General features: G+C 39.9%; 4 protein-coding genes across 8 annotated transcripts; 2 read left to right on the top strand and 2 right to left on the bottom strand.

Annotated features, from left to right (window-relative positions):
- The first annotated feature begins 17,306 nt into the window (after positions 1-17,306).
- Positions 17,307-65,515, top strand: LOC137098169 (cilia- and flagella-associated protein 46). Its single transcript, XM_067474108.1, has 59 exons — positions 17,307-17,727; positions 18,476-18,597; positions 20,285-20,416; positions 20,749-20,813; positions 21,577-21,741; positions 22,343-22,466; positions 22,781-22,875; positions 23,512-23,661; positions 23,850-23,949; positions 24,824-24,922; positions 25,428-25,618; positions 25,743-25,968; positions 26,236-26,353; positions 27,679-27,808; positions 28,214-28,335; positions 28,925-29,043; positions 29,744-29,856; positions 30,230-30,442; positions 30,795-30,996; positions 33,095-33,244; positions 33,873-33,983; positions 34,186-34,367; positions 34,509-34,640; positions 34,760-34,925; positions 35,925-35,997; positions 36,341-36,476; positions 36,587-36,770; positions 37,255-37,408; positions 37,862-38,070; positions 38,154-38,276; positions 38,483-38,644; positions 38,826-38,974; positions 39,175-39,273; positions 39,348-39,408; positions 40,457-40,597; positions 41,047-41,247; positions 41,325-41,431; positions 41,604-41,786; positions 42,583-42,721; positions 43,617-43,814; positions 44,892-45,080; positions 45,411-45,533; positions 46,287-46,469; positions 46,742-46,915; positions 47,051-47,148; positions 47,332-47,408; positions 47,989-48,167; positions 48,313-48,419; positions 48,831-48,901; positions 49,075-49,248; positions 52,672-52,751; positions 53,065-53,125; positions 53,270-53,302; positions 53,486-53,588; positions 53,694-53,806; positions 55,783-55,864; positions 56,024-56,160; positions 56,275-56,355; positions 56,553-65,515. The coding sequence occupies exons 1-59, from the start codon at positions 17,679-17,681 to the stop codon at positions 56,657-56,659; spliced, it is 7,767 nt and encodes a 2,588-aa protein (XP_067330209.1). The 5' UTR covers positions 17,307-17,678; the 3' UTR covers positions 56,660-65,515.
- A 16,076-nt stretch (positions 65,516-81,591) lies between these two features.
- valopa (vertebrate ancient long opsin a) lies at positions 81,592-96,500 on the bottom strand. The gene is made up of 5 exons (XM_067474101.1): positions 95,873-96,500; positions 92,840-93,050; positions 90,129-90,246; positions 89,599-89,832; positions 81,592-84,927 (listed from the first exon to the last, which is right to left on the bottom strand). Exons 1-5 carry the CDS (start codon positions 96,234-96,236, stop codon positions 84,691-84,693), a joined length of 1,164 nt encoding a protein of 387 aa, XP_067330202.1. The 5' UTR covers positions 96,237-96,500; the 3' UTR covers positions 81,592-84,690.
- Positions 96,501-123,244: 26,744 nt separating this feature from the next.
- On the top strand, positions 123,245-127,370 carry nkx6.2 (NK6 homeobox 2). Its single transcript, XM_067474087.1, has 3 exons — positions 123,245-124,765; positions 125,196-125,368; positions 125,638-127,370. The coding sequence occupies exons 1-3, from the start codon at positions 124,336-124,338 to the stop codon at positions 125,884-125,886; spliced, it is 852 nt and encodes a 283-aa protein (XP_067330188.1). The 5' UTR covers positions 123,245-124,335; the 3' UTR covers positions 125,887-127,370.
- Positions 127,371-129,999: 2,629 nt separating this feature from the next.
- Positions 130,000-265,191, bottom strand: inpp5a (inositol polyphosphate-5-phosphatase A). Of its 5 annotated transcripts, none has more exons than XM_067474037.1 (16): positions 264,660-265,190; positions 229,414-229,455; positions 217,121-217,221; positions 216,709-216,796; positions 187,948-188,011; positions 186,402-186,505; positions 177,962-178,014; positions 176,990-177,109; positions 167,430-167,514; positions 151,602-151,697; positions 150,740-150,814; positions 144,757-144,830; positions 134,028-134,139; positions 131,582-131,650; positions 130,714-130,750; positions 130,000-130,346 (listed from the first exon to the last, which is right to left on the bottom strand). In XM_067474037.1, the coding sequence occupies exons 1-16, from the start codon at positions 264,735-264,737 to the stop codon at positions 130,297-130,299; spliced, it is 1,248 nt and encodes a 415-aa protein (XP_067330138.1). In that variant the 5' UTR covers positions 264,738-265,190; the 3' UTR covers positions 130,000-130,296. The 5 variants fall into 5 exon arrangements, with proteins under 5 accessions (XP_067330138.1, XP_067330147.1, XP_067330156.1 ...); XM_067474046.1 differs by having other exon boundaries at positions 130,663-130,750; positions 264,660-265,189; XM_067474055.1 differs by lacking the exon at positions 264,660-265,190 and adding an exon at positions 229,694-229,723.
- Positions 265,192-288,358: the final 23,167 nt, after the last annotated feature.

Raw genomic sequence — 288,358 nt, 5'->3', positions numbered from 1 at the left:
ATTTGCCCTTTTTAGAATATTTCCTGCTCATAATAGAGGCAAGTTGACATAACTTTACTATTTGTGACCTAAGTCACCTACATCATTAAGGCTAACATTCAGTATTTGTAACCTGCAAAGTGTATTTTTATAGATGTTATGTTTTCTTAAGTTGAGAGACTTATAAAAAGATCAAACGGCTTTTTTAGCTTGTCTCGTTCAGGGGTCGCCACAGCGACCAGCACACCTGTTCCGGAACCTGTTTCGCTGTGGCGGAATGTGAATGTGTTTTTGATCCCAGAGCCTTTATGTGTTTTGCTAAGTCAAAATCTCAATACAGATTAAACATGGGTCAATGGCCTGTGGCATCTCATAGCAGACATGTTTATTTTACAGACTGTGTACATTAATAATGCATCTTCTTGGCTTCTAATGTGCCCCCCCCACCCCCCCCCCCCACCCCTTCTTTGAAAGACCTAAAGTCCTGACTGTGAGTGTCCAATATTTCCTCATAACCTCAGGCAGTAGCAGTGCTCCAGGCTATGACTACATATTTTAAATGAACATTTAAATTTATGCATGGAATTTGACCCCCCCTCTTAACGAAGTACATTGTTCTTAGTGGAGTACTTTTACATCTGCACGTCATGTAAAATGTACTGTAGATCATCTGCTTGTTTTTTTTTTTTTTACTTGAGTAAAATATTTGAAGTGGCACTTGTGGTGGAGAATTAATTTTTCCGGCCGATACTTGGACATTTACTTGAGAATTGGGAATGCAGGATATGGTGCTGCGTACCCACAGATTGCCATGTTACAAGTTCATAATACAGTGATATTAAATAATGAAAGTAGGGCATTTAAGTAGAAGCATGCAACGGCAATTTCTTCATCTCAAACAATTTATCGAAACAAACAAAAACTGGTGTTTATACCACAACGAAAAATTGTTAGGGGTTGTCTTGGTCTCATGATGTCAAAATATGAACAGCATGATCAAGAGGACTGTTTAAATACCAATAACTGAACCAGAACATTCAGCATCTAATGTGAATTCTAAAATTTTACCTAATAGTCAAATATCCCTAACATTTTGTAGGAGTGTATATAGTGTAAATATATTTATATATCTAATCTTGGAAGAACATTCCGCAGTTTTTAGCCTCTAATCTTATTTTATGCCAGATACTATTTTCTTGTGAAACTGTTACATTTAAGAACTGGCACTGTATGTTCAGTCTAATTCAATCCAATTATACTCTTGCCAAGGGATTGAAGTGTTGTGCTCTCATGGCTACAGGAGAAATTCCTAATCTGTAATTGTTATCCCAGAGGCCCGACTGAAGGGGACAGGCAAGCTCGATCAGCTACCAAAGATTCATCAGGGTTGTGTGTCTAACAGTCTAACAACTTTGTAAAAAACTTTATTACCACACAGGGGTTCAGTAAAGGTTGGTGCTGCATGATTCTTAATCTACTAAACTCTAAACAGATAACTTAAAAATGTATTCTCTTGGGCCTACAGCTACAGATGTCAGGGCCGTGACTCCGCTCCGTGTTGTCCTGGTGAGCATCACCATCTCTCCCCTCCGCTCTGCTTTCCCTGTCTCTCCCTCCCTGCTGTGCCGCCTAGTCAGCCTCTATCCTCTTCGCCTGTTACCTCCCCTTTATAAGCCCTGGTTACCTGTTGCTCCCTGTCCTCACTGATTTCAGAGTTTGCTTATGTCCAGGTGTTTTTTTTTTATATTTTTTATTTTGGCTGGCTTCTATGTGTCCCCGGCGATTCTCTGTTCCACCCTGCTCCGCCTGCCTGTAAACCTTGTAAGTGACCATTGTGATTCGGCGTTTCCGTGGACTAAAAGAATTTGGAATGTCCTAGAAGTAATTCGGCAAGTCTGAGGATTACAGCGCCCCTCTGGTTTGTTTCCTCGGACACTTTTGTTTTTTGCATAGCTCACGCATTTGCATTTACTCTCACGAGTCACTGCAGTCACACACCTCCCGCAGCCCTGTCTGTCCACCTGTTCCTCCACCCCTCAATACTGCCTTCCTACCCCTTCGCTCGCTCTACACTTATTTGGGTCTTAGAAATCATTCTTAAAAAGATCCTGACAGCAGATGGCTACTTGGAGAACTGTTGATTCTGACACCTAACATCTTATCTTGAGGCTGCATGTTGCTGGCCTGAGAAAGAAGCCAGCAACATGCAGCCTCAGGATAAGATGTTAGGTGTCAGAATCAGGACCAGCAGTCGCCCCATTCTGATTACCGTGGGTTGTCTTTTGACCCCTGACGATCTCCAGATGGTGCTGGATGCAGACAACCCCACACATTTCTCTATGCTTTCAGTTTTTTTTTTGTTGTTGTTGTTTTTTGTTTTACAATGGGTGGAAAAAAAAAAAGTAAAGTAGCCACGGATTACACACAGGTTATAGGTGAAAAGTGCATAAATGTCACACAGCAAAAACTGGTATATTCTCTCTTGTATGTAAATTAGTTCATTGTTCTCCAGGTCTGAGCAGAAGCATTTTAGTGGCAGATTGTGTGTGTGTGTGTGTGTGTGAGATGGAGGAATCAGCAGGTGGCTACCAGTGAAGGCTCATCAAGTATGCGTAGTGCATTAAGGGCCTGAGCTTGGGGAGAGCCTTTGATCTCAGACTCAAACCAGGCTTCATGGTCCACATCATCTAATAAACATTGAGAAGTTCTAATGACCCAGGAAACAACTTGACTCTGACAGCTGGTCAGAAGTTTTCTACTGCAGGCAAGGTTTGGTCCTTAGAGGCTCCTCTTGTTTTTGTCACTAAACTTCGAGCTACCCCCCAAATAGTGGCATTAATAATCCTCGTTATTCTAGCTTCAGAGCCAGCATGTAAATGGTAGACGAATGAGTTAGTAGCAACATGTTATGTTGCTGCTTTTTTTTTTAATGTTTGTTAGACAGTCAATAAATGCATGTTTATGAATGAGTTGGTTTTTATATAATATATTTCTCACTCAGTAATCAGAGAATTTTACCTTACACTGTAGTAAAAGTCACAGGTCTGTTTATATTATATGCTGTTGATGTATATGGCTTTTGTCTAATATATAATCTAATATATAATCACTTTTGTCTAATATTATTTGTCTAATATAATCTAAGTCTAATTTAACATTGGAAAATGAAAAATCACAATGTTGACAATGTTGGAAACAGGCCATTTACTTGTACATCCATATAGGTGTGTTCCCTTCTGATTGACTAGAAATGACACTATTAATAATTATGTAACTTTCTCATGATATTTTCACTATGCATATAAATGCCCAGCTATTTCTTTAATCTATACATTTTAAATAATATAGACCTTAGAATTTGTGCAAACAAATGTCTAGACCTCTTGTTATGCATAATAGACCCTTGATATTCATTCATACAGTACTTATGCAGCAGCTTTTTGCCACAATAATAATAAAGTGTAAAGTCTACCTATTGGCTTTTTGACCATTTACCATTTACAAGGATATGACACTCACAAAGCACAGAGGTGTGTACATTTACATGTATTAGAATATTCATAACCAGTATGTATATGAAGTCTGTATTTTCTCTTCCTGTGTATATAGTTTAAGTATAAAGTATAAGGTTTTCTTATGTCAGAAATCAAAAAATTCTACTTGTTTTTTATTTAACTGCAGTTAAATTATTACATTACACTCTGCCAATAAATTTAAAATGAGCTAATATTTTCCATGAAATGGTAAAATGTCTCAGTTTCAATATCTGACATGTTGTTTATGTTCTATTGTGAATAAAATATGGTTTGAGATTTGCAGATCATTGTATCCTGGTTTTATTTAGGTTTTACACATCATCCCAACTTCTTTAAATTGGGGTTGCATTTCTGTAATGTCTCAATCCATGGTTACTTTAAGTTTTTTGGAAATATAATATCCGATTTTTCTTTTCAAGCTCAAGCGTTGGTTTTAAGGTATAAAGACAGACCACACTAGTAGACATTCAAGCATTTGGGGATTTTTCAGTCCATAAAGTTAACTTGACAATGGAACAATGAACTACCCAGCGAAATGGCAGGACCTTGCCAAAACACACTCACTGCTCCCCCGTCTTATCTATTTCCCTCTTTGTTCTATGAATTGTAATAGAATATTTTCAAAGAATGGAGTTTTAATTAAATTTTCAGACCCCTACTACTCAGTCGTATGATCACATGTTCCTCTTGTCCTGATTTGTCAGCCACTGGAAGAAACGCGTTCATCAGGCGCTTCCTCTTGTTTTTGATCTGCTACATGTGACTCTAGAGAAGCTGTCATTTTGAAGTTGTCGAAACAGTAAGTCACTTATAATATTATCCTTTAAGGTTGAGAAATGAACATTCTGATTTGTTCAGGCCACGGTCCAAAGCTTCTAACAGAAGTGGTGCAGCATAGAAGGCGGCTTCATAATTTTTCAACTTGCTTTCTATGGCTCTATTTTAGTCTGTAAATGTCTGTAATACTTTTAAACTTTCCTCTGACTTCACTATATTAAAATATTCCTCTGCTTCTGGCTGAAAAAACTCCCCCAGATGACATCACTCAGAGAATGATTTTATTTATAGGAGTTCAGATGATGTCATCTGGGGGAGCTCCGGAAAAGCAGTTTCACCATGATTACATCCCTAGTGTGAGCAAATAGACATAAACATAATCTGAACTGATGTTTCCTTTCAAGTGATGTCATCTGGAGGCATCAGCTAGAAGCAGAGAGATATTTGAATGTAGGGAAGTCGGAGTCAAAGTACCAAAATAATTGAGTTAAAAATCAGTGAAAGTGTCCTTTAACACCCCTGCTGGAGTCTGCCGAGGATCCACACTGGGTTCTTTATACATGGCATCTAATGGTCAGTGGCCTCTTCTATGAAGTCCTGGTTGATGGTGCACTGCTCAGAATATCACCATCTCTGCAGAGGGCTTCTGAAGATCTGCTAGAGTAACTCTAAGGGACCTGGTGGTTTCACATATCATCTATTTAATAACTACTGAGGCTGCTGTGAAAACATTCTAAGCTGTCGAAATGGTTTGGCACTGATCTTTGCTTCACTACAATCTGTTGTGCTGCTCCACTGACAGTTATATGGACTTCAGGGTCTCTGATATGTCCTGAGATGTACATTAGTGCGCACTGTGGGACTTTACTCTATATTCATAGGTGTGTGCCAAAGAAATGACATGTACCACAATTGAACTCTTACATTAGACACATCTCTAGGACAGGGAAATAAAAACCATCTCTAAAATCACCATTCTCATACCTAATGCAGTAAATGGTGAGAAGCAAGTCTCCAGCTATCATTGATGATACAATCATCCTAAAATCAAGATTTTAGGATGATTGCTGGAAGGTGCAGCATAAATCTATGCTTTTAATGAACACCATATCTGTAACCGGGCTCCCTGGATTGGAGTCATGTTATTATACAAATGGAAGGGTTAAGGGACTTTTTTTTCTTTATAGATAAGATACAATTCATCACATTCGGCAGTAAAACTACTGTGCTGCTTTGCCTGAGTTTTCTCTTTAGCACAGTGTAACTTTATGAAGGCTTAGCGTTCTATCAGAAAGCTTTTGAATATTTCATTAGATGTATTCTATTTGACATTGTCAAGGTGGCCTTTCACTCTTTCGTCTATATCAAGCAAAATATCCGACAATGTTATTCAACAAAAATTTGTTGTGCAATATAACACTTTATCAGCTATGGTTTATTTTTTCACTAGAAAGAAAAAGCATATGGCCACTATGTCACTTTGTCTTTCACACAGAAACAAAAATTCCTTTCCCACTGTCTTTTGTGTCTTTCTACATGTAGAGACTGGATCCAAGTAGAGTTTGGATTGGAGATGTGGGTGATTGTCCTGTAATAATGATACATAAAGGGAGTATTTCTTTCAATATCTACTGTATGGTAAGGGTATATACAGTACTGTACTTTCAGAAACAACTCAAAGGAAAAAAAAATGTCGATTAAGTCTTTGAATGCAACTTCCAGCCCTTTGCTATTGACTTAATGTCACTTTTGGACCTTGTTTGTGTTGTGCATTTCTCAAAAACCATGCTCTGATTGTGCTGCTGTGGGATGCTGCGGCTTCGGGGGGGGGGGGGGGGGGGGGGGGGTTGATCCAGCCCTTGTGTGGAGCACACAACATGGTGCCAGCACCATTCTCCTAGATGCTGCTGTTCTACAGGAAGTCTCCAAGGCATTAGAGGTATCCTAGTGTGTGTGTGTGTGTGTGTGTGTGTGTGAGAGAGCCCAGTATACGAGCAATGTATGTACACTTAAATGTGAATGCAGTTTTTATATTTAGTACATATATACACTACATGCATATACATGTACATAAATATTCCATTGAAGTATTTGCCTCTAATGCTCACAGTATGTTTTTGCATACTATTGTTATCATTTTTATAAACTCTTAACCAATGTTGGATACAACCTACATAAACCTCTGTCACATTAAATTTGAATAAAAGCTGTGTGGCCTTTTTTTAAAAGATACAATTCTACGCACGTATTGACAAATTAAAGGAAACTCCAATATGTGTTAAGTGTTTTATTGAGTTCATTGAGTCTCTGGAAATTCACCAAACAACATTTTCTCATTCTAACACGATTGGGCAAAGTCTTCCAGAACTGATGCCACTGAAGGACATTTATGATTTATATGATTTTCTTATCATCGTCAAACCATTCAGTGACCCCTATTGTCTTGTTGATGGAGCACTTCCATCCATATGACTCTGCTCATTCATTCACTTATTCCCGTTAATTTGTCACTTTGCTCTAATACAACTTGATACAACTTATTACAAGTTATTTTAGAGCTGGACAAACCCAAAACAGTCAATATCATCATAAACAGTCATATTATTTAGGTTTCATACAATATCTTCTATCTGTATTCCAGAAGCCTCTCAGAAAGTAGGGTTTTGTCCTTGATATGATATGATGAACAATATGTGGTCATGATAGATCTTGTTATCCCTTTCATCATGTGCCACATATTACTCATTCAATCACTCTCTTCTCGGACTCTTTTCGGAAGTAGCCAATTAAACACTGATTCTTTTTTCTATGCTATTCAAAGGATCCACCATGAATGGCAGCTCTAACTCCAGATGAAAGGCTCTTTATCAGTGAATTATTAACTCAATTTCCCTGTCTGTCTGTCTGTTTGCCCGTTTGAGGACACATCCAAAATTATCCTTTCCAATAATTTTTTCATGAATACTCTGCTACACTGTATCTTTACATATAATGATCAAGTCTTCTGAACTCTGAGTCATTTGTGTGTCTGTTGACAGACAGACAGAAGGTCTTCAACTCGTGAAAAAAGTGACTGACTGAGAAAGAGTCTGTACTGTAGTCACACCAGACAATCACCACTGAATCTGTGTGGACTAAAAATGAAACCTCACACTGTTTATTATGACATTGTAACAATTTTCATCCCTTTATAGATATTCATACCTTTGATTTACACTCTCTTACACCAAAGATCCTGTTCCTGAAGATTCCTGAAGGTACTGTATGAGGTATCATCTAAAGTAAGGTGAATGTATTTGAGGCTATGATCATTTGCTGTTTCAGAACAGAGTCGCATCAAAACAGTGGTGAAAAGTTGTAACAAGATGGAATTAAATAATGGCAAATAACAAATTAGTGTTATAACAAAAATAATTCATGTGTATCACTCTCAGATCAAAATGGCTCCTCGTTAATTTTTCTATTGCATGTAATAATTAAAATGTAAAGAATGATGACTCATCACTGAGATGACTATATGGCTCAGGGTTGCAGCATTCATATTGTGTTCTGTAATATGTTTTACTCACTGCATCTCTGCTTGTGATACAGTATGATGGCTCATGATGAATGACATTAATCTTTATGCTTTGGTAGGTGTTACCTCTGTCGTATTATAGCATTATCCACTTGCTTGTGAACATCTCCAGGTGGCATATTTCCTGATCGTACGGCTTTACTGTGGCACGAAAATGTGGAAATAAACGTCTATACAATTAGTGTGTTAAATGAACTGATTTGGTTACTCACTGGGCAGCAGGGTGGTGGAGTGGTTAGTCGCGTTACAGCTACACTAGAAGGATGCGAGCACTTCGGGTGCTTGGTGTTTTTTTCCCACAGTCTAAAGTCATGCATGTATGAACGGTTGTCTGTCCATGTATGTCTGGCTCCCAGAGGGGAGGGGGAATGAAAAAGTGTTTGCATGAAGTGGGTACTGGGTGGAGTTGGGATGCTTCAGTGCAATAGGAACCTGAGGCATATGGAGGCCTTTGCTCCAAATCTTTCCACAGAATGTACTGCTCATGCTTTGCTACAGTGGCTCTAACCCAGATGGTAACAACAGATGCCAAGATGACGCATTAGTCACTGGAGCCTGTTTTGCATCTCATTATGTGTCAATACCTTCCCAATATTGGAGCTGCCTTAATCATCTGTTTTTAACACTGAAAGATTTGTTCAGCTTGAATTTAATTTTGCTTTATTATAATAACAGATACCTTTGTAAAAGAATATTTTGTTTCGCAGATTTTTGTACAGTGATCAGAAGGACACACAATCACGTACAGAGCTGTGGTAACAGGAGCCAGATACTCGGTTCTCTTCTTTTCATAGTTTAATTCTCACCAGAGTTAAGCTTAAACAAGTACTCTTGCATATGATTATCTGGTTATGTTTGTTCTTCAGCACTATTTGAGATTTACTTTAAACGGCTATATTTAATTATCTGTGATAACTGTCTGCTCTTGCGGTGACTAGACCCAATATAGTATCAACTCACAATGTGTTTCTCAATGACTAAGTACTAATGGTGAGAGAAAGGCTGACTAATGTGAATCCTTCTGTTGTCACAACTGCATTGACAGTGTCTATCTCTCTGTTAGATTATTTGATTTGGTTATTCATGCAAACCAATGGCCCATTTAATCAGTAATCCATTATAATTCAGGAAAAATACGTATTCACTCAAAGGGCCAATGGGGGAAACAGCTGGTGCATCTTGTCTTCATTAGTACAAATTGAGAAACCAAATGGAAATTGTTTTCATTCTGTTCATAGCCCACTTACTGTCAGTAATTAGTAGTTACAGCCTAGTTAGCAGTCAGGCTTCATTATCTCTGGTCAGTGGAATCCCAGTGTGTGCAGTCTGTTTATGCTGTCATCTGTAGATGGTGCACCAGTCATAGAAGTGGTGATCATTTTGCTTGAGCAGCCATGGATAGAAGGTCCGTTAGAACCTGCAGCCTCACTGTTTTATGCCGCACTAATTCCTGATCCAGGTTGGTTGTCTAAGGCCAGGCCCTCGCCCGTCTCAGCCAGTGTCTGGAACTGCCTTCGCTCCGCCACCACCTGGGACGTTCACAAATGACCTAACTGGCAGAGACAGCCATGTTTGAAGATGGACGACAAACTTTCCTGTGAAGTTTGTCTAGATGTGAGGAATGTGGACTAACTCTGAATCTGAAGCCAGGGCCAGTTTTAGCAGAAAGTCATAGTGAAAATAGAGTGAAATTATGTAATTATTCTGCAAACTGGTGCCTGCGTAGTCCGTAACTCTTCACATAGTTGTAAAATGACACATTCATAATTCACACATAAACACACATTTAGGGTGATTAAAAAAAAATTCATATAGAAACATTAGTATACAGAGCTCTTCCAATGACCTTCGAACATTTTTATTGTTGGACCATGGTTATCTCACCACAGTTTCCTGATATTGGTTTTGTCCTGGAACTCCAGCAGGGCTTTCACCATGTGGTCCAAACAGAAGAAGTTCACACCTACGTCCACCAACAGAAAGTGGCCCTGGCCTTGACCTGTTGAAATATCCACTGACTTCCTTAGAAAAGATGATGCGTTGATGACAATCCCATTATACAGCTCTGTGTCAGTGGTACCTAAAGACATATGCAAGTCACTTATGCCACAGGCACTGATAGGCCTCCCTACCTGCACAGATTCTGCTTTTTGTCCTTTTTATTTCCTTTTCCTTCTAATCATTCTTTTTCACTAGGAACCGAACGTCTGTTTTGGGTTTTTTTTTCTGAAACCAATCTATTCTATTCTATCTAACAATTTTTCAGTCTGATAGAGTTTTAAGTTACATTTCTGTTTGCGCCAACGGAGTCTGTTAAGTGAAAATCCAGGTAGCATGATGATTTGTCTTAAGATTGAGTGTGGATGTGCCTTTCACACCCAATCAGTTGTTACCAATTCACCAGATCATTTTGCAATGATCAAGAATGGTGTTACTTGAATATTTTATGAACTGTCAGTTTTATTTAGCCTGTGAGTGTGTTAAAGGATTCAAATTGTAAAGTAGTTCTTTTTACAAAATACTCGGAAGTTGGTCAGTGAACTGGAAATCTATTCTTTGTAGTTCTTTAAGAAACTGTGAACAAAGGTTCAAATCACAGATTATATTTTTAGGATCAAGTCCCAGCTTTACTGAATATGGAGTTTGTATCTTCAGTAATTTCTCATTGTGATAAAAAAAAAGCCATACTAGGATACTGATTGAGCGATTGCATGACCATGTTTATCCAAAATACTTTTCAACTTGCTCCTTATACTTTCTGTCTGGCAAATATATGTTAAAAACCCATATTAAAAATACCTTCGCTTCCATCTAAAAAAACCTTTCCAGAGTTTTCCAGTGCAGACGGCATCAGGGTAGGTATAGATGTTATAGTCCTGGCCAATTTACATTTCCAGGTGACATCATGTGAATGTATTTATTTATATCAGATATTTTAAATAAATAAATAGGAAAGTTTAGTGTAATAATTGTTTGGATCAGTCACTAAAGACAAAATGACACAATTTTACTCAGCAGCAAAATCTGGTTCCAAAAATTGCAAATCACTGAGTTTTGATAAGCAGCCAGTCTGCAACTTGTACTGTAACTGTGATTACACTGACTCCAAAAGTCTCAACCTCAGTTGCCAAAGCCAGAAAACAAGTTAAGAACATACAGTAGATGATTACTTATGTTGAAGTTGAAGTAGAGTACAGCACGTACAACATCCTTACCACCTTTGAGTGACACTATGCCATTGTTTCCACCAGGTGGAAATGCAGAACTATGGTAAAAGGATGAAGGAGTTTTTCTCTGAAGATGAGCAATTGGTGGCCGAGATGGACTTTGCTGTTAAAGAGGCAGCGAGAGATTGAAGAACAGACACAGGACACAGTTAGGATCCAACACGCGCAGACACACAAGACACACAATGAATTATAAATGTACTGTACCATCATTGACGGAGCATGTGCAGAGCAGTGTCTCTGAGTTCCCCACATTTATTGTAGGTGTCCTGGAGAATCTACCCTTTCCTCAGGGATTCAGGATTTTCCTTGTCCTTTTCATACATGCTTTGTTGGATGTTCCTCCTGCAGAGATCCTGTCAGGAGGAACCAGTTTAAGTCAGTCACTCTGGAAGGAACAGGTAAGACTCAGCTGAACTTAATTTGAGCGCAACGGCGCACTAGCAGCTCTTGGCGTTTCCAAAGCACAGATGACTCAAACTCTGAACAGTCCCTGAACACCTCACCCAAAGGATCAAGATCCTTTCTAAATTCATCCGTCATCATTGTGTTTACGTTCATTCTGTTGCCTAACTGCCATGTTCTTAAGTCACTCTGTAAAGACGAAACTATGTTTCCTTTTCAATACACAAAAATGTCTACCTAGATGAGGGTCCACAGGGATGGGGGTTACACCTCTCAAAAGCATGCAGCAGTTATTCCTGTTAGCCTTTTTAATCATCTGAAAAAGCAGGACACAGCGTGGACATCTTTCATAGTGTAAGACCTTTATTATTTATGTTCAATGTGTTAACTCACACTTTACAATGTAATCGAGCTCCGTGCTCAACCAGAACCTCCGTCTTCTCTGCTCACACAGTACATGTCACTCTTGACAAAAATGGTGAAATGTGGCTTTGCTTTTTGAGATTCTACGGTGAAAGAAGAACAGGAAGGATAAAAGAATAATATTAGTAGTAAAATAATTGTGTGCGTGTGTGTATGTTCTCCAACAAAGTCTTATTTTATATTAAGGCCTCTTTATAAGACAAGTTTAGCCATAACATATAAAATATGGTATACTACTCACTCCAATAGTAAGTTAAAAGTCACTCTGTATATTTTGACAAACAACCATGTGGCAATCAGAACTGCTCACACTGCAAATTAAACAACATCTGATCATGACGGAATTTGGCAGAATTCTGAAACCACTCAGTTATGACAAAATGTGCTGCTAAAACTGAGCCTAGTCTGTACAGTGTCATTGACACTGTGTCAAATGATTGAAGACACAGTGCAGGTTAGACCAAAGGATAAAACAGATACAGATACTTTATTAGTTCCCAGAAGGAATTTTTGTGTGTTGCAGTAGCTATTACAGATAATAATACAGTACAATAATACATACAAAGTAATGAGATATCAATGAAGCTATGAAAACAAATATACATATATAATACACTGTACATTGTGCAGTTTAGTGAGGTGAACAGTTCTGAAAGCCCGAAATATGTTCCTGTAATGTCCATTGTGCATATGCACAAACAGTGACTGTATGTTACAGTTGCAGTTACTGTAAATGCTGAAGGTCCGTCTCCTTTCACTGCACAAAGTCATCGTACAGACTAATGGCTGAAATGACCTCCTGTAGTTTGAAGAAGGAGGCCTCAAAAGCTGCAGAAGTTATTCGACTCCAGGTAGTGAAGGATGGAAAAATTTTTGAGTGTTCTGAAACGTCTGACAAAGTAGAAGAGAAGCTTTACACGTTGCGTTGGGCCTGGTGTTTTTTGTCTTGTTAGCAAGTTAGAACCCACTTTTTTAATTCAGTGGTATTAATTATCTGATCATGGTGGGTCCTATCATACATGTTTCTCTATGCCATTATTTATTTAACAAAAATGAAGAAAAAAAGAAAAAAAGGTGCTGACAATACTAAGTACCTCTTAATCCATCGGATTTAACAGGAGAAATTGCAGCCAATTGCTGCTAATCGTCAGCCCTAGATCAACTGATCATCAACAGAAGTTTGGGCAATTTGCTGGTCTGGAGCATTCAAATGTGTGTAAGCACAATGCCAAGAAGGAAAGACATGAGCAATGATTACTGCGCATCAATTTGGAAAAGCTCAACAATCTGGACCTAAATGAGATTCAGAAAACTGCACCTGAGCAAATCACAAGACTTGTCCTGTTGACAGATAAATCCAAAGAGGGTTTGGCCCTAAATGCCTGGTGTCATGTTTGGTGGAAAGCAAGCACAGCATTTCCGCAGTCACAGCTCATACCCACTGTCAAGCACAGCGGTGGGGTGGGGGGGTGGGGGGGTGGGGGGGGTCATGATTTAGGCTTGTTTCGCAGCCACATGACCTTGGCAGGACCTGAACTGAAGCAATTTTTTGTCGAGAATAATGGACAAAAACTCTCTGCAGCCTCTGAGCACTCGGCCTCTACCAGGCAGCTTTTGCCTTTCTAGTTAGTTTCTAGCTAACGTTGTTTGTTCAAGGTTCCATTTACCTAATGCTAAGACCTGTAAATGGTTACTGTAATTGTTACATCAGTGTTTTAACTACTTGTGAATGCTCCCTGTGATTCACTGCAAGTGTTATTTAGATCGAAATGGTATCAAGTGCTTCCTGTGGAGTTGAATCGTGTTTCTCAGGCTGTGTTTTCTTTAAGTCTGCAAAATGAATCTGAAAAGAAAAAAACCAAAACATCAAATTTGTCACATTTTTTCTGATGACATAAAAGTTTTGTCTCCAACAGTATTTTAGGTAACAACAGCACACGATTCTGTTTTTTGTGTCTCTTTCTAGTTGTTCCCAAAGGGGCTATAAATTAAAGAGCCAACTAGAGGCAACTACAACAACACCTGCAGTTTTAGAAATTAGTCATGAAACAATCTTAAATAGTTCAGAGGAGTTAGAATTGAGGGGTTGTACTGGATTGATTTTGGACTGGATCATAGTCTAATTATTGTCAAATCCCATAATAAGAATGAATAGTGAGTCATTTCTGGGTTAATACGTTAATGAGAAGAATTTTTATGCTGATCCCCATCCCCACAAACCCTTACCCCACCTGCCTGTGTGTCATCCAGGTCTTAGTATCAATCTAACTTTTAATAAGTAGCCAGCGTAACCTTCACATTTCCATGTTTTTTAACGTCCCACAACAAATACCAGAATATTGCATGTGGATCAATTCCCATACAAATGTATTTTTAATGCCTACTAACCAGTTTGAGTAACATATGCTCAACAATGAGCTATGTTGTGACTGAGCTTCTTTAGATGTCTCATTGTCTTCTTTCTCCTTCTATAATCCTGTAATTCAGCCCTCTTGTATGTTTCAGAGCTCCTGGCCTAAGGCAGTGGAACGTGTAGTCTCCACTCCGCCAGAAGAGAAAATCATCTAAAGTGAAATTGATTGAATATCTGTATGAGTTCAGTGAAAGCTCACAGGCTATTAGGGTTTTGCGTGGTCAAGAATTTGAGAATATAAGACATATAACAATACAGAGGTCACAGTTCAATATATCCCAATGTCAGCAAAGCAATATAATAATTTTCTGAAAGCTTCTGCATGTAGAACAAACCAAATATATCCATAACATATTCTTCCATTATCATGGGTTAAAACAACACAAAATGAAACACTATCTGCCAGTAAGTTTTGAATGTAAACTGTTTCTTGCTCTTTATGTTACAGAATTGTTGCAGTAACACAATATGTATGTGTATCAGTATTTTTTTATATCACACCCCTGAGGACTATCATTATGCAATGCACTTGCCCACAGCTAAATCACTGGAAGTCAGTCCTCTAATGAATTTAATGGGGGGAACTGGGGTCCATTGGTATTGCTCATAGTCCAATAAAGCTTTGTCTCATTTTAGAGCTGTAGGTGAACAATACGTATGTAGTAGGCTGACACATCGCCAGAGCAATAATTCAATTAATTAGGCTCTGGACTCACTTTTTTCCGACAGCCCCCAACCACCCTGACTAAGTTTAAGACAATTTGCAAAGAAGGATGGCAGCAAATCCCCCAATCCAGGTGTACAAAGCTTGACATGTCATAACCAAAAAGACGGAAGGCTGTAATTGCTGTTAAAGGCGCTTCAGCAAAGTGATAAGTAAAGGGTCTGAATACTTCTCTGCATGTGATATATGAGATTTTTCATTTAAAAAATATTTCACAGGCATTTCTAAAATTCTGTTTTCACCTTGTCATTATATAAAAAAAAAGAATTTAAACTTTAGTATCAGTCTGCAACATAACAAAATTAAAAATAAGTGAAGGGGGTCCGAACACTTTCTGACTGCATCGTATACAATATATATTACATTACCATTTTATGAGTCTGTTTCTGAGAAAATACTGCAAACCAACCAGACATAGTGGTGAACAAACAAAAGAAACACCTAGAAATATCAAAGGCTGAAAGAAGTGCAAAAAAGATATGGAAGCAGAGGGCAACTGCTGCTTGGTCTGCTGTATCTTGAACACCCACAAATTCTGAGAGTGGCTCCAGCAAATTCCAGCAACGTCTAAAATCTCTGTGAAGATGAGTGCTAAGATAGCTCAGATCCTGTGAAGTCTGCTCAATCTTCTGTGACTGTAACCTGCAGAACCCTCAAAACAGGAAGGCTCAATTCGAAGAACCGAGAAACAAAGCAACACAAACACAGTTCACAAATATAATCCACTAAAAACATGAAACATAAAAGACAAATTCTGATGGCATCTGATATTTTCTCAGGGCTCCAACATGTGAGTGAATCTCTTTGTTTCACAGCACAGCTGCTTTGCACTGCAGTGGATGTGATGGAGAAATGTGATGATGCAGTACCATCTTGTGGTGGCACAGAGAAGCACATGTTGGTGCTCATCCATCTGTGTCTGGAGAACATGTGACTTCACAAGGTTTAATCATTTATTGATTTTGATTTACAGTGCGACTGTTTCTAGAAAACACTGGCTATTTCATGCTTTTTGCTATCTAAACTCAGAACCTCTGATCTTGGATCTGACACACTGAGGCTCAAATGAATTGGACATAATGATCGTCCCTATGCTACAACACACAGGTATTAATATGTACGGCTTTACAGAAATCTTTCTGAAATCCATCACGTGCGTTTAAAAGGTCTCATCAATTCTTTTTCAAAACTCTCAGTGATTTTAGACATTTATCTTCTCAACTAGAATTTAACAGCTCATGGCCTCTTCCCCCTGCTCCTTGTCCATTTGATTACACCTCTATTGATATGTGAGGGAAAAGGGTTTCATAGATTATTTTTCATCCCTATTCCATGTATATTTGTACCGAGACAAATGGCGTATTAAATGCACAGTTGAATCTGAAACCCTGGGATTTGTTTTGCTGATGTGAAGTTTCTCATCCATGCTCCTTCAAAACCAGATTCCTACTGATGGTCCTGTGGAGAGTTACAGGGTCTACGATATGACTCCCCATATCAGTTTTTACACTGATTTAGCTGTTTCAGAATGCCACACAGCAATGGTACAGCCTGAGGGGGTGGTGGTGGCCGATAGCTCTGGAAACAGAACAAGTTGTCAAATGATGGGAGGGTCAACAGTTCAATGCCTGACTCCTCCAATGTACATGTCTAAGTTTCCTTTGGGCAAACACTGAACACACAAATACACGAAACAATACTATACAGCATGTTTTTCATGTAAACTTTCACCGTACTATCACTGTCAGACAGAACAGTGGGTCATTTCCATTACTATGTGCTGTTTTTTAGCTATTTTGCCTCCAGAATGGTTAATTCATTTTGCTAAATGGACATGGGATTTAACATTAGGTATTTCACATTTGATATGTTTTCTTTGTAATTAACATCAAAAATAGGTTTCAAAAGATTTCAAAGCATTGCATTTTTTACCATGTTGCACAGTGGCCTAACCTTTCAGGAAATTGTTTTTTTTTTTTCAAATTTTGAATCTGAAAAATTACCTTTAGATGTTACTGTCACATCCCAGCAATGCTATAAGGAAACACTATAGTGGTTACAATACACGCTGTAAATGCACATATACTTTTATTGCTGTCATATATGACAAAACACACACAGAGAAAAAATAACAAAAAATAAAGCAAAACAAAACACAGCAGCTCGCACATTTTTGTCCAGTTCACGTACCGTAGTTTAAGCCCGGGCTCTGGTTGCTTAGTAACACTAGGTAAACACACGGGTGATGCTTCATAGCTTAGCTGTATAGGGTTTTAGTTGTCATACGGTTATTGTTTTTTTTAATTTAAGAAGCTACAGCAGAAACATGTTCAAATTAGCAGCAACTGTATCATTTCATCTATGTGACAGTTTCGCTTTTTGTTGAGTAGTCGGTTACAGTTTTAATTGCAGCTAATTGCCATTTTTTTTGTTATGACGTAATCAGTAAAGGCTAGCGTTAGCTGTTAGCTAAAAGATCGACGGCTTTCGGCTTGTCCCTTCAGGGGTCGCCACAGAAGTTCCGCACGTTGATTTGATTTTTACGCCGGATGCCCTTCATGTCGCAACCCTCCTTTTTTATCCGGGCTGCGTATTCACCACTTATCTTTCCCCAGACATGGAGCTGGACATTCATCAGTATCTAACGAAAGCTAAGGAGCAACAAGGTTTGCTATGTAACTCTTCAGTAATAACTACACTGGCAGTTACAGTAAAGTATGTAATCAAGTATATTTTTCACGTGTCTGTAATTTACATTAGTAGATTTGATTATGGCTACTTTGACTTTTACTCCACTTCATAGAATAGCAAATATGTATACTTTTTACTCCACTACATTTCTGATCAAAGTTGCGTAACACGTTATAATCACGTCACTTTACACATTTCATGATGAACCACTTTCTCAATTTTTAATGAAAATGAACCACTAAACATAGTGTCAATTTTTTTCTTCCTTGCTGGTCTTATTTAAAATATTTATTTGACACATTTGCAGTAGGGAGCTGGTATGCAGTAATTTTACTCTTTGGCTTTCTGTTCTTGAACTTAGCTCCTAGTCTAAATCGATATGAGTAGTTTAGAAAAAAAAAAGCATCAGATAATTTAGTTAAAACGGCTTCAACCCATCATTTATATCTATTATCATGAATTAGTTAAGACAGAGAAAAGGACAGAATGAACAAATAGTCAAGTACTTTTACTTTTAATACTTTTGGTAAAATATAAGTCATGCATTTACTTACTTTTACTAGTGTAATGTAATGTAATTGGATACTTTTATTAGAGTACATTATTGTTTGTTTATTTGTACTTTTACTTAAGTACAGTATTTGAGTACTTCATCCATCACTGGTTACAGCAGTTAAAAATAGTCCAAATCAGCAATGCTCACCATATGTTTTTCGTACGTAGACGTTGGAGCCCTGCGGTCAGCCTACCATTTAATCAAGGATGTCACAGCGGCCGGAACCACTGGACGACATGTACGCATCGTCCCAGAGGTGTATGTCATGTGTGCAGAAGCAGCTCTCCAGGTGAAATCTTTGGGAATTCATAACTCACTACAAGCGGACTGTTAATGTAACATTAGACTTAAAAAAAAACCTACTGTCAGCAAGGGTATAGATTGCACAACATTTCAGGAATAATGAATTTTTGAGAAACAGCCCCTTTATAATTACAAGTATCCATCTTGTATTTTACCTAGCAACAGCAGAATATGTTGTATGTAAAGTTTAATGGGGATGCGCATGGTTTGATGGACAGTTATATATTGGTGTTTGTCCTTACCTTAAGCTAACCTAAAACCCAAACCAGTCCTCTTCTGAGATGCTTGACCTTAGTATTACCCTTCTTCTAACAAGATTTCTCTGGCCCTTTTAACCAAAACTTAACCAAAGCAATAGTGCAATATTGGTAAGGGGAAAGCTATTCTAATTGTAGGGAAATTATAATTAAGAGGAGAAAAAAATAAAGGCTATGATTGATAATTTTTTTTTGAGTTGTGTATTGATGCATAGTTAACATTTAAGTCTGACCTTATATAAAACACATGCTCAGAATGTGCCTGAAGATTTGCCCTCCAAGTGCTGTGTTTCCATGTGGTGTGAAGTTAATGAAAGCTGTGTGTCACATAAAAAATGAAGATGTGCACAGGCTTTGGAAAGCTCATTTATAAGCTACATGTACATTCCTGCATTAGTCTATCACTGGCATAATTCATATGTGGCGATAATGCATTTGAGCTGACTAAATAAAGCAGACTTTTAATAATTTTTGACCTGTTAGTTGTCAGGTGCTGATATTACAGATTGTGGAAATAAAACTTCTAAGGAACCCTTCTCTTTAAATTATCGAGGACTTTTTAAATCACATTGTTGGACAGTAACATTAGATAGCTAAATCCAACAATTTCGCCAGTAGGGAATAGTGATGAATACTTACTAATTTAGGCTCAAGAGTCCTAAAGCTAAAGCATATTTGAATAATGAAAGTAATATTCCATAATTTGATTTGTTCTCTGTTCTTTATTTTAAACATGTTTTCTTGGTGAAAGTCTAGGCTGCCCTAAAGTTTAGGTTATCTTTAAGGGAACGACATTAACATGTTCTTCACTTTTCTAGAAAACCAGTCATTTATCTATTATTGTTCATGCACTTATTGAGCCTCTTGGCCAGGTCTCCCTCGCAAAACAGATCCAATCTTAAGGGACATCCTGAGACTCAACTTTATTTATAGAGTTAGTTGCAAGGACCCAAGTAAGGAGACAGCAAGAGGAGGGTCTGCAAACAAAGAACACAGGGCAAACTGGCACCAGACTGAGGGGAGAGCCGGGTTTAAAAGAACAGAGGAAGCTAAAGAAACCAAACAAGACTATTAACAGGAAGTGGCACAGGAGAAGCAACAAAATAAAAGCCAAGGGCAGGAAATGAAGCTGGGAAAAACGGGCAGAACTAATATTAGGAACAGGATTGTGTCAGTCAAATAACACAAATGCTATAAAACAATACCACATGTATAATAAAATAACTATAAAAATTATGGACAATGAAGGGGCCTGCCTGATGTGCAGAGGTAGGCCATTCAGTAATTCAGGTGTAACCCAGTTCTATGTAGTTGTAAGGAGATTTGCAATTTAAAGTAGAATGCTAGTGACAAAATACAGTGGCAGATAATGCTAAACAGTTTATGTTGTTGTTGTGTGCCTCTCTGTGTTTTCAGCTGGGCTGTTCGGAGATAAGCTCAGAGTGTCTAAAAATGTACTTCGAAGGGAATCCACTGGCTAATCAATTTTTGTGTCGAGCCTACCTCTGCCAGGGGCAGCTGAAGTCTCCACCGGCCACTGGGAGTGTGGTGAGAGCAGTAAATTGGACTCATTGCCTGAAGGAGGTTGTGTGTGCTTGTGTATTTATGCCAATGAGGAGCACACACATTTACTCCTGACATATACTTGCACTAACAAGGTAGCAGATGTCTTAGCTTGGTAAACAACCATTAATGGTTTCTGCATCTGTTTCACGATGTGATTTATCCGTAAAGGCATATTGCCCTTTATATTTTTACAATTTAGTGCAAACTCTTTTGGTTTTTTATTCATTGAATAATATACTGTACTGAATAATCTGTTTATTGGATGTATCATGCCATGTTCTCTTTGCTCTCGTCGCTGTTGTTTACTATTTTAGAAAGAGTTCGAAGAGGCTGTGATGTGTTTCCTGAAAGCAATTGAAATTTCAAAGCATGAACCAAGGTAACCTCTGAAAATTGTGCTTGACTTTGTTCTAACTTTGCCATTAAATTTGACCAATGTATTATTTTTGATATTGTTTACAATTCTAAAAACACAATCTGCTGCACAGAATTATTTTGGGAAAGTTTGTTGAAAATCAACAACTTCCACCTAAACTGCTTATTTACATGTAGATGATAATTGTTGCTTGCTCTGAAATTACAGTGCTGTATTTAAGTATTTGTCCCCTTCTAGCTTTTTTTTTCACAACTCTGGTTATCTTTGGGTAATATTAAAATTTGTTTGATGTTCTCAATCATTTAATGTGACAAACATGCAAAAAAAACAGGAAGGGGGTGAATACTTTTTCATAGCACTGTGTGTGTAGCAGTGTGTTTAGAGACATACAGTCTTTGGCTTAGACTTTTCAAGCAATGAACTTATAACCTGTCAATAAACAGGCTGAATGAGTGACCCCAATTACGCCCGAAGGGATTATCCTACTGCTAAATCAAACCCAAACAAATTCACAACGTAGTCGCTAGTGAATAAATTAGCAGCACTCAAAAAGTCTGTTTACACATTTTAAATTAAATATTCAATTTTACTGTTTCAAATGGAAAAACACCCCTATACAGGGTCTCCTGTGGATCATTGGATCGCGTTTAATCCACGCTTTAGAAATTCACAAGACACCTCAGTAAGAGATGAAAGAGTTTATATATCAGTTATATAAATAAGTGCTCTGTGTTTACTTTCCATGCATGTCGTTTGTGTGTTACAGATATAACTTTATGGTTTTCAATGCCTCAGTGCTGTATTTCCAGACAGTGCGTCCTCTCTTGCACTCAAGGAGATGCTTCCACCTGGTTTCCTCCCTCAGACAGGTAGTCCAAGGCCTGGAGGAGGTGGCAGATCCAGACCACAGCTGGAGGGCTGAACTCATGATGCAAGTGGCCCCACGTTGCTCTCTCACTTCCCTTTCATGAAGCCCAGTTCTGATTCTCTTCCGTCTCACTCAAGAGTTATACAGATGATGTTCAGAGCTAATTTGTGACCACAGCTTACGGTCTCCCCCGTTAAGCGGGTGCTTTGTTCTCGTCTCTTAGTGCGGAGAATCTATTTAATGGCGAGCTGTGTGACTATTGCCTTCTAGGACACTTCGAGCCCAGAACAGTTTTTACACTGTTCGGAGGACATAATGTACCATTCACGTGTATTGTATTGTCAGTGATACAGCTAGCTAGGGTATATTTAAGATAGGGTAGTCACCATTGGAGGCTTTCTCTCAAAACTTACTGTGTTACAGTAACAATTTATTGTATGATCTTAGTTATATTTTGTTCGTATTGACAAGAATAATGAAATATTTGAAACAGCTTTTGGTAAAATGTAATGCAATCTTACAGCATCGCAAGCTTTAGATTGACCATGGGCTGTCAATGAAAACTGAATAGTAGCTAGTTGTTAGGAATTGTGAATTTGGTGTATTCAGTCTTGCAAAACACATTCAGAGACATTCAGTCTAATGTGGCCCTTCTTTTATTTAGGCACCTCATCAAGTGTCTTCTGGATTCTGGAAAAAAGGAAGATGCTGCAATTTTTGCCAAAGATACTGAAGAATTTGTCAACTCACATGCACCACATCTTTATCCAAGACTATTTACACTGATGGTAAACCCATAAAAAACACATGTATCTCTAAAAGGTTCCCAAAATTTGCATACAGTTTTAAATCTACCTTTTGGACTAATGTTTATTGTAACACAATAATGTCATAAGGTGTTTTTTCACCTAAAACCGGAAAACTGCCAAGAGATTATTCAATCATTCAGTGTAGCTAAAAAAAAATAGCTACAATCTATTATTATTACTTTAAGCCTGATTTAATTGAGGTAATTTTGTAGTACAGTAGAATCTTTTTACTAAAATACTTTAGGGTGTTTGGTATAAAGTTTGACGTCAACTTTTTCACTTCTATTTTTTAGGTACAACACAAGCTGTCAGAGAGTGATGTCCTCAATGACATGAGCAGACAGTGTACCACCTTAGCAGTCATTTACAAATTACAGGAATTTAAGAAGTGAGAACCATTTTTGTTTGATATTTTTTACTATGCTGCAGGATTGCTGGGTTGAAAACATTGTTTTTATGCTGCCGGGATGAAAGCCAGTTGCATCTATCTGTGGCTAAGACAAACACATTATACAATAGTTGTCCAAGAGAAAGAAGCCTTTTGTCTGCTTTGAAAGTGCTGTGTTTGAAAGTGGATTTGACTGTTATTTATTGGTTTTATGTTTATGTTTTTAGGATATTTCCTGCTCATAATGGAGGCAAGCTGACCCATAACCTTACAGAGAACCTTACAGAGACGTGTTTTGTTTTTTCATCCTAAAGCCTCTCAGTACACATTAAATGTTGGTCAATGGCCCACTGCCTCTCAGCTTAGTCTGTGGCAGGTTTATTTGACAGCCTGTGTACATTAATAGTACATTCCCCCCCCCCACACCCCCTTTCCTGCAGCCATGTCAGAAGTCTTTATGGCTTCTCAGTTTAGGTTTATACATCGACAGTCTGACTCCGTCTGACCCGCTCATCGTCAGCATTATATAGGCTTTTTTGCCCTTAAGAGGGCCATTGAAATGATCGATTCATGCATGCTTTTGAAATGCATAATTGTATGTATATAAATGCTGAAAGGTCTCCTGTTGTTTTGTAGCAGGTTGAAAGAAATTAATGAGAATGAGCTGACAAAGGAGGATTCTGTCAAGCTTGAGGAGATTTTTCATCTGCTAGTGGATTGTACCAGTGTAGTTGCTACACCCACGGCGTCCAGCCCTCTTCAGATTCCTGTTCAACCAGCTGACAGGTCTGTGACCCAAACTGTCCTTATCAAATATTCTTCCAACAAGCTTAACTTTGTAGCTCCCCGTATTCCACCTAACCCCCCCAACACCATAAGCTCACATATGGATATCCAAAGGGCAGTGCATGACTCAGATTACTGCACTGAAGTATTGTGAATTGTACAAATTATGTTTTATCTGGAATTTGCAGAGTTGATTTCCTCCTGGAGTTGGCTCTGCTGGCCTTGCAAGTGAAGCATCAGAAAGTAGCTATCGACTGTTTGAAAGAGCTGAAGTCCATGCCAGAGACTGTGAGTGTCTGATAATTAGTCAAAAACTCATACAGTAACAGTGCTCCAGACTATAACTACACATTTTCAATGAATATGTAAATGTGTGCATGGAATGTGACATCCCCTCTTAACTTGATAATAAATGAAATTGATTAGCTAATAATGTCCAAAAAGTTACAGTATAGAATTTACACTGATCTGCCAAAACATTTACAACAGCTGGTGCTGTAAAATAAATAAAAAAATAAAAAAATAAAGTTTTAATAACATTCATAATGACTTAATAAATGCATATATATAATGTTTTAATAACATTAATAATGACTTAATAAATGCTTTTTCAAATCATTATAGGTCTTTGGCATATAAAGTGGTTAAAATCAGCTCCACCTCTGTCAAGTACTTTAAATGTTTTGCCATAATTACCATAATAATCATTGTTTAAAATGCATACTTATCCTAGTGCGTTTACTTCTTACTAGAAATAAAATATAGATGCTTAGATCTTAACTTGTGGTACTTTAGGTACTGGAATATTGAGTTCTGTGCACATAGGGTAGTACATTTTACTGCGTACGGGGCTGTGTACCTGCAGACTGCTCAGAGTGGCCATGCTTATCCTTGTCCTTCATGACATTACTTAGACCACCAGTGACGTGGCTAATCGATTGCTATATTTTAAAAACGTTTTTGCAGAAATGTTTCAATTTTGCTCATACATACTTTGCAAATCAAGTAAAATAATGACATATGACATAATATTATCATTATTTCACATTTTTACATGTGCACATTACATGTGTTAGTATGAAAATACAACTGATAGTTTGTAGTTCTCTCTTTTTTTCACACCTGAAAGCTTCTAAAATCACATTTATTTTTGTCCTTTTAGAGTGTTGGCCAGCGCCTAATAATGGAATGTGTCAACTGTGAAATCAACCTTCTGAAGAAAGGGGCTAAGATGGATGACTATTCTAAAGCAAGTGTGGAGGTGCTTCATCATATGCCTGAGTTATCAGCTGTACTGTATATTCACTGAATGTTGCAAAGAAGGCAGTGGACACTGTCGGAACCATGATTATCTGCTGATTGCTGAATAATATTTTCTGTCCTTAACTGGTGATGTATTTTTTTTAAATTTCATTCTTTGTTTAAAGGCAGTAAATCCTTCACTTGGATATGTTTACCAGCTTTAAAGAACTTGTTGGCACATGCAGAAGTGCTTCATAAGTTACTGTTAGTGGACAATTGTAATTGTCATAAAAAAATCCCAGTACATTTTCAGATTTTTTACTTACAAGACAAGAAAATATATGTTGGCGGAAGTAGGAGTACTCTACTCATATTTTATGGCAGATAATATTTTGGCGGGAAGCTTTACAGTAGGAACTGGCACATTCAGTCCAGATCTATCCAAGCTTTCTTACTGAGTGATAGAACTGTTTTTCTGTCATTGCTACATGAGAAATGCTCAATCCATTTTCGTTATCCCACAGGCCCGACTGAAAGAGATAGGCAAGCTGGATCAGTGGCTGCAGACTGCTGTGAGAGAGAATGTCCCTCAGGCTGTCCAGGCACTGTGCACCACCCAGTGGAGCTTCTGCCTGCCTCTCTTGCAGCACAACCTCAGGAAACGTGTCAAGGCACCTTTGCTCAGGGTTGTTCAAGTAATGGAAGACATCCACAGGTTTGCAGCTACCACGGATTCATCATTTTAGAGGGTTATGCGTAAATGTTTTAGGTCTACTTTGTTTTTATTGTTGATGTTTGGCCGAGTTGCCCCTCACATGTCATTTGGGTTTTTTTTTCAGTATGTTGCTAGAGATGCGTAGTCAAATCCACTCAGAGCTGGCAGCAATAGAAGAGGAGGAGGGGCGTCTTGAGGCTTCTTTGATTCACCTTCAGAAAGCCATGTTGTTGGATAACGGGTCACAACGAGAACGCTTGTCTACGGCTTTCCACCTCCTGCAGCTCAGAGGGACCCTCTACCAAACCCCCTCCCGGAACGAAGATAAAGCCGCCATGCTAATGCAGCAGGTTTTTGATTGTTCTCCATCAGTATAACATTACATCCCGTTCTTTAAAGTTGCAAACAACCTGTGGGTATCAACACACATTGGTTCAGTAATTGATGAGTGTTTCATGATTATTCAAATGATTAAAATTGTTAATGGAAACTGAAGGTGCAGGTTTATTGTTTATTAAGTGTAATTATAGTAATTTGCCTACAAAGATAACTTTGAAATGTATTCTCACGGGCTTGGAGCTGCAGATGAATCTAACCTCGAACCCTCTCTTTCCAAGGCCAGGGACGTGCAACCCCAAGATAAGACTGACAGTCGCCCCATTCTGATTGCTGTGGGTCTTCTTTTGGCTCCTGATGATTTCCAGATGGTGCTGGATGCAGACAACCCTTCCAAAAGTGCGCATTTCTGTTCTTTGCTTTCAGTTTTTAGTAAGACAGTAAGAGGGGTGAGATAGTTTCTTTTGTCCCTACAAGTACTTTGTCCTCTTTAGTTGCAGCCGGAATTACAAATAAACATTCATGTAACTGACAAGCAGTAAAACACCTACTGTACACTGCATAGACATACATTTAGGGGGGAATGGGAATGCATCATCCATCCATGGGTGGGGGCGTTGAGGCTATCACACCTGTCATCGGGGTCAGGGAGTGAATGCATAATCAGTAATCTAAATGTCATGGTATCAAACTGTGTGGGGAGATAGACTGGTGGTTTTATCTTCATTATAGTTAAGCTTTATTTTCAGTCAGCTGTAAAATTACAACGTTGGTCATTTTATTGTTTACTGTCATGTGCAGTGTAATTTTGTTTTCCACCATCTCAGTTCCAAGCTTCTGCTGAACCTCCCGCACAGTCCCAGCCTTCTCTCTCTCTCTCTGCCTTTGTGGTGAATTGCATACACCATATTTGTGTGTTTTTCCAAATACTTTACTCAATAATTTAACATTATTGACCCACGATATTCAGTTGCCTTCACTCACAGAACACAACTGGAAGGCAGTCGTCTGCACTGAGTATTAACAATAACTCAGAGCACAACTGGATCACAACTGGAAACAGGCTCCTCCTGTTTTTGTCTGTAAACCTCAAGCAGCCCTCAGAGTCAATGTGGTTTTAGCTTCAAAGTCAGCAGATCAATGCTAGAAGAATTAGTTAGTTACAACATATTATGTTGAAAAATATATCATGTCAGTAAATCAGAATCATAAATACTTTATGACTGTGTATACTATACACTAGTATGGTTTTTGAAATGGTTAACTTGAAAGTCACAGACCTGTTTATACTATATAATGTGGTCTTGATGTAGATGGGTCTATAAATTACACATATCTGGAAATGCTTCTCTGTCATTCGTTTAGTCTAATCTAACATTGTAACAGGTAAAATCCCACATTGACAATTTTGGAAACAGTCCATTTACTTGTGTATTCCCTTAGGTATGTGTTCCCTTGTGCTTGACTGGAAATGGCACACTACTGCTTATTAGGTTACTTTCTCAAAATGATAATATTTTCATTATGCATATGAATACACAGCTATTCTTTGTTCCATAAAGTTTAGATAATAATTTTGGCCTAAGAAGTTGTGCAAACAAATGACTAGACCTTTTTGTTATGCATAATAGCCAGAACGCTGTATTGATATTATTGACTTTTGCAGCAGTTTTCCAACAGTATAAATAAAGTTTGACTCATGTAGTACTTCAACATTTGTCCAGTTCCCATAGACAGTCTTGGATCTGGACCAGTATCTCATCTCTGTGCTCAGGCTCAACATCATTCTGCATCTGTACAGAGGGTGGAGGGACACCTAGCCAGACAAGGAGATGGCAGTGACAAAGCAGAGAGGTGTGTGTGTGTGTGTGTGTGTGTGTGTGTGTGTGTGTGTGTGTGTGTGTGTGTGTGTACATTTACATGCATAATTTTGACTGTACATAAACAGTGTGTGCATGAATTCTTTTTTTATTCTTTTTTTTTTCCCCGCAAGTTTTCATATGTCAATTTGAAAATAAACTAAATGGTCTTAGTTAATGTCTTCAGGGTCTGTAACCATGTATCTCATGTCCATATCGATTACACTCCACTCAAAACGTGTGCACATCATAAATAGCAGGTCTAATGATCAGGAGAAAGCAGAGCCATCAGAACTCAGAGATTCCTTGATGGAAAAGTTTATTATTCACGGCCATGCAAACATATCCTGACCTCTATCCTAATCATATTTAAGTTTTCTTTATTTCTTGGCTGTTCCAGGGTGAAGTTGTGGGCAACACTGGTGAAGACAGCCAGGAGACAGGAAGCTTGGGATGTGTGCCGAGCTGCCTGTCGGTTCTGTTTGCTTTATGATGACGGGAGATGGAAGATTTCCAAGACTGGTGGGAATGAATGATCATAGGACTATAATATTCCTGAAATTAAATGACATTAGAATGATTGAAAAAGAAGCCACTGGCCTTCAAAGATAATTGTTATTTGTATGAAGTTGTAGACCTGCTCGGTTACTGCAGGATCTTTTCTCATTGTTCATGTGTAAATAATGAGAAAATTGTTTTTATTTACGTGAGTTATAATTTGGTTATCAGTATTACTAATGAAAAGAAATACAGTGGGTTAGGCTGCACTAATTGGCAGCTGTGGTGCAGGAGGTTGAGCGGTCATCCATCAATCCCAAAGTTGTGGGTTTGATCCCGGGCTCCTCAGGTCACATGTCGAAGTTTCCTTGAGCAAGACACTGAATCCCAACTAGTGTAGGTCATTAGTGTGTGTGTGATTGTGAGTGCGAATGGGCGAAGGAGAAGCAGTGTAAAGTGCTTTGAGTGCCAATAGGTAGAAAAGTGGTGTATAAGTGCAAAACATTTAGCATTTAATTGTAATAGATGGCAGCTGTCGAAAGAGTGGTAAATTTTAGGAAGGGATTGTTGTCATTAGGGCAATTCACATCCGAGATTTATCAATTCTCTTTAGAATGTCGATGCTCGGGGGAGGAGAGCTGTGCACAATGTCTTCACGGTTGCACAGAAAGCCAAAGCTCTGTGAGGGACTTGCTGCGCCTTTTAGCTGAAATCCGCTTCATTAACGCTGAGGTGAGTACTTAATGACAAATACGATGCCTCCTAATATACTCAGGTTAGATTCAGTTTCATATTACTCATAAAAACATGCATTTTCTTGCAGACAACAACAAAGTCATTTCCTTAGTTTCCTCATTCATGATTAGTAAATGACACAATCCTTGTGTGAATGCATCAACCTTTTCGGCTCTTGTCAGCTTTGATCCCTTTTTGGATACAAATTATTTTGAATTTTTAGTGATGTATTTTTACAACATACTGAAATATCTGCATGATATTAGATTTTTTTAAGCGGGAGATCTTTTTTTGAATTATAAATATTTGAACAGCCCTATGAAGTCTGACAAACTTGCGAGAGACCACCTCCCACCAAGCCTGCAGCTCTAAGTCTTTATTCGATCCATGGAGATATTAACTTTTTAGCACTTTGAAGAAAATGGAGGTATGAACTATCCAGAAAAATTGCATTAACTTGCCAAAACTCACTCACTGCTTGCCACTCTCATGTATCTCTATCTTTGTTTTATGACATATGACATCTTTTTTTAAGGATAGTTATAATTACTACATTATAATTATCCGTTCTCTACCTCTAGTTGTGAGGACGAAGACAGGTTCATCTCGTCTTACCTGATTCGTTCACCACTGGCATGAAGTGTTCATGGGGTGCTTCTGTTGGTCCTTGATTCATCTTTAACACTTCTTTTTTCAGGCCACAGTCCAAAAGCTGCTAACAGAAGGGCTGCAGCTTAACAGCCCTGCTGTTCCCCCGCAGGGGGCAGGGGCTTATGTGTCTGATGAGGATCCGCACTGGGTTATTTACAGGTAAAAACACAAGCTGCAAACACGTACATTAGCATAATAAAACAAAAAGACTTTCTTTGTTATCTGTATTATCTGTTCACTATGTGTTTTGACTTTTTGGACATCAGTAATTGGATTTGATTTAAGAATAATTAAATTATTACTAATGAGGTATAATTACTTTTTATATATTCACATGTGTGTGTGCCAACTCTACAACATGTGCCACATTTGGACTCTGTAATATAGACACATCTAGGATAGGAAAACAGTGCCTGGAGTTTGGTGAGGCAAGAGGTGTTAATTCTTATTAAACCAAAACTCTGCAATCTTTGTCTTTCACACACAAACATAACTTATTTTCCCACTCTCATCTGTGTCTCTCTTCCTCTAGAGACTGGATCCAGGCACTGTCTGTCTATGCCACCTCCAACTTCTTGCGGGCAGCGGAGCTTGGAATTGAGATCAGGGAGATGTGGGTGGTTGCAAATGCAGCCATTTACCTGTGGAACTACAACAGCCACCTGCTGGCAACTGGGGAGTACCAACACATTGTCCCCACCTTCCAGAGACTGGTGGAAATGCTCCGAAACAGAGAGTTCACTCAGTAGGCTGCGTCTTTTTATGTTGTACAGATGTTATAACACAGTAGTTATGTCAATGATATGGCAACCTAAGTGGTCACATGCTAAAAATAGACACGTATAATTGCATTTCTGAACTATATTACATTTCTGTGATGTCAACATTTAAAGAATGTTGGGAAATCAGTGATTTTTATAACAATTATATATAAATACGGTATTTCTACCAATGTCTACTGTATGGTGAGGGTATATACTGTGTTTTCTGAAATAACAAAATGGATAAAATGTAGATTAAGTTCTTAAATGCAGCATTCAGTCCTTTGCTTTTGACTTAATGTCACCTTTAGACCTTGTTGGTGTTACATTTCTCAGAAACCGTGTTCTGGTTATGCTGCTGTGTGATGCTGTGGCCCGGGCTTTGATCCAGCCCTTGTGTGGAGCAGACAACATTGAGTCAGCACCGCCTGCAGACAAGGGCAAAAACAGAGCTGAGAAGAGGACGGTGAAGTCTGCCGGTGTCCATGGGGTTCCCTCAGATGCTGCTGTGCTACAGGACATGTCCAAGGCATTAGAGGTATGCTAGTGTGTGTATGTGTGGGGTAGCAGTATGGGGCCATGCCTAAATTTAATTTTTATTTTTAATACATATCAGTAACATAGTAGTATTTGTGACGAATACTACTATAAACCTTGCTATGTTAATATGTTTTTGCATACTGTTCTTATCATTTTTGTAAAATCTCAACCAACCTACACAAACATCTGTCACAATAAATTTGAATAAAAGCACCATATATACACCAATAAGCCGCAACAAATAATGTTGTTGTTTTTAATAAAAAAATACATAAATAAAGATATTATAATAACACCTAATTTTGTTTTTTTAAAGAAATTTGAAAGAAAATGTTTAAAGAAAATTGAGATAATCTGCTTATTACTTTACTTGAGTAAAACATTTGAAGTGGTTCTTGTTGTGGTGAACTTTTTAAGCTAATACTTGAGTAGTGGGTTTGTGTAGTACTACCACCTCTGCCCACAGTGTATCACACTTTGCTTACAGATGCCAACCTAATCTGTGACATTCCTAAGAACACTAATATACATTTTGTGGCTGATCAGTGTAAGCTGCATGTACATGTAAATAAAAATGTTCTTCCTTTGAATACGTTGACACATATTGACAAATTAAAGGAAACTCCAACTCCAAGTGTTTTATTAGGCAACCAACACAACATCATTGCCCTTTGTATTGATTCTACAACATTCTAGAATTCTGTCTCAGGCATGGAAACCATTGCTCTAAAAGATATTCACTTTGTCAATATCTTTACACACTAAATTTGATCTAATCATTCAGTGACCCCTCTTGTGTTTGTGAGAAACTGAGAGTTTTAATACTTTCTTCAGGGTTTTGAAAATCGGTACAGATATTTGCCACGATTCACACGTGTCAAAACACACCGTGCATCACAGCTTGCTGAGCTGCAGACTGGTCAGACTGTTGTGGAATTATAATCTTTAAGAGTGTGATGTTGGTTGAAGATGAACTTATAATAAACGCTTTTATAATAAGTGAGCTTTAGCAGGTGCATATGCATGTAGGTTATTGATATAATATAGAACAATAATTTGCTTCAACAATTATTATCTTAGGGAGTAGACAGCTGCAGGACAAGTTATCTATTGCACACACACACACACACACAGCTTAGGTACAGTGTAGTGCTACTCCTCATTCCAGCAGAGAAAAACAGGGAGCTGGTTTTAACTGATAACACATATAGTCCAGCAATGGAGATCAGGAAGGGTAGAAAAAACTGGGAATAAGAGTTAGAGTGAAGTTACAGTTAGGGCAGATCCCCCCACTGTCACTGTGTGGGCATCGAGACGATCTCCAGAGAAATAGGGGAAAAGGGTTTTGAGTGATTCTTCCTCATCAACGGACCCGGAGAAGCTGGGCTTCAACACTGTCCAAGCTGACCCTTGTTCTACTCACTGTCAGCTCTTAAATATTAATTTGGAGCTTTTAAAATGTCATGTCATTGGTATTACAGCTTTCAGGCACTGTACAGTATAGATGTCTGAGGAGAATAATGGCATTTCAATGGTAAATGGCCGCTAATATAAGGCTTCTATCCAATGCGCTTTACAGTGTTGCTTCTCATTCAGCCATTCACACACACACACACACCAGTGGCGGTGGCTGCCATGCAAGTTGCTCACCTGACCCTCCGAAAGCAAATCCTATACCAAATCACTTCAGCAAATTTCCTACAGTCCTCTACATTAGCACGCCAATAAAAATTAAAACGTCTTGTCTCCTTTATTGCTTTTATTTAAAGCAATATCAATCATGTCAAACAGTAGTTATAATCCTACTGAGAAGATATGAATAGTACTGTTTTGTGTTGTACACATATGTTTGTGAACAGTATGTGTCATTTTGGGAAGACATAGAACAGGTTTAAGTGAAGCGTTTGCTTTTGCTCGAGTTTGTGGTGTTTGTGTTTAAATTTAAAAAGTTGGAAAATGAGCCAAAGATTCAGAAAATGTGTGTGAGCAGTTGTGAAAACAACAATTTCATGTGCTGCTTGTTGAGGATTTCAAACTTATTCTACTATACACAACTAGAACACAAGCTCATTGTTGTTTTCTGCATTTCCCACTAGCTGTGCGACTACGCCCTTCAGATATCCAACTGCAACAACCCAGGAGAGTCAGTCCCCATTGCAGCAAGGAAGCAAGTGCTGGCTACATGGGTGCAGATCAAGCGATTGTTGCAGCAGCAAATCGGCTCAAAGGCAGAGGTCAAAGATGAGGTGTTATTCTCTATCTCAGTCTTACGTCTTATGTTTAGGGTCCTAGTCCACACTTCATTGTTAACAAATCATTGTTAATAAGACACTGAACATTGCAAATTACAGCTAAAATCTTAATAAGCATGTGACATGGGCTACATTCTAGAACTAAATAAGTTATTAATATGCTACTGCTTTTCCAGGTAGTTTTTGGATGTGTGGATATATGGAGTGTATTTTCACTTACAGTTTCTCTCCATTGATTTGATGCAGTTTTCCAGTTTGCTCCAAAACGTGTTGTGTTATTAAAAGTCGGCAGGTGAAACTGTTTAAACATAGAAAAATTAAACTCCTCAGTCAAGATGTCCATGTAGTTAAAAGAAAAAACACTCAAATGTCAAACTATAGATTTATTTCTACAGCCATTTAAGGTGGTAAAACCAAATTTTAATAAGAAAATGCTTTAGGCTGTATATTGTCTCATGTCCCACCAGACCTGCCGTAATATTCTCCCTGAAAGGACACCACAAATTAAATTGTTTGTGTAAAAATAATCAAGTGTTAGTATAAATGCACCAAGACCTTTGCATTGAAATGCTCAGTATTGTTTTGTTTTGGGTTTTTATTTATTTTTTTGGTCCGTTCACAGTCGGAGAACGAAAATGTGTCTGCAATGTCGCGGGTGCTGGTTGGAGTGGAGATGCTACAGTGCAATAGGATTCTCAAGCATATGGAATTCTCTGCTCCTAGTCTCTCCACAGTATGTACTGCTCATGTTTTCCTACAGTAGCAAAAAGAGGCCAAGATGACACATGAGCCTGCAGAGCCTTGCTGCCACTCTTTGTGTTAATATCTTCAAAATATTGTAGCTGCCTTGATTATGTTAGTTTTGACCAGATTATCGTTTTCAGAAATTTCAGAAAATTCATCCCCTCGTTTCTCTTTTGTCTCCTCCCCTAAAGCTAGTGAGCATGGCATCAGAATGCAGCTGGAGCGATGCCGTCGTGGAGCTGCAGGTGTGGTGTCAGCTGGCTGCCTTCTGTCACGATGCCACTGACCACAGCTTAGTTCTGTACTGCACTAAGAATGCTCTGCAGCTGGAAGAAGCAGCAGCAAAGAGCCTCAACACCATGCCCTGTGTTTTGTAAGCATAATTGACTTCATAATATCTGTGTTTGCTTAAAGTTGCAAAGTTCCCAGTTACTGTGGTGTGTCAGTTTTTATAATTTCATTGACTGATTGGTTGACTTTGATTGACAGCTCATACATTCCCTCCTGTCCCTAGGTATGGGACCACCGCCGTGAATGAGATGCTCAGCAGTGCTGCCTGTTTGAATGGTTTAAGCTTAGTCCATGAGTCTAATGGAGATTTGCACGCTTACAAAGAGGCCATGAGGGTCCTTCTGTCTGGTGTCAGGTGCCTTTTTACAATTTCACACAGTACTGATCCATGTCTTTGCCTCCAACAGCTCAGTTCTTTGTTAACATTTTAAAATTTCTTGCCTTACTGTATATATGTTTGTCTCTTGTCCAAAGCTATGCAGAAAAGGCCAAGAGTCCACCATTGTGTATCGCGGCTGCTAAACATTACTGGAACACTTGCCTACCTCTGACACAGATTCCTGTAGAAAGATTGAAGCTTCAAGAGCCCCTGGAGAAGATTCTAACTGCTCTGATCAATACCAGCGCAAAAAATGCAAATGTATGGATTTATGTTATTTGCCGGCAAATATACATGTATTAATTCTGGCTAGTTTTCATGTTGGAGTCATGTGTAACTTGGAACCAGAGTGTGTTTTAGATGATGCTCACTCAACCCTTAAAATTTTAATAACTCATTGTTTATTTATGGAAAAAAGTAAAACTATATTAATTGAAGGTCTTTCTGCGATGTTTAAAGCCTCTAAGGCCTGCATGTCAAAGCACACTGACACTGTCTTGTTTATATGGGCAAAAAAAATATTACTTCCTGTTGGGGTTATAGTTTTAGCAGTGATTATACAATATAGGGCAATTTACACATATACACACCGCATCTGCCTGTGCACAGCAATCTATTGAGATTTTTGTTCTAAACTTGATGCAGAAAAAGGCACATTAACAAGAAAAACAACAGAAACACAGTCTACCCCTTTATTATAGAAACCGCTCTATCCCCAGCGTCATGTCTTATTTTTGTTTCATTAATCAAGCATTGAATAACATGTGGCAAAAGTCTAAAAATGGTGTGTTATCCTTATTGATCAAAATATAATGAACGCTTACTTTGAGGATGCTAGAATAGGAAACCCGCTGGGCTTAAGAGAAAACCTCTCCAGAGGGATAAATATCTTCTATTGAGAATTATTATATGAATTATTAATAATATTTGAGTATTATTGTGTGTGCGGTGTGACCCACATCAAGTGTGAAGGATGCTTAATCGGATCCATATGCAGTAGTTGTGTACTGTTAAAACAGGCTTGATGTGAATTTTGTCACATTTGCACATTATAAACTTTCTCACCTGGATAACTGAAACCAGTAATGTCGCAGGCTCCGGGTGTAAAAGGGGATTTGGAGATTGGAAGCAGGGTCATAAACTAAATAGGGCAAGGTCAGATAGCAATTTATCTTGTACATCAGTGAGCTACCCACCACTACTGCAAACTCTTCTCTCACTCTTTTATGCAGTATTAATCCTTTGCCACTTCTATTTCAGAAACAGGGCAAAGGGAAAAGCCAGCTGACCTTGACAGCAATGCCTTCTCGGAATTCTAAACGTGAAACTAAAGGTTAGTAGCGAAAGGACAATAAGGAAGGTATTTTGTAATATATGGAGGATATAGCATTTGCATGTTGCTTCATGTTTCGTTTTGGCTTTCGGTCATGAATTTGTTGAATTTACTCTGTACCTCTCTGCTGTAAGTAACGGATTCCAAAACCGTAGTTCATTTCAAGACAGACAATTAGGCCTAAGGCTGTGTTGAATTTGCATTTGAATGTCCTCTTCTGCCAAGTGATCTCCTTAATTACTTTGCTAGTAATTACATTATGTAAACACACCCGCTTACAATTAATTACAGAGCTATCTCCTAAATATGTTTTTGTTTATTAATATGTGTGCTTTGTGTGCAGATGAAAAGGATCTAGCCATCACAGCAGCCATTTACAGTTTCTTGCTCCAAATATACATTGATAGAAAAGACTGGAAGAGCACTATGCAGCTTCTGGACAAAGCAATTAGAGAAATGCATTGCACCAGACACAGAGTGTGAGTACAAAATAAAAAAACAAAACAGTGAGGAGAGCGCATAGGAGATGAGAAGGGCCCAAAAGCTAAAAAGACAAAAATATAACCTATTGGTGTCTGTATTTTACCAGAAATCTCCTGAAACAGCGCATACTGGTGAAAGTACACCTGGGTGAGAGCATAGTGATGGACATGCAGAAGTTACAAGAGGAAGACGAGCAGTGCTATTCCTTTATGTGGCATCAGGTGGCGCTGTGTGCTGGAAACACAAGCCAACAGCTGACCAGCTACCAGAAATCCATCACCTCTGTCCTGGTAATACCTCTGTTGTGGCTCCATGTTTACATCAGCACAAAAAGCTGATAAAACAGCAGGTCAAATCAGATAAACCATGCTGGAATCTGTTATATGAAAGAATTCTATTTATTAAATGCATTAGTGTATGTTCTATGTGAAGATAAATGAAGATAAAGCTCTGCCACCATCATGTGGAGCCAGAATGTCATAACAGCTTATTTCTAAGTGCTTCTTAGTGTGTGGACATGATTAATCCTTGTAACACCTCCTCACAACTTCCTATATTTTCTATGAGTTACATATGTAACATGCAGTAATTCAGAGAACAGCAGAGATCCAGCCCACAGAAGGGTACTTGCATTAACATTATTTTGTGAAACTTAAGACATGGAAAAGTGTTCTGACCGATCACGACTAAATAAAACACAGTATAAACAAGGTCAAACGCCTAAACCCAAACTGTAAAATGGGTTTTGATTAATCTCTCCGTTTGTGTGAACAGTGTGCAGAAAAGCCGTGGCAGCAGGTCAGTCTTCTGCTTGAATTTGGAGCGTGGCTGTACTGTCACAACTTTCCCAAAGCTGATGCACAACATCAGGTCCAGTGGGCCATTGACCTTCTTCTACACATGGAACCTGAATCAACAGGAGAGACAGGTTGGACTCACTGACTCATCTTGTTCACTGTACTATCACGGCATAACAATGCGAATCACTGGGTAGTTTAGTTAATAATTCGACTGTGCATTTTAAAATATTGTCGTTTTACACTCTGATAGTAAAAGACAATGAAATGAATGATGATAGAAACTTTCTCAGGAACCCTGTGGGTCTTCACTGAGAATAATATAATAGAACAGACTGCTGTGAGAAGTTTGTTTAGTCACCTGTTATGAGCCTATTACATTTTACCTGAGAGACAAACTGAGCACCCAAATAAGAAAGGTGGAAAGTAACTGGCTTCATTCATGATGTTATTCGGTTATACTTGCATATTATCTGTTTTGCTTCTCCCGTGACCCTAAACAGGGTAAGCGGTGACAAATAATGGATGGATGGATGCTTTTTTTCTTTGTCACAACAAATGTATCATACATTTTATTCTTCTAGAGGATGAGTCCAAAAAGAAAGACTTGAGCTCCGTAGTGGGAGTCCAGGGTTTGCTATGCACACAAAGTGTATCTAATCTGAGGGACGTGTGGCGCCTTGACTGTTTGATACAAGCACACACTCTGCTTGCCTTCATGACGGACAGGACCTTGCCTGAGCACCAGCTTAACCTGCTCAGAGCTTACACCTTTGTACTCCAAATGTGGCAGGTACTGTCTCTTCACGACAACATGGTCACTCCACCCAACTCGATAAATACAAATTATCTAATGTGCATTTTATTTTAATGCAGGTGTCTTTGGCAGGAGTTCGTGATATTTTTAGTGATCTAGGAAAGAGTCAACCATCTCAGCCTTCTCCTTCTGCTGCATCCAAAAAAGACAAAGACAAGAACAAGGGCAAAAAAGTGAAAGAAGTAAATGCTGCAGCTTAAATTTTGAGGTTTTAGATTTCATTTTATATTTATTTATTGTCTCTGTAGATTCAAAATAATTCCTTCGAAATGCTGCCTTATCATTTTAATTATGTTCTTGGCAAGTTACACATTTTATTTATTAGAAAGCCATGGTAGTGATTACACTACAGCAGAATATCAATTCTCTGTCTCATCGTTTTGACCAGCCAACCCCTTCAGAAGAGAGACCTAAACCTGTTGTCTTTGATCACGCACTTCCTTCCAGCCCAACAGACTGGGCTTACTACACCTGTCCTGACCAAGCCAGACAGATATTCCGAACCAACAGCAACCCCTACACTATCAACAAACACAGTATCGTAATGCAGGCAAGGCTTAAATACTGTAGCTCTTCCTCACACTTATGTATTGTTTCTGATGTTAATTTAATTTAATTACATTTTAATTCGTATGCATATAGAGCAAAGATCTTGGGCCATTTCCTGTTCTCATGAAAAATGTTCACATGTTCTGAGTTCTTTATGTGTCCCAATGTGTATTTGATTGTAGACTCAAAGCCTGTTTTATCTGGACCTGCTGGAAAAAGAGCTTCTCTCGCTGTCTCTTGACCACCTGACCCTACCTGTGTTGCATTTGGCTGAGACTATTGCTCACGACGTTTTGGATCAGAAGAGCCTCTCCGACCTCTACCGACTTAGGTAAAAACAATTTTAAAAAAACTGAAGGTTATTGCAAAGTCTTGGGCACTGCTCCAAAGAGAAAATATAAAGCCCTTAGTACATTTGTAAGGGGGCGAAAGGGTACAAAACTAGTTACTTTGGAAAATACAATTTCATGTACAGTGGTAGCTTTGTATATTTCTAGTTGATTTTTTTTTTTTTTTACCTATTGTAATTAGAATTGTGAGGACCTGTTGTCAGCTGGGTTTGGAGACACGCTCGCCATATCATGAGAAGCTCCCCAATCTGAGCAGTATCCAAGAACAAGAACAGATGGAGTATGTCAACTCATTTAAAAACATATTTGAACATGTTTCCTTAGTAGCCTTTCATATGATATTTGTGATTTCAGGTGCCAGAAAACGATTGCTTTATTACTGGAGAGGAGAAACCTCCACAAAACTTCCAATCAGGTCGGCCTACTTCTCACATTTATTTAGCAGCAGATCTTAAACATTCATAAAGATTTACAAGTTAAAGCAATTAATATTAAAAGTAAAACTTTTATTTCACTCTAGTTTTATTACACACAGAGTGATTGGCAAACATCTGTAAGTCACTAAATGTATATGGATGGACATTTGCTGAATGCACAAGTTATTTTTATGACACACTACTCATATAACACAGTGATACTACATTAATTTATTAGGTTTATGACCTTCAAATTATTTGACCCATAAACCTGTAACGAGTGCTAAATTTTAAATCCGTTAATGTCAAATGTCTTAAATCTACAGGGCCCATCCATTCTACTTTAGCACGAACTTCAAAAATTCAAAATGCAAAGAACATATATATATATATATATATATTTATATTTATATATATTTATATTTATATATAAAGAATATATATAAAGAATATATACACACACACACACACACACACATATATATATATATATGTATATATATATATATATATATATATATATATATATATATATATATATATATATATATATATATATATATATATATATATATGCTGATGTATCATTATGGTTTAACCATCTGTCAGCACATATCGTGGTTAAAGTCAGTTTCACATTTACCAACAGTGACCTTTATATTTTATTAATTACTGTAGATATTTTGTTGTAACTACCATGATCAACATTTTTTAAGAGGTATTGCTTTCACAGTGGAGTACCTTTAATTTTGTTCTTTGATTAAAATGTATTTAGTACTTTAGTATAAGATCTGAAGTGATACTTGTAGTGGACAATTTCTTTAGGTTAATACTTTTTCTTGAGTATTAAGTTTGTGTTAGCTGCATCCTGCTCAGAGTGGCCATTCTGGCCTTTGTCCTCTGTGATACCAGTGTTAATGCTGTGGAAGACCAGTGTACAGCTTGTCTTCTGTGTATCCAACCTATTAACAACTGACAGCCTTAAGAATCATTATTCCTTTACAGTTTACTAAATTAAAAAAGTGACTTATCTTGGTGATTTTTCAGAACGCAAATGCTGGATCTGGGCAGCAAAATGTGGATGTGTGTGTGCAGGACACTTGGTTGGACAAAGCTGAAGTTTGCCTCAGTTTGGGCCTCTATCAAGCAGCCAGACAAATTCTGGCACAGGCCCACTTGATACTTACGGTGAGCTCAAAAAGAGAAAGACCTCAGTGTGACACTGTCAATAAAATCAAATCCGACCAATCGCTCTTGCTCCAATAATTTAAAAAGCTTGCTTTACTCTCTTGGCATAGAGACTGAATCTTTCTATTCTGTGCATCTGCAATACTGAAACGATTTTGTGTTCAGACTTTATTATTAAATATTACAGTTTGTGTAACAAATTACCTTAGAAACCTTTCTTATAATTTCTTAAAAAAATATCAGACACATTTAGTACAAGGACATTTCTAATGTCTACACAATTAGTTAGAAATAATAAAGGTAATGGAGAATGCATTGTTTGCTGCAGTTATTAAATGTGCTAAATATCATTAATTATTGTTTTCAAATTACTGTAATAACAAAATTGTAAATGTTGTGGTGAAGTAGATATTAAATAAATTGTTTGTGCAATTTTTTTTTTTTTAAAGGAACTTGGGGATCATAAAGCGACGGCAAGATGTTTGCTCAGTTTGGCCACTCTGGCCTGTGAAGAGCACAACTATTCCCAGGCTTTGATCCTGTTGGATAAAGCTCAAGCTCTGGGTGGGGACGAGGAGTTCTGGTATAATTTCACTCTCACCAGGGTCAGAACTGTTGTGGGACAGGAGCACCAGGATGCACAAACTAAGGTAACAAACCTCATTGCAATGATCTTCTTTTTGTAGACAACATTACTATTGTTATGGTTTTTTTTTTTCTTTTGCAGGTTGATCAATTTATAAAGCAAGGTTGTGGGGCTTTGAAATTGGTTCTAGAGCAGCAGGTGAACAGAGTCTCAAAGCTCAAATTCTTGATCGTCTCATTAGAAATGAGGTAATCAGTGCTCAATGTGCAACATGATAAACTGAGTGCTAGAATGTCTAAATTTGTGTCAGGATGAAACCATCTTTTAAGAAGTAACTGCCAGACACACAAGGTGACTCATACCTTTAACAGGCATCCATGTTATCCTGATCCTAAGGAAGCATGTTTCAATGTGTTCCAGAGGTGCTATGGAATGTATTGGTGCCATTGGTTGTGGTGAACCTGGAGATACACTCTGCACTGAGGCTGTCCACAGGCTAACCGCTGCTTGCGATACACTCAGAGACTGTGCTAGCGCTTTCGCTAAACTCGGCTACAGGGCAGAAGCAGCAGAGGCGCATGTAGAATCTGCTCATGGTCTGAGGTTGGTCATTTAGGGGTTCAATGATTCAAAATGCAGTGTACTTTATGCCAGTGGTCTTGGAGGCCTTTTGTTGGCTTTTGCTAGATAAATTTAAATATTTTGCATATAAAGTACTAGATGCAACATTCTGGGAAGTCTGCTCCACGCAGTTTACATCAATGGTAGTTGATACTATGAGTTAAATAGATCTTACTCCTGAACAGCTACCATTCATATATATGTAAGAGTCAAAAAAACAAACTATTAATTTAATCAGCAGTAAACAACATCTTTGACACATTTTTATTTTTATTTTGACAGACTGCAGTCCACCAAATAACATTCTTTTAGCAACTAATGTTGGGATGTGCTCAGTTCTTCTTCGATGGAGTAAATCAGTGTATTTTATTAGACATACAGAGGCACTGGGTTGGAATAAAAGTCACTACAATAAAATAGCTATCTTCTTAAATCTATTTACTTAAATCACCTACAGATCGTACAGAATTCCGCTGCAACACCTCTACACCATAGAGGAATGACCACATCACACCTGTTTTAGCCTCCTTACACTGGGTGTCAGTGTGTGTTAGAATTAACTGTAAGATTTTAATGCTGACCTTCAAAGCACTGGCTGCCATCCTGCTCAGAGTCACTTGGATACACACTCTGTAGTGGGCCTCATAGTGCATTATTATAGCATTAGCCTTGACAGCACTAGTTCTCACATAGTCAGTTTGTCCCATGCTCATTCAAAGTATCACCTACTTTGTGTTCTGTGTCTCTCCCAACTTTATCCCACATTATTCCTTTACAGAATATTGGCCAACAAATCAACCGATGCAGACGAGAAACAGTCCTGCCTGCTCTGTGGCTTCTCCCAGATGCAGTTGGCTGTTGCATTGCAGGAAGACATAGTTCTGAATGCTCAGAACCTGCTACCCCCACAGGAGGAGGTAAATGAAATGTGTTTGTGCTACTTAAAAATATTTGATTGTGATAATGCCAAAAATCTTTGGAGGGAATGTCATCTTTTACGTGTTAGGAGAAACAGACACCACTACACTGTACTGTACTAATCTTTGCTTGTTTTTCAGTGTTGTTTTTATCTGAGTATGTTTTTCACTGTTAAGATAGGGGGAAAAAATAACTTTTTAAAGCTAAAGGACACAGAGAGAGCCTTTGTTTTGACATATTTGTATTAATTAATTACAACTAAGCTGTTTTGGGAAGTTATTGAGGTCACTGTCATAAGCTTGTGTAGCTGGCTTTGTGATGTTTTAACATAAAAAAACAGAAAAAACCTTATTACTGTAACTTGCCAACAAAAGATGGGTGTAAGAATCATGGGATTGTAGCAGTGTTCTTTCAGCAGATGGTGCTGCTGCCCTTGTAAGTACTGATATCAACCCCACATTTCAAACAAGACAACTGCGGTAACAATTCAAGTCCATGTCCATGCTTTCAGCCTTATGAGCTTAACTTATTTTTCTTGTCATACTCGTTTTTGACCCTGTTGGACAAAGCTCAAGCTCTGGGTGGGCACCAAATGTCTCATTTCTCAAGTTTGCAATATCTGACCACATTTCTAACATAAGTTGCAATTTGTGAAGTCATGACAACCTACTCCCGCAATCCAATCTGCAATAATTGTTCTTAATTATTATTTTAATACTAATCAGATGATTTTAAGAATAGACAAGTGCTTCTGATTTTAGGTTGGAAGGCCATTTAAATTCCTGGAGTATGCATCATGTGTATATATAGTTCAGGGGTGTGTTTCATAATCCAAAAAGGCATTTTACTACTTTTCCTTTTTTTTTTTGCACTGGTGCTTTCCATCTATTACAGAGTCATGGACTGTCACTGGCGGCCAAGCGGAGGCTCCGGCGCATGCAACTGGCCCTGGCAGAATATTGTCTGGTCATGCTGGAGAAGTACTGTACTGAGGAGAAAGCCCAAGCTGTGGCCCGGGCAAGGAAGACTTCTCTTGAGGTAGCACTGGAGGAGTTCACATGCAGCACACCGGAGCCCAATTCTACGAAACAGGTGCCTAAAAACAGACCTGGGCTAACTGTAACAGTTTGTATCCATTCGCACTGTAAGACCTAGTAATGTAAATATTCAACAGATTATACATGACCAAATATTTCTACATTATTATTGTAAACTGTTGCAGTATAACCCTTTTATTAGATTCTTTTTAAATAACACCAAAGCCACAAAAGTACCAATACTAGCAAGGAAACTATCCTTTTCACAAATATAGCTTATACCTCTGTGGCGCATAGGTCCACGTTTGTGCAAATAAAAATGCAATAATAAATAAATGATAAAATAAAGCAAAAACAAATTTCCTTCTAGCATTGTCAGACATGCACTGGGCCTATAAATGTTTAATGTTTCAGGTGTATTTAGTACGTCACTTACCAAGGATAAAGGAAGAGACTATTTTAAACTACAAAATATTTCCACTTCTGTGGGTTCATAGTTTGGAAATATTACAGTAATTAACTTTTTTTTATTTATTTTAAGTTGAATGGAGATGTCAAGACTAGTAATTGTGGAGGCCTGTTATTTTTCATTTACTTTTGCAAAGAAAACCAATGCGGCGACAAGCTCATCATTTCCAGCTGGCTTCCCAGCCGTGTGTTTGTTTAGTGTTTTTTCCCTACACTCAGGGGTTTAGGAGATATAGATATGGGATATAGGCCAGTACTGTATATGCTCACTTAACTCTGATCCTCAAGAAATCAAATCAAAATAACAGAGAATAATATGTTTGCCGTAGCTTACGTAATCTTATTTAGCATTTAGTACAATTTAAATGCTCCTAAGAATACAAACAAAAATTCCAGCCATTTGACAGTTTTACTGCTTTAGAATTTCTGTCATGTCGAACGTGCTTGTGCCAGTCAGCTCATATAGTCCCCCAGCAACTATTTTGTCTTTAGGAATAGTATAATAGAGAGGTTTTGAGTATGATATGTTCCAAATATTTAAAAAATAAATGAAACCTGAAAATGAATTATTGTTTATTATCCACTTTAGTTTTTAGAAGTTTGCACGCTGTGATTTATCTTTTTATCTTTTTATTTGACCTTAAATTTGTTGTGTCTCGTCCAGGAATGGTTGAGTGTGGGCCGCACTTTGGGGCAGGTGGCCTTGAGCCAGCTGGCTGCAGTGCAACCTCACTGTCTGGTCAACATGGAGACCAAAGCTCACTGCATGAGTTTGATGGGAAAGTACCTTAGACTGCTCGCCGTGCACGAAGATCCCATTTATCTGTCTACTCTGTGGGACAGACACAAGCAGGTGCACATACGAAATGTCTAAATGTAAAGGCTTGACTACACGTTAAAAACAACATTTTACATACAGTGTGTATATGTGGAAAGTCTTTCATAATTTTTGCATACCGCACTTTTTTTAAGATAACTATCATGTACACACGCATACACACTACAGGGCAAAGCCTCCGAAACATTTGCTACACAGCCCGAAAAGTTAGAGAGATTAGAGAGACGGATGTCCACTTACATGATTTAAGACAGAATAGCTTAAGTCTTCATGGTTTGTGATCATGTGAGGATTTTTATACTAATTATGTTCATTGTTCTGTGATGTTGAAATAACTTTTTGCAGAAAGAGGCATGTTCTAACCCTAAAGTCATTTCTGAAGAGAAGGAGATTTCAGAGAAAGAAAAACAGAGAGAATCAAGCAGAAAAAAACCAAGGATGACCTCTGCCAAACACGCTGAGATGCAGGTACATAAATCCAGAGTTAGGCCAAAACTTTTGATTCCTCTCTAATCTGAGGTTTTCATACTCAGGACCACACATCTGAAATCCCCCAGAGGTAAATCTCTGGCCATTCTGCATAGTTCTTCTAATAAAAGTCAGCTTATCAACATCAAACTTGGCACTGAAGAAATTGGGGGCAATGCTTTATTTATGTAGCAGCAATTTTGAATATTAAGCAAGATTTAGTTGGAAAGCTTGTAAGATTTACACTGTACTCAGGTGTCTTCATTGAGATTTACTGTAATAATACAAAATGTATTATTAATATCCGGATGACATTTAAATCATATCAAAGTTAGATAAATGTCTTCTCATGCAGGCAGCATGAATTAGTTTATTTATTGTGATGCTGTCATAGCGCGGACTTCAGAACATTGCAGCCAGACAGAATGTCTTTCTTTTACATATTGTGGAACTAGAACTCTGGCTGTTCAAGTATTTAGAAATATGTTATTTACAAATATACAATAACCCACTATAACCTCAACAATTAACATATAATAAAATTATTAAGTTAAAAACTGAATAATTATGATGTTGTAAAAGTTAAATTCATTGCAGAGCTGCTGAATTAGATTGCATTAGATTGTGGAGGTGTACCTAATAAATTAGCCAGTGAGTGTATGTGTACCGTCATATACATGTTAGTTTTACTCAGTAGTATACAGGGACGTTAATCTGCCAGCACTCTGATTGTGATGTCTCTTGAATGTGCAGCATAGGAGACTCAAGGCCCAGCAGTTGCTGGCACAGGCCAGTAAAGCACTTGCTGAGGCCATTGGCCTCTGTCTCCAACATAACCTGTCTCCCTCCATCCTGGCGGAAGCCTGTCTTAACATGCTGGAGTGCTATGGCCAGTCTGACTCTACAGTGGCAGGTCAATATCTTGCCCTGTTTCAGGTATTCTTAATTTTTTTTTACTAAACTACCAGAGCATACAGGCACTGTCATAGTATGCTGTGTGTTGTATGTACAGTGTAATGTGTCACACTCACAGGCTAATCATCAGGTTTCAGTCTTTTCGATATTATGTCTATGTACACAGTAGAGTCCACGTATTGTACATTGAAACAGGGCTCCATAAACTGCCAATGACTGACTAAATCCTGCAGAATTGTTTAAGATATCACTTACTGTAATTTTGCTATCACCAAAATCTATTTTCTTCCTAGAGCTGCTGCACTGTTCCTTTGATAGCTGAGGTCCTCACCTCCGCCTGTGCAGACACCAGTGTGTCCCAGCTCTCGGCTCTACTCAGCTTCCACAAGAGGCTGCTCCTTTTTCAAGAGGAGAGGCCCAGCAGCATGCTGAAGGGAGTGGAGGACTCCCTCAACAGCCTCTCTAAGGTACTGGGTTACCAAATCCCCTTCTCATGATTAATGGATGCTGTCACAGTCAGCTCGGTAATGTATCTTGATGGGGACACTATCTCAGCTCTGAATGCATTGTTGAGTTTGGAAATCACACCTTTTGTTTTGCAGGCCTTCAGCTATCTGACCATTAGTCCTAATCACCTAAACATCCTTGAGGAGCTTCCACCTAACCTAAAGATCCTACTGCTTCAGCACTCCGAGGATGGGTAATTATTACTCTTACTATATTCCTGTCTTGTCTTGTCTTGTCTTGTCTCTTACACTATGTCTTTTTTTGAGAACCTGACAGTATATAGTAGATGTGTAAAGACCTGCCGGCCACACACTGCTGCTCACTCCAGCTCCAGTTACATGTGTAAAAGTAAATTTTGTTGTGTGTGTCATTTTAGGTCAGAACTTTATGGGGCCTTCTTTGAGACAACCAGTGTTTCAGAAAATCAAAAAGGGAAGACTATGCAAGTTGCAGGTTTGCTGTTTAAACATTTATAAAGCCATGTTTACAATACAGAGAGCAGTCAGATGGCTTCCTTATGTTGTAGCTGTGAGCAATTTCAAACATATTTACTGCATATATGGATTTTTATACTGCATCTAATTTTGTTCCATAACCCCCGGAAATAAGGGTTTCATCATAGAGCCAAATGAATTTAGTATTCCGATGTAACATATTTCCGCAAGGCAGAGAAAAAAGTTCAGCTTTAATGAATTCATGGAGAGAGAAGAAAAAATGGAAAGTAGGAAAAATCTCTTGCCTTTACCTTTAACCTCTTCACTACTCTAACACTAGTTTCATAGAGGGAAGCAACGTATGTGTGCATTACTTTTCTTAAAGCTAGACTTAGAGAAGTAAGACAGAAATAGTGAAACGCAGGAGGCTAATATTTAGACTCATAGCCAGGGATTTAGGCCAGAGTCAAGACAGAAAAGGCAATGTAGAGTAAACAAGATGAAGATAGAGGGAGGTCTCATAAACAGAAGGAGGATTGTATTGGGTCTGTAAGTTTTACATGTGTGTGTCTTACAGTTTCTTCATTTTCCTGTTGCAGGTACCCTGACGTGTTCTAGGGTGGCTAAGGTTCCTGTCTGCTCGCGGGCTCTGCTGGCATTGAGAAAGCAGACTCGAACCTTTTGCCAGGAGACTAGACAGGCTTTCCTCAAGGAACCCCCTTGGCATGGTGCTGAGGGCAGAGTGGAGACCTCTGTGCAGCCTCAGTTCACTCCCTGTGTGCGTCTTGTTGAGACATAACAAATTTTGCAGCTCATCTTTCACTCTATTCAAACTACTATTATTAATCACTCCACTGCAATTAGCATGTCACGTCTCTAAACACTCATACTTTCTTTTTTGTCCGTCTTGTTCCGATATATAGAAAAATGCCACAGAACAAAAGATGGCGCATCACTTCAGAGAAATTGTACAAGATATGGAAGACTACTTGAAACCACTCCTCACACAGTTTGACTTCTCTTACTTAAGGTGAAGTGCTGAACATGTCATCAAATTCCTCAATTTTGTCCACTAAAAACACTTTGCGGTCAAGATTTTTAAAAGCCTATCAGCAGATAATTAAGTACAGTAGCTTTTGCATGATAGAACATATCTTCAGCTATATAAAGTCCATGAATCGACTGTACATCGTTACATGAGACATCTTGACTCGTCAGACAGAGGGTTTCCAGCACAAGAGCAGACCTTTTACTGCAGTTATGGCTGCAAATGTCCACTGTGAGAAATGTGTTTGCAACAAGCTTACACAAAACCAGTGCTGCCACTCTGTATTTCTTGCAACACATCTTAAAAATCTCACAATATCTAGTTCTTCCTTATGTTCTTGTCAGACATAAGGTAGCAGGCCTACTCATCCTCACCTATGCTTATCTGCCTCAGGTTCCAGACTACATCAGTCGTTGACATGACCAAATCCAAAGAAAAAGACGTTAAGAGGAACTCAGCTAAAGGTTCATTATGTTGGGTCTAGTCTTGTGTGTGTGTGTGTGTGTGTGTTGCACAAAGGGCTTTGTGGTTGTCTTTTATGTATACAGTTTCATATAAACTACTTTTCCAATATCTGCTGCGTTATCTTATGTACGTGTGTGTGTGTGTGTGCGCGCGCGTGTGTCTTTGAGTATAGTTCTATCACCGGACGAACCAGGAAAGCATGTGGTGTTGCTGGCAGACAGGAAGTTGCTGGAGTTGCCACTGGAATCCTTGTCCATGCTGCAGGAGGAAGGGCTGTTTTCTGTGTCACGGGACTTCTCCCTCCAGCTCTTCCACAGTCGCCTGAACAGAGAAGAACCAGAGAAAGGTACTTGAGGCATACGCAGGCAAAAATAATGTTTGCAGCGATTTGGTGTCGAATACATTCCAGGTCTTGTGATCTTGATGTGTTTTATATGTGAATATATAAAATAAAAGATATAATTTAATGATTCCACAATGAATGTTAAACAATCGAAATAATTCAAAAGATACTAAAGGGCATGTTCTTGTTCAAGACAATGAAAATGAGCCAGTATCAGAAAGTTTGATATGAATCGTTTTACAATACCATTAAGCAGATTACTATTTCCATATGGATGTTACATTCCAAATTACTTTTTTCAGTCTGTAGTCTGTCTGTAGGAGTATTCAAATTGTTAGAGTAAATTTGGCATAGCAGTTTATAGCAACCACACAGAGGTGCACCGAGACAGATGTGCCTCTCTGTGCTCCATACTTTATGTGTTTTAAGGCATGAAATAATGAAGTACTGTTTATCACACAGGTATTACTAGAAACTTCTTGCTTAACATTTGCTTAGCTCTGTATCATGGCCGTCGGTTTAAACGCCTTTAATACAATAGTTTCCAATGGAGAATGATTATTTCCTGTAATTTGCTTTCCATGAAGCCTTTTGTTGCGTGTTCTTCAAAAGAAGGTGTCAACTGTTTACGACATGGGCTATCGCCCATTCAGACAGCGACAGTGACAAGTAAAAAAAGCAATGAGATATGATTCATAATATATAAAAAAATAAAATGAAAAAAAGTCTGGCCTAAGGATGGGCCAGAACTAAAATTCCAAAAGTGTTTTAATGTACCTGATAAGTATTGTAAGATTGGTAAAAGGGACAATGCATCTATCCTGTCAGCTGTTAATAATTAGAGAGGGGGCTTAGTGTATAACTGGATGTTTGCATCATATTTGTGAAAGCATCTTGACGCCAGGATTTGGACTGCGAGCAGCCATCCATAGAGATTAAATTTGTTCAGGAGACAAAGGTCATTTCACATCCTGCTGGCATGCATGCAGACATCCGTGAACACCGTGTCCAGCCTCTGCTAAAGTGGCAGTCCGGTGCCCGCTAGAACCGTTTAAACAAATCAGCATTGTGTGTCTCACTGTCGATAGATCCATACGGTGGCCAAGGATGAAGTTTGACCGAGCAAATAAAGATACACAGTCATCTGCACCCTTGCATTTCGGTTCTGAAAATGCAACCGTTCTCTCAGAAAATTGTCCCGGTTGCAAATGTTTTGGTATTCAAGTGGTAATAGTTGTTTTCATTCTCACTGGAACAACAGAAAAAAAACGGAAGAAAAGTCAAATCTGATTCCCTACAGAAACCAAAATAAATGCACTGTGCATTTGAACTGCTGCGTGGATTCGCGCAAACAGTGCGTAAAAAGGGCTTCACACTCATGATGTAGATTTAATCTTATGGCCAAACTCAAATTCTGGCGTCTTTTTTGGCAAATTCATTCTTAAGCAAATGTAAAGGTATATAGCATAGCCATTAAATTAGTGAGTGCATTACAGCCCAATTTCTCAGCAAATGGGTGGTTTACCAAACCAGAGTAAGGTAACTTACTGAATGTGGTCTAGTTGTCATGATTTGTGTTTAAGAACAGTCCGAGGAATAAACAGTGAGGGGGGTTATAGTGTGGTGAACTACTCTGAAACAGCGGGAGAAGGGAAGGAACAACAAGTTCACTCAGCTTTAACAAAAACAAAACTGACAAGCTTCAGAATTAGAAAAACTAGCACTATACTTGCCTAAATTAAGTAAAGCTGAAACTAGGACAGGAGGTCCAACATAACAAAAAACACAAAACCAGATCTGAACATGAACTTTTTTTTTTTCTATTATGTTTGATTATGTCTTTTGTCAGTCTCTCAGGGTTTTATTTTCATGGCCCACTAGGAGTGGAAAATCTCAAGAAGAAAAAAAAAAGGGGTTTCATACCTTTAATCCTTGGGGGAATTATGCACATTAATATTTTAGGAAGAAAGAAAAAACAGTGTGGAAAGAGCACATAATCTGATGCTGCAGACATCTTTATGGTTTCAAAGGTTGAATTATTAGCGCAACTTGAGTGAATGCTCCAAGGTTACTGGTAGACTGTAACTGTGTGTGTGTGTGTGTGTCGGTGTGTGTGTGTGTCACATACAGGAAACTACAAAAACATGCAATTTTGGATTCATCTTCCCATGTTTAGGTTTTAGAGAAATACTGATTCTGACATCTACAGTTTAACATTGTGTCAAGAAGATATATCGCCTGAAACCACTCGTGAACAGGTTACTTGTTATTCTTTGCTGTGTTTTGCATAAAGTACACACAGGATAAATTAGCACAAACTATAAGAGGAACATGTTTACCTTTATATGGAGGACTGTTCTTCCTGTCTAATTGTTGGTGAGTGATGTACTGTAACATGAATTGCGATACTTCATAACATATTTTTAAGAAAACATACAGTGTCACAGTTTAATATATGGGTGGGGATTTGGGGGGGAAATGCAAACTAGCAATTTTAGTTTTAACAAGAACAGCAGGAGCCAATATGGCTTAATGAGCAATGGTGCCTTTTCTAATTACAGTGGCAACCTGACATTTGATGAAAGGTCTGCAGGCGATACTAGATGCTGAAGAAGAACAAATTATATCTGTTATATGCAATATTATCAGAATATTTATGAAGCTTTATCACCTACTTTAAGTGTCAATGATTTTAAAATACCGGACCTTGATCGAGTTCATTACAATAGTACACATTGAGCTTATTCAAAGTGCCAGGCTTAACTTGAACTTCTGAAGGTTACTAAAGTGTTTCCTCCAATTTCAGGATTAGACGTTGGGACTATCAAGGTTCATTCCAAGATATTTATTCGTACTGTGATTGAAATGATTTTCAACGGTGAATTTACAAAGTTCGGGTGGTGGTAGATAAAAAATACTGAACTTATAAACAATCATTTTGAATTAATCTCTCTGAGCCCTAAATGTCTACTGAACTAAAAATTCACCATTTTATAGTTACATTGCATTGCTTTTGCAAACACGTTTGTTCGAATTAGGTTACGGTTAATTAAGCATTTAAACATCAATAGAAACAAGCTGAATGTCAATAAAAATTATTAGTGTGTAACTAGTGTGTCTACACAGTACAATATTCTACTTACTAATACTGACGATTATTCAAAGTTTGATTCAGGAATCATCCTGACAACCGTGTCTTTTTTAAAGAATAATAATAATAACAATGCGGTAATTAAACGAATAATCAATTCTTATTAACAAGTCTTTGACATTAAACATCAGTTTTCTTTGACAGATTATCAGAGCTGTTGCAGCCCCTGAGGAAACTTTTTGAACAGTTCTTAGTTCACTAGTAAATGTCTTTGACTTTTCAGATTAATTCCCAGTCCAAGTGCATGTATTAATTCTGCCTCCTGTTTGTGGCAGTTGAAAGAGACAACAAAAAGGAGACCAAAGGTGGCAAGGGAACCAAGGGCAAGGAAGATCAAAGCCCAGCCATCAAAGCGGTGAGTTCAGTAAATTAAACTGGGCCTGTAAGATTCCGACAGAAAAATTACTTTTACCTGATGTTGCTGTCGGCAATAATTTAAGTTTTTTTTCTGCGTCTCTTTTAAGTGTCCTTTTCCAATCAATTACATAATGTGTCTTCTTAAAGATTCTATTTGTAGCCAAGCATTGATCCTGTCACCAACCCGTTCCCTGTTGCTTCCAATTCATTTGCATTTTCATGAGCTAGAGATAAAATTTTATTATTTACCGACATCTACATATATTTTATGTTTGTAACTGGTTAACTTGTAAACATTTTTATTTATCCAGATACCTGCCGGCAATGTCTTGCCTTCAAACGTCTTCCCAGTGAACACACGTTGCATCAAATGTATCTTTTTTTACTATGTGCTTTTAGGACTTTTGTTGAATATGATATTTAATTCTGTATGTCAGACCAGCTATTTCATGTGTGCATCGCTGCAGATTACATTTGCACTCTTGGTTTATCATAATTTTTAACATGCTTCTAAAGACATTGTGGACCCTTATAATAAAGGAATCTTTGGTAAGTAAATGTAGCCTTTAACGGTTTGTATTTTGCCAGATAATACATTTCATAAGTGACATATTTATTGTTTGTTATCTTACAAAAACCTGTACGAGACACACTGCACACATCTCACACTGCAATTGCCAAGTTTTACGAAATACAAACAATATTTCTATGTTGTTGTTGTTTGCGACACAGAAGGGACCAGTTTGAGCATGAGGATGAAGGAGATTTTGGAATCGCACAGCCGACATTTCAGCCAGCTGTGGGAGGGTTTCATGGGCTGTAAACAAACACCCAGGTTAGAACCATCGGTTGCAATGCAGCACGACCCTTCTCTGTTTCATGCTGTTACATTTCGACACACCTAATGTCTTCTGCTTTACCTCCTCATATATCTGTCAAGCCTGGCTGAAATGGAGCAGTTGCTATGCAGATGCAGTGCCTTTATTTACCTAGGGATGGAGCACTTCATGGCAAACGTTCCACCCGCCAAACTAGCAGCCCTCAACCTATCTGGTACACTACATTTTCCCTACACACACAATATGTAGTTATCAAAAATGTGAAATGTCAGTCTTTGTTTCTTTGGACATGACACCTCAACACACGTGTAAAGTTGGTAAAATGCTGTGATGAATGATTGGACGTTTGAGCAGAGCTGTTGATTATGTAAGCAGTAGGTTTAAGATCTTCAATCACATCAATCTTTCATTTCCTAAGTGGGCCTTTGATATGAAAAATCTCTGTTCTGCAGTAAGAAATCTATAGGCTTTTATTGGACCATTGCTACAACACTATCGGGACTTCACTTCATATCTGTAAAATTAATTAACTGAGAAAACCTAATATTGACTGGTCACGTTCAGTTTGTTCCCTGGGTTGTAAATTGATTGACATTGAAATATTATTTGGTTTCTCATACAACAAACTTGCCAAGGGTTATTTACCCTAGTGCTCATGACAATCTGATTCTAAACACGTGTGCGAAGTACAAGTACAATTTTACAGAGTCATATTAAGAATTAGCTCATTTTTTTAAAATAATTAAGCTAAACAAATGATTTGAACTTTAAAGCCGAGAATCACAAACCCTACGAATTGCTGAATACATCTTCACAGAAGTGGCCACTTTGATGAAAGTTTGGCCACTTCCTTGACATTTTAATTTAATTACAGCCAGGGGGACGGGAAGACTCTAAACTTGTGGGGTCCCCTCTCTCATTTATTGGAGGAGGCCGTTTCCCTCTGTCAGTGCTCTTTAAATAACTAATAACCATGTAACTTTTTAAATAATAGCCTTTCATCTTCAGAAATTTCTCACAGATGAAGGTTTTTATGACTCTTTGCTTTTCCTTCACCAGCAAAAAAAAAAAAAAAGACACTGAGGATGGGTTGACTTTTTGATTGACAGAGTGTCAGCTTGGCCTTACACATCGCCCTGGGCCAGACATATGTGTCACCTCCTCGCCTGGTGTTATTACTGCTAACTATAGTGTGACTGACACCATGGTCTGAATTCCAGCTGTTACTTCACGACACACCGGACTGTTCCTAGTTAATTGGCTATAGGTCTATGATTAGGTGATGACAGATTTTGTTTCTCAGAAAAAACAGGGGTTAGATAGTACATGATGCACCATCTGCACTCTTTTTTTCTAGAAACCGTGTTAATTTAGCACTTGTAGTTTGGCTTGTGTAAGTCAGAATATTCGTTTTTGACATGACTAGCTGCGTGAGTGAACTGCTGTTCAGGCCTCCAGCACACACTCAGCAAACATACAGACATCATGCACATGTCACTGTATAGGAAGTCAGAGAAGAAGGAAGATAACCTTGCTGACACATGTTGTGTAAGACACAAGCACCAGGTTTTCACACTTACAGGTCCAGTCCAAGTGTTGGTACAGCATAAAATTCTGTTTTTGTCCTCGTACATAAATGGACTGTGCGAAAGTACGTCTGAAAGCTTCTTTGACTCAGACATGACTCATTTCCTCAGTATTCTAAAGTGAGTGCTTCTTCTTAGTGAAAGTCCACTAAGACCTTCAATTGGGTTAACACATGTCGTTACAGCCACACGTGTTTTCCTGCAAATTAATTGTGGCATGTCTTTCTTTTATTAGAAACAGATTTCAGGACTTGGTGGAAATATTTATGTTCAATCTAGAAAAGTGACACAAAAAAAGTGTTTAGACAAACTAGTGCATTTAGACGAATGATTTTTGAAAAATAATAGATTCTGAGGAATGAGCAAAGGAGCCGATATTATAGGAATATTGTGTGTCTGAGCTAAAGCGGTTGTACGAGACAGAAAGATCCAAAATCGCCTCTAAATGTTGTGCATGCAGGAGCTACAGTGCCAGGCTGCACTTACTTTTTCCATCAGCACATAAGACATAAAAGCGGAAATACAGCATTTTTATGCTTTTATGCCACTGCCAGTAAATAGTTATTGTTCATCAGGAACTGCATTTATCCCGTTCTCTCCTTAGAGTGTCGCATGGCCCTGCTCTTTGACCGGGTTCAGAACGATGCCAGCATTCTCTGTCAATCAAGCCTTCACACGAACAAGAGGTAACAAAATAGCTGGTTGAAGGAAACTGTTGTAGATCATTTTGTGTATGTGTCTTTCTCTTTTGCCTGCTTAAAGAACAGCTCCAGCAGTTTGATGAGAGTTTATACTGTACATTCCTTCGGTGGCTAATAGTCTCACTATCTCTCTCTCTTCTCCAGTGCGGGACAGTTTGCTTTGGATGAGCCCCTGGAGACCGCTCTACTGCTGAGTTTGGGTGGTGTCAGCTGTGTTGTCCTCAATCAGTGGCACAGCAGCCTTCAGCAGAACACACACAATATGGCTACTTTTCTAGACCGTACGTTTTTGGATATACGGTTACTTTCTGTCAGCTTGATGCGTTGTACTTTTTAAAGATATACTTCATAACAGTGGGCACTATTAGCAGTAATGAAATCTGTGTGTTTTTCAGATCTACTCAGCCTCAGCCAAACCTCCGGCCAGAGCATACATGCCTTAAGAAAAGAGACGCCACATGACAATGGATTACATGGTACCGTAAATTCTTCTTTGACACCTAATTTAGGTGATGTGTTCCCATAAAGGGACTTAATCTCTCTTTCTGCTTGTATGAGGAGGAAACATACATGCCAGGCATTCACTCAAAAGTATTTTAACTAAGGTGGATTTCAATATAGACCTCAGATATAATTTTATTTGTAATTTTTCATTTTTGGCTTTCCTCTGCAGATCCAGTGCTCCTTACTGACTCAAAGGAACATGATGTTGACCACAAAATTACTTATTTGGCCTTCAACTGCATTCTTTACGGACTTCCTAACTTAATTGTCACATAATATGCTGCATACCTTTTCTTTTCTTTAGCACTGCAAATATTATTCTATGCAGAAATTTAAGCTGTAATACGAGTGAGTTAACAATGAATTAAAGATGATCCTTGATGTCTTTAATTCACATTACTACACAGCAGGCATGTGATACAGAGTGCAACATGCCTGAATCATAAAATAAGGCTAGAATGCAGTTTTAATGCACTGCTGCTTTGCGTAACAAAGGTCTGGCCTAAATACAGCCAGCGTAAGAAAAACAGGTGTTTGCCAATCAGCTGCTGAAGCTAACTGTCAGACATCTTAACAATCTCCTCTTGAAATAAAAAAAAAGACACCCACAGCTAAACAGGACGTAACACACAGTAAAGATAATAGGGAGCGTTATTCATAAACACAAGTCAGGGCATCTGCCACAACGATATTTTGACCTTTCTTATGGCGAATGCCCAAATTGTAAGCATTGACAATGTTGCCTCAATGCATCAACTGGTGTTCTGGTGTTTTTGCATCAGATGTATAACAGCCACCAAAGGGTTGGTGTAAACACGTATTGTGATGCCAAGACTGATCATAGTGAGTTTTGCAAAGTCAAACTTGCTCAGATTCAAAGTCAGTGAGGCTGAAACACAGCCATGAGTGCATTGATGTGAACCTCCCAGTCACCCAAATATGATTCACAGTTAGCCACAACACACAACACTTTCCACATTAGAAGCGGGAAAGTTGCAGAGGCCTCACACATCTCAAAAGTTACCGGGAGCTTTTACTTCATTTGACCTGACAGAATAAGCTTTCAACAAGTTTTTGCTCATTGCTCATTCAGATAGGTGTAAACTACCTTTGGAATAGATTTTAATCATAGCATTTATAGTTTTTGTCCACGTGTCTTTCTTCCTTAAATTACCCTGAACAATTAGATACTGGAAGATCCTTCTTAGTACAAACTGAGAGCTGCTGAGCATCAGGATCTTGAATAAACCCGTCCAAATCAAACACCGTGATGACAAACAAAACTAACGCTACCCTTCATGATACACTAGCCCACCAAAACATGTACTTCTTAACTACGCACAGTGGTAGAAACGAAGTGCACAAAAGGACAGTAACGAAGTGCAGGTACTTAGTTACTGTGTTTAAGTAAATTTTTTTATAATCTGTACTTTGCTTAAGTAGATTTAATTATGGCTGCTGTGACTTTTACTCTAAGCAAATATTAATACTTTTTACTGCACTTCATTCCTAATCGACGTTGCGTTACACTTTATAGATTATCACTTGACAGACATGTCATGTTTCCTTCCATGATCTTATTTTCCTATAATGCAGTCATTTTACTGTTGTTTGGCTTTCTTCATTTGAACTTGGCATTGCCTACGTCTTTTTCTAACTCGATATGAGTAGTTTAAAAATAAAACGGAAAAAAAAATCATCAGATCATATTGTTAAAACAGCTTCAACCCATCATTTATGTCTATTAAATTCAATTAGTTTCTGTCCTTTTCTGTGGACCAGTACGGCTTCATGTTTGGGGGACATTAACTAATTAATTTATAACTAATTAATCAAGTACTTTTACTTTTAAATACTTTAGGTAAAATATTAATCATGCACTTACCTACTTTTAGTTAAGTTGAAATTTCATCAGATACTTTTATACAGTATTTGAGTACTTCATCAACCACCGACTAAGCAGAACTGGATCAAAATAATATCAACAGCTAATACATCCGGGAAGTGGATCACACTTCAACGTGCATTCAAGAGAAAATAACCCTAAAAGTACCACTCGAACTCACTGTCTTACTTTACCTGTATCGGATCACAACAGGACTATCACACAAAAACACAACAGTTTGCTTATTATTGAACATAATTTAAAAAAACTCACTGACTCAGCTCGTCAGCATTACTCATTTCTAAACTACTTGTTCTTTAGCTGATGACATTCAATTCAATTCAAAACAAGCTCTTGGATACTTTTTTCTTCTATTCTGATAAGTAACTGCTACAAACTGTCCCTTCACCCCGGGACAACATGCACCACACTGGACAGCCAACAGAAGTCTCGTTGTGCTTCCAGAGTACACAGATATACAGTACTTGCTGTAAACGTAGATCTGCAACAGCATGGAGAGGTCTTCCATGTTTACTGTATATATAATATATGCTGTATTCACTTTTTGTCACCCTTTTACTGCCTCTTATGGACAGTAGAGCATAATAGTACTATTAGTACACACTATAGTTGTTTTTTTTAACATTACTGGCTTTTTAGTGACTTTTGGACTAGAGTCCACTGTTTGTTTTTGCCAGAGAAGGATTCTCCAGGCTATCGTTTGACCTTTGTGTGCACATATGTAAGTAGGTCAGGGAGAGCTTTTCACTGGGCCGCAAACATATCACATGCTGGAGGCAGCTGAGTCTGGAGGAACAAAGGCAGGAGGCCTAGAAATGAATTAAATACTGACGTAATACTACACCTTGGGGTTACAACCCCAATCATCAGTGTGCATCGTGACCACTTTGTTTCGGGGTGAGTGCTTGAGTAAATATTGGGGAGAGCGTCAGGGGACACAGGCAAGAAGAAGAAGAGTAAGAAAGCATGTAGTATTTTTGAGTTCATGTAGCTGAGAGTGTTTTACACTGATGTGTTATTCACGTTAAATTTAGTTTCCTTTTATTTTTCTGTTTAGACTAAAGCTTAAAAATGGCTTAATTTGTTCTTTTATCGTTTGGTGTTAAACGTTTGTCATAGTCACATGGTAATAAATGATCTTTGTTACCCTAGTTATTATAAATTCAGTTTACAGTGGCAGAGAGTTGTTGTTAGATTCTTCTATTAACTGTAAAGACAAGTAAGAGAAAGGCAGTGGCTTTCGTCCTAATCCACTCCGTTTGATCACCAGCTTCTTAATGCACTATATACACGAGGCGAGCAGAGTGACGAAGACAAACGAGATTCACCTCTTCTTGGTGTAAACCCAGCATGAATAATGGAAGGATACTGTACCTGTTGTAGTGAGGAGTAGAAACTGATGTGATTAGATTCATGATGTCCACTTGTCTCTGTGCTAAATCTATGAGTGTTTGCAACTGCTTACCTATTGCCTTAACATGCAAATGGAACTTGTGCCTGACTAATTTCTTTGTCAGCCATTCCACCCGGGCCACGTAAGGCTGCATAAATGCAACCGGCAATGTAGGGGCTGACACAGAGCTATTCTGACAAGCAAGGCTGATGGATGCCGCCCCGCGAAGCAACCTCGAAACCTCTGCCTCTTTATTCAAGGCCCGAGTAGAGGTCTGCCTTGCTAACCATGGGCGCCCAAACAAACCTCGGATTTATGGCGATACTTTATTTGACGGACGTTTCCTTGGCCAAGATTAGAGATTTGTTGTTTTGCAAATTAGAGACATCATAAGTCACATGTTGCATTTTCTGTCTGGCTTTACAGACAGGTACAGCAAAGCCCCCACTTATTTACATCCAGCCTCTATTATAGTCAAAGATCAAACAAGCTCGGTTTAGTTTGTTTGCCTGTTGAATGGAATTGTAGCCACTTCTGTATCTATTGTGATGGCACTAACACTGACACTGATATTTTGGTTCACTGATTTCAAAAAATACAGACAGCAGGAACACACACAGTAATGAGGTTTCATTTCATTACCAACAGTTTCTGTAATCATTTTATCCATGCTAAAAATGCAATTTGATGGTATAATCATATCAGAACAGCAATGCTCGCTCTCTGAGCACCAGTTGGTTTTGACTTCATAATCGAATCTTTTGGCAGATGCTGTGCACAGTGAGTCTGTGCTCTGATATGACTAAAGTAAGTAACTACTTTAGGTCTACAGTACATCTGATGATGAGGCCTAGTAGGAATTTGACAGGGGAGGAGGAGCTGAAATTGTTACATTAAAGGTGTTGTGGTTTCATCCTTGAAACATTTATCAGGAACAGTAAATGAACACGTGTGGTGGCATGAACTAAACTGAGATATCAGTTGTAAATAGACGACAGCAATGCAATAACCCTGTAGATGGAAAACAGAACTGTCACTTCTCTTTTGTGACATTTTCTGAGATTATCTTGTTCACATAATCTATGAATCAGTACAATTGTCGCTGCTAGATAAACAGAGAAATGTCACTACAGTTTACAATGTGTAGTAAGAAATAAATGAACATGTTAAGTATAAATTTAAGTATAAGTTTACTATGAATGCCAGCTACAGCAATGCTGAAAAAGCATAAATACATAGCATAGCGGTTTTCCAAACACAATGGAAATTCAAGGCTACAACAGCTTCAATTTACACTGTAGGATTTAGTGAAGTTACTACGTGGAACCCAGCAGACTTTGTCTGCTTGGCTGCAGATTTGAGATTGTTCAGATGGGGAAATCTATTCAGTGCAAAGATTGGCGAGAAGCAGAAAAGGTCAGACTCTAAAGATGCGGAATTTACATGGTTTTGTGTTTTCTCATCTTTTCTACCTTTTTCTCTATTTACGTATCTTAACACAGTTTTGTCCTTTATGTGGTTCCATTGTTTGATTGGTCTTTGATATGTTCTCGTTTATCACATCTGCTCTTATTCTATTTACTCGTCTCCCCTTTTACTTTACCTTGGCTCACCTTAACAACAGTGCGGTATTCTGTAGACTGTTCTGGCCCTTTCACAAAGCACTGTAACAAAAATGAACTCATTTTTGCATCTAATTTACATTCGCCCATAACAACCCATCACACTCAATTTAGGGAGAAGACTCTTCGGTGCTGCAGGTATCGATGGTGCAGCGCTGCAGCCTGTCTCCTCGCGCTCTGTTGGCAGGTCACCTCTGAGACGTTAAAGTTACTTTTTGGTGTCCATCGTTTCATTAACACAATATGTTTGCTGTAATTATAGGAGACTTTTTGGTGCTCATCCCAACTGTGGGCGTGGCTCTCCTGATACACTAACTCCTTTTGGCAGGTGGATAAAGTAGAGTTTGAGTTTTGAACCGAAACAATACATTTATTGGTTTCAGCATTAATGTAATTTAATCAGGTATTTTTGAAAAGTACAAAAGATGCTTGTGCAGTAGCTAACAAGTCATTGGGATGGTCTTGTTCTATTTTATGGATACATGCTGGAAAGCTCCATCTGTAATTCAGTAATTCAGGCAGAAAGTCAAACGGGGAAGTTTATTCTCATGCAAGGAAGCAGAAGCAACAGTAACTGAGTGAAACAAATACAGGACTTTTGCTGCATGTGGCCATGTTTGCCCGACAGCTACATCTGAAAGTAATTTTTTTCAGACCGATGAGCATAATAATCCACAGAACAATAAGATCATAAATAAGACACTTTACTGATGCACCACCTGATGTACTAAAGAAAGAAATCAATGCTTAGGTTCACTGTTTAAGGTGTTTTATCATGGCTGTGGTTTATTGTAACATGTATTTGCATTACCTCTAGTCTACTGGATGCACTGTACTGTCTGTATTCGACTGCTTTAAACAAGAAAATCCATAAGAGCTTTAAGGAAAAACCTGAATAAGTGAGCAGAGAAAAACAACAAATGCATTGTGAAGAATAAATACATGCAACGAGAGGTTTTGAGCAATGTGTTAGCATCCTCCACCACCATCGAAGATTATGTGTAATCTTTAGAGGTTCAGATGAACCAAAAAATGTGTGGATAACTTTTAACTGATACTGTAGTTTGGCTTCTAAACATAATTGCTCACTGGACTGCTAAAATGTTTCAGTTTGGGTTGTAATTGAGGATAATTTCTGCCTGCTAAGCCCCCCCCAAAAAATCGAACTGTGAGGGCATATTGAAACCATGGGAGTTGAGACAATGTTTTGCAGTTATTGACAGACTTATTAATATGACGTCTAGTATATATTGCACTGGTATGGTGGGCAGTCATTGTAGAAGAAACTGTCCTTTTGTGCACAAGTCAGTATACATACAGGACTGTATTAGATGAAGCCTCAGGGAACACGGATTATGGTAAAACCTATACTACAGGCTAAATAATAATACATTTTATTTATAGGCATCTTCATGACACTCAAGATCGCAGTATAGATAAAAGCAAAATAGAAGAAAGAAATACAATAAAAGTCAGATAAACCGTAAAGGTCATCAAAACAAAATAAAAGAATTACAATAGAAGATAATAAAATACACTAGGAAACAAACATGAACTGTCACAGTATCATCAGTCAATGCCATCTGTACAGACATCTGTGCAGGCCAGCCAATCACAGAGTAGGAAAGTTTGGACAGATACGTCTTAAGCTGGGATTTGAAGTGTGGGAGTGAATTGATGCTACGTAGGTCAAGAGGGAGGGAATTCCATACTAGTGAGGCGAGCCAAATGGACAGTGCGTAAGATAGAAGAAGAAGATCTGAGGGTAGGGGCGGGCAATGTGATATGGAGGGGGTTGGCAAGGCACGAGGTTATGAATGGCTTTAAAAGTAAATAGCTGTATTTTGTAATGAATGCAATATGTGAAGTGAACTGTGAACCAGTATGGCAGCAGTGTGAGATGTGAGGAAGGGACATAGGCGGTTGATGCTGCGAAGACGGAAGTAGGCTGACAGTGTGAGGTTATTACTGTGGGAAGTAAAGGAAAGTGTGCTGCTGAGGATGACGCCCAAACTATCTTAACATGTGGGGAGGAAGAGATAGAGGAATTTTCAATAGAAATTATAGAGCTTTCAGATTTGGTTAAAGTAGATTTAGTGCCAATGAGTAACATTTCTGTCAGTGAGGGAAGAGGGACCGTGGGTGGAATTAGGTTTGGTGGAGATGTACAGCCGGGTGTCATCCACATAAAAATGACAGTGAATATAATATTTACAAAAAAATTTAACCAAGAACCAGTAGGTAAATGATAAAAAAAACAGGGGACCCAGGACAGAACCCTGGGGCACACCTGTGCTGACTGGGAGAGGGTTAACTGAATGAACTGAGTGCAGCCAGAGAAATAAGATTTGAACCAAGCATCGGGTGTATGAGTGATGCCAATAACAAGATGTCTGAGATTATTCAGGCCATTGGGATCTGCACCAGGCTTTTTGAGTATGGGAGAAAGAGCAGCTGTTTTGAGAGGAGAACAACATAAGGTAGAGTGACTGATAGGCCAGAAGAGCACAGACAGGTAAGTCATGCTAGACAACATGATTAGGAGTTTCAGGCAGCAAAAAAAAACAAGAAAACATTGAAACTTTGGTGAGCGCTCGCTCATTGAATCAACCAAGACCACACTGACAATCACAATGCTGCATTTTTGTACTTTTTCAGGCTCCCGTTTCATTTTCTAACCCTAATCTAGGTCCAGACGAAGATTGGACTACACTTGAGGCATCTTTAATTTTCAGTCACACTTTGTATGCTATTGAGTTTCTATGAATGTATATTAGCTGTGGATAACACTCATTGGCTTTCGAAGCAATCCATAAGTGTCAAGAGTGATCTTATATAATAAGTAACTCAGACATCAGTCCTGCGTATTAGACCAAATCAACCCTCTCTGATTACTTCCATCCGTGACCTTGCTCACCTTGTATTTTTACCACTGTGGATCTGAGCAGGAAATGATTATTCTGATTGAGAGAACGGAGCCAAGTAGAATCTCCTGGCCTTTCATTACTAGGGTATAATAGCTACTTAGTGAAGTGGAGGACTTTCATTTATTGGCAGCTGACTGTTTTTATGTGCTCATCGTGGTGAATGCTTTGTCAACCCCCCCCCCATTTTATCCATTTGATCCCCTGATTTCTAGTGTAAGCTTCTGAATCCTAATAATTGCCTATAATATATCCTGTGCGTATACATATATTCTGTGTTAGACAAGTACTGGAATGGCAAAGCCGGTTCATGTTTGCTGTATAACGACATTTGGTTCGTGAATTTCAGAGAAAAGTTCAGATTATCAACTTTTATTTTCTAGTATTTACATATACACATACAACGCAAAAGAACATCGCGACTTCTGTATCAGATCACCAGAATTTTAATACGAGGACGTGTGACAATTAATAGCTTTAAATCACCAATTATATTAAAGTTTGCATTTGTTTAAAACCCTAAATCAACATGATGAACAGATAGCTGTCGTCGCAAGAAAAACTATTTGGTGGCACTGTACAAACACTAGGCGTAAGCAACTTGGATTAGAACACTGAGCAATATACACAAGCTGTCACCACAAATTTGCAAAGTACAGAGGAGAAATACAATGATAGATAGTGGTCAACAATATGCTGATGAAGGAGGAGCCCCCAGCCAAGGACCCGCACTTGTGGCACCACTCTGGGGCTTTAAACTCCAGGTGTTCGAAAGCAGGCCGGCACACTTCCTCTCATCCCTCTAGCTACACTATCTGCTTGTGGTGACTGGAGACCAATGTGGATGGCAGTTCAGTTTAGTACAGAGCGGCTGGTTCCTATGTAACAAAAGGGAATCACAGAGGTCCATTAAGAGTCCAATGTGCTAAAGGCTCATCAGGGGTCCACTAGCAGTAAAAGGAACATATGTGTATCGCTTATTCGTTTAACTACGATTTTCAGGAGAAACTGTTTTTGAAATAGATTTGTGTACATGAAAATGTGACATTTGCCAAGTCAACCAGTTATCACTGACTAAATGTAATTAAGGCAATAACAGGTGTAACCTCCAGTGGCAAGGTGCCAAATAATGAGTACAGCTGTTACAAGTGCCGTAAGTACCTAGTGTGAAGGGTACAGTTGTGGTCCACTAGAGGGCGCAGCCCCGGTGACAAGGTGTTGTTCCCCTGAAGATGTCACCTCTTTTCTGAGAGCAAGGTGCTGGCATCATGCCAACATACTCTCATGTTTCCATGGTCACCATTTAGCATGTTGGCATGCAAATGTCTTAAACGAAGGATGTTAAAAATGTGAATACTTTTGTAGTTATTAACAATAAAGCAGTGGACAACTTGTACACAAGTGAGAGACTGAAAGACTTTGTGAGGTGGTAAAACAGGTTGTTTATTATTAATCGGTGTCAGTTTGCTGCTCCCCATATCCACGACAGGTGAGAAAATGCAAATTTGCCACTGAAAACATATAAAAACCACCTGCACAGGTAAGCATCAGGTGAACTCAATCCCATAAAAATACACATATTACTTCAAATAATGGCAATATACAGACGAAATATTTTAGTTAATGCAACCACTACCAAATAACAATGGCAGGATCTACATCCCTAATAATATAATATTTAATAATTGGATCCATTAGAGTGGTTACTACCTATCCTCCCTCAACTTGTACTTTTCTTGATTACCCTGCTGATTCACACAACAATGAAAAAAAAACAGCAAAAATTCCCCAGTCCCCCAAAACAATACAAACACCCAACAAATAACTCATCAACACAACAAATCAACTCAGGAATTACACCTCAAACAGTACCTTAACTTAAAAAACTGCCCGATTGGCCGATGTCTGGAGGGGAAAGAGATGAGGAGCCAGAGCGCCGAGTGCAGCGAGGCAGGGTGGCCGGAGGTTCTGGAACTGTAGACAAAAGTGGTGAGAAACTTCTTCTTTTCCTTTGGGCTGTTCCCTTTCAGGAGTCGCCACAGCGAATCATGTGCCTCCATCTAACTCTAACTCTGTGTATCTCCTCTGCATCCTCTTCATTCACACCAACTAACTTCATGTCCTCTCTCACTACATCCATAAATCTCCTCTTTGTTCTTCCTCTAGACCTCCTGCCTGGCAGCTCCAACCTCAGCATCCTTCTACCGATATATTCACAGTTTCTCCTCAGAACATGTCCAAACCACCTCAATCTGGCCTCTCTGACTTTATCTCCAACACATCTAACATGATCTGTCCCTCTGATGTCCTCATTCCTGATCCTGTCCATCCTCGTCACTCCCAAAGAGAACCTCAACATCTTAAACTCTGCTACCTCCAGCTCTGCCTCCTGTCTTTTCTTCAGTGCAACAGTCTCTAAGCTGAACAACATCTCTGGTCTCACCACCATCTTGAACATCTTTCCTTTCATTCTCGCTGATACTCTTTTATCACACAACACACCTGACACTTTTCTCCACCCGTTCCAACCTGCCTGCACTCGCCTCTTCATCTCTTTTCCACACTCTCCACTGCTCTGAACCGTTGACCCTAAGTACTTAAAGTCCTGCACCTTTTTCACCTCTGCTCCCTGTAACCTCACCGTTCCACCTGGGTCCCTCTCATTCACACACATGTATTCTGTCTTGCTGCGGCTAAGCTTCATTCCTCTGTTTTCCAGAGCAGACCTCCACCTCTCTAGATTTTCCTCCACCTGCTGCCTGCTCTCACTACAAATCACAATATCATCTGCAAACATCATAGTCCATGGAGATTCTTGTCTAACCTCCTCTGTCAGTCTGTCCATCACCAGAGCAAACAAGAAGGGGTTCAGAGTCGATCCTTGATGCAGACCCACCTCCACCTTGAACTCCTCAATCACACCTACAGCACCTCACCACTGTCTTACAGCTCTCATATATGTCCTGCACTCTAACATACTTCTCTGCCACTCCAGACGTCCTCATACAATACCACAGCTCCTCTCTCTGCACCCTGTCATACGCTTTTTCTAAATCTATGAAGACACAAAAGTGGTGAGAAACACAGTTTGCTTAAAGGAATTCAGTTTCTCAGGCTACAGCTCTCTGCTACCGTGAGGTTTACTGAGACGGTCTGGCAACTTTGGCAAGGAGACTGGTGTATGAGCAGCTGTCATCAAGTGTTTTAGGTTCAGGTGTGACCACCACCACAGCAGCCCCAGGTACACCTGCACACACATACACAAACACATGCACACACACAAGGACAAATGGGGAGAAAGGGAAAAGGTGGGAGACAGGGAGGTGGAGGAGGGGGAACTGTAACAGATGTAGTAGTTAAATAACGTTGAATAAGTAGTTAAATAAAAACCGGGTTAATCTTTTTGGTAACATGAATTATAAAGTTACACTCTTATTACTCATCCAAAGCTACTTGAGTGAATTGTCAACCTACTGACGGAGGGTGAAAAATGTCTCCGTGGACCAAGAATGTGTCTGCCAAAGTTACTGGCAGTACATGAAAAATTTGTTGAGATATTTCAGTCTAGACCACAGAAGTGGACACACCAGCGGCCACCGGCCTCCCTGAAGACACTAGCAGTTTGGCTAAAATGTAACCTCCAATAAATGAAAGAATAATTGCTAAGAAAAGTTTCATGCTGGAATTCTTTGGTGTCTGTTGCTGAAAACAGTTGACCGGTATAACATTTTTTACGCAGTACTACATGCTGCATTCTTTTATTGGGTCTAAAAATGCAAAAACTATGAACATAAATATAAGAAAAGTACAAAAAGTCAAAGGTGAATTAAAGCATTAAACACAACTGCATTAACCGTGCATAGAAAACATGTCTCTAATTCGAGTATCTGTGCTCTACAAGGACATTTGATCACTGTGGCACCCAGTTCGGTCACAGATGTTCAGTCGAGTATTAGCAGGATTACTGTGTGTGTGTTTATTTAGTCATACCAACATGCAGTATTCATTTACACAGCGTGTGTGTTGCAAAGATATTCACCATTGTGTGTTATGTGATGAAACCAGCTTTCATGTGTAGCACAATAGTCATCATACATTGTTGGTTTGCACAGCGAGTTTTAAATCCTGAACCTCATCGTAGCCCGATTGCAAGGCCCTTTACATAATAAAACTATACAGATAGTTGGGCTTCCAGACCCCATTACTTCCTTTTGCACCTGCTTCCAAAACACACTAATCCCCACTTGTAACCAGCAGGTTAAGGCAACATACAAGTTCAGCAAGTCACATTTCCACGACCTACTTTCTGTTTCTTTACAACAGCTTTCCTGACTTCTTGTTATAAGCAGGTGGAATTGTCATGTATGTTCAGTCAAACAAGAAGCTGGAAGCGACAAGGTGTCATCCAGTTGCCAATGACCGAACACACCTGATCCAGGTAGTCAGCAGTGAGTAGTGCAGGTTTAGCTGGATAACGAGCAGAGCACTGTATTGTTTGAGAGCAACAGCAACTACGGGATGAGTTGGTGGCCTGCATGACCATTCAAACATTCACTCGTAATTGCTGCAGACGGTGTGCATGCGCTCCCCACACAAACACACACACACACCATAATCAGAGTTAATTTTGGTTTTGTTGCTTTTTTCTAATCCTGTATAGTTGGACTAGAGCTGGAATAAAACAAGAGAACTGACGCTTCAGTCAATACGACATTGCTGCCTAAATCTTTGTGCCCACAACTGTTACATCACTGAAATGTGTGGCTGTAATTATCCACAACAGTGCACGTGTATCAGGGATCAATACACTACTTCCTATTACATCATTACTAGTTCTGCAGTAACTGGACTATTGAATGGCTGTGCAGCAACCAGGCCAGAGTGATGGAGGGATCGTGTGTTGTGGTCCTAAGAAATCTGTAGAAAAATCATACAGAGGATGATCCTTGATGTTGCAGAGACAGCAACACATCATACCAGGTATAACAAGGTTTTGGGGGATTTGGTTTGAGAGCAGTTAAGAGAATGAAATGTGGTCCCAGGTTCCAGAAAGTTGGCATTATTTTATCAAGGGTGACTGTAGGGTTATTTTATTAATATCTGTGGTGTTGTGTACTGCACAGTTATCGCCTCTACTCACTAAATGCATTGAAGTTTACTGATTTCGGTTTTTAAGGCTGCTTGCTGTTTGAAGACAGAAATCTCTCTCCATGGATGCGACTGCATGTAGACTTTGACCACTTTGAAAAAGTGCACCAGTCGTGCACTTTCACCACAGCCAGGGTTACCTTGGTAACACTTGGTCAGGTCTTACTAAAAGATCATCCCCGGGCTCAGGTCAAGTGCACTCAATAAAAGGTTTTCTTAAGTCAGATGCTCGGCAAACGTTTGTATTTAACTGCATGTTGATAACTTTGTTCCCATATAAAGAAAAAAACTTTATCTAGTGGTGTCTCGAAGAGCAAAGCAGATTTGGAAGAAAAGCTCATGTTACATTTACTATTGTACAGTTTGAACAACTGCCTTTTACGTAGCTGAAATCTATTTATGTGTATCCTGCCCATGAAAGAGGGCGAGTGAACTCAGATTCCTTATTTAATCTACTGTAGCATTAGTTTAATCAGAGTTTCCACGATGTTAAATACAGGTAGAAACAAAACGGGCAGGGATACGTTTCCTTCATACTTCACCCAGTGTTCTCTCTATAATGAGATTAATCTTCAAAGGATCCTGCCAGCAAGTCAAAGTACATCACTGATTAAATATGGGACAGATGAGTCGGGCGTTTGCTTGGTTTTACTGTGAGGGACCCTCACTCGCTACACACCTCTCTTTGGTGAGGAGATGAGAAACAGCAGCGCTGTGATTCACTTGCTGACCATTGCAGCTCAGCTCGTGCCATCTTCCCCACACATGCCATCTGTCTCAGTTTGGTTTTAGTTCTCCAAATGCTGTCTCAGGCTCTACATACCCCCCCACCAGCATTTGTCTGGGAGTCAGACAACTCGGGCCATTTTCTAAGGATCGAGGACTCACTAGGTTTCTTTTTGGTACTTCATTCTGTGAAGATTGGCACGTGTTGATTTAATTGTGAGCATTGTGATGCTCACGTAAAGGGTAATTAATTTACTTCAGCGTGTTTCTGCTCTCAGATTACATGTTGACGGAAGAGAAGTGTAGAGATAACAGGAAATGAGCAGGGGCAGAAAATCTGCTGATCCCAATCTCCACTAACACCAAAATCCAAAATGACAAATCTCTGCCAATGAAATACAAGCTATGATCTTAACTCCAACTCTTCCTGGATCCTGGATCAGGTAACTCTCATTCCCGTTTCCCTCCCTTATAAAGAATAATGGACTGCTTTTTCTAAGTTTATGTAGTGTTCCGTAGTTCCAAGTAACATCAGAGGACATGTGGTTATTTAGTGGCTTTTGGATTTTCATTTCATTTCCATGAAAGACATTTGATTATTGAGGTAAGGGACATGGTAAAAGTATGAATTCTTACAACTGTTGATTATTTCATCATTGTATTTATGTTTTTAGTAGGCAAGTGACAATAATTGACAGTGAGTTGTGACAGTAGACAGTATTAATAAACAAAACCAAACAATAATTCTTCATTCTTCAAGTGTATTATTAAGTGTACTACTTAGTCAAATTGACATTTCAGTGTGTGCAAATCTGGCCTTTACTGTCATGTCTTTTGTTTTGTTTTTCGTGGCAATTATCAGAAAGACAGTTCTTTTCCAAAACCCCTATTAATGTTTGAGCATACGGCTGAAATATCATCTTGACATCAGATGCGGAAATATGATTTTAGTCTGGCTGCAAGTCGTGTTAACTATTAAAAGCGACAACGATAGAAGACAGGAAGCGCACATATAACACAGAAGTAACATATAACACAATTCAGAACATCTCACTATAAAAATGATGTAGAGCTGACAATCTGTGTTTACTGCGTGGCTGCTTTGATCAGTTTGGCTGTTGCTCGTTAAGGCACAAATTTCAAACAGAAATCTTCAAATCAAGCAGTCGCAGACAGCGAAGGCGCTGGGATGATGGTGGAGCGCAGCTGTGCACACACTGAAATGACAGCAAGGGGCCAGTAAATGATATTTCAGCTCGCGCGCCTGATACAAGCAAGATTGTCATCTGACAGAAAAGCAGATAAATGTATTCAGCGGGTGATAAGGATGTGAGCCGAAGCTGTGCACAGGCAGAGTGATGAAATCAGAGCGATTTTCGAACCTATATCCACTTTATTCTTATTACAATAACAAACTTATGGATAAATCTGTCATCTCACTAAATGCACTGGATTATCAAATACAGACAGAGAACAGTGGAATTCAGTGGAATAATGCTGGAATAATGATTCTGAATAACTGAATCAGAACATTCATATTAAGTCTCAAGACTAATTATTTTAGAGCCCAGTTTAGAAATTAGGTTCCACTCTATCACTGACATTTGGATTTATTTTTAGGCTCCGTCTGAATCCCCAACAATACAGGGCCTTCTCACTCATCAGGATTTTCGGCCTTTCCCTTTTTTTTCTCCCCCAGGATAAAATATGAACACTGAAGTCTTGACAACATAATGATATCTTATTAATTAATGATGGGTTTAAAAGTGCAGGGGAAATAGAGAACCTTAATGTGCTTTTTCATCTTGTGGGAAATGACTGATGCTCGTGGAAAATTTATGCACCAACAGTTTACACCACAGCCAGTTCTGAAAAATCATCGTGGGAGCGACAGCCATTGTTGTTTTTGTACAGCACTGTTTGTGATGTAACACAATTGCATCATTTCTAGACAGGGATTGATGATAATGGTTCAGATCTTAACATGAAATCTAACTTTCAGCTCCACAGTGGAAATGGACAAGAGAAAATAAACACAGGGTTATAGTCAAATAAGGTCGTGTATAATATAGTCTGTGTGTAACCTGACTTATGTAAGTTATTACACTTGGAGCGTTTTCAGCTGGTTTGGTTTTTGTGACTGTCAGTATCTCGGAGGAAAAAGTGTGATTTCATTTTTTATTTTTTTTTAAAGCACTATTCTTGGAAAAATCTCTAACCTTTTTCCAGTATACTGTAGGTCGTATGCATTTGTTACATGCAGCGTCAGAGACTAAATGTAATGTTTCTCAAGCTGACTAACTGACACGACTGTTAATATATTTCTGATATTACTATTTTTAATCAGCACTAACAGAAACATCTACAACGGCTCCAAGTTGTATTGTTTTTTTTTTATTTGCATGCGTTTTCTCGACTTGCAGGGCCATGAGCTCTCAGGGCCACCGTTTTTTTTTGGGGGGGGGGGGATTATGAGTCACGCATGTCGTAGTTTTCCCAAAAGTGCTATTCAGTGGCAAAGGACATCTCACTTCTCTGACAGAAGTGACTGTTGGGGAGTCCCCAGTATTTTTACCCGGAATCTCAAGCAAGTTCCTTTCGACTGAATAAGCGTGAAACTTGCTTTGTAAAACCCTGCTTTGGGTCATTAATGATCAAAATGTCTCGTCCTGTCTCCTAAAATCACTTCCTTCTACACTGCAAACAAGATACCGTTTTTGGAGGGAATGCAATAAAGAAAGGATTTCAATCCAGTGCAACGTCTTTTTGAATGAATTACAATGTGCATTTAGGTTAAGCAAGGATTAGAGAAAGATCCTACTTTGTGTGTGAGCTGACAGTTTCTTTCTCTGTTGGGCCAACTCTCTATGTGTCTCTAACCTTAAACCCAACAGTACGAAACTTTAACAGCGTACTCGGGCAAACTCGATGTAGTACTGCGCACATTCTACTAGGAAACAAAACTGATGTTTAAGTGCAAATTCGGATATTTTAGTGGACAAAACTGTCACACTTGCGAAGTGCAGTCGATGGTAGTGGACCCAGAAAGAGAGACAGAACCAGGTTATTTAGGAAGGGGAGAATGGTTTATTGGGGGGAGGGTAGGTAGCACGGGTAGAGACAGGGATAAGGAGAGGGCCGATGGGGAGCGATGTCCGGGGGAGGAGAGCCTGATCGGAGGAGCTTGAACCCAGTGCGGGGAAGAGGCGTAAAGGAAGACCAATGGTGACCGTGGAGACGAGGAGTTGAAGGGAATAGTTTGGACGCGACAGGGCGGCCGGAGGTTCTGGGAGCAGGGAGACACAGAGAGCAGGTTAGTAAAACTATACAGCTTGATTCTTAGGAGCTTAGTGCACTCGAGTACCGTGGCAGTTACTGAGACGATCTGGCGACTTGTGGTGTGAAGGAGACTGGTATAAGAGCTGCTGTCATTAGGGCGGATGATTGCATGCAGGTTTTGCCGCTGCCGCAGTCCAGGTGCACTGGGGAGACCAACAAACACACAAAACAGAGAGAGAGAGAGAGAAAGAGGGGGGTGGAGGATGAGAGAGCGGGTGCTGTGACAAAAACTGTGTTGTCTGGTAACATTTCTTTGATGTGTTTTAGTATCGACATATATGCAACTTCCCATTTATATTACATGTCAGAATTTTCTCACTATGTTTTGTAGAAAGTTAGTTACTTGTATAGTGTTGCCAAATGTAATGAACAACAGCAACACACCACTGATTTGTCTTTAACGTGTACCATTGCAGTTTAAAATGACCTTAGCACTTACTTGTAGGCTGCACACACAATTCACTGTTGCTGGCTGACTTGGAGCAGGAAGAGCTCAGTGAGCTCTAGCAGGGAATTCTGATTTCCCCGACCGAACTAAAACTACACAGAGGCCAAGTGTAATTTGCAAGACAAACCATTGGCGCCGACATGTGCTGTTACACAGTCGCACTAATTTCACTACATGGAGACGTGTGCACAAGAACAATTAAAAACACAAAGGATCACGGGAAAGAAAATCAATGGCTACTGTATATAACTCAGGCTTGACATTACTGACAGGACAAAATTGCTTTCACCACGACAAACTTTGTTAGCACCTTGGGAGGAAATTTATTTCTCTTGGGGCTGAAGTGTGATAGATTTTCGGCTTAATGAATTTTGCTCTCAAAGGCAGCGCAGTGACGACAGCGAACTGGAAATTTCTGAAAGCTGAAAACACCTATGATGCTTGACACCCGAGAAATATGAACGTTGCACTTCTTTTCACTCATAACAGTGGCTGCCACTCTTTTAATCCAGTGTATTCAACTCAGACTCATATTGGAACATATTATTTTCCCATCACTCTCTGGATGCCTCCCATTCTTTTGCACACACACACACACACACACACACAAACAGACTAAAGCTTTTCTGAAAGGCATTTACACTCCTTACAGTAAAAGCTTTTCATTTCATAACTTTACCTGCTTCGTGAAGCTTGCTTTAAACCTGTGCCATTGTATGAACATATCTGTCTGGTGTTACCCCCCCCAGTCCAGCCGCTTTGTGTATGATGGCCTGCTTCACACATCAGCAGCTCCCTCTCTGTCATCAGCGAGATACGGCTTCATCTTGCTGTCAGTCGAGGATCTGTTGTGCTGAACCTAGTAGGGAGATGGTATCATACCAACACAAGGTAAGCAAATAGCCCCTGGGCCCTGATAGTGACCACTGTAAAACAAGAGGAATTATGGTCCAGTCAACTCCCGATTGCCTTTTGGCATCTTTGAGCCACAGTGGAGGGAAAGGAGGGAGTAGAAGGCTTTTACAGCAGCTAAGAGGAGTGATGCAGTTTGTGCTGTCATTCTATTTCCAGGCTGAATCTGAAGCAAAGAGGAGCACAGGGATCCTAAATCACCTGTGAATTGGAGGCTTGAAAGAAAGGTACCGTACGTGGGTTAGAGCACTGGGATCATGTTGTGATTGTAATGACACCCGCAAGACCTTGAAACTATCAATTCACCGTTACATACCGAGCTCCCTTTAATTACTGAGTCACGAACAAATTCCCTCCAATATTTCCCTTTTCCTGAAACTGTGTGGTCTCCTCAAAAATCTCCATCCTGCTGAGATGGTTCGATGCATTTGCTCGATTAACTCATCCATCATTGATTAGGGTTTAACTATAGCTGCTCTCCTTTTCAGTTTCATTTCCCCATTCCATCAAAATCAAAGTGAGTGTTGAGGTGTCAGTCATGCAGTAGATAGTGAATTCTACACAGTGGGACAAACAAGGAGGTATTGGATTTTGTCTCGACAGTCTCAGAGGGGCACCCGAGGTAGGCAGCGTAGAATCCTGTGCATGGAATAACATAAACGTTAGATGTGAGACTTTTTGACCCAAATGGATTTACAGCATTTCCAACACAAAAACATGGATGACAGAAATGTTTGGGCAGTGGGAGAGAGGTCTGATTTCACTGGTTCACCGTAAGTTTGAACATGGAGGGATAAGAGCTCCTATCTCACAGCTTAAAAGATCCCCAATTGAACCCAGCCAGGCTGAATGGGGCTTGTTGTGTGTGAAGTTTGTATTTTCTCCTCATTCTTAGGTAGTGAACATGACAGTGAACCCAGTGAACCTACACAGGGTGAGCAGCTTGGATGGTTGGATGGTTGGATGGATGAACAGACAGGCCAGGTCTGAATCTGAAGAGTGAAATACAGATAGCTGCTAGCATGGCTAGAAATCCAAATTGCAATTTTTTTATTTTTTTTTTAGCCATGCCAACAGTGATGGCAACGTCTGTAAGTTGGTTGGTTCAGAAGGTCCATATTTGTTCAGGTAACTATAGATCATGGTCTTCAGTATAAATACAATAAATACCTCGCCTCTCACCCCATGACAGCTGGGATTGGCTCCAGCAGATAATGGATGGATAATTATATATTATATTGCTCTAATTTTCAGTGAGTCGGAGTCAGGAGCTTAATGTATTAAGCTATGACGGACTGCGCATAAAGGCCAAAGTCAGATCTGCAGTTTATTGCAGTGATGTTGTCTCGGACAGATGTAAGATTTGCTTTTATCTTTTTGCTCTTAAGTACTTGACTCTTGCAATTGGCTTGTGTCTTGATCGGTGGAGCGAGGTTTTTATTTAATCTTAATTAATTTAAACGTTGGCCTTTTTATTTCTTACTTTAGTTTTCATGTAAATGTGTGTCATCTTGTCATGTTGCTACAAAACAAATCTACTAAGCAGAACCTAAACCGGACAAACTAAATTAAAGTCCATTAACTAGATTTGCACTAGATGAGATGCTCTGATTAGAACAATGTTTGATGCCATCTTTATTCACTGCATCTAGTTTCAACCCCAACATGTAGCTCTTCTCAAGCCATTGATTAAAGGTTTGCTGTCCTGTGCTTAGGATTGTTGTCATGTTGGATGGTTGTCCTTCCAGCAAGTCGGATTTGCTGAGCCCTGTGGAACAGGTTTTCATTGAGGATATCTCTGTCCCTGCTGCTGCACACAAAAACACCCCCACAGCATGATGCTGCCATCACCATGCTTCACTGTAGGTATGGTATTGGGCAGGTGATTAGTGGTGCCGGGTTTCCTCCCGAAATAACCTGTAGAATTGAGACCTAACAGTTCAATCTTCGTTTCGTCAGAGAATCAGAGACCTTGTTCATCACAGTCTGACAGCCTTTTAGGTGCTTTTTGCAAACTCAGGCTTTTAGTGTTGGGCGAAGTTTCCGTCTAGCCACAGTTGTCGTTCTGCAACTTTGTCCCATCTCCACACAGGATCTCTGGAGGTCAGTCAGAGTGACCATTAGGTTCTTGGTGATCGTGCTTACTAGGGTCCTTCTCCTCCGACTGCTTAGCTTGGCTGGGAAACCAGCTTTTAGAAGAATCTTGGTTGTGCCAAACTTCTTCTAATTGAGAATTATGAAGGGTACTGTGCTCTTGGGAACCTGCAGTGCAGCAGAAAGTTTTTGTAGCCGTCCCCAGATGTGTGTCTGGCAATACTCCTCTCTCTGAACTCTGCAGGCAGTTTCTTTGACCTCATGGCATTTACTCTTATACAGTATGTATTGTCAGCTGTGAGGCCTCCTATATGGAGAGGTGTTGTGCCTTTCCAAAGCATGTCCAGTTTAATCATCAACGGTTTCATTTCCCACAGGTGGACTCCAGTCAAGCTGTAAAAACATATCAACAACTATCAGGAGAAATGGAAAAAGAAGACACCTGAGCTAGAGACACCAAGACACCTTGCAAAGGCTCTGAATACTTAGGCCAATGTGATATTTCAGGTTTTCCTTTTAACAAGCTTTTTTTACATTTACAGATATTTCTAAATGTAGATTAATGAAAAAAATCAGGTAGTGAAAGAGGTGGAAGGGGTCTGAAAAAACTCCTGAATGCCATGTACATAAGTTTTTACCTCTTGGACCTCTGCTACTATGTTTTATGCCACCGTCTACTCTGTCTTCTTTAGCTTTGCCTGCACCAACACTTCATCTCAGCTGTCATCCATGGCATGTGGTTTGACAGCCCTTGTTAATATTTACTATATTTCCTGCATGATATATAGAGAGTCACTGGTGTCACTACTGCTTCAAAGAATGGACTGAAATCTTCCACTGGGTGGACGACGGAGGACAGACCACTTGACAGCAGCAGCCGTAGAAATGCATTCAACAAAGGCATTTGAGCAAAGCACTGAATTCCCCCTGTCAATCTGTTCAGAAACGAAAAAAGACTGGAAAACAATGCTCGAAAACACCACTCGAGGATCGAAGAAGCAGCAGGTGGACAATGCATAATACCGTTAAAATACATTTTAATTATCACAGCAGAAACATCTGATTCATATGAGGGTCTGTCTTCGTTAAATCGATGGAAAACCATTTCTGTCAGGAAAATATGATACATGCACGCGAAAAATAAAAGACACTCATGATAAATCAAACTTCTGACATTTAGATGGAAGGAATGTCTAATCATTGGTGAATACAGTGAGGGGTTTCATTAATAATACTTGAGGATCTTTTAGATCTTTTACACAGTATGTCTTGTCTGCAGACCTTAAAAACTTCTTTGTGAGATTTATTTAACTGTGAATTATTAAAGGCGTTAGTGATTTAAAAGGCTTTCAATAAAATAAGCCCAAAACTGTTCGAGATTTAGACTCAGAGAGCAGCGAAACTGTTCTATGATCAGAAGTTTCTTTACACAAAGGTGGAACATAACATGAAGACCAGAATTTCTTGACATGGAAACAAATCAATAGAGAGTAAGACTCTAGGATGCAACTAAACGCTTTAAAATATATTTTAGACATTAGTGCCCAGATGTGACAGAACATCTCACAGCTCAACCAGTACAAAACTGTGATTTACGTCATTAGTCCAAAAGGTCAGGGAGAGAAATTGAACACACTGTTAAATTCCGTAGGACTTCCTGCAAATCAACAGGTCAGGCTAGAAGGTTTTGTCACCAAATTTGCATTTTATCACCTCAAATAAATTGCTAAAGCACAGTCACTCCTCTGTCTGAGCGATACGCAGACTAATGCACGTTTTTATAGTCCGCAGACTGGACTATTGTAATGCTGTCCTCTCTGGTCTGTCTGAATATCTCGTAAACCAGTTACAGTTGATTTAAAGCTCTTGTGCCTGAGTCTTGACAAGAAGCAGAAAGAGAAACCACATAACAAACATTAACAGCTGTTTTAAAGTCCTTACTCCGTTTGCCTGTCAGCTTACATGTTGATTTTAATGGTATTGTCCAGCATGCGTCCAGTGTATGAACCAGTCTGTGCTCTCTGTTTAAAAAAGCTTGGAGCATAAAAGCTAAAAAAGAACCAGTCTGCCGAAGGATTCTCTATTTACTTATATATTTCTGGTCTTTTCTTACTTTCCTTCTCACTTTTTTCATGTTTTCTTTATCATTAACTTGGTCTGTTTCATCTATATTTTAATCAAAATGTAATTTGCTTTTTACAATATTTCATTGATTAGAATACTATATATATATATATATATATATATATAGAAGAAGGATGGATGATTGATATTGTTTCTTCATATGCAGACAGGTCAGGGATGAGTTGAGTTGAAAAGGCTGCAAGCCTTCAAAAACTGCACTTCCTGTTAATTCTGCTGGCTGATTGTTGAACCACAAAGGACAAAGTTAAAGCATTTGGAATTACGCCTTTCGACTTAACTTGGCTAAGGAAAATAAATTAACTGTCAGCTGTCGCTTTTGAGTTTTCAAGTTCCTTTTTGTGTAATATGTGGAAGGATGAGTTTCTACAAATGCCTTGTACAGCGCTGATAACACGCTGCTGTCATTTATCAGAAATCTTTTGCATTTCTCAGATACAGTGTATGATGATGAATTAAGGACACAAGATCAGCAGATACATTTGTTTGACAAAAATGCTTGTCGAGGTAGCAAAAATGTTGCACCGGGGAACAGAAATGAGATTGTTGCTCAGAATATTGCTCAGAGCAATATTTAAAATACACAGGTCAAACGTGACCAGTAATTAAGACCTTTGGGCACAAACAGTAAAATAAAAGAGAGAAATCCCCATTGAAATGTAAGAGGAGCCATAAACACAGTCCAGTGTCTTTGGTTACTGAGTCAATTTTAACAATGTTGACACACCCATCTTCCCAGGGAACTGCGATTTAGAAAAACACTTCAGAAAACAATATTCATGTATTCATTTCCCTGTGGGCATGAATTATGAGAAAATCTGAGTAGTCACTGCAGTACATTCAATTCACAGAGGTTACACTAAATAGATTATTCTTCAGCCTTGTATTTTTCATTTAGCCCACAAATTCAGCAAGAGGGAAAAAGGTCATGATTCTTTTTGTATTATAAGAGAAGTTATTAGACCAACCAAAACAATCAATCATATACAAACCTAAATACTGTATAACAGCCATGTTTCCATTGGTAGTTAGGTATATGTTTAGAATTACGTTTAGAATTAAAAATATTTAAAGACTCCTAAAAACATTAATTATTACAAAAAGGATTAAAAAAAATTCACAATGTCTCCTTTTTTTTAATAAAAAAAACATTTATGTTACCTCCTCTTACGTTGGGTTTGATCGCCTCTGTGAAGAAAATAATGATATGTGGTGTTTATTTCATATTTGTGCATTGATGGGGGCCTGGTGACTCAGTGGTTGGGATGTAGAAGGCCATGGGCTCAAACCCCACCAGATGTGGCCCCCCTCAACCCACCATGGTCCCCCCCGGTGACAGTCCTGAGCAGATAAAATGGTAGGCCACCCCTGAAGGGACAAGCCAAAAACGGTTGGAGGACATTTTAATGAGTTTAAACACCAACAGGGTTAGTGGTGATGCTTTCTTTCAGAGAATTTGATGTCTATGTATATTTGTTTAATGATCTGCAATTATATAGAGCTTTTCGACCTCTTGGCATTCAAAGCACTTTACAGCACTTTTTGTTTCCCCATTCACACTCACAAGCACACACACACACACACACACACACACAATCACACACTGATGGGGGAGCTGCTATGCAGCTGGCCAACAATCACCAGAAGCAACTAAGTTGGGGTTCAGTGACATGTGACCAGAGGAACCGGGGTTTGAACCAGCAACTGTTGGATTGATGGATGACCACAGTCTGACACACACAGACATTGTATCATATACGGTAGATGACATTCTTGGTTTTGCAGGCAATAAAATCTTTGATATTGATCCATTTTTTTTTTTTGACTGAATGATTGAGAGCTTTCAATTTCTTTTGTGTCCCTGTATTGACAGGCTCCACATTTAAAGTTGCCTGTATTGTGAGTTCACTGGCTTCTTCTTACGACTCTGTTCTTTATGTTTCTTCTCCTTTTGAAGGTTACAAAGGGTTCCTCCTTAAAACAGTCTCTTAGGCTGAAATCACTTTTTAAAATGTGCCAATGTTTTACAGTGAATCTTTTCAGTTTCCTTCCCCATGTCCAACTTGACAGCTAGTAAGTTTGTGCCACAAGTTTTTCTTTTGTCTTATTAGAGAAAGGAATGGATTTTAGATATAGACAAGAAATAATTGTGTTCAGGATCAGCAGAAAGCTTCTGTGATTCCTTGTGTAGTCCACATCAGCTCTGCACTCCAGTAGAGGTGTCAGCCCTTTCTTTGTAGTTAATGTTAAAAAAACACATGCATAGTGTGGGTTCAAGCACTTTAAACAGTTTTAGAGTAACACAACACTGATCTCTCTGACATTTTGTGGCACCATTTTTAAGGTGGTCTGGATCTCAATCTGCATCCAGGCTAATGGAGGACAGGATGTGGTGGTGTGAATCCTGTGAGCCTGGATGAAGTGGGCCTGTACCTGGACTCCATTAATTAAAAAAAAAATTAAAAAAGTCATTTTTATTATAGTAGCTAAAATTACAAATAGTTACAACACAGTGCATGCTTTTCAAAAAAGACTTTATTACAGACATCGTTAAAACCAGCGTACATCTATGACCTGTAAACACATGTCTGTCAAATTCAAGACAAAACAAAAAACAAGCGGCGCCTGGTCAACTTAATGGCTCAGAGCCCATGCTGTGTGTCTGCAGTGACCTGGATATTGGTCCACCTGGTTCTGCTGAACTTTACAAATTTCCTGCCGAGGTTGGTAGTCCACCCCCCAAAATATGCTGCCAACCAACATACAGCAGAGCACGTCTTGACATGCCTTTGTAAGTTCAACACAACAAATGCGGAGCAATTGGATATTCAGGGTAAAGAAGTGAGTGATGGGATTTTTAATCCATCTATACATATTGAAAGTGTTGCTCCCTGTTATTAGTAGGCAGTGCATTCTGTAATCCATGCACCAAAGACACTGCCAGGTTTGTTTGATTTATGGCCTGTCTTATCTTTAAGGTGAAGTTATTACTTCCAGAAGCCTCTACACACCTACTGTATCTACACCTGCATGTGTGTGTGCAAGTCTGTGGTGAAGAAGCTTGGGAAAGGTTAAACGAGTACTTAATGGCACTGACTGCTGGACAGGAGGAGTCATTCACCACTGGTGATGTTGAAACACGGACATTAAGGTAGGTTGGCATCATTGTGGTTGGATTCTTCAGCAAGACACGGCTGTGTCATCCAGATAAGGGCAATAACACATGTTTTAAGCTTCAATGTAACACAAATGAGAAAAGAAAACTTTGCCTGGTCCTGGATTATTCTCTCATCCATCCATATGTTTTGGATAGATACTGGAAATGAGGAGAAAATATGAACATAGTTAAAGCAAATAAACCTTGACTTATAAAAGCATTTTACATCAACGGATCAGCTTCTGCTTCAAATACAGGAAATGCAACAGCTACATTTGTCCCATGTTTTTCCCTTTTTCTTCACTTTTTGGGTTCAAAATATTCTCAGATAAATTGATCAATCTTGTTGCACCCTTTTCTTTCTCCTGCTTTTCCGTTGAAAAATGAGCGTGACGAGCTCTATGCGGACAAACCGACTCCTTGTACTGTATTTGCACAATGGCGGTGAATGGAAACACACATTTGGATTGAAGCCCACTCACTGATAAAACTAATATACATGAAAGTACATGAAAGCAGTACATGAAACGGGTGTTTCTCATTTTATTTTTACGAACACTAACAAAACATTCTGACACACTCGGCAGAGGTGAAAAGCGGCTTCGCATCAATAAATTAATCAGTGGATGTTGAGACATTAGAGTTTGTACAAGCAGGCAAAAACAACCACCTTAAACATATTACTGTGGGATGATTCATAGCAGCTGTAGTGATCTGAACGCAGTCACGTTTGAACACAGAAACCTTTGCCGGGAGGAAGTTGCTCTGGATTGGTGGGTTAGGACTTTCCCACAGGACACAGGACAAGTCCAGTGTCAAATAACTTGATTCAAGTGATGAATCAGTGAACTTGAAAAAAGTGCCAGAACAAAGGGCAGAAAGGTTGGAAACTAAATGGGAAACATTGCCGAAACAAATCGGCACAAAATTCCATTTGTTGTTAATGTGTTTGCTTGTTGCAGGCTTTGCCAGTCCACCATTTGTTGCTAACAGGTAGCTTAGGCCGAGGCTTATCAGAGTGTTTTGCCAAAAGTCAGCTACCTACTGCTAAAATGAGTCTGAAGAAACCAGTGAACCATGCAACTGTAAGAGAAGTATCTGAGCAAACCAAGGAATTTTATCAACTACTAAGTACTGACAACTGTAGGTCTGAGCTTTCATGGTTAATAATAAAGTACAATAAACAAGGATCGGATTATTAATTACAATAAAGAAATAGACATTAACTTGCCAGTTGTCTTCACTGAGGGTCTTATGTTGTTGTGCTAATTTCACCAAGGCATCACAATGATTTTGGCATAGATGCATCGATGCTCATCGATGCTGTTATTCTTACCAGACTGGCTAAACGTGATTGGAAAAAAAACTCAGTACATCGCAAACAGACACGACACTGCGACATTTTCTTAACAAAGTGGAATCAGAGAGATTACAACAATTTTTATGACAAACATCCAGCGACAAGGAACAAACACGCACAATTGAAGTAGAAGACATTTTAACACCCACTGCTACATCTACTGTGGCTAACACTGACGGGGTCACATGTGTGACAGTATTTAACTTCACTATTGCTGTTGATTTGTGCTTACGGTGGTGCTGCTTTTGAACATGGCTTGCTGAACTAAGCCACTCTTCTGGTGCTAAAATATTTATCCGTGCATCGGCGCCTATACGGTGCTTATTGTAATACGGGCAGTGAAACTGAAATCTATGTGCTGCTTGTAGTTGTGTGCATTTCTGTGTGTGTGTTGATCCCCTGCTGGCACTTTATAAATATGTCCTGCATCTGCAACAGAGGCAAAGGGATACTGCCATCTCCAAATCCCATTGGCCATCTTCACTAAAGATGAAAGCCTTAACCCAAACACATTGGGCCTTATTTGCGCAATGAATGAAGACGCACTTCCAAAGCCCAGTAATGAAACAGCATAGGAAAACGCTACTCTCTCCGGAGGCACCGTCACATGACTTCAAAAGGCGAAGGCGAGGAGATGATGGAAGGCTGGATGCATCGTGGTAACAGTAAAACACTAGCTAGCCCTCAACTAACTGACGTTTGTAGCAACCTCTTTTCTCACTGAGATGTAAAGGCAGATACTGTACAGTCCATTTCAAGTGGATCATGATGACGGTCAAGACAATATCCGAGATGCTTTCTACATGTAAAGAATGTGAGCATTTCTGTCTGTGCACTTATCGACCCCTCTGTTGTGCTTTTTAATCATAAAGTGAAAAAACTATTAATAAAAGCATTTTGTAGGTTTTATGTGCTTGATAAATTTTGTAAGTAATTTAAAAAAACAAGCATCAACTCAGAAAACTCTCCAAAGTTGGTTCTCTTTTCTTCCCTGTGCAACCCCAACCTCGCCATGAATTAACAAAATACTTAAAAAATACTACAGCCAGTTTCAAGCACATCATATACGGAAGGTTGTAATGGACGTTTTTGTTAGAGGATCATAAGGGAACAGCTGGAGAGTTTGAGGTTAACTGTTACATCGGACACACTTTGTTCTCTGGGATGGGCAGCTGAGCAAAGGAGCCACAGTCGGTTGGAGAATCGTCGGACCTGGGAGACACACTGCCACCCATGGGGATGCGGGCCGCAATGGCTGACATTTCCCCCGTCTGGCTCTCAGCAGTAATTCCGGGTCGCTCCGAGGTCTGGTTCAGGTGGCTGTCTGGGATGGTCCCCATGCCGGTGAAGAGCTGAATTAGGCACTTCCTGAACTGGACAGAAAAAAATTCTAATTAAAAAAAGCACTTTTTTTTTTTTTTGGTACCAAGTTTAAAGGCGCATCCACTGATCTTTAACTTGCTTGTTTTAGATTTAGTTTGGGTAGTAAATGCAAATGAATGCCATTACACTTCCCTCTGACTGCCCTATATTAAAATATATCTCCACTTCTAGTTGAAAAAATGCCTCCAGATGACATCACTTGGAGGAACCTGTAGTTCAGATTATATTATCTTGTTGCTCACACTATGGACTTTTTAATTATGGTCAATCTGCTTTTCCATATTTCCTCCAGATGACATCATCTGAACTCCTATTGACGAAAAACACCTCCAGGTGATGTCAAAATTGGTGAAGTCGCCCTTCAACTGGCCTTAAAAAGTCATTATGGCCTCGGGGGCATAACAGTGCAGGCAGATATACGACACTCGTTACAAACTCTTTGTCCCAGCGAATAATAGTTGTCTCTAAATTTATGTGCTACATGTGCTTAAACCCAGTATTTCCAGAGCATCATTTATAATGGTCAAACTCATTTTTGCTGTTAATAACCAGAGGTCAACGTGCACTTGTGTCTGCATTGCCCTCACAAAAAAAAGCACACACACTTACACAATGGCAGGGACAATGGTGCCCTGTCCCTATTCTTGGAATAGCACAGCCATTCCCAACCTGTTCTCACTAATAGCCCCACAGTCAATGGTTTCCATATTACTTTAAATCTAAAGAAACAACAACTACAAAAAAAAAAAAAAAAAACCCAAAACATTTAATTGACCACTTCAATGTTCCCACTCTGTGAAGCCCTGGGGGGAAAATCACAACGTCTGACCATTGATGACGTAGCTAATTTAACACACAAGCCTCCTAACTGCTCCCCTCAAACCAGAAATGCCCCATAAACTGTGGCAATAACATCTCTGTTACTGTCTAATGTCTCTGGCGTCCCTCACTCTGGGACCGAAAATATGCTCTCAAACCCCTTACATCCATACTTCTCTCCGAGTTTGAAAAACACATCCTTTAAAACCACTCGTGTGCACAGAGTAAGGGCATTAAATGTCATCTTAAATGTAAGTTGAATAGCCTCGAACACATTATCCCCCAAACATCCACAGCACGATAAAGCAGTAATCTGGAGAGCGACTAAAGGTGGTTCCATCGATTTCAAACACCCCTAACAGGTCTGTAACACAAATTAAAATACTGCCATTTTATTGCAATAATCACATCTCATCAATGCATTCATTTGTTCCCTGCCTGGCTCAGTCAGTCTTTTTGTTTCAGACCCCAACCAGACCCGCATCCACCTGTCACTCTCCAAATGCCCATCCAATCATCAGCCCCACTTTGAACAGGTTTATATTCCAGTTCCTTTTGTTTTCCACCTGATTGTTGTTGGCTACAAACACCATTAATTATCAAATCATCAAATCTACAATATGTGCTTCAGTTAAATCAGGTACCTGCTAAAGTGCCCCTGCAGATTGACCTTAAACGCATGGATTTCAGAGCACCATAGTGCAATGTTCCCAGCTGTCACCCTGGGAAGGTCTCCAGTCTGTCTCAGAGCCAAACCATTCACACACCCAGGCAAATTAGAGTTAGCAGTTAACGTAGCATACGTGTCTTTGGACTGAGGGAGAAATCCAGAGTCCTCAGAGGGAACCCACGCAAGCTTGGGGAGGACATGCAAATTCCACTCAGAAAGGCTGCAGCCAGCGGGTGGATTTGAACTGAGGACCTTCTAACTGTGAGGCGGCAGCGCTAACCACTCCACTACCGTGCCGCCCACCACAACTAATAATATGACTAATGGAAACTAAATAATGAATAGTGTGTGATGTATGACCGTTCCAACCAAAAATCTTCATCCATCCCTCATTATGTGATGAGGTGGATTTTGAAAATAGGCTGTTCAAACACACGTGTGTGTGTGTGTGTGTGTGTGTGTGGTCTGTTATGTAGCTGTTTCCATAGATGTCCAACTGTGCTACCAGTTCCTTGTTTGCCCGTTTTCAGAGCCATTGCCTGACCTTGTTTCTCACCTCTTGTCTTTGTCCTGGATTCTTTGCTGGACATTCCGATTAGCTGTTGCTGAACTCTGCCGTACCACCTGCTCACCCCCACCTGCCTCGTCTGTCCTGGTCTAAAAAGGTTGACATGTACTAGTTGTTGTGTTTTGGGTCAAAATTTCTCCAACACTCTTGTGAAGTAGTTTGTCATGTTAACTTTAAGTCAGTAGAGCGATTTTATATTTTCTAATTTAAAGGATAAAAAACAAAAACAAAAGAAGTGTTTAGTGTAGATGTCATTTTGATGGGTAGCATTAGTTTAAAATTATATTTAAAACCAGCATTGATTGACTCGTGCTACTCGTGCATGTTACCCAGAAGCAATGAGGTCACACTAATATCTCACCATCTCATCCTGAGTTGCCATTACAAAAGACATTCTAAATATTTTATTATAAAGTTTTCCAAACATGTTTTATTCCAAAGACTAGTGGCATGAATCACTGATCATTATTGATCTTTGAACTATTGATTTTTATGTTTAATTCTGGTTTGTTTATTTTTTTCTATCCTGATTCTGCAACTCTTCAGGTTCATATACGTATAAACCATCTATAATCGTTCAGTGATTATGGCATAATAATGTATCAATTTGGTTTCTTTATATACATTAGTGAAATGAATCACATTATTCTGTAAAATAAGTGTCTGCTCATTAATCCATTTTCATTTTGTGAAAAAAAAGAACACACATTTAAGACATTTAAGGACTTTGGACCTGTACTGTATGTGTTTGTCACATGCAAGCGTGTCATATACTTCTCATGTTAATGACATGCTATATTTCTGTCACACTCTTTAGCTCCGAACGTTTCCCTTACTGCATAACTGGCCTCACACTGTGAGCTTAACAATGGGCTTTTAAGCTGGAACTCTGTGGAAATTGCCTGTTCTCTTGTTTGATTTGTAATATCAGCTCACAAAATTTAACCGTAAAACATTTCAATTCTCTTCCAAACCTACTTTGCTTTGCAAGTACATGGGGAAAAAAAAGGCAATTTATTCCCAGGTACACAAACCTAATGCACATTATTAAATTACAGCAGTATGTTTTACCATCACTAGGGTTTTACTATGTGACTGCACCTGCGCTTTAATGCTCGAAGTGCTTTTACAAAACTCAGGTAGTGAGAGTAGGAGAAGGTACAAGACATCAGTTTATTAAGGCCTTAGGTATATGCTACTAAATAAGTTCAGACTTAAATTGCTTGAGTTTCTTTCGGATTGGTGCTTTGCCTTTCTGACTGATCAAGCACTGTGACTCAAAGCCTGTTTAAGCCTCATGTCATTATAGGTTACCAAGTCTAGATTGACGGAAAAATAAGTGCATGTATGTATAGTTGGATTTCTGTTCAGCTTTCCGAAAAACTGTTCACTTCAATGTTACTCAATTTGCAGTTGCACAGCTTTTGTCACAAGTGGCCTTTTTTACAGTGAAGTCTCCAAACTGCAAGAGCTAACGTCATTTGAAGCATCTGACATTATAGCAAAGTTGGTGAGTTCAGCAGCATCCTAGGAGCAGTAAAGCTCAAGTTCTGCAACCACTGTCTGAAAAGTCGGGTACCAGTTTGTACAAGTACCATTTTGTGCATCATACTGCATCCAAACTACTGCAAGAGTGCTATTGGTGGAAAATCCCCCTTTAATTTTCAAGTATTTTAATAAGATGGCGCCATGCAAACTGCTGCTTCGAAGCAAAGCTAAGTCACTGCTTAAACATTGTGTTTAAGGCCTTTTCTATAGGTGGAGTTACAGTTAATCACCAATTTTTTTTTTTTTTTTGCAGGTTCATGGATGAAAACTACTATTGCCAATGGCTCCAATCTGCACAATTTAAAAGGATAAGAACGTATTGTGTACTTATTACTATCAACAGTGTACCTCCACAGTACCTATGGATACATATTTGTTGTCACTTGATTGCAATAAACAGATTATGGGGAAAAACAGGGTAATAATTAGATTTGAATATGAAAAATAGCTATGCGAGTATTTTGCAGTTCTGGGGTTACTTATGTAAGATTTATTACATGATAGTTGTGAATATTTATAACGGAACTGCTGTGTTATACTACAAATAAAAAGAGGGTAAGAGGGTTCGATTTAAATTACAGCCCTTATTTGTTGCACCTACTGTGTGAAAAAAGGTAACAAGGAGGTTTAGACTTAGTCATTTCTGACAAAATAAAAAAAGCATGAAAAACCAATTTAAATCAGTTGAACTTTACTATTGTAAACAACTTATTGATAACAAATTAAATATTACAGAATAAAGTGGAGCCTCTTACCCTCTAACACTCAACTATATTCAGCTATTCAAAGATGTAACAATTGCAGTGACGCATTCTTTGTCAAATATTCTCACAGGCTTATAACTAAAATCCAGCCATGTCATCAAGAAGCATCTTTTATAAAGTCTGCACTCATATAGTCAATATTTGTCCATCAATAATCATTACCCAACGAGCGCTGCTTGCTTACATTGAGGAAAATAGGTGGTTCACAATGTGGTATTGAGAGAGAGAGACAGCACCCAAGAAAAACAGAAAATGACATCTGGTACTATTCATTGTACTAATGCAGTGTTACCTGTTTGTTCATGAACACGTAGATTATTGGGTTGTAGACTGCGGCTGTCTTAGAAAAGAAGGCAGGGATGGAAGCCAGCCTGGGATCCAGTTCAACGGTTGGGTGAGCAGTGACCAGTATGGAGAAGATTGCGTATGGTGTCCAGCCCACCATGAATGCCACAATCATCACCACCACCATGCGGGTCACCTGCCGCTCTGGCTTCTTGGCATTGGCCAGACGACCGTGAGACACCTGGAGACAATGGAAAAACTTTCTGTTGTCAAGTGTTAATTATTAGAATTGAACTAATGATAATGTTTACGCCAAATCTTTTTTTTTTTTTAAACTGCAGTATCCAATATATGTTTTTAAAAATATTTTCAGTCTTTTTTGCAATCAAAACCACAAATCAGATAAAAATTAGTCTGACATAGTGGATGTGGAGCACGATGGATACAAGCATCCCATCCACAAACTACTAACACCCCCCTAACAAAACAGTACATTTCAAAAATCTGTGATTTTGCGTGTGGTGTGTAAGAGTTGACCTTCCTGAGTTTCCGGAGGAGCTTTCCATAGCAGAAGAAAATCACTCCAAGAGGGAGAATGAAACAGGTTGTGAAGAACGTGATGATGTAGCTGTGATTTATCATGCTGGTTGTGTACCTGTTCAGATATGGACAAAAAGGGGCTGTTTTAGTTTCTGAACAGATAAGTGGCTGGCGAACATAAAATAAACTTTCCACTGCTCTGGCTTCGGATTTCGATGATTCACCTCAGATCAAGCCAGAGTGTTTGAGAGCTCTTGAGCGTCTTTTTAACAACAATGTGGTTAACAGTCCTATAATTTCCCGGCTTTGAGCTGTCTGTGAACTGCCATTGTGGCATTCAGAGGCTTTTATAAGGCTGGAGCTGGAGAAAAAGAAGACAGTTGTGCACCTCATTTGTGTTTTGATTAAAAGGGAAGTTTCACAGCTGAGACAAATCTCTGTGACCCATTTAGGGGCCCTGAGCCCTCTAATTTAGTCTAATTGTGTTATTTCTATTAGAATACCCACCATGCTCAAATGAAATAAGCTCCAGGTTCATTTGTAGGAAACTACCTTGTAGACACAGCGGCATAGACAAAATAGTATGTAAGCATATTAATGCTCGTTGAATCAGGAAATTATGACTGAGCACACATTTGGGATTCTGCAAATGCGAAATATTAGTTCATCATAAATAATAATAATAATCGGGTTGTTCTGTATTGAACTGAACAAACATTTAAGCTGGTGAGCTGCTGCACAAACCAACTAAACGGACAAGGACACTGCTTGAAATAATAGCAGCTCACTTAAAGCCAGCATCCCTGAAGGCAGGATGTGTGTGTGTGTGTGTGTGTGTGTGTGTGTGTGTGTGTGTGTGTGTGTGTGTGTGTGTGTGTGTGTGTGTGTGCTCATTTTCCACCTAAACATATCCTGACGGCCAGTCATGCAGCCTTTGGTTGTGCTCTCTGTAGTTTTATTACATCATAACATTCTGTGTCAATCTCAGGACATTTCGATGAGCTTCTTTCATCCCAACCATGTAAAGCTCACCGACATGTGAGTCCCCCAGATTATTCTAACATTAAAGAGTTAACTCGGTTGATGTAACCACTTAAACTGCTCCCCTGTTTCGTTTAGTTCAGTTTTATTTTGCGATCGAAAGCTAAGGAAGAACTTATCTCATGTACACTGATCAGCCACAACATTAAAACCATTAAACATTACAACTGGCACTCTGACAGTTCCGTGGCCACTCAGCTCCATAAGCAGCCGCAAGCCGCGATGCACTGTGTGTTCTAACATCTGTCAATAATCGCTAGCATCCCATTTTTAAGCAAATTGTGCCTCAGTGGATCATCTGTGGTTCATCCTCCTCCTCATTCATTTCATCTCTCGGTGATTTTATTGCTTTGGCTGCTACAGTTTGTTTTAGCTTCGTACAGGTTTATATATTGTAAGTGTGAAAGTCAGTGAGTAACCTGCCTTTAAGGGTCGAGCCCCTTTTTAAACAGTAACCATGTTGGTGTTTGCAGCTGCTCCATCTTTAAGGAGCCTCTGAACTAAAAATATGAATTTTAATTTTGCATTTTACACAGGCATCAGCAGTGTGATGTTCAGCATGACGTGCTGTGCTTCTGCCGTTTTGTACATTTACCGATACTGATAGTGCCCGTTGTTTCCTCGCGTGTGGTCCCACTTATCAGAGAAGCTGCGCGACAGACCACCGTGCGTAAACTGATAATTACAGTTAAAACGATACATGTGCAACACGTCCCCAGCAATTGAGCTGGCGGCTTCCCTTTGTGTTCCCTTTGAGGAAATGTCTAACACTGTACCAGAGCACTGGAAGGGATTTGAAGGAGAGTCGGTGGGATACTAACAGAAGATTACATCCCAACCCCTTACACCAAACACACATCCACCTACTGACAATCCTCTGCTACCAAAGTCACAGAGTCCTTCAAAACCTTGCATATTTGCCTTTTGACATTTAGGGACTTTCCAGTACTTGGTATCCACATGTAATATGTACATAAACGGGGCTTTTGAACTGCATCAGGCTGTGCGTGCGGCAGCATTCTGTCCCCCACATGCCTGTGCTGTTCACCCACCTGCCGTTAACCAAATGTTTCCTGAGAGAGCTCATAGCGCCTACAGCCAGAGGTGGATTGGGTCATGTATTCTGTGGGCATCTCCACAAGGTGATGTCTTAATTGCATTGTCTAAACCATTGATTCCCCTGATCAGTGGCTGTCTTACACACCTTCAGGCAAACACTATCTAACACTACCTTTGATCAAAGCAGCTAAATAGCATTATCCAAATGGCACCCTGAGGGGCAATGTTATAGAGCTGACCTCTTTCTTGGCTTTTTCCGCTCACACAGTGTGAGCTCATAGTGCTGAAGCAGCAATGCATATATGAGACAGAGAGTGATTGTTATCTGCTCATGTGCACAGTAAGAGCATAAGGTTTAAGTCTGGTTTCAAGATACTTATTCTTTGGCTTTAGTTTAATGTTGCTTCAATCAATATATGGCACAAAGGGTCAGATTACAAACTGTAATGCAGATGTTTATGTAAAATCACAAAGAATTTTCACCTGACTCTCCACTTCTTATTTCTATGGAGCGTTTTAGCGTTTTCTTTAACATCCAAAACTCCCTTTTCTCTGGTGGCTTAAATAGTCATACAGTGGCTCTTGGTGGGAGATGATAAAACACTCACCAGTCAGGCTCACAGGTGGTTCCGATCTTGCTTACGGTGTATCTGTTCCAGCCTAGAACAGGAGGAAAGGTCCAGATGAAGGAGAATGTCCAGACGAACAGCAGACCTAGGATTGCATGCTTGGCTTGGAGTCGGATGTTCCCCAGAGGCCGACAGATTACAAAGAACCGCTCAAAGGACAGAACGGCCAGAGACCACAGGGCCACGATGCCTATAGGACAAACACAGCAGACGACACAAGCACTGTGTTTGTGTGTGTGTGTGTTTGTGTGACACACTTCACAGCATGTAAAATCACATTTTAACTAAACTTTAGGAACTCGTGCTGCTGATATCACCCGGTGAATATTTCCAGCTACAGTACAACTGCATTCATTAATGTTTGACAAAGTTTCCCTGTTCTGTGTTGCGCAGAGGTAAAAATGGCTCGAGATAGTTTAATGATCCCAGGTGGGCACATTCGGCTCCCTCCTGGAACTGCACAAAACATATAGATACAGTAAAGTTTACACCCATATATTCTCATCATTAAACCCACAAGCAGTGCACAGTATGGCTCAGGTTACGGGTTGATAATGGCAGTAAGAGAATAAATATCAGGCCATGAATATCAGCTTCACTGATCAGCCGTGATGTAGCCGACTTCTGACTGGCTCAGTGTTCAATTATGGGGTTAATGCGGAATTAAAGTTGACTGACCATACAAGTCAATTTCCTGTAAAAAAAACAAATATTTGACTGAAGTATCTACAGATTTTTCCCTCCAATTGAACTCTTGTTTTTTATTGTTGATCACTGATTTGTTTGTGCAAATAATCTTTACTTTTTGACTTTGCTTGAATGTATATGTTTTACCTCTTTCATTTTAGTAGAGCCTGCACACACACACACACACACACACACACACACACACACACACACATAAGCATGCATTCTGACATCCTAATGCATTCTGACCAGCTTGGACAGTTTGGAAATACTCCATCTGGGGATTTTAATGTAATAATATTGTATTCATTTTATACTGTACATACATTATAATTAATAGTGATGTGTCATTTTCTGTTAAAAAACCATCAGCACTTGATATGGTTAAAATCAGCTCCACCTTTATCAGACAGATGTTTGATTCTCATTTATTATTATATACTGTAAATGTTTTGCCATAATTACCATAATCACTATTGTTTAAAATACTTGGCTTTCTTACTTGCTCTTTTATTTGACTGCTGAGTTCGTGTACTAATACCACATTTTTCTGTGTGTGGGGATGTGTGGCTGCAGCCTGCTCGGCGTCCATGCTGACCCTCCATGAAATTTTTAAGACCCCTCTGCGCTAGCGTTGTGGCTTATCTGTGTTATGTTAATACAGTGATGGGATGGGAGCTGTCTACATGAAGTTTACTGTGGTTTAAACACACTCTAATGTTACCCTGTTTCCTGTTCTTGTGGTATATGAGCAAGAAGCCGCCTCCTAACGAGTTACAAAAACAGAGCTTAACTGATGATAACTCACTTTCACCGGCTAATTACCTCTCTCTCCACAGCCAGGTATCCTGGTGGCTGACTGACTGTAGCTCACAACAGAGGACAAAGGAGAGAGGTGGAAAGTGTGGTGTTCAATTACCTTGCACACAACTCAAACGAGAGCCTCCGCCGAGCTTCACATCAATATTTCAGGGCCGTTTTGTAGCATTATGAAGTGTAATAAAGCTGACCATCAAAGGGAGCTTTTTTTCCACAACAACATTCATTTGGTTTTTTATGTTTAATGTATTTATCTGTAAAGAACAGACTGACAGAACCCACTAAAAAAAAGGACAAAACATTCTCACTGAGCAGAATATTAAATGGAGCGTCCACCCCGTCAACAGGGAACTTCATATTTCTATTTTTGTTAGGGCTTCCGTTGACATAAAGCCCCTTACCCTGCCTCAAACCATCATAGCTAAATTCCTAACCGAAGCCCAATTCTAACCCTAAACCTAATACCAAGTCTTCATTCTCGAAATCAAACATTTTAGGACCATCAAAATGTCCTAATTATATCCCAAAAGGTCCTAATCTGGTTAGGAAACCTCTGTTTGGTCCTAATTAGGTTACCAACCTACACACACACACACACACACTAACACTGTTGCTGAGACTAAAATGTGAGTAGTTTACCACCAGCAGCCCCTTGAAAACAAGCCATATTTCACTGGGTTATGGATTATGCATCAGCATGGTTTCTTAGTGATAATTTATTAGGTCAGATCTTTCTTAGCGCCACATGAACTTCTCGTTCTACACGTCTACCACTGAGAGATATGAGTTGTATGTTGCTGTGTGCGGCTGCTCTCTGCTCTGAGCTATTGGTTTCCCTTCACTTACTAGTACTTTGTTTGGGTGATGTTTATCAATGCTTTCTATGGTTTTACCTTGGGGTGTAAATGTGCATTAATGCTTTCAAAGTTCCCTCTGACTTCCTATATTAAAATATTTCTCTCCTTGTAGCTGAAAAACTCCTCCAGATGACATCACCCAGGGGAGTTTTTCATCAGTAGGACTTCAGATGATGTCATCTGGGAGAGCTCTGGAAAAGCATGTTGACCATGATTACAAACTCTATAGTGTGAGCAACAATCAGACATAAACTGAAGTGAAGGTTCCTCTAAGTGATGTCATCTGGGGGCATTTTAAGCTAAAAGATATTTTGATGGAGGGAAGTCAATGGGATTTGGGAACCATAGGAAGCAAGTTCAAAATCAGTGAAGTCCTTTAAAGTAAAGTGGATTTGCAAACAAAGCTTTTATTAAGACTGAAATGCCTTATTCCTTAGTTTAAGTGAATGTTTTTCGAGCACCTGGAAGGAGAAACGAAGCTCAAAAACATGAGCAAAACTCGATTAGTCGCTTTCGTTTCACATCCCTCGGAACAGATGTTAAACTGTGCAGGTGCATCTTCGCAGTGCATCGGTTTAAAGCTCCAACGCTGACGTCTACAGTTATGAAAGTTGCTACGATGCAAAAAGGGGAAAGCAGGTAAACCTACCGAAAAAAGTGACAGCGAAGCCCTCAAAGACGCAAGCCCACTTCCCGAGGAAGAAATAACCCCTGGCGTTCGTCAAGAAACTTATAACTCCACCGGTGAGCGAGACAAGAAAGTCAGCGATGGCTAAATTAACGATGATATAATTCAGAGGCTGTCTGAGTTGTTTGTACTTGAACGTGACGAACATTACCAGGAAGTTTTCGCTCAGAGACAGCGAAGTGACCACAAACATGAGCACGGCCAGGATCGTAAAGTTCCACGGCTCGATGTTCTTGATGGGTCCACTGAACGGATCATTGGTTGCGGAGACTTCGGCTGCCACAGTGTGGGGCACGTCGTTCACTGACTGGTTTAAAGTATCCATTGTCCATGTCCACAATACGTGGGCTTCTTGCTTGGTGACCCTAACCGAGGAAAAATCCCGTTCGCGCTCTTGTTCTCATACTCCAGACTGCACGCGGAGCGCTCGCTAGTCTGCCGCGGAGCATCCTGTGCGCCCTGGGATTAAGTTCCTGACTTTTGTAATCCGTGTCCTGAGAGAGAGAGTGAGGGAGAGAGAGAGAGAGAGAGAGAGAGATATGAGGAGAAACGTGGAGCTGAGCTGCTGGGAAGCGTCAGTCTACAGGCAGTGGTGAAGCACACGGTGCAGCGAGCGCAGCAATGAGCGATCGCTGGCATTTTGGAGGCTCTTATATAGGCGGCTGCAGCATCACTGTTTCCACCGCAGGACGACACGCGTGCTCGTCCCATGTGCGCTTCTTCTCGGGGCGACTGTGGCGCAGGAAGGTAGAGCGGTTGTTGGTTGTTGGTTCACGTGTCGAAGTGTCCTTGAGCAAAACACTGAACCCCAACTAAGTTGCTCCCGGTGAGTGTTGGCCAGCTGCATAGCAGCTCCCCCATCGGTGTGTGAGTGTGTGTGTGTGTGTGTGTGTGATTGTGAGTGTGAATGGGTGAATAAGCAGTGTAAAGTGCTTTGAGTGCCAATAGGTAGAAATGCGCTATATAAGTGCAGAACATTTACCATTTACCATTTCTTTATGCGCTGCGGACGCGGACACATGCGACTGAACCTTCCCGGTGATGCGTCGAAGTCTGTTTCCTCTGTACCTGAGCCTGAGCCTAAACCCAACAGGCTGCGATGCTTAAACCGAGCTCAACTTTCATCTCACTCCCGAGTATAGTCTGAACTCCAAACACGGGAGGGGGGGGGGGGGGGGGGGGGGGTATGTCTGCTGGGGGAACGGGCCCCAACTCAAGACGCCTTGTCAGACATTTGGAAACTGAGATCAATCAATCATCACTACTGTTCAATAAGTTGGACCAAGTGAATTTCAGTTGCACGTGATGGTTTTGCTTTTTTAGCTCGCAATTGATCATGTGTTAACATAAACCCCAGGAGGCTGTTTGGCCACTGTGGGCATCAAGTCATCAAAATAAGTGACACGTGTCCAACTTTTACACACTAATATATAATATAAAACACATTTATTGCATATATGCAAATACCAGTGTGTCAAATTAATTTGGATCGATTTATCAGATGTATGCACTTCAGTGCTTTTTGCAGGTCCTCACAATATTTTTATCATATTCAACTCAATAACGACTGTTGCCCATCAATTACAATAAATAACATGTCTTACTGCAGCCAAATGTGATATAAAGAGGTTAGGCTGAATTCCCCACACACACACACACACACACACCACTCACTCCATAACCACCTGCTCACTATCTAATGAGCTCATAGGAACAAACAGTTTGATGTTTCTCCAATTTCAGTCATTCTCAAAAACTGACTGAACACAATTGTCAGTCATTATTCTTTACGCACACATGCAGGGAAAAGGATGAGTTGTATCCATGTTTGTGCTGAAAACACGAGATGATCCACAAAGGTAGGATGATGTCTTGAGCATATAATGTAGAATAGTGCACTGCTTTACTCACCTTTACACACCTCACAGCTTGCAGCTACAGCCACAGAAGTCTCACACAGGTTGTTTCATTGAGCACAAATTAACAAAGAAATGATTTACATTTTGCATGAAGTCATATGACATGAAATAGTCACAAGTGTGTCAGTCCACACTTGGATCAATCACACCTTTTACTAAGCCACTACAATAATTTCAAGAGGCAAAACGTGGCCACATGTCCGTGTGTCCCGGGCAGTGTCCATATTTAAAGGTGGAATTTCTCAAAGTCACCAGGGGCGACTGTAGTGCAGGAGCGGTTGTCCACCAATCCCACAGTTGTTGGTTCGATCTCTCCTTCCTCTGGTCACATGTTGAAATGTCCTTGAGCAAGACACTCGGCTCCAACTTAGTTTCTCCCGGTGAGTGTTGGCCAGCTGTAAGCAGCTCCCTCATCGGTGTGTGAATGTAAATGAGAAGCAGTGTGAATTGCTTTGAGTACCATGAGTAGAAAAGCTCTATATAAATGCAAACCATTTTCATTTGTCATTTTTAAAGTGCTGTTAACAAAATAACAAACTGTTTTTAATAATGACTTTATAACTCTATGACATTATTAGCAGATCAGAGGTTGGAGAAAATAGCTATTAGTCCTGCAGTGGTCAGATCACAAGAAGCTGCACTGAAGAGCTGCTCGTGACATTAAGCTGGTTTCCCCCAAATGTATTTCAATGATCATACGAAGGATCGAGAGTTTTAAAGGGATTAGGAGCTAGGATTCTTCCAAATGATTTCAAATCTTACAAACAAGCAATTTAATATTTTAGGTTCCACTTTCATGTTGCAGCAGAGGCAGAACTTAAAGGTTGAGTTCAAATCTGCACCGAACATTTCCACACAGGTGATTAACCTTCCTGCCATCTTCATCTCTGCCCAGTCTTTGATCTAGTTCCTACTTGTGGAAGCCAGCTTGTCACACCTCAGTAACCATCAACTAAATGAGGAATTATTGCCTTTTTGGCAGGTGTTATAAAGTGTCACTACCAAGTTGAAACTTGTACTTTGCTCAAAAACAGTCACAAGAGCACATGCAATTAGTTTTGGTCCAATCTTAAACTGACTTGGTAATTCAATGAATTAAATGTCAAAATCATGCACTTGACACAGGCAGTTTTGCAGTACTAACATTTTCTACCTTGTTCTGATTCCCTCCCAACCCACCCCCCTATTTCATGTTTACCAAGCCACCAATCGCAGTCTCACCAAAGGCTTTGGATGGGAATTCAAGCCCATGGGGGAAATATTGAGAACCGCTGGCAACTGAAGGACAGTCCTGAAAAGGAGGAGTTATTGGCCTTTTCTTCAGCACTCTATTACCGGGAGAATAAAAGAAATTGGAGAAATGCTGCACCGATATTTTTTTCACAGAACTAAATAATAATAGTCTTTAGTAGTTTTTATAGGCAAACTGTCCACAATGACAACTCAGTGTCATGTGGTGTTTTTTTTATTGGACCCTAATGCAGGAAGCAAGAAGGCAACATCATGTCTACGTGTTTCTTCCTAAACAATACTAGCAAAAAGCTAAATCCTCTTGGTACTGTCACACAAAGACAATTCCAGTCACAGGCTCCAAATGTCTTATCAGTTTCTAGAGAAAACAAAGAACAGGTGAGGCAACAGCTCGTCCACGTGGGACAGGGTACACAGCACTGGGGTCACCCTGGGGTTGATGATAAGGCTGACAAGGAGAGCACCAAGGAGCCCACTCTGATTTCAACCAGCAATGACAGTCTGACATTGGCAGACTAGAGCGCAGAGACAGGTGGAGGGACAACGTAAGACATAAACCCCCAAAATAAGATGATGGGGTTACTGTGTTATTTAGGCAGCGCTGGCTATGTGTGTTTCATAAGGTTCAAGCCAGCTATGTGAGCTCCTTGATGCTGCCCTGGTCTCCTCATGGAGGAATTTTTTTTATCTAGTCAGTTCATGAGAAACAAAGGCGCGATGCACAGGTTGGCTTGTGAGATTCCTCGTCCCTGGTGGACAGGAGAAAAACTGACCCCCCCTTGAGCCTCGTTTCTTTCACTTTCCATGTTCCAGATCACCTGCATTGTGCAGAAACACCCCCCCAGCTCTGAGGCCTTGGTGTTGGTGTGTGTGAATGCATTGTGATAACACCCTGTGACTTATTTAGGTGAGCTCGGACACGTGGGCTGCACTCTGGTCCGCTATTTGATGATGTAGTGAAACGCACAGTGAACAGTTTGGAGACGTGAATTGATCCAGGGATTTGAACTGAAATGTTACACTTTACACGTACACACACACACACACACGATTGTGTATTCAAGGAGCATAGACGGTGCATTTAAAGTGCTCTCACAGATCTGTCTGGTTATCAGAAGTCGAATAAAAAAAAAAAATCGGGATTTTGTGCACCGAGATTTCAAAGCGTATACACAGTGACTACCAAACAACAAACATTTCATTTCTGTATCTGAACAAAATTCCAATACCATCCACATCAGACATGTCAGATCACGCTCAAACACACACTCTGAACATAGCAGCCCTGTGTACAGTACGTGGCCCTGTAGCATTGAGCTTGTGTCCTAAATGTTAATATTAAAGACCAGGTACATGCTAGGAATTATTAATACTGGTTTATTTGTACTCTGCTGTACTGCTGTACACCGCCTTTTTGTAGTTCACACCAATTTGCATAACTTGCACAACTAACTTACAAATCAAGCATATTCTCATATCAATATTTGCAGTTGGGGTACTGTATATTTGAAGCTTGTTCCAGAAGGATATTGACTGATTATACTTTGATGGTTGATTCTACATTTAATGAAACATGAGGGTATGGTGGGGGTCTCAGGTTAGGGTAAGTGTGTGTGTGTTTGTGTGAGCGACCCCCGGTTGGCATGTTGTTGCCTGGTGATGCGACTCTGAGACGAGTCTGAACGTCTTCTGTCCCTACAAAGAACGTCAAGGAGATTCATGTAGAAACTGGAAATGTGTGAAAGAAAGATCATCACTGTGGTGCCACTGGAGAACAAGGACTTTACTGTTGGCCCTGCCCCTGTTCTGTGCTTCGAAAGCAAGTTGAAAGCAGCCTCATTCAGATTGTACAACATCCAGGCAACTCCTCTAAGCATTTAGCAACGTATTACTGTTCTTACTATTTCTGATCAGTTTCCCAGTTATGGGCGAAAGGATGTGCTGCAGTCTTATCAGCTAAAGAGAGGCTTTGTGTGCAAGAGATGCCAATGTGTAACACTTTACAAATAATTATTTATCTTTATTTTAAATTGCAAAATTAACAAATAAGATTGGTGATGTGCTTCATTCTTTTCATTGGCAACGAATCCCGTAAAATGACCAAAATACTAAAAAACTCATCTCTAACAAATATCATCTTCCCAACATGATCCTTTAGAGATTTGTTGTCATCCAAAAAATATATTGCCCAGCAAAATCTGTTGGACCCGTAACACGTGTTTGAGTTTTCTTAAAAACTATAGTGTCAAGCTGTTTTAGTGACTCAGTGAGTCAGTATGTTTTTATGATATGGTTTGAATCTCTGCTAGCAGGGTTGTTTCTGGGTGGAGTCTTTGCTAATATTTAAGCACATATTTAAACATTGACAGCCTTATCTTTTAACGCAATTAATATGGACAAAAGAAACTATCTTCAATGATTACTGTCACCTGCTGCCAAAATGTATTATTATAATAGTATCTCCAGGCCAGAGTTGCACGATAAAGTTCACTTTGTTGTTCCGTGCAACAATGCGAGTTTGGTTGTTGGTTACACAGCAGGAGGTTCCTGGAAATGGCAGATGGGGAAACAAGTGAAAATTTGGCCCATAACCTATTTCCAACCAGTCTACATATTTCAGCACAGCCAAATGCAAAGTAAATAAGTGACGGTAGAGAGTCTGGCAGGGAACAAATAACTTCTTCTTTGTGACAAAGAGCACTGTGAACCATAGGAAATGTGTTCATGTTCTAGGAAACAGCAAGTGCCTCATTGCGCCAACACATCTCCCTGGATTATAGACTTAAGACAAGATCTCACTGTTAATTTGGGAATATTGTAGTATTGAGATGCTACTGGTATAATCTTTTAAAGTTTGCTACTGAATATGAATTTAAGAGGCGCAAACATGCGAGTCCACCTTTTTCGCGCCCAAGGCACATGACAGATAGTGTATGATGTTCCTCTATCTATGGCACACAGCTGACAGACGGAGCCAACGCTAATTCATTCTTTGTGATATCACAGTCAGGAAGATCAATAGAGCCCGCCAGCCACTGCGGTGCTGGCTCGGTGACCTCTGCTGGTCTCCTCACAGTCCTGTGCTTTTCCAAGAATGCAGCTCAAAACCGAGTTTGAAGTAACGACGGTGAAAGGTCTTGTGTTGATAATCTCAGGTTCTGCTGGATGGTTCAGTCTGTGAACTAAGAACAGCAGAGCATTTCCCCCAAGACATAAGAACTCAAACAGATTATACCTCTAAATCCCCAAAGCAATCCCTCCTGGGCTGCCTCTGCTTACCTCGACACAAATGTTACGAAATGCACAAAGTGATAACATTTGAAAATGGGCAGAATATTCCCATTGTTTACGCGCCTGACCTTGTTAAATAGAATTTTATCTGGAGAGAAATTTAATGTCACTATAAAAATCCGTCTCAAACTTACAATAAAAGATGAGGCCAGTGGGAGAAACAATCGCAGGTCACCGGATTTTGAGATTAGGTCTTACTGATTAGAAATAAGTGAGGAGAGGTGAGATGAGCAGCAGCTATGAGTTAAACGTGATATGGTTATATGCTACTAGCTGCATGGACCTGGGCTCATTTTAGCACGTGTTGAAAAAGTTGTTGAGAATGAAATGCTGTCCAGCAGGGTTTGAGTTGGAAATACAGGGGTGAGTCTGAGTATTAATGTTTCATATACAGGGATATGCAAGAAATATCCAGGACTCAGAAGTAATCTTGTTTGGATTCTTTGATCCAAAACATAACGTACTTTCTATTAAATCCCTCACAACCCCAAGAACTTCAATAACATCATATTTCAAATATTTATTTATTTATTTATTGGGGTGTTTAAAGCTTGGAGAAAAAAAAAAAAACGCCACAGAGTGTGTCAAACTCTCACAGTTGGGGGTCTTCTGTTTTTGAAAAGAAAAAGCATATATGACAGTGTAGCACAACATAAAAATACAGTTAGAGCAAAAGTAATGATGTATTAGAAAAGACACAAAAGGGGGTTGAAAAAGCAGTAACATGAGTAATGTTTGGTTTGTTTGAACCTAATACATCATGTTACTGAACAGACTTTCTTTGCTGTTATTAACTAAAAGTGTGTGTGTGTGTGTGTTTGTGAGCACACACACATGTCCTTGCACATGTGCATGTCCCTGTACTGTGTGTAACACTGAGGACACCCAGGTCATGTGTTCTGTGTGTTTGTGTTGAAAAAGTGTACGATTTGTCATATGGTGAGAGCAGAAGCATCTGCAGCATCTGCCACTGACATTGTGGGGATGGAGCTGGACACTTTATCAGCATTGTCAAGCAGAACGATGCTGTCCAAGCTACGAGGGATAACGGAGAACGGTTCCCATCCTCTGCATGACATGCTGGCGACCCACAGGAGCACACTCAGTGTAAGACTCAGTGTAAGACGCAGTACTGAGCGCCACAGGAAGTCATTCCTTCCTGTGGCCATCAATCTTTATAACTCGTTCCTCTCAGATCAGATACTCTGATTACATTTTTACCATTATAGTTTATTTTTATCCTATTCTCATTTTATATTTATATGCCAAGTTCTTACGCAATCTTTCCTACTCTTGCATGGAGCAATCGCAATTTCCCCTTGGAGATTAATAAAGTGTTTCTGATCATCACAACTTTCCACCAATGCAGTTGAAATGACTCCTGGGATGCTGTGGAGAAGAGAGGCTGGAGTGATTCAGTGCACTTGTATTGCAGATTGGGAGAAGTATGTTCACATGTATTGTAGGTCCCATATCCGTCCTGTGTTAAACATCTTGCTGTTGTTGTGACTTGTTGAAAAGAAAAAAATGTCTTATATTCAGCATCATTTAATATTTGAGTTAACAGGCTTATTTGTGGATATAAATAAGCTGTTGAATATACCAGACATCCAATTTTTTTTTTTTATGTCCTTATCCTGTGAGTTCAGGGTCACCACAGGGCAGATGATCACCACAGCAGATCATCATCCGCATGTTGATTTGGCACAGTTTTTATGCCGGATGCCCTCCTAAAGCAACCCTCCCCAATTTCTACTGGGCTTTGACCAACACTGCACAGCTAGGGAGGGGAATGGGCTGTTAGGGGTTCAGTGTCTTGCCCATGGACACTTTGACATATAGCCAGGGTTGGGGATCGAACCACTCGCTTGCTTTGCTTCTCATTTCATGTGTGATACTGAATGGCAAAGGGTGGGCTACATAATAAACGGAAAATTTACTCTGAAGACCTGAGAGATGGCATTTAGACAGGAGGTCTGGCTTGTGCAGCACTGACCTAAAAAACCCTGAAAGTCGAATCCATCGATCTCTGATTTTGTAACGATAGTGTTTGGTTTTAAAGTTTAGGTAGGCTCACAGGGAACTTCGACGTGACTCTGCAGATCACTTTGGACTCCTCTGTCTGATTCGTCTCCGTGAATCAGCACCTACTGACTTTGTAGACGCGATAGTGTATTTGAAGAAGAGATGACCTATGACAGGGTGACAGTATCATTTCGGTCTCAGCTAATTTGTTCCCACTCTGTAGAGTTAGAGATCAAACAGCCAGGTCTGTGTGTGTGTGTGTGTGTGTGTGTGTGTGTGTGTGTCCTAGGAAGGAGATATGGGGATATCTTGGCGTGGGGCTTTCTATGACATCATCCTCGGACCTTTCTTCATATGCCAGTCCACCAAACAGCATTATATGTTTTCCTCCCTGAGTTAATTTTTCAACTCTTATCTGCCACATGAGAGGCACAGACAACCCCCCACCCCCCATTCCCGAAGCGAATGATATTTATCAACACCCCTTTCAGGAAAACGCAGGTAAGGGAAATAGACTGGCATTTATTCGCCCATTAATTTACTGGTCAAGCCAGAGAAGACGGAAGCGAGGCTGTGCAGCTGGAAACCATCTGGCAACCAAACTACAGTCCTTTCATGAATAAGAAATAAAAAGCTGTAAAAGTCATTTTTATCCTTGGTTTTTTTTTTTATTTTAAACTCTGAGATGTCATGGTCACCAATGATAATTGGTCAGAAGTAAAGAGCAAAGTGGGACACAATTGAACAATCATTAAGTCTCACATGACCTCAGCCTTTACCCCTTCTGTATGACGGACCTTAATCATGGAAATTGCTCTTTTTGTAGTCGTACGCAATGCTGAACATTCCCTGCACATGCACCACAATATGTAACAGTGGCATGAAGCCGCAGCGACCTTTGTGATCTTTGAGATAAACGACTTTGGTGTTGAGCTGTTCATTTGTTGTAACCTTTTAGCAATATGCTGATTTAGAGAGCAAGGCATTATGCTGTTCATATAGTGCAATGTGACACTCATGTGGGTGGGCCTCCACTTGTGTTGCAGTGACCTTTCCAAAAATCGTCTCCGTTGGCATGTCTGTAAATGTCAGATCACTTCCTATTATAAGGAAGAATTTTCTCATGCCTTTGTTTTTTGTTATCCTACTTTTTGTATAGTGTAGGTACGTGTACTTATGTGTTACAGGCTACAATGTGGCAGAACCGAGCCCGAAACAAGCAAATAAATCCTTCTGTGCTCAGTCTTTAATCGCGTGTAACCAATGAGGAAGGTGGAAAATGAAATAATAATCTTTCAGAAGTCCATGAGAAACAAACCCCAGTTGTGATGCTAGTTTCTGCATGAGAAAGATGTCAAAACATTAGAATTTAGAATCTAAAGGAAAGTACAGGATGTGACCATCTCATTCAGTTCTTGGGTTACTGGCTGGCAATGTCACATTCAACTGGATCAGGCTCACCAGACCACCAGTCTGAAGAAGTACTATCCCCGACTACTATCCTTTCTGGGGTCGGCTCAGAGCCGAGCAGTGGCGGCGAAAACACTGATTAGAAGGATTCTAGCTCCCCGTGTGGCTGTTTGGAGCATCTCTGTGATGCTAAATGAGTGTGGCCTAAGGTGGTGATGGAGCAGCTGGCTGTCTGCTGGGACCTTCAGGGCCGCTGGAAATCCAGACTGGATGTCCCTGATGGATGTCTCAGGCCACAGACACTTCTAAAAAGGTCGTCCCAATTCCTCACCACAACTATTTGCTTTGTGCACGTACATGTTTTTGCGTCTGTATCTGCTTGTTCATGCTTATATATAAATAAAAGTGGTGCACTTGATCTACGGGTCTTAGAGTAGCATTTGTAGGTGTTGAATCTGACTAAAATGTGCAGGAAATATTCTCTAAAGGGATGATGGAGAGATTTTTCTTCTCTACAGAAAGTGAGTATTGAGTAGTTTGGAAACGATGCAATTTGAATTTAAAATGCAATGCAAAAACATGCAAACGCACAAAATGTTTCCCACATTATTCCAGTCTTCTTCTCAAACCATGTGACAGTGATTCCAAGGTCACAACTCTTTCCGCTCCTTTAACGAGACGATGTGCTACAAACTTGATATCAAGCGCAAATCACATCAAGAGAGTAGAGGGGAAGGGGCAGGCAAAGCTCAGCTGTTTGCCTGAAGACTTGACATAGCCAGGAAGATGTTGATCAGTTGCACTGAGAAAAAACATGTGTCACCTAAAAAACACAACCCTCCCCCCCCCCCCCCCCCCCCCCCCCCCCCACCCCACCCCCCCTCATCCCACTGCGACCACATGGGGACCGGGCAGACAAGATGTGCTTCACTTCATTCTTCTGTATTAAACGCAACATGAGAAGTATTTCATCAGTGTGACAAACCAACTGATTAATAACTTGAATTATCTTATGATCTCACCGGAGAAAAATATTCAAGACAGACTTTTCTGGTTTACTTTTTAGTTACTTAATCGAAGTTTAAGTCTATTGCTGAATTCCTTTGGGCACTAATAACAGAAAATGTTTGGGGTTTCTTTTTTTCAGTGTCTATTTGAGTCCAGATGTCCCTGAAGTAGGTAATAGAGTACATTTATTATGGCATATTCATTCACTAAGTTTAACAACATGTGATCATCTGTTTAACAGAAGTCTCCCATGCAGATGACACAGCTCTTCCTGTTCCTTCCACTGACTCATAACATATTTCTGCCTGTCTCCCTGATATCTGTGCTTTGATGACAGAAAGACAGCTTCAACTAAATAGTTCAAAACAGAACTCGATCAACTCAAGACAAAAGTTCTGGTCTTCTCAACAGCATCAAGAAGGCTCTTTAGTGACCTTTCTGAATATGCCACCGTAATCCTTGGAGAGACATTGGTTGTATGTCACCTTTACCAATGAAAGAATTGTACATATACCTGACCATCTCACAAAACTGACAAAATCTTCTAAAGGCATTTCTCTCTGCTTTGCTTTGTATCTTACTTGTGGGTCACTTTGGATGAAAGCATCTGCTAAAAAATCATATGTTACTTAAAACTCATTACTATGTTCACTTCCAACCACATGCCAAGTTGGCAAGACACTGAACCCCCAACACGCCATCCCCGTCCGCATCCCCAGCCAGTGCCGGTCCCAAGCCCGGTAGAAATTGGGGAGGGTTGCGTTAGGAAGGGCATCCGGTGTAAAAACTGTGTCAAATCAACATGCGGACAAATGATACGCAGTGGTGACCCTGATCTCACACGATAAGCCATAAGGATAAAAAAAAAAAAACATTCAAAAACATAAAAACATGAAGTGTTAGGGTCTGAACGAGTCAATAGTGGATATGGGCCACATGTCACCATCACATCTGCAGCCACAAGCTTCATTACTTCTTTGCTGCATATTGTTGCTGCTGTCAGTGATTAAAATCCACTTTTAGTTGACTGTTACCAAGAAAAAGCTGAATGCAAACACTTCCATTTTCTACACCAGTTTACTGCTTATTGTGCATCTGATAGTGACGTGTGCAAGCGTGATGACTAAGATTATTAAAAGTTGGCTTTCAAATCAATGTTTGATGTGGTGACAAAAAGGGAGGGAGTAACAAATCGTATTAGTGACATTTTATTTGTAACTTCACTCGTTACTGGAAAAACTTTAATTTGACAATGAACATGAAAATGTTTGTAAAAGAAATCCTATTCTCCACTATCCACTAGCACCTACTGCTATACCACTGCAGGAAATTACAGCTTCATCAGCAGTCAGCAACCTAAAAGAGTGATAGGTTGGGCAAGTGTCCAAGTTAGGAGTAGAAGAGAACAGCTTGAAGACTAATGAGGCAGTCAAGTGGATATCCTCTAGCAAAATATGTCAAGAGCTGCTCTCATATCAGCCACGTGCTTAATTCCTCTTTAGGCACATAGACACTTCTTAAAATCTTTAGACGAACAAAGCAGAATAAACCTATTAATCTGTTGGACAACATGTGAAAAATACCACAGCACTTCATTCGGCATCCATCCAACTCCGAATAATCCCTGTAAACACACAGGAAGGGGAGCAAACGGGTGTGCAAGTGGTTTTGTAAAATCATTCACATGTAAGTCACTCGCCCAGAAACAGACTGAAGGTCCTATGGCTCCACTGCTTGTTGGTGATTTTAATGAGCTCAGTTTTGATTGAGCGTTTGGATTAAACATATAAATATGGAGAATAAAAAGGATCCAATTCGCCCTGTCTTGCAGATAAATGAGTAGAGAGGTAAAAAACTACCCATAATTCCTTGTTTCTGTGATATAGACCCATTTTTTTAACATTGGTTCACTTTCTTTGAAACTATTTCAAAGCAGTGTTTTCATGCACACATAGTCACAATAGACATATTAAGTGTTACAATTACGTTTTAGTAAACCATAATTGTATTTATGGAGACGGGAAGAGAAAATCTCATTATGCACAAAATACAATCTGTAGTTCAGCAAAAGTTACTATGAGACTTCAGCAGTCTGAGCTTGAAAAATTGTGGATCTTTTGGGTGTCACATTTTCTCTTTGTGTTTCCACAGAGCATCTGAGCTAGAGACGATGAGTAGTGACAGAGAGAGGACATTTCTTTCAAAATAAAAACTAACTTTGGAAGGTACCCACTTGATTTAAATATGCCCAGTTTTTGCTCCGTAGAAGATTTCATCAGTTTTATTAGAATTGCTTTAAAAGAGACCCGAGGTCACTTTTCACCAGGATCTGTGGGGTGTGGTGAAGAAATCTGCTTATTCTTTTAAATTTGTGGAATAAATCATCATCTCCTTGTTTATTATCAGTAAGTGCAAACAAGGGCTTCAGTTTTCTATTGAGTCAGTGATGTTTTCATGAAGTTGGAGCTCTTGGAGAAAAACTTCTCAAACTGGTGTCTGATGAATATCGGCAGAGTCAGGCACCCCATCCTCATGTGGATTCATGAGGGCAGAAGAGTGGGTGTGAGCCCCCCCCCCCCCTTCCTGTTGGTGACAGCTATCCTGGAGTGAATCACTAAATGGGCTGTGACCAGCAGGCCCCCGGGGGATATGCTCACTGTAGAGCGAGTAAAACACTTCTTTGGCTCCCAAGAGAGGGTCACCTGGATGAGGAAATTCAGTCCACATCTTGATTATTTTTTATAGTAGATCAGGGGACACTGTGTTTCTGTATCAACTCAGCTACACCACACAAACATAAACCTCAAGGGGCGCTGTGTGAGAGAGGTTCTCCCTTGCAACTTTAAGGGTTAATCTCGGCATTTATAGGGACACAAACTGGGTTTTCTGCAAATTTAAGAAAAAGGAAAGGCTTCAGATTATCATTGTATCACCGTGGAATAATTGTGCAATAAGCCTCAGAGACAAGCAGCACAGGTGCAGGCTGTAAAGAGTAAAGGCTACGGGGTCCAAAACATGACTCACTAGTAGAACAATATCTTTGCTCTACCTTTGCAGGTTAAGTGTTTAAATCAAAGCAATGGGCAGAACGTGGTCATCTGCGGCTCAGACAGCACGGTGGGAACCACTGTGAAGCACAAACCGTCTCACGTCATGGTGTTGACAATTACAGTGCTCTCGAATAAGAGAGTCAGGCCGATACTGACACTTCTTTCAGCTCGGTTTTGGTCACCGCCAACTCGTGAGGGAAAAGCTAAACACAACTTTAATAAGAGTAGTATGTTTAATGGCAATTCAGTTGTGTGAGATGTCCTGAATGTCTAAGCTGCCGGCAGTAATCTGTAGGTGAATGATTTCTGTGTTTGAGGTTCATCAAGTTGTAACAATAATCAGAGCACTCAAAGCTGACTCCATGCATCTGTTAAGGAAACTCATCAGTCGTCTTTGCTGTCACCTAGAAACCCCGACCCCTAAACCTCTGTTTACACAGTGCAGGATAGAAACTGCAGGACTTTCACTAGTAACCTCAAGCAGGACCCCATTAAAATCTGGCAGCAGAAGAGATGATTTCATCAACTTAGGTCTAGATGGTTTTTGACAATGCAGGTCATTCACAGCCAGAGGCTGAAAGCAAGGCTTACAATCTTCTGTAATTTTGATTTACCCCAAGATCAGGAGAGAATCTATGAGCTGAGGCTATTGATTGGTCTGAGCAGTCTTGCGGTTTGAGTCTGTGAACGATACACTGATTTGTGCGGCTGGATGTTTGCCTATCTGACATGACAAGGGCGGTCGTGCTCTAATTACAGTCGTCATTTACACACAATCCACCCAATCTGCTGCCTTTCTGTTCCTTTACAGTCAGATTATACAATGAGGTATCAGCCTGAGCTACAGAGTCATAAAAGCATAGGAAAAAAAAGAGCCCCCTTGTGACGGGTCACCATCATCTATCAGCTTTTATCCTGGACCACATGGACCTCTTTCAGGTCTGCTTCTATAATAATCACTCATGACATTAGTGTCTGAAAGCTCATTACATTTCCAAAGAAAACAATGAGCACTAATGATGCTCTTACATAATATTGATTTGTGGGTTTTAGCCACAGCTGCCCCATATACGTCCACACTGCACCTTTAACACACATAGGACATTGTTTTTGTACCGGCTTACTTATACTGAATGTCTTCATTTGGAGGCTAAGGCACGGGCAGGAACTGAGGCAGCAGCTTTGTACAGTAGTAGTGAAAGGTGCTGCAACATGTGATGAATGTAATTACACTGGTATTAGTAGGCAACCTGCCGCCATTTGCCTCCTTCTCGCTTTACCCCTGCTGCCAGGAGAAAGCAGCATCTCCTTCCTCCTTCGACTGTCCCCAACAGTTCATCTCTACTGGGCAGCGAATGAGCTGTCGAGCTGCACACAGACATGCTCAGGCAAACAAAGACTAGGACTCAGTACTCTGGAGAGGCTCCTGTCCAGCCTGTAAGGGCACTCGCCTCCAACTTCACATGCTGAGGCTACTCTTCGATCAATATCCTACACACTAATTGCGTCTTAAAATGAAAAAGTAAGCATTTGTAAGCCACTAAAAATATTGACTAAAAGTTTGGTTCTGAAAACTTACTCATTACGGATGACTTTCGAAATTGCTGTGGGCTTTGTTCATGAAATGGCCCTGTTGTTGGGGGTAATTGTAAGTTCTAAACCAGAAATAAAAGCTTTGGGAACAGACAATGGTGCCAAGCCCGGTCACTCATTTGTCTTAATCCAGATAAAATCCCCATGTTTCACGGGCCTTTAATTCCCTCACTTCTTATTTGCTCTGTCATCAATACCAACAACGGCCAAAGAAGGATAAGCCAGCTGCTAAGCGGAACAAACATTAACACTCCTGAGAAATGTCCTCGAGAACAAAAAACTTTTTTAACAACGATTTCACCAGCAGTACCTGCTGAGACCTTGAAGCTGAGTCGGAGGCAGTGGAACCCTAGCAATGCTGACCTTTGGGTGTCGTAGCAATCAATCAAACTGACTCTGTTGGTGCTGCAACTCTGCTAAACAGCCCAGTCTCTACCCTTGGAATCTGCCTTACGGGGGAGCGGGGGGGGGGGTTACATTAATCTCATCGTTGACACTGGTTATGAGAGCACCAGACACTTCTTCTCACCTTGAATCACCAGAGTTTCATTTCTAGCCTTTCTGCTGTAAGTGGGGAATTAGTTTGTTGGATGTTGTTTGTTATACAAAATATTGTATATCATCAAGCCACAGTGAGAAAACTATTTCTTTTCTCAGCTGGGTTGGTTAAAACAGTGTGACTCACCAAAAGGACACAGACATCATTTGTTGGACATCGGTAACAAATAAGCTTTTAGAAACCTCAAAGCCAATGTTTTCCTTCAAGGCAGTAACATTTTCAGAAAAGGTTAATGTTCCATGATTGACACATACTTTATTTCATTTCAGTGCTCAGTGCCCAAAAAGCTGATTCATAACACACTGAATCAAGACATCTGATTTGTCCATTTAGTCTAAACTGGCTGCTGTTAATATATGTAGAAACATTTGTGTGAATCACAGTTACTAACAACCCTCATCACAACAAGACTTTATGTCCAATGTTCTTCCTATCGACATGATCTTTGTCTGGTCATGTCATTTCATGTCACATTCAACATTTTGATGAACATGTCTGATTTTCCTCAACCCACAACCTTTGACATTAAATCTGACAATGTGTTTATGTACAGTAAACAGAGTCTCTCTATTTCTTTTGTTACATAAAAGTAAAACTTGCCTTCTTTATTACTCGGCCTTTACAGGTTGTAGAAAACTCCGCTCAGCTAAGTTTCCCACTCTCACCGTTTCATAGCCTTGTTTTATACCTGCAGCAGGTGGCTGTTTTCTACCATGTCCATGCAGGCTGTGTGTCCCCTGTCGCTCCTAAATCCCACAAGATATTTCTGGAATAAATATAAGATGTAAAACAGCAAATTACACCACGGGTTTAAGAAACCATGATGTTTGAATCCAGGACACAGGTTCTTGTAATCAGGTGCTCCTCATGAGACCTATTAACTCTCTAACAACTACAGTACTTTCCTGGCCATACTATCGGACAACGATTTACAAGTGTAAACAACTATTATCAGGAGCACGAAGGAAAGTCATAAAAACAACACTCACAAGCCTTTCAAAATAAAATCACGCAATGAAAGGAAATTAATACGATATACCCAAAAAGAACACAACAAAGTATATAATAAACACAATCATAAAAAACTAAATTAATTAGTTAAGATATGACTAAAATACAATAGCAAACAACAGACTAATGTAAACCACTAAATGTCTGCCCTCTGACAGGGGCAAATAAATAAAGATGAATAAGTTACAGTTTTGCCTTAAAAATCAATGCTTTCGAAACATCAAATCACATGTCACTTGACTTATGTCACAGCAAAAACAGTAGTTTCACACTAGAGACATACTGTGTGACCCCCACTGCTGGTACCAACAACCTACATATAGGTCTTTACATTATTCGGGAGAACAGTCTCATTACACTCACAGAAAGACTCAGAGCATCTGGAGAATGAAGTGCAACGTTTAGCAGCCTGTGTTGTCTCAGACTTGGTACTGCATAGCAACCAAAGATGGAGCTTAAACGTTGGATTCCATTTCCCAAGCTAATGCTAAATTAGTTCGACAACTGTTGGATTTGTACACATCAACTCAATGTTTTGTCCCCCCCCCCCCCCCCCAAAAAAAACAAACACTTGGCATACTGACAAAACAGAGGTGGACTGGGGGGACGATTGTGTGATGTTTTGTGTGATGGTGCATTATTCATTCAGCCACTGGGGTTGATTCTGATTGAAGACTCTTCATTGTACATTGGAGAACAAACTGCATTTACATAAACAACATTTCTGACAAGATGCAGCATTAAAAGCAGTGTTCATGCCTATGTGAGATGAGATTACTAGTGAACCATGTTCTCTAAGCCTCAGGCATCACTAACTGCAATGCTGCTCATTGGACTCATTAGATTGAAACACTTCAATCTGGCTTTCAGGTGTCTTCACAGTCAGAAAGACTGTCACCACAGCAGTGATTCCTCTTTTACTTAACTCTTCCCCCTATTGAAGTGCTATTCAGTCTTACTGCCACAAACAACATGTTCCCTGAGCATTTAAGAAAGCATCCTGGACACTGTGTAGCAGCAGTTTCTTGGCTCTTTAACCGCCTATCTGAGAAAATGTCCCTTGTGGCAGAAAGTTCAGTATGTATATCATCATCTCCTAACACAGACAGCACTAATACATCAGTGTTCTTACAGATATATCTCGATACTCACTGCATGTTCATCATCCGATCATATTCTCTAAATAGAGATTCTGTCACTGGCTCATCCATCCATCCATCCATCACAGTAAGTCTCATATAGTTCAAGTTACTCTGCATGTTCAGACATTTGGTGGAGGCATATTTTGGCTTGGCCGTACACACCTTCACAGGTGTATTCAATTATTGTGCCTCACAAGAGAGAGCAGCAAAGAAGTCTTCCAACAGGGACATTGGATTTGGCTAAACTTAGTTTTTTCCTTTGTTTCCTCCAGTTAAAAGGAATGTGATGCGTGTCTTGGTCTCCTCAAGATATGAGTTACTGTTTGTTATCAGCTAAAGTTTTAACTGTGCAGTTCTGACATTAACAAGAAAAAAAAGAGCAAGGAAAAGTGTGATCTTAGAGTTGTTCAGATTTATTCCCTCAGAAATACTCAAACTTGTTTAATACCACAGAGGTTTATCCATTTTCTTCATTTCTACAGAGCCTCTGAAAAATAATTTGTCTCACACTGATCCTTACTTCTTAAAATGTTCCAGATTTTACTCATCATGCCTTTACTCAGACAGAAAATACCACTAAAATAAAACGCAAGTGGTTATAAAAAATGTCATTTGAATCTGACGAGAACAGATGTGTGTCAGAAATTGGAAAGCCAAGATTGACAGTAGGGACTTTTAATGTTGGGACGTTGACATGATCTGGAGAAGGAAGGCGGAAATACTGGTGGGGCGCAGCTGTAGCTCAGGTGGGTAAGGCAGTCTTCCATGGTCAGTGGTTCGATCCCTGCTCCCGGCTCCATGTCAAAGTGTCATTGGGCAAGACACTGAACCCCGAGACACTGAACCCCGTAGTTCAGTAGTAAGTGTGCCGTGTGTGCGTAAGAGTAAAGTGAGGAGGACGTTGAAGAGGATGAAGAGTGGAAAGGCAGTTGGTCCTGATGACAAACCTGTGGAGGTATGGAAGTGTCTAGGAGAGGTGGCAGTAGAGTTTCTGACTAGTTTGTTTAACAAGATCTTGAGTCCAGATTGAGGTGGTTTGGACATGTTAAGAGGAGAAGCTGTGAATATATCTGTAGAAGGACGCTGAGGTTGGAGCTGCCAGGCAGGAGGTCTAGAGGAAGAGCAAAGAGGAGATTTATGGATGTAGTGAGAGAGGACATGAAGTTAGTTGGTGTGAGAGAAGAGGATGCAGAGGACAGGGTTAGATGGCGGCACATGATTCGCTGTGCGGACCCCTGAAAGGGAACAGCCGAAAGGAAAAGAAGAAGAAGATATGTGTCAGAAATTAGAAACTTCGGGTGCCGCACTGACTTCTTCCAAGATATTTCATCAAGTGCTGGCAGCTGGCACCAACACACTCTTCACTCATTGGTTGTGATCTTCTTGACTGGAAGTTAGTTTACACTCAGACATGACCAATCAGAGCAGAGCTGGACACCACTGGTTCTCTCATATGAGGGTGAAGCATGTCTCTGTAGAGACACACAATAAAAATATAATATTTAAAGCCTTAAAACATGGAAGCATCATCATTTCTTAAAAAGGTTTTATGTCGCTTCATCAAATTGACTAGTTTTATTTCATTTTAAAATCTACATATTAATGTAAACCAGCTAATTTGGAAGCAAAAACCCAGGCAGCTGAACACTCATCTGCTTCCAGTTTGCAGAGCAGTACATGTTGTGTGTTTATATCAACCAATTTTTCTTACTTTATAATAATGATAATAGTGAGACCTCAGAAGATTATAATGTCTTGAAACGCTCATTCGGGAGAAATCAATAGGTGTTGCATATGCACCACATGAGTCTGAGCCTTTCTCTGGCCACTCACAGGGCTAATTTCTCTGATATTGATCTTAGCTGTACATTTCACACAAGGCAGAGTTAAGAAAAAAAGAGTGCGGTACTCTTAGTATAAGAATATGATTTGCTTCTCTGGAGGCAAAGAAAAGACAGTTGAGAGCTGCACAGTTTCCCTCTGACCACAAGTAGGCTAATTAGTTTTTTCCTCCTTTCGAGCAGTGATCCATTCAGATTGGCTACACAGTGCACTTTGTTGGGGCCGTGATAGGACAACATAGCAGGGGGGACATTGGGTGTGAAGTGTGTGGATTTCATGTACAAGACTTAAGCAAACACTGTCATATCATCAGTGGTTCACCATTAAAAGCTGAAAAAGACCTGGTTCAGCTGGACAGTGCTTGGAAGATGCCCAAACATTGCCTGTTCACAAATCACTACTTTTATTAGAACATCGTTTGTGCTGTTATTGTTTCGTCCCTTTTGAAATTATAACTCGTAAAATCTTTAATTTTGGACAGAGGTCAAACATACTTGATGAGCCAAAGAAGGATTTGCCATTGGCTGCTCCTCACTGAACCACAGGAAAGAAGGCAAGCTGCCAAACAGACAGAGTGAGATGATGTCCTGATATGAATCCATCCTCTGCAGCTCTGCTTTCAAGCATTATTTGAAGGGGCCTCCCCTCCAGGGAGAAAATAGTTGCTTGAGTTAAAGCTTAAGGCTTTAAAGCCAAATATTAGCACTTACACATTTCATTCTGACTGATTTGAATTAAGTGCAGGATAGGAATCAAAACTGTACAGGTAATTTTTGTGCAATGTAGGATATCAGTGCCTCAGGATCTTTTCTCATTATTGTCATTGTTCTTAGCTATTGTAAACAAATTCCACTTAGAGACTAAAACCAACAATGAGGTGAATCTGTAAATCGAGAAACTCATTCCAGTTTAATCATCTGTGCCACAGAGATCCACTGATGTTCAAAAGCTATTAAAAACACATCAGTGAGTCACACCGCTGAACCGGGTGACAGTGCTCCTCATGAAAAATGTGACTGTATTATTTTTTTCTTTTAAAAAAGAGTGAAAGAAAGGAAAAAAAGCGCTCCAAAGGCTAAGACCCACTTTTTACTTGACTCTTTCTAGTGGAAATCCATTTCACACTGTAAAATATTATGGTGGCTGTTAGTCTTTGGCGCTCTTTAAAAAAATACTACATTTACTGAGAGGAAGAAACATGTCATCCAGTGCAGCACTGTGACCCACTAATGCAACTGAAGTCTATGAAGGAGCGGAAATGAGATGTTAAGCTGAACGGATACAAACCAGTGTTGTCTTAAAGTCTTAAGCCATTCTGGCTCATTCCAAACTTCGCAGGTGAATTAGTAACAGGTGAGGAGGTCATGACTGTGCTACAAGGCTCAGTGTTTGGGTTGCAAAGACGGGTCGCAGCTCATCACTTTGTGCCAAACGTTGTGAAAGATTTGTCAATCAGTTCAATTAAAATATATGAGGATTTAGATGTTTCAACATCTACAGTAGCTGATACTGTAAAAAGATTCAGGGACTCCAGGGAAATCTCAGTGCACATAAGCCAGGAGCAGAAACTACAGCTGAATGTGTGACCTTTAAGGCCTCGGGCTACTCTGATGAATGTAGCTATGTGCCACACTTTGGAAATCCGTTATCACTTAACACCTGCACTGCATCCAGTAACTCTGTTAAGCCAAAAGGAAACCAATCACCATTCCGTTAGTAGAGATGTGTATCATGGTCACACGAGTCCCCATTTTCAGATTGTCTTTAGTGAAAATAGATGTAGAGTTCTGCACGCCAAGGACCATCCACATCATTATCAGTGAAAGGTGCAAAGGGCAGCATCTGTGGCCATAGTTCAGTGTGCAGACATGTATATTGGGATTTTAGAGAGAAATATGCTGCCATCAGGGAAACATCTTCTCCCAGAAGCTCATTGGATATTTCAGCAGGAAACTCTCAGGCCACAGTCTGCAGTGCTACAACAGAGATGCAGAGTCTGTGCACACAACCGGGCGACCTGCAGTCCACCGTTGTCTCCTCTTGAAAAGTCTATGGATTATGGATCGAAATGAAGACAAGAATGAGAAAGCGGTGACCGAAGGCTGATGAGCAGCTGAAGTCTTGCATCCAGCAAGAATGGACCTGAGAATGTGTTTACATTTACAAAATTCGATTAAGTTGCTTAGTAAAAACACTGAAAACCACAGATCTGAGTTCTTATAGTATTTTATAAAAAGTCTCAACTTTTCTTTAAATGGGATTTTTACGTGGGATGAGGAACCATCTGTAGACTTCATCAACATAAGTTCCTTTCAACAGCTTTCAACTGTAGACCGAGTAAAGTTAAGCTCCTTTTTATTCAGACTGTATTTATACACATATGGTTTATACATTTATTAGTCAGTTGAAACAATGTTATGTTCCCATAGTTTGAAATATCAAATAATCTCCACCTGATTTGGTCTCTGTGCCTGTGACTCAAGGTAGCTTTGCTGCACCAGGCTGGCTGGGTGTAATCTCAGCACCTCAGGGCGGCTGACTTTCCTTTTATCTCACAGATGAAACACGCATCTCTAACCGGGTTCATTAGTTCAGTGAAATGAAGTCTGCAGCCAATTTAGCATAAGACACAAAAATATCATGTTGTTTCCTATCAGCTCCACCAGTCAAATGTGAGCACTGTCCCAGTTTAGACCAAGTGCATGTCTACAGAGTCAGAACAAAGGAGCAGGTGTGAGGGGCTGCATGAGAGAAACTGTGTGTGTGTGTGTGAGAGAGAGGCAGAGTGGGAGCTGTACAGCGGTGAAACTATGACCTGAGGGCAGAGGAATCAAAAGTAAACAAATTCCAAGACGCGGATCATGACAAGTAGCCCAATACTGCAGCGGAGATGTTTGATGTGAAAATCTATTTGTCTGCATACACAATGTACAGCATGCTGTGTTCATACGGGCTCATGTGCACAGTGCAATAACATGGCCTTGGAGCCTTGGTTAAGCCAGCATTCAGAGGGGTTTTCATACTGAATTTAAAGGGATGATTTTCCAAAACCCTCCACTATCCATGAAGGTATCCATTGGTTCTCTGCCGTCCAAAAACAATGCTTGTCTAAGCTCTGGTTAATCAAAACCACCCAATATTTTAATTTCCCTAAGGTTCCTCGAGTTATTGCTCCCTGCTTTTCTAAATGGTCACAGAACAAGGAACTTCTGTGTCGAGAGAAATGTGTCCTGAGATAATGTTTTTGTCTCTCGTCACATCACCAGATTTATGCTAGTTTGAATCTTGTTTCAGATGTGAACTTTCGTTGTGCGGAGTTCAAATGTGAAACAGGCTGTTGAGTACACAAGAATAACACGTGACCTTACAGACTGTGGGAGAAAAGTGAAGAGCCTGAAGAAGGTCCATTCAAACTGGAGACAGGAAGGACCAGACCTTAAACGGAAGTACTGGCCCGAGGCCTGGAATCAACATGCCTGCGAATGGCAAACAGCTTGGAGCTCGTTAGGCCTTGGAGTACTTGGAGTTATTAGTATCCAACCATAAAACTCAGAGCCTAAGAGTCATTAAAGGACCCAAATGACACACTACACACATTATACACTGCATCTGTGCAGTGTGTTCTCTCACCTGAAACAGTTCTGTTGTGACGTCTCGCTAAGTTTGTTGTTAACGCCGGATTTTCCAAATAAAGTTTAACCACTAATTCACATTACAAGATACGTACAGTATTTTAGGTACTAGTGGTGAAGGCCGTGTTGATCTTTGGGGGTTAAAGCCATGTTGTGTCCTAGTTATTCATTCTTCTGCCACAAATGGAGGAACACGAGAGCAAAGACCTCTGGCTGCCATCTAGTGGCTTCACAGATCTTGTACACGTTATTTACTGAGCTTTCCTATAAACGAAATGATATTATTTTAAATTAATTTAAACAGGGAAGTTACTCTTTGGATAGTGACCAGCTAATTTCTTTGTTCACAAAAAAAGATAAAACATGGTTTAAAACATTGAACAGTGAATTTGGTGGCTCCCAAAATCTATGTCTACATGATTTATCATGGCCTGGGGTAAAAATGTAGAGAGACTTTTTTTTAACAATAGCTATTTTGACTTGCCAAACAGAGCTACAATCAGTCACAAGGAGAATGATTCAGGCTCAATTTGTAAGATTTCTATTTCCAAAGACTATAGGTTTGTTAAACCAGATCATTTCTGTTCAAACACAATCTTGCATTATTCATTTCTAACAATGGAACCTAATGAAAAGATCATGTTACTTCTGTAACTTCAGCTGGCTTCATTTCATTTTCCTAATGCCATCGGGGAAATAGTTTCCAGTGTGGGATCAAACATGTGGAAGCTTATCAGATGCTTGAATAAAATAGTTGTATTAATATTCATGCTGAATCCAACACGTCATGAACATAAATGCCTTCATGTCAAGTTGTACATTAATGGTTAATTGAACACCTCCAGTTCCAGTGAAGTATTTCTGACCCTTTCTATGTATCGTACAGCTAAAACAATAATCCATGTTGTGTTTTCAGTTAGTTTAAAATGAAAACCTCTGGATTTCCTGGACTTGTTCAGGGTTACAGAAACTCGTCGTTGATTGACGAAGAATGTAATATGTGATATTTTCCATTTCTAAAACTGACTAATGTACTAATGCCTTATCACTCTGGGTCAAGTCTAATAATTAAATGTCCCACATGTAATATTGACGGCCTTAGTTTAGTTGCTCATCAGCGCTAAAGGGCAAAAAAACTCAAAATAGTGATGAATTTTCCTTGTACGTTTACTTTGAAACAGCAGGACGTAGGAACACTACTGTGGATCTTTGTTTGATAGGAGAGACCACAATGAAAAAAATTTATTTAGTAACTTACAATGAGTAATATAGTGCAGTTTGGTGAATGGATCACGATCAGCACCCCGAGTGACTGAAGAGAAGCTCTGGAAACAATCTGATCGTGTCTGAAACATGTCAGGAGCAACTTAAACTGCACGCTGATACAGCATTTGACTGTTTAACCTCATTTGCAATGATAATGATTTCATTTTAAATGTGTATGTGTAAATAGAATAATTATATTCAGATGCTTGTAATAACAGACAATACCTTAATTCATACAGTTATGGTGGATTTCAGCTGATGTTTTGATGAATCTATGAACTGAAGACAGAACATATGAACTTGTTCACACTGTGATGTGAAGCCTCCCAGCTTTTTAAGCCTTTGTCACTTTCTGTGTGCGCCACTGGGGGGCGCGCTCGGCTAAATTGAAGAGATTTTCCATTTCCTGAATCCCGACTCCTTTACACGACCACACATCCAAAGGGGCGCCCAGTGTTTCTGGTTCCACGAGTGGTTCCTCTTTCCTTAACCTGACCCCAACATTAGCGGTCACATCGCAACCAGGTGTCTCGTCTCCGTCCAACCATCATCAGTCCGAGCCATTTGGGATTTTCTACTGGTGCTTAGAGCCAAAGTCTTCCCGTAGTGTGAGAACAGTTGTTAAACGTTATAATAAATGTTATAAAATATTATAAAACTGTAGCGTGTACATTATTTTTAATTTTGGAATTGGATGTATTTGCATTTGGTTCCCATAGGCCAGAGAGAAGTGGGGCGAGACATCTGACCGGGGACATCTACTGACTCCAACAAGCGGCTTTTTGTCCAGACATCTGCTTATCTTTCCGCTCTGTGCTCTGTCAATTCCCAGTTGTGTCGAGGTTACACTAAAGATAAGATTATCTTTATTAACCTATTTCCCTTCATTAGCAGGACAAAAGCCCGAGGTTCGCGCTATCGACGGGGCAGTTATTAAAAAAATCACAGTAGAATTTAGCTCATAAATCAGGCCTGTTCATTTGAGGTGCGATGTGAGCAACAGGTTTTTGTTTCCTTCAATAACATTTGAACAACCAACATTTTCTATAAAGTCTTATATAATAATAATAATAATAATAATAATAATAATAATAATAATAATAATAATAATAATAATAATAATATATGTTAACATGAGTTCATGTTTCAGCTCTCAATTTTTATTTCATTGGTCTAGTTATTGATTTCGGTAATACTCCATTAAGACCTTCAGTCTATTTCTTTTTTAAGCACCTCTTTAATAAATTTGACTTTAAGAGTTTAAACTTTAAATTAGTTGCAAATTTACGAGATAAAAATTCAGGCCATTCATTTTGTTAAATTGCAATTAGGCTTGAACGCTGATGGGCTGTTTGGCAGCTCTTGTCTCTGACTAGATGAACCGGAAAAAGTGCCAATTGTTCTGTCATTGATCTCACACTGGGTCAGACAGCAGCTGCTTTATTTAACTTGATGACATTTGACAAAAACGAAGGAGATTAAGCAACGGGTGTCAGGATGCTTCAAACAAATATATAAGGTCGCATTTATTTTTTTTCAATTGCTTCTCCTGCAGTGATCATTTTGGAAAGACCTTAAAACTAAAATAATAAAGTCGATGTATATAATCAGGGGGAAATATACAGATATAAATTAGAAATACAGAGCCATTTACTGAATTAGAAAACGTGTGGACCGCTCCCCTTCAACTTGAAGAAATACAGTCAAAATTGTGAATCACCTCGCGTTGAAAACCTTTTAAAATCCACAATCTTTTCCCCGGTGAGCAAATGGGCAGCAAGGTGCATTTGCTGAAGCCTTTCAAATGCTAACGTGGCCATATTTCACTCTTACCACCTTCTCACATCTCCATAAAATATTACAGCACTCAGAGTGATGACTGGAGGAGCCACGGTGCTTTTTTTCCCCCCTCCCACACTTTCACCGTAATACCGCAGTTTGTCTAAAAAAACACGGATTATCTGCCTCATATAATACCGAGACTTTATTCTCTGTAAATTGGACCTGAGAGGCCAGTGGTTGTTCTCATTTTTATACAGTGCTTCAATATGAAAAAGGAAAAGCATGAAATAATAATCTAAATATTTTACGACTGCAAATTAACACATGCGTTGGAACAATTCAATTTATCCGACCTCATTCGCCAACGTAGCGAGATTAATGATAAAATTATAGAAAACTGAATAATAAAGTAAAAGGAAATAAAAAAAACACGCTTGTTAAAGTCCTAACTCCATCATATCAGCTAAAATACATCAAATAATCATCAATTAAAGCATATAAACTAAAACAAAATTAAAAACAATACTTAAAAAATAACTTGTCTTTTTCGGTCTGGGGTCGATAGTCTATGTATTTCGAAATGTAATCTTCAGCTTCAGTAAACCCATCACAGATCCTCCCTCACAGAGAGGACTCTTTTTCTACTTTAATATACTCACATTGTGTGCGGCAGCAGCTTTTAAAGTAAATGTATTTTCTTTGTCATAGGTGGAAACAATGATTTCCACGGAGTGAGACGCGTCATTAACAACAACTCCAAAGATCTTAATGGAGTGCGGCCGGTGATGCATTCACGGTCTCCTCTGACATGCTGGTTTCCACCATTTATAAAGACTGTCATGGTTACTGCTTAGAATGGCATTCAAGTGTGAGCGAGTCTTTTTACGTGGTCCGAGACGCTACGGGTTAGTGGACTGCACTGTACATTATGCCAATTTATTGGACTGTGTGAAAATAGCATTTTTTAATGTAAAGCTATTATTTCTTTCGGTGCAGGAATAGCTTAGAACTTTCTTTTTTCGCAGCGTGAATAAATTGAATCATTTAGAATAAAGGTCCAAACAGAAGTACCGAGCTGGTTCGTTCATATAAAGATTTCACGAGAGAGCTCGTATGTCCAACGGTCTCACAAGGCACCCTCCATCCACCGTCTCCTCCAATCACGGCGTTGTCTCACTCAGCCCTGCCCAATGGGAATAGCGCGCGTGCAGGTGGCTACGCTGTTATCAGCGGGTCCCGCTTCACTCACAGCATAGAGCGAGTCAATTTATGGGACGACGAGTCGGGCACTTAATGGTTCCCATCAAAAGCACTAAAAACATCATCAGAGCGATCGACTTCCGCGAGGATTTCTGTGGCGGACGCATGCAGCCGTCTCCCAGCTGACACACTGCGACCAAAACAAAGCCTGGGAGTTTAGCTCCATCTTCAGCTCCCGAGAGACAAGAAGTTCGGCTTGTTCAAGTTTCTCCAACTCGCCCAGGATACTTTTACTGGAGGCGCTAGACGTGGCCTGGCTCCTGCTCAAATCCAGCCTGCTCCGCACCTTTATTTACTCCCGTTCATTTATTTTTATTTCCCGTTTTTTCTTTTTTTTTTTTTCTTTTTCTTATCCGAGAGAGGTCGGTGGTACATGTTCACAAATGTTAGCGGTCGGGCAGATGGAGGCTAACCGGCAGAGTGCTTTCGTCCTGGGCAGCACCCCGCTGGCGGCGTTGCACAACATGACCGAGATGAAGACGTCCCTGTTCCCGTACGCGCTGCAGCAGAGCCCGGCGGGCTTCAAGGCGCCTCACCTCTCCAACCTTAACTCCCAACTCGCCGGGGGGACTCCGCACGGAATAAGCGACATCCTAGGGAGACCCATAACCACGGCCGGCCAGCTGCTGTCCGGCTTCCCCAGGATAAACGGACTGGCCACCACCGCAGCCGCCGCGGCAGCGGGCATGTACTTTAGCCCAGCGGTGTCGCGGTATCCGAAGCCCCTGGCCGAGCTGCCGGGGAGGGCGCCCATCTTCTGGCCCGGGGTGATGCAAGGCTCTCCGTGGAGGGACCCGCGGGTTCCCTGTCCTAGTAAGTCTCGGTTGACTCTTCACATACTTGTAGGTTGTTGAATTGTAGAATGTGAGTTTAAAAAAAAAAAAGTCAGGGATCCTGTGGAGCTGCAGAATGTAAAATATCCCCGTTTATTTCCGTCTGACACTAGACAACGCAAACAAAACTGTTCTTTACATACATCTCTCATTTTTTTCTGAATTCACAGCTTTGCCAAAGTGGACACAATTATTACGCTTTATATAAATCAACATTAATGTTTCATTTAAAGTTTGTATTTAAAGATAGAAACGTAATGTATTAGAAATTGGCCAAACGTGCAGCGTAATAAAAAAGCCATCATGAACAAACTGTGGCTCCAGCAAATCACTGTGAAAATGAATATTTGAAGCTCATTTTAACGGCATGTGCGCTGCGTTTTTTTTTTTTTTTTTTTTTCTTCTTTCAGCTCAAGCTAACCTCATGGTGGACAAGGACGGCAAGAAGAAACACTCCAGACCGACTTTTTCAGGACAACAAATTTTTGCACTGGAAAAAACGTTTGAGCAGACGAAGTACCTGGCCGGGCCAGAGAGAGCTCGCCTGGCCTACTCTTTAGGAATGACCGAGAGCCAAGTCAAGGTGAGGAGCCTCTGTCAAGGAAATAAGTTATTACTGAGCAACTGGGTGCAGCATGTGTTATTGTTAATTATTGTTAATAATTATTGGAATTATTACTAGCAATAGTAGGGGTAGTTTTGCTGCTATGGTTATTCATTTTATTGTATATATCCAGGATTTGTGTGATTAGGTTGAAATAAAGGCCTATTTGTGTTTTCTACTTTTCACCTGCTGTTGTTTATACCTGTTGAACATCTTTGTGACGTCACAACGCTCTGTTTCCTCAACAGGTTTGGTTTCAGAACAGAAGGACCAAATGGCGAAAGAGACACGCGGCAGAAATGGCCTCGGCCAAGAAGAAGCACGACTCCGAGACGGAGAAGATGAAGGAGAGCTCGGACAACGAGGACGACGACGAGTACAACAAACCACTGGACCCAAATTCAGATGACGAGAAAATTACGAGACTGTTAAAAAAGCACAAGGCCACCAACCTGGCGCTGATCAGCCCCTGCAGCAACAGCTCGGACACGTTGTGATGCCCACAGCTAGGGGGGCCAAGTGTGTGTGTGTGTAGCGGGGGGGAGTGGGGGTGGTAACGTGTCCAACAAAGACTCGACGCACTCTCTCTCACCCCCTTTTCACCTGACTTTATAAACTGCGTCTGTAGAGGTTTCGCATTTTTCTCATAGCGCAGAAGGAGGTGCAAACGTGCGCGCCAAGACGCACTGAAGACGCGCTCACCAAAACGTGGCCACAGACTCATTTAGCTGCATCCAAACCCACTTACAGTGTACACACGGATCTATTTCTGCCTTCAGAACCGGACTGCCAGAAAGTTCATGTCACACGAAGGGACAGAACTTTTGGACGAGAAATTGGCGGCGCAGTTTTCACGCATAATAACTGGAGTTTTTACAACAGGTGTAAATGTATACAAAACGTAATATCCAATCCGGATCAGTGCTGGACTTTTTTTTTTTTTTTTTTAACTCTTTCTATTTCTTTGTACAAATAATGCTGCTTTACTTTTATCATCCAGTATAACGAATGACACTTGTTACATATTGTTTTGAATGGCAGCGCCTCTGACCTCAAAGTCAGGGACGCATTCAGATCTGAGTGATCCTGTCTAACAATTGGTTATACATTAGTCAAAACAGTTTATATGTTAGAAAACATTTAATTGCTGTTACATTGTTATTCTACAATGGAAAACGTGCACACTAACAACAATAATTCAGCTTATATCAGTTTTTGTTTTTGTTTTTTTTTTAAGAAATTACAAATGTATGTAGTTTTGGGGGGTAGCTGTAAGCTCTTAATCAAGCTGATTTATTAGCAGCCAACACTGATCCGGATTCCAGACGCATGTTTAAAAGGCCAGATGTAAACGGGGCCTGTGATGCTTTTAAAGCTCAGTTTAACCAGGGTATTCGCTGTCCCTAAAAGGCGAGAGTATAAAATGTTTGAGGGGGCGCAGGTTTGAGATGAATGAATGAGTTGTGCTGTAACCTAAAGATGAAAATGTATGTGAGACTGTATATATATTTTTTACTGAATAAGTTATGTTGTTTGAACCAGTGGAAACGTAGTAGCCTTTATTGCCTCCGCAGCCCTGACGCGCTTATTCGACAGATACACCTGCGGCTTCGTTTCCAATCCTGCAGAGTAACGTCGCCACTTTTCTCCATGTTTTACAATTCTGTGCCGACACACACAAACACATAACAATATGTACATACGCAAAATGCTGTAAATAATCCCTGTATGACATGACAACAGCACACACCTTTCTGTTGATTTCATTTGAAAGACTTTGTTTTACATCATCGCACAGCGGAATAGAAACTGGACCATCGTATATGTTGGAATTAAAGAGTTTATTATTGCTTCCGGGAAGGCTATAGGAAGGAAAAAAAAACACTTTGTATTATGAATAAATTATTTAACAAGCAGTTTTGTTTTATGATGAGTTTGTTTTAATGTGTGGGCTTAATGTAAATTAAAGATAAATTCATGACTACTCGTAATTTATTTCATTATTGGCAATGATGGCTTTAGAGAGCAGTTGTGAAAAGTGTGCAAGACCAGCAAAGTCTAATGGAAAAAAATATTTAAAAAAAATTAAACCGATTAAAAACAAAAAAGCAAAATAAGTTTTAATTCTAAAAATTAGTATCAGCTTTTATTTTTTGCTTATTTCAATATTACATCAGGTCAAGAATGAACTATTCTCTACTGCATGTTATTATTATTATTATTATAAGGGAAAATGTTTTTTGTTGTAAAATTGTTGGCGACAGCAGCAGATCGCACTAAGGAAGCAGTCAGTCTCATCTTTGTGGTAACAGCGGCTTTAGGTTTTATCCCCGTTCACTCACTCAATTCATTTTGGGCTTTTAGTGGTTTCCTGCAGAGTAGCAGTTGTCCTGCTTTTCAGATGAATTTTGATTATTTAAATCTTTTTTAAGAAGACGATTATGGCTTTAAAGTGTTGACGGTTGGTGAAAACAGTTAATGGATCACAATATTACACAGTGATATGGAGCTGAGAGAAGTGCGCCCCCTTCGTCTTTGCCGCGGCATTACACCTGTCACACTGGGAACTTTCTCCTCTGGACTCAACCAATCAGCAATGAGCAGTCAGAAAATCTCTTCCCATTTAGTAATCATTGATAATCCGTGCATGAAGCGAACACCTGCTATCACATAATAGGATTTTAAAAAGAAAACAACTTTAAATACCTACTATTTCCTGAGGCTATTTCCCCTTCACAAGGACTAGATTGTTGGGGGTAATATACAGGCTCATAAATGCATTTACATAGCGTATTTATTTTTGGCAAAATCTAAAAATCTGTTCTCTTTGCACATACCTTTCTCCCCTGGCTTCGTGCTTGTTGCCGGCCTCCAAATTACGCCTTCAACGGAGAGAATTGACTGGAGTTTATTAAGTGAACTAAATTATAATGTCGAGCGTATGGCACGGTGGCCAAAGTGGTGGGCATAAAAATAAAACAGCAAATATGAATATCTAACATAAAGTCGATATCACCAACAATAAACCCATAGGATCATTTTTATTGTGTGTGTGTTTTTTTTTTTTTTTTTGTTGTTGTTTTTTTTCGATCGAATCTCCAGCCCAATTGAAACAAGTGTCTCCCGAAAGAAAAACCATTCCCGGACGAAGGTCATTCCCATTTGGATGAGGCCTATTTTACCGTAATATCACATTTATAAGCGCCTGATGATCTAACTAATTGTGAGATAAAGAGGTAAAAAGAGAGGGAGTGAGGACAGACAACCGTTGAGCTCTAATGGGTTTTATTGCTTGAGAAGTGCATCACCTACAGTAGAGGCCAGGCCGTCCAGAAGGGGCTAGAATAAAATCTCTATCTGCTTTTATAAAATGGAGTGAAGAAGAAAACTGCAGCTTATACTCCTACAGCATACTCAAATAACCAGCAGGAACAAAATCAAAATGTTTTGTTTTCCTTAAACTTTTTGTCTATGAACGTAATCGCATAAGACAACATAAATTCAGCGGCAGGCACACAATTATTTTCACTTGCGGTGACTTAGATGAAGAAAAAAAAAAAATCACGGAGGGACATTCTGACGGCTTAACACAGTCTGAAATCTGTAGTGTAGGAAATGAAATTGCTAAAAAAGAAAAAGAAACTATGGCGTCTCTGATCGGCCCTGTAATGCTTAAATTATTCTCAATGAAGGCTGCTGTAGGCTACATACAAAAACAAAATAAAAAGCAAGTCTTCCTGCTCTTTCCCCATATTTAGAGTTTCTCTTTTTTAAACAATTCATAATGAATACTCTTACCCTCTTTAGCATTTTATAACTCTTACACTCATCCTTTCCGTCTAGGATACTTGGCACCATAATGCAGTAACAAGAGACGAAACAAAACAACAACAACAAAAAAAAAAAACAGTTTACATTTTAAGGATACCCAAGCCTATCTAAAATATCACATTCAGAACCAGAATATTATAGAAATAAGTTAGAGTAAGAATAACAATGTGAGAGTGCTATATATGAAACATTATCTTATATACTTGCATGGTCTATGGCACTGCTTAAAACATTCTTGGATAGGCTATAAATCACTGAAGAGTTTGTGTTTCTCTCTTGACTATTTAAAGGTCACTGTGGCTGAAGAAACATCCCAGCAGTCACACTCTGTCTCTGCACCGCACTTGAGCATCAACATTTTGGTAAGAATTATAAATTAACTCTTTAAAAAGTACAGTATATAAAATGAGACTCGACCGATGTGTCAGGCAGTGTGTTGTGCTCACAACATCAACTCAAAACGTCTATCTATTCCAACAAAGGGACCACGACGTTTGGCCGGGAAAAGAAAACGGCACGAAAACCATCAACGACGTTATGTTATACTGTCCAATGTACAAATAAACCTAACATTATAGATATACAACTTGTTTTGCATTGCACTTTTCTTTTTTAAACACCTTACGTACTGTATGGAAAGTAGCTTCTATACATACAGGCAATACCTACAAAATGGCAAGTATGGTGTCTAAAAGTATGTAGTAGGTTTCAATTAGAGTTTTGGCAACGAGACTGTGGCATGGAAAAGAGTCGTCCGTCCGTCTGTCTGTCTGTCCTGCTTTTTCTTCGGTGGGGAATGGGGTTGCATGGCAACGGTGAGGTCAGCGATGTGTGTCTTGTCTGGAGCCGGGTTCTCGGGAGCTCCTCCACATCTCAACAAGTGTTTTTTATGGAGAGAAAAGAGCTGGGGTTTTTTTTTTTTTTTTTTTTTTTTTTTTTAATGGATGAGCTGTCAGGACAACTGCAACTGGTCAGCACTGCTGAAAAAGTTTGTCTTCAGTGTACGCTTGTGCAAAGTGTGTGCATGTGTTTGTGTGCGTATGTGTGTTGACGTCCTGTTTGTTTCTCTGGTGTTCTCACAGAGGCGCTTCATGGAATATGTTCTCCCCCCTTTGGCAACACTTCCCTGTGGAGGAAAAACAAAGCAACCTTTTACTCCTAAATACCAAGAAGTGATTTCAGTCAAAGAAAATTGACATGGCTGCAATTGCTATCTATATAGAAAAAGACAAGCTGCACCTCTAAATATTAAGTAGATGTCTTAAAATGACTGAGGCATTTTAAGCAATCGGCAATATATGAAATCTGTCCGCTGATGATGTTTTATTCTAGAATAAAACTCGTCAGATACATTTGTGCAAAGTAATGAAACAAATCAAGCAAACCAAAGCAAACAATGGTAACAATGGGAAGAAAGGTAATAAAGAAAAATGAATATTTACCACGACATCACTGCACCACACAACACTTGTGCTTATTTGCATTAGGTTTACCTGCCCCCGCTGTTATTCGAAAGGACAGGAAGACAGGCTGGCAGGGGGGACAGAGACAAACCAGAGTTAGGAACAAGGCTGAAGACTTTTTATGGTCTCTGGAACAAGTCCTACACTCCTCATCTCTCCGAGCACCTCTGACACACAGGTTAAACTAACATACCAGCACTCTGAATTTTTGGGCCCGTGTGCTAACTAGACTGGACATTTCTTAAACATAGCCAGCGTAATTTTAGCAACAGTGTGTGTGGTTTGAGAGTGAGAGGTGCTATAGTATCTGTCAGTGTGCTCAGGTCACTTCGCACACACACACTACTGTCGTATGTCACAATAACTAATGATGAAAGACCTGACTTAAGGCGCCTCTCTTTCAGTTTTAAGACCTTCTGTCTGAAAGTGCACAGATTGAAGCGACAGTTTTAAAAACTTTCTATACAGCTTCAGCTTTACCAAAAAAAAAAAGCCTTCTTAGTGAAAAATAAATTGCTTTATAAGGCACCGCTGAACATTGTTGTAGTGACTGACTTATTTTAGAAAAATGCTGCTGGTAGGTGAAACCTGGCTGCAATATTGAAAACTGTATCACTCTCAAGTTCAGTGGTGTAGGTGTAGTTATCTGGAAGTAAACGTTTTAAATTGCCAATCACAGATATTAGTGATCCCCGATGTTCTTTTGGTATAGAATTGTAAATAGCCGGTTGATTGCTAGAGGTTTGGACGTTACACAGTCAGGGTATTAAATAATAAAAAAAGACAAATGCAGGTGATTCCCTGTATAGTATTATAAAGCCAAAACACATTATCCGTCTCACAAAAGTCCAACACCTTAATAACCAGATGTAGATGTGGGAAGAGCCCCTGTTGTTACCTTGTGGTCCCCCATGCAGACATTGGGCCCCATGTTATCATAGACTACAGACCTCTCGTCATTTTCAGGCTGCAGAGACACAAAATCAAATTTATTGTGATGTAAACGTTAACAACAGTGTGTTTTTTCTTCATTATGTGAAAGGAGCGTTTCCACACTGTGCTGCTGGACAGTCAACACACACAGGATGCAGAGTCAGCAGCACCGTGTTTGTGTCATGTTCTATGACACAATCATAGATGAACGATCAGAGTAGCAGCTTAATTAAACACAGTTAGCAGGATTATGGTGTTTCTTTCCTGGCTATCATTGAAAAAACAAAAGGAAACTTACAGGCACACACACACACACACACACACACACATCAGTGACCAAAAGAAATTGAAAAAAATAAATGTCTAAATTTTATGATGCTGGATTCAACTTTTTGAATAAGACTAGAAACACTTGTTTGTTTTGGTTCTTCAAAATTATTACTGTCACAGATCTGCAGCACAGCATCTGATTTATGGAACACAGAAGAATCCATTGACCTGAATTCACCTTTGGAAAGTCAGCACTGTTTTTACTTTGAAACTTGGGCACAAGTCGGTTATGAGAAATGAAAAGCTCACAGTGTAATCTAAGTGCCTATCTGAGAGAATCATGTTTCAATATCACTTTCTGCACACAAAGAAGCAGTTACCCACTCACACATGAATCTGAAGACTGGAGTATAAATCACACTCGTCTGGTTGAGCTAAAGACTTTTTAAACAGGCACCCCAAGCCCCCCCCTCCCAAACACACACACACACACACACACACACACACACACACACACACACACACACACACACACACGCGCAGGCTGGTGTGTTTTGCAAAGTTGTGACTCGCTGAGCTGCACTGGCACTTCAGAAGAAAGAGACAGAGAGCTTGAGAATGAACCATAAAGCAAAATCCAAATTAACTTCAGACCAATCCTGCAGTGGAGCAGGGTCAGAACACGGTGTGCCTCCACCTCACTACCTGTTCTAGCAGGCCACGCACTGCCACCTCTCTATTTGTCTGGCAGCCAGCAGCGTGCTGCTGCCTCCCGCAGCCTGAGATACATTCATCAAACACAGACTTGATAATTTACAAAGGCAGCATAAAATTGTAGATTTTCGGGCTGCATAATCTTTAGACAGATAAACAAATTACCCCAGGGCCCTCCAGCAGAGAGGGAGCGTTCGCTCGGCTAAACATTCATTACCGGCGCTCCTGGGGCTGGTGCCGCGCAGCACAGCCAGCGTGCAACCTTTGGCGTGTTAGGGCTCGGCAAGCAGAAAATAACATGATGGCGAGTTAACCGACCGTGCCATGATAGATGACGCCACACGCTGGGCTGTTTACGGGCCCATGTCTCAACAATCTGTAATGCTCAGAGCCAGAGAGTGTGTGCTCAGTGAATCATCAGCCAATCTGTGAACACACTAACTGTTCCACTCTGTCCCTGCATTACAAGCAATTAGCCAGTGCTTGAGGGAAAGAAAAGCAAACAACATCCCAGCTGTGTGTGTGTGTATGTGTGTGTATATCAGTCACTTTTTACATGATTGCGACACAGTAAATGGGTGAAATAAAACGGTGGGTTCTCATTCTAAAAAGCTCTACAGTGTGTTTTTCACAACCTACTGTAGCACAGTGACCAGAGGTATTGTTCTAGTCAGACTGTAGAGTCCTTGTGATGGTTCAGTCAGTAAAGAAGAAAGATCAGGAAGGAATTTCTCATTTGTGGCAGACAAAAGAAAGCCAAACTTCCTGACCAGCCCCCCCACTGCTGCAGAGTGTTACTGTACAATACACTGTTGCATCTCTTTCACAGTGCAAAAGATGAAGGCCAGCACATATTGCAGCACTGAAAAGACACAAGTCAAAGGTAATGCTAACAAATCCATTTTTGGTGGCCGGACTGTTCCAGGCTGCATGGTGGACTTTTAAATAATCAAAATGAAAGAGTGAGTCAAGAATGAGCAGACTGCAGCACAGGCCGTGTGTGGGGGGGGGGGGGCATGAGAGGATAGAGGTGGCAGATTGGTTGGGGTTTACAATGCTGGAATGGATTCGAAGGAGAGTGAGGGCCTGCAGGGTCTGACTCTCCGAGGAGGAGACACAGATCTCTAGCTTTATGAAGAAGATGGGGGCCCATGTGAACTCTATAAGTGCTGGGATATACTGTCGGGGTGGACCCATGGCTTAGCATTTCAAATTAATATTCACAGTCACCTCATCCTTCCATCTGTGAGGTGACAGAGAAGGGGAGGATAATGTGGATCAAGGACGATGCAGTTGTAGAAATAAAGATTCTGTATAGCTGTGTTGTTGAGGGAGAAAAGGCCGTGTTTGCGCTACAATATGAAAATATTCGACAACAAAGTAACACGAAGCCGCTTAAGAATCGGCGTTAAAGAGTTTCGGCTCACCTTCCAAACCAGGTCTCTGGCAGAAGGAGACATGAGGATTCGGTCGCACCACGCAGGGCATCTGGTGTTCATGTACTGCTTGCCCTGACTACTATCTTCACTGTACGGATAGCTGCAAAGACACACAAACAAAACACAATCACTAAACAGGAAAATATGGACTCAAGCGACAAACTTTTATTGTATACGTTCAACATTTAAAGGGTATCTAAGTAATAATGAGCTGTGTTTTCTAGTAAAGTACTGCACTAAAAACAAGATGACAGAGGGGACCCAATAAGCAATAAAGCAATAAATATGAAGTGTATGAATCAACAAGGCTGCAGAGGAGTAATAAATATGAGACATCACGTCATCTACCTTATCTCAGAGACAGATCAAAATGTTTTCCCAAGAAAACAGCGGGTCCATTAGTATGACCAATCATCTGAGTAATGTCTTGAGTCAACACACATGGATGGCTCAATCAAAGCAATCCTTCTCTGCCAACTGTACAGGTTGTAATTGTGTGTTTGCGAGTTAGAGAAAAAAAAATCATAAAAAAAGAGAGAGAGAGAGAGAGAGAATGAGAGCGATTTATGCAGAGCGGGCCAGAGGGAGATTCACTTGCCCATATGTATAGCCACATCCCTACACGGTCATCAAAAACAGATTACGTGCCACGGCAAATGGCCAAGAGAGATTGTATCTTGGAACAGCAGGGAACAATTGCGTGATTTAAGCGGCGTCGGGGCTGGAGTTGGGCGGAGAGCCATTGAGCTGATACAGATTTACATTGTTGAGAATTCAATTTGCCCCTTCGGCTCATCAAACTGCTTCAGATTTACACGCCACCAATCCAATTTGTTTGTCGGCGCTCATCAGGATGTAAGAATGGGATTGCATACTGTAAAACCAATCCAATTTGCTCCTTCAGTGCCACACGTGGTGAGCATAGCGTAACACAAAGTGCTTCTGCTCTGAGGACAGTGATATTCCTAATGATAAAATAAACACACACAGTGCCTCTGACTCCACGCCAAGCCCTGATAGCTTTATTGCAGTTTGGGATAATGCACAATATGCTTGTTAAGTATTTCTTTGTGCATATGTGCATTTAAATCAGTATGTAGTTACTGGAGCTACTGATACCACGACAGTTCTAGTACTATTGTAAATACCGTGAGCACTTGGTTGTATATACAGTGTCCTTTATGTTGGTTGGGACAAGGGCATTTTTATAAATTTCACTTTTAACGATTATATTTAGTCCCTTTATTTCAGGGCACCATAAACGTTGGGACCCAGCAGTGCTATGTATATAAAAGTACCCGAAATGTTGTACTTTGTTGCTTTTCCTTTGAATGGCCTGAGACACTGCGTGTAGAAGACTTCATGGTTAGTCACAGAAAGCATGGCCAGGTCAGCGTTTGCATTCAGTGATGCTGAAAGTTCTACTGAAGTTATACAGTCCAACTAGAGTTCTGGAAAATATTTATTAAGAGATCATTCTTTTTCATCAGCTGTGGAGCTATTTCTTGGCTCGCCAAGGATTTCAAAATCCTCCTTTTCACTTGCAAGGGCTCAAATCCAATGGCTTCTTGGAGCACCTCTAGTTTAATTCTCCCCTATACTACATCACATACGAACCATTGTCCTGTTGCTTACTTTTTAATAGTTCATGGATGTTAAAAAGATGTTTTTTGGTGGTATAGCCTTTACCCATCTTTACAACAAACCCCCAACAATGATTATTAAATCCAGATGAAACTATACATCTTCTCTAGTTCAGCCAGCTCTGTTACATAATATACATTTTCAGGCCCAAAACCTCAGTTCACTTGTTACATACCTGTGTGTGTTTACACGTCTTTCTGTGGTTTCATGTCCAAAAATTTTAATTAGCCTTGTAGGCTAAATGGCTCATTGGGTTTTTCAGTAAAGTAGTATAATAAATATTAATCATCCGATTAACAAATATTATTGTGAATTAGTTAGGAAAAGGTCATGATTGCTCTTTTGTCTATACTAAATTCTATATTCTTCATTTCTGTTGAAATACAAAGCAGCAGAGGGCATTTTTTGCCCTATAGGTAAATTCTCTGCATATGGTATGATATGGTAGCCAGATTTGTACATTTTGCACATACAGAACACGTTAGTATATTTCTGGTAGCCTGTATTTAGGGGTGAAGGCTGGGACAAACTCACACAGATGCGCACACACACACACACATTGATCCCCCACCAAGTATACAAATAGACCTGTGGAGAGCTACTTAGAGAAGTTCCCTGCCTCCAATTAGCATTAATAGCACTTAAACCATAGGGGAAATGCATGGTGTGTTTGGTATGCTAATCAAAAGGCTAAAGAAGTGATCTGGGATAAAAGAGAGCACACAGAATAGGATGAGTGAAACAGATAGACAAGGAGGCAGAAAAGAGGGGATAAAGACAGATCACTCCGAAAGAGGCAAAGCAAGGATGGAAAAGACCAAGGTCTTCAAAGGGCCTGTTGAGCTGCTCAACTTCAGGGTGGCCTGAGAGCTCCTGCTTCCTGAGGGATGGTCCCAGGCCTTGAAGTGCCCCAGAACAATCTTCCTATCAGACTCTCTGTTATAGCTTTATTGACTAACAAGCCTGGGGTCATTTTGGTGTTAAAGAGATTGAGAGAAAATTAAGTTTCCCTTCGCAGCACCTCCTTCAAACAATTAACTCCAGCCTGACAGCAAACTTCCCCAAGCACTTCAACAACAAAATTTTGCTATCATTCAGTCATTTCAATGACAGCCAGCCATTGTAAAAGCTGATTAAAAAAAGCTCAACAATGGCCATTAAAGAGCCGTTCACGTTCCCTGTGTGTGCAGGTTTAGGTTGTTCCGCTTTCTGTTTTACTGCACCCTCCACTGGCTCCAATAGAGATAACAAGTCTTAATGCAACAGCAAACAGTTGAACGGCGCGCTGGGGCCAAAGTGATTAATGTGTCCGATTAGCAAGCTTGCTATCATGCAAGGTAAACTGTCCAAGAGGGCGTATGGGCTGGAGGCCGTCAGCTCATATCAGACCTTCATCGCCCACAGCAAGACTAATTACACTAATTAATGGACCAAGCTGATAACTGCAACAATTGTGTACTTTTGTGGGAGGGGGGACTGCACTTCAAGTTGTCCAAAAATACACACAAATACATTAGAAATGCAGCTTTCAATGGAATCAGTTATTTTGATTTATAGTGGTGGCACTCAAAACCTTTAAAGTTCATAATTATATACTATGTTACATGATTAGTTTTGCTGGGACAGTATTTCTTTGAAATATAAATGATCTAGTAGACCAAATGCAGATTTCAATTAGTTTTTATAATTCTGAGCCATTCTTGTAGTATGTCCACATGGTTATTAAATCAAGCATACAAACAAGTCAGTATGCAGATTAACATTGTGAGGGTGACTGACACTTTTTCAAAAAAGAAATGGAGCAGCTGCTCACAAATGTGGGGGGAAAAAAATCTAAAAATATTACTGGCCTCAGATACCAAAAAACAACAACAAAAACAATTATATTTGTGAAGAAAATGTTTTTGCTGTCTATTTGTGAAGTAACAGTTTGGTATATTTTATATTTTGCCATTAGTATTAATATGTATATGTGTTGAGGTCTAGTATACTAACTGTAAAAGCCTATATTGTACTATTCTGCAGGTGTGGGTACAGTAATGGCAGCTAAAAAGATCTGCACAGATGTGATGCCTATGAATATAATGGCACTGACATTACTGATGGCCATTGGTGTTTATAGTCATATAAAACAACCACCTCCTGCATGAAGGTGACTTAAAACCTGCTTGTGCCTTCATTTGTTCGTGTGTTGCTGACTACATAATGTGTGTGTACAGTCACATATTGAGAACCTCCAGCATCCATTGAGAACTCATTCATTCATGCTTGGTTTAGGGTTTAATGTTTGACTTGGCTGCTGACACATTACTCACATGCTTTCCTGCTGGTGTCAGCTCGTTTGCCTTACAACAGTAAAAGCTAGTGAGGTGAGCCCTACCTGTTGTGCGTCACTCAGCCAGAAGGAGAAGCTTCCGTAACATATATTACTGTAGGATTCAAGCTAGTATACTGTAGCTACTATGGCTGTTCCGAATACTATTTTTGGTTCTCTGATGCTTTGTTACTAAATGTCACTTAATATTCAAATCTTTGGGGGGGCATGTTCTGGCATGAGTGCTGCAACACACGTTTCTAATTTCTTTATCATAAATTCTTGGTACTTATATTTAAATGCAATTATTCCTCTACATTAACACTTCACATACATTAAAAAGGTTTCCCTACCATAAGTAGTATTAGGAACAGTGCTTTAGGCCTAATTAACATACAAAGGGATTTAGACAACATATGAGATTTGATTTAAAACAATGGTGAGTTCCACTTGTTGGCCAAAAATAAAAATAAAAAAAGATCTCAAAGGAAAGGTAGTCTGATAACGTGCCAATAACAAACCAGTGTTTGGGCATCACCGTTTGTGATAGATGTTCAATTCTAAGCTAATCAAACATGTGACTGGCAATTTCTCTGTACTTGGGATTGGGATTTCCTCTCTTCTTGTTGATGAAGTTTTGTGTTAAAATAAGTAACCAAATATCATGTGCCTATATCTGTCAGACGCCTGCGCCTGCGCCTGCACAGAGTATGGGTCATCTATATGTTTTGGAAACGTTAAATGTGGTCCTACTTTAGGGGGGAAGAACAATATGTGTCACATGTGTGTTCACACTTTATTAGTCCAGACATGGACCCTACATATTCCTGGTATGTTTTAGACCAGACCCCCTTGACCCATATTCTCCTATCTCCTAATCAAAAGCTATTACTTTGTTTTACATAAGGGCAAATATGTGACAGGCAAAAGAGTGAGCTATTTACTTAGTTAGTATTTATTGAGGGCAATATAAACGTGGGAATATAGGTAGGGCAGGAAGTCAAAGATAAGAGTCACGATATCTTTGACATGAGGTCAAGGGTGCTATGGAGCATCATGGGATGCTGGAGTGGCTGGTGCAGGACTGGGATTGGCTAAAAAGTCAGAAACAGAGGGTTTCAAATGACTCCCTGCCTCTACAGCTATGTTTGTTTGCCGTTGTCAGGGGAAGCTTGGCAAAACACAACACACACTCTTTCTCTCTCTCTCTCTCTCTCTCTCCCTCACACACACACAGACACACAGCCACACACAAGCACACACACAGATTCTAAAAGATCAGCCAAACGCTATCAATAAAGCTGAATGTTTGCTTCAGTTTGTAGAGCTGGGACGCTCGCAGGCACAACATTGGCATAGCACAGTACAAACAGAGTAAAATGCCATCAGTAGCTCATGGCGCACAGCCTGCTGGGGTTCAGCTATGACATGTTCGGCCTTCAGCTGCTCTAAATGAAGACAAGGAGACACAGATGGCAACCATTTAATCCTCTCTGTGTAAGATTGTTTTAACAAAGCCTCCCTCTCAGTGGCATCATCTCAGACAAGAGGCAATGACACATGACAGTGGACAATCTTCAGCTATTATCGTCACAATGGCCCCTCATCAATTTCACAGGCTCTCTAGTAGTTAGAATGATGGATGTGCTGATGGTTGTAAAACAATGTTCCCATTCAGTAGATCAGTCTGTATTGCTGAATCCTGTGGCTGCATCGAGTCGACGTGAGCCACACACTTAGTACACGCAGTGCACTGCTATAACCAAACATTGCCATTAAACTCCATCTGCGGTGCCTATGCACCAGTATAGGACGGCTGTTGGCAGAGCAGAGAACAAGAAGCCTCTTTCTTATAAGTTGCAAATAGCAGGGCTATAGGAGAAATGTACTTGCACTGAAACACATGCAGAGAGGGTGACGTAAGTTGTACAAGCACTTGTCAGGGCTGTTGTGTAAAGAGTGTTACTCACAGAACAAGAATAAACAGAAGAACTATCTTAGCACTTCCTATGAGCTCACACGAGCTTTGAGAAATTCTCCCGTCTCTGATAATGCACTCGTGTACTCATTAGCAGTACTTGAGGAACTGGCAGGTAGCCATTTGTATCACTTGACCCAACTTTTCTCTCATGTGAAGGGCAAAGTCAATTTGTCTGGTTTAGCTTTCAAACTTCTACTCTCCTATTTTTTGAACATGTGCATGTTGGAGAAGAGTGTCATGATTGGTTGCAACAGTTTTCGTTTGTTCTGTCTCATCACTGACCTCAACCCCTGACCTCTGGGCTACACTCTGCTCCTCTACATGTTTTTAATAACTATTCTCTTTCCTCTGACACCTTCCTATCATCCCATGTACTTTTTCACTAAGGACCAACAGATTAACTTCTCTTAGGGTCCATTCAGCTGCTACAGTTTGCAGGAAATAACGTAATGTGTTTTAAGGTACTTTTACTTTGTGGTATTTCCATGTATCGATGTGGCTTTTTACCTTCAGTCATGCTAGCAGTAGTGGGGAAAGTAGTATAAACTTGGGAACCAAAAGTAAAAGAGGTCCTTATGTAGAATGGTTCAGTTACATCAATGATAATTATAATTAATAGTGGTAATCTTTTCATCATCTTTTATCCAATACATTTTATGCTGTATTTTAATACTGTGGGACCATGTTAGATATAGACAACTTTGAATCTAAATAATACATTATTATTAATCATTCTATTTTATTATTATTATTAACAACAACAATCCTCACATGCAATGGGTTCTCAGCGTGCTGAAGGTTCTACAAAACTACCTTTCTGACTCTGGCAGAGGCGGGGGCACCAGGGATGGCCAAATAGAATTTTTGGCAAGGGATGGGTCATCCTGGCATCCACCTCCAGTATATATGGGAACTAACTAATTAGTTCACAATACCACTAACACAGAGTTTGAGTGTAGCTTTCCTGTGATCATTTGCTCATACACAGAGTAGCTTGCTACAAAAAAACCCTTTGTGTGTTTTGTCACCAGGCTATGAACATTTATAAACACCAACATTTAGTGGTTTTAGTAACATTAGCTGTACACCTCAATAATACCCAGATGTTATGTCACTGCATGTATCTGTACCTTTTCTCTCCTTTATGTTCCTTCTGTACAAACAGAGATAGCAGCCATCTCTACCGCTAAGCTTTTTCCTCGTACGAACACTGCACGACGTCCACACCATCTCCCTACCCTGAAATCGTTTAGGATTTCTCCACTGATGGAGTTGTACCACTGGTCTGATGTCACTCAAAATCTCCCTCAAAGCCCATTCCCAGTAACAATGTTACAGGCAGAATACATTCTTCCACTGCTCCCTCATTGTCCACTGCATTTCCTCCTAAAGCTGTGGTCCCGATTAAATTTTTACATCGATCTTGTGCAAAAACAGGCAAAGAAATCAGATCAGAGGAGTACTAAAAGCTTTCTTCTAAATCAATCAAAATCCATGAATAAGTTACTGTTGCCTTAGTATGTTTTAGGGGGCATTACTTTAATTATGCCATTTCAAATATGAAATCAAAGGTAGCATAATGTATAGTAAAACTTAACATTATTTTAAATCAAATGGTCAAGCTATGCAAAGATCACAATCTAAGGGCTGGTTGTAGTCTCAAATATTAAAAATGACAGAGAAACTGTCTAGATAAATGACTGATTTCTGATTAATGGACTCATCTGTTCTCTCCAAGTACAGCGACTATAAAATGGCCTAATCATACCTGGGTTCCCGTATACGGGTGGACATTGGTATACGAGTCCCGCAGTGCAAGGCAGACAACTGGCTCCAGGTCCAACTGTGACAAGGCCCGGGCAAATTCCTCACCCCAGTGTACAAGTACTTAGACTTGTCATGGCTGTCTTTGACAAACGACTTCTTGAAAGTAACGAGATACATATATACATTTTAGAGCTCGAAATCTCTGCAGTGATGCAAGGGAAGAATTCATCTGTGTATGTGTGTTGGGACAGAGATGTACAGTGTACAACAGAAGTAAGTAAACCTCTCGAATGGTAAATTTATTTTGGTTGCATCTGACTGACTGACTAATTTGCGCCAATAATCAGGCTTCTTTTTCTGTTTGGCGTGGTTTCATCTATTTATTGAGTTATGTTCACTATCAAAGGTCATACAGTGTCCTTCACACTGTCTGATCTGAAATTCCAGTTCCCACAGATTATCCTCTAGCCAAGTCAGAAGCGCCAGACAGTGTTTTTCAATACAAGGTCATGTCAGTAGCATAATTTTCCCAAAGATGGCCACTGGGCCTTCTGTCATTGATAGTGTGATCCTTCTTATTCTTCCCAAGCCAACTGCAACTGTTTTTAAATTATGTAGTTAAGACCTGAAATAATTTACAGAATGACTGTGAATCTTTGCTGTACTGATCACAGCGTTATTACAGCTGCCTTTCGTTGTAATACGGTACTTCTGTTTTCAATGTAATCTATTTATCCTGTTTGTCTTGCATTACATTTGCTATTAAATAATTTTCACTTCAGCTGAAAAGTAGATATGTCAGCAACATCGTACTGTTTTCAACCATTTTATGTAATAGTCCAGAGATTTCTGTAAAAGATTTTGTGTCCAATTCAGAAAAATAAAAGAGCAGTGTGCTGGGATGCTTTAACATTCATTGCTACGTGAAAACATGAAGCTGGAAATCAAGATTTCTGTATTGTGGCAGATGTGCATCACTCATTTTGTTATCCAATATAGCGTGCCTCACTTTGACATCTAACCAACCTCAGGCAACAGACAGAATTAACTTGCAGATTAAATGCTTGTGACTAGTATTGATTTATAGATTTGAACAAAAGTGAGCCGTGTGCGTGCATGAGAGTGTGTTTGTGTCCGTGAGGGTGTACTCTCTGATGGCCTGCATTAAAAAGAGTAATAACCTCACAGATGGCGAGGGGCTGGTCCGGAGCAGGCTATGCGTTGGAGAACAATTGTGGAGGCTTGATTGCTCAAGGAGCACAAGGCAGACATAACAGGGGGAGGGGTTCCACTATATGTATGTGTGTGTACGTAGGAGGAGAGAGTTGTTTAAGTTTAACTAGGCCACCGCTACCCATTACAAGACTGACAATGATATGCTTTGTCGCACACACACAGAGTAGATCAAATCAAATTTCATATGCTGCTCGCGGGTTTCATCTATTTGATTCATCATCACCTCAAGTATGTAGAAATCATTTGTATTCTTCCGCGGCAGCACATTCATTCCTCCCTGTGGAGAGATGATTCAGTATTATATGGATAGGTGCAAAAGTCAGCCAGTGTAAAAGGACAATAAATCCACCTGTCACTTATGCAAAGTGATGTAAATGGGGTCTCTGATTAAGACACAGAGTCATTTAAAAACAGGGACTAGCAGAACTTTGACACGCACGCACACACACAGTTACTGATATATATATAGACACACACAATCTCAAACTGACACTCAAAGCCAGTCACATATACACTTAGATAGCTCTATTTATCCCAAGTACTCTCTCTCAGACTCTCTCTCTCTCTCTCTCACACACACACACACACACACACACACTAAAATCCCCTGCCGCCCTGCGCCTGCCACTAGAGCGGTTTATCAAGTAATTATTGTTTGATTACAGCGTTTCATTATCTGCACTGATTGAGTCACAACCGACGGCAAAGGTCAAGCGCCATTAACGCGTTGCTCCCGAAACATATTTTCACATCGAATGTGTGTTTGCCCTCCCTCTCTTCTGAAAGGGCTAATTGCAAATGCATTTGTTTGAGAAAGAGGAGAGGAGACCCCCCGCTTTCAATCTCCCCCAAGTCCCACTGAGACGGAATATCAATGCCGCCCAAAGCCAACGCACAGCAAACACATACAACACACATATACACATGAGAGCAGTTTGGAGCCACTTCCAATCATAGTTAAATGAACTGCTACCTATAAAACACAGTTCCAACAGCTCTTATAAAACCATTTTGGACAATAAAGGGGTGACCGCTGCTTCCCAATTTTACATTAAAAAATGAGTCCATATGGCCAAGATCTGGAAAGCATAACCACTACATTTACCGACATGGAATAGAAGACCTAAGGCTTAGGTTTGCTCTCCTAATGCTGCTGTTTGTGTTACTAAATTGCAGATTTGTGTTGCAGATTTATGTTTTGCGGAAACCGCACAAATACTTAGTGATATTCTCTTAATATGACTTTAGATTTCTCTGGTGTATAGGTCAATCAAGATCCATTTTCTTATGTTGGGTTGCCATAGCTGCACTTATGGTTTTAATTGCCTTCCATTAGTTATGGATGAACTTTAATGCCATGTGCAGCATATTTTTCAGGATATAATTTATTTACATTGAGGACTAATGTGAATAAACAAACAGTCTACAGTGATCCTCATCAATGTTCAGAGAAATCATGAATGTCTGGACCAAACTATGTGGTAACCCACTCAACAGTTGTCTTTTTGCCAAAATACAAAAACATTTAACCCTCATAAGATGCCTTCACACCATCACTGCCACTCTGAACTTCACTGGATATTACTCAGAGGGCTGCATTTCAGGACCCAAATGTCTCAGACAGGCCAGACATTATCCTTTAGGCCTCCTAATGGATGATGTCTGTGTGTCAATCTCACTACAGAAAAAAGTAAAGGTGTTTGTGGATGTAACTAGTGTGACTGCAAAGGTGTAAAAAAAAAAAAAGTTGTGTATGATATAAAACGGCTCCATACCTGGGTGGGAAAGAGATCTCCAGTTCATGCAGCTGATCCTTGAACACCGACAGCTCTTTGTCAAACTCTAAAAGCTATAAGACAAAAGCATTTAGGAAATGGTGAAGTAGAAGATTAAATGATTCCTATCCTTAAATCCCTAAATCAAGGAAAAGTCAGCTGACTCAACCCCCTTCTTCTCAGCTCTGCTTTACACTCCCTCTCAATAAAAGTAGTAGTAATACTGTAGCTGCTGCTGAACAGTTTTTGTGATCAGAATTACAGCTCCAATGACGTGTATTTACACTCTAAATTGTAGATTGTCTTAAGAAAAAAAAATTGGGCCTTACATTAAACAGAGAGACACAGAAAGACAATTTAGCAAAAATTCTAAAAAACTAAAATTCACATTTAAACAATGTTATTAACAGAATCGAGAAGTCAATAATATTCTCACAGCAGACCTTTGTCTCAACAAAGTGTAGATGTAAAGAATTTTGGAGGATGAGGACACAATCTTTATTATCTTTTCTGTTACGTCCATATGTCCCACATACGAGACAGTGGCAGAATATTGACCATAGGTGACCAGTTTAGTGTGTGTGTGTGTGTGTGTGTGTGTGTGTGTGTTTGTTACCAGCCTTGTCCTACTGGGGGTCTCTCTCACCACACTGACAATGCATCCAAACACTCTTCATCAATCATGTCTCCTCACCCAGCTGTACTCACTCACTAGAGTGTACACACACACTTCCCCCAATTTCCCCCCTTTCACATAACTCATAAATCATTAGTGAAAAGTGCAATTAGTGGCTTCTTGTACACATTAATTATCTGGGAGATGAACAGGTAGCTTGGGCACCTGCATCAATGCCTCCCTTAGAGACTGACAGTGACGTTTCCCGGCAACCTCTAGGACCTCACGTTATTCCCACCCTTTCCTGTTAGACAGGAAGACATCGGAACGGCGCTGACATGTGTTTGTTTAGTGGTAAATTGGGCTATTGTACATATTTCAAAAACAAGGCTACAACTATGGCACAATGAATAGCTCATCCTAGAGGGATATCAATGACATTACATTAGTGTACTATGTGGGGCAATATGATGACAAATACATGATAAAATATCAAGGTAGTACACATGGGTAATATTTGGAAGGACGTGCTCACAAAGTGAAGACTTGCATAGAGGGAGTTGGATGTCCTACAGTTATTATTGTATAAGCAGAAGTTAACGATATGTCTTCCATCTACATTGACATGTTTGTGTTGTGCATTCATAACCATACATTGTTTGTCTTCACATTACTGTTGAGTACAGGTTTAAATAAGAAAAGACCAGTATGTGCCTTCAACCTGACACTCGGTGTGTTTGTGTGTAAGTGTGATTATGTGTCACTGGTGTAGAACAGTGGCCATTACTTGCAGGCAGAAGGGCCTCCCAGACGGAGTCTCAGAGGTTCAGAAGGGCAGATGTGCAGCATTCATCAAACTCACACTGCTGGGGTCACAGGAGAGACTCACACACTGTGGATGAGGGATGGCAGTGCAGGGGATGCAACCCCACGCTCCACTGTATACCCTATCTTACCATCCACTCAGCTATTGCTTTGTCAATAGTGTGAGTGTATAGGTTTGTTGAAAGAGTTTAAACTTTTTTTTTTAATTCCCAGTGAAACTGAAATTGTAAAGTATAGTACATTTGGTTTAACATAATACAGTTGTGATATTACTTGTCGTGTTACTGTTCCAAGGCCTCTGAAGTTGTTAATTCTCGCATGATTCATTCACAGTTTATCGTGCTAATAACGGCAGATTGGCCACTCAAACTTGGTAGTGACCTCATCTTGGTATAGCTTTAGTTAACGTTTCCCTATTCTCAGTGGCCACATCTTAATTTGGATCTGACTACAAAACCAAACATAAGGGCAGAGGCCAACACCAAGTTGACAGTAAAGAAAAAAGTGCTGACAAAGGCTGTTGCTACACCTCATGTCACCTTCGTCTTGGCCAAAAACAGGAATTGAACAAGTATGTTCTGCGCTTATGTGAGAAGAAAATGATATAAAGCCCTTTAGAACGATGCCAATCAATCGATCTTGAGATTCTTAACTAAAGGTGGTCATGTCATCGCAAAAATATTCTGGTATTGGGAGGTTCCGATGAGACAAAGTTGAAAAATGATGAGAGCCTCGTGTTTGCTTGTTTTGTTACCTCCGTTTCTCTTCTCATGCACCGATTTTTTTAAGCTGTAGAGCCAATCAGAGTGGTGTATCTCAGCCATGGTGTACATTGCCAATGCTACATAGTCATGAGGAAGAAATGCCTCAGACAGAATGTGACTAGTGCCCAAGTTGCAAAGCTCACTTACAACCTATGCCACTTTAAGGCAAAGCAACCACAGAGTTTGAATGTTGCAGCCAAAAAGGCCTGGGAGAAACAAACAGAGTCTCTGGTCTGTCATTATGTAGATTGGTTTAAGCCTTGAGGTGTTGAAAATCAATACCTGATGATTTTCTATATGAGCAGATGAAAAAAAAAAATCTATGTACCTCTACATATTCACAGTTGGGATTTAGTTAGTTTGTTTGAGGAAAAGCCTTACAATTGTGTGACAGTTCAAACAGCAGGGGTTGGGCAACATATGGCTGTGCATCTATTGAGCGTGTTGCTTAGGTAAATGTTGAGAAATTCGGTCAGGTGATGAGAGGACACACATTTTACACTACATTTAGACTGAGGTCAAATTAAGCATAATGCTCTACTGCTTTGTTAGGTCAGTGCTTTAAGAAAACATCTTATAGCAGTTCAAGGCCTCATGACATTATAAAGCTAGGAGTAGTCTGTCAAGCAGAAATGACCTTGGGAGCTGGGGTTGAGGTGGTGCCAGATGATGCTGCCGCTCTGACAATATCACAAGAAAAAAGACGGTGAGAAGGGTCTGGATAAAACCCACCTTGTCAGGGGCTCAAATTCTTCTTTGCTTGGATGATCAGCGACCTTTTAAATCAGAGTGGCGCTGATAGTTAAGAGGCAGGAAGTTGATGGGGGAGAGGGAGTTTAAAAAAAAAAAAAAAAAAAAAAAAAAAAAAACTAATACAAGGTCTTTGGCCCCCCGGCTGTCACACACAGTACCTCTGTGCTGGGGGGTTGTACACCACCTGTAATTGTGCTTTGATTTACACATTGTCAAATATTCCTTGTGACAACACCTGCTGTCATTAAAGCCCATCAATAAATGTTGGGGTGAAAGGTCATTTAATTTGATTTTTACACATCACACTTGGCTTTCATTGCACGGGTCATATTTTTCCTTCGTTTTATGGGATCTTTATTATTTTGTGTGGAAAAAAGCCATAAACTGCCATTGACAGGGGAGGATGCTTGCTGTTTGGTGCACACAGGGGCCAAACCAGGAAGAACCACCACACTAGAGTAGAGTGCAACTACATGTATTCAGTCTATTATGATCAAGTAGCAGCCAGTACTTCCACAACAGAGGTGAGTTAAACTAAAAGACATAGCCTATATATATATATATATATATATATATATATATATATATATATATATATATATATATATATATATATATATATATATATATATATATATATATATATATATATATATATATATACACACACACACACACACACACACACACACACACACACACACACACACACACACAGGTCATGCATAGCTGCGAAATGGCTTCTGTATTGTCCTGTAGGAAATCTGACAGCTAGAATATGGAAGAACTTTGAGCTGGACCGACATTTTTTCCGTTTTGTTTTTATAGGTTTTTTTGTTTTATTTAGCATTTATGAAATGTCTTTGGGATTTTGAGCTGAGCGGAGGGCTACGCTGCCAGCATACCAAAGGGAGCCAGTCCAGACAGAAAGGTTCATTACTTACTACAGCTAGTACACAAACACACCCTCCTCTCCTGGTCTCCCATCTGCCGACACCACGCTGATAAAGTTACAATAAAGAGATACTGAAACAAAATCAATGGGGACAGAGGAGGGGGATGGCCCTGTGGGTGTGTGCTACAGGAGGGGAAGAAACTGTGCCGATCTACTCACGCGCTACCAAAACACACACGCGTGTACAGATGCGCAACGGAACACACAAGCATGTCCCGCCCTATCTTTCCGCTGGAGCAAGGCCCCGCGGTGCCCCCGATGCCACGAGCGCCCAGAAAATTTAATCTTCCCAAATACTCATCAGGGCTCTCCATCGTCCTGCCGTGACAGCGCTGGGGATAATTAATTATACAATTTCGATGGGAATATCGACTAAACAAACCTATTAATCATAGCAAAAGTCAATAGGCATGGACACATTCAATCATGTCCCAGCCAATGATTACTCCTCTCAAAATACAATAATTATTTTCAAGAGCTGCCTCGAATTAAATTTCTGTCAAGCTGGTACAAGTCTTGCAGTTGATGAAGGATGCAATGGATTTTTTTCCCCCCTGTCCCCTTCCCCAGTGGAGGAGTATGAGGAGGCACATTTATCCTTTTGGAAAGGTAGTTTGTTTTAAAAGGATCATAACATGGTGTGTTTAACTAGACCATGACCATCAGATTATCTCTGATGCCCCCATTTTTTCATCTGTCTTGTCTGGCTTGGTGAAGATGAGGGGGAGGAGGAGGAGGAAAGGGAGAAGGAGGAGGAAATCTGTGGGTACTTCAGCCTCCTCCAGCTACTGTTAGACTGTCAGGGTTCTTGCTCATTTCTGGTCATCAAACTCAATGATTCGCCCATGTCTTACAGTACAATGTGCACAGTCAATACCTGCCAGTGCCAGACTCTTCGAAACTCCATCTTTGGTAATCAGCCAAATCATGTCTTATCCTGCTGTTGTGACTGGGGCTTGTTAATACGCTTGTATATGGGAAAAACATTCAGAATGTAGAATTTATTCAGAAACTGCATTAAACCAATGCATCCTGATGTAGCAACACCCCACCCTTTTGTCAGCCAGTTTGGTTTAGGCAATAACAACAGTTTAAGAAAAATGATCTGATTAATGGGAAGACAAAGACAGACAAAACTATATAGGCTACACTTTGTACATAGTTACATACAAACTCAATACACTGTACTTTGTACTACAACTATACACGTACTGTTCCTATTAAAGGCCACAGCATTAATGCACGTGAAGCTGGTTTCGACAATCAATCCTACACCATGTCAAATGAAATTAATTCTGGGTGTTATGATGAAATCAATATAATGCTTTGAACAAATTTCACTTAATGCCTAATTACCTTGGAATTAAACTCCTAAAAATATTTATGAAAATCATAAAAAAATATTACGATAAAATTTCACAAATGAAATATTGATTTATGCCCCAGTTATGTTTTTACATGATATGGCCAACAGCATAAATAAGGCCTGTGCTTCCAGTCTTCTGACACTACTGGCTTCACAGTCCAGTGTGGTAATGTGGAAGTGAGTGTGTGTGTGTGTGTGTGTGTGTGTGCATCCTTCATGTGGATTTTAACAAGGTCCAACTATAACTACTTAATGTAATATATAGCCATATAAAAGTTGAAGCGTGTACAGGGTGTTTTTCTTCTGCAGACAGTTAATGCTCCCCTTATCTACATTTAGGTCCATTTAAAAGTTATTCCAAAGACATTTGCTCCCTCAGTGGGAACAAAGAGAAGGCTGTGTGTTAGGCCAAAATGATGGCATCTACCTAAACATCTGCATCTTGTTTGGCAATGTGCTTCCTAACTTTTATGTTATACTTTCTGTACCTAGAATCCTAATATGAGAAGCACCTAAATCGAACGTTGCAGCTGCAGAGTATTCTAACTTTCATACTTTTGTTCTGTCCATCTCACGAAAAATCTATTTGAAATGCGGTAAATAGCAACCATTGTTACTATACAGTAGAAAATATAAGTCGATAAAGTCTACAAGGAAAATTTGATCTTTAATGAACAATAAGAGGAGAGAAAATGGTTACTTACTGAGGTCCCATTGTTTTCCCGGAAAACATCCTGGTTGACATAATTAAAAAGCTTCTTTTCAAGTTGAAGAACAACCTGAATCAGCGGTGAGACAGAAAGGATACTACGATTAATTCCAACATTAATGTGAACTGCACTCTATAATTGAAGCACTAATGACCAGTAGCTGTGCAGCAGCAGCAGCAGACAGAGTTAATTCTCCGTAAGGCATCACACCACTTTAAATCACACGTTAAAACAACTTGTAATTGCAGAAGTTCAGGTATTTGACAAATAGAGAATCAAAGTCCAAAAAATGCCATATAGTTGAATCATCAAAATCCCATCAAGACCAGCTTATGCAAATAATTAAAAGTGCTAATTTTATTGTTTAATTGTGTTGCTGTTGCTGTGAAATCAACGAAACTGTTGTACCCTGTTAGTTGTGTTTACTTTTGATTAATGGTGGTAAATATCTTTCATGAATACATTTTGTAAACCTAGGGTCTATATTTTAGTTTATTTTTATTTCCTCATCTTCAATAACTGCAAAAATTGAAGAAAAAAAAAGCTAAATCATGAAAAGTTCTGCTTTCATGAACTAGGACTAGTCTGCTCCCTACTCGTCGCTATGTTAGTTGTTAGCTCTGTAGCTACAGTAATTGGCCAGCTAGCCAATTTAAAACAGTCACAATGTCATGAAAGCACTAGCGCAGAGACGTGCAGGTGCAGTTTACTTTGCCGTTTCCATGTAACTAGGCCTTAAAACAAATTTGCTATTATTGGAACGAAAAGATTGGTGCCTTTCATATCTCTGTTTATTTTAATGCGGTTAATTACAACTAAGTACTATGACAGACAACCATAATGGGGAACAGCTTACCTTTCGGTCATTATCACTTTCTTGGAATATTAGCTTGTCGACTTCATTGGTTTCGGGGACTCTGACTGTCTGCAGGGTGGCAGTGGAGCAGAGACTCTGGTTGTGAGAAAGGAACAGAGCGGCTCATGACAAAAAGGCAGAAGAAATTCAGGTCTAATCCTATTAGGGATACATGCAAGTTGTAAAAAAAATAAAAGAAAGAAAAAGCAAATGGCTGAAAAGGAAAGTGTGTTTTGTTCTTAAATAAATCATCACATATTGATATGCATATTCTGAGTACAGTACTTTATGGTGCTCGTTGAGCAATCAATTACTGAAACCCATTAATAGCACTATAAACTGTGCTGCATTTGAATGATTTTTGAAGAACCACCCCACACACTATCTATGTACTGACCCCATGGACTGTGTGCATGGTTAAATTCCCCTTTGTGGACTCTTTTAACAATTAGTTAAACATTCGACCATCTGTGTTTGAAGACATTTGAATGAGGTAATCCCTCAGCCAGTGGTTCCCATACCACACGGCAGAGAGTGGGTGACCTGATTGGAATTCAAAGCACAGATTAGATAATCGGGTCAAGCCAATATAGCGAGGAGGAAAAGGCCCTTTACACTGAAATGTCACAAATCAGTCCTGCTCCGGCCACATAGAAACGGCACAGCAGATTAGAAGAAACACCGTGTGCTCTGAGAGAAAGTGGAACTACTCTCTGCAGACCCCCCAACAACTGCCTCAATGTGGTGCGCACACACGCACACACACACACACCGAAGAGCAACTTTCTAAAGCCCTAACAAATCGCTCCATCTTTCAGTCATTTAGCCCATCCAAATGCAGGGTCAATATGGTCCCATGGCAGCCAAATGCTAATGCGCTTAAGTGCGCTTAAGTAGCTTTGTGCAATGAATAGGCCAAAGAAGGAGCTAGTGAGAAGGGCAAGAGATACTATCCCTGTCAATAAGTCATTGTAGCCACAGCTAGCAAAGAAAACGACAGGAAAAAATGTTTTCTTCTTAGAGCCAATTGTGGTAGAGCAGCATACGTTCTGCTCAGTCACATTTTTATTTTTTATTTTTTAATGACGAAAACTACTACCTGTCCCGAAAGTCTAGCAAAGATTGACAGTGTGATATTTAAAAAATATATTTTCGAACTTTTTCAAACTACTTCCTGGCAACGTCATCGCTGCTGCTGCAGCCAGAAGCTGAGGCTGCTTAGTGGCACAATCAGCATCAGTGTTTAAAGACAGAAATACTCTTGATTATCCCGAAGACAAGGCTAGGATTAAAAAAACTAAGTCACCACTAAACATCAATTTGTCTGTTTTGTTTGTTTTGTTTGTTTTGTTTTGTTTTGTTTCGGAAGCAAAGCAGAATGCAAATTCATATGGATCCGAACAGTTAACAATATGCAGTGGTTTCTACTTCGAAAGAGACAAGTGAAATCATTGTGTGTGAGATAACTAAACCACAGGTTTTGCGTTTTGCAAACTTTGCCATGAATGTCACTGCAGGAAAGGTCCAATTAGGAAAATAGGACAAATAACTAATGCAGCATTTCCTTGGGCTAAATATGTCTTTTCCTAGGATGATTACACACTGTGGTTCTGGGATAGCTAGACTGTTAGCCTCAAGGAAACTGATGATCCCAACAGCAGATTTTACTTTTGTTCCATTTTATAAACTGTTTCAGTCAAGTGGATTCACCTAATTTAATCAAGGTGCATGTTATTAATGATCTAAATAAGCAAGAAAAAACTGGAATAAATAAACGCTGCTGCAGGTCCCACCTTGATCCTTTGCATGCTGCTGGATACTGACATACGATCCACTCGCAACTTTATCAACTGACCTATCAGTTGGTGGTGGCTGACTGCACATCACAGAAAAACATCCACCCACCCGCACCCACACTCTTCAAGCATCAGTCTTTGCAGCATTTCTATGATAAGGTCTGTCCAAAACACTGAGCTAGAGAAAAAACAAGAACCCCACACTGTAACTTGAGGTTTCTACTAAGCACATTACATGTAAAAATGCACTGACCACCTTAAATTATATAACTACAGTTAACACGGTTGCAAATGGCTCCTGATTTGATACAGGGCAATTAGTCTAAGTGAGGCCGAGAGGAAGACTGAATGGGAAAATATTAACAGACAGCTGTCGGGAAAAAGCAGCTGAACTCCAGTGGGCAGTGGGGATGTCTTTCCCCTCCTGGGCTCCCTATCTGATCTGGCAAAGTGACTGGGCATTACATCTCTGCATTATGGGTCACAGGTCAACACCGAGTGTTTGTAGAGGGCCAGAGGCCGGGCGCTGGGATGAGAGGTTGCCGAGGAAAGCGCTTGGCTTTGTGCATCAATGGAGGATAATCTCATGACCGTCGAAGGAGGAAGAGGCTGTTTAAAGGAGCTCTCTATTTCAGCTGCTCTGCCTAGAAGAAAGGTTAAAGCAATCTGTCCCACTTCATGGAGCAAAGAAACAAACACATTCAAGCCTATTGTTTCCAGGGCTGCCAACAGATGGATGCCATCCACTGTGCCACTGTTAACTCAGGCAAGTAGGCCTTGCTGCAGCAAACTATTCTAATAAGCTTGGCCTTTACTTTACAGAGATTCTGCATGTGTGTAAGTGTGTGTACGCGTTTAGGAGACAAAATGTTGTACTACTTATAAAAAGGTCTTTACTGATGTTCAGCACAGGTGTGTATTAGTGATGAGAACATAAAAGTGATTCCAGCATATGAATATCCACCAGCTTGTCTAGCCAGCATTTCATTCTGTTATAGCAGATCTCCTTTCACACCCAGCACTTTACTGGACTCTGTTTAAGGTGAGTGTCATTCACAGGTTTTATTCTCACAGGTTTCTGATGCTCATCATAGCAGAAAGAGTTTGTTAGGAAAAGCCATAAAGGTTGTTCTTTTAGAAACAAAACAACAATCGTATTACTTCTACAGGAGAAAAGCTCTTTTAAGGGTGGTGACGTTGTTACCAGCCTAGTCAGTATCCATCTAGCTCAGTTGAAATGCATTCTCCTTATTCACTCTAATAAAGAGACAGTAATCTGTTTAGTAGATAAAATTTATGACATGACCAATAACCAACTAACTGCTCCTGGGGTTTATACTGTATGTGTAACTTAACCCAGTCCCAGCAATGATCCACAGTATCCACTACCCTTTCATTCCACTAATATAATAACCCATCAAGGGCATTTAGAACTGATTAAACCTCAATTAGGTATATAAAATATGAGACTTTGTGCAGAAAAGAGAGAGAGGATGAGTGGACAATGAGCCGACTGTTCATCCTTCATTACCAGAGGCAGGGGACAGGGGCTCCCCTTTGTGTCAGCAGGAGCAGTGGCACTGTCAGAATGCGCCATTATTTTCATGCTGCCATGCAAAGTAGGGCTGCCAGCTGAGTTAAGGTGTGCCAGCAGGGCTGGCAGGTTCAGCGTGAATTGCTAAGCAATCTGATCACTTTTCTTTTGCTCGCCACCATACATCACGCCCATCCAGCATGCATGATTGTGACATCTGCCCAAGCGGGGTAAGAAGGGGGCATCCAACGTAGGCAACAACAAATTTAGCCTCCTGCTTTCCTGCCAGCAAGTACACAGGAAAGCAAGTAAATCAGCTGTGACCCTCCCCACCCGATCTGACTGGACACAAGCCAGAGTTATTCACTCCTCTCTCCCGGTGGCCGGCTAATTTAATGCTTCCAAACACGGTGGATTCATCACTGACAGCCACAACAAGTTGTGGATTCGACATGAAGAAGAGGTGAGAGACGGACACATTATTACCAGCAAACATAGCCTGTGTGTGACCCAATGGTCAAGAGCTGACCACAGTAAACCTGGCCTGTGGCCCCACCTAACAGCTAGAAACACACACAAACTCTCACCCCTTTCCGTTAACTTGCTGAGCTGTGTGAGAGCTGACCATGAGGATTTGATGGCAGTGTGTTCGTCGTAGGAGGTCTCCTAACCTGCCACGCCCTCACCAAGAAGCGACCTTGGAGAGGTAAAAGGGCGTGCTAGGTATTGATAATGTGCCCTATTTATCTTGTGCAATATAACATCTGGGAAACTTCTCTAAAAACAATGGTGCGCATTGAGGGCTGCCTTTCTGGCTTTACCTTCAGAAACCAGCCAAAAGCATTTGTCCCCCTTGCAATGGATAATAGACAGGCCACAAATCATTCAGGACAACAGGAATGGAGGGGTGTGTGCATGTGAGAGAGAAACTGAATGTATGTGTATGTTTTGTGTGTGTGTGTGTGTGTGTGTGTGTGTGTGTTCCCCCCTGGTATTTAACTTCTCTACTTGCCCATTCTGCAGGGCCCCGCAGGACAAATTGCCCTGCATGGTTGTCTTTGAGAGGCAGTGCAGCGCGCAGAGAAAGGGACAGGGCTGAAACACAGGGAACAGGCCTATAAAAATTCATCACTTTGACCCCGGTGACCTTCTACTACCGGGGGGGGGGGGGGGGGGGGGGGGGGGCGGCGGTGACACTGACTTTTACACACACACACACACACACAGACACACACACACGGGTTTGCATATGCCCACCCACCAAACTCTTCGTCTATTTGGAAATTATCAATAAACATTTTGAGTTGAGGTTCATACTGAGAAACACATTCACTTAAACAAGGCAACTGGAAACCCACAAATGTACTAAGCCTCCTGATCTCTCTCTCTCTCACACATGCACACTAGCAGACACAATGGCTATGGAAAAGCCTTCTACACAGGAAAAGGCCACCAGATGCTTCATTGTGACTGTGTCTCTGTAGAGGCAGTAAAAGGAGGGTGGGTTCTCCTGAGGCGTATTAGTCCCACTAAGAGGAGGACATTGTCTCAGGCCGGGCTCTTGACACATTACTGCCACCTGTACAAAGAAAAGCTAATGAGAGATTTAATCTGAGAAACCCCCCCTGCCACTTTTAGTCAGCACTTTGAAACCAACTGCGGCAGATGTCTGCAAGACTGTTTAACGTACAAGCTTCTCTTAACCTCTCAATAAGGCCACGCATGCTTAAATTGCTCTTAATGTGCCATTCATTTGAATGCTGTGAGCTGCAGTTGTTTGTTTCCGAAAGGGAACTTGGTGATCTGAAGAAGTAGCCAGCAGCACTGCGGCCATTCATGTTTTCTTTTTTAATACCGCCGACTGAAAAAGAACATTTATCCTGTTAATGAGGAAACAATTCCACATCCAACCGTGAAGCAATCAGTGTAGCACATTTAAATATAGTCAACAGCAGTGCTATCGATGGTATAAACACTTACTAAGCACCTGCGAACACTGTGCTCTCATTCAATTTACCTACTCTACCAAAGCCCTAGCTAAAAATCAATTAAAAGGAAATAGAGAGGTGATTTATTGTTGATGAGTCAATTACAGAATATCGAAAAACCAATCAGTGATTGCTGATTACAGATTAGTGCAATAGGAAAGCAGAGTCTGTTGAGTTCATTACTCTGGTATTCGATAAAGCCTGAACAATTAATGAAAGTCTAATTCTCAGCTGGAGCTCGGTTATTAGCACTTTACTGAGGATTCACTATAAACGTTACAAATTATCAACTTAATTATTTAAAATTTGACTCTATAAAATAATTCTCACCTGGTAAAATCTGTAAAATGGTTGTAAAGTTTTTGTTCCTGTAGCAACACTTGAGTTGCCCAAGTAAGGGGTTGCTTTTTCAGTCATGCAGGTGATCAGTCCTCTTTTCAGTGCACACAAGGAGAAAAAGACCCTAGTGAGGCACAAACCCCTCCTTGTGCACAAAGAACATTGATCTGTTTGGAGAACCACCCTTTAATTTGTTTACACCATTTTATCTAAATGATGTGCTTGTCATCCAAAGTGAGAGAGTGAGTGAGTGAGAGGGAGAGAGGTGCAAGTCAGCCAAGGAAAGAGGAAGGTACTGGGGTGGGGAGTAGGGGGCCTTGACACCCCACCACATGGTGCTAGGCAACCATCTAGTGGGTGGGCTTTGTGATACATTTTACCAATTTTTCATGCCCATCCCTCTTGATGTGACCCCACTCAGGGCCTTTTATGCCCCTGACAGCCCTGCGCAGGAAAACATGCTGCCACTCTGATAGCATGAAATCGGGAACAAAGACCCCCAGGGAGAGGAGAAGGGGGCCACTGAGGCACGCTGTGCTCTGGTCCCGCCTGGCTCTGGACACAAACAGATGTTAGGCCAGCCCCAGCTCCCTATGCCTCCTGAAAGAGGAGGCCCTGTCGGAGAAATGGGCAAGAAATGCATTGTTTTGGCCCTCCTCTAAGACAAAAACTGGAGCCACCCCTTTTGAAAGAGCCTGGCAATATGGCCGTCACATATAAATTACATGGGGGGGGGGTGTTGGAAGAGAGGCCCATGAATTCTCAATGTGGCCCTTAATGGGCCCTCTTAAATATGATGGGATATTTGAGTGCGGATGTGAATAGAGCCCAGCGACTTTAATGTCGGTGGGCAGAGTTGTTTAAAGGCCCACGGTGCCAACAGCGGCTTTACAGCTGTGTTACAATGAGCCATTCTTTAGGAAAATCACTCTGCTGCCGACAGTAAAGATTCACACTGGGATACCTGTAAGGCCAAGTTGTTTAAATAATTCTAGCAATGTATACTGGCTCAATAACAACTTTTTCAATAACAAGATCACTCCTCTTTAATTTGGCAAACGCAATCAATTAAACACTGCTGATATGAATTGCAGTGCGACTGACCTGTTGAGTGGGTGGTGAATTTAGCTATGCGAAGCCAGTTTAATACCAACCACTTCCTCGCATTTGCATTCAAACAAACTATAATTAATACTTCATAATTATGGAGACAGTGTATGTGCATGTTTGTGCACAACCCCCAGAGACAAGATGTGTTATCTTGGCAACCACTCAATCCTTCAAAGAGTAAGAGGGAGAAGAAAAAAAAAACAATTATTGTGCTGTGCTTTACAAAAGCTGAGGACTGCATTAGTCAAAAATAGACTGACATCATACAAATTGGACACTATGTACCAGGCACAAAGCGATCCCCTATTCTTCACAGTTTATGCCAGCTTTCATCTGGACTAAATAATGGCATCAGTGTTAGCTGTTGTTGTTCCTGCTTGTGATTTCAAAGGCAGGGGTCCATTCTGACTCAAAGAAGACAAGACAAACCATCAATAAAGCAAGAGATAAAGAAAGACTGAGCTTGAAGCCAAAATAGATTATTCATGATTTATAGAGAGATTACTGTGTTCACAAAAAAGTGGCAGATTGAATAAAAAAAGACAGACTGAGCATTTGGTCTACTTGAGTACACAGACTGATGGGGTTATTAACCAATTTGACTTAGAATAATTTTGTTGTTTGCATAATATTGACAACTGTGTCTGGTTACTAATGAATCAATGCCACAGAGACTTATCCTCATTGTTTTCAATAATCTGTATGTAGTTTAGAGTGCATTGTATAAAACTTTTCATTTATTATATCCAGCATCAGAAATCCTTATGTAGGCAGCAGGCTGTGGGATAATTAGGATGGACTGTCCTACAAGAGTTTGTCTTTAGTGTTTATGTGTTTGCAAGATATAAAGTGGTTCTGCATATAATCTGCGTTTAATAAATCTCTTTTTTTGTGGGAATGGATTTCACTGACCGAGGCTAAACATATTTCCTTTTCCCTTTCCCTTTCCCGATAGTACTTTTTATGATTTTATAAAAACACATTTTGAGTAGAGCTGAACCAACTAATCATTTATTCACCTTCACTTTTTTTTCAAAGAGATCACTCACTCAATTGCTAGGAGCCATTTTCAGTTAAAGAAGATGGAGATGTTGAAGACAGATCGATACCCTGAATGCTTTCTTCTGTTGTCAAACCTTCATAAACATATACGGAAATATCGTGTGAGGAGGGTTGACAGTGCAGCAGTAATGCATCTATTTGAAGTAAATAGAAACATCTTAACAGAAGACATGAGCACGGGTGAATAACTGAAAAGTAACTCGGGTTATATTCCTGACTGGGGCCAAACACAGGGGCCTACAAGTCAACATGTCCTCCAAGGCCCCGTTAGTGCCAGGCGCTGCGCTCATCCTTGGCTTGGTCTGTCACACCATCCCACCGTTGACATGGTGTTCCCAGCTGCCAGTCACAGTGCACCCCCCCCACCCAGCCACCCTCTCCTAGTGCACACAATGGCAATAGCATGGCTGGCGCCGGGCTCAAACGGCCTGTTGTTAATGAGCAGGACCAAAAGAAGCCAATGCTTGTTCTTCATTTGCCAGCATTTTAATTATATGGACAGCGCTCCCATCAAAGCTGCATCGCTCAACTTACACCCTCATAGCTGAACTCTTTTCCTCTGCATTCATTAGCATTGAAAGAGAAAAGAGAGAGAATGGGTGCTGTTGTCTAGAGCGAAAAGCCTCCCTCTATATGCAGACGGGTTATCTGTGATATCATGGGCCCTCGTTGTGATAGATTGGACTCTTGTAGCAACATAATATGTCTTTATTGTATAATAAACAGACCTCTCCATCGCAGGCTCCTTTCGAGAGGCCATAAATATGAGCGGGTTAAATAGTATGAGCTAAAAACGGTTTGAACTTGCATGGATGTTTAATAAATGGGTGAGGTTTACAGCATAAAGACAATTCAAACAGTGTCAGGTATGTTGTCTCTCGCAGAAAAGTATATTGATTTATTAGCCTACAACAAACAACGGTGAGGATTTGTAAATACAATGTGGCCAAGCAATGAAATAGTCAAATACAGCACTCCTAATACTACCCCTAGGTAAGCTGAGCCTTACAAGTACTCGACAAATGAGGAGGAGGGAAAAACATTGTTATTGAATATCATAGCAAAAAAAAAAAAAAGACCAAATTCATAATAACAGACTTCTCTTCTTAGTAGAAATCTGATTAACTGCATGATGGCTGGGGTGTGTGCATTCGTGTACATCTGTGCCCCTGGGCGTAAATGCATGAGTGTATCTGGGGAGATGAGGGCAGCCAAGGAGGGTCGCAATCCCAAGTGTCAGGGGTTCCATAGAACAGAGGCCCAATCAGTGCTGGCCCACTGGTTTATGGATGGATGGCCCCCAAAATTAATTAGCCTGACTAATGTAGTGTACACTTAATTACACTAGCTGCCTTTTGATTTATAGCAGGCCAGATACACACATGCTAGTCAAAGTCGGGCTAAAAAGGGAAAATGGTTTAGCCTTTACTGGTGCAAATTATTTACCCAGACTAGGGTCAGCAGCCAGGACAATGCCTATCAACTATTACACGAACTGCTGTTGGATGTTGCAGGGAACATGGACCAGCATCATTTGTGTTTTTTAACATTTTCATTTAATTTGGTTTTAATTGTGACATACTATGTTTTGTAAACCAATGTCTCATAGATCCTTCTTTGACTTTTTAACATCTTCCAATAAATTTCTTTAAGAAAATTGTTTTGCAATTGCAATTTGTGTAGAGAAATGCTGAAATACACACACAAAAAAAAAAACCAACAGTCTTCTAGAACATGTTACTTGAAAATCACTTGCTTATATCTCCACTGTCAAGGACGTTTAACTTCACTATGTGAAAATAAATGCATCCATCATGCTGGCCTGTCATTACTGAGCATTTTACAGCATTCATTAGCAATAGGGCCAGTCTAGGGCCCCACCTTTAATTTCATGCTGCTCAATTGAGAGAAAGGACACAGGACAAAGGAAAAAAGATTGATGCCTGTTCCACCCCCCGGCATTTCCTGTAGATGCAGCCAGGGGGTGCTGATGCAAACCAGTCTCCAGTAAGTGAGAGGCCAGCTGGCCTAATGAAATCTGTCCGTGTAGCAGCAGATCAGACCCAATTAAAACAGCCCCATGCCATGTCACAGGGACAGTAGATCAAGTCAGCAATTAACCCTCCCGTTGGCCTCTATCAATCCTTAAATTGGAGCAGGCTGGCCAGCAGCACACAATCTCTGCAGATATTAAATTTACATTCTATTAACTTTAATTAGGAGGGATTTTAAATATACTAGGAGTCCAGGCACAGAGCCCTGAGCCTGTCATCGACACTAGTGATTCACAGTCACCAGCCACCTTGAGGGACACACACACACGTTCTCTCACAATCGTATCACATTACACCCTAGACCACCTGACTGAAGTGTGAAACCAAGAAAAAGAATGTGTTTGCTGATGGGTCAACTACGATACATGACTGAGATTTCAGTCTTAAAACTGTCACTGATCGGCTCTGGTATGAGAGGCCAAGCAGTGGTTTCTAAAGAGTTTAATGGAGCTTTATTTTCATAATTTTGTGTTATAAATATTGTTGAAAATTTTAAAACCTACAATTGTGAAATAATCTGTCTGACCACTGCCACTGAGAGGAGTATAATGATTTTTTTCAACTGCAACACTATTATCAACTGCAAATTTCCAGTTCCCCTTACGACATGTGTGGAAACAATTAAACACCTTTGGGAAAAAGATTAAAAATGCTTTATCCTTAAGCAATAGGAATTAAGCGTCTAATTGTTATTTAAATGAATACTGATAGAGAGTATTAACCATTTGGATTCTGACAGAAACAGATTAAAAAAAAATCAGATATAGTGCCGGAGTCCATGACATGAAAATCTGTTTACAAATCAAAGAAACAGGAAGTGAGTAAGAAGGAGAGACCTGGAATAAATTTATATACATGCGACTTTAAAGTTAAAATTACTGTCAGGGGTTGCTTTGATTTAACACTATACTTTAAGTTCATTTTATTATATCATGTATATTTATGATTACTTATTGTAATTCAATTATGTTGTATTATCTATTATTTATCAGTGAGAGGCTATGGTAGATCTGATTGCAGGAATTATAGTGCATCCAGAAAGTATTTATGATACGTTACAGCCTTATTCCAAAATGGATCACATTCATTATTTTCCTCAGAATTCTACAAACAATACCCCATAATGACAACGTGAAAGAAGTTTTTTGAAATCTTTGCAAATGTGGTAAATTCCGTTGATTGGACATGATTTGGAAAAGCCTACACCTGTCTATATAAGGTCCAACAGGTAACAGTGCATGTCAGAGCACAAACCAAGCCACGAAGTCCAAGGAATTGTTTGTAGACCTCCAAGATAGGATTTCATCAAGGCACAGATCTTTGGAAGGGTACAGAAACATTTCTGCAGCCTTGAAAGTCCCAATGAGCACAGTGGCCTCCATCATCCGTAAGTGGAAGAAGTTTGGAACCAACAGTTCTCTTCCTAGAGCGGTCCGGCTACCCAAACTGAGCGATTGAGAGAGAAGGGCCTTAGACAGAGAGGCGACCAAGAACCCGATGGTCACTCTGAAAGAGCTCCAGCATTTCTCTTTGGAGAGAGGAGAACCTTCCAGAAGAACATCCATCTCTGGAGCACTCCACCAATCAGGATGGTATGGTAGAGTTGCCACACAGAAACCACTTCTTAGTAAAAGGCACATGACAGCCTGCCTGAAGGACTCTCAGACCAGAGAAACAAATTGAACAGATTGAACTCTTTGGCCTAAAAGCCAAGTGTCTGGAGGAAACCAGGCACCGTTGACCACCTGGGCAATACCATCCCTACAGTAAAGCATGGTGGTGGAAGAACCATGCTGTGGGGATGTTTTTCAGCGGCAGCAGTTGGGAGACTATGAATTGGAAAGATGAATGCAGCAATGTACAGAAACATCCTTGATGAAAACCTGTTCCAGAGCACTCTGGACCTCAGACTGGGGCAAAAGTTCATCTTTCAACAGGACAACAACCCTAAGCCCACAGCCAAGATAACAAAGAAGTAGCTACAGGACAACTTTGTGAAGGTCCTTGAGTTGCGCAGCCAGATCCCAGACTTGAACCTGATTGAACATCTCTGGAGAAGAATGGGAGAAAACCTGCCCAAAAATAGTTTGTAGCATCATACTCAAAAGGTGCTGAGGCTGTGATTGGTGCTACAGGTGCTTCAACAAAGTGTTAAGCAAAGGTGGTCAATACTTCTGCACATGGGATTTATTTTCGTTTTTTATTTTTAATAGATTTGCAGAGATTTAAAACAAACATCTTTCATGCTGTCACTATGGGGTATTGGTCGTAGAATTTTGAGTAAAATAAATAAATTTAATTAATTTTGACATAAGGCTGTTACATAACTGAATGCTGTTAGTCCTAAACCTTGTGTCTGTCTCGGCCAGAACACTGTTGCAGAAGAGCTTTTTAATCTCAATGAGGTAAAATAAAATAAATTAAATAAATATATAAATTATACAATAAAATAATTCTTGAGAATCAGGTCTCAAATGTGAAGATTTAACCTTACTGCAACAATTCTGCAGTCTGGGATGACATGCATTGCCACTTCAGTCAGTTAATTAAGACTGGCTTGAATGTGGCTTCATAATGAGGACTTGATAAGGGATTAAAAGAAGTTGCAGGCGGCAAATGAACAAGTGGACTGTAAAGTATCCGATTCCCTGGACCAAATCTTCAAAACCACTCCTTTGTAGTTTCCTGTTTATCCGCATCCATGCAAGTTATAATCAAGCCAAAGCATGATCAGCCCATGGAAGAGCAGAGAGGAGGCTGGTGGGGACTGGACCACCTCCAGGCTTCTCAGCTCTAGCATTAGTCTCCACGTGGCTGTGTCCTTTGTCTGCCAGTCAAAGGGCCGCTGAATGGGGGTCAATTGAAACCAATTCCCTCTGTCGGACACAATTAATGGGGTTGCCCAGGCTGGGAAGAAGGGGGGTGACTGCAGGGCTTTGGTTACTGATCCACCCGCACAAGCATGCCAGGAATTTGCCACCTGGATATGCCCCGAGACAATAACCCATGCCCCTCCTTCCGAACACACCTCCTTTTCTGTACACACATGAATACATCCTAAAATATCCCGTCCTATCCTCCCACCCACAAGGCACGGTGGTAACTAGTGGTTGCCCACAGTCTAGTCATCCACAATAGACCAGAGACAGAGAAGAAGAGAAGTAGTGTAGCATGCAACAGTAGAGAAATACTGGAGTATTTTCTGATCCACTGAATTTCAAAGTGGGGCCCAGGGATCCTCGCCAGTGCTTAAGGGTTAACCCTGCTCTTTGTCAAATTAAAAAAAGCAAATACTTTAATATGGGTATTATTTTGTTCATTTATCACTTGTTGAAGTATCATCCTGTCAGTTCAAAGTGTGCAGATAACTGTGTGTTGCAGCCGGCTTCCTCGGGAAAGCTGGTTTCTTTTTCGGAGTAGGGGATTAGGGAAACCCAGGTAGATTTCTATCAAAGAGCGCTGATTTCTTTGCTATGTATATGCGTAACCAGGTTTCTAATTAACTGCACGTGTGTAACAAAAGACTGCAGACAGGATCACACAGCTGAGTGAAAGCCAGAGCAAAAGGATCATTAAAACAAATCATTAAATCATTTTTAAAACAAGGTGTAAACATCACAAAGTGCCTCATAGAAGGATAAATACATTAGGATGCAGTTTTTTTTTAATTCAGACAGCTCCTGTTGTGATCAGCTGTGTGTGCCTTGCTTTTTTCCCTTCCTCTACCCCTGTGCTGTGACTCTACTGCAACATGAAAACACACACAAAAAAGTCAGAAAAGCAGCATTTTCTGTAACTATGCAGTTCAAATCTGTGTGAGGAGAAATTAGATTACTCTTCTGCTGCATGTATACGTAAAATTTAAGTAACCAGGTTACTGTCAGTCAGTGAAAAAAAAAAGCAAAAACACTGAGACACTGAGACCACGAAAATGAGAGCCAGCCTCTGTGTCTGAATCAATCTTCAGATAAGTATGGACGATCGATCCACCAGCAGCCCATCTACAGTTAAGCACTTCAGTGGATGTGCACTAATTGTCGTGTTGACATTAATTGTCATTAAAAGGGCTAAAAACGGCCTCCCGGCTTTGAGTTACACCCCACACTAAGATTGCAACTCATTTATTTATTGGTGACATCACAGCTCTCTTTGCTGTTAACACAGAGGTCGCTGCTAAATTACACAGGTTGACTACTGCACCGAATGGTTTTATACAAAGCAGTGCTGCCCACTGAACTGAAGTTTCTCACAGATAAACTCATCGGCCTTTTCTGTTGTCCCCTTTAAAATGTTGTGTTTGTGGCAACGTCACTTTAAGCTGGAGTAAAAAAATGTCTAGGTGTGTATTTGGTGTATTAGGCCACAACTCTAACTTCCTGAGGGGATGCTTGAAAGCCCCCCTGCTCTGCTGCCACACCCCTCTAAATGGGTAAATCAATCAGATTCATTTGGCCTAACAAATCAGTGTGTGTGTGTGTGTGTGAGAGAGTGAATCGGGGGGCAAGGTGCATAAGAAAGGAGGCTGTATGGAGGCAAGAGGGGGCAGAGATGGACACACACCAATGCAAGCCTAACACATCTCTGGAAAAGGGGTCGTGACCCTTCCTGCACTCAAACAGCATTTCAGAGTGGTAGAGACATGGAGAAGAGGGGTGCTTATGTGTGACAGAGCAGCACTGGCAAGACAGAAAACACGAGGATAGAGTCATAGAGATCGGCTGCATAGGATAAATATAAACATGGTACAAAGCGTCTTATCTGATTTTAATTAACTGGATGCTTGCTTTCAATTTAACCCATGTTTAGGTATTGAAAACTAATTATTCCCTATGAATTCATAAGAATTTTTTCTTCTAAAAGGACTTCTAATAAGATCTAAAATGACCTGTTATTGAAATTAAAATTACAGTGGTGACTTACATTTTTGACAGGTGACATTTAATTGCAGTAGCTGACTTGTGAAAGCGGCAGTGTTTGCACATCTGCGGTTGTGGATTCTGTGCTGGGATTTGTTTGGATCACCAAAGCAACGTGTGTTCACATGATAAGTGGGTTAATGCAACCCAATTACAGAACCAAAATCAAATGTACTGCAGAAAGCTTGAGGCAATTATTCGTGCCTCCTGATACATTGCAGAATAAAAACATGTGATCTCCATCCTACTTAGCTGCCCACTCTAGAGAGGATGGTAATTTACAACTCCCCTGGTGGCCAGATGACTAAAGTACAGAATGTTTCTCTTCCTGTGTCACACATAGTGAAGTTCTTCCTCAGTCATTTGAGCAAAACCCCTTCATTCAGAAAGCTCTCCCTCCTCTATCCCTTCCCTTCTGAATGAGGCTCTGGTTGAAATGAACAATGCCCACACCTTGAACAGGCCCACTGATTCGAGGGTCATTGTGCACAGGGGGGGGGGGGATCAGCCATCAAGTGGCTCTCCTACTCTGTTATCATAGGACACTGCTGTCTGCAGTGGTCTTGTGACTTGTTATGGCACAACTGCTTCCCCCTCCCACCAATCCCCTCATGAAAAACACTGAATGAGTGCACTACCTTGGCTCTCATAGGCCTCATTTGCACCACGAGAAGGAGAGTAGGAGGAGGAGAAGGAGGAAGAAAGAGGGCAGGGAGGGAGCATGAGAGGAAGACCGAGAGAAAGAGCAGTGAATGGCACCATAACATAACAATGCACTTGGAGGCTCGGTTGGCAAACACAGCTGGACCAGCCAAAGGAAACCATTTAATGAGTCATAACTCTAAAGAGACAGTGGGTCATTTAGACCACTTTTACTAAATTGCACACACCCTTTGTAGTTACATTAAACCAAACAGATATTCACTGTATGAGAACGCAGTTAAACACAAATCCCTCCATCCTGCACAGATAATGTAAAAAATCCGCCTCCCATCATTAATGCATCAGGTGTAATACAACAGCACTCACCTCAATAACCTGCCTTGAGTCCAACCTGAAGTTAAAGTCCCCAAACACGAAATATGGCACCTTCTCGTAACGCTTGTCCGTGATCCTGAAAAACACATCACAACAAGTCATTAAGAGTGTTACATGTTACAGAGAAGTCATCCGAACACATAAATCCTTATCCAAATTATTAGTAGAAATTTTGCTTGGTTGTAACATTCAATAAATCTTGACAGCCATCAGTTTCTAACTGACATTTGATAATATCCTTGACCTCAGGGTATTTAGTTTATGAAGACCACAGCACCACCTGGTGGTCTGAATACTTTGATTGGAAGGTTTTCACTTTTGCAGAGTAGACAAAACGTTTTTCACATATTTTTGTGGTCTTTTACAGCAATAATAATTTACCAGATGGTGAACAAGGTATGGATGCAATAGCATGAAAAAGTATTTCACTTTTAAGCCTAGGATATGGATTAATAAATTGATGATGAATTATTGGTATTAACTTAAAAAAAAAACCCAATATAGGTCCTTGTTGCATTACAAAAATAATATATTTTCTTTCAGAGCCCTAATTATTAAGCATATCTCACAAGCTTTAAAATGTTTTACAATTTGTCTGTCTGTCTATTTATGGAAAGTAAATTGTAAAGTATTTCAGAGAGACCCTTTAAACATCACACACCTTACCTCCCCCCCCCCCCCCCCCTCCCCAATGTTTTGTTACCTTCTGGGACTTGTCCGCTGTATGGTTCTGAAGCAAGCATGCTTTCAAATTCTGTTATTTCTCAGCTGATACCAAAATTTGATTAATGAATCTTGATTACTCTCTTTGATAATCTGCTTTGATGGCAAACAAAATTCACTTGCTCGGTTCAGTTCAAAGAGTAACCAGGTCAGACCCGTTCTTAGCCCTAAATTGGTGTGTGAGCTTTTCAGTTTAGAGCTTGAGTCAGAACAATCTGAACAGACTCCATCCATCTGCGCTGATATAGGTTTTGCTTCAGGAGGGACTCTTATTTCTGCTACTTTGATGCCGCTTAAGAGTTTTCAATGCAGCACAATTCGATGTCTCTTGTCTTGCAACAGTTTTAATTGCACAGAACGCAATGATTGTTAAGCTCAGTAATATAGTGTCAGAGGATTCATGGATTACATATCCTCTCTGTCATGGACTACTTCCAAAGCTCCAGAACCTTGCCACAGCGCCAGAATCCCAGTACTTTAAAAGGAGGGGGAAAAAACTAAAGCACCTAAGCGACATATAATTAACTCCTATGCCTCATCACATACTTAAAAGTAGCTCTTCAACAGAGCAAAGATAGGAAATTAAGGTGGATGTAGTACAGCCTCTTGTGTAATTAATGATTCAGGATGCTTGGCTCTCTATCGCCACTAATTGTGTGGATAAATCTCACCATGGACTTCCCAGGCTTAGATAACAATATATTTATGAGGCCATAAAGAGAGAAGAAGCCTCTTCTTAGTGGTGGGTCTAGGCTCTGGTCGGCTGTCGTAAAGTACAGCCACTTCTTCTCTGGGAGCCAGGCAGCGAGAGAGAATGGCACGGAGGCGAAGGTGACTGGAGTATGAGGCAGGAAACACAGCTATCTTATTAAATAGAGAGTATATAACTTTTACAGCTTACAACGTCTTCCAAGACGGGTCAACATAAAGGTGGGAACAAGATCTAGAACAATTTTATCTTTAATGTGTACCACGACTAATGTAATTATTAATTTCTAAGATTGTTTCATCTATGCTGCAGGTATCTAAGGCTAAATGAAAATCTAATGAGGTCTACCATTTTAACACTTATTTAAAGAAAATGAATCTATCTAAAGCAGAAAATTCTTACATTTGATCATATAGAGAAACTTGAATCTTTGTCAATGAATCCATTAATTTACTTATTTTTTCAGCTCTACTCAAAATACTAGTCAGCTTCTTGTTTGACAGCATGTCCATCAAATTTTACTAGTAAAGCAAATGGCTGCTGACACTATGGTACCTTGCATTACCAGACAAATAAGGGGGGGGGGCAAATGGAAGTAGTTAGATACTCTGTGCAATAGGAATATACTGTACCAGATGATTAAAATCGTGCAACTGACACCCTCAAGCAATGTGAATGCATAAAAGGATAATGACAATCTATGTTTTGTTAGTGTCAACCAACCCTTAAAAAAACAAAAAACAAAAAAAAAAAGACTAAAATTAATTGCTTCTATTCACTGTAACATCTGTGAATCGATACCTCTGTACTGTGTTGTCCATATAATAATTAGCTCATTAAAAGACACACACAGCTGAAATGAGTCACGTTTCTTCCTGAAATGTGACCTTAGTGTTTTTTTTTTACTTCAACTCTTTTTTTTTTAAAAAGCTCCAAAGGCTAAAACTAAGAACCCTTAACTAAACACTTAAACCCATTCACTGTAGCTTTGTAACTGTGGGTAATATCCTTAGCTGTATAACAAACTGTACTACTAATCACAGGCTGTGTGTGTGTTTAATACACTCAACCTTGGACAGATGTCATTAATGACCTCACAACCTACTGCTAAAAGACTGTTCTTTATTCAGCCAGGGTTAGTGGTCAGTTTATCCTGTTGGCCTAAATGGGGGGCTGAGTAAAACGGCTGGACACAGGCATCAATGCAGATTTTATAGCCTTGGGAACTCATGTATTCCCTGTGGTAATTTAGAGAATTTACCAAATCTGCTTTGTGAATTTAAAAATAAGAAACGGAAGGTGAATAGAAGGAACTAAAGACTTTGTAGCTATTTGATGATGTGCCACTGAGACAAGGACAAGGTGAGGGAATGCTTTAAGAGAAGAGACGGAAGGAGAGAAGACAGTGACTGAAAGGTGAGGCAAGACGCTAACGAGCGAGAGTGTGTTTCTGCAGAATCTGGAGTTCTTTCTTCTCCATGTTCTGTAGCTTTATCCTGCTAACAGCCATGTCTAATTCCCGCAACCTGGTTGTTTTGTCTACTTCTGCAAGGTATCAGCCACAGGTCAGAAGGTAACACTCTGTTTACACGATCATTTCCTAAAGCACTCATGGTGACCCACTGGTGTGAAAGTCGACTTTTTTCTTGTCTTTCTTCTTGTCTTCTTCCCTTTGTCAAGGGAACCAAGAATTGCGACATTAGCTACAGCTACTGGGCGTGAAAGGACCCTGAGGGTGGGGGGTCCCGAGCTTGAGCTGGGAGCCTCCTCGCTAACTCTCACCCTTGGCGGAGGCCCCCCCCCCCCCATTACCTTCGTCATCACAGTTCATTGAGGGAAACTGTAACAGTGTCAGTAACATTCTCCCACAAAGACGCACTCCTTTACACAGTCTATAAACATGCTTTCTCCCGGCCAATTCATCGTCCAGTGACACCCATGAAAGAGGCTCTTCACACATCCTGTTCTCGCTGGGGTTTGGGCTGAGGCCTTAGTCAAGCCTTCCTCGGGGCCACACAAAGACAGGGGTCAGACGCTAATTTATAACACAGACCCTCGCTCTGCTCCCAGGCTCCTTAAACCACTAGTGCAAAGCAGCCACGGCACAGTCTCTTTTTTCGATTCGTCCTTTTTCTTACACAAACACAGGTGTCACAGAAATGAACAAACAGAAAAAGCGCAAAAAACACTGTCAGTATCTCAATTACACACATAGGAAAGATGTAGAGCATGTTAAAAGACAAAGCTTGCCTGTATTTAAATCTTTCTCCCTCCCTCACTGACTCCATGGCAGATTATATGCTTTGATTGACAACTAAACCAAGCCATTATAGACAGTCTATATGGGATTATGAGGGTGCAGCTGGGGGCCATGTCATGATTATATTGACAAGATAACTTAGCATACGTTGGCCAGTCAGATTCAACTTTGCACACAATAGCTGGGCTGAGCTCGGTCATCCATTGTAAGTAAATGTTGAGAATTTGGGAGAATGTTAACATTGTGAAGAATGTGCTGGGTGACGTCTATGTGAATAGGCCAGGGGTGGCCCTTGACAGGACCTTTGACACAGCAGGACAACCTTCTCCTCATTCTCCTGTTCGCAGCCCAGCTCCTAGGTCCCCATAACATGATGCTGAGGGGGATGCTACAATGCTGCTGCGGTCACACAGAGGTTAACAAATGCTCAGCTCCAATCAATAGCATTGTCGACATATGCTCACACACCTTGGAGCGAAAGTGGGGCCAACTTTAGGGTGATGTGAGGAGTGGACAAGAAAATCTTGTGAAGCTGCCTGAGGGCCCCAGATCTCCAGAGATGTGAAAAGCTAACTTTCAGGTGTCGGAGAGAGATTTTTCCATGAATCCCCATCCCTCTCTCACTGTGTGTGTGTGTGTGTGTGTGTGTATCTATTTGTGATGACTACATTATGTGCATACTGAGGTTATTGTGGACAGTTCTAACTATCTGACACACTTCAAAGGGCTAAGAGGGTTAGGACTTGGTTTTGAGTTTAAGAGCAAATGCATTGTAAATGACTGTATATGCATATGCTTAAGAAACCAGGTTACTAAGAAGAAAACAAATATCTCTGCAAATTGGAAAATTAATTTACAAATCTTAATGTGCATGCAGCAGTTGAGTAAATATGTTAGTAAATCATGTTGTAAAGCTAAGACTGATTTCAGAAGCTGATTTCACTGTGTGGTGACACAATACTGCAAACTGCAAACTGTATTGAATTAAAAAAAAATGCATTGTGAAAAAAGACTAATTTAGACTTCTGCAGACATATTTCTGCTAATTTGTGTTTTAGCTGCACACTGGACAGACTTAGATTTAAAAATGAGGTTGCACTGCTCCATTCCCTCCTCCAGTCAGCCCTAGACGAACCACCAGAAAAGGCAGAAGCACCGTAAGTGTTGACTATTCGTGTTTTTAAATGATGAATAGTAGAAAGAGCTTTTTAATATCTTTTGTCCTTGAAGCTCCTAAATGTATTAAAACCATAAAGTCATCTGCCAGCGACCTTAGAATTTCCACTGTGTTTGAGAAAATGTTAAGGCTGGACTTATTCTGCATTGATAAATTGTGTGTGTACATGTGTGAGTGTGAGAGAGAGAGAGAGAGATAGAGACAGAGAGAGAGAAAGTGTGTGTGTTTGTGTGTGTCTGTGTGTGTGTGTTTGTGAGAGAGAGCAAGTGTGAGTGTCTATGTGTGTGTTTAATAGAGAGAGAGAAAGTGTGTGTGTTTGAGAGAGAGAGAGAGAGAGAAAGTATGTGTTTGTGTGTGTCTGCGTGTGTTTGTTTGTGAGAGAGAGCAAGTGTGAGTGTCTATGTGTGTGTTTAATAGAGAGAGAGAAAGTGTGTGTTTGAGAGAGAGAGAGAGAGAGAGAGAGAGAGAGAGAGAGAGAAAGTATGTGTTTGTGTGTGTCTGCGTGTGTTTGTGAGAGAGAAAGTGTGTGTCTATGTGTGTGTCTTTCAGAGAGAGAGAGAGAGAGAGAGAGAGAGAGAGAGAGAGAGAGAGAGAGAGAGAGAGAGCGAGAGAGAGAGAGAGAAGGGGAGCGAGCGAGCGAGCAATAAACAGGTCGACTATGAGCAAAGAGACACTGGCGAAGATTAACCTCTGATCCTGGAGGCCTCCCAGGGTGATGAGCCACTGTGGCGCGCGCGCGCGCACACACACACACACACACACACACACACACACACACACACACACACACACACACACACACACACACACACACACACACACACACACACACACACACACACACACACACACACACACACACACACACACACACACACACACAGCATCACTGTTACAGTATAATTGTGAACACCTAAAAACCTTCAGCAGGTCTAAACACATTGAGAAAGAACAATGTCTGGTTTTAATTTAGGTAACACGTATTAAGTCATCACATCAAAGTGTATGTTCAGCATAACTACTTGCGTTGTAACACACACACACACACACGGACACACACGCACACACCAAGCTCTTTAATAAATTCATCCTGGCTTTATGGAGGATCTCCTAGTGATTATCCAGTCCTCCCTCTGCAACATGTCTATTGGCTGGAAACTAGCCAGCCTTTCTCTACTCTTTCAGCCTGTTGTTCTGGGAAAAGCCTAAAGGGAAACATTTAGATTGGAGGGCTCTTTGAGACACTCTGACAGTTGACTGATGACCGTCCATAAAATGACAAAGCATCGCTGTGTGGTGGCCAGTGCGGCCCACTGCCTCCCCATGGGAAACTAATTGCTTTGAATTGTTAAGGGCAACATTATTTTTCTGCCAATCATTGCTTTTCAATGCCCCAAAAATGAGCATGAAACAAGTCTTTTCAGCGAACAAAACAGTTAAATGTCCCCAATGTTGATTAAATTAACTTCAGCACTGTGACAATGGACTATATTTGTGTGAAAATAATGGCACACTACAATGGATGCCTTTATGCAAGGATTTCACAGTTGTAATGTAAAACTGTTCTACCCTGAACTGCACCAGGGACTTGAATGAGGTTGAAAAAAGAAACAAACTCCAATACACAAAAGGGACTTTTTTTTTTTTTTAAGGAAAAGGCGGAAAAAAACTGTTGACTTTATTTCATGATATCAATTCAAACACATTTTCTATCATCTAGAGAGCCCAGAGGTTTCATTGGATCTGCTGTTTTTCCCCAGAAGTAAGCAAATCTGAAAGACATTTTTAAAATTACTTTACTCGTTACAGATTTATTAAGAGGCCAATTAAACCATTGTTGAAAACAAAGAGAAGAAAATAATAAATAGTGCAGCTTTTTCACACCCTGTGTATTCAAATACCTTGGCAAAATCCTAGAACAATGATCTCTGTGTATGAAGGCGTAGCTGAGTCACCAGGGTAAATAATTTTTGATGTTGCCCTGAACAAACATGCGCAGATTTTCAAAGCACAAGAAAACAAGCAGGGGATGCATTTCAAGCAGAGTTTTTCTTTGCTCTCATGGAAGTGGCCCACGCATCAGTGTTATATGGAGCAGTGCTTTTTTGATGTGACTCAATAATAAGATCTGGCCAGCTAAACGCTGTTCCTTCTCAGCATTGTTCCCCTGAGGCCTTGAAGCACTTTGGAGATAAACACCGTTTAGCTGTTAAAAAGGCCACAGAGGAAGAGGCTTATCAGATGTGTTGTCAATGGGCCATAAGCTGCATTATTAGGCCTGAGCCCCAGATAAGGTGGATGGCTGAAGTTTGATTCCTGGCAGCAGTGCAGTGCCCTGCACTGTTGTGTGATCAGCTCCTGTTCTGGCTGCCTCAGGGATCTCAGCAAGTGGGGTGTTCAGCAGCACCCCTCCTCTCCCCTCCCATTCCGCAATGAGAGATTAGAGGCCAGAGATGGAGAGAGAAGAGAAGGGAGGGGGGGGGGGGGTAGAGACAGGCTTTAGATATTCCCCCCCATCCCTTTTCCTGCTTTGCTTTTCTGAGGGTAGGAGTCAGAGTTAGGACAATGGCCAAAAAGATGGTTCCCAACCAGCCGCTGAATGGGAACACTGTTGGTGGTAGCGCTTCATTCAAAGCCTGGCCCGGGCACATTGTCCTCCCAGATCGGCAGAGAAGAATGGAGTTTGCCGGTGGCTGCCAAAAGGTTAGCAGCCACTGTGAAAGGACCGACCCATTATTCACTGCCCTTTACAGAGCCAAAACACCCTTTGTGCTCCTCCTCTCTTCCCTCTGCACCACCAGCTTTTTCTCACTCTGATGCTCCGGATCTGTGCCCGACGGTTTCCCCCAAAGTGAGTGAGTGAGGCGCGATGCCGCCACTATCCCACCCCTGTAAGTCTAGCGAGGGATACCAGGATAGCAGGAACATATAACAACTTCCCCACCACCACCTTGCCTCACAACCCCTAACCCCATCCCCACCCTAGTCAAAAAAGAACCTTTAAATGATATGGCCCAGAAGTAACAACAAGGTTACCGTCTCCACACAAGGGAAATTTAAAAAGGGGGAGCGTGGAAACGGCCACTCAGCCAACACAGTTTCTGTTTAATCCCCTAAGTCACCAACTAAAACTCAGAGGCTCTGTTCTTTGGGTGTATTGACAAGAGGACCATTAATTATGAATCAACCGCAAGAGCATGATGAAAGCAAAGGAAATACAATAAACACACATAAATTAATAAAAGAGGTTGTTTTGGAATGTCGTAATGTCAAGTAACAGTTAAGTTACACCCTAATAAAAACTACAAAAGCTGCCATATTCTTCAAACACTCCTACTTTCCTGTCTATTAAAGGGCGACCATTCCTTCATCAAATCAGGAATGTGCAGGTAAAATATGACATTATAGGAAATACATTAGAAAGTGCCTCATAACTCACGCACATCAGAATGCCTGATGATAATGTATGCCACCCATACATATTCGAATGTAGTTATTCAAAGTGGAGGCTGCGAGGAGCCATGTCGTGCATTCCGACGCCATTTAAATGGGAGGTCACCTGCTGCAAGGTTGCTACTAGGCTTTTATCCTGTGTTAGCATGGCAAGGTAGGGAGCAGGGGTTGCACTTTGTACTATATCATTCTGCTCCACTGCAAATGAATATCCCATAAATCAGCAGCTTGGCTTATGAATTGAGGCTGGCTTTACTCAGTGCAGAGTGAAGGCAGCTTTACAATTATTATTATTATTATTATTATTATTATTATTATTATGACTTTTAGGAAGAGTCACCAAAAGTATTCCAGTTCCGCTTCTGTGTACTATAACTATCAAAAACAAATTTAAATGAAATGACATTTATTTCTTTATGGAAAGTTTTATGTCCAAAGTTTACAAATAGACCTACAGACTGAGCTCCTCTCCAAAATTGGATTGGGTTCCTTCTCCTGCAGCGGTAACATCATAGCAGTCAGATCTGAATTCACGCTTAGCGGGGAATAGTTGTATGTGCTGTAAATCTGGTGTTAATCTAACCCCTTCAGAGACAACATCTCATAAACCAAATCTTTGGCAAAAAAGGAAATTCGAGCTGAATGGTTTGGCAACATATACACGTGTAAGCTGAACAAAATGAGCCTGCGGGGACCAATGCAACCAGTGCCAAATTTCACAAGCCAAAGTGGATCAAAATGTTGGACACACCATTTTATAAGTACATTAATAATAATATGGAATCCTGATGCTTGCCAATAGTGAGACAAAAATAAAGGATGAATATAGGATAACACCACTAAACAGATTTTGCAGTAAAGTAAGAAGGAGTTAGAGAGAGGGACCAAAAAAAGAAGAGATAAAGGAGACTTGGGAGTTTACAGACCGTGTAGTGAGTAAGACCCCTACTTCTACAGACAGATGTAATCCCACTGGTCTAGGACAGAATCCCGCCAAAACTTTTATTGCTGCACCTCTCCTGTTCAGTAACTATGATTTTAACACAGGTTTTGCCTTATCAAATTCCAGGTAAAGTATTAAGATGTCGAGGATCATTCTCAACAATAGTTACACATGCTATACAGAGAAAGAGTCCGACAAATGGAATAAACTGTAATCAGGTCGGAGAACATTTAGTCATAGCAAACACAGGAACCCTCCCTCCTAGAAGTGTGTGTGTGGCATTCACCTGTCTAAAACATAGCCCAGAGCCTTCTGTCTGGTCCCAGAGTAGACTGATGGGCTTTTCTCCCAGGCCACCAGGTTGGAAGCATCATGGAAAAGGTGGATGTTGACCAGATCAAAGGCACTGCAGGGAAAGAATAAACGGGAATGAGCCTCTTCAACTAGAATAGTTGCTTGTTGTGACGCAAACTAATATCCATCAAGTAAACAGGATCAAATTGCATGTGAAAAGACCCTAACTACTTCTTAACTCAGTCCTGTGGACTCACATATCACTAAAACACTAATCTGCTTTCCTTCGGCCGCTCTTGTCAAAGGAAAAGCTAGATAGCTCCATACAGTGATAAACATCTCCCTACTGATCCTATCAATCTGTTGTGCTTTTTGTTAGCACGACATGCAGCTGTGCAACCCAGAGGAATTGGTCCCACTTTAAGGGGTTGACTCTGGAGTGACATGTGGCACAATTGAATACACACATGGTCTTTGTTATCTATCCTATCTCTGATCTGTTCTACCTATTCTTCATCATCCTCTCTCTCCCTCTCTCTCTCTCTCTCTATGCTGCTCTTGTCAAACGTCATGCCCCTATTAAATGCTTACCGTTTCAGCTCTTTAGTTCTCATGTCATCCTTCTATTAGATTACAATCCCCATCTTCCACCCCACAATTCCCTGCTCTGCACACTGGAGGCCAGCGTCTGTATTCATGCCATACTGGTTCAATTTCATGTAATGTTTTTTGTCATCTGTCATATGCGACATCGTGACTAAAGAGATTACGTCTAATCAAATCCCCGCATGCCCCTGTGGCACACTGTCTGGAGAGGAACAGCCAGAAAACGTGGGCTCAGTGTCGCTACTATCCATGATAACCACACTGTCCACAGCCCGCTATGACTTTTCGGTAAAGCTAGGCATGACTGACACGGATGAGGCCCGATGCACCGGTGTAGAGACTTGTTAATAAAACTCACCAATCAGCCAGGGCCCATCGAGTTCTGATGAATCCCTTCCTGGACCACTTGGACTGGAAAACAGAGACTGAATTTAGCACGACAATACATTGTTATGGCTTTAAATGTCCTAAAGAGAAATGAAAGTAATAATGTCAAGTTAGAAGTAACAATGCCAATTATCAGAAAGAATAACTGCATTTCTTACATTTTCAACACTATACTTAACCATTTAGCTACACTTTATTTACTATTGTTCTGAAAATATGTATTAGTCTTGAAGTATATGGGGTTGTAATGAAAAAACTTCCTTTAAAAAGTTGTTTATGAATACATGCATTAAATGCAACATATAGAGGTGAAATGATAATCTATTATCAATTATGAGATAAGCAGTAGTGCAATGTAAGTACATTTCCTCAGGTGTTTTATTTATTTGAATAGCTCAACTCCAAGTCACCACATTTCATTAGGTTTTATTTATCACTGGTATTTAATACTTTTTACTCCACTGCATCTGTAATAGTCACAAGTAGACTTTGACCAACTGACAAGCCAGTTTTTAACATTTTTAGTTCATCAGCATCAGCTGAAAACTTTGATCGCGCAGGTACGTTTTGAAACATGGCTGCCTGCAGATGTGTCTGCAGCCTCGTCAGTGTGGCTGCTGTGGAAGGATATCAGCACTTCCCCCGTGCAAATTCTTGACATTCCACAACAATGAGCATCCAAACATCACAGGGTACAGTAGAATAGTGGGAAATGTCTTCTGATGTTACTTTAGAGTGTAAATTGCATGACCTTGCTTTGCGATGCAAAAAACAACAGATTAGTCCAGCAAAACTCACAAGTTACTTTTTATTTTTAAGAACATAGCATGATGCATTGTTACGGATTAAGGCAAAGTGTACACATTTAGCATAGTAGCTGTCTCATCCGATCCCACCAACCCTAAGTTAATTATCCAATCACAAATCTAAAGATCTTTCTCAAACAGCACATGATTCACTGTGAAGCTGGTTATTAAATGAAAGACAAATTGCTGTTGTGTTCTAATTCTGAATAAATAAATAAGTCTTTTTCCTTCAGCCTCTCTCTTTTTTTCTTTCCATCTCTCTACGTTAATCCTAATGGAGAGTTAACTGCAGTGATGAATAAACTAATTATGGACCAGGTCACATAATTACAAATTGACTAATTTTATTTAAAAACTCTGATGCAAATTAAAAAGCTAAGAGGTATTTGATAGTGCTTCACATCCTTCAATCTGCATTAGTACAAGATTAACTGTATCAAATTGAATTACATTAGCATACTTGAATTAATCCATACTGCCTCAGCAGGATGTATGGGCCCAATTATGACTCTCTATCCCAATATTGTGACTTTGAAAGGAGCAAGTGGAATTAGATTTGTGTCACAAGGCAGCAAAAAAGACTGACCTTATTTTAAAAGAAACTGTTTGTTGTTTTTTTTTTAAACTAACTCAATATATGAAAAAGATTAACTTTAGTGGTGATGACTGACAAACTAAGCAAATCGCTTTCATGTGTTTTTGTACACAAAATATGTATGTACATTGAATTACACAACCATTAAGCGTTGGTGGCACATTTGTCAATGTAAAGTTGAGGAAACAGAGAGCAAGAGTGCAGAGGATGAGGAGGGACAAGATGAAGAGTGTATGCAGTAGGGTGGGGGGTCTTGGTGGATTTGCTCAGTGCCCGTACCAGAACTGACTGCAGCCAGAGACGTTTAATCTCGATTTAATTTAAAGAGCCATTAACTACAATCGCAGCATTAAAATCCATCACTTCTTTGACACCCGGCCCCAGATTGCCCCATTTCCTCCACGTATGACTGATTGACCCCTTGCTTCATCTCTTGCTTATAAACACGCTCTCACAACGCACACACAGAAAATGTGTAGAGGGCATCACAGTTAGATAGGTGTGTGTGTGTGTGTGTGTGTGTGTGCGCACGGGCCAAGAGAAAGTTTGAAAACACTTACACACTTTTTCATTTCTATTATCTTTTGACCATGTTATTCAATCAAATGGTTGTGAATGGATCATGAAACACACATTAAAAACAATTCATTTTTAAGCATATTGAGCACAGAATAAAGGCCAAATCAAATGTGCTAATTAAGCCGGACTTTTATCAAGAAAACTGTCCTTTGCAGCAGTAACAGCCTGACAAATCCATGGCCTTTCAGTGATCAGTTTTTGCAAATATGTAAGAAGGTTCATATTGTGTTCCCCGACTCTTCAGTCCAGCTTCTCCCACAGTAGCACAATAAGATTCAGATCTGGTCATTGAGCTTCTTAAGTCATCAACAAGAGTATTCCAGAAACTACTATCCTCTCCAAATAATTCTTGCACAACCGAGAAAAATGTCTGGGATCATTGTCTTGCTGCAAAATGAAGTTATCCAACAATTAGTTATTGCAGAGAAGGAATGTGTCATGATGCAGATCAGCCATTCTCCCATTGGCAAAGCTTCTCCAAATCACCACATTTCCACCATTACACTTCACTAATGGCGTTAGACAGGCATCTGTCATTTCTTCATGAGCTCTGCACCCAACACGTTCTTCACTTGGATACAAACAGCTCAAATGCCACAAGACTTTTTTTTCAGTCATCTAAAGTCCTCTTGACTCAATGCGACCTTTTCTTAAGATTTGCCAGCCTTAGTAGGGGTTTTCTTTCTTGCCAACTCTGCCCATGAGGCCAGCTGACCTGAGTCTACTACACACAATGTCTGTGCACACTAGTTTGTCTCCTGTTCTATACAACAATGCAGCCAATTCCGAAGCAGTAAGGTGTCGGTTTTTCATTGAGGAAATTCGTCAGTACTTGTCTTCTTGGGGCAGATGAGCACTTTGGCCTTTCCCTGTGTCTTTTGTCCTGATTGGATTCAGTTGGAGTCTCTCCGGAGACTGTAGTGTACACTCTAAAGAAATCTTTGATTCTTGGTTTTAGCTCAGAGAATTATTTTCCATTCTTAAGACAAGTAGAGACTAATATATTGACATTTACATTGTAAATATATTTCTAAGAAAAGCTGTTTTTATTTGGCCATTTGTAGTTCTAATTTAAATTAAATATGACAGGTCACCCTCCATATCTATCTATAGAATATATACTGTGTGTGTATGTGTGTGTGTATATCTATATATCTATATCTATGTATATCTATATCTATATATCTCAAGATATAGATATATATATAGAGATATATAGATAGCTATCTCTCTCTCTCTATATATATATATATATATATATAGATATATATATAGATATAGATATAGATATAGATAGATAGATAGATATCGATATATAGATATATATAGATAGATAGAGAGAGAGAGATATCTATATCTTGGTATATAGAGATATCTATATAGATATATAGATATATGTAGATAGATATATCTCCCATTCACCTCCCTTCGGTGGGAGATATATAGGCTTTTTTTTTTTTTGATGGTTGGTTAGATAGATAGATGTTATGCAATTTAAGTGCTTTTATTTTGTAACAAAAATGCTGTTAAGATGATTATCTCAAACAATCAATCAAAGTGCAGAAAAAGAAATGTGTCCCTCTGTACTGGTTGACATGATGACATCATGATTTGGTTGCAGCAGCTGATATTGGAGCAGAGATGATGACACAGATGCTGTCTGGTCGCATTTAATCTGCTGCTGAAACATCATCATCACCGCGTCCTCCCACATCCCTACCTCCACACACACACACACACACACACACACACACACACACACACACACACACAGACCTTTTTTAAACAATTTATGAATTTAACAAATCTATTGTTTGACATACTGTTATTTAAAGTAAAAGAAATATTTAAATGAAATAGAAAGATGACATGTAATCATATCATATATCAGGTTTGGTGGTTTTAAAGAGGCGCTGGGCACGAATGAGGGTAGGAGTCAAAGGACAACGGTAAAAGGTCACAAGGCTTGGGGTGACATTGGCTGACCTTACACAGGTCAGCGATGGCGTCTCCGCCCATGACAGTGATGAACGGCCGCTACACAGCGGGTCACATCCAGGGATGTTCGGCAATACACATATGCGCTGCCACACACACACACACACACACACACACACATGCACAGATGATGGAAGATAAAAGAAAGACAAAAAAGACATAAAAAATATGGGGTGAGGAGGAAGTAGGACCGTCAGATTCAAATTATAAAATGTCAAATGTGACAAAGTCAGGATGGACACACACATGCACACTCACGCACACACACGTGGACTCAGGCTCTCCCGCCGACATTTCTCCGTCCATCCTGCTTGATTCTTTGACCTTTCTTATTTTTCAGCACATAGTCCAACCCCATAAATAATATTATGGCTGGGTGATGTTTGGAGGAAAGGTGATAGAAGAGTGCACAGTGCGGTAGTGGTGGTGGTGGTTTTGTGTGTGTTTGTGTGTGTGTGTGTGTGTGTGTCCATGTAATGGGGTGTGGGGGGGTGGGGGTTACACAAAAGGCCTCTGACAGAAATGCACTGTGAGTAATAAGAAATACACACAAACGCTGATTGATTTGAGCCCCAGTAGACAGTCACATTTATCTTTATTCCATCATCTAGAGGGCCTCACATAGGCGTTATATGACCGGAGAGCACGTGAAAGTATGTGCATGTGGGTGGCTGCTCTAATATAGATGTACTACGAGCACAGAGAGCAGCTCCTGTCTGCGATCAAATGTAGCAGTAAGCACGGTGTAGGAATGTCAAGAGCTGTAAAATTCCCATGGTAACTTTAAGGAGCTGAAAGAACAGGACAGACTAAAGCTAACTGGGTTATCTGCAGCTCCGCTTTCACAATCTTTATACATTTTCAAATCCTTCTGTAAACTAAAAATATGGAGCGCAGAGACCCTTCATTTAGCTTCCATTCCAACATTATCCCCTCATTTATGAGCTCCTTGCAGTCTCATGGATCACGCCTGTCACAGAGAACAGCATCTGTGTCACAGGTGTCTTGTCTGGTGATAAATGCACACAGAATTTTACAAGCAATGCCATTTTAAATGACTTCATCTCCTTAATATACACATCGCATTTATGAATCACATGTAGGTTTTAAATCAAAGGGGAAAAATAGGAGGGAAGTTAACTTTCACCAGGGCGCAGAACTTGAAAGTAATCACAGCCCCAATCTAAGAGCTTACTACAGAGGGGCACTAAAAGGGGGTGAGAAGTCAATGCTTTTATGGACACACTCATGGTGCGTAAGATGCCAAACAACAAATACAAACTCATATGGATGTTGATTTACAGCCTGTCTGCTATTTTCTTCCTTTTTTCTTTTTTTCCCCCCCTCACGGCTGTGTAAAACAATCAATAGCAAGGGCACATTAAGGTCTGGGTCGTATACTTTATTTATATAAGGCAATGACAAATCCTTATGATGCAATGGTTTTTGGAGGCATGTATTACTGTGCCAAACAAAGAAATTTATTGATGCCCGCTGGGAAAGAGGAAAGATTGACAGACAAACAACAGGAAACGACAGGCCGCCAAATCCATCAGGGCAACCTTTCAAAAGAAATGCGCCCATAGTTTGGTTTACTTCCTTCATATTCAGCATTTCGAGGTTTCTCTCCGCATTCACTTACAGCTATAACTCAAAGTGAGATTACAGAAAGAAATGATGTTTTGCATATGGAGAGGTTGTCACTTAAATCAGAATCTAACTAGGAGCAGAAAGGGCCACACGAACAAAGAGCAAATGGGAGTAATTTTACCCAGCATTTCATTTTATGACTTGAGTTTATCTGCTTTTAAAAGGTGAAGAAGTAATCAATCACGGTATAGATTGATTTTAAATAAATTTGGATGTTTTCAAAATTTTAAAATCGTTAAAAAGAGACCTGCGTGGATGATTTCTGATTGTTCTACTTCTGCATTTTTTGGGACAGTACAGCTACATTATGTAGCTTTTATTTTTGAAGAGATAGGCTCCATAAAGTAACTCATTGTAGAAAAGTGCTGTCAAAGTCTTTCATGACACAGACTCAGAGCAGCAGAGGCAGCAGTGGTGAGATATTCAAAGGTCTCTGAGTGAGACTTGCCCCTTCTCAACAGTCAAAGAAGGTTGAGCATTACACGTTGATGTGAAATACTATGTCCAGTGTGTTTATGAGGCGCCACAGGCTGCGACAACGCGTCAGTCAGTGACGTTCTCAGTGTTTTGGTTTTGACTCCCAAAAAATGCCCACTGTAGATTGTATCTGCACAGGTGCTGAAACCAATAGTCAATTACCGAAAGGGAATGCAACTATTTTAATAATTAATTATTCCTTTTAGTTACTGCTTAAGTAACAATAACAAACGTACTTACACTTTGATTATCGGTTTTCTAGTGGTATGAGCAAAATAATCAATGTGAAAACAGACAAATTGTGGTAAAGGTTGTTCACAGTTACACAGGCAAAATGACTAATCAATTCATCCCGTAAGCAACTGGCAGATACATTAAAGATTAAAACTAAATTAATAATATAATATAGATTTATATGGAATATGGGGACACAATCCATGTGCTGAATGTGGTGAATGACATTTGATTTTAAACACAGATACATATTACAATACACTCTCCCACCATGATGTCAGCACCAATTATCTTAGTCATAATTTATTATTGGAGGACTGTAAAGGTAAAACACAAGTAAGAAACCCCCCCCCACACACACACACACACAAACTGGCCACCTGAGCAATCACACTGAGGATTCTGTTTGACAAACAAGATCAGCATCTGGCATTCATTTTGTTTCCCCTTGGAAATTAGTTATGAGCATAAAACCAAGACGCGTGCCCACATCCTTTTTCTTAAATTTGAATCCTATGGTCGAAGTATCTTAAACAGAGGAAGCTGGGACAACTGGTTTGGGACTATGTATGTCGTCCTGTCTGGTCCAAGATCTGCATGTAATAAGATTCCTCAACACCGCAGATGGATGGCAAATCTAGGCAGTTTCATCTACTAAAAGAGGGCATAAATCACTCGCGGAGGAAGCGGGGACGAGGCAGGGGTTATCACCAGTCTGCCTCCCTCATGAGAGCTTTGCATTAAAGCATTAGTGAAATTAATTCATCTTTCATAAGAGGTTTGAGCAGTATCTGTGATCTATGATAACAACCAATTTCTCACTACGGAGGGGCCTGGAAGAGGAGTGGAGGAGGGGGCTGGGCAGGGAAAAAAAAAATACTCGATGACCCTGATAGACTACACAAATCTGCTCTTTTTAAATGGGCTAACATTATCTGGAGTGCTGCTCTCTGGAGCATCATCCTGGATTCATATCCCAGCCGGGAAAGAGGCATAAATCACTAGGCAAAACTTTTCTCATCACACACTCACACACACACACACACCTCCTTTCTCTCTACATCACTCCCCTCATCCTTCTCACAATATGCCGTGCCAGGTTTGTTTTGTAGTTTTCTTTGCTTGTCCGGTTAAAGGCAGAACAATGCGTTGCTGTAATCATTTTAAATGGCTTTGCACCTCAATCAGTGTAATTGGTTTTAGATCATCTCTGGAATGAGGAAGTGGGAAACCTGAGACATGATGCTGTGGGCTGGGTGTGTGTGAATACATATGTTTGTGTGTATGTCTAGGGTGGCTCAGGGTGGGGAGGGGGTAAGAAGAGGGGGGGGTCCTGCTGTGTGTGTGAAAGAGACGGAAATTGGGGGGAAGTGTGTGAAGGGGGCCGTATCAATCTGTTTTGCATATATTTGCGAAGGCGGCCGTCGGAGCATGGTTGACAGATGAGTGGGGAGTGTGGGGATGACACACGGGCGGTTGTGCTCTTTATTACTATATCAGCACAGCTATGCTCAGCACTCAGCTTCCCTCTAATGGCAAAGCACGCCGAAACCAGAAAACCGAAACTCTGCCGAGTGGGCAGAGAACTCCTCCATGAGATGTCGTGGGCACAACAAAGACTTTCTCCATTTCTGGATTGATATTATTTTTATTTTTTATTTTTTTTTAAATCAGCCGTGTGTCGACCAGATTTTCTTAAAGCATAAAAGATCTTTTAAAAATAAAATTACAATGAAGGAACCTTAAAATATATTTTCTGGATTTTTTTTTTATTTATTATTTTTATCTGAATAAGGTAAAACTTATCAAAACGTATCCATTGTTGTGTTTTTTTTTTTTTTAAATAACATTACATGATATACGTGGTTACTCCTAAGTGAGTGACTGACCACCTTTGGAAATGTACCCACTTTATTAAACCTTCATAGTGTATAGGCTTTAAAAAGTCTGTGTTTATTTATCATGACACATTTCCTCTTGTCAGAGTGACATCTGTCATTCCATGACTTCACAGGAAGGGGTCTTTAAATGACCACCATCAGTCAGCAAAGTGTATTTACGGCAGAACCCACCTCAGGAAAGTAGTCCTGTGGAAACTTCTCCTTCTCTAGCATAGGAGTGCTTTCTAGTGTCTCGGAGCAGGTTTCCTTTCCCTCCACCTTTTTGAATTTCTTGGCTTGAAGGAGACGCGGAGAAGAAAAAACAAAGAGAGAAAGAGACAGAGACACAGACGTAGGTGGGGAAACAGAGCAAGCAAGAGGGAGAAAGACAGCTTATTGTTACGAATGCGACAGGTTCATTTTTGGGGAGCCCTTGATTATATGTGATTAAGAATTTCTTTATGCCACTGGAGCTTATGCCAGAGTCACACTGGCCTTCTTCAGACAACTGCCCCACCTGCTGGTTAGAATGAGGAATGTGTGAATCAGGCAGTTGGGTGATAAGCATGTGTTTGATCCATATCAACTTAGGCAAAACAAATCCTCAGAAACACTAACGTAACCTAAACTATGTTCACACGATTTATTATAACAGAAAGATTTCTCTTACAGATGAAGAAATCTTGCAATACAGTTTACTACTTTACTACTTTTTTTTTTTTTACAAAAATCTACTCTAAAATGTTTCTTTTTATTTATGAGATACTTCAACTCTTGTTCTAAAACTTAGAGTGAATCTTTATCATATAGATATATGATAAATATATCACACATAAAAAGGTTGTGGATTTGTACTTGTTATGCTTTAGAGGAATAATATTAAATTGTTTCATTCACACTTATAAACAACAACAACAACAACAACAACAAAAAAGGACAGTTTTAAACTATGAGCTCACATGTGGTGACAGTATTGTTACAGTTCACATTTTCAATTTTTGCATTTCACTTAATTGCAAAAAGACATTGAGTGGAATAACTCTTCTGGAATTCTCTTAAAGTATTTAAAAATGGAAAAATCACACGTGCACATATTAAAAATAATGATGGCTTAACTTCACTTAATTTCGGTAATTTCTGATACTGGCTCACTGTCATGGCTTCATAGGACAAACAGAACATGTTAAAATCATAAAGAGCATCTGTGCTTTTCCTATTTTGACAGTAAAAGCTACATATACCCAAGTAAATATGATTTGAAATCAAATCTGTAAAGTATGCATGTGTACACAGTGAGCGATGCTCTCGACCCCTCCCATGTCTTCGCCCTGTCCTTCACTGGGATAAACTGGTGCTAATGCAGACTTGGGTCTAATAAAAAACGAGGCGCCTTCACATCTATATCCTTTCTATAATTAGCACGGCCACCGGACCCCAGGGCCCTCTGACACCTCAGGCTGATGAGACTGCTGTAACTGTCCAATAACCCGCCACAGACCATTACTGTAGGCCTGAAATCTTATGAATTAAATCCTAATATTAATAAGCATTACCATTCTGTCCGGCTCCCTTTACATTATCCTCAGGGCCAATCTAAGCTCACTGGTTTTGATGGAAATGGGAATAGCCTGGAAATGGTTGTGTGATATGCAGGGGTGGGATGAGGGGGGCACTGTGTGGTGGTTTCATTTCAAGACAGTGGTGATGATGTACCTGTATACTGGAGGATTGTACTCACCTTTGAAATCAAACTGGTGGATGTTTTTCAAAGACTCGTGGATAAAGTAGAAACTTCCAAGAGCCTACAAGAGAAGCAAAAAAAAACAAAAAAAAAGTTTTGAGATTGGACATAGTTTCGATAAATAAATTCACATATTTTCACATTTGTTTCTTGCTGAATGTGTCTTCAGATCAACTCTGTGAGTCTGTCACGCGAGTTCTCCAGTTCCAAACCTTATTTAACAATGTGGAGCATGCTAAGACTTAACCGATGTGAGAATGCTTGACTAATAAACTGGGCTACAAGCCTCACTCGTTAAGGCTCTACAGCACACTTCTCACAGCTCCACTCATTGGGGGGATAAAACAGTACACACTATCAGCTACACAACAACAGGTGCAATGTGCTCTCAGTACTGTACACTCAGTAGACCCCATTCTCGGGCTCAGAGTCTTCTAATGTGGCAAGTCAACAATTTGGGGCCTTTAAGGGACACATTCAGATTCACTTCTGAATGAGGAAAGATCAACTTCAATAGGCCTAAAATCTTAATTTTCCTTGTGAACAATCAGGAAACTTTCCCAGTCGGTGGGCAAGCCAGTCAAAATCTGTGGGAAGAAGTGAGAGTTGTACAGAGGGATTTGATGCGGTTCACAGTCCACTACGCTGCTTTCTGTTGCCCTCTTTACATTTAGGGCAAATGGAGGCAAAGCTCAAGCCCAATCCCCTGTGCCTTTGAGATAGCAGACCTTTGGCTTGGGATAATTCAAAGTCTCCTTTTCCCCCCCCCCCTTTAAGAACAAGGCAGATGGCGAGTAACTTTTGGCAGAGTTACCAAATTAAAACATAAGTAAGAAGAGAGAGATAACTGTGAAACAAAAAGCAAAGATGCGTTTTTAAGCTTTCCCAGTGAATTTCCTATGTAAGAAAAAAAAGCTTTTTTATCCAAGAAATTTACTGAGGAAGTTATAGAGCAACAACTGATGAAGAGGAGTAAGAGGCATGTGATCAAGGAAAAGCGGTAGTAGGATTTAGTTGTCCCTACGTTCTCCAATTGATGCTGGGTGCAGGCACCCTGGAGAGATTTTGGGCCTTACCCAGCCTCTCTATTATTTATGAGCACCAGGGCATCTTGAGATTAAACATTTGCTTATCCGTCAAAAGCACAAACATGAGGTCCTGCCTATCTCCTTGAAATGTACGTTTAGCCGACGGACGGAGTTGCACATTTAATTGATGAGAACATACGATGGTGACAGGACAGAGGAAATAAGAGGGAGGGGCAAGCATTGGGTGACGGCAGGACTCAAGGTCACAGCTTCCCGATGCAAGAAGACGACTTCCCGCTAAGGTTCCCCTGTGCTTATTTGCGCTCACTTGTCTTTTATGTTCTCTTTCACCTTAAAGAGCCAACCACGGACCTGGGGACAGAGATGAATGGTCTGGGGGTTTTCTATGATATTTGTCAAAATGCTGCCACTATGCTAAATGCTCTTTTTGTGTGAATATTTCAGTGGATAGTGACGTACACGTGACGGGGTTGAAATATGACAAAAAGAGAATTCCGAAGGGTTTTAAAAAAACAAATAAAAACATTCATATATTCATATATATAAACTGCAGTGGTGCAATTTTTCTGCACAGTCAAGAGTATTACTACTGCTTGACTACTATAGAAAATTAAAAATGTAGTAATTGATTAATTGTTTAAGTCATTTATCAAGCCATACTGACAAAGAATTCTTCATTCTAGCTGCTTGAACATCTATTTTATAGTTTTGTAAATTGAATACATTTGGTTTTTAAGACTGTAAAAGTATAAATTAAAGCAAACAAGAACTTAACAAGTGACAGAAATGTTGCACTTGATCGCAAACCCTGATTGTATGGATGGAATCTGGAGTAAATACCATCTCTAGGAACTAAAATTATTTCATTTATTAAATCAATGATGAAACCCTTCAAGATGAATCCAAATAGTCACTGTATCTTGGGAGCAGAAGCTGATCCCTTAATATGCCCTCGATGCCTGAGCTGGCTAAAAATAAAACCAACATGACATTAAACACATTGCCATAATTCAATTTTCAAATAAATGATAAACAACAATGCTTAAGTGGCTATCCATGTAATCGCAAAAATCTACTTAACCCTCAACCCTAATAAATATTTATTTGACATCAGGGTTCAGAACCTATAACAGCTGCTCTCTCTCCTCTGCCACCCTACGGCACTCTTCATGAAGAAGCTATTATATTAGCAGGGCACAATTAATCCATTTGTCTCCGTACATGACAGGCTCAAAATATTCATTAGGGCTGGACTGCGCTGACAGGCAATGCTTATCTTTTACCAGTAGCTTTACAATGGCCTGTGTCAAACGTATGTTTGTCACGTTCCTCTTTATTGATTAGCTGCCAGATTCACTTGAAATAATTAAAAGTATATTTTACATATTTATAAACCCCACTGCCACGGCAGCTACTTAATTTTCCATTAGTAAAATGCAGTCTATTAAGTGCACCGTGAGGTCTGCAGAGGGAGGGTAAGGGGAAATGAGTAATCACCATAATTGTAGACAGAAAGACAATAACCGCACCATAAAAGCTGGGGTTTTATGACTCGTTCTGGCAATGCTATCTCTTATCATGAGTCCTATGGGCTACACCGTTCACAGATAAGGGCACACTGACACAACGGCAGCTGTGCTTGCTCTCTCTGTGCATGTGTGTGTGTGTGTGTGTGTGTGTGGTCATGCAAGTGTGTAGTTGACATTTCAAAAACCCCAGCAGATATGGGCTGAACAAGTCCCAATAGACTGGCTGGTAGAAAATAGAGACTTGAGAGCAGCAGTACATAGGCTGCATACTTTGCTTGGCTGAATGCTTCATCAATACCAAGGACTGCAAAAATTAGTTCTGGCCGATGAAGAGAAGCGGGAATTCTGTGACCTCTGAATAGATTTTCTGCATTTAATGTGAAAAATGAGCCATAAACCAAACATAAAAGTAATAATTTTTCTTCAAGGTCTCACCTCCAATCAGTGCTGAGGGAGAGCAGCCTGTCCCAGGAGAGCTGACACATACACACTCCAGTGTCATTACAGTGTCACTGTACAACTTCAGAGGGTAATGTTCTGCTGTCCCCCAGACACTAGCAAAGTGCAAGATTATGGGATTGTGGAGCATAGCAACAAGAACGCGTGTCCAAAAAAAGTCATTTATGAGGGGAAAAAAAAAGATGCACTCCAACAGAACCTCAGTGAGGGAAGCTGCCTTAAGTAGTGTTGAATCATAATTCCGACTAAGTAGTACTATGTGTTTTTATAATGTTAGAATCTTAAATATATATAGTCCATAGTACCACTTAGTACACAGTTTGTGCTACACAATGCATCTTCAGAGCAAGATTTCTCATTCTCTCTCTCTCTCTTTTTTTTTCTTTGAGTTGAGGACCTTTGGTGCTGGTAGCACTTTTTCAGCATTCAAAGAAAATAATTGTCCTTTATAACTTTGATCTTTGATTTTGGTTAAACAACACTGCGACCACAAAGCCAGACGGGCAAGAAACACAAGCAGTCAGATAGTCAGTCAGACTGTTATCCGTAGTCAGACCACAAGTGAAATGTTGGTTGTAATACCATAGCATTTCATTACAAATGAAATATTAGTTTACAAATCCATTGGTCAAACAGAAATAGGTATGTGATGATTCACCATGGTCTTATATGCAGTAACTTGATGAGTACAGTCTTAACAGTACAGGAAGGATGGCTAAAACTACAAAAGTACGACCCGAGTTGTAAAACAACGCAAATATTCTTTAAAAGCACTTCCTTTAAAGTGATACTTGCACTGTAATCATAATTATCTGTGTCAGAGCTGAGCCGCAGGGCTCATTACAGAACCTCAGAGAAATATCTCCTTTGGGTTTTCTGTGGCATTTTGCCTGCTAGACAGCAGAGACAAAATGGGCTGTTTTCCACTTTATATCTCATTGCTCAGAAATCCCTGGAGTCCCCTCATCTGTCAATTCTTGAGTGAAGCCACACTTCCACACATAGAAACAGACATACAGCAAAGCAACGCAGACATGTAGAGACATGCACACGCACACGGTCTTATCGAAAGGTCAATCAGATATGCTGTCATGAAGAAATGGTGTTGCAATGTATCAGAAAACATGTGTTCTGTCAAAACAGCTTACAGCAGGAGACACAGACAAAAGCTCTGGCTAATAGTTGCATAATATCCTCAGCCACTAAAGATCAGGCTTTTCTCATGGCCAAATCCTTAACATACACCATTTGTAAGTGGAAAGGCTCAAACCTTTAGCAGACAATGTCAACAGTATGCGATGTGTTCAGTCCTTCCATATTAAATGTAAAAAATAATATGTTTACCTTACAATCAGGTCTCTGTCACACCAAGGGACCTATTGATATGCAGTATCAGGGCCTGCACTTATATTCAATACTATCAGCCTGTTGAGCATCCTCTGCAAATACAGTACCTGAGCGCTGGAGTGAGCAACACATATAGCTTTTTCAGTCCAGAAATAAAGATGGAGAAGCTTTAGTATTTCCAAGACCTCCTGAGCCCACCGCCCACCTCAGGCTGCCATGTGTTTGCCAAGGCCCTCTTCCACTGCCATTGATTGAGTATTCAGAGTATTGAGCCACAGTGTCTATTATTCATCATCTGGCTAGAAGGCCTGACTGGATACACAGACAAAACTCTCATTAAAGCTTCTTCTGTCACTTTCTGTGATTTGAAAGCAGCCCGAGTGTTGGAGCCATCTGTCATGTCTTGAAAGAGCACTTGTCTCTGGGGTGTGTGGGGGGCACAGGTATCTGACAGAGGGAAGGAACTACACTCAGATTTACCATTAGGATCCAACTGCCACTGTAACTGCCTCATGGTTAAACCTTGCAAGACAATTGGTTTTACATGGCAAAGTAGGACTAGTATGGATCCCTTGCAAATAATAGGTGGAACCATTCGCATTTACTGCAGGGCCACCTGAACCTCACTAAAGTGGATAAAACTGACCTGTAACATCTAAACATTAACTAAAACAGACGTTTTATACTGCTATGCCACATGCTGCATCTGAGGGCTTACGGTACAGAATGTACAGCTGTAATAGCAGCTATTTAAACTTGTTAAATCTTGACAATATTTAGAGCAATGTGAATTATTAGGGAAGCATCAAACTTTAAACATGCATAAATCAATCTACTTTGCTCTGGCGCTCCCTCCCTAAATCTGCTCTGCCACAACACTGCAGGTGCATAATTATTATAAAATTACAATAATTACAAATGCTATAAAACCTACTAATCAAGCAGAAATAAGTGGAAGTCTGAGAGTCAGGGTCACAGGACGGCTTGACAGTAGCTCTTCGCATTCAGGTAAGATTCTAATCATATTTCTTCTCAAAATAACATGCTGTATTTAAAGAAAAAATGTAAATACTGTAAAAGCTAAATTCTTTGGTTTTTGAACCACTTCAGTCTAAATTCTAAATTTCAGACTCCTGGTGGTTACTCGGATTTGTCTTCTTCTTATGGAGGCACTAGAGGCGAAGTCAGGAAAGATGTGCAGATCACAATAGGCAAACGGCAAGTTCTCCAATATATCATGAGACATTTTATTAAAAACAACATGTTCAAACTGCTGGTGTTGCAAGAAAAGTCAGGGGATGTTCAAAGACATCAAGATATGTATATCCTCTGCGGAACATCTCTACAAAATTTCATAGTTATCCATACAATAGTTGACATGTCAATCTGGATCAACGTGGACCGACAGTGTCACTTCTGGGTCATCAGTCAGAGCACTCTGTATTTGCTACATTTCCCAAATTCCATCCATTTATTGATTTTCTATTTCAAGCGAACCCACACTGCTGTATGGATCATTCATGCTACCTGTATTTTAGCTCTGTAGTTTCTGAGGGCTCTTGGCACAGTGTTTCCAGGCTTCCACTTCATTATTCTAAAATCCCCCACAATGCAGAGCGACATACGCCCATGATTGATCTCAAAACCACTGATTTTATTTTCTTTTGAGGAAAATATTATGGATGGGTCTAAACAAGGCATAATTGGCCAAACCCACAGCCAGCGCCTGACCTGCCAACAATCCAGACCCACTCCCAAGGTTGGCTGCCTCCCTGGGAAATATTGTGCATTAATTTCATTTAGTCTCCCCTCCAACATTCAATGGTAGAAGTTAATTAAATTGCTTGTCCATTGTGTTCATCCACTTACAAAGTTAATAATATTGTGCTGGGGAATTAAAGAGCGTTTTATAAAGCGCACGGGATGGGAGCTGGCAGGCACTACATTGCCTAGTTGAACCCTGTCAGTTGGTGGGCTTCTGGACCCCCTAATTAGCAGTGAAATGGATGCTTGCATCTGCCAATTTCCTGCCACGCTCATCTGTCCTGTAGTCGCTGCTCTAACCTGCCCGGCAGAAAGGTCTAAAGCAATAAAACCATCACAGCAATGACATTCAACAAAAACGAAAAGTGAATACAAGTATACTTGATCTGACTCAGACTTTAAAATAGCTTCTTTATAATGCCAGGGCTTTCGTTTTTGCTCCAGGACACATTATTAGCTTTCTCAGCATAATCCAGATAGAAAACTTTGGTAACTTTGTAAAAATTGGTCGATACACAAACTAATAGCACCTCCTTTCTATTATTAAAGATGATCATTTGAATAAATGTCTTCTGATAAAGCAATAAGAAAGAAATGTGTTGAGATACATACTGCACATTTGTAGAAAAGATACGGTAAATGCCTACAATTCTCATTAAATAATAAAAATCTAAATGAAATTCAATCCATGATTTCTGCAGTCCAGTAAGGTTAGCAAAGCTCTGTTCTAAGAGAATGAATGACCATAAATATTCTAGCTGCATATTTACTAATAGCATGTTGCTACTTCAGCAGCTTTTAACGAGCACATAAAAACAGAGAATCGGAGTAATGGGATTACACCTGTGAGGCCTGTGCTGATGCTGACCTCTTAATAGAGCTGGGCAAAATAGTCCATCGCATGGCACTATTCATAAATGCATGGTGAAAATAAATTAAATGGAGGAGGCATGGTGAGGGCAACTAGAACCTACATATCAGCAGCAGGTTGAGTACAAGATAACAAAAAAGTTATCCAACACTAGAAAACCTGGGTTGATTTTTGTAGATTTTTTTCGCCCCAATGCAACAAATTTATTAATTTATTTTAATCAATAAATTGATTTCACTTTAGACTATTTTAAATCTGCCGAAAGAACGCAAACATAACTATATCAAGTGTTTAACTTATAAGATCTGCTGAGGTCGTGCTGGGTTATACTGTGCTTTTTATGGACTGTACAGGCCTAAGTAGAAATTCTCCTTGCATGTCATGAAAAACTGAAAAGAAATGATGATCTTAAAACTGTTCAGAAAAACCTTTACAGCCTGTTGTTTGTCATTATTATATCATCTGAAGTATATTGTGAAATAAATCAACTTCTCAAGAGGTAATTAAACAGCATGGCAAACGCCGCTCTGCAATGTCTCATGCTCTGGTGAGCTGTTGTTGACTAGAGTACTTTAGAAAAGAAAGCCGAGCACTTTTAAGGTCACCCATCCCAATGATTTACACACAGCTGGGTTGTTCATAATAAAGCTCAGGTCAAAAATACTGCAGTGCACAATTTAATCAAGACACAAGAACAACAAAAACAGGATGTAACATTCATTCAATGACAAACAGTGAAGAGCAATATGGGGGACAATTACGGTTCTAAAAGGAAATTATACAGCATATGTCTCTACTAACAAGGTCAACTTTTCAACCTTAAGTGTATCAGGCATCTGAAATTGGGCATGAAAAGACTTTTCTTCTTTCTTCACAGGAAAATAATCTTTTGAAAGCAATCTTCAAATAAACCGTTGATCTTGGAGGCTTGGCTTGGTAACAGGCCACTTTCTTTAAATAACTACACTCTCTTTGCTTGATAGAATCATCATTTTAAAAGAGGATATGAAGATGATGAATATTTGCCTTATTAAACTGTTCCCAAAGATGAAAAATCAAAGGCTGAACAATTGAGGTATCCATTAGTAATTAAAGTGACATTACCTCCTCTCTATTTTCTCAAGCAGCTGCTTGGATGCCAGAGCCATTATTCAATTGTTTCAGATGCTGGGGGATAAAATGCCTTTAATATACTTATGCTCATTAATGTAAATCATATTTGGCTATGGATGTCCAATAATCAAAAAGAATATTTCAACTTGTAATTCCCTGTCTGTAAAAGTATTCCCATTAGGGAAAGAGACCCATGCAAATGACAAGTCTCTGTGCTCATTGATTTTTTTTCGGTCCATCTCTTCATTTTGGAAAGGCCGCTAATGTTGTCATAGACTGTTCATCAATCTACATTATTATCTGATTTAATACTGCGCCTATTCATGTGGTCTCATTTGTGAAATAATTGATTGAATTAAGATCATACAAGCGATAGGAAGAATGAAAGCAATATCACTTTAACTGATCGCTGTGGTTAAAAGAAAACTCTGAAGAAGTTTGAAAAGTTTTTACTGTAAATTCCCTAAATGCACAATTTGTTTCTTTGCCTTCTTTACCTTAAACATTTGCACATGTGCACACATGCATGTCAACATCTGGGGTAGTGTGACCAACGACTTTCAATGTTAAATCGTAAGTATTAAGGAAACTCAGCTCTCCTTAAGGATACTGAGCAGAGCTGTCAGAGCTGTGATGTCAGCGAGAAAAGTAATCAGTCAGCTTTTGTCCAGAAGCAGCGTTAATTCTGTCTCTGTCCCACACTCCTGTCTCATGTGGCCTTGCAGTGACAAAGTGGCATCCTTGACAACCCAATGAGATACAGCTCTATTGCAGAGTCCCATAATGAAATATATTAGTTTGTTGCATCTTAAAAGCATTACTTTGTGACTTGTGAGAAGAATTTATCAGGAAAATTCCAATTTGTCTGCATCAAGAGCCCTTCCTCCTCCCTTAGTGCAAACACAACTCTTCCTAAATGAAGGCAACATCGCCTAGATCATAACCCATCTTGTGAAACATCTATAAAAAAAAAATGAAAGCTTCCACAGGACAGGGACAACCGATGGCAGTCTACAGTATCTCGTTGGAGCTCAGAGACTGGGCAGCACTCATCTGAAGATCAAACCAAGATGTCAACCCATCAGAGGAGCGGGTTCAGTTCAGTTCAGCTCAGTTTTGAGGTCGCGTTCAGAAAAATATTTTTTTCCCCTTCTCAATGAATAAAAAAAAAAAATAAGCAGCTTTTTGTCTGTGTGCTGTCTGGGTATGAGCAGAGGCTTTCTCGGAGCACAACAGTGACCACAGGACCGTGAAGCTTTAGAGGAGTCTGCAAAAACACACGCAGCGGCTTGTCTCAGGCTAAGACGCCCGTCCGGTGGCTCTTTGTGGCCTTCTTTGTCTTTATGTAAAAACCAATGCTCACCAATGATGTGTTATGTAAAATTCCCAGAGGCTTGATTTAAATGGTTGGATATCCTCCATGCTAGCTTAGTTATACTCCAGTGCATCGCCCTTAAGAGCACATGGACGCGGCATGAAAAGCAAATGTAAATGCAGTCTCAGCTTTTTAGATAACAAGAAATTATGTCATGGTTTTTTCCCTCTTATTGTATTATTATAATAATAAATAAAAAAGAGTGAACAGAGGATTTTTTTTTTTTTTTTTTTTTTTTTATAACGCAGATGTTTTCTTTTAATCCGTACAATCACAGCATCCAGCCTTTCCTGTGGCCCCTTTTTAAAAGAGTCCTGAGACAGAGATCCTGTGCCAGGGTCAAGAGTGGCAGCAAACCCACGTCTGCTCTCCTGTAAATATCACACGCACAGAAATGTCGGGAGAAAAGAGGATTTGGAGGGGCCCAACAAGTCTCCTGGGTCGCCTCTTTGAGAGCTCCACAGATGACCAGGTGGTACTGTATTGTATATCACTGGGTTGAACTAGAGCAGAATTCGCAAGTGCATCTGTTACACGTGAGACCAAATAAGAGTCCGTGATAGGCAGGTGCCACTTTCTTTTGAACAGATTTTGACAGACTTACTCTATTCAGTGACTCCATACATAGAACTCTATCCCCACAGAACTCTATATGGATCTTAAATGGAAAATTTGAAATACCCAAGCTGATGCGGCTTTTAAGTTTAAGACATTTTAATGATCAGATTAGTTTTAATTGTGTTATTGTTGATGCATTGTGTTGTTTAATATCTTCCCTCCAGGAGTATCTGCTCGTGCACAAACAAACAATATGGTGCAACTTTGCAACATGCATAACAATACTGTTTTTTTTAAAAAAGTTGTAGGGAAATCAGCAACAGTCACAAAAAGGTACTTCCATAAAAATCGTGGAAGGACAGATTTGTATGAAACCCGTTATTTACAGCACAGGCTATAGAGTAAATCGTTCGGCATGTTGGTCTACTTCTTAATGCAATAAAAATGATATTCAAATACAATAAAATGTAAATAGTCTGAATGGATGAAGGTCGCTGCTCAAAAAGCAGAATCAACTCACTAAAGATCTTGGTTTTAGGGGGTTTTGCTAATATGAAGACAAGCTTAGCCAGGTTTAGCATGGAGAATATCAACCATCTGGGAATTTTACATAACACACATCATTGGCGAGCACTGGTCTTTAAATTTGCAATAGACAAATAAAGGGCCACAAAGAGCAACTAGAATGCCATCTTATGTGTGTTGCAAAACAGTCTGTTGAGCTTTTGTTTCACTGCACCGACTATGACCAATTTCCACAATTTATTAAGGAAGTCAGCATGCGTTCTAATTTGGAATCGCTCGATTAGACAGTTGTTCGGTTATTTTGTGTGTGACTGGACACTATATCAACAATTACACTCCCGAGGAGAATGTACACTCCTAAAGATACTATATTCACAAAAAAAAAAAAAAAGTTCAGTGTTCTGTGACTCAGCATTCCAAGAAACGCTCCATTTCCAGTAAGCCAATGCATGTTTTAAAAAGAGCTTTTGTTTCTTCTGAGAAATTTAATTAGGCAGTTAAAATTACGGGCTTTAATCATAACATCCAATCTAATTAGTAGGTTCTTTAATGAGTTGCCAATTAGCTCCAGCTTGGCGCACACAGCGGTGCCATTGTGGCTTGAACTCGTGCAGGAACCCTGCTGACTAGAGCACCCTTTGTGTTAGATTGGTTCCAACTTGGGAAGCATTACGGAGACACGGTTATGCTTTGCTTTACACCTTTATAAGATAACACTTAAATATGTCCTCAGGGTCAGAAAGAGACTCTTCTGTAGTTCGACTTTTAAACATATTATAGTTATATATGTACATTGTATTGTTGCAACTGATAATAGTTTAATGTGCTACATGAAAAGATGTTCCAATTTCAAAAGAATTGTCATGAATTGTCAAATTTTGATGTGAACCTGCTGAAAAGACAACAAACAGTAGAACATACAACATAAAACAGGGCAGTAAATCCAACACTGGGGTGAATGGGTGTAGTCAATAAATGGGCCTATATATTTTCTTGATCAATCACTGTTTTGTTTAAGGCATCTGCAAAGACAATATATCATACGTTATTGTGCACGACACCCTCAAAAAAAAACAACAACAAAAAAAAACAAAAAACAGATTGTTTCTTTGAGGGCAAAGTTAAGGTCCTGTAGCTGTACATTGCCTTTCTGTTTGCAGAGCACCGCCCTTCATCTGCAAAAGCCCATCTACCTCTGACCTCCACAACCTCAGAGCGAGTGCATTAATTTTCCTAACAAAAATCAATTTGCTGAGGAACGAGAGAAGGAGGAAGCCTCTCGTGATTACTGTGGTCAGAACACACCCTCCAGCTTCGAGTGTATGGCTGTTTTTATAGGTAATAGTTTAACAGGGAGTGGTAGCTTTGAGGACAAAGGGATTGGCTCATTGCCCCGACAAATTACATGAGTCATTGAACATTAACGTACACGTTCCACATTTTATAACATTAGAAAATAAGGACTTCAGACAATTTGGAGTTTATATGATGTAAATTTGTTCTCTTGTTAATTAAAAAAAAAAAAAAAGTGGGAAGCATGAGAGATAAATTAGCTTGAAAAGATGGTATTTCAATTTTGAGGACTGGCAAAAAAGAAAAAAAACAACCTAATTCAGTCAACGGCAAGAGGAGGCAAGTGACTGCAAATTCCTGGCTATGTGGCAGCCTAATTTTTGTATGTCTATTTATATGCTGCCCAGATGAACAGACATGCAAACATTCCCCAGAAATCAGATTAGGAAATTATGAGCCCTATCGTTAACCAACTGTTACAGTCCAGAGCTTTGGCTTCCTATTTCCTAATGAAGACCAAGTGAAAAAAAGATTTAATAATGCAACAAATGTGCTTTATAGGCTATTAATATGTAGTACACAACATAAACATGACAACAATATTGGTTGCCCATTTGAAGATCTGAAAAAACAACTGTCCACAGTGGGCAGGATATAGAGTTCTAAAAGTTAAAGAAGAAAGGCAGGCACTGTTTAGAGAGCTTGTGATGCCATTACTCTGACAGCAAGCGAGGGATCATCAGCCAAGGGAGGAAAGGAGGAGTGACTGAGTGTGTGTGCTTAAAATGCCCTATGTGTTTAAAATGTGCTGCACAATACCTGCTAATTCTATTAAGTGCTTCTGTGGTGTGGCTGTGTGGTTATGGCTTGATGTAAATGGACGGCTGGTTGACTAAACAATGCCATAGCATTAGAATAAGGTGATTGGATGACAAAGTGGAGTAGAAGGCCCAAGCCCAGCCACCCCGGGCCTAGCCAAGTCCATTATGAGTATTGGAGACATCTCGATATCCGTCACGGGATGTTGCCAGCTGAGAGAAAAGGGGTTGTTGTTGGGTTTTTTTTAGCCTTCATTGCAAAGATGGTTTTCACCTCGCAACATGTAGGTGTAAGTAATGCAATCAAATAAGGGCCTCGCAAACAATTCTCCCGGCCCATTTCAATCTACTCTGGTACCTTTTGGCCATTTTAGGCAACGCTGGAAGACAACCGGCTCAAGGACAAACATGGTGTCGAGTTTGGTTTCGACTGCCCCAAATCCATCACAGTCAGATTTCATAATGTGTACTTGCAGTCATAAATCATTTGTAAAGCTGCACACAGCACAAAGTGGAGGGAAACAACAAAGTTTGACTGTAAAGTAGAGCACACAAAACAAACGTGTTGACTACACCTGTAATAAGACGTTATTGCCATAATGCAGGCTAATAGTTAACACTGCAATGTATTCATTTGCTTTGTTCAACACAGGAGCAATTTTCTTTTCTGCTTTTTATTTTATTAATTGTTTCTGCATCATGCACTGTCCAGCTTCAATAGGTGTGTGTAATATGACAATATTTAGAGTTATGGAATTTGTAATTTAGTAGCTATACATGGAAATGAATTTATAGAATTTACAAATCACTAAGCAGGACCGCTTTATGGCAATACTGTCTTTAACTGATGTGTTAAAGTATTGACAGTATTTTTGTTCGTCATTTAATCACGAGTTAATCATAACTGAAAACATTTACAAATGCCATGGAGTACTTCCATAATATTACATCCATATTACCAAGCCCTATAGTTGAACATTGAATGTCTTCCTGACTGCAAATAGTAGACACAGTAATAATGTATAAAACATGTACTGTAAAGTTGTAGAATCATTTTCAGGGAAAATGTTTTGTGTCACGTAAAGCAAATGAAATCCTCTTCAATCCTGTGTGTGCTTACAATATCTGCTTCTTAATGGGCCCCTCACTCTAAGTCAGTCATTAAAAGCACTTTTGTGGAGTGTGATTATTTAAGCAGAAATGCTCTTTCTAGTGCTATTACTGCCAAACACAGCACTGACCACAGCAGCCATGTGCTTTCTTTACACAGGATAGAGATTTTTTTTAAGGTTTAATGTAACATTTTTTCCCCCTGATATTAACCAGCCGCGCGTGACACCAGGCTTGACTGAGGCGATCGATTCCCCAAGAATGTGTCATGGTTTTCAGACCGAGCCAGTGAGCTAGGATGAGAGGAGGAATCACGGACCAGCACTTCTACCACCGAGGGGGGTGTTTTAGATTAGAGGCTAGTGGCTTGCTGCAGGTGTCTCACCCCTGCTCCCTTCCTCACCCCATCACTCTCCTGTGCTCCTCCCTACTTCTGTACATGATACCTGGCATGGGGCATGGTGCTCCCACAGGAGGAGGGAATATATATATATGTACACATTTAGACGGGAGAAAGGTCAGTCAAGCTGAATGTGGCAGGCAAACAGGCAGCAGTGGTCTGGGGGCCTGGGGATGAATCACAGGAGAATTGGTGCATGGCAGTGAATGAATAACCCGCCATCACTCCCTAAACCCCATTATTTCCCTCCTTCTCCAGTGAGGCCAGAAATTCATGTCTGCGCATGCTGCTAGTTCATTAGGGGGAGGATGTCATTCCTCTTCTGGCTGTGGCAGGACAGGCCAAGCGGGCCCCAGAAGGACCAGGCCCTGTTTAATTCCAAATCAAGCACTCCACTGAGAGCCTTAATCTCTGCTTGTGTGATCAATACTATATCAGTGTAAATTAAAATGACAATTTTAAAGTAATTAAGCCTGTTAATGCTTGATTCAAATGTTATTATTTGCCTGAGGAGAAGCACAGAAAAGAAGAGTAGGTGGATGTGTACAATGCGTGTGTGTGTGTGTGTGTGTGCTGGGGAGGGGGTGAGGTCTTTTTTCCCTGAAGAGGTGGGTAAATCATGAGGCATGTCTACAGCGACAGGTAAAACGCTTTAACTGGCACAACCCCGATGTTGCTGCTGTAGCCACCGAAAGTAGGGCTTAACAAAGGCAGATTAACTCTCTACCCATGCCGGTCCACAGACCTCTCCACTTTCAGAAGAAGATAACCCAATTGCTGAAATCTGATTTGTACAACTAAACCCAATTATGGTTATATTAGATGAAAAGTGGCAGGGAGAGAATGCTTGCTGAGGGAGGCAGGAAAAATAGAGGGGGTTGGAAGGGGGGGACGAGGGTGTAGGGTGGGGGAAAAGAAACGTTACACAATAAAAATGCACTTAACTATAGAATGAAGCCCAGCAGTAATTGTGTGATTCGATTATTTTTGTCTCCCTCCTCACCCGACTTTTGAAAGGCTATTTAGAGTCATTGTAAAAGTGAAATAAATGGGGCCCAACGTTAACCTTGTCCTGCTGTGTGTGTGTGTGTGTGTGTGTGTGTGTGTGTGTCTGGGGTCCTGTCTCATGCGTAGTGTGTAAGTATGTAAGTGAAAAGCAAATTAAATGATCACATTGTTAGTTGGTATTATGACAGCCTTACAGCCAGCGACCCTCCACCCCTCTTAGACCAGATCACCAGTTGTACTGCTTAGGTGCCACATTTCCTGCCGTAACTGTAACTAAGATTGAACCTACCGTCATGAACTCTCTACTGTCTGTTTTAACATTTTCCCCATGAAATGGAAAACGAAACCGACAACAGTTACATTAACTACCGATGGTGACAAACAGTCCATCGTGTGACGCCCAGAGTCGGCCTAATGAAACAGCTAACACACTTTTCCTCCGTGGAAAATGTCCCAGTCTCACAGGTGTTGACAAAACAAAGGAAAGCGATTAGCACAGTTGTATAGGTCCATCATGGTTTGCGTTCACATGCACTTAAGTAACCAGGATACTGGAAATCCGCGTATACATGCAGCAGAGGAGTAATCTGCTGTCTTCTCCACCTCTGACTTATTTTGGAAGCCTGGCACAAAGATTTTAGTTTCTGATTTTTCTTTTCGTGTGTGTTCATGTCCGGCAAAGTGACAGCACGGGGGGGAAGGCAAAAAAAAAAAAAAAAAATGAGACACAGCTTATACACAACAGGAACCATCTGAATTTTAAAAATCAGCAGGGGAAATTGACTTATTTATATATCTACAAGGCACATTATTTCAGTAAATTTTCTGTGGCATCACCCAGTTAATGATTTCTCCTTTACTGTTACTTTCTGCAGCCTTTTGTTATACAAATGTGCAGTTGGAGAAGGATGATTAGAATCAGAATCAGAATCCCCTACCCGATATTTCAAAAACCAGCTTTTTCCGTTTCACATGATCATTAAGAAACCAGCTTTAGCCAACTTTAACCTGGTTACTTAAGTCCGTGAGAACGCAGGGATGGAGATGTCCATCAGACAGCTCCGACATGACAATTATTTTGTGATGCAGGTGTTGAAGCACCTCGGTGACAGAGTAAATCGCATAGAGCTGCAATTATTTGGCAGCCCTACAGCAAATGTCCGACAGTGGTGTGTGTGACCACTTCGGAGAAATTACAATAATAATAATCAGATTCACACAAATCTTATGTGCACCATTGTAATCTTCCACATCCAACCAGAATGTAGGTGCAAGTCTAGTACAGATTCAAAGAGAATTCAGAGGAGGGGACATTCTTTAGTGTCTTTTCTCTTTTGCAAGTGAAACCTAAGCCTGAGTGATGCAGCACCATGAATTAATAAACACATACCAATACTGAACAAGGACAGCCTGTGGGTATTTAATTAGCAAGGTAGAAGCTCCTGTGCATGCCTGATCATGCAGGGTAAAGGACACCCAGGGGCCTTTCAGAGGGCCGGTGACAAGCTTGGCATTGTGTTGGTTTGCATCCAAGCGCTTCGATCCATCATGCTGTCTGTTGACTAGTGGCTGCAGAGCAAGCCCTTATTAATTATCAACTCATTTGGAGCGGAAGGGGGTGTCAAGGGTGGAGTAGTAGGTGTTAGGTCTTCTTTAATCAATGGAAGCAATCGCTCGGCGAGAACTCTGCTGAGAGTGATTAAAGTCAATTTGGGATGTTTGAGTGGATGTTTCCTCTTGGGGCGGTTGACAACCTGAGATGGAGATACAGTGAAGATACAGGAGGCATCCCGGCCGATCTGCATTGCTGTATTTTATTGGCAAGCATTAGGCGCCGGTTTTCAGCCGAGGGAATTAAACACAAACAAGTAAAAACACTAAGAACCCTTCCACACACACCTCTACTCAGTAAATAAAATGTAAATGTCCACTAGGACTTTATACTGAAATCTCCTGGCTCTCTACAGACAGGCATGTACGTTTTCCCGCTCTCCTCAGAACAGTGCTTGTTGCTCTCGCCCACTGTTCTGGCACAAAACGCATTCAATGAATACATCGTTCAATTTTCATGAACCGTTCTCACTGAATCGGAACTGCCACCAAAACTTTTGTATTTGTTACGTATACAGAAGTGCATTTGCTTTTGAATTTAAATATAAATACTCAACATTATTTTTACAGTTGTTATCATTTATAGCAATGTCCAAGCTATAATGTAAATATCCAGCAGTACACTATTTAATTGTCGCTACTGCTTGATCCACATTAAGCAGTGTTAAAATGCTATTAATGATACTTTTTCTGCAATGTGCAACTGCTAGTGCTCAGTCATGTGCAGAGGAAATCTCTCATCTGCTCAACCCACTGTGCTTTACCCAGGGCTCCCCCTCCCCCGCTCTGCCCCATTCTGGCCACCACCTTACCTAATCTTTATTATCAAATTACAATAAAGCTCCAGACGTTACTAATCAAGCAGAATTAATTGAATTTCTCTCTGTTGGAAGGACAAGACTAATTTTTGGAAGAGAATATCTCTGTACAGCTGGCAGTGCTGTTTAATGAGTCAGACCCAACAGGAAGCAACAACAAAACCTCTCTATGTTAAGATAAAAATATTTCAACTAAAAATATATTTATACTCATATGCCACTTTATTAAGTACATTTGCTTTTACCAGGTTGCACCCATTTTGCCTTAAGGACTATCTTAATTTGTGGCATGGAATCAACAACCTCTTGGAAACATTCTTTAGTGATCTTGCTCCATATTGACATGACAACATGATGCAGTTGCTGCAGATTTGTTAAATGTACATCTATGATGGGAATCTCCCATCATTTTACCGCATCTTAAAGATGCTCTATTGGATTAAGAGTACATGAGTACAGTGAACTCATTGTCATGTTCACAAAACCAGTTTGAAATTACTTTACGATATCTTCATGACAGTAGCCCACAGAGATGGGCATACTGCTACCATAAAGGAAGGCACATGGTCAGCAACAATAGGTAGGCTGTGGCATTTAAACAATTTAAATAGGTACTGGGGGCCTAAAGTGTGCCCTGGCACCATTACATCATAATCATCATCAACCTGAATAATTGGTACAAGGAAGGATGGATCGATGCTTGAATGCTGTTTATGCTAAATTCTGAATGTTGCACCAGAAATTAAGACTCATAAGACCTGGCAGCATTTTCCAATTTTCTCTTGGTTAGCCTTTGCGAATTGTAGACTCAGTTTCCTGTTCTTAACTAACAGGAGTTACATCTGGTGTTGTCTTTTGCTGCTGTAGCCCATCTGCTTCAAGGTTTGATGTGTTGTGCTCTCAGAGATGATCTTCTGCATACCTCAGTTGTAACAAGCGGCTTTTCAAGTTACTCTTGCCCTACACCTCCCTGGATAATGCCATTTGAACTTCAGCAGAACTTAACAAATGCAAACACACACACACACACACACAGTGGAGCTGCCATGCCAGGCATTCATCTCACCCACCAAGAGCAACTTGGGATTCAGTGTGTTGCCCAAAAGGCAATTCAACAGACTGACAGGAGGAACAGGGATCAAACCGCTGGCCCCGGGTAACTGGGTGATGATCAACCACCCCTGATTCACTGTAGCTTTAAGTAAAGATGAGAATGCTTCCATCACGGGCAACAAATATCACTATAATTCACAATTTGGCCCAATATAGATATCACTGCAGTGTTTAAATATACATATGTGTGTCTATAGGATGCATGTACAGACTTTGAAAGAGTTAAGTGTCTTGGGTGGGTGGGGTGGGGGTCTTTTTCTCCTTGGAGAGTGGGACTGTGAGAGCTGTGAAGGCTCTCAATAGACAAGAGGATTATGGAAATCAAAGCGGAGAGATTAGCTAATGGGAATATAATGGCCACTGACCGCTTGGGTTAGCTAGCCCATGCAAATGAAGCTGCTACAGCCAGTGGTGGGGGAAGAATCAATATGGAAATTTGGACAAAGTGCTGGTTGGAAATTACCCAATAGACTATCAGTAATGCGGCACAGACATACATGCATGTAGACACGCAGGCTTAAACACACACACACACAAAAGAGTAGGGGCTGAAACAAGCAGACAGGACTGAGCTTTCAGCACGAGGACCCAGCTGAAGTAGGGAACTAGAGATATCACCAGCTCGAGCCCTGCACTCTTCCACTGATGTCAACAGGCAGCGTGTGACTCTCTGCCAGGCTCTCATCCCCAATGACACAGCACTCCAGATACTGGTCCAGGCCCACTCCCCATGCTCCATCAAATATCTATTTATCCCACCTTCGCCATCAAACAGAACAAACGTCCTTGTGGACAATCAATACTGCGGGAACCATGACGGCCAAATGTAATGACAGCATTTAGATGTACAGTATTTTATTTTCTTAGAAGACTCCGGACAATCTGACGTACGCTATTTAAGATGTGAAGATATTAACCTTCTATGGATGTATGAGCTTAAGTGGGTGTCGTAACATTCAATTGACTGGGACACATGACAGCTTTTATCATCAAACTAAATGGAACACCTCCCTCTTATATCAGAATACAAATTTTGAGCGTGTCAAAAATTGTTCAATACCAGGTGGGAGCGGCGGGACTCTGGCTCCCTTTGCCTGGCCTCTCCCCTCTCATTTCTATTCCTGCCCGCCCGGCGCAGCCATTTATCAGGAGCTGACCAGAGGACACATCCCGGTCGCACACAATTGCATGGATCAGGCAATAAAATTAACTTTATGGGAGTTTTTTTCCCACTTATTTGATGGCCCAGTGTCAGCTCATCAGTTACGCCAGAAGGGAAATAAAAACAAAAAACAAATTTCGAACTCAGATGTGCAAAAAAGTATGACTCGGGAGGGGTGGAGTGGGGGTTCCTGAATGGAGCTGAGCTAATGCCACATCAATCATCAATCCTCCACCCAATCAATCAGTGTTAGAGAGAACCTGAAAAGATGCTTGCGTGCTGATTTGTGTTTGCGAACAATAAGGCGCATCAAGAGCCTGGTCGGTTATGAAGACTACTCAGCAACAACATGGTACGATATCGTGCAGTTCAGCTCACCACCATTCCTGACTAGGGCGGGGTGGGACACGACTGAAAAAGGAAGGGTAAGAGGTGGGGAGGGGGGGGATAAAAATCCTTCAGAGGGTGTTTATTTGCTCTCAACACCTCCTAAGCGATCAATATTTTTAATTTGGGTCCGAGTTATTATTTTTCACATCACTGCGCCAGGGAGCAGAGTAAAGTGGCTCATATTTTAGCACTAAAAAGATCGATATGACAGGCTCACCTTCACTCTGCCCCCTCAGTGGCTGGGGCCACGCACATCATAATGGACGGTGGTGAGGTACACCCAGCCTGCCTCATGCTGGAATCACATCATTATCTGTGGCTGGAGACCCCACAAACACACACACACACACACACACACACACACCACCACAACATCTCAGCCTCCACAGGACAACACAACCTCCACCTCTAGCACAGCTGATTTACTTCCCCTGGCTACATCCCATCCAAACACACCTGCGCTGGTAAACACTTTATCAGAGCGCTGCTTATGAGGAGAAGCTTGGTGTGTGTGAGAGAGAGCAGACCCATGTACAGTGCACTGATGATCCAGGAGGGTGAAAGGCTCAGTTCCCCCAGACTTGCTCCCTTGTAATAAATGCATCAATTTCCCCACGTCTTTACACAATCCATTAATTATATCTACATTTTCGGTCAAAATAATTTCACACGGGGAATGCCCACTCTCTCTGTCTCATAACTCACATCTGATGGCAGATTCATTGATTGTCGCTCAACACATGTCCAGAGTGTGGGTGTGTTTTTCAAAACGTGCGCTTGCAAAGGTGTGTGTTTGACTTGTGTGTACACTTACGTCTGCCCTGAGTATGAGTGATGGCCATGCAGAGTTACGGCTTGGCAATATTACCAAGCTGACATATACTCCATTCAAGTGTCTTCACTCAGTGCCATACTTCTCACCATATTGAAATAAGAGTTCTTCTAGATTTACTTTGCAATATTTTAACCTGCTTATATGCCTGATGTGGTCTTTTTAGACACAGGGCTGAAAGAGGTGGAGAAGAGAGGAGGAAGGCTGCTCCTGCTAATTAACCTGTGTGTAAGACCAACACACTGGGTTCTGTCTTCTTTAGAACCCCACTTTATCTGTAAAGTTTATAATCTCTATATGCAACCAGGTTTGGATTCATCATAAAAAGATGGAACAGAGCAGTTATATAGGATGCAGTGCAAAAAAAAGGGTAATAAATATGTGCAACATGCATTCCTATGCAATATCATAAACACACTCATGCTGAGGCCCCTGTCAGCACAGAGGGACACTAAGTGTCCATAAATTCCTGGCCAAGCAGAGCGATACTGTTGATTACATTACAGCACGCTTCTTCGAGGAGAATTAAAGACTCACCTCTGTAGCCGATGGAAGCTGTGCCCCTGGCAGCTAGTGACAGAGCTGCTCTACTGAACAAAGATCAGGAGGGAGGGGAAGGCAAACATTAAGAATTTAGCTGATAAACCATTTGTTAATCAGTTGGCTGAAAGCCTTACAATGAAAAACTGAGGATGGGGTTTCTATGCCTTGGTCAATATGTGGTTGCGTTGGTGGTCAAACCAGGAACTTCTCTCTTTTCAGGAACAAACACTCAATAAAAACTCAGCGTCTTGTGCTTTGTAAACAGCCCTTGCTTCACCTGTATGGGCTTGTTCTATATTTAACAGATATTTTGCCAAGTAAAAAAAATCACAAGTGAATGCTTGCAAACAACAACCTGATCTGAGTCTGATCCATTCTCTCTTGATACACCAAAACAATGGAACTTCCCAATTGCCATCTGAGACCCACATTTATGTTAAGTTGAGCTCAGCTGTCATGAAGTCATACATTTCATACATTTCCGTCTTAAAAAGGTATTGTTCTTATGTAGCATGTTATTGGTCTATCTTATATGCCGGGGTGAATCAGACATTTTTATTGGGGTAGCCAGAATGGGGCAAAAGTCCTTAAATGGGTGGCCCACTAAAAACCTTTGTGAAAATCATAAATTGTATATTAAAATGCTAACAGTGTGTTTATAAAGTGTTTGTTTCGTGTAAGAAATCTCAAAAACATAACATAACATAATAATAAACAGAATAAAGATCAGTTGCAACTGCCACAAAATTGTAATGTGACAAAATCTATAAAATCACAAATGTAGATGATACAATTGTATCTATAATAATCATTTATTTCAGCTTCAGATTTGCTAAGGTCTCCTTGTGCTGAAAGTTTTACAGCAGGTATCTACCACCTTGTCACAGGTGGAAAGGGGTGGGATGTGGGATGGCCAATTGGATTTTGGGGGTGTTACCTCAGGCCACACCCCCTGGCCCCGCCTTTATTTACAGGGATTATTTTACTACAACATTCAAACTAAAACATGGGTGATTTATTTTGGCTTTTTGGACAAAAATTTTAATTTAACAGTAACACTTTTTATTAAAAAAAAAAAAAAGAATTACTCCAAAGGATTAACCTAAATCATCACTGGCGCACCCCCAAACAATTAGTTAAGTGGAGATCACTTGAGGACACTGAACGTGTTTGAAGGACTGAAGTATAAACACACCTGCATCTGGAAGGTGAGTATACTGGTTAGTTAGTACCCTGGCGAAAATCTGCACAATAAAGAAAAAAATCCCTCTAATCAACTCAACTTTTGGAAAGCAGAAGTAAGCGGTTGGATAAAATAACATTTTGTAGTCATTAAATGTCTTTTGGAGCGCAGTAAGTTCATCATTGGCAAATGGAAGAAATATGGCACATGCATAAATCTGCCTAGATCAGGCAAAACCTGAGTGACTGTGCATAAATAAGAGAGTAGTGAGGGAGGTCACTAAGACACCTTTGACTCCTCTGAAGGAGTTACAAGCTTTAGCAGCTTAGATGGGGGAAACTATACACACACACACACACACACACACACACACACACACACCAACAACAACCGCAGCCCAGGATCTTTATCAGTCATATCACCTAGACTGATGGCCAAAAAGCTCAATTTTGGACTCATCAGGCCTTAGAAACGTCCTTCACTTGAATTTAGAATCTCCTTATGCCTTCTGACAATTTGTAGCTGAGATTTAATGTCCTCTTTTCTCTTTATCAATGTACCGTAAAGGTCTGACAGCTGAATAACCCTGGCAACACGTTGCATTTGTACAGCATCTTCTTGTACATTTTTGTCTAAAAAGACAAATTAAATCCACCATGAGTCAATGTGGGTAAGAAAGGTGAAAACCTACAAGGGGGGGAATTCTTTTCTATTCCCAATGTATCAAACCCCATTTATTGAACAAAATCAAATCCCGATAGAGGTTTTCATTCTCCTTTTTACTTGAGTTTCTCCAGTCGTCTGTCTGCATCATCTCTACTGTACACAACATCCGTTCATTTCTTATTTACTAAACTAAGTATTATAAAGTTACCTTAGATGGCTTTTTACCCATTCAGACCTTTCTGATCTAACTTCAACATTGCTTCTTTGCTTCAACCAAATAGCTTAAAGATGTTTTACCTTTAATAGACACATTCATATTAGAATTGAGCAATCTGTCTTTAGAAGCTGGCTATGTACCAAAGGCCTATAAGTGCTGCTGTAATCAAACCTATACTTAAAAAAACCTTGTCTTGATCCAGGTTATTCAGCTAATTATAGACTAATATCCAATCTCCCGTTTATTGCTAAAATCCTTGAAAAAGTAGTTGCAAACTAATTATTTGACCACTTGTACAGAAATAACTTGTCGGAAGGTTTCTCGTCAGGCTTTAGAGTACATAACAGTACAGAAACATCACTGGTGAAAGCCAAAAAACAACCTTCTCATGGCTGTTGATGGAAAATCAACTATGATTAATCAAGTTTGATTAGATATTAATGCCTGTGTTTTCTCTAGTTATAATGGTAACTTGTACTCAGTGGACGCGTTAAGAGTTTTAACCAACGGTGCCTGATAAACACGTTTTGTCTTCAAGTATTTGCAAAAGTGCTCCAAGATTAGTTTTTTTTCATACACACACACACACACACGTATGTATATAAAAACAACAGACTATCCCAGAGCCAGTGCCACTCCATACTTACATGTTTTTATCAAGTGTTAGGGAAAAGGTTATCAGAATGAAGGTGTGGGAGCAGTAACCTGAGGGTGGAGAGTGTAATGCCCAGTAACAGAGAGATATAAAACTAATGTGCGAGCCATAAAGTTTAGAACTGCATTGAATGGAGATTTGAAACTCTGTTGATGTACTTGTCTCTTGCAAGAAAATAAAAACCTAGAAGACATCCTGAATGTTTAAGCTTTTTTATTGATTGCACTCAAGGTGTCTGTGACCAGATATCGTCATTTTTGCCATTCAGATAATGGACTTGTGTCTATACTCATCCTACTAGACACCACATGAATTTGGAATTAAAGGAACCGCACTGTCTTGGTTTGAATCATATCTGTCAGATTCCTATTTGTTCATGTTAATGATGAATGTTCTATATGCACAAATGTTAGTTATGGAGTTCCACAGGGCTCTGTGTTAAGACCAATACTTTTCATTCTGTATACGTCACCTCTAGGCAACAATATTAGGAAACATTCCATAACTTTCCACTGCTATGCAGATGATACCAATATTTAATTTCATTTTCTATATTTATCTGTGAAACCAGAAGATAATAACCAATTAGTCAAACTTCCAGCATCCCTTAAAGACATAAAGGCCTGGATGTCCTATAATTTCCTACTTTTAAAATTAAATGTATTTGGGCCTAAAAATATAAGAAATATGCTGTCAAACAAAATAGTTACTTTGGATCGAACAACTTTGGAGATATGCCACCTTGGAGCTGTGTGTTTTCCAGTGTGCAGCTACTGGTCCTACCAACCTGCCCAATGTTTTGTTGATGCTTTATTTTTTTCCCCACTACTTTCCACTTACCCCAACTGGTCAAGGCAGATAGATGGCTGCCCACCTGGTTCTGCTGGAGGTTTCTTCTGTTAAAATAGAGTTTTTCATCTCCACTGTTGCCTATAGCTTGCTCAAGGGGGAATTGTAGGGTTTCCTCTATTTACATGTATAGTCTTGACTTTATTATGTAAATTGTCTTGAGATGACTGTTGTGAATTTGCGCTTTATAAATAAAGTTTAATCAAATTCACTTTCATCCCCTTTTATGCCACCTAGTCTTCCTCTAGTGATCTGATAATCTTAGAGGAATGTTTTTATAAAGTGCAACCTATTTCACATTTACTTCAAATAATGTAAAATAATGTGCTCACACCAGCCCCAATACCATTTGCAGTGTGCGTGAACTAAAATAAGCTATTGTCCAAGATCAGAATCCAAGATAAACTCAAAAATTGTAAACACGCACAACACCTTTGACCGTTTAGAGCATGGTTAAGTGGCCTACCTAATGGATGAATGGATGGATGGTGGTTTCCATTAATGATACAGACAAAAGTGTTTGCATACTGTGGCACTTTGTCCAAGGGCAAAAACTCTTACGAGTACTGTACATTTACACACATACACATGCATGAACACACAGGCACAGGGTAAAAGGGGACAACAATGTCCTGTCAAGCGTCAGAGCCTGATTTATCCTCTACTGCTGCTCTCACTCCTGTCCTGCAGACCACAGACATGAGGGATGCCTTTAATTTCCCATTAAAATGCCCTGGAACAACTAAGGGCTGACGAGGCGGTGTGTGCCTCCGTGAGTCACTGTGCATGTGGATAGCTTGATTAGACCGTCTGACAGTGGCGCGCGTGCGTGCGTGCGTTTGTGCAGGTTTAGGTTTTGTTTTGCGTTAAGCTGCACAGCACCACAGAGAGGAAGCAGTAACATTAGCGCACATCAGTTCAGAGGACATGGGCTGCAGCTTCAGGGCCAGGCCCACGATAAATATTAATGGCGAAAAACAAGTGGATTGGGAGTTGAGTTATCGGGGCGGGCCTTCCTAATTGACATTTTACCTGCTGTATACCTTAACAGGGCTGTAAAACACCAGGCCCAGGCTCGGCCATAGGGGGTACGTGTCAGTCAAGCTTCTCCCCACATCACTGATACCTTCCACTGGGAGGAGAAAAAAAAAGCTCCAGCTCACACACATACTTGTCATGGTTCAGATTTAGTATTGAGGTGCTTCATATAGCATTTAAACATCATGAAATTTCCAAAAAAAACAAACAAGGCTACAGCTTTCTCTCGCCACTACATTGCCTTTCATATTATCTCTAAGCAGGTTGGATTTAAGGGCAACACACACGTATTCCATTAACAGGTTTACCTTTCTGACTATATGACAACTCACTTCAGACTTTCAAAACTTTAAAAAGGATTTGGTTTATCCATTTAAAATACACATTAAAAGTCCATTAATTCACTATTTTTTGATATGGGGTTATATGTTTATTACATTCTTATTAAGTTTTTTTTCTGCATAACACACACAAACACAATTTCCCACAAACCAATCGCATTTAATTCAACAAACCACAACTCAAAGACACAAAATTTAAATCACATAGGACAAATTTTTTTAAAAAAAATCAAAAAGAATGTCATGAACCTTAAGTTTTCTGGGATTTGTGATTAGCTACTGATTAAACTTGTGTTGTTTTGCAAAACAGGGTCTCTCAGATTCCTCTCCTTCACATTCCTCACACACACACACACACTCATATACCCTCTCACTGGAGGCATGTAAACAATCTGACTACTTTAGCGTAAACTCAGTGCATCACTACAGCTATGGTCTATTTTCAATGAAACTTCACACACATAACTGCCTATAAAAACCCTATAAAACACACACTTATCCAAAGTAGAAGCTTTGAAGAAAGAAGAGTGTTCCCACTATCCAATAATTGACAGACGGGGCAGACAACAAACAATTATCCCCGGAGCATGGGGGGGTGGGATCGAATATTGAGAAAACAAATATGGGTGATTTCATCAAAGCTAAATGGCAAGCCCTGTGTGAGAAAGACTGGAGAGTCTATACATATTTACTGTTGCCAGGATTTCAATATCAACATCATAGAAAGCACATCAGGTGTTTTTCCACTGACTGATTCACAAAGAGATGCACAAACTGCCATGTCTATTTGATGAAAATGAAAATACAACAAAAAGGTTAATCTATAGGCAAACACCATTAAATAAACAGCTCATAATGCTGGGATATTATCCACGCTTATTTGAAATGGCAGATAATTATATTTTCCAAAGGCCAATGTTTGTAATATTTTTTTAAAAAGAGCAAATGTGACTCAGTGGGTGCTGTGATTTATGAGCATTTGTGTCGGTGCAGTGCAGCGTGGTGATAATACAAAGAGAACTAATACAGCCAAAACTCAAAGTGGGACCACATGAATGTTATTCTGTGGTCTTTTTCTCTACATAATGTCTTAGTAATGTAAAAATGCCTGACATACTGTACCCACAGTCTGTCAGTGAGGTATCAGCCATAACCCTGCATTTGCAAACTAACATTTACACCAAAGGATGGAGAGAAATTGACTCAAATCTGCAGCTACTAGTGTCAGATTTGAGTATTTGGCTCCACCAAGAGGCCAAAACCTATATAGCTGTTAAGCTGTGGAACAAATAAGTGAAAGACATCAAAGTTGCTATTAAATCTGCATATATCATTTATATAGATAGATAGTAATATTTGTTATTGATGTGTACAGGAATAGGAATTTAATAAATGAGAGCAATAATATATTAATATGCATCTTTCAGAGGAAATTGCATTATACTATTCCATTAGATACCGCAAGTCTTCAAAACTGGACAAAAAATTAATTACAAAGTTTTTTAATTTCTCTTATTTAGGGCCAATACAATTTGAGGCCGTGTATCCATTGCTTCAGCTGTATTAAAACTTACTTTCATTAGGGTAATTCATGCTAGTGACCAATAAAGAAGCCGTCCCAAAACATTAACGTGAGCCAAAGGTTAAAAAACTAAGTCTCTATCTTAAGACTTGGCACCAAATAATTTTCAAATATCTACTGCCATCCTGTGGTCATTTGCTGTTACTAACAGTTGAGTGTGTCCAGATTTCATTCTTGAGTTGACTGCAGTTTCTCCAAGCAATGCATCTGGACGTACACGCCAATAAGTTTTTCTTTGCAGCCAGCAAGAAATGCTGGTTAGCTTGAAGAGGTTTGCAAGTCCTAGTATTAAGTATATCTATGATATGATTCATGGTGCTGTTACTACTACTGCTAGTTTCAGTCTAAGATAAGGAAACACATTCATTTTGCATAAATGTAAGGATTCATCTCAATCAATAACTCAGAACTGGGAAAAATTGGACTGAATCAGGCAACTGTTGAGCCAGTGATTGACCCTGAAATCAACACTAACATTTTTTAGCGTTTAGTAGCAATGTTGCCATATAATATGAATGCACATATGAAGCAACACTTACTGTGAAGTGCTCCTGGGATCTGTAGTTCTCGTCGAGGTAGATTCGGGCTCTGCTATAATCCCTCATGGGATCACTGGACAACAGCTCTCTGACAGACAGAACACACACACACACACACACACACGGAAAAAAATGCAGGCGTTGGTCATGTTGAACCACAACTGAAATGCATATCAACAACATAGTTATTAATATGTTTACAGATCTGGCAAAAAGAAGAAACATATATTTGTTGTGCTACAGGACATTTTTGATCCAACCAGTAGGGGGGGTAATCAGTTCATTTTCAAAACCGGGTAGTCCCGCTTGTCCACAAACTATCAAAAGGGTGTTTCCTTATCAGAGAAGCTACTCAGCACTGTGCACTATAAACAATAACCTGAAAAAAGAAAAACATGAGCCCAATACTTACTTGACAAAACTATCCACATGTGACATTGACTCCTCATAATTCTTCCCACCCACCTCTTGACAGTGTACTGCCAAGAAGCGAGGCCTATGTGACCGTACTGTCTGCAACAGAAGGGAGAAAAAAAAAAACAAGTCAAAACGGAAGGAAAAGGACAAAGAGTTCCAATGCTATTTATTTAATAAAGTACATACCTAACAGCTGTACATATTAAAGCACTGTTGCTTATCATCAACCAAAATTGAATTATTCAGCCAAGCACAAACCCTATTGAAGTGTAGAGCCTGAGCCTCTAAAACTCTAGCCTCAACTCCGTCACATGCTACCATTTCTACACCATACAAAGAGCCTCACTAATGTAGGTACAAGTTAGTGAACTTAGTGAGCCTGCAGCTCTGCATGTACGTACAGTATGGTGTAACAGATGCTCACATGTCACCAGTCATGCGCACACATCATTCACTACAACCATTAACAACTCCCCTGCTCCAGACATAAGTCAGCATGGCTTATTAGAATAAGTGCAAGAATGTGAGAGAAGAGTTCCAGGAAATTTAATATGCATGCAATTTTGGGTAAATAATGCAAAGCGTTAACTAGACTAACATGACCTCATGTTGCTTTTCTTTATCTTTTACACATGGCGTGGTTTTTGTGAACACCCTGTCAGGAGTGTTAAGAGTAGCTGACCTCTAATGGAAAATCAATAGCACAGAGTGATTTACAGCAGTCACAAGCACTCAGGGTCAAGCCTATGGACGGTACGAAAAGACTGTGCATCAATGTCATCGAGTAGTGTGGGGGTTATGAAAGAGATACAAATAGTCCCTGGACCTGAACAGGGCCCTGCTTCTTCAGCAGCACCCAACCTCACCGCTGCATTATGCTCAGTGCAAGCCCAGTCAAAGAAAAGTAATGTGCGGCAATAACGCTATGGATTTTCCATCAACCTATGGCTTGTCACTTAGCTTGATGACCCAAGAGTGGGGATCTACAGCAGTTCAAACCTGGTAAGATTAGTGGACCTATCAACTCACACAAGAAAAAGGTCACGCCCTCAAGGAGCTTTTAACTAATGTCAGACTCAGTGCTTGTGCTAATCGACTGCATTCTATTTATCTTTCCAGGCTGAAAGATTCAGGCAAACAGACAGTATCCAAGTGGTAATTTCATTACTAGAATCACTGGTGCTATCGTGAACCAGTGGAGTTAACCAATAACTGCCAAGACATTCTTTTGGCATATGAATCTGAAATTATTTTAAAATTAAAATATCAATTACATTGAATTACTGAATCTAAAATATTAACAAGTCAACTACAATATCTACAAAGCAAGATTTTGTAATGGGCAGTGGTCTCTCTAAGTCGCCTCTTATGAATATCAGTAGCCTCTCAGACAGTGACAGCTCTTGTGGTGGCAGTAGTGAGAAAAGCCTGTGTGGACACGCTGACATGACTAACACAGTGCTGCCATATGCAACAATTGCTCAGCCTCACAAAGATGTCAGACATTGTGTTTGATATGGGCGTTAATTAAAATCCACAGAGATTCCCATTTGTCTAAATCACACCTATGTCACACTGTACATCCAATAATTGTACTTTAAATGACAGCTGTCAACATCAATGTCCTCATGGGGTCGACACATTATTTGAAATACTCCTTTTGATCATGTAACTACTGAGTAAAGTATTGGTTAAAAGTCAAAACACAGGAAGAAGCTTAAAAATCCATCATAGAATAAGTTACAAACTGACAAAGTGTCAGTTCCTGAAGCCTTGATGAAAGACATTGGTTAATTGTCAACTCAAGTGCACAATACCATAAAGTAAATAAAGGTGAAGACCTGAGACCTGAAAGGGGTTCAGGTGCCAATCAAAAGCAAAGAAAAGGATTCAAATGTCACAGAGAAAAGGTGTCTAAATGTTGGTTGAAGAGTGAGATTCAAATGTTTCTTGTAAAGGTTAAAATTCTTCGTAGTTGTTCAGATGTTTAGAAAGAGAAAGTCATGAGAAGGTCCAGTCCAGCCGTGCTTACACCAACGTCTCTTCGTCAATGCACTTTCTAATTGAGCATTCCTTTCGACTTGTTTCTGATAAAAGGGTTTGTGATGTATATTCATATTCTAATATCTGTGAAAAAATTAGCTCCAAATCTATTGTGAGGTAGAATTAGCATCTTGTGGTTGTATAACTTCTGTCAATTTGCAGTTTATGTGCATGTCAGTTGTTCCAAATGGACATTTGTGCCATGTGTTTTCCTGATATGCAGGGTTATAGAGATTGGAATATTAGCATTAGATCACAGTGACCTTGACCTCTGACTTAAAAAAAAGTTCAAGTGCATGTTTGCTCCAAATTGTCTCATGGTGTCGTTCAGATACTTTGCATAGTGAATAGGAATTGCTATTCGAACACAAGGAAAACTCTGAGAATAACCCCTTGGGCCATGGCTCTTGCCAGCTTGGAACTTGACCCGATAATTTTGCTAATATCTAGAACTAACTTGATTTTGTTATTATTATTATTAGACTTAAGGTCTGTAAAAATTCCAAAGTGCACAACTAAAGAACACATAGCTACAGCTATATTATATATATAATATTCATTTAAAATTGGTGGTGGTTTACCTGATCTTCTACTAAACAGAAGAGGCCTTTAAGCAGAATTAATCAGAAGAGTCTGGGTCCTATTTTACGGTTCCTGTTTGGAGGTAGGTAGGAAATAAAAAGAGGGATCAGGTTTGCAGGCTAGCGTAGAACAAGAATTCACTGTGTTCTTGTACAACTGTAGTGCAAATCCATTTGTAGTGCAAACGGATTGGGGATAAAATCAGGAGCTGATGAAGTTATGTTTTCTAATTTAAAGATTAAATTAAAAATTGATTCCAATACATCCCAGGCAGGCCTAGGGCTTCAACAGGCTTTTCAGTCACCATAACATAATTACAGATTAAGCCAAAACAAGAAAAAACGTGGGCAACACCACCCATGATTTAATAGCTTGTAGATCCACCTTTAGCTGCAACTACTTCAAGTATCAATTTCCTATATGAATTTAACATTTCTTCAGTTCATCAAGTTTTTGGGGGCATTCGCTTATGCGCAGCTCTCTTATGGTCCTGAAAAAACAAAAAACTGAATTGAGGTTGAGGTCTGGATTTTGACTAGGCCACTGTAAAACCTTCATTCTTTGACGATTTACTGCTCTGCATGGAATCATTGTCCTGTTACATGACTCGATATCATCCAAGCTTTAGCTGTTGGACAGACGGCCTCACATTTGCCTCTAGAATACTCTGGTATAGAGTGGAGTTCATGGTCGACTCAATGAATGCAAGGTGCCCAGGTCCTGTGGCTGCAAAACAAGGCCAAATCATGAGCCCTCAGTCGCTGTGCTTGACACCTGGGTGTGAGGGGTTTCCTTGCTTTTCACCAAACACCAATTTCGACTTATCTTGTATAGGACATTGTCTGGAGAAGTCTTCTGGTTTGTGGAGAAGTTGTTTTTGTGAGCCTTAGTTACACGTTTATGTTCTTTTTAGACAGAAGAGTCTTGCTCCTGGAAACCCTTCTAAACAAACTGTACTAGTTCAGTCTTCTACATCATTATGGACCAGAATGCTGTAAAGCAAGTCATACTTGCTTCAACTTCAACAGTAGTTATAACTAGCAATGACATTCATCATGAACATTTCACATGCTCAGTGAGGTCTGTAGGGTCTGACAAGTAGCTCTTTGGGTTTTTTTTGCAATCCACGGTCTGACTGGGGTAAATGTGCTCGGACGTCCAATCCTGGGAAGATTGCTCTCTTGAATGCTTTCCACTTGTGAATAATCGTTTCTCACTGTGGAACATAGAAGTCCAGATTGTTTGAATTCTTGGCAGACCAGCAAACTGCCAAAACGTCTGCTTTTATAGATGTCTTCAGACCTGGTGATGATCAATTGATCAAGGGCTGATGATAAGCAGCAATTGGCTGCAACTTCCCCTCTTAAATCCTATGGAAACAGTAAGGGGGCTGCTTACTATTGCCCACAGGGCATTTATTTCTTTTCGGCTTCAGTTTTATTAAATACTTAATGGCACAACGAAAAAAAGTTAGATGTTGTGGTTCGCCTGAGGTCACATTTGCCTAATACTATTATGGTTTTACACACAAATAAGCATAGTCTTAAAAGAGGGGGTACAAACTTTTGCACATGACTGTATGTGATGACCTTCAACAATGTGCATCCCTGAAAATTTCAGACCACAAGACTGGATGTGGGAATCTGATACAATCACTGGCCCGTGACAGTCCAGAGAAGTTTCCAATGCAAATTGGCTGTGGGATTATTCAATTCAGTGTGGCCCGATGCAAAGCAGTGTGTACACTACAGCTGCAGCATTGCACACATAAGGGGCAGGCAAATTTGCCTGTTTTGCTTACGTGTAAATGACTGAGATACGCTGAGACAGGGTCAAACACGATTGGATTGGACTCAGTTGGCAAGAGAAACAAAACGGCAAAGAATAATTTTCTTACTAAATTTAGATTCATACAGTGCAATAAAATATGACCAATGGGTCAAATCAACAGCAAACACACAGTTCTGATTAATTATGATTGCAGTGGATCTTTCACTGCAGTGGGAAATGTCTCTACATAAATGTCTGTACCATTAATTTTGAGTAAACATGATTGATATTTCTTGCTGCTTCCTGTAATATTTTTTTAATCTCTTTAGTCTCCGATTTCCGTACAATCTAAAAAAAATATGAATGACTTATAGACTAACTTTGTTAAATTTTGCTATATTAGACTTTACAAACATTAATAAACGCTGGTGGCCAGATGTCCACATGCCTTTCTCTCTATTCCTTGTATAGCGTACATTCCAGGCAAGAATGTAATCAACAGAAACGAACTGCAGTTCTTTTTCAAAGGTTTGCAAACATCTTGGCACAGCTCAGTTTTGTATCACCTGCCCAAATAAACTGAGCTAAACAAGTTAACACTGTAAAGTTTGTCTAAAGTGCTACGAAAATGCTTGGTATGAAGAGGCTCCTGTTGAAAAACGCAGCCTCTCCAAAATGAGGCAGACTAGAAGAGAACCAAACACGCCACTGAATTATGACCACGTGTGTCATGTAACAAATAATTTGATTTCCTCAAGGTATTAAACTCATGCTATTGAATGACTGAGGGAAACAAAATACGACATGTGGGATACGCGCAGACATACTGTAGAGACACATATATAAGCATACATGTAGAAAGAGAGCAGGTACCAGCAAGCAACCTTGTACAGTGCTCTTTGCTGTTATAGTTAAAGTGCTGAAAAAAACCTGTGTAACAGCTTTAAGTGTTTATTTTACAGGATGTTGCAGTGGAACATAATTTCTTTGCACACGTAAAAAATTTGACAGCCTTTTCCTTACAGGTCAAGTCAGTCAGACCAAGTGCAGAATGCAGAAAGTTGCCTTAAAGGACAGGAGGTACCAAGAAACTGCCTGCATGCAGCATTTTAAGGTGATACCATGAGAACTGGCAATACGTCTACGTTTCAAGTCTTTATATATTTCCTGATGATAAGATGGTCCAACATTATTAAAGCTACAGTGCCAATTTGTCGTTTATAGGGTGTGAACTTTTCCTGTGTGAACCAACCTCTGAATTACAACATTTCCGTTATTTTTTTTTTTTAAATATACACTCAGGTCTTCCACTAAAAAGCACATCTTAGTTATGGGAGTCCAAAACAGCAGGCACCAGAAGACACAATGAGTTGTGTTGTGTGTGCAGAGGTGTCACGGGGAGCCAGTGCAGCATGGCTGCTTGTTGTTAACGTTAGCTGTCACTGCTGGTTGTTCCCAGCCACACCAAGTTCAGACTCTGGTGCTTCTTTCCATGACGTCAGCCAGCAGCAGCGCAGAGCTGGCATGAGGCTACAGGCCTGCCTGCTTCACACGGGGGGCATACCTCCTTCTCCCTGCATGCTTTTCTTTTCTGCCTTCTTACTACACACGCTAGCACAATGTGAAACCTTCTGAAGTGCGCTGCACAATGCAAACAGAATTCCTCAACAGTCATAACCACAACATACTTCTCCACGGGCGTGCATTCAAAACCCAAGTGCTAACACAACACACAGACTAGAATCACCTGACAAACATGTTTTGACTCGTCAGTAACAGTAACTTTACTGTACTGCAGCACAGTAGTTAAGTGATAAATACTACATTTAAAAACTTCCTTAAAAGACCAGAATGCTGTAAAGCAAATTATACTTCATTCAACTTATAACAGATGCTATAAATAGTAATGACATTCTATAGTCAGTAGTGTACCACTGAAATTGACAACGTTTCCTGATTAGGACGGCCTTCACTCAACAGCTACCATGAAAACACCCATTTAGAGATTTGAAACTTAAACACCATTCACTGGGAAAAACACAATGATGACAGTTGGATGTGTGTATGTGTGTGTTGAGGGTGAGTCCGGAATAACTTACGACACAACCAATGGGCCATTGCTTCCTAGGAATGGTAAATAAGATTGTGTGTTTTTCCTAACAGTGTTTGAGTTGTCATACGTTAATACTTTTCCAGCTATATCCCAACCAATGTCACTGTCCAAACAGAAGCAGCAGTGCAGGAGAATAAAAAGAGAAGGAGCTAAACAGAAGCCAAAAATATAAATATACAGTTGGGTACAGTTGAGGCCACCCATTGCATTAATTTCCAATTTAATATTAGCTCAACAAGTTCTGGGAAAAGTTGAAACTGTTACAGAATAGCTCGGGTCTGCCTTCTGTTAGCCCTAATGTCAGCATGCACTCAAGCTGACACAGAGTCCAGTTTGTGTAAAACCTGATGACCCATGTTATTCCAGCATGATTTGAACATTTTCCAAAGAGCATCTTGGGCGGGCTCTGCTAAGTCAGTCTTCAAATACCCCAAGAAATTTTTAGTGAGGTTGGAGGAACTGTGGAGGACAGTTGATGATGGATGATGGTCAGTGTACACTTTTGTTTAGGGTCACTGTCCTGCTCCAGTTTAATTCTCTATCTACAAAAGGTGCAAACCACAGGACATGTTTCTAAAGACTGGTGTGGTTTTTCCTCTTTGGTCCAGGTGTATTTGATTTGGTCTCAAGAGTAAGCTAAACTTCTTCATACTTGAATGATCCTAAGACTATGTTCATTGACAGGTTGATACACTGGGATGATTCTCTCTCCGGCAACGATAAGCAGCTACACATAATAGGTGGATGAACAGATGGATTCTCTCTCCTGTTCAACTTCTTGCAAGCATCCTTCCGTTACTGCCGTAAATCACCATCTTGGATTCATCAGTTAAAGTGTTTTTTTCTTTAGCCTCTGCAGGACTCTACTACTTAGACAGCCTATTTTTGGAATAAGTGTTTGTTGGTGATCTTTAATTAGAAGCTTCTGTAGTTGTTCTGAGTATTTCATTTCTAAATGTTTGTAAACCCTTATGCTTTTTGATTACTTACAGAAATTTCGGACAGACAGCTACACCCTCACAGTGCGCTTACATAAACTAAAATCTGACTGTAACCTGGTCACTTGTCAGGAAAGGTGATTTCTTAAGTGTCATGTAAACAGGAAAGCTAGCTTGCCCACTTAGATTTTTGTCGGAGAACTCCGATTACTGCGCCATGTATATGCGCAACCAGGTTTCTAATCGGCTTTCTCCGACTGTGTGTGCGTAACAAAAGGCTGTAAACAGGAACACGCAGCGAAGTGAAAGGCTGAATGAAGAGAGAATTCATTTACTCGTGCCCACAGATATTTTTCCATAGTGAACCAGCTGCGTCTCCCCTTTTTTCCCCTCCTTACTTCCCCCCCCCCCCCCCCCCCCCCCCCCCCCACTGTGCTGTGACTTTACTGTGACCCAAAAACATTACAAAAAGAAAAGTCAGAAAGCAGTATTTTCAGTCATTATGCAGTTAAAATCTGATCTCCTTGTCGATGTTAATTTTTAGTGCACCTGTGTAAATTATTCATGTACATTCCTAGCACTGCATAAAATACCTATGCCCGTACAGATATGTTGAGAAGTCTGTAACGTAAGAACAATGGCCAAGGCTAAAATATTATTTAAAATTGTGTAACACCGACATACTACTACAAGTCAGCCAACGAGGAAAAGTCAGCACCAAAACAAGCCTCTTTTTAAAAGTGCCCAGTCAGAGATGGTCCTCTTCAGAGAGTGAATCACACAACGTTACAGATCGGCATCCGGTGCAATAGACCTTTTTCACAAAATCCAGAAGTAGTTAGCAAACGGGTAACCTTATTTGTTCTCATGCTGTGCAACACAGTGACGAGGTAACACTGGATTGCAGTAGTGTTTTCAACTTCCCTGTCAAATTAATAAAAGGTGTATTTTATAGTCATGTCAAGTACAGCTTTTCAGTCTGTATTTGTATACACAAACATTCATAAGGCAGGACATTTAAACCATGTTGGTGTATGTCAACAACCTGTCAGAATATTTCTGTGTGACTTGCTTGATAAACGTAATTATGCCCAATTTAGTGGCTCACTGTACAGACTGCCAACACTTTTAATCGCTCTCCCCATGACACAGATTGCATCTTAGAAAAAATGTTTAATGTTTGGTTATGTGGTATCTCACAATGTAAACCTCTTATGAGCAATAGCATGTGCAGAAGTATGTGAAACTTACTAGCTATAACTTACAGGCTTTAAATAGACTCAGAAAAACAGATTGAAAATGGTCAAGTTCTGTAACAGTCACCAGTCATGTAAATGTCACAAGTAACAGCCATTTATATTACATAAAAGCTAACGTTATATATCACTTATGTTCATCTTTCTTTCCCACAGTGGGTCGGAAACTGATTTCCAGTCAGTAAATTTGGAGATATGGCTGATTTGATTCTGTTTCTTCTTCTCTTTGGTTTTCTTTGTGCATCACTTAGGTTTCTTTCATTATTCATCTTCTTTAGTTTCTATCTGACACTCCTTTTGTGTCATCCTGTCTGATCACTGAATAAGATACATTTGACTTTCACAGTTTTTTTTAACTGAACTCTATAATCACATTTTGACTTGTCATACCTACAGTTTCAGTTATCTCCAACAGAATTTTAACTGGTCAAATTTTTGTTTTAAACTTCCAAAAAGATATTTCATGTGTGCCAAATTAAAACCCTCTTTATGACATTAGAATTCACATTTCAGATGAGCAAAATTACATTTTTTTACTTAACTAACAAATGCTTAAATGGCACAATGTTATTTTGGATTTCCAAAATGAAATTTTGGCTAAAACTTTTGACTAAATTAGAATGAAATTGTAGATGCCATGTATTATTATTTTTTTATAGATCAAATCTGGATGGTAGCTAATTAGCAAACATTCAAAAGTCACTACAACAGGCTGTACTGTATACTCAGCATGGGAAGAACTTAAATGTGGCCGTGCTGATGACAAATACGAACAACATCTGTGAACATCTGTCACTAAGGACATACAAATTGTGAACCATATTCAGGGAACAACACAAGAATCTGTCACATGTGATCTCTGATGTGCTGTTAACCCTCTGATTGGTGTCATTTCTTTTTCAGCACAACCTCACCTGTGTGACTTAACACACTGGATCTAAAACCACAAAAGAAGCACAAAATCCGAGTAGGAAAATTGTGTATTTTAACATCTTCGTGTTCCAGCAAAATAAAAAATAAAACAATTGAAATTTTAAAAAAGGCGAGAATATTTGAGACAGAGGATCACTGGATGCTTGCTAATTTGTGCAATTGAACACACGTGAACCATTTATCACAACTCTGGTTTTACTAAGCTATCGACACCATTCAAATACGCTGTAGAGTTTGACATCTGCACTTTGGATGCGCAAAAACTCTAATCAATTTGCATTGCTTCATCTTCCTGCCATGTTATCTTAAAGAGATCGTGTGAAGCATACGTTTTGCGTCATGTCTTACCCGCTACATACTCTATCCAGGCACCACCCTTTGCCCACCATAACAGAGCGTTTCCTCACAAGTGAAAACCCATCTCACATGGACCATCTCCTGATGTCCACAAGTGTAAAAGAGCAAACCCACAATGTCTGGAGAATCACGTTAGGAGATTCTCTGGAGTCCTTAAGTGAAAGAGGCTAAACAAAGCTAAGTAATGACTAACAACAATAGTTCACAGCTAGTGTCCATCTTGCCTTAGCTGACTAAACTGACAATTCACTTTTTCTTGGCGTGTTTAATTATCAGAGACAGTACACAATAATTAGTTATGATACTTTGATAAGCAATAAACTCTCTGCACATTTCTAAATTATGAAATGTGCAGTACAACTAGTAACAAATACACTACTCATATGCAAAAAAATAAAGTACACAAAATCCTGACGTTTTAGCAGAGAATAATTAGGATCCAACTAACAAACATTTATTTTAATCTGCATGAATATGACTTTATATCCGTTTTTTTATTTATGAATGTATTTTTTTTTTTTAAGGATGAAAAACTTGCAGAAACAATTGTGGGTGCTGAGTATAGCTTTTCACAACCACACCATAGTGTGTAAAAAAACTCTGGCTAACTAAAGAACTTAAATACTCTTTTCTCACTGTCTATCACTTTCAAACAACAGTTAGAGTTCTAGCTGTCTCACTTCCCTTACCCCAGTGGAAAGAGTTGTGGTTAGTCAGGGGTTCCTATGTAGATGAAAAGGTAAGATATGAAACATGACGGAGCTTGAGCGCTTGCTTTCTAAAAGAAACAATGCATTTAAAAGGGTGAAAATAAGGTAATAAGAACATTAACATTAGCCGTAAATATTTTTTAAAAGACTGGCTAAATAGATCAGTAGATTAGTAAGAGGTATAGGTTACATAATAAAAACTTGCTTTAGATTTTGTCATCGCACAGTGTAGTAGCTATCGGAAGGACACGCTCTTACATGACACGACAAGTTCACCTACAAAGACAATCACATAGAAAAGTCTTAAGTTTTTTGGAGGCAAGTCAAACGAAAACACTTGTAACCATAGAAACATATGCGAGAACTGCTGAGTGAATATCACAACTACTGTGCTACTACCAGAGCAAATAAGGAAAGGATGATGTGCGAATGATGATGTGTGAATAAACCTAGTTACATTTCCTATAACATATGTTGTCGTTGTAAAAGCTTTATCCGAGTAAAGTAAATTTTATTTCTTTGGCACACAATGACAATTCAATCTGCTTCACATCAGCATAAAAGTCATAAAATAATAAAATTAAATCAACTCAAATCAATGTCACAAGGTGAACTTTAATTTAGCGAGCTTTATAGTCTGCTCCACAACGACAGTCTCTGTCCTCTGCTCAAACACATCAGAAAAGAATCCCCCCCCCCCCCCCCAAAAAAACAAAAACCTTCAATACAGAAGTGCATTTGAAGACTGGTCTGATCAGGATCCCTGTTACATCTTCAAACATACCAGTAAAAACCTTTCCAATAATGCAATGTAATAATCAATAACCTCCATTTAACAAACTATGAACTGAGAAGGTTTCATTCTGCACATCAAAACACATTAGGATGCTGCAGGCAGGAAGCATCACTGTGTCGATCAGTTCATAAAACATTTATGAAGTGAATAATGTACATGTACCACCACAGTAAACAGCTAGAGACTCTAGGACCCCACAGTACACGCTACTTTATATCAACTGTTTGACTCATTATGTCAAGACAAACTTTTACACAGCCATAAAACTGGCCATGTGGATGGAGCACGATGAGATGTTCAGTTGGGATGCCAGTGAATCCATATACAGCAAATGGACCAGGCAATAAAAAGTATTAATAAAAAAAAAAAAAAAAAAAAAAAAATACATGACACCATGATAACTGGTTAATAGTTTTCGATCAATGCTATAATCTGCATGTGTGTAAACTTTTCTGCAATAGACATAGGTCGATGCAAAAGTCACACATGCCCACATGGGAAACTGTGGTGAAGACAGGTCACAAAACATGTGCAGAGTTTGGTGCTTTGCAACTACTACTAACATGCAACGTAACCTCACAGCAGAACTTTTAATGAGCCCAATAATCCTAAATGTTCAAATGTTACAGAAGCTAATGATCGTTTCAATTCCTTACAGTTTTATTTGCGTATTCAATCTTAAACATTACATTCAGGGAAGTTCACGAACACTTGGTTTGTATCCTTGAGGCCTAACAAACGTGTTCTTTCAAAAATATATTCTAATAATTATCAATTATGTATTACTTACCTGGTAAAACTCCCTCAGCCATATTTTCTGTAGGTTTTCAGGCTGAAAGAGACAAAAGAAACAGCTATTAGGATATTTTTTAGCAAGGTTTAAAGTGTGTGGTCTTAACTGGCTTTAAATGCCAGAGGGACAAACTGACAACTGCATAGTGTCTTGTTAGGACAGTATGTTCGATGTCAACTGACAGATTTTCTCAGACAAAACTTTAGTTCATAAGGTATTTATATACACATATAATAAATACAACTTCATCCTGTTGTCTATGCATCTACTGACATACTGTAGGCTGCGTCATTCTGATCACAGCATCTTCTCTGAAGGTCCGGAATCGTGTTCTCAAGGACATCAACAAGCCTTTTGTAGTTTCCCTCCCTTTCTCTCACCTTCCATTTCCCTCTGCCTATATTTGTCACTCCCCTGTCTCACTCTCCTCCACTTTAAAAGGATATTCCCAGATCTGGACATCATTTGGTTTGTGCAGTGGAAACAGACACAGGGCCCTGGGCAGTCTACCATTTATGGAGAGATCTCCCTATGTCGATAACTAGGTCTGACGAACAGCTGTGTGTGTGTGTGTGTGTGTGTGTGTGTGTGTGTGTGTGTGTGTGTGTGTGTGTGTGTGTGTGTGTGTGTGTGTGTGTGTGTGTGTGTCCTACCAAGGCTAGTCTATAATAAGAATCCACAAGGGATCTGAAGGTTTTTTTTGTATCTGCAACAAAGCCTTAAGGTATTACAGAGTAGGTGCAGTGTCCTTGGATGGCATCATGGTACATAGTACACCAAATACTTTATCACATGACAATTCAAAAAAAAATAAAAACCTCAATCAATAAAATGTTATCATATATCAGTACAAACATATGCTTCAGATATAGATAGGTAGCTCATGGTGACATTTACGATGGTTAAAGAAACTGTTTTTGTAAATATGCTTATTTGGTTGTACTTAGAGGAGGCATGGGTGGTAGCCTAGCTTAGCATTTAGGGCGGGAATGGTTGCCAAAGTTAAAAAAATACCTCAGAACCTGTTTCTTAAGCTGTATCCAGAAACCAATGAAAAGACTCCATAACACTTTTTCTGTCTTCGGTTAGAAACCTCAGTGTGACTGCAGAAAGCCCTGCATACATGTGTGGCATCTAACCAGCAAGTGAGGGCTTTCCCCAATCATGTCATTTGACTCTAGCCATTTACACACACACACACACACACACACACACACACACACACAAACACAAACTTCCCCAAATGTTTACATTAGTCCTTTAAAATTATGGAGGCTATTAATTCCTAAATTCCATTGAGGGTGAAAAGTAAACAGTGCATATTATTCTGTTGTTTTCCAGAATGTCCAAATTAAAATAGCACACCTGTGCTTACTCTAGACATTATGCAAACATATAACAGATTAATAAAAATGTTCATGCTCTTATTCCCAGTGGCACCTAAATGTCTCAAGGCTTAACAAGTGTGTGTATGTGTGAGTCTTCCTGTACACCATCAGCACAGCCTCAGCCACATCCCACAGAGCATAGGTCTATATAAGGACATAAGCAATGGACTTTGTCATTAGTCACATGGATGGAGGAAGAGAAGACTGAGACAGAGTCAAGCGGACAGAGACAAGGAGGTTAAAATAAAAAGCTGCCACCTGACCATACAGTGTGTTAGACAGAGCTGAACACAGTCATAGGTTTACACTGAAACACTGACAAGTCAGGGTAACAGAGTAGGTTGAAGCTGCTGCTGTTTCACAGTTTGATGGTTATGTTTCAGGGTTGTAGTAAAGCAAGCAATGCGTATTTGAGTTGGTGGTTTGCTGGCATCTGGTACACCGTTGCATATCCGATGTTTATAATCTTAAGCTGTGAAGTGTGGGATCCCAGTGATAGTACCAGCTAGGCACATGGCAGACCTTGATGCATCATGAAGATATTTTTAGCCCTTTTCACTGGTTTCTCCCAGGACTATTGTTAGCCATGCTTGCTGCAATTTCAGGTTTTCTTAGGCACTGAGATGCAACAGCGATGACTTCAATCTCTCAAAAGGCTCCCTGCAAGTGCATAAGTAGACTTTGCATAAAATACCACAGCAGACACCAGTTTGACAGAGAGGTGACCATGGTAATGAGGCAATAAAACCACATTGTTGACAGTTTTATAAACAAGTCCTAAAGTATCCCATCTGGGGAATACATGTCCTAGATCAACTCAACATGGAGCAGAAAGAAAACCGTCGCAGCAGTGCAGCTGTATAGAAATCCGTCCAGATCTTTTCTAGGGTGCTTAAATTTAGGCTAACACAGCTCTGAGTGGAGATGAAGTGCTGGTTCTGGGCAACAGATGTTGGCCTTGCTAGGATAGTTCAGAGAAGGACTGGCAGGCCCTGTGAGGCCTAAGCCTTAGCAGGAAAGTGGGCTAATAGCGGAAGGGAAGGGAGGATGAAATGGAGTCTATAGCAGCGGCACTTGTCTGCCAGCCCTCAACTTATCAGAAGTTAATTTGCAGTTAGGTAATTAGAAAGTGGGGCTACACTAGCAGAGAGGTAAAAATAAACCCACACCATCCCCAGTCTCTTCTCCACACACACACACACACACACACACACACACACACACACACACACATCTCCTTTTTCTCTGCTGGCACTTTCACTTGCCTAGTTTTCTCAGCCTGCTCTCTCTTCTTTGCCCATGTCTTGTTATCTCAGGCCTACTTTTCAGGCAGCGAGGGCAAGTAAGAGATTCTGTTTGGGTTTTTAGCAAAAATCTATTTAACAATGTAAAAATGTAAAATGTAAAAACAAAATGTAGCTTTGAAATGTTCTGACTCTTAATGAACATTTAAATAATGCATCAACTACAGAAAAAACAGAGGGTGATTAAAACATCTCCACAGTCTACTAAGTTGAACTTCAAACATAACAGAATTAGTTTTAAAACACAAAACTCTTATCTGGCATAACAGTCTAATGGGCTGTACTGTGTCTACTGTGGAAACACAAGATGAAACTGAGCTGAGGTCACAACCGTCAGACTGCCACAGAGCCACAGAGCCTCAGAGTTCATGACTTCAAGTGCCCTCCCACATGTGACATCTCAAGAGACAGTTCTTAGTGAACAGTGTACAAACATCCCTGGATGTTTAAAGGGGAAATAAGTCAAAACCTGCCCTGTCAAAGACCCCTGCCGAGATTTGCTGAATACACATGGCCACCCCACGAGTCTCTTGGGCTCAATCTCAGTTTCAATTTTACTTCGTTTAGGTCTGCTGATGTCTACTTTTGTCAATTCTCCCATCTCATCTGTTTTTTTTTTGTTTGTTTGTTTGTTGGTTTCATCCTTGGGAGCAACTGTGCTTTTCCCATTCCCAGCAGGCGATCGCAGCAGCTTTTGTTTTCACCAACAACACCAGCATGAGGCAAGAGAAATATTGCTATAAAAAACCTTTGCTCCGTAGCATGCAACCTCCATAATTGAAAAGAAAGGAGTAGAGATGAGGAGTCTTAAAAAAGCAACGGTTGCTTGGTTACACCTGGCACTGATACCAGACACACAGGTCTAGCACAGAAAAAAAAAAAAAAAAGCTGCATTTGAGGCACAACTTCAAGATAACAAGACACAGTACAGAATGGTTCTTATGTACAATACATCTTAACTCTTACCACATCTGCTCTAGTTTTCTTCGAGGATAACGAAACATGTAATAAAGATGAATGGCATCTTGTGGATGCTTTTAACTGGAGCGCCATGACATTTAATACCATGACATATCCTGACAAGCCATGACATTAAACACTCAATTGTAAAAGTAGTTAATTGTTCGCCGTTTAATTTGCAGTGTCCTTTATTAAAGGATGAATTACGTTATTAATTAAATTCAGCATATTGTCCAAAATGCTACAGATGCTAAAACCACTGAATCCAAGTCATGTTTGGTTAGTTGTCAGCCTGCAGCCTGGATTGGTTAGTTTAACTGTTCCATAAGACACATACTGCTGTCCAACAACATGACCCAGTCCACTGGGTGACATTATTATTTATTCCAAAACATGTGGTTGACATTTTTTCAATGAATATTGCCCAACATGCTCCGGTGGTCACCGGTGGCGTTATGGCAATTGACATCAGTTTGAATAATATTTACGACCTCACATTTTGTCTCTACAATAATGCAGGTCGAAGACACAGAAAATCAGGCTGATCAAAGCTGTAGACTGACAAGCAACCACACATGAGTAGAGAAGTGTTGGTGTTGTCTGTGTGGTCTGTAAATCTCCCATAACGGCTTTTAGGCACATTAATCACTTTCAGAAATTGATAAAGTGAAAATGTTAGCTAACAGTTTCTTACAACCAGCAGTCACATGAGTATGACAACAGGAGGAAATCACCAAGATTAGAAGTTGTTTGTTTGTTGTTTGTGTCATACATTGTTTTATTAGCTCAGTTTTCCTTTTCACTAAAGCCTTAGAGAAATATCTGGCTCATTAGCTGCTAAATACTCCAGTTCTGTATAATTCTGTTCTGTATATAAATCTGTATAAAATTTTAAATGTTTTATTGCTAAGCTGGGCCTCATTTAAGGGCCATGACACATCAAGCCAACGGTTGGTTGTCGGATCGCATCGGGCGACAGGTGAGCATCTGTCAGCCTAGTTTTTGCGATGTGTCCTGCACGGTTTCCTGCACCATCTGTGCTAGTGAGACCCCGTTGGCAGCTTTTTGGTCAATGCAACATGTAACGCTGAACATCAGAGAGGCTAATTATGGAATTAATGAGAGCACACTAAGAAAAACATGTCAGAAATACTTTAAAAAGAATAACCATAAATCAAGTTGGTTTATGGTTTCTGAATCGTATAGTAAATGATGTGGTGAAAGCTTTTATACTTTACTTTGCTACAGTAATGGTATTTATGCATCAATACATATAATCCTGTAGTATCATATACATGAATCTGAAGTGGAATATATAAGACATTGTTAAATACATTAACGTTTAGTAGGCTACTTTAAGTATAATATGGTGGTAAAACTTTATTATATTGTCTTTGTATTTTTCCACACTGTTACTTAAAGTACTCAGTACTGACTCTTGTTTTTTCGAATCCCTATAAATTAACCTTAATACCTCAAACATTTTTTTGGGAAATAGGGTTGATTCTTTGTGACCTATTGAGAATGTCCCCTCAAAGAACTGAACTAAAATTACGACCCACACACACTCAGTTAATCCTGTCCAATTTGAGTAGATAAACAACGAGCTAGACATGATAAAATGAAAGGGATCCTTCCTTTTCCAAATCAAAACCGCCTCATTTGCCATGCAAAATAGGAATAAATCAGTACTTTGTTTATTACCAGGGAGGGTTGGAATGCCTCCCTAGACAACCACAGCTCACAGTAATGTCTTTTCAAAGAGATTCTCTACTCTGCTTTGATACATTTCCAAGCTCAATTGAATAATAGCTTTAACTACTTAATAACAGGATTATATTTCCTTGCATTCGAAACTAAAAATTAATAACAATGAAAAGCTGCGTCCCAAACAAACTTCTAAATTAAGATGTTGTGATGTACAGTAGTAGCGGCAGCCACTCAACAGAGCCCTTCACATCAAAACCTTATTTTTTCTTTTACAAGAAGGTTAGTTGCTTTTAGGCAAAAAGGAATTTGACTAAAAATACCCTGCCTCAATCTAGGCTAAGAGGATGGAGAGCAGCTGGAAAATTAGCAGGTAAATTGGTTGATTGGCGAGTCCTGCGTCCTTCGACAGGTTGGCGACAATGTCACTTTCCTTCTCAATTCTGCTTCCCAGTTGCTCTCCGGTGGCTGGATGACGCATGGGGTCTCATTATAGAACTAATCAGAGCACACTGAGGAAGACAATTAGACCTAGGCTGAGTCCGGAGAGATGTCGTTATCCCTGCAGTGGTATGAGCTACGGAGGAGGATTAAGGTGCCAGTATGATTCAACTGAAGTGTTTGTCAGACTGCTACATAGCGCCTGAAATTCCCCTTGGCCTCGGCTTTTTAAGATGAGACTTTGTGTTCTTTAAAAAAAAAACTTTAAAATGTGGCCCCCGGACAATACGAAACCAGCACCCACTTATGAGGAGGTGGAAAGTAGGTAGGATTTGAACCTCTCTATCACGTTGCCTTTTCTTCACACAACTACTACCCCTTTATGTTTTTAGAAACAAGTGCAACATTCTGTGTACCTAAATGGAGGGACTGCCCAATTACGTTTCCATTCATAATGTATGTACTTTTACCAAGTGTAAGAAAACTCTGCTAAATAAAAAGCTAAAAAAAAATCTTTCTATTTGATCCATTTTCTTACTATGAATATTATGACGTAGTTAACTTTTTAGAAAGTCTGCAGCCAGTATAACTCTACAATGTTCTTTAAAATTGCAGTAACGACATCAGAGCATTTCTGTTTGTTGCATCAATTAATTTGACAAACATCACAAGCACAACATCTTTGTCGCTTATGTTGGACATTTTCAGCTTATTCTTTGCCTCTTCAACAACATTTTACATGGTTCATTCTTCACTTTTCTAACTCAGCTCCAGGCCTCCAGCCTTTGGAACAGCCATAAACAACAAGCCTATGTTTAAATGACACTGAAAACACTTTAGGACCACGACACGTTGGCCTGTCAGGGAACGACCATTGACCTAGTCAGAGCTAGTCACACATCGGCAGCTTTTTGTGGCAACCAGCTACTCTGGACATTTTATACAATTAACAAATATTATGCTGCTTGACTAGTAAAGATCTGAAAAAAAACTCCTTCCCATTAAGCGTGTGGTTACCAGAAACATTTAACCAGGGAGAGAAGTCAAATAGTCCTTAATGTCTACGGTTTCTTGAAAAACCTGAATGAAGCTTCCAGAGTGAACTAAATATAGTCTCAGGTGGACTCATGTCAAATCTTCAGACGCTGCATTTGTGGCCTTATCTACAAAATGATCACCACCCCTCGCTGAGCAAAAACACTTTACCAATCATGCCACAGCTGGATTTCAGCATTTAACAGCATATGAACTGATTGTGACAACAACTACAAGTTTTAGTGAGTAACCATTACTAAAGAAGAGAAATACACCAATGAGCTACAACTTTCACAATGACGGTGTTAGTGATGTCATGGAGGACAGGGGTCTGCATGGCCACTCTGAACATACTGCACACAGCAACATGTAATACACAGTGCAAAGGTGGTAGAAATACACAACTTCACTAGTCAAGTAAAAGCAATCCCCTAAATACTGGCCTAAGAAAATTCTCCACTACAAGTACTTTATATATTTTACTCCAGTAAAAAACCAAGCAGATTATCTACATTTTACCTAAAGTACAAAGGTAAAAGTACTTCACAAAGAAAACAATGTATTTGAAACACTACTGTTTATGATAATTAAGACAAAATGTGTTAAGTAATAAATAAAATAAAAAAAATCAGGGTTAAAGATCAAAGTTTGTAAAAGTGGAGCTATTGAAACCACCAGGTGATATTAATATTGTGGCTGATTGTGTATGTTTGCTTCAGCTTGGTTTTGCTTCAAATTATCAACTGCTTACTGGCATTGTCTTTCTTGGCAGCACTCCGCTTGTGAACTCTCGGGGGTGTTTACCTGACTTTAACCCAGTGCACACGGGGAAATACTGCAGCCCTTATTTGTGAGTTTGTGCTTCTGAATGATGTAGTAAAAGCCTTTATACTTTCCTAGGAAAATAATCAGTAAATAAATTTATAAAATGTATCTTATGTACTTAAAGACACTGAATACTAGAAGTGTAGCTCAAGGGGCTTTATGAAAAAAAGAGAGAAGCAGCCAAAGCAAAACTGGTACGTAAAACATAATGATAGCTGCTGTGTATGTTGAGACCCCCCCCCCAACACACCCAAATAAAATAAACACACACACACACACACACACACACACAAGAATATTAAGTTTACAAATCTAAGCACACCCACCCTGTTCAGCTTGAATCAATGATGCAACTGGTTTGGATTTGTGTAGATTAAGGGTTGTGAGAAAACAGGAAATTACACCACTAAGAACAACCACAGTATTGTGGTTTAAAAAGCTTTCTCGTCACTACATAAGACTGCAGCACACCTTTACAACACCATCCAAAGGGTCACATGCCTTTGGATCTAAAGACACGGTATTTGTTGAGGGAGACACTACAGTAAAACTCAACAGGCCACTCTAGGTCTATAAGGCAGCCAGCTATTTTTACTAACAGCATTATGGTAAAATTCACAGGTTACACTTTCTATCTAACGTGTGGGAAATACGCAAGACATTTCTAATTCGCTTCTTGAAATTGTAAAACTCTGGCTATCGCACTTACTGAAAGATTTAAATTGTGCAATACACAGCAGGCCTAAATGGAGTTCAGCTACCAACAGAAATGTTACTCTCTGAATGCTGTCAGCACTCCTACTCACACCTCTGCCATGTGTTACTCAACGAAGACAGCAAACTCCCTACAACAATTTGATGCACAGAGCTAGTGTACTGCATTCAAATGCCTCGTTAGTGACAACTCCTAAACGGGAAACTTGAACATATGGCAATTTCCACACAAATGTGAGGGTGTGTGACTAAGCATTTATGTGACGTAAAGCATCTGCACTGTGTCAGGGGTCGAATGTGAACCAAACCCAGAAGGCTACTGAAAAAGTTCTGTTAGGTGAATGAATGACACCAAAGTTATGTTGGCTACAACAAAACACTGCATTTCAGCATGAGACCTTTATTCAATCTATTAAAAAAAAAAAAAAAAAAAAGACTTTTTTTGTGTAGACCAACCTTGGAGTTATATTCTTCCCACTTTCTTTGGCATAAAGCCAATGAGATTTTTCTATTGGCAGGGTCACAGTGGTTTCTGAAGTTCCTATACTTCTGTCCTGGATAATTTTGCACAACAAATAAATGCATAACTGTAATTTTTGTCTAATTTCTGTAATTGGCTTGCCTTTATCTAATTTTAAGAATTCCATAAAAATCTGATAATGTTTTAGTTCTAATTTATGTATAAATAAAGAAAATTGTAAGGGTTTCATCAACCTTTCAAACTGTTCCATTTACATTCGTGAGTGTTTTGTTTGAATTCACCATTAAAACATTAAAAGTGACTTGTTTTTCTGTTTTTCATATGCTCATCGTATGCCACAATTTCATGTCATTCCTAAATAATGCCTTCATTTTATCCTTACACATAATCATGTAAAAGATGCACAAATAAATTGACCAAAGCCTCCAAAATGTAGTTTTCACTTTCAATTTTAGTAGCAGATATGAGGTTTGTGATTTCCATTGGAAAGCATGCTGTGATTTTATAACATACTGTGGTGCTGCACATACTGTCGTGTCTGTAAACATTCCGGAAGTGAAGAGACCATTTGGTGGGGACATATATACAAGAGGAATGTTGTCCCATTCTTGTCTGATGCAGGATTCGAAGATGCTCAACAGTCCTGGGCCTTTGTTGCCGGATTTTTTTTTTTTTTTAATGATGTGACAAATATTTTCTATTGGTAAGCGGTCTGGACTGCAGGCAGGCCATTTCAGCACCCAGACTCTTCTCCTGTAAAGCCGTGCTGTTGTGATCAATGCAGTATGTGGTTTAAGAGTCAATGTACTTTTCAGCATTGATGGTGCCTTCCCAGTTGTGTAAGCTGCCCATGCCATTAATGCATGGGCAATAATGCACCCTAACACCATCAGAGAGGCAGACTTCTGAACTGTCCCTCTCCTCTTTAGTCCACAGGAAACGTCATCTACTATATGGTTTTCAAAAAGAATTTCAAATTCTGATTCTGATTCTGACCACAGAATAGTTTTCCATTTTGCCTCAGACCATTTTAAATGAGCTTTGGCCCAGAGAATTCAGCAACGATCGTGTTCAAATATGGCTTCTTCTTTGCATAATACAGCTTTAACTCACATGTGTGGACTGCACGGCCCACCGGTTCACATACAGTGATTTCTAAAAGTGTTCCTGAGCCTATGAACAAATGTCAAGTAGAGAACCATGCCTGTTTTTAATGCAGTGCTGCCTGAGGGCCCTAAGATCACACACATTCAGTTTTGACCTTTGGCCTTGTCCCCTCCTCACAGAGATCCCTCCTGATTCTCTGAATTATGTGATGATATTATAGACTGTAGATGGTGGATATTCAAGGTCTTCACTATTCTACATTGAAGGACATTTTTCCGCGCGGTTTGTCACAAATTGGTGAATCTCTGGCCATCTTCATATTTGAGAGGCTTTGCCTCTCTGAAATGCTCCTTTTATACGCAGCCATGTTACTGACCTGTTGCCAATTAACTTAATTAGTTGTCAATTGCTACTTCATTTGTTTTTAATTTGTGGCAATTACTTTTCCAGCCTTTTGTTGCCCTTCTTCCAATTTGTTGGAGATGTGTTGCTGCCATTAAATTCAAAATATGAGTTGATGAAATTTGCAAATCATTAAATTCTGTTTTTATTTATGTTGACACATCCTCACAACTTTTTCGGAATTGAGGTTGTAAAAAGAATAACAGGGAGGTGCTGCACATTGCTACAGAGAGAGGAAGGGAGTGTCGGGTGTTCTAGATGTCACCCAGACCCTCCACATTGTAATTACGAGTCAAAAAACAAGCAAAGATAAAGACCACCAATGCAGTGAGGGCCTGCTGTGATTACAGGGCTGAGGGCTGCCTACTGTGTCTAAATCCTTCAAAAGGGCTACATGGACATCATTCTTCTAATGAACATGGTCATGATACGCTACAAATCAGAGGACTCCCATGAAGGATCTTGTCACTTTCTAATTAATACATTTTCCATTTGACTTGAATCTTGGGTGGTTTCCTTTATAGCATTTTATGGACTAAATAAAACCCTTTTAAAAAGCTCTTACTCATGGTAATAAAGAAAGTTTTTACATCAACAACGTTTCCAATTGTTGCAAAAAGGGCTCACCCAAGACCAGCTGGTCCTAATTTAGAGTAACACCATGCTAGTATGAAACACCGCCAAGTCAGTTCTTAGAAATAAATTCTGCTGTGTGTACATTTAGTGCTGTAACTAAATTGCTTGGTGACTATTATGAGTTCTGGGGTGGCAGCTTCAAGTAAATTACTTCATTCCTTAGCTACTGTAAAAACTGACCATGATAAATGACAACGGTAAAAATGACACTAGGTAATGACAATAGCACCAAGACCAAATTCACATATTACAAAGCTCCTTTGTCTTCTCTATATTAAAATATCTCAACTTCTAATTGAAAAAGTCTTCATATGATATCCAGAGAATTTCTGGAGGAAATCTCAACCCACATGACAGGTCATATGATCTAACAGATTATGTGCTGAAATTCTGATGCTGGAAAAATCCGTGTCCGTGTATTATTTGATCTGGAGAAGAAGAACAACAAATTGAAGCTGATTATCATTCACATAGACGTTAAGTCACCCTTTAAGACATATACATTTCTTTCCCAATTCTCACATAAAATGCTAAAACAATCCTGACTAAAATAGTGTAGCTCATATACCATTTCAAATAAAACTAATTTCTTTTTGGATAGATGTGATTTAACATCGTTTCATGCCTATACAAGCGTCATCTAAGGCACTGAAAGTAAATGACAACTATGTTATCTTCTCCTGTGAAAGTTAAAGTACAGTACGTAATGTTCACACTTTTCAGTAACAGTGAAATCCTGAGGTCTCATGTTTGAATGAGACCAAAAGAAATAATGTCTCTTTTACAAGTGCTAGACATTTTCCTGAAGAATCAATGCAGGCACAGGTAATTGAAAGATCCAATAGAATGCTGCACAGGAAAATAATAACCTGCAACCCAAAGAAAGAGCATGGAAGAATTATGCCTTATTGGAAAACTTCACTAAGCTCAGCTTTTCCTACACAAATATTAGCAGAATAGAAATCTAGCCACAAAAAAAAAAAAACCAGGACAACTTATTGTTTGTGAGAAGAAATGCATTCCATCTGAGATTTAAAAGCTATGTCAGATGCAGTGCTGAAGGTTAATCCTCATGTTTACTTTGTTCCTGGCAGGGTTATTCAACAGAAGGAACAGAGGCTGTAGTCCTGCACACTATGTCACGTTATCAGGGATCCCAAAAAAAGAGGCCATCTGTACAATATTTATGATGCAAAGAATTTTGCATCACTTATTTTACCAAAAATAATTTTGTAGCCATTATCAGTAATTTTCCCAAGAGCTGTTGGTAGTACAGTACAAAGTTGCATGACAAATGTATTTACTATTCTGGCTGCTTGTCCTATTATTCTACTACACTGACAAAGTTCATATCTTTTTCACATGTAGACATTTCAGCAGTTGATAGTTATTGTTACTTGAGTCTTAAACTTAAGAATTTAAAAACTAGCAACCCTTAACTTTATATGACCAACTGCTGTGGTATTCATAAGGTGACTAATAAGGCGACTAATAAGGCCTTTGCTTCATAATAAGTTTTTCCAGATAATGCAAGAGTTTTTATCCTATCCCCCATTTTATTTAACAATACAAGAACATGGGTAGCAGCACTCTCATAATCCAGAGAACAGCGTCACAGGGGTCACACAAATCCTAAAAATCTCCAGGTTATTAACACTTTGATAAAAAGCAGAACTGAACATGTATAAAGCTGCAACAAATAACAGTCAAAGTTAAAAAAAGCAACCATTCTGACAATTGATTAAAAGTTTTCTTCAGGCTTCTTTGGGCTTTTTACTGTTAATGAAAGAAAACCAAACATTTGAGAAGGTTAGGATGACATTAAACTTCATTCTTAATCCTGGGAACAGCTTGACCAAAAAGAAAATAGAATCTAAACTCAGGGTCTACTTACGATCTTTTCCACACTTTCACACTTGGAAACGTTACAGAAGACCATGAGATGCTGTCAAGCGCATCCTTGAGTGAAGTTTGTTTTTGTTTTTACTTTTGCTTCTGGGAATTTTGTAGACAAATCGGCTAAAACTACTGCCAGATAAATTAATAATAGAAATAGTTATTTCCAGCCCTATAAATGTACACATTTCTGCAGTGTAAAGACTGCCTCTACTTGTACAGCAAACTTAAAATATTACATTTATCCCTTATTTTAAGGCAAAAACATTCATAACACATGTAGAAGAAGAAGTTACAGACAAGCTGCAAATTCTTTCACCAGATCTATCCTACATTTTGTACTTCCTGTCTGGTTGAAGATCTCCTTTCTAGGTTCCCAGAAGTATTTTTTGAAGATACATAAAAATGAATAAAAAAATAAAATTAGAATAAACTATATCATCTACACATTTCTCTCGCACACCTAACGATAATATAGACTAGCTGAGATCTACAAAGACTGGACAGTTCACACTAAACGTTTCTATTACCGGTCACCGGTCGCATTTTATTGAGGGAAATGCACAAACTTGTTCTGCTCACATGTTCAAAAAGAGGATTCAATCTGCAGAAAGGACACACATGGAAACGTATGCATAATTTAGCAATGGAAGAAAGGAACAGAGAAAATAAGGCTGCCACAGATTTAACACGAGAAGCCTGTTCTACTTTCTCTGGCTTTGAAAAGTCACTCGGACTTATTCCTTCTCTAGAGATACCGGCACAAAAAGGTTGATTAGGATAGAGAAGTAGTTTTTCTTTTAACAAATCTCTGTGCATGCACTGTGTAAGCTCTGAAAGGCTAAAATGGATTTGAGATTTCATTGTGGAGAATGTGTCGCTGTGTTTAGGAACATGACTTGTATTGACTTGGTAAAATCAACAAAAGAGACTTATGATGTTACGAGTATCAAAGCAACAGAAAAGCACAAGCTAATTAAAAAAAGGCTAGCTGTTAAAAAGGGCTAGCTGTTAGCGTGCCATCCGGCTTACTGTGGCTAGTGGTACTGGTTGAATGTAAGCATCATGTTGTAGCTTATAAGTCTCTTGACTACCTTGTCTAAATGTGGCTCTCGCAGCCTTTTTGTTTTTGAGGTGTGAAGACTGCACCTACATGTGGCTGTGCCTGTAAACAGACATCAATAATCAATGTGTGTGTCAGATTTGTATTTATTTATTATAAAAAAGGTTAAACAACTCTTGTAATTATGGCTTTAACACAATTAAAAGGTTATTTGTCATAACGAAGTGGAACATGTGTTTGAGGTCTTGGAACAACAACAAAAAAAAAAAACCTTACTGGTACAGTCTTAGTAGCAAAACAGATTTTTCCATAGGGTAAAAAAAAAGAATGACCCACATTTGAATCGTGAACACATACAGTATCATAACAGCACCATTACAGACAAACAAGCTCATTAGACGAGTCTGTGGAAGGTGAGAATACAGTAATGTTTGGTTTAGTGGGAAAATAAAAAATGTAATCTCTTACTGTGTGATTACACCTAGAATGTAAATCCCTGTCACCGGGGTCTTTGTGCAGAGTGTGCAGTTTATCATGCACCTGGGTCTTTTTCAAATTCTGTCAAAACGACTTGTCACACAAATCGACCTTTGATTTCCTTTGTAAATTAAGTCATTGTGAACTCGTATCTAGCAAGGAAGAAACAGGAAATGTGTAGAAGAACGAGGAGAGACATAATGTCTGTACTACAGTTTGTGTTTCCTTTAGGTGGTAGCGCATACTCTTGCATTTCCTGTGGAGGAACCATACTACTTTAGTGATACTGTAACTGTACTACGGTTTATTTTTATCTCTCTTGGGGTCATTAGATCATGTCTTCATCATCAGTCTCCTTGCTGCTTTTTCCTCTTTGTGCATGTTGTGCTCTGACCCCCCACCCCGCCCCACCCCACCCCACCCCACCCCACCCCACCGGTTGGCTATATTTTTTTTTAATTCTTTTTTTATTTTGGTCTTTCCCTCTTGCCGTTGTCTGTTCTTATCTTGCACTGCTCTCCTGCACACAGCATCCTGTTTGCATTGGGGCAGGACAAACATTGTCTCTGTGTGACGCTGAAGACATTTTACAGGCTATCACGTTTTCAGCATGGGCCCGATATCTCTGTAATTGGGTCCTTCCTGCTGTGTGAGTACTTAAGAGAGAGTGAGGAGGGAGAGAGAAAAGAAATGATGAGGAGGAAAAGAGTGAGTACCGGGGGGGGGGGGGGGGGGGGGGGGGCGGGGGCAAAGAAGGGTCAGTTTCCATTTCCATCAGGACCCCATTAAAATGTCTCAGAAAAGCTCCACAACAATTCTTTCTGTCTCTGTGTCTCAATGTAGAACAGAAAGATCAACATTGGGCTTTGTGTCACACAAAAATAGGCTAAATTCGGCATAGTTCATTGGGGCAAGTCCAAAACAGATCAAACTAGACAGACCTTGCTCCCCCAATGGAAACTGCTTCCAAAACACGTCCAAATCAAAAACATATCTCGCTATTTTCCCATCTACATTGACCTTTACAGAGTGCCACAAAGTAAGGCTTCCAAAATAAACAGTGGAGAGGGTGCTGGGTTTCCACAACACAGCATCCAGGCCCAGACCTCAACCAGACCCAGAGTGGATGAGTCACGCCTCAAAAACACCAGACCAGCCCACAGTGGTTGAAACCTAGACCTGGCTAAGACACTGGACACACGACAAGCTTGTTAAAAGATGGCTGGCCATCTGCTAAAGTAGCTGAAATATACAAGAGGAATCCTCAGCCTTAGTTAGTGCTTGTATGTAAAGTTTTGCGTGGTTGTACTGCTGATGAACAGCAGTGTTTCCACTTGACTTGCTGCTGTAGCAAAACACAAAACTCTCCTGTTCTTGCAGTTTCACATTTCTCTCTTATTGCATAAAATATTTATGTGGCTGCTCAGTGTATATTTGAAAAAAATAGACATCAGAAAACAAACTGCATGTGACCCCCTCCTATGGGGTCCCCTCTACAGGATGAGCTGAGATGAGTCCTCTGCAAGACTGCTGTTTATTTCAGCTCAGCTATGATGAGGGTCTTGCAGGCAAGGTATAAAATATTCCCTTTATCATTTTCCTTTTAGCCAATTCTTGTTTTAATCTTTTATGACTCACTGGATTAATTTCACAATGCAGTTTCGCAACTTTCCTAAGAACTAAAGCAGCAGGAAAGTGATCGCTAACCTACATCTCAAAAGGACATTTCAAGTGTATCATACGTAAGGAGTGTAAGCAGTGTAAAGAGTTAACTTATTTTAGAGTTAGAGAACTAATGGCCATGTAGGTCATTTGACAGACAGAAGAAAGAAAGGCAAAAATTACGAATCATGTTTTGTAAGATGCAGAAGTGTCCTGTCATGAAAGGAATAGCGTTTGTGTTCAGTGGAAAATATAATCACTCACTTCAGATTTTCAAAGAGATTATTCTCTGCACAGTTAAGTCACAAGTCCACCCAAATTGTTTGATCTTTGCCACATGGTGTACAGCCATAGCAACTGTGTGAGGCTGCAGGCTACTTCAGCAAAACTTCCAGGCGACCACCAAAGTTGTTAGGATTTATCCTTGCTAGAATGCATGTGCACGATTAAAGACGACTAATGAGTCAACTAGTAGCTGTTAAGTCACATCACTGAAAAAAGAAGGGCACCTCTTGGCGGTGGCAGAGGAAAGGTTTGGTGATAACTAGGCTTCATTCTATAGGAACAATGAATTTATTTTTATTTTTATCTCATCTACTTTGAATAAGGGAAACTTTGACTTGATGAAGCTGCTGGAAAAACCAGGGAATCAACAAAGTCACTAGGGTTTATGGGCCAGGTATCATGCCTGTGTGATTTCAAGGCAATCCAACAATTGTCAAGCCTTTTCACCAAAAAAAAAAAAAAAAAGATTTTCCCATTCAGCATTCTGATATTTGTTGATTTAATTTTCATGTGGTTGGATTTACACAATATATTTCAAGTTACAAATGCAACCAAACTATACGTCTGTGAGCTTCTCTGTTCACTGCTATTTCACAACAAATAAACCCCCGTGATTAGTTTTCAAGACTATAAAACGTACACAAAAAAGTATTTTCTTGGCTGCTCAGTTACTGCAGTTACTGCTGTACCTGGCGCTTCTCCAATTTTAATAGATCGCGCCTGTCAAACAGAGATACACATCAATGTTTACATTTTGCAAAAATGCCATCAGATTGTTCTTAAATTCATTGATGCATCGATTGAGATAAATGTATCTTCTTCCACCCTACTGATCTGCAATTTGTTAAACTACTTGGAACTTAAATGTATATGTTGGACTATTCAAAACGTTCATACAGATACATATAGATGTGTGGGAACTGTAATGTGGGCAGACACTGAACAGTACAATGTTCACCTTAACAAAGGCAAACAAATTCGGGCACAGCAGAATGCAGAAACGCTTCCTACCTGCCTGAACTCTATTGCTATCAAGACGACTCAGTGTTTTCAACCATTAATTCTGTGCAACATTGTCCTTGGTGTCTGTCAGGCTGCATGTCCTTTCATAATGAAATAAGCAGCAGGTTCACAAACACCCCATCAACTTTACACAGGCAACCACCTGCATTCCCATTTACTTCAGTCCACTCCCATTCATCATCTGATATATCTAATCAGGCATCTCCAGCAATCCAGTCACTCTCTGGTGATCGTGCAACAGAATAAAAGGTATACAATAAGGCAACATTCTCTCTCTCACACACACACTCACGCATGCACACACACACAGGATAAGGAGTGTAGAGTGGTCATCATGTGAGACGTGTAAACAGGAATTGGAAGACAAAGTTCTATGTAATCTCTCTGTTCCAGATGCAAACTTCCTACAAACTCACAAGCAGCCTTTGGATAGAAACACACTGTTGTATCTAGGAAAACTAAACCATTTGGGCCGAAACTGCAAAGAAATTCCACTGATATTAGAGGCTGGCACAGTTCCACGGTATGACCAAACGTACAGAGTACTGCACCCATTTTTCTAACTGAAAAGAGGAAAGTAAAGAAAGTATGACAGCCAGAAAATGCCAGCATCGGACCAGCTTACCTGGCCTCTCCTCTTCTAAAGTGGCCTTTCAAACACCGCTTTACCTTTGTCTACAGCCAATCAGATAGGACACTCACGGTAAGTCACTGCGTTTGCCACACCTGCAAACGTGTATGTGGACGCAAAGGACAAGGAAAAGAGCCTTATTCCAGGTCTAACACCCCATGTGCTAGACATTGTGCTGAGAATGTGAACACCTAGTAGCTTTCACTCAATTTAAGTCAACTGAGGAAACAACATGTGCACAACATGCAGTGCCTCCATTGGAGAATTTAACATTTTGTTTTAAAGGCAACTGAAAAGCAGATTTTGATAAAGGGTCTTTTAAACAGACATGATCACAGAACTCACCAGAAGTGAGCTAGAATATACTGTAGAATATCCAAAAGCTATTTTTTACAAGTAGTTGTCCAGATAAATGTGAGTGCACAAGACATAATTAGATCAGAAATTGAAGGTTCAATGCACTTTGCCTATAAAATTGTTTAATATTCTTAGAAATTATCTATCGGTCACTCTATATATAAAGATAATAAAGATGTGCCACATGGATAAGGATCCAGGCAATAGGTTCTAAGTTATTTTACAAGACAGGAGCACAAACCACATGCCAGACCTTGTAAACCCTAGCACTGTTTTTTGTCTGACACTTTTATGTAATTGGACAGCTTTAAATAGCCTAAGTACATGATTTTTATTCTGTCAACGATGGTACAGTAAAGCTGGAATACTTCTCCTCTGACACCTTAAGCCGCACTTTACTTACACAATTTAACAAGGTTTCCATCTGTTAGGAAGACAAAGCAAATACCTATAAAAGTTAAATGATGTTTATTAGCGAGTGGATAAATGTGCTCCTTTTTTTTTTTTTTTAAAGCAGGGAATAAGGTGCAGGAGCATTTTACTTGATCTCTCTCTAGTCTTGAATCCACTTATAGCATCCAAATACTTTTACATAAGTAACCAATGCAAAATATTTAATTTAATACTTAAGAATCTAATCATGGTGGAGTGGTTTATCTTCACCTGTCGGACGTGGCTATTCTGTGTGGGGTGTGCATTTTCTCCCCAAGCTTGGGGGACATGCTGTTAATTGGTGGCTCTAAAATGCCCGCAGGTGTAGTAACACAAATGGTTGTCTGGTTCAGTGATAGACTAATAACTTGTGGAGGGGTTACCCTGCCTCTTACTTAATGAGTGCTGGGACCATCTCCAGCGCTCCTATGACCCTTACAAGGGACAACAGTTAAAATATGGAAGGATGGATTTAAGATTCAGGCTTTTTCCTTTAACACCATTGGCCGTTTTAAATTTGAAACCAGGGTAATTATCACACCTAAACAAAGGACATTCTTAATTTGAAGATAAGGCTTTCGCCACATATTTTATGACTCCTCTGAGACGTTGATAATGCATCCATGCTCATTTTGCTCTTCACTGAGGTGTGTGTGCTGGAACTGCAGAGGCAAAGGGCTAAAGTCAGTCTTTTTCTTTGATGCCCGTCATGTCAAAGAGACACAGAATGTGACTGAAACAATTTATAAGCAATTTGTTTTGCCAACATAGAAGAAAATCCCGACCAATAACCACTTACATTAGTGCATTATGGTCTACCTTTCTGTTCAAAGGCTCTTTTCTCAACAAAGCCAACTGACATAGCAGAGGTGGAGAGTAAAATATAAATGAAATTGCAACAAAAACTCTGCTCTGAGAAAACAGCTCCTAACTAAGTTACTATTTTTGTCAGTGGAAGAGGGAAACTTGAGTGAGGCTCAATACTTAACGGTTACAGTTTGCCAGCACCACAGGATTCATACAGAAATAATAGGATGTTTTAGACAAATATATACTTGTGGCAGAGGTCTATATATAGCTGCCTATATAGCTGCCAGAAGAGGGACACAACTGGTGAAAAGACGAGGGAGGATCTGTCTGCATTGTTCAAACTGTCCTCAGTGGAAACTTTACTGTCGGCAGTGGACAACCCAGTGATAATCCTCTAGAGAGCCCATGAGTGATAAGGCTATGAAAGAGACCACACACAGACACAATCATTTGCACACATTTGAGCAGGAAAACTGGCAAAGCACCAGCGACAATTTGAGAAAGAAAGGTGAAATCAGTGAGGAGAGGTCAACCCCCCAACCAGCTGTTCATCACTGTACATTAACTTAAAAAAACGGAGATAAAACAGCTTTTCATCTCAGAAAAGTGACCATTGGGCTTTGCCTCAATTACAGTAGAATATATTAAAATAAAACACATTTTTATCATTAGATAAAAGTCCAATACTACCATTTCAATGACTTTGGACTTTTTGTTCTCTCCCAGAGAAGAAAGGCACAGGTGTAAATAAAATATTATATACTGAATTCCATTAAGCTCCAGGGTCCTGGTATTGTGCAAAGCTGCTCACTGTCACACTTTCATGACTTACTGGGGCACATGAATCGAATAGCATTACTTTTGCTCGGATGTCTGCGATAAAAAGATGAATACAGGTTAATAGGGGTTGTGGAGTTTCTGGCTTATAACAATAGAGTTTTCAAACAAAATGGAATGCTTTCAAGAACCAGGTGAAAAGTGAGAATCCAAAGTTGATTGCAATTTTGATGGTCTGCATGTATGTCTTTGAGTCACATGGTCTGAGAAGACAAAGCACATGGCAAGAGGCAATGTAAGAGGTCTTCTCATCGCACATACTCAAGGTTTACAAGATCAGGGTTCCAAATGGAAAAAGAATATCCTGCACCAGCATCACTCTGATATTTCCAGTCACACTTCCAGTTAAAAGCCCTAAATTTAGCATTTATAAGTACAGTATATGAGCAGCACTGGTGTGTGTTATTCAACCCTCATATTACATCGAAATTAAATAGAGCCTACACTGTCATATTGTGGATTTTAACATGCAAAAAAATTTAACTTGCTTAAAACAACATGCTGATTTTTTGCTGTTACAGATATCTGATATCAGTAAATGGCAGATAGTCTATTAAGTCAAGTAAGGGATCATTTCATAGACAAGTTTTAGCCATCTGTTCAAAAGTTTATTAGCCCACACTTTATGGAAAGCTCTTGTGAACTTCTGAAGGTTTTAAGTTTAGATGGAGTTGCCATAGATCACATTTTGGAGAGCTGCTGCTTTGCTCATCAAAGTTCCTCCCATGGTGGTAAAATTGTAAGTCTGTTTCAATATACTAGTTGGTTTATTGTTGATATTCAAAATCATTTTAAATGTAGTAGAGTGGGTTTTATTGATGGAAGAAAGCTTGTTTTCTACTCATTACAATTAAATGCACTGCTAAGAAAAAAAGTTTCCCGCAGCTTCTTTCATCTGGAGCAGAGTTTGCTCTTTCAGAAGGGTGTACGGACTGTGTCTGTGTGTTTGTTGATGCACCTTTCAGTTCTGTTTTAACCAGAAATAGCATTGATCAACACTAAAGAATAAGCCAAAAAAAAAAAAAAAAAAAGCTTTCCATGAATATTGTCCAGACTTTGTTAAAAACACAGACACAAACACATTTTCCACTTTCAGACAGTATAAATTTGACTGGCAGGCTACAGCTCATGTATGACAAAAAAGGCTAAATGAGCATAAATAGCTTGGATAAAAGTTATTAATGCTTCAGGAATGAAGCAAGGAATGGTGAAGTCAATAAACAGGATCAAATATTAAAAATAAATAAATAAATAAATGACCCAGCCTCTGGTTCACCTGAAATGAGACTGTGGACACTTTAAGATCGAACACGCTCCGTGCAGCTCTACAATGAAATACAATTCTAACGTAATAGTGGTGGACAACACCCACGAATCAATCTTTGAGAAACACTGCAGATCATCATATTTATTTTTAACTTGTCCGGTCGGACAACTGCATGACGCATTCCACATGCTCGATAATAAGCGGGCAAGCGTTAATGTTGAGCCCCGGTGTTTGAAGATGTGTTCCTCGTGAAGGCATAGTGAGCTGCAGAAATACGTTTTACAGAGCTTTCTCCCACACTCTCCCACCCTTTATCAGTTGTAATGGGGTGTCAAGAAATATAAATAATGAATAAATCTTAATTCATAAATATAGTACATATAATATCATTATGAATCACAATGCAAAACAAATACTTCATATTCTTCTGTCCATCCAATACCAGATTAAGTGTTGTGGGGGTGTTGGAGCCGTCATTGGGTAAGAGATGGGCTACGACCCTGGACAGGTCACCAGCCCTATAACTCTCCCATTCACACATATGGGAAATTGAAATATCAATAATCATCATATCAAGCTTTCCTTGTCACAACCATTACCTTTGTGATTGCTGTAAACTATACTAGCTAACTGTACACTTGCACTGGCCTTGCGTGGACAAATGTAGAAGAGTTTCAGTTTCAAGTTAGGCGAATGCTACTGTATTAAAATACTAATGTCATGTGAGTAATTTGACTAAATAATGCATTTAAAAAGGAAACTTCACAAACTTTCAACTTGCTTTCTTTGGCTTTAGTTTATGGTGTATATGTATATTAATGGTTTTAAACTTTCCTGTGACTTCCCCATATTAAAATATTTCACTGCTCCTAGCTGAAAAGCTGCCCCAGATGACATCACCCAAAGGGTTTTTTTAAAATCATCAGGAGTTCAGATGATGTCAACTGGAGAAGCTCTGGAAAAGCTGCTTGCCCATGATTACAAACTTCGTAGTATGAGGGACAACATGACATAATCTGAACTTAAGGTTCCTCCAAGTGATGTCATGTAGAGGCATTTTTCAGCTAGAAGTAGAAAGATATTTTAATGTAGTAAAGAGGGTTTTATGGGATTCATTTACATGTCCTACTCAAACTAGATACAAAAGGAGCAAGTTCAAAATCAGCGAAGGTATCCTTTAGGCCAAGGGCTGTCATTACCTTTAGATCTAAGGCTGAGAGTAGGAGGACTAAATTATGCAGTAATTAACGCAGGCGTCAAGCTCCGACATTGAGGAGTAACACTCAAATCCCACCGATCTGCAGCTGGTCCTTTATTTGCATCTTGGGGAGGAAAATAACGGGAACATTCTGCATGCAGCCTCCCAAGTCACCAGCCACAAAACATACATTTACATGTATTATACAAAAAAATAAATAAATTACATACACATCTATGGTCATTATTACACATATAGCCTAATAAATGCATAACTGGAACTCGGAGCATGGCATGACACAAGCTATTTCAGAGGTGATGGAATGGCCGGAGCAAGTATCCATGCATTTGTGTGTTATTGCTCATGTATATATTGTTGATCTTAGCTTGCCTTAAATAAAAACCAGAGTGTCTCTTAGTCAAACCTCATTGTCATAGGGACAGAGTTTTCCACTGTGGCTTTGCAAACTGTTGAGAGAAACCTGATATGGCGCTGAGTGATGGGAAAGCCACTTTTGATATCGACTACTAATCAAATTCTGCTCTTTATTCATTGAAAATGAAGGTGACCTAATCAAGCCTATATTTACCAAAGAATAGCCACTAGGATTATCACCCAGGTGCTCTGACCAACAACATAATTGCAGAGAAGGAAATCTCCAAATCTCAAAGGCCAGAGGAAGAGCACAGTCATAAGCACAGTTAGTACCAGACCATGCTTAATGACTTGGCCAGACCAGCTAGTACTGTCAGACTGGAGCCATCGTGGAAAAAAAACAAAACAAACAATGGCCTTAACTGGGAAAAATTTACCCACCGACTATACGTGGACCAGAGACAATAAGAATTTCCATCAAAGGCTTGGGGTTAACAAACACCCGTTCTGCTGGGAATGTGTGGCTGAGTGTGTATGGGAAAAAGATAAAAGTGAGTGTAGAGGTCTCAGTGGGGGATAGAGGGAGTGAGAAGAGAGAGTCCCAGCTGGAGGGCCTTGTTTTTCTCTGGATTCATTAAGAACAGGAACACAGTAGAAGCAAAGATTTTAAAAAGAAAGGAGAGACTGACGAACACCTTCCCTGTTTCACATATGAACTCAATTCAGCCTCCAACATTGTCCAGAGTGTGGCGTTTTAGAGTCCACACGTGTGATAAACAATTTCCGTGCTCGATCAGAGCACACAGGAGACAATTTGATATAAAACTTAATCTGATGTGCTGCTTTGTTCATAGCACATCAGAGCAGTGCATCTAATAATAAAAGATAATATCACCCGACTTCAGTAATAGAAAGGTCATCAACAAACCCACTCGCTCGCTTTTAACCCTCTTAATAATTCGGCACAGAGCAGCATACTTCACGCACATCATACGGACTTTGCACTACGTGGGCTCGAAGCATAAAGTCCGGATAATGTTGGCAGCGTCACACTTGGACAATTGCGTTCTCCTAAAAAAGTCTTAAAATTTCAAAGTGAGCATAGGTTTATTGTTTTACACTTTAAGGGGGAGATAATTATGGTTGATTCATCATTGATGTTGATTTGTATAATGTGTATACAGATGGCTGACTGTTATGTGGTTGTCACAAGGAAAGACAACTCACATACAGGGCTATTAAGAGCAATGAGTCAATACACGCACACACACATAGGTGCTTCAAAACAGGAAACACAACAGTAGTACACTGATCCGGCAGCATGGACAGGGGTCAGCATACAGCTACGTATGCAGCAAGCTGTGATGGACTGTGTTTTGACACCTGTCAATCATGGCCTGCGTGATATTTATTCCCAGGGTGACCCCTGCTGAGTATGAATACGATTATGTATCAATATCAGTGTCATGGAAACCTCATCCTTTACCTCAATCGGAGGACCTCATAAATTGGTTATCCCCAATAATAGCACAATATACATTTTTTTTTTTGTCTTTATTTCAAAGCAATCAGGCGGTTTATACTACAGTGGCTGAAACAGACAAAACAGAAGCTATGAATAACTGTCACAGTCAAATGTTATTGTTCAACAAAAGGTCTGAAATTCTTTTGCAGATCTTAATTCTGGGTCTTGGCACAAACAGACCAGCAGTGGTCGCTGAGATTTTAACACAGCACAGGAGAATATAAAACCTCAATTCAGGATACACCTCCATGTATCACAATTTCATTTCAATTTCCCCAACTAAACCCTGCAGCTGTCTGTCAGAAGACTTGTCTTGGTTGAATGTGGAGCAGAACAGGGAGGACAGAATGTCTTCTGGTTATACATCTGTGACAGCACAGACACACTCACATCACAGCTCTTCTATTTTAAAAGTTTGGCTTCTGATGAGATAAAAAGAGGTATGATCACTTCTGTAACCATTCTGTTTGTGTGTCTCCCCAGCAAACACAGATGGTTATAGAAAACACAGCAGGCTGGAGAGAAAACCATGTGTTTGTGTGAGTGTGTGACTATAACAAACACAGTAAGAGGTTTGAAACTGACATCATTGTAACAGATCACATGTAAGTGAAGTGAATGTGGGAAATAGATAAAAACACACGTGGATCGAAAGGCTGCTGCCGCTGCTGAGTGCGCTCTTTAAAACACAAACGTTGGGTTTACAAGATAAAAGTGAGCCAAGTTCTTTTGATAAACAGTGCAGACACATGCTTAAATACTGCACATAAACTGCTTAAACATTCAGGTATAAATACCAACAGTTTAATGACATAGTGTTAAAAATGGAAAAAATTAACCCTTTCTGCAAACGGTACATGAGTATCTACTTCAATCATAGCTCTGGTTTTCATCTCGCCACATACGGAACATCGTAGTTGTAACAAATACGACATGGTCAGCCTCAGCGAAGGGGGTGACAATAAAAAAAAAAAGTGAGACATAAGCAAGAAACCGTGAAGTTTCCAACCACATTGAAACATGATAAGACAAGATATGACAAGGTCAAGATTCTTATCATTCACAACAGAAACCCTGCATATAAAATACCTATGTTAAAACCAATTACGGAGTATTTGGGGGGGGGTTGTTTGTTTTTTGGCTAGTTTCATAAAGCAAACCTGCTTGCTGACGGGAAAATGTAATGTGACACTGCAAAAGAATTCTATCAAATTAACACTAGAAAGATGGCAATATTTTAACTCAGCAGCGTATAAATATTATTGCATACAGGATGTTTACATGGCACATTGATCATAACCTTCACTTTCAATCTCCTATTTTTACCCAATGGTCTTATGACAGTAATACCAATGAACATATGGACTGAAAATGCAGTAAAATCACTCCAAACATGCCTCACATTCTCAAAACACAATACATGACTTAACAGGCAGGCATGTCTGGCCATGGAGGTACAGGTTGGGAAATCCATTGTGTTTTCTGATTTATTTATTTATTATTATTTCTTTGCCCAGCTGTGGGTCTGACATGTTTCCACTTAATCAGCCCTGAATGTTCATTGTGCTGATGGAATGATGTAAATGACTGTAAATGTCATAAATGGGTTAAAAGAATAAACTTTTAGTTAAATGTACTCACTTATGAAAGATGTTGTTGCTTGCTTAGAATATTCTGAATGTGATACTTAATAAGTACTATAAATATTTTCTCTTCTTCTCATTTTGGTTTAATGAGCCTTGTTAATTACTATAGCTAATGCAACGGTCACTGGAGGTAACTCATGTACTGAACAAGCTGTACAAACAGTCATGTAAACAGGAATGATTTAGGTTGGGGAGCTAGAGGAACTTTTTTCCTGCATAACCAGGTTTTGCATGTGCATGAAGAAAAGATGCAGAAAGGGAAAACAGCATTGTGAAAGGCTGAATAAGACCAGAGATCGTTACATGGAGCAAGGAGCTCCATTGGGTACGTCTGCCTGACTTATTTCACTAGTTTGTGCCATCACACAAAAACAAAGCAAAGAAGGAAAACAAAAAAAAAAGGGCCTGCAGTTATAATGTGTGAGTCATGCTTCCAAAATAAGTCTAAAGTATAAGGGAAATTAATTACTTATGTGCTGCATTCACAAACAGTTTGACCAGATTATTTAAGTATCTGTAAATTAATTCCATGGTTACCCAAGGAACCTGATTTCTCCAGGATATGAAAAAAAAAAAAAAAAAAAAACAGTCAAAGGGGGGATGGGTGGGGGACATACCTCTCTGGCTTTCCCATCCTGGATAATTATGGTTCTTGAATTGAACTCAAGCTTCCCTTGTGCAGCGCTGACACTCCCACCCTTATCAGAGTTCCTTATCTGGGTCCAATGGAGCCTGGCTACTCATTGTCTCGTTCTACTCACAAACACATTATCAAATCCTCCTGAGCCAGGTCAATGAACTCTGGCTTTGTTGGCCTACTGTAAAGTCCTGTGCCGTGTTGTAGATTGAGTTTACAACACGGCATAAGGTGAGTGTATATCTTTCTTTGCATTACCCTTGTGAGACCGCCATTATAATGTCTCCTGCCTGACTTAGAGAATGACTAATGCTTATTTTTGCTGGTAAAAATCAATATCTTAGGCTAATCTGGGAGCGCACTCTCTCTCCATATACAATGTAATCATATCCACACCTCTGCTGGTTTAGGCCTTTATGTATTCTTCAGCTCAGTTTTGGGGCAGACTGACCTGGCACAGCACCTGGGTGATAAACTCAGAAAAACAGGCCGATAAGCTCCACTCACAGAGAAGATACATGCAGACGGGAGGTACAACGTGGTAGTTGACTACCATGTGCCAGATGTTTATAACCGCTGCTTAAGGCACAAGAGAAGTAGCGTAAACATCTGCTCTGATTTTAACACTCTGTAACATCCTAATTTGGATAAAGGTTAGGAATGAATCACATGGAGCATCTACTGCCTGGCCTCAGTTGTGTCCCATTTTGGAGATGTGAACGACCAATTCAAAAGCTCAAAAAACAGGAAAATATCAGAGCCCAGGCTCCTTGGATGTGATTATCTTATGAATTATTGTCACATATAAAAATCTACACTTTATACTATTGAGCTATTTAAACTAATGAAAGCAGAGTCACACTAAATAATGAAACAAAACAATTTATGAGTTGTTCAAGGCTTGGGCAGCACAGTGGTGGTGGTGTGTATAATGTTGCTAATCCCCACCTCACACCCCGGCTGAACTTTTTTATCTGGGTATTCCAGTTTCCTCCCACAGTCCGAGGAAATGCACGTTAGGCTAATTGATGACTCTAAATTGCCCGAAGGCGTGAATGTGAGCGTGAATCATTGTCTGTCTGCGTGTTTCTCTCTGTGTTGACCCTGAGATGGACTAGCTGCTGTCCAGGGTGTAACCCACAGGGTGAGCCACTCAAAGCATTTTACTCTGCGGCATCAGATGTCTTTCCACTTCTATAATTTCCTTTTTCTCAAATTATTATACAAATAAAAACAAACAATATGCTAAACATGCACTTTTTTTTTAACTATGTGGCATTGTTTGATTTGATTGACAGTGACAGACTGCAACATTCACACCACAAATTATTCTAATATAGTTTTCCTACAAAAGGTGTTATTTTTATGTGAAACCACTTGCTATTGCCTTTTAATCTAACACACGAAGTGTGATACAAGGTATATTGCTCCAAATACTGAAAAACCAGCTATTTACCAACTATCTTAAATGATATGTTTTCTCAGTACTATTAAACATATATATATATATATATATATATATATATATATATATATATATATATATATATATATATATATATATATATATATATATATATATATATATATATATATATATAGAGAGAGAGAGAGAGAGAGAGAGAGAGAGAGAGAGAGAGAGACAGAGAATAATTTGTGGCAGTAACCAAATGAAATACAATACAAATACATGCGATATGCACATTTGCAATCAATATGTTTATTGCTACCATTGTAATTAGAGCACAACACCTAATCAATAAAAATGTATTCAAGGTTGAACAAAATTGCATATATCCTCTTAAGTTACTGATATGAATGAAAGAATAAGAGAATCAAACTGGGATGTATTTCTTTTTCGGATTTTCTGAAGCTACAGTATCACTCATTCCACTTTTGGTTTTACAAAGTGGAGAATCTTCCCTAATAAACAATATTTGAGTACTAACAGACACCAGACACCTTATAAACAACTAGCACCAGTGTGTGTGTGTGCAGTGCAGCCCAAGCTTAACAACCCTTATGTTGTTGGTAGCTTTTTCATATTTAGAGCTCAAACTGTGGCTCTAAAAACTCCATAAGGCAGAAATGTGCTGGTTGCAAACTACCCACCTCTCCCAGAAATTCCATAAGTCTCTCGCAGATTGACTGCATCTCCCTGACGCCCAGAAATAATAAACATCCCAGAAACTTCCTCTCTTCTTGTCATAAGTTGGCCTTTTACTTGCCTTTGTGTGTTGACTTTACACACACACACACACACACACACACACACACGGCTTCTTTTTTTTTTTTATTGTATTCTATTCTGTCTTTGTGTACATACTTAATATTTGTTGTTAGTCACATCTATGTGTATGCACTTGACACCAAGACAAATTCCTAGTAATGTTAAGTGTTCTTAACTGTCCCTGGCAATAAACAGTTTCTGATTCTGATTTTTTTTTAAAAAGTAGCATAATTAGTCCATCAGCGTGTTTTTTCTTTTTTTTGTTTGTTTGGTGTATAGCAGGGGTGCCCAATACGCTGATCGCAATCTACCGGTCGATCGCAAAAGTAGTGGAGGTAGATCGCATCGAATTAACAAAGTAGACGTCAGCCCATCATCCGTTCTCACTATGAAATTTGTCACTTGTTTGATGTACAGGGCAGCAAGTCTGACTTTTTCTGACACATGGGTCACCGGGGCTAAGTGCTGCAAATCTCTAGCAAGCTAGCGAGATGGCCTCCGGACTATGCATCCCTGGCTAATTCTATCCAGTGCAAGTCATCAGAGTAAGGGAATGACAAAAAAAAATTACAGAGTTGTATTGGGCAATATGGGTTCATGCAGTTATGCAAGCTACACCAACATATATTGTGCATATAAAGAATTCTCAATATATTCATAAATAAATAATGTTTTGTATTTTTACAGTAGGTAGATCATTTTGACTTGGTCATTTTATAAGCAGCTCACAAGCCAAAAAAGTGTGGGCACCCACAGTGTATAGGAACCACATATTTTACCCAATAGCATTTTTTTTAAAAAATGCCTAGATCAGTGCCTGCAACATTATTTTTTTTTGCATTGTATTGGATCAGGACATCTCTAGTGACTAATAACTAAAGCAATAGAATAAATGTAGTGAAGTAACCTTCACTTAAGTACTGTATTTGAGTAGTAAATGTAGTCAGTTACCTATTACCAATAGTATTATAAAAGAGTTGTTTACCACATTCATTATATGGTTGTATCTATGTGTATAACTAAAGACGTAAAGAGACTGTGCAATTTATTAAAATATTATAATCTGAATGTTATGATTATGAATGTTATGATTTATCAGAATTTTTAGATTCCATTTGCTCTGTTTCATATTATAGTACATCTAAATTAAAAACAGTTTAAAGAAATATGTTTAATTATTTACAATAAATGCTGAAAAATATATTTTAATAACATTATTCTCTATAACATTCTGAATTAAGAATAATACAAGAAATAGTCAGCAAATCAATAGATTATTAGCCCTAGCAGCCCTGTAATATACTGTTTTTCATATTTTGACTTTGATGTCAAGTGGCACCTTTTAGCTCTTTCCAACATGTCTTCATTTTGAAATTCTAATGCAATGTTATGACAGGATGGCAGAGGGCAGAGCAGGAGGAACACCAAAATAGCATCATCTGATCCTTCTTTCATAAACTTTTCCACTCCTGCAGCAACACACTGGATGTGACTTTTGGCAATGGAAGAAACACAAAAATCAAGCAGTCAGCTGAAGCATTTAGACACAGTCTCTGCTGCTGAGCTTCTCTTCATAAAACATTAAGACTGTGACAAAAAGTAAGGACTATCTGATCTTAAGCCATTTTGCCAGTGTTTGCTTTATTATTTCAGCCTCTTATCAACACAGCATCACGTCTGGGATCACACATTTGCACTATTATTGCCAACACTACAAATACAGGCTCTGAAAGATCAATTACATTTTTCAGTTAGGGAATTCAGGACCATCAACCATGTGGCTAAAAGCTTAAATATAGATTTCTGGATCTGCTGTTTTAAACGCATGGCTCCTTAACACTAATGAGACGCAGAGGAATAGTTTGGTAAGGACACACACTCACACAAACAATATAATAGTGAAGACAAAAAACTGGGAGCAGTGTTGGAGCCACTTCAAGGTTTAAGGACACAGTCAGGTATATTTTTCCTGCTCTGTTCTATTTTTGGTGGTGTAAATATGCCTGCTCAGTGGGGTCTGGGGCTGTGATAGCCTGAGCTAATGAGCTGTCAGTGGACAGGAGAGGAAGAAGCTGAGGTAGCAAGAGGGGGAGGACAGAGAGAAGGAAATTAGGGGGGGGGAAAAAAAGTTGGAAGACCAATCCTACAAGGAGTGTTGGGGGGTGGGGTGGGGGAGGGGGTTATCCATAGGGATCCATTGCCTCACCATATGGTCATTGTGGCTTGGCAAAAACAGAGGGGTTGTAATCAAATAAAAAAAACACAGCCAGAGACCAGTGTTTACTACAATGACAGCACTTAAGGAAAATGTAGGAACCATCAACAATATAATAAAGAGGAGTCTACCAACAAGGCCTTTAAAAAAAAGGTACGGCAGTTTACATCCTCAGCAATAAAACCTAGCTAGAAACTTGGCAACCATTTGTCACCTTTTAATCATTTGGTTTTCCACTGGAAATCCTCCAACAGTCATGATATGATCTCTCAATTAGTGTCAACATGCCAGATTCAGTCACCACCAGTGTTCACAGAATGGACAAGAACACTCAGATCGCACCTATAGTTTGTTTTTGCTGGACCAAACCACAGTGGAAAAGTTGACTTTTTTGTTTGGTTCATGTGGGTTCGCCCCGCACAACTGCAATCTAACTAGGCCTTGTAAAAATAATTTATAAAGACTTCTAAGCGGTAGAGGCTTCACAACCTAAATCAAGCATGATGGGCATATGTGTACAGGCTTGCCTGTAATGTATCATGTCATATGCTCAGTAGACCTTTAGGTGATAGCTTTGTATCCATGCATGAGAATTTTACCGAGTTCGGTTTTTTCAAGTTGGAATTCCAACATCCAAACTGTCCTTTTCACCAGTATTTATTATTGGTGCAACAATTTGGTGAATCTACTGAATTACAGATCACCCACTCTCCCATTGCTGCCAAGCGTCCAAAGCAACACTATATATCATCTATCATATTTTTATGAGATTTGGATGTGACACACGTTGTTCACCTGAATTCAAACTCTGTTTACCGTAACTTGTTACACTCATCTAAAATCTACTGGTTGTTCATCTTGGCTCATTGTATCCTTTTGTTACGATTTGCTAAGCTTGGTGTGGTGGTTTTCTAGTTAACTATGCCCATGAGAGCAGCTGACCAAAATCTCCTCCACGCAGTGTCTGTATACACTAGTTTCTCTCGTTTTATTCAACAATGCAGCCAATTCAGGGAGGCCCCTGTTTTTCAAGGACACTCATAAGTACTTGTCTTTTTGGGCAGATGTTCACTTGGGAATTCTTTCCAGATTGGACCCAGTTGCAGCAGTCTCTGATGAATACGCTCTATATCTTGTAGAGAATAACATTCCTATTCCAAGACAAATATAGACTGAGTTTCTAAGGAAAGATGTTTTTGTTTAGCTACTTTTAGTTCCCATTTACATTGCAAATCACAGATCACTCTTACTATGGAGGAAGAGCCAAATATAAACTCTTTTGTTATTTATGTTTATTAATTACTGCACATAAACATTTTAAAATATTAAACACCTTGGATGGACATACAGGATCAATTTTAGAGGATCCACAATTGAATTTCTGGAAAAACTGATCAGTAGAATGCCAGGCTGAAACTAGGTTTAACATCCAAATTCAATTTTTTCATTTATTTGTGTGTTGTTATTTACATCACTTAGTTTGAATAAATCTAACAAATGATACTAAAAATACAAAAACGTGTATGTGTTTTTAAACTTTTCCTTGCCAACATAGTCTAACAAAAGTGCTTAACAAGCAGAGTACCTGATTTAAACATCATGGGATTGAGAAATAACTAATCGAAAAACATGAATTGAAACCAGAAAGAACAGGGGGAAGGTTTTAGTTGACAAGTACACTACAACAACACTGTACCACTTGTTGTCTTACAGGTGCATTTGTATGGCTGCTTACAAAGCACTTTAAATCAAGTTAGCCTAAAAATGAGCAGCTGTGTTCGGACTGATGAGTCAATTTATTGCAACGGCAAAGTTATAAACAGACAATCCATCTCTGTGCTGGGGGGGGGGGGGGGGGCAGCATGTGAGACTAAATAAAATGCAAATAAGGGTTAATGCAAGATGGACGTTTCGAACACAAGAGAAACCAATGTTTGCCATCATAATTAGTTTCACCACAGATGGCTGAGAGGGCAAAGAATGGAAAGTGATTTGAGCTACAGGAGTAATGTTTGTCTTTTGCTTTAGATGTTCAAACAAAAACTGAGAATTGGAGAAAGAGAAAATTCAAATGAAATAAGGAGGCTAACCAGCTGAATAGCTGCTTTATGAGCAAGATATTGGTAACGGACGCTATGAGCGTATTGAACTATGAAATAAACTATTATTGAACTATGAAAAAAAAGACAAACCTGGACATTTAAAAATAAGACATTACATTCAAACAACAGCCATCTTTAGCAACTTTACTCACTGAGAGCTATTCTGGGAGCCATTCAAATGTTTTTCATCATTTTACATAAGAAAAAGAAACTTTAAATAGTTTATCTTTAAATAGAAAGTATACTTTTAGTTTCCACCTAAAATCTAAAAGTATCACTTTATTCTACATATTAATAACCAAGAAAAAACTAAGTGTGTGTAAGTTTTTATTAAATACATAAATATTAAGGGCACTTCCTGTTCCAGCACAGGCCAATTACATGCTAAGGCTGTGCAGTTTACGTCTGATCCAACTCTATTAGATAAATGCAGCAATAAACTGGTAACGTTAGAAGGGCTGGTTCATATTTTATCTTATAGGATAAGGGTCTTACTGTGCCCCCAGCACATCATCTTCACATTCACAACACCCCGAATAGTGGAAACCTTATTAATGGTAGTCTACAAAGACTTCATTCAAGTGGTATATGCATCACATGGGGTGTAAACACACTGCAGACAACAGCCTTATATATGACTTACACACCAACGGAAAGAGGGAAACATGCTCAAATGTGCATGTTGGCTCAGGCTGTTAGAAGTCTCGTGGAGAAAATAAATTCACAAGACACCCAAAGCCTGGTGCTTCTGAGAGGCAGGCTATTTATAGGCTTACTCTAGTGAGGGGAGACTGCTCTTCACTCATGTTTTGGATCAGTACTTCACAAAAAAAAAAAAAAGGAAAAAAAAAAAAGGGATTCTACTGACACAACATTACATAACACTGAAAGTGACACAAGTGTCTGAACTTGACACATTTAGCAGAAACACTTTGCACTTGCCATCATAAATCATGTTTTCGCTAGTAACCACAGGTAGGTGACCACAAACACTGGCAATATCCTTTGCACTAATATGACCTCTGTTTCTCTTTTTTTTTTTTTTTTTTTTTTTTTTAATAAACTCAAGAATTATTTGACTTGCTGTCACACACACACACACACACACACACACACACACACACAGGCATCACATCACGCTTAGTGTGCCAGATGAGAGCTCTGTGCAAAGGTAAACTGCTGGTGCAACCCTGATTACTTTCAGTTACTGGACGGACCATATAAAGTAACCTTTATGGTCACGGCAACACCATAGCTGTAGCAAGCAACATTATTTTAATCAGTGCCTATATCTTTACAGTAGCCATAAAATGTGGGTCACCACATGTCCTAATATAAATTAACCTCCACCACAGACAGCTAGCATGTGTCTATGGTTATGAGAGGCCCATGTGTTTCTGCGTGAGAGTATAGGAGCCCAGCCTCCCGCACGCAGGTTGACATACACACGAGTCGTGACCAGCTGAGATGTTATTTAGCGTAAACCCCCCCCCAAAACAATGGGGTTGGCTGTGTGAAAGAAGTAGCAGAGAGAGACAGTCAGACGAGCGGTGTTTTATCAATGGAGAAACTCACATCCTCGAACAGTGATCCAACGTTGGCTGTCACCAGCAGTATTCCTGTGCCCTGCGGTGCTGTCAGCCTCCCTGCCATAATTCTCTCTCGCAGGTGGGTCGTGGACTTGTACGGCGGACTTTACGGATAAGAGCAAGCAGCCGAAACAGAGGCTGGCGAATGTCTCACGAAACTGGTTAGAACTCTGGGAATTTGCGACTGAAGCCGGGGATGAGGCTGCTCGGCTGGAGCATATTTTTTTTTGTTTTTTCAGCGGTGGTCGTGCATGTAGCGTTACCAGGAGTTGCTGTGCAGTAGATGGTCCGTTGGCGGCGGCGGCGGCGGTTCGCGTGCTGCTTCTCGCGCTACTTTTTTACGTTCAGACCCATCCTAAAAAGTTTCCGCTCTAATCCACGACGAGTGCCCGACGGCTCTGGTTCATTTCAGCGACGAGGGTTCCCCTAGCTTTTGTGCAGCGTAAAAGTCTCCCTCCAACAGCAGGACTCTCTGCCAGGACCATTGCTTTCACCGTTTGGAGACGATAGGCTGGAGCCCTTCGCTGCTCTGACGTCACCGTGCCAATGGAAACATGGGGCTGTCTTAAAGGGCCAGCGCACCGTAAACACGGCAGCTATTCCCCCCTCACGTCACGGCGTCTATTATCGGACGCACCTGGGCTACCCTTTAGAAAACATTTTTTTTTTTTTTTTTTAATTTTCCCAACTGTGCCAGAAACGTTGATGTCGGTGTATACTGTATATTTGCTGTATGTGTATAAGAGTTGAAACACCGGTGGATTTGTTTTACTTCAGAGAGGGCAGAGATGAAGATTCCTTCACAGCCAATGAGGCAGTGGAATGAGTTCAGGCATGTCAGTCTAGTCACCAAGCACGAACCAGGTGTAATTAGGTTGTAACGCAAGTTTAGTGGAAGAGCTACTTCTGCTCATTGTTAGAGATTTTCCTTATTTGCATTTGCATTGCTGAACAATAAAAAATCTATTTGATACGGACCCAGTTTCTGAGATGGTGCCATGTGTTGTGTAGCATCCTTTTGAGATCATGGCTGTGATAAAAAGATATATATATATATATATATATATATATATATATATATATATATATATATATATATATATATATATACATACACAATCCCTCTTTATTCCCTGGATGTAACATATTATTTGTAAGCCATTTTTGCCTTGCAACTTAAGAATACTTCAAATGAACCCAAACTGAACGTGTTCTGTGTTGATCTATAGTGGGTAAAGCGGTACTAGAAACTCTAACACACTATAGAGTTATTTTGTTTCATTGCTGAAATGAAACAATGTTGTTCAGAGCTTACCTTATAACTCTGAACTACCAGAATGCTCCCTAAGGATATGCATGGTAAATGGCTGAGTTTAATAAAAGCTTGTCCGTAAGATGAAAACAACTAGATAGAGCAGTTCACTGACATAGAATGACAGATGTCTTTTCAACAGTATATATATCTAACTTGCCACAGTATGAAAACCTAAGATGTAAATAATGAAAAAAACATGGCTGAATGGTAATGTGCATGCCAGCTCTTTGTCATGCTGTCATTGCTGACTGGAAGAGTTAAATACTGTGGAGATATTGTTAGAATGGAATTAGTAACACCTGTGCTTCTTATACTATGACACATCTTTCCTAAATGTCTGATGTGCAAAGTGCCTATTGTGTAAACAGCCTGGAGTTATCGCCATTGCATTCATTATTGCAAAAAATAAAACCAAATTTCAAGTGAAGTCAAGTCAGCTTTATTTGGCATTTTCACATATGCATGAGTCATACAAATTGTGTTTCTGAGGGACTACAGTGCAGAGTAGAACACAGGCACACGTGGAGCTCACAGTAAATCTATAAATAGCCAATGGCCTAACTTATATAATAATACAACATGGTGGGATTTTTGTAAGAATTGATACGCAGTTCCATCGTTATATGCTCTGATTAGTCTCGACAAGACCTTCTCTCATAAATCTGTTAAACTGGGCTCAATCAGTAGCCAATGGTACGTACGTGTTAACATGTTGTGCTATAGTATTTTGACCAAAATTTCTCTTCCCCATTATGTGTGTGAAACTCAGACAGATTCTGCCAAATGTGGACATGCACTCTTTGAAATAACAAAGGGTTAGTTAGGATTTGGCAATAGGATGGGAAATATTCCCATTAGAGTGGAAACCAAATCCATATCTTGCATGACTGAATTTTGCCAAGGGTGCTCAGAGACACAAACAAGCTCATGTGTAATGGATTATTCAGAAAGACAACAGATATTGCGGCATCACAAAACCTGTTTGTTGACAACGCATTTCTCATTTGGCATTGTCTCAGCGGTTTACATACTTAAGGCTTTGAGCTGAGCAGGGAAAACAAAAGTAAGCTCATCTGATATATGACTGAAGAGTATTCAAGATCATAGGAGGCAGAAGTTAAGAAAACTCCATACTGTAAAATATGTGCAGAATTATTAATTAGCAGGCAAATGACACCACATTTTGGAAATTAAAATGATCAGTGACGTTACCTTCTGTGACCTTTTAGATCCTCAAACTTAACATCTGGCAGGAGCACAGCATGACACTTCAAGATCCTTCACAGACTGTCACGTTTTAATTACAAGCATGCTTTTCACACAGCATGATGTGATCTCCCCTGATGGTTTTGAGGGAGACTGGGGACCATAAATAGCGCCCTCCAGTTAAAGTTATTTCGAGGTCACCTCGGGGCAGGCTGCATAACATTCTGGATAAACGTGCAATGAGCTCCTGTTCCAATGAAAACAGATAAGGTAACAGATTTAGAGTGAAAGCCAACTTTACTGAGTAAATTAAATGAATGGTTAGTTCTCCATCAATGCTGCCTTTAATTTATTTTACGTGTACTGTATGTCCCCACATTCAGCGAGTGTCCAGCTGTGCAGAGATGACAGAAGTGAAGGCTGACAATCCTCAAGTGGCCAAAGGATGGCTCATGCCTCTATTAATTTAAACAGTCCTACAGTGTGTGTGTGTGTGTGTGTGTGTGTGTGTGTGTGTGTGTGTGTGTGTGTGTGTGTGTGGTTTGGAGAAGGGTACCACAGTCACGCCTCACTGAGAGTGTTTGAAGAGAGCTGAGAGATTATCGCCAAAACCAGAGTGGTCACAGCTGTGTCTGGCATGAGTGTGTGTGTGTGTGTGTGTGTGTGTGTGTGTGTGTGTGTGTGTGTGTGTGTGTGTGTGTGTGTGTGTGTGTGTGTGTGCCTGACTCTTATGTTGTGACTGTGTTTGCATACGTGTATATGTTTATTTATATGGTATCTCATCATGTTCTGAATGTGTGAACAGAATATGCCACAGAATGGATACTATAATCAGTCATTCAGACACATGTTAACAGTGTTGTTGCTGTGGTGTGTGTACTTTGGGTGCGTACACAGGTGTGTACAGAGGTTTACTTCGAAACAGATCGGACAGACGTTTCAATTGTTTTTTTGCCAAGCAGTATTATCACAGTACATGAAGTATATTAGAGTGATGTAAAGTGCATGGACCGTAGGCTGACTGACTAACGTTTATCATTAAGTTAACTTTATCTTGCTGTGTATGCTAACAGAATTTCAGGCTGGGTTCGGGTGACGGAGGTTAATAGTTTTGCTCAGGAGGAAGCCGAAAGGAGAATAAATACAGAAAAAGGACGAGGGGACGGAGAGACAGAGGATGAAGAAGATCATGGAGAAGTCTCTGTATGAGTTATGGCCACATTTTGGGAAATACCTAAGTAGCACAGTGAAGGTCGAGTCATGTCTTAAAATATTTGGCCATGAATGTTTGTTGACATTGCTAGACTTGCTATATCTGGTGAGTTCACTGCGCACATGTTAGCCAACTGGGACAGTGTGCTACTCAGGAGTAACGTTACCCTGAGCTTCTTTCTACACTTTCTGTAACTGGGCTGTTTGGATGTACTTGTAGGGAATGTACCTCAGCTCGCTGCACACTTTGTATTACTTTTGTTCGTTTGTACTTTTTTTACCTATGGACAGCAGAGCCAAGCTAGTTTCAACTTGCTTTCTTTCTTATTACTAAGCTAAGCTAAGCTAATTTCCCGGCTCTGCAGCTTTGGAGTTATAACACAGAAATGAGTGTGATCGTTGGTCCCCCCTATAACAACAAGGCAAATATGTGTGTTTTCCCAATCTATGACGTCAAAACTACATTTCGGATAAACCATCAAGCCCAGCCAACTGTATCCCAGCTGTCGTGTTTCTCTGTAGGACACCGTTCTTCCTGCTAATCGAGCAGCTTGAATGGAAATCAAGTGGAAATGGACTGAAAATAAAAGGATGGGCATAAAATGTATATGGGGATCGGTTTGCACACACATAACAACTCAGGTAACGTGTTCTGTGAGGGTCAGTAAATACTACACCGCTAGAGCCAGGCAGGATATCCCACAGCGGGAAAGCAAGGAGGGGGCAATGAAATTGTTTGTGTGTGTGTGTGTGTGTGTGTGCCTTGCTGATAAAGAAGTTCTACACACAGGCCAGGAGCCCCTCCTTCTGCACACTGGGTAATGGAAAAAATTATGTTGGAATTCCTGACTGCAAGCAAGTATGTGCACTTTGACCCCCATCTCTCTGCTGCTTAAATTTGCTTTTCTAAAAATAGACAAACCTGGAAATAATCATGCTTTCTCATGTCTCCAAAGGACTCGGGATTCAGCAATGAAAGGATGTATTAAGGCTCGCTTGACGTGAAATTGGTTTCTCCAGTTAAACTCAGGGAATTGATCATGTGGATGAAAATGTGATGTATGTATCCGAAGGCAGCCCGATTTGTTAACATGGGAATTTACCATGAGAAAAGTGTTTCAATAGTGCAACGGAGTTCTGTGAGCACTGTTGTGCTTTAAAGATAGTTGAAAGCATGTGTGGATTAAATTTCACCTGCGACGACACAATTGATGTCTTTCTGACATATTTCCATATCATTAAAAATTGTTTCCCTACAGTAATTTCAGATTGCTTGAACATATATTTTACATAATTTAGTGAATTATTATTTTTATTACCTGAAGCTGCTGTTTATTTACAGACAACGTATAACATACACATGTACAAACCCAATTTCCTGAAAAGTCTTTTTATTTTTGATTGGACCCCAAATCAAATGTTGCAACTGAGTAAATGTTTATCGCATCATCAGTGGTACATATCATTAAAACATTCAAATAATTCAGATAAATCTATGTGTGCAAGAAACAAGGCCCAAAACTAATACTAAATGCCTGTGATGTTCAGGCCCTCAGAGAGTACTTCATTAAAAACAGACACGATGATGTAGTGGAAAGCGCTGCATGGGCTCAGCAACACCTCTGAATAACCATTGTCAGTGAGTGCAGTTTATTGCTGCATCTACAAATGTAAATTCAAAGTCTACCATGCAGTCCAGTCCTGTGACTCACTGAAAATATTTGCTAAGTCCAAAGCAAAAAAAACAAACACAAAATTGGCCCTGATCTCTTCAGTAGATTAACCATTAAATCAGTTCCCAAATGCTTACAAAGTATTTTTCAAAGAGAAACGAGGAGAAACGAGCATATAAACAAATTCCCGCTTCACCATTTTGCTGTTTTCTTTGCAAATCATTTTACTGTCTTTTTATTTACATTGTATGAGCCAACCAGGGTTTCCTTTTTTGTTTATGTTGGGTATTTTAAGATTAATTATATTAAGAACTATTCATTATTGGTGTACTGATGATGTCATAAGTGAACTCATATGACTTTGATGTTGCCTTAATAGTTTGCTTTGTAGTTTACCTTTTATGTTTTTCACTGTTGTCAGGGAAACAATACATAACAGTTCCGGTACAAGAGAGTTCAGTTCAGCTCAGCAATTGAAAGGGACAAACATGGACTATGAGAGAGGCAGTGACTGGAGCAAAGGAACTGACTACAAGATAGTGGGGACCGCAACAAAGTAGGTAGTGAATGGTTCACTATGTAGCTACGGAGGCACACGGTTTCTTACCGTGTTCTGATGATACTTTGAGAAACGTGGTCTGTGGCTTGGAAAAACTTGTTTGACGGAAGTGATTCGTGAATGTGTTTGTGAAATTACTGTTCGTAAACATGTGTTGTAGAATTAGTTGAGAAATGAGGAATACAATTAATGTTCAATGTTCGTCATACAACGATCTCAGGAGTTAACCATTGTTGGACCATCAGATACAAGTAGGCTCATTATTCGCTGAATAATATTCAGCGTTATATATTCAGGTTTTGTCCTTTTTGCCCTGAAGAACATACCTTTGAACACTGTAAAAAAAACTCCATAATTCTTCTCACAAGAGCCAAGGCATACAAGTATGCTTCAGGTGTTTGAAACCAGGACATATGAGTAAGCGCTGTCAGGAGGAAGTAAACTGCCAGATCTACTTAGCTGCACATAAAGGTCAAGGAAAACACACTTGTTAAGGAGAGGCAGTCTGTGGATGGTGATTAACAGGCAGTGATCAGCGGATTTGTGAACAGCAGACGTATTCAACATATAACGTATACCGGGCCTGGGAACACTGAGGGCATTCTTGCCATAGTTCCTGTCCAAGTGAAGGCAAAAAAAGGGCAACAAAGTACTTACTTCGTAGGCATTTTTGGAACCTGGCGGCACAGGTTCGTTTTGCAAAGATAAACTTCTTGATGAGCTGAATCTACATGAGAAAAGGGTTCACCTTCTCCTTCCAACTATAGGGGGAAACAAAGTCCTGACTAGTAACATGGTAACAGAGTTGGAAGTGAGCCACCTGGAATCAAACAACTTCATAGGGCTAAATTAGGTTTTTTCACAAAAGGATAGTCTGGTGAGTAAAGACAACATACCACAACAAGAAGATGTAGCAAAGTGGCTGCATCTTAAAGGCCTACTCAGATTCTTGCGCTGACAGTAGTCATCCGTTGGCAGGATACAGGATGGAGGTGCATCTGTTTGGAACCACTTCATCGTCTAGTGCTAGCTAGCTATGCTCTCAGGTGACGCGCAGAAGGCAACACACATCTGTTTGATGCATGCACACTAAATACGGTGCTGCAAAATTTTTATGTAGATGACTAAAATCGGTTGAGACTGTTGAAAAAGACTCTCTTTACCACAGTTTGAAGACTGTATGTCAGATGAGTGGCTTCAGTGTAACTCAGGAACAATCGAATGGTGTTAGCAGCCATTCCAGTGGAGGAGAAGGCGGTAGAAATAATGGACCTAGATCTGGATCAAAAATGCACTTCAAATAGAAAAGGTATTGGGCGTGCAATGGTGCATTGAGTCAGATCAATTCAAGTTCAGAGTCACACCAGAAGAGGGATTCTATCTATGCTAATCTAATACTTGCACCTGTGAATTTATATGCCAGGAAAATTATGCAAGAGCTTGGCAGGACGGATCCGATTGGGATGGGATGAGATCGTGTCATTTTGCAGCTGCTGGTGAGGATGGATATGGGACAGTAATATACTGAGTCCAGCAAAACAGCAGTAATCAAGTTCACAGCGCCTTTGTGTTGGGAACTGCAAGAGTTGCCCCCTTAAAGCACGGACACACTCCTCAGATTGAAAGATAGACTTCTAACTTCTTCCAGAAAGAAAGGAGCTATTAGAAAATATCCTCCAAGATATTCAGCTTCCAAGAAAAACTCTTAACTGCAAAACAAGAAAGAACTCAACCATGGACACCTCCAGGAATTTTCCAGAAAGATGTTCTTTAAACCTGCCATAGATAGAGACAAGTCTAGTGTATGGCAGAACTCTTTTGGAAACGTTGGGTTAAGGAATATCTGGCTGAGCTCCAAAGGTGGCAAAAATGGCTACATGCAAACCGCAATTTTGTTCCTGGGGACATTGTGCTGATTGTTGAGTCAAAATCATCCACAAAATAAAGGATGAACGAGGTGTAATCCGTCAGGTTCGTATCAAGACAAGGACCAACGTGTTTGATAGACCCATAACCAAGGTCTGCCTTCTCCAAGAATCAGAATCAGACAGCGGTAAAGATTGATCTCCTACGGTGTGTTAAGTGCTGGTGACCTCTGGTGACACCAGAAGAAAGAAGAGAGAACCCCATAGAAGATTAGTCATGATGTTTATAGGTTATTGCATGTTTTTTTTTGTGTGTGTGCTTAAGTATTTTAGTGATTGTTTCCAATATTAAGTTTGTGGATGTCTCTAATATTGGAGCGCAATTAGGGCCCGGGTATGTATGAGCCAACCAATACCTATAGGTGTACTGATGATGTCATTAGTGACATCATAGCCAAGCCTCTCCGGCCACTGACCTGCCTCTCACCAGCCCTCTTTTGCCTCCCTGCTCCACTCGAATCGACTCTCTTGCTCCTTATCTCCACCATCGTCTTTCCCTGGCAACTCACCGTTTGACCTGTTCCTTCTGCACCTGGAATCCAAGGTTCTCCGGCCACCCACCTGCCTCTCCCAATGGTCACCCCTCCACCCCTGTGCTCCTCTCCCTCCTGTACTGTTCTTATTAATAAACCGCCACTTACCTCCTCAAACTTTGGATCCACTTCATATTACATCACTGGAAGTGTGACAGTTGAAGCATCCAGAGCACATAGACCAAGAAAGGGCTTCTCCATGACATTTTGTGTCATATTTATACATTCTGAATGTGTCTACGAGGGATATTGTTTTATGAATTTCAATCAAAACAACTTTCACTGCTGTTTTTTTTTTTTTTACATTCTAAAACCTATAAAGCCCCATGGCAAAGGATAGTGCCTTTGTTTCCTCCAGTGTTTTTAAGATTATTAAAATAATTTTTTACATACTGTCTGACATATTACAGAAGAACAACAACCTTTGTCATTGAGCACATATACATATTACAATGAAATTCTTTCTTTGCATTTAACCCATGGGCAGCCACAGGGGGGTCACTTGGGGAGCTAAGCACGGAGTGTCTCACTCAGGGACACACCTGGTGGGTAGGCTGGGATCCCACAAATTCTGCATCCTACCCTGCCGCTCTAACCATTGAGCTACCAGGCCGCCAAACGTGTGTCAGAAGTGGGATTTAAGACCACAACCCCATTTGGAGACCAGAACTTGAGACTGGGGCCTTCGACCACTTGGCCATCCTCACATACTGTATCCTTCTCATTGTAACAAAAAAAGCAACGTGAGCAGAGCATTTTCCATTGAAAGGGAGTGTTTGAAATAAAAAAAAAAAAAAAAAAGTTAAAACATTTAATATATAAATATTATATGCATTAAAAAACATTTCTTCAAAAGCTTGCTTTTCATACATGCAGTGTATACACTAGTAGCTGTCAGCAGAATATGTTCATTATAATATGTATCTGTGTTTTCAAAGCATAGATTTATTTGGAATGTTCTTCAAACAGTGAGCTCTTTCATAAATAGTTCCCATGTTCTCATCACATGAGGATTGAAGGTCAAAACAAACTTGCCATTTAAAGCCTGTAAGTCCATCACACGTGGCCAAAATTAATTAAATAATGTCAATATTGTATTTACTGTGAGTCCTAGAGGAGGACAGATACAGTGTAAGAAATTATGACATGTTAATCTGCAATTTAGGATCCAAACCAGTGGTGGATTCAGGCTGTCTGAGGGGCAGGGGTAAAAAAAACATCTAAAGGGGACCTGATGCCATTAAACAACAACAATGTATGATTATTTCATTAAAAGAATATTCATCACTTGTGTTTGCTTTATTGTAGTGGAACTTCATAACGGTTTCTTTTGTGGGACACTTTTCTAGGCCATTTACCATGTTTGCTCTACTGTGAGGCACCTTACAGGTTACTACATTTTCCTTACTGTGGGGACGCACTTTATCAAATTTAAGCCCGTTTCAGACATGAACTCTCGATAATGTCCTGATCGGCGAGTAAAGAGATCTTACTCGCCGGGGTGAGAAGCGGCAGTGCTGCAGTGGAGACTAAAGGGGCGTGGGACAACTAAAGGCGTCTGGGGGAAATAAACCAGGGAGACAAAAAAAAACAGCAAGCCCAACAAAGTAACAACTAAAAGCTAAAGTAACAAACAAACAGAAAGTATCAACTAAAAGATCCAGGGAAGAAGGAAACTCAAACTCTTCTAAAACATATATTCCACAGCATCCTCAGTCTTACGGAGTCACTTACTGAATGGCTGGTGAACAGGAGCACTCGGAAGACTGCCGCCGGGGCAGGGCTGCAACCAACTGTCTCAAAACTAAGCAAAAATACAAAAAAAGGCTCGGAAGAGTAAAACACAAAATCTCCAAACGCAAAAAGAGCAGATAAACTGGAGCGATCAACTACCAGGCGGAATACTAAGGTCAGCAATACACAGGTCGCTCAGGAAAAGCGGGAAGACAACCTGGCAGAGAGGGACAGGTGAATGAGGCATATATAGGGGAGGCAACAGGTGAACGGAGTGAGGCTGATTAGGGACCAGGAGAGAGAAGAGAGGCGGGAGGAAATCAGAGCAGGGAGAAGAGAGTGCTGATCACCAGGGCAACATGAGTCAGCCTCACAGCTGTGACAATTATGTAGCCTAGCACAACCATGTAGGTTCAAGGATAATTTCTGTCATTTTATATCTTATTGTCTAAAGTCACCATAGAGATGCTAAAAGCAACACTGAATCTTGTCTTGTGTTTGGTCACTTGTTTCCCGTTTTCCTGTTTCTTTATGTCTTTGCACTAACTAGAAGGAGCTACTTATGCATTTCAGCTTCGTTTGGCTTGTTTCATAATTTAAAGGATGTAAACAAATTGCATTTTCCTCAATCACCATGAAGATGTTAATGTTAATACCAACACTGAATCTTCTCTACTCATGATTTGTTGTCAGCCTGCGTTCCTTGATTAGCTTGGTCTTTGGCATAGACCTTTATTTTTGCCAAAAAAACAATTAGAAATCAGCAAGACACACCACTGGCTGACATGTTTCTTAATTTCAAATTTGGGGTTGAAATATTTTTAGATTTAACAAATGTTGCCAAACATGCCCTAATCTCCATTTTTATGTACCAGGTCTCCAGTGGAGTTTCACATGGACAGTTTTCCATTATCTGCAAATAAGGATCCTGTTTAGGGTCATGGGTGGACAATATTTAGAGCATCATTTTAAAGTACTGCTACCCTCATTGTAGTTTACCACTTACTAATTACATCGATTTCTTCCGTTATTATCTTTGGTTGCTGCTGTACAGCACGTTTCCTGGAGCCTTTTGAGTTGTGAAAAATATCGACTACATCAACTGCTCCAAATACCAAAAATCCAAGGACACAAAAAGGCCATGAAAAGTGTTTTCCCAGGCTGAAGGCCTCAGTAAACCCAGCCACGTTTTTTCAGTTGGGTCAGTTCACGAAGTTGGGCTTATTGGTCTGGACTGTGCCCTTAAATCTCTGGCATATTTCTCCACCTCTTTCTCTCTCTCAGCCAGAGTGGCTCCCACTGCGAGAAAGCCTATTTTGGAGCTCCCAGTGGGGGGTTTATAATATCGCCCCATACTAATTTATCCTCCCTTACCAATTAATTTGGTTCACGTTATTCCACTGGGACAAAGGTCAGTTATTTTCTGAAAAAAGGCTGCTGATGACCTAAATCGTTTTTTAGTTCAAGGAGGTTTGGGTGGTAAGACTTTTTGCTTCGACTCATTGCGTGATTTTTCAGAAATCTAAGAAGAAATGTTTGCTACTTGGTGGCACTGGAAATTAACTGTCAAAACAATAACTAACATTCAGTATCATCAGCTTTTGAACTAAAATGACAGATCTGCCAGCAAACCCTCACCGTAACAAATTGCCCGTAGAATTTAGAGTAATTACTTGGCAAAAAAGTTGCCAACAAAGTCCAACAAAATTAGCTGTACTGTAAAAAGAATTACTGTACACAACTGAATATATATTACTGGGTTTTATTACATTTAAAAGTACAGCAAAATATTGTTTTCACACAGAAAAACAGAAAGAACTGTGGGACATTCAGGCCTTTATGTCTTGTAGGCTTTATCATCCTGATGCTTTGTCTTTGTCTCTTACTGACCAAGCAGCTTACGAATCTCTTACAAATAAGACAATTTCGTTCTCACCAAAGAAATTACCGTTGCTCCTCATCACACTTTGTGCACTTTACACCATCCCTGTGAACTGCTTTCCAACCACTTATCCTGTTCAGGGTCACAGGGGACTGGAGCCCATCCCAGCTTTCACTGGGTGAGAGGCAGGGTACACCCTGGACAGGTCACCAGTTTGTCTCAGGGCAGAGAGACATACACAGACAGACAAACCATTCAAGCTCACATTTTCACCTTTGGGTGGTGTAATCACCAATTAACTTAACATGCGCGTCTTTGGCGTGTGGGAGGAAGCGCAGTAGTGGATTCCGACCGGGGACCTTGTAGCTTCGAGGCAGTAGCAAAAACCACTCCGCCACCATATTAGCACAACCAAAAGGACACTAATGAAAATACTGATAGTGAATCTAAACTCTATAACAGCTTTGAAACAGCAGTATTTGGTTTATTTGACAATGAGTTAAAGGAGGTGGTGTTGGAATTCTGCAACTATTGTTTGTATACACAGAACCAAAACTATTCATTTTAAGTAATTTGTCTTCATCATCTTTCTCCCATATTTTCTGCATCTTATGACTTCTCATAAATAAAACCTCTAGTCACCATTTTTAGTGCTGCAAGATCCCATTGTTCAGTTGAATGAAATCCTAACTCACCTTCAAATATGCAACTTGATTTTCTGCAGTTTTATTATTTTTCTCCTCTGTATTTGCCGCCCAAAGTATTTTTTTTCTCCTATCTGTAATCAACTAAATGATGACGCACAATTATTTAACATATTAGAGCCCAATCTTGGATCTGGGTTGATGATTCTTCCTGTGTTACTGCCATCTAGAGTTGACACACTGAACACACACACAAACACACACATGCGGATACACACACATACACAAAGGGTGCACCCCCCCCCCCCAAAACAATGAAATTGACTATGATGATATAATACAATACAGACCAAAATGTGATCTCATTCATAAACATAGATACCTACACACAACTGGGATGTGTAGGTTTTCTTTCAATGTGCCACTACAGGATTGAAAATTACTAGGTTTTATATCACCTGAGCTGCGGGTCAGACCCCCTAATGTACAGACAGCATGAGTAGTTTTCCATAAACTATAACAGCTTCTCTGTGTATGTTTTCTCTAACATTTTCCCCTTTGCTCAATAAAACCAATACATCTTCAAAAGGGCACCAAATAAGAAATCTTACAAAGTGTTTTTTGTTTTCCGAACTTGCCAGTGTCGGCGACAAATAGATCACATTTCCTATTTTTGTGTCATAATTGGAGTATTGACGTGTCATTTGTTGTCATTTCATTGCGATAACTACCTGAATCCCTGTGCTGAGCACGGTGGAGCAAAAAGAGCCAATCAGAGCTGTATCCAGACAGAGCTCAGAGGTTTGATTCCCAAGTGTCCAGCTAGTCCCAAGTTTTGGAGGGATGTCGTAGCTGTAAAATAAATAAAGACACGACCTGATCCTAGCAGCAGCCTCGCTAATACCAAAAACAGTATCAGAATTAGAATTAGTGAGAGCAGAGCATGGGAGAGCCTCATATCTGGGTTTGCCTGAAGCCCCAAAATGACTAAATCTGCCCCTGCTTTGGACAGAAAGAAGCTTTGTATCACAGGTTGGCTCAGTAAATACGGTCTTCTCAGAAATACTTGTGTGTCACTGGCCCGAAGCCACTCACCCAACTCAAAACAACAGTCATTTTAGCAACCAGAAAAAAAGAAGTGGTTGCCATGCTCAAGGTCAGGCTCTCCTCTCACAATCATTCCTCTATTCATTCAAACCATAAGTGGCAATATATTAAGCCAACAAGCCCATGCATCAGACTTTTTTTTATTAGGAGGACTGCACTAAATATAAGCTGAAGGGATTAGGCCCTTTTTTGCTCGTTGTCAAACACAAAGCTCCCGAAGGTGCTGAAAACAGCCCTGTGTGTATCTAGGAAATGGCCGCTGCCAAAATAGGAAACAAACCACACTCTGTGCTGCTCTCCAGAGCCTTATGTAAATGTTCCGGCAGAACGGGGCTTAATTGACATCAACTGCTGGCCCCGGTCAGAATAAAAATGATGAAATTGTTCCACCTTGTGACCAGCAGATGTTTGCTTTCATGATCATAGCTAAGCTTCCTCTTCTGAGCTGTGTAGACAGAGTCTAGCGGTACAAAACTTTCTGCAAAAAATGTGCAGAAATTAACGTTACTGTAGGGACACAAACTGGTTACGAAACCACAAATAGGGGGACTGTGGTCAGCTACCAATCCCACAGTTGTTGGTTTGATCCCCGGCTCCTCTGGTCACATGTCAAAGTGTCCTTGAGCAAGAGAAGTGAGCAACGCCAACTTAGTTGCTCCCGGAGAATGTTGGCCAGCTGCATAGCAGCTCCCCCATCAGTGTGCTGCTCTTAATGACAGCATCCAAAGAATCCAAATCTTCTAAAATCATCTTTAAAAAAACAGATTTGTGACATAATATACTGTAAGATGGCCACACAAAGAATATTAACAAAAGATGTAACACTTGTAATCATGCTTCATTCCAGGAGATGGCAGTAGAGATCAATGCTAACTTTAACATGTTGCAGAACTGATACATTTCCAAAATCTAAATCTTGTCCAGTAGAAAAAGCCATGAGATAATATTTTCATTAACTGGCATCGGTTGGGCAAAGTGTAATGATTCCTGTAACACAGGCTTATGACACCTGTAAGAGCTATTTGAGGAGGCCTCATATCCTGTAGTACAGGATGTTTTCCCATTCCCTGCGATTGATCTCGTTTTCACAGGTTTTGTTGATTCTGCCTCTACTTGCAAATTAATATGAGACACATCTCATATCTGTATCTTTTACTGCATGTAAACGTGCAGTTCACTGCTAATTGAAGATACTGATGTATGAGATAAAAAAGGCTTTTGGTTTTATTTTTTTCTAATTACAGTTTAATGAACTTTTCCAGCCAATAGAGACCTTAATGCAACACTGGACATGAAAATGAATTACTGAGAAAAGACATCTGGATGAAAAGACAAACTAATAGACATAAAAGGCCAAAGTATATTTTTAAAATATATTATAGGCCAAATTTACTATGACTATTTTAGTGTAATTGAGAACATCAGTTAGTTAGTTAGTTATCAGTTAGTTGCATTATTAGTTCAGACACACATAAAAAGAAACTTGAGTCCTAAGGTTTAACCATTTCAGAAAATGAGGCTTCATCCAACAGTACCAGTGGGGTCAAACAATCCTCAAAGCAATAAACAATAAAACTTGCATGTCCTAATTCTGAGGTAGGTATGTCTGGTAGCAGGAGAGACCTACGGCAACTTGTAGTAAACATAGCTGGGAGATTCTCTGTGTGACAAGCCACTAAATACAGTTCTGTGTCCTGTTTAAATCAAACTCCCTGATTAATTAATATTTTCATAATTATATACAATAATCTTACAAAACACCAAAGGTAGGCCAGGAAAAGTGAATGCAACCACCAAGTTCTTGAAAGGATAAAAAAAATGGATCAGGGTTAGTATTACTGCAATTCTCAACAGCTTTTTATCCAGGTTTGAATAATAATAATGTGTTATTCCAAATCCATGGAAGTCGTCCATATCATGTGCAAGATATATGTTTTAACAAGCATATACTATGTTCCCAATAAAATAAACATGCCACTTTTAAGATGCTAAAACATTTCAGATATATATAGTATATGGTTGTAGTGCTAAATCATTTTAAGATTGTGGAAGCTGGAGACATAATTTCTAACAGGATTTTAAGTTGAAAACTTAATTTAATGTAATTTGTACAAGGTTTGAAACCTGTCAGTTAAGTTGACTTAGCCTATATAAGTTCAAATACGTTTAATAAGTTAACCCCATCAAATATTTAGACCCATAACCATGAAGAAAACAGCAGTTTCTGAAATAAAGAGGAACTATAGAGACAAAGACTAGAAGTCACTACAAGACAAGACTACAGTCACTGGTCCAACCTGGCTGTGTTGGAAAATAGATTCCCTAAAAACGTGAAGGGGAGTTAAGGGTGGACCGAATGATAATGAGCCATGTGCAGCTGGAACAATAGAGCATTTTCTTTTAACTGGGCGAAAAGGGATGTGCAGGTTTTATAATATTAAAAACTAGTATATTGTGTTTAGTCCTACTATAGGCTACTAGGCGACATTATTGTACTATGAAGCAGGTTGGACAGGTAAGAAATGTAGACCAGGTGCTGTGGACAGACATTATCTTAACTTTCTGGACATGGACAGCACTGAATTTCTGAATCAAAGTAGCAGTAAATCTTTAAAGAAAAGTACTGTCAACTGTGTTTTTCCTCAGACTCCATCATTTTGAAATCTGAGGTGGACCCCTCTAGTGTTTTAGTCAAAGGCTAAATGAAGATGTTATGTTCAAGCTCTTTCAATTCGTAACAGGTTAATCCACATTTCTGCACTGAAAAAAACAAACTTATAAAGTAACATAATAACCATGGGAGTAATGACTGCTGCGTCTCGAACGTACAAACATACTGAAACACACAGTACATGAGCATCAGTTGGTGTAATACTGACTGACACACTACATGAAGGTGTATTTTCCCGAATCCCAACTGTCAGCGATGGAAACAAGCAAAAATAGCAATTTTGTTTTATGCAAAATGGCACTTAACCTTTGTTGGCTTTTCATTTATGAAGCGGGAATTTGTATTTTATTCGGAGGTAATTGATTACAAATGTTAGTTCCACCTTGTTGATTCCCTCCAAAGCACCATTGGGTGGCAGTGTTGACCTAATTGAGACTCATCTCCTGGACAAGAAAAGGATCTTTAGTTGTGTGAAAACATTCACAAAAGCACATGATTTAATCGGATGCTGCTCAGGCCGTTTTTATTGTTTAGATATTTAGTCAGTTTACCATTAAGTGACCTTGTGATCCTACAGTCGGCACAGATGCACCATCATGTGGCCGAATTGGAAAATCATTCACTGGTCAGTTGACACAAATTACCTTTATAGTCTGTAATTAATTTAGGTTCAATTTAACTTAAACAGCTTTAGAAGGTCGTCACTTTAGACTTGTGAGTGGTATCCAGGACCGTGGAGATGTCTGACTAATGCCAACACTGACCAGAGCCACATTATTTAGTCCAGATGAGGGGGCACGATAACACCCTGAGTGACAGGTCTGTGGCAGCTGTGCAGTCAGGGACGTGTACCCCCCACCCCACTCCACGTCTCCAAGTGTCCATTCACAGTGACAGCTGTCACGCCTCCCCCCCCATCGCCCTCACCCCATCCTCCAGCACAGCTTTCCACACCATTACCTCTCACCATAACCTGCTGTCTCCGAAAACCAGCGACTTGTCAATAAAAGGGGAAATCTCTGCATCGGTTCGGTGCAGTGATTAAAAAGGGGTCAATTGTTGAATCTTCTGTGGTTCTAAGCAATAAAATGAAGCCTTCGCATTAAGGCACTTTGTTTTTTTTTTTTTGGATTAAACTGTGATGGAAAGAAAAAAGCAACACGTACAGAAGCATTTTTAACAAAGAATCAAACAAATGTGACATTACAAACCCACTTTGATTGACAGATGACCTTTAGGAAGTGGAGTGCAGAAAGACCCTAGAAGTGTGCTCTTAGCTGCAAACATGCGATGAGCAAAAAGCAGGAGGTGTCCAGCAAACCCAACCAAATGCATGATGCACACACATTTCACTTGAGAACCTTCAGCAAAATTTAACACAGATTGGTACAAAACAAAAATCACAATTATATGATTGTGTTTAAAAATTTTCAACAGTTTTATTGTGAAATCTTCCTCTGCACATCCATGGGTAGAGCAGGCAGTTGTACAGGATGAATCACACACAAGCACACAGACAAACCGGTTTGCATACATATAGCTAGATTTTATAACATAGCTATTCAGGGTTGGAGCAATATTAACTTTGGCTTTTATTAAAAATGAAATACCTCCCTGTTATTGTCATACATCTACAAAGTGATGACTACATTATGACACAGCTGGATTATGGAACTTTGGAACAAATGTGTACAGATGTGTCCTTCTAATGTCCAGATGAATCTGATTAAAACATACAGACCAGCAGCACACAGTTCCTGTATTAGTACTGCAAAAGTACTTTCAACGGCTTCCAGTAACACACCTTTACTGTGAAAATGGTTTAATCTTTAATTTTAAAGACGTCAGCACAGAGTCGGTTTTATTAGAGAATAAACGTCTCCACCCAAGGCTGTAAATGCTGTGTGGGATTCTTCCTTGTAAATGTAATATGGCCATCTGATTGCCGACACAGATTACTGCCGTATAATACTGGAAACTGCACATACGGTACATATGCACATCACAGTGTGAGTTCAGAGTCAGCTGAGTAGAGAAAATCATTTAATCCAACAGTAAATCTGCAAAAATTCACGTTTTCTCCTCTTATAACCAAATGTATCTATTTCAAGTGAAAATTAAGACGCGTGTTCTGTTACCTACAACGGAGGGATCCACTGCTTTATTCAAAACTGAAACCAAAGAAAGAGCAGTGCCTCGATGTGGTTTTTTTGCCAAACGTTACAGAACATTCCAGGCTGCCTGGATGAGTCACAGGTTGAGCCGCTAATTCAGAGAGGAGGTTAATCCAATGATGGTAATGACACAGTCCTTCCTGTATGTCCCATCCTGTTGATTCACGGCCTCCTGGTCCTATCACCTTACAACACACTGAGCCGTTATCTAAAAAAAAGAAAAGAATCAGTTCCACTTTGGAAAAATGAGACGTCCGTGTGTGACAGACTTCAATAATTTGTATTTGCACATGCACATGTATTCAGCTGATATAAGGCAGTTTGTCCTGCTTCCCTTTGGCAAAGGCAAGTTCGTGTTTTAACCTTGGTTGTTTGAGAAACTGATTCCAATGACGTTGATGAAAAATGTTTACAGTGCTTGTGAGGACAAAATGAACCCACACTAATGCAAAGGATGTTGTTTAAGTGGATTTATAGAGAGTATTGTACCAGAGTCCCTCCAGCAAACAATGTGCAAGGAGGCAAAGAGCAGACGGTGGACTAAGCACAGACAGGCTTGAGTTTGTGGCGTGTTCACCGGATGGCGTTTCTCAGCTCTTCGCCTTCGTCCTGTGTAACTCCACTCTGCATGACTCACCAAGTTTTATATCAAGGTAGTCTGGCTCTGATTTGGCCCAAAATGTTACGACATTGTGACTCAGATCCTGAATCATTATATTGTCGCAGGCTTGTGATGTGTGTCACGTACAGTGTGAGCAGGAGATTGAATGCGTATTTGTGTCATGCAGCAGAATGTGACCCGGGGGAAGTGTACATTAAAATATTCAGTTTCACCTCAGCTGCAGAGGGAAACATAATTATTTCACATCTAATACCCAATTAAACACAGATTGTGCCTGATTTAATTAGGGGGGAATTAATTACTGCCCCGATTAAGGAGGAATCACAGATATCTTTGTTCTGGTGAAATCATTCGGAGACAGGAAGCATAATGTACACTATAGGATTTGAAAGCTGTGACTGGATGGCGGTGATGCAGTGCAGTCCTCCTATGTGTGTGTGTGTGTGTGTGTGTGTGAGTAACTCATCTTTAAGCTGGAGCTGGGAGCTGTCAATGAGATGAGTGGAAAACCTGTCAGACTGAGGTGGCAATTAGATCCCAGCACCACCCAGAGGAGACCTGAGGAGAAATGTGTTGCCTCATGTCTCTGTGGGAGGTGTTGTTAAAGGACCTGTACACCCCCCAAAGCCAGCCTCTGTTCCATTAGCCACACTTCCCTCTGGACTTTCTGATAATAAAATATTAGAATTCAAATTTGTGGATGCATTCTACATCTAGTTGTGTGACATTCGACCATTTTAACCCAAATAAAGAAGCAATACTGTGAACAATCAAACACTACAGCTTCGAAGCTAAAGCTGAATTGCCCTTGTGTATGAAAAGTGGCCTATGCAAGTACATTGACTTGACATAATGGTTGAGGCGTTGACCAAATTATGAGAATTATGAGTCATTTTTTTGTCTCTATTCGGCCATTTTGTATGTATTGTGGCCCCTTTCTGCCTTTTTGCTTCGTAACAAAATATATTGGCCTGCAAAAGCTCTGGCCTGTCCATGGCCAGAGCACTGAATTCACCTAAATATTTCTTTTCAACAAAAGATATATAGTGCTTAGAGTATCATATTTCAGGTTTGCCAAAGGAAGACACAGTGCCTTTGTGGTTCACCTGACAATATTTGATTTACACTTACACTTTTTCTAAATAAATGTGATTGTCTGGTGGCACATCGTGTGACAGGTCTCACATTTCAGGGACCTCATATGTGTATTATATCATATTACCATGGAGGCATCATTATGTGATGTGACCCAGATGGGTCACATCATCTAATGGGTCACAGATTTCATAAGTTACTAAAGATTCGGGTTGAGTTTTACTTTTCACTGACATTTTCCCGGTATAATGTCCACATCTAAAGGATACATAATATGTTTCACGTCAGGACCTAGACTCAAGAGGAAATGACAAACACGTATCATCATCTGATTACTATCGCTGCATGTTGACATGCTGACCGTGTGTGACGCAAATGAATGTGATCTTTAGCGTAATTACAGACCGTGGAGCCATAATTTGCTGTTGTGTAATATTTTCAAATGGTTATAGGCAAATTTAAAAATTGTCCACAATATCATTAACATGTTCAGGCCTGTACGCTCGGTTTTGGAATGAAAAAGATCGTAATTAAAAATAGCGACTTGGCTGCTTTTGAAATCATTGTACAGCTACAGGTTGTTGGACACACTGCACAGGTTTGAGCTGTCGGCCTTGACAAGAACATGTCACTGCAGTATCTGTCTTTGCTTTCCCATATGTGTGAAAGCCATAATAACCAAAACAGTCTGTCTAAAGTATTTTTCTTTGCTAAACCAGTTCACAGATGTTTTATCGTTGCTATAATATCATATCCGGAGAAACATTTGCTGGAATGCACCCCAGGGAAAGGAAGCACCATAATGAACTTGATCTGCTGCCCTCAGGCACAAAGCAGTAATTAGAGAAAAATTACACTTGCTATCTTCACTTTTCCTTTGCCTATATATCACGGCGATGTTTCACTCAACTGAAAGACCTCGATGAGAGCGATTTTGAAACGGTTGGAGATACCGAACCCTCTTTAAAGTGCCAGCGTGTTTCACATGGAGAGACAAGAGATAATGAGTGTGCAGTTATGGCGATGAACGCACACATTGGCATTTCCTCCCTCTGGGACCGCGGCCCGCAGTCGAGGCCTGAAACACTGACTCATCAAGACACATGCTGTAAAGATGCATAAAGAGAAAGGCATGAAAGATGACGAGGAACAACCAGAGAGGCACAGCTTTTAGTTCGGCCTGCACATTTATTATTCCTTCAGTTTCAGATGTTACATTTTAATGAGTACGTGTGGAACATTTCAAAGGCTCTAACCCCGGGGTGCAGATGTCCGTCTGCTTTTCCAGCTGTGGGACTGAGTATGAGGTGAGAGTTATAGAATGACAAAAGTGGCTTCTTTTACCCACTGTGGTGAGGACTGGGGTTATTATTCGCCCCCGGAGCAGCTTTTGATGCTGATCTGCCATACAAGGCCAAAGAATGTTAAATATGAGTGGGGGGGGGGGGCAGGTTTCGATTTTCAGGCTCGCGCATTTACTTAAAGTGCACAGTCTTGAGCGTACACAGACGCCAAACACACACACACACACACACACACACACACACACACACACACACACACACACACACACACACACACAGAAATACTGAAAAATCAACAGTTCCCAGGCCTCTGGAAGTGGAAGCTATGCAAACTCAGCTGCTCTGACTTACAGTAAGCAAGTAAGATCTGGAGCTTAAGCACAACCTGAGCACTGATCTGTTTTCTTTTCTCCCAGAGAGCCCTTTGCATAGACCCCCAAGCACCGGAGGTATATTCCTTTGTGTTTGTGTACAGGATTATTATTGGATTTTCATCTCCTGGACTGTTTGTGTCTGCACCGAGGTGACGGCCCTCAGGCCTTGAGCTGTTCATATGAATATTAGCAGGAGCTGACAGGTGTTGAAGAGAACTGCAGGAAGACAGCACAAAGGAGACATTTCATACCCACAAACCTACGGCGGAGTATAAAAACTCAACGCAATAAAACTCCTTTTCACAAAGACACACTGTGGTTGACTGATGAAGAAGAGAAACATTTCACTCACAAACATTTCATTTAAAACATAAGAAGAATGTCACACAGCTCCTAACATCGCCTAAGGTCACGCAAATAACCTGTGCTGCTTTGTGGTACGATAATAACTAGTGTTTAAATGAAGACCTGTTGCCTCACAATACTTTCTCTTTCTGTTTCAGACTTACTTTGGTTTGAGTCTTCAACTTTGGGGCAGTGATGTTTTGGACTCTCTTTGTTTTTTTTTTCCCTGGAAAAAGCAACAACAAAACAATTGTGCTCATGAGTTGGAATTTCATTCAGCAGGACAGATTCATTGTTCGAGTAAAATCCTGTTGGTACAGTGTGTGCGATTCAATAGACTTAGAGAAACACATACAATACATGAGAACACAAACTAGATTCTTTTGGTAAAGTTGCTCAACTTGATCGTAAACGTTTTTTTTTACATTTCTGGGATATGTACATTTTTAATTTTCTGTAACAAATGTTAAAGTGTGTGACTGTAGTGGATGTTGCATGTGAACGAAAACAGCATTTGGAGACACTCAGTTGTAAAGTGTGACCATGACTGAGACCATTATCATTTTGGCACCTGTGGCAACTCATCCTCACCCCGTTATCAAAATGTGTTAATCCAGTGGATCCTGTCCACCTCACACACACAATCTCTCACACACACACTAACCCCCTCTAGCCCCCCCGCTCCTTCTCTTCTGATAATTAGATTTCAGTGTGTTAAGAGGAAAGAGTTCGGGGAGCCCAGCAATGTTAATAGTTCTGGATTAATGAGACAATGGAGGGACTGGGATCAAGCTGTGAGGAGTCAGGGTTCACAGATGGGATCAGCATAGCTGCAGGGCCAGGCTGCACACAAACACATGGACAGTAAACACACATTACACACACACTGTTTTTGTCTAATACACCTCAACTGTTAAAGAATAACATCACAATGCAGAGCACACACACACACACACACACACACACACACTCGCTACCTAATCCATTTTTACACAACATGTCCACCGTCAAGTATCACATTATCAGGCTGCACAACTGTTTTGGTTTAAGATCCTTATTCCAATCTCTAATCTTAGTGCCTTGTATTCACAAGGGAACAGACTCTGTGTGTGTGTGTGTGTGCGTGTGTGTGTATGTGTGTGTGCTGAGGACTGCGTCTTTTTCTACCACGTTTCTACCTGGTGCTTTTTGATGTTGCTCAACATTGTCGTTGATAAAACTAATAGATACAGAAAAACAAAACTTTACTTTGAAAAGCCAAAATCGAAGAAATAGCAGAATGATGAAAGATAACAGATGGTATGATTGGT

This window comes from Channa argus, chromosome 1 (genome assembly GCF_033026475.1).
Source record: "Channa argus isolate prfri chromosome 1, Channa argus male v1.0, whole genome shotgun sequence".
In the NCBI taxonomy this organism is placed as follows: Eukaryota; Metazoa; Chordata; class Actinopteri; order Anabantiformes; family Channidae; genus Channa; species Channa argus.
This window is presented reverse-complemented; position numbering and strand designations above follow the sequence as displayed.

Excerpts from the sequence above, each read along its gene's own strand:
- LOC137098169 (XM_067474108.1), top strand. The coding sequence starts at position 17,679 with ATGGAGCTGGACATTCATCAGTATCTAACGAAAGCTAAGGAGCAACAA. Across the intron at positions 23,662-23,849 it reads CCTGTTCAACCAGCTGACAG|AGTTGATTTCCTCCTGGAGT; the intron begins GTCTGTGACCCA and ends TGGAATTTGCAG. Across the intron at positions 25,619-25,742 it reads GTAATGGAAGACATCCACAG|TATGTTGCTAGAGATGCGTA; the intron begins GTTTGCAGCTAC and ends TTTTTTTTTCAG.
- valopa (XM_067474101.1), bottom strand. The coding sequence starts at position 96,236 with ATGGATACTTTAAACCAGTCAGTGAACGACGTGCCCCACACTGTGGCA. Across the intron at positions 89,833-90,128 it reads TCCTCCGGAAACTCAGGAAG|GTGTCTCACGGTCGTCTGGC; the intron begins GTCAACTCTTAC and ends CATTGTCTCCAG. Across the intron at positions 84,928-89,598 it reads ACGTGTTCATGAACAAACAG|TTCAGGAAGTGCCTAATTCA; the intron begins GTAACACTGCAT and ends TTTTCTGTCCAG.
- nkx6.2 (XM_067474087.1), top strand. The coding sequence starts at position 124,336 with ATGTTAGCGGTCGGGCAGATGGAGGCTAACCGGCAGAGTGCTTTCGTC. Across the intron at positions 124,766-125,195 it reads CCCGCGGGTTCCCTGTCCTA|CTCAAGCTAACCTCATGGTG; the intron begins GTAAGTCTCGGT and ends TTCTTCTTTCAG. Across the intron at positions 125,369-125,637 it reads TGACCGAGAGCCAAGTCAAG|GTTTGGTTTCAGAACAGAAG; the intron begins GTGAGGAGCCTC and ends TTTCCTCAACAG.
- inpp5a (XM_067474037.1), bottom strand. The coding sequence starts at position 264,737 with ATGGCAGGGAGGCTGACAGCACCGCAGGGCACAGGAATACTGCTGGTG. Across the intron at positions 217,222-229,413 it reads GGCTGAGGGAGTTTTACCAG|ACAGTACGGTCACATAGGCC; the intron begins GTAAGTAATACA and ends CTTCTGTTGCAG. Across the intron at positions 134,140-144,756 it reads GAGATCTCTTTCCCACCCAG|CTATCCGTACAGTGAAGATA; the intron begins GTATGGAGCCGT and ends GTGTCTTTGCAG.